The 231,779-nt window shown below is 41.1% G+C and overlaps 2 protein-coding genes across 6 annotated transcripts; one reads left to right on the top strand and one right to left on the bottom strand.

The window, feature by feature from the left end:
• The first annotated feature begins 57,535 nt into the window (after positions 1-57,535).
• SLC9A7 (solute carrier family 9 member A7) lies at positions 57,536-202,939 on the top strand. 4 transcript variants are annotated; one of them, XM_082378106.1, is made up of 18 exons: positions 57,536-58,253; positions 126,601-126,800; positions 128,536-128,613; positions 134,209-134,285; positions 137,181-137,293; positions 152,227-152,332; positions 152,665-152,806; positions 154,592-154,697; positions 155,974-156,062; positions 156,155-156,268; positions 158,520-158,631; positions 161,476-161,629; positions 169,455-169,514; positions 176,133-176,196; positions 185,724-185,806; positions 193,206-193,311; positions 197,298-197,429; positions 197,843-202,939. In XM_082378106.1, the coding sequence occupies exons 1-18, from the start codon at positions 57,926-57,928 to the stop codon at positions 197,846-197,848; spliced, it is 2,070 nt and encodes a 689-aa protein (XP_082234232.1). In that variant the 5' UTR covers positions 57,536-57,925; the 3' UTR covers positions 197,849-202,939. The 4 variants fall into 4 exon arrangements, with proteins under 4 accessions (XP_082234232.1, XP_082234231.1, XP_082234233.1 ...); XM_082378104.1 differs by having other exon boundaries at positions 57,537-58,253; positions 197,298-202,939; XM_082378105.1 differs by lacking the exon at positions 169,455-169,514 and having other exon boundaries at positions 197,298-202,939.
• Positions 202,940-203,067: 128 nt separating this feature from the next.
• On the bottom strand, positions 203,068-229,834 carry CHST7 (carbohydrate sulfotransferase 7). Of its 2 annotated transcripts, XR_014239762.1 has the most exons (3): positions 228,212-229,834; positions 224,851-226,654; positions 222,087-224,529 (listed from the first exon to the last, which is right to left on the bottom strand). XR_014239762.1 is itself a non-coding variant. In XM_082378202.1 (2 exons), the coding sequence occupies exon 1, from the start codon at positions 229,704-229,706 to the stop codon at positions 228,243-228,245; it is 1,464 nt and encodes a 487-aa protein (XP_082234328.1). In that variant the 5' UTR covers positions 229,707-229,834; the 3' UTR covers positions 203,068-204,241; positions 228,212-228,242. The 2 variants fall into 2 exon arrangements, 1 of the variants encoding a protein (XP_082234328.1); XM_082378202.1 differs by lacking the exons at positions 222,087-224,529; positions 224,851-226,654 and adding an exon at positions 203,068-204,241.
• Positions 229,835-231,779: the final 1,945 nt, after the last annotated feature.

Here is a 231,779-nt window from a genome sequence, read left to right as displayed (position 1 = left end):
CAGAGTACATAATAAGTGCTCAGAATCACTAAGTCATTGACCAGGCAGGGATTAACATTTTTTTGTGGTATTGAATTTGATCAATAATTGTTCTTATTGTATTAGGATTTGACAGTCTTCTTTTTTATTTTCTTTTTGTTTTTTTTAATTGAAGTATAGTTGGTTTACAATATTGTGTTAGTTTCAGGTGTACAGCAAAGGGATTCAGTGATATATACATACCATATATATATGTGTGTGTATATATATATATATGTGTATATATATATACTTTTTCAGATTCCTTTCCTTTATAGATTATTACAAGATATTGAGTATAGTTCCCTGTGATATACAATAGGTCCTTGTTGGTTATCTATTTTATACTTAGTAGTGTATATATGTTAATCCCAAACTCCTAATTTATCCCTCCCCACACTCTCCTTTCCCTTTGGTAACCATAAGTTTGTTTTCTCTGTGAGTCTATTTCTGTTTTGTAAATAAGTTCATTTGTATCATTTGTTTAGATTCCACATATAAGCGATATCATATGATATTTGTCTTTTTCTGTCTGCCTTACTTCACTTAGTATGATAATCTCTGGGTCCATCCATGTTGCTGCAAATGGCATTATCCCATTCCTTTTGATGGCTGAGTAGTATTCCATTGTAGATATGTACCATATCTTCTTTATCCATTCATCTGTCAGTGGACACTTAGGTTGCTTCCATTGACAGTATTTCTTGAGATGTTTCACACCGATTTCAGCTACTAGCACATGTCTTCCCCTGGTAGCATCAACAGACTCCTGTGTCAAGAGCAAGTCCACCTGGTGATGCATGGGCTGATCCACCTGGCCCCTCCACCTGAAAGTATCAAATCCATGACGGCACTTTCATGATAACACTTACTAAAGGCCTTCTTTTCTCACCTTTCAGGGCAACATCCACAGCTTGACTCCCCACTCACAATCCTGGTGTAGCTCCAGAGTCCCAGCAGAGAGCTAAAGCTTCAGACAACACAAGTTTTATGTAATTTTAATTTATTTCTTTAGCTCAACCTAGCTAGAAGAGAAGTCTCCACACAGGGATGTTTGACTGACCCCTTGCTTGGAACTGAGTCCAATTTCTCACCTTTACTTCCTACCAGAGCAGTGCGGACAAAAAATGTTGTCTGCCATTCTAGTAAACAACAAATGTTGCCTGCAAACAGCCACTGTAGCTGCCCTTCTTCCTCTGTCCCGACAGTGTACCCTGAGGGGACTTCATGATGGAGAAAAACAGGATACTGGCCCTAGATAGTTAAGATGCATATCAAAGGAATGATTTCAAGGAGCCCAGACTCTTGCATCTTCTCATACATAGAAAAGCATTAAAATCATTAATTTGAGAAAATCATTAAACGAGTTTCATTATTCAAAAAGTTTAGAAAATGTAGTGTGCTCTCTGCCTCTTTTGGAAAATCACAATAAACATTAGCATATTATAAACTTTGAAAATACCTGCATTAAAGAAGCCTGGAACCAATGTACCTGAGTTTAAACCCCAACTTCAAGGTTTATTAGCTATGTGACATTAGACAAGTTTTTCAGTTTCTGTGATTGTTTCCTTATCTGAAAAATGGAAATAGTGATGGTACTTCCCTCTGAAGGTTTTTGTGAATATTAAATAAATAAACATGTAAAGAACTTAAAAAAATCATTAATTTGAGATGTCTGTTTTTTTTGTGATTAGCAGTAATCTTTTGATGTTTGACTACATTTTTTTTTCAGCAAAAACTCCTATATATCCTGACTCATCCCTTACCTCTTTGGAGCGGTTCCTCAGAGCTATCTGAGAGGCTGTTTCCCAGGCTATAGTCCTCAGTAAGATCCCCGAATAATACATAACTCGCAACTTTTAGGTTGTACATTTTTCTTCAGTCGACAGTACAATGCAGCAGAATGCAGTGACCAATGGAAGAATTGAAGCCCCCCTAAAGCCTTATCAGCTCCTCCCATTTTTGAATGATGAGCAACATTTTCTCAATTTTATGTAAATTGTTAGACAAATTCAGCTCTAAGATGGATCTCTAGAAGACCTTCCTTCACTACAGATTGCCACTCTAACCCCTTCTTATCAAAGCAAATTCTGAAGCCACCACTAACTGAAATCTGGCTCCTTCCTTTCGTATCCCTTAAACTTCAATCTAATTCCTTCTCCCTAACCACAGGAAAGCCACTGTATTTCCCAAGGCTGAATCCCCAGCACATTACTTGGACTCTACCATCAACTGTGACACCCACCTCTCACCTCAACCCTTACACCACCCTTAAAAATACATATCCAGTGCCACTGACCACACCTGTCATGACAGGATGTTGTAGCAGGATGGATGCCTATCAAGTACATGGGCTGGAGACAATAAGTCCAATGCGAAGTGGGAAGGTAAGGTAGGAAGCCAGGGGGAAATAAACGTTTTATAATGTATAAAGATATAGTCAGTAACACAATTTTAATCGCTTACCCCCAAAACCTGGGGCTTGGACCATTATGTGTTTTCAGTTTTGCCCATTCACAAATTAGTTTCATCCATAAATAGAAGATCTACTCTCCATTCTTGGCTTGTCTTATTTCCAAATGATCCAAGACTCTGTAAAGTAATTCTTGTAATTCTATAAGTTTCATTTTTATGCCTGTGTTAACAATAAACAATCTTGTTTTATTTGGAAATGTTTTCAAAAGATTTTTGAAACATTTTATGAGTTTCAAAGAAAACTTGATACTTGATATTTTATAGATTTACCCATAATTCAACTTATTTGATTATAATATAACTGCTTCCAGGGAGATAAGGGGAGCTGATATACATTTTGTGAATTTTCTGTGTCCTTTTGCAAAATGAAGTGACCAAATACAGAGAGATTTTTTTTCTCTATATTTGGACAAGGCCGATAAAAGGGTGTGTAGATTCGCTAGAGGGTCTTTCTTTTAAAAGCAGGTAGGGTGAAAATGCTGAAGAGAAAAAATTTAAGTAGTTGGAAGTTTTATCCCATGATGGACGATGAGGTGGGAAGGGCTAACCTTGAATAGGAAACAGGTTCATAGAAGCATTGATGACTATAGCCAGCAGGTGGCAGCAGGGGGCCACATCAGGAGAATTCACTGACCTGGAAAAGTCCTAGCTGAGCCTTTGGCCTTAGGAACCAGCAGCTGTGGGGAGCTGGAAGAGGGTATGATGTGTTTCTCAGCAGAAAAGGAACGAGTGACAGAGTCTTCCAGAAGCCCAGGGTTAGAGTCTGGTGTCTAAAATGAAAGGCCCACACAGCATCGTGATTATAGTCAACAATACTGTATTATAAACTCCAAAGTTGCTAAGACACTAGATTTTTAGAAATTTTTAAAAAATTTTAATTTTTAAAATTGAGGTATAGTTGATTTACAATATTAGTTTCAAATGTACAACATAGTGATCAAAATTTTTATAGATTATACTCCATTTAAAGTTATTATAAAATATTGGCTGTATTCCCTGTGCTGTACAATGTATCCTTGTAGCTTACTTATTCTATACATACTAGCTTGTGTCTCTTAATTCCCTACCCCTATTTTACCCCTCCCCCTTCCCTCTCCCCACTGGCAACCACCAGTTTGTTCTCTATAACTGTGAGTCTGTTTCTGTTTTGTTATATACATTCGTTTGTTTTTTATTTCATCATATAAATGATAACATACAGTATTTGTCTTTGTCTGACTTATTTCACTAAGCATAATACCCTCCAGGTCCATCCACGTTGTTGCAAATGGCAAAATTTCATTCTTTTTTATGGCTGAGTAGTATTCCATTGCATACACACACACACACACACACACACACACACACACACACACACACACACACCCCACATCTTCTTTATCCATTCATCTGTTGATGGACACTTGGGTTGCTTCCATATCTTGGCTATTGCAAATAGTGTTGCTATGAACATTGGGGTGCATGTATCTTTTTTTTAGGGGTGCATGTATCTTAATTTTTATTGAAGTATAGCTGATTTACAATGTTGTGTTAGTTTCTGGTGTACAGCAAAGTGATTCAGTTGTTTATATATGTATATATATATTCTTTTTCATATTCTTTTCCATTATGGTTTATCACAGGATATTGAGTATAGTTCCCTGTGCTATACTGTAGGACATTGTTTTTTATCTATTTTATACATGTATCTTTTTAAGTTAGTGTTTTTGTTTTCTTTGGAAAAATATCCAGAAGTGCAACTGCTAGATCATATTGTATCTTTTTGAATTAGTGTTTTCATTTTCTTTGGATATATACGCAGGAGTGGAATTACTGGATCATATGGTAGTTCTATTTTTAGTTTTTTAAGGAACCTCCATACTGTTTTCTATAGTGGCTGCACCAATTTACATTCCCACCATTCCTAGTATACCAGAGTTTCCTTTTAAGAGACTAAATCTTAATTGTTCCCACCACAAAAAAGAAATAATTACGTGACATGATAGAGGTGTTCACTAATGCTACAGTGGTAATCATATTGTAATATATAAATGTATCAAATCAACACGGTGTCACCTGAAATTTACACAATGTTATATGTCAATTATATCAATAAAAATTTTTTAAATAAATAAATCAAATGAAAGGCCCAGAACCCTGGTTGATTGATAGGGAGCAGGTATGTATGCAAGGCTAAGAAAGGAAGGGAGGCACAGGAGGGAGGGCATAGGAGAAAGAGCAGGCAGTGGGTCAGAAAGGGTGGGGGTTATTCCTTTTTGCACAAGCACTGATTTTTAAAAGCTGTAAGAATAAGTGGAAGCAACCTAAATGTCCACCAACGAATGAACTGATAAACAAAATGCATATATACAGATGCATATATGCATCTCCACTATATACAGACAGTGGAGTATTATTTAGCCTTCAAAAAAGGAAATTCCAATACATGTTATAACACAGATGAATCTTGAGGACATTATGCTAAGTGAGATAGGTCAGTCACAAAAAGACAAATACTGTATGATTTCACTTATCTGACGTATCTAGAGGAATCAGATTCATAGAGACAGAAGGTAGAATGGTGGCCACCAGGGGCTGAGGGGAGGGGAAATGGGGAGATGTTGTTTAATGGGTATAGGACTTTGGTTTTGTGAGATGAAAAAGTCCTAGAGGTTGGTTGCACAACACGACTGAACTGTACACTTAAAAATATTAAGATGGTAAATAAGGTTCCATCTCTTCTGGAACTCCCTTAAGGAGTGATAGGCCATTCCAGGCTGGGTGGTAGGACAGGATATGACATCAATTTAGTATAAAAAATAATACCTCACATTTAAATGGCACTTTGCAATTTACACAGTTCTAGTATGGAAATCCCTTACCTTGTCACCTCTTCCTAACAACTAGTATGGTGTGGGTTGGGTCTCTGTGTTAAAAGTAAGTGGGTGGGCAGGACTTCCCTGGTGGTCCAGTGGTTGACTCCGCACTTCCAATGCAGGGATGCAGGGGACGCGGGTTCGATCCCTGGCCGGGGAACTAAGATCCCACGTGCCGTGTGGCATGGCCAAAAAAAGAGAAAAAAAGTAATATCATCTTCTTAAAAGAAAACAAAGGAAGTGCTTGGGCTACACAACTAGAGAAGCAGGGAGTGAATGGCTTAACAAGGAGGCGTAGGACAAATGCTAGAATTGGTGGATGGAAACAGGTGGAAGAAATGGAAGAGAAAGAGGCAAAGCAACCAGCTCGTGATCTACTTGATTGCTGTTTTTCCTCAGATGTGATGGGTGGTAACCCCGGTGTCACTGAAAAACAATGCGCAACCGAAAAGTTGCGAGTTATGTGTTATTCGGGGGACTTACAGAGGACCTCAGCCTGGGACACAGGCTCTCAGGTCACTCTGAGGAGCTGCTCCAAAGAGGTAATGGAGGAGCCAGGAGATTTTGCAACAAAAGCCAGGTAGTCGGAACATCAAAAGATTACTGTTAATTAAAGAAAAAACAAACGTCTCAAGTTAGGGAATTTAGCGCTTTTCTATGTATGGGAAGATGCAAGAGTCTGGGCTCATTGAAATCATTCCTGATAATGGCAGGCGACATTTTTTCATCCACACTAGTCTTCTGCATGCTTCTGTTTTCTACTCTTTCTGCCCCCCCCCTTTTTTTATTCATAAGCTCTGCTCCAAGAAGCAGTATTGCTTCTTAATTAAAGGTGCTTGTGTTCAAAGTTTGGCCCTGGCCCTTCCTGATTACATGATCTCTGGCAGGTTACTTATCTCTCTTGGCTTTAGTTTTCTCTCTGATAATGACAGTTCCTGCCACCTCTAAGCCTTCAATGCATATTTTGTCTTTTCATTTTTTTCAGCCTTGTGACCTCAGGAGCAAATACTGCCCACTGGCTGAGTGAGAGGGAATATCTCTTCGAGGCTTTTCTTCCTTCAGCTCATCTTGCCACAGTGTTCTTGAGAATATTTCCAATGTCAGCAAGCAGGAAAAGAAATTATTTGCAATACACAGGTTTGATGTTTAGTAAAACTTGATGACTTCAAGGGTTTAAAAGAATACAGTTGACCTGAGTGTGAAATTGGCTGTTCCACAAAGCTTTTCAGAGATTAGTTGAAAAACTTGAGGGATGTTTCTGGCAAATGATTTCAACAATTTCCCTAAAGTATCTGATTACAGTAGTTGGGGTGACATTCTGGGTAATGAGGTAGATATTTTCATTCGTCCAGCCCATAGACTGTCAACCATATTGAACACCAGGAAAACTTGGCTCTTAAATTTCAAGAGGCCTTGCTTGTTACATTGGCTGCATTCTGACCCGTTGGAGGTGGCGGTTTTCAATTCCTTCTATTCAATGAGTCCTTACATTCTAATTAAAACCTCAAGTGGAATTCTTCACTTCTGCTTGTTAGCAAGATAAATCATGTGAGCTGCTATGAAGATAAAAGAACTTCTTTCATTTGGATTTTTCAGACACTGATATGCACTGCTCATTTGAGGGTGTCTGGAAACATTAACTAAAAGAGATTATCTTATACAGAGAGAAAAATCTTAGCTTTAAAACTATTTAACTAAGATTGCTTGATATATTTTATGACTAACACAACTGGACCAACCTGTATTTTATGTTTAGTCGATGTAAAAATAAACACGAGCCGAATGGCAACCAGATTAAATTGTAAAACATTCATTTAGGATCAGGAACTAAGCCTGTGTGGTGGAAGACTGATGTCCCCCTTCTCTGAGTCATCTTCACTCTTGGACTTTTTAGGATGACCTGGATTCAGTTGTCATATACTTGCCTCTTGAAGCAAAAAGCACATAGTGAACTCCTAAAAATGATGCTTTTAATCCAGAAATTCTCCTTTCTAGTTCTCCAAAAGGGAGAGTTTCTCTAGGTCATTTCCAGGCTCTGCAGAGCCAAAAGATGCATGAGAGCCTATTCTGTAAGACTGCAGGGACAGACCCGAGAATTTATCACAAGAAGCTTTGTATCCCATGTTGTATCCAATTGCTCGATAACAAATTACCCCCAAACTTAATGGCTTACAATAATCATTTTATTCTGCCCACTAATTTTGTGGGTCAGGAATTCTGACGGAGCACAGTGGGAGCCATTTATCTCTGCTCCACCATGTCTGCGGCCTCAGCTGGGAAGACTGGGCTGGGGTAACTCAAAGTCTGGGAGCTGGAGTCATAGGAAGGCATCTCCATTCTCGTGTCTGCCTATTGATGCTGGCTGTTGGCTGGGACCTAGGCTGGAGATGTTGACAGAACTCTACCCTGTGTTCTTTCCATGTGGGCTGGGCTGCCACACAGCATGGTGGCCTCAGGGTAGTCGGACCTTTTACATGGTGAGTCAGGGCTTTAAGGTTAGTGTCCCAGGGAACAAGGTAGAAGCTGCATTGCCTTTTCTGACCTGGCTTCACAAACATACAGCATCACATTTGTCTCATTCTATTGATTACAAGTCAATCACAAGCCCACCCCAGTTCAAAGAAAGGAGACAGAGGCCATACGTCTTGATGGAAGGAGAATCAAAGAATTTGTGGACGTGTGTGATGGTTAATTTTATGTGTCAACTTGACTGGATCATGGGGTGCCCAGATATTTGCCTAAACATTATTTCTGAGTGTATCTATGAGGATGCTTCCATATGAAGTTAGCATTTGAATGGGTGAACTCAGCAAAGTGGTTTGCCCTCCCCACAGTGGATGAGCACCATCCAATCTGTTGAGGGCCTGAATAGAACGAAAGGATGGAGGAAGGAAGAATTCGGTCCTTCCTGACTGACTGTTTGAGCTGGGTATTAACCTTCTCCACCGTTGGTGCTCCTGGTTCTCAGGCTTTTGGAGTTGGACTGAATTACACCTCCAGCTTTCCTGGGTCTCCAGTTTGCAGAGAGTAGATCGTGGGACTTCTCAGCCTTCAGAATTGTGTGAGCCAATTCCTTATAATAAATCTCTTCATACACACACACACACACACACACACACACACACATAGCGCATAGGCCCTTCCAGGGCCTGAGAGTGGGCTGTTGTCTCACACTCAGAAATGAATTGTCCGAGGAGACACACGTGCTGACAAAGCAAAAGACTTTATTGCGAGGGTGGGCCTGGGCGGAGAGCAGGAGGGTAAGGGAACCCAGGAGGACTGCTCTGCCACCTGGCTCACAGTCTCAGGTTTTATGGTGATGACGTTAGCTTTCCGGTTGTCTCTGGCCAATCATCTTGCTCGTGCCCACATTTGGTCTGACTCAGGGTCCTGCCTGGTGGTGTGAGCACCTCTCAGCCAAGATGGATTCCAGCAAGAAGGATTCTGGGAGGGTGGTAGGACAATATTATGGGCTGGCATTTCCTCCCTCCTTTTGGCCCCTCCCAAATTCTCCGGTTGGTTTTCAGTTAGCACCATGTTTCTCATCAGGACCTCCTGTTGTGAGACAACTCATGCAAGTGGTTATCATCGAGCCAAGGTGGGTGGTTTTGGTCAACGTTCCCTAACATATATATCCTATTGGTTCTGTTTCTCTAGAGAACTCTGACTAATACAGCATGTTTTTAAATTGCCACAATGTGTTAAGCTTTATATATTTATCTCTGAAGGATTATATCATGATTTTTAAGCAATACATTAGACTGGACAAAAATGACGAAAAAAATGAACTGTAACCTCAGAGATGAATGAAAAGAACACGGTAGAATTGCCGTCAGATACTGAGCTCAGGGGCCCTGTGTTTAAGATTGACTTAGGCAAATTTCCAGGATCAGTGACTTACACCTCTAAAAGGAGGAAGAGGGAAGAGCTTGTCGGCCCAGTTGCTAAGTGTGTTGTGGGTAGACAGCTTTGCTCAGTGCTCGCATCCAATGACTGATGGATGCAGGAGTAGATGGCCTGGCCATTTTGGCCCAGCCCAGGACAACTCTGAGGGACCATTTTATCTCCATCATGGTCCATAGGGTTGGTTGAGGTTCTTGGGCCTATTTTGCAGCTTGACTTGTCTCTCTGCCCAGTTCTTCTCCATTCCCTTTTTTTTCCAGGTGTTGTTTGTGTCGACTGAAAAAATTCACAACCTAAAAGTTGAGAACTATGTTTTATTTGGCGGACAAAACTGAACACTATAGCCTGGGACGCAGCCTCTCAGATAGCTCTGAGGAACTGCCCCAAAGAGGTAAGGGAGGAGCCAGGGCATATAGGAGTTTCTGCAACAAAGAACAGGTAGTCAGAACTTCAAAAGATTACTGTTGATTAAAGAAAACCAGACATCTCAGGTTAAGGAATGTGGTGCTTTTCTATGTATGAGAAGATGCAAGAGTCTGGGCTCACTGAAATCGTTCCTTTGATATGTACCCTAGCCATCCAGGGCCAGTATCCTGTGCTTTCCCATCCTGAGTCCCCTTAGGGTGCACCCTCTGGGGTGGCTGTAGTGGCTGAGAGCTTGGCAGTGGGCAGCCCAACCCTTTTGTCTCCATCCTGAGTTCCCTTAGGGCGCACCATGGAGGTGGGCAGCTGTAGTGGCTTGATGGCTGCAACATCCTTTGTTTACTGACATGGCAGGCAACATTTTTCATTCACATTTGCAAGGACACTCTTTAATAAATATTCTGTATGCTAAACTCTGCCTCAGAGTCTGCTTCTTAGAGAACACAACATGCAACATTGTCCTCACTCCTGAACTTTACCTCCATGTTATCTCCTATCAACTTTGTCTGTGACTGGGCCCCAAACTGGGAATCTCATGCATTCCCTGCTTAGTCATGGTATCTCTCTCTTTTAAGCCAAGGTTGACCTAGCTTTAATCTCCACTCAGCTTTCACTTCATGGATTGAGCTTGGAGCCCCATCCCACCATCCAACTCCTAATGTGGCTCTTTGGTATATACTTTGGGTGCTCAGCTTGAAACACAGGACTCACCAACATTAAGTATTTACTGAAGGCAGGGTCAGTAGTTGAGGGTCAATTGGCATGGGAAGAAGACAACCATAGTGTTTTAGACCACTTTAGGAATCATGTATTCATAGCATTGAGGAAAGTCAACAATTTGGTTCAGATGGAAAGAGAGAACATGCAGTTGCTGACTGAACTAAAGAACACAAAAAGAAGTTAACATAGTCAGATACACAGCTAGAAATCAGTAGTATTTTCAATGACAGAGGGAGGTGTTTAGTTCCAGATCCCCAAAAGGACCTTACCGGTGGACACACAGCTGTACATAGTAAGTCTGAGAGAAGTAACCTCACATCCAAGCTTCTGGAAGCTCAGCAATATGGTGACAGAGTATAGTTCAGATCAGAATACTCAGACATGTACACAGCCTTTATTTCTTGCTCTCATCTCAGCTAGACCAACCCAGCCTGGGCCAACTGCTTTTCAGAGCTCAGAGCTGTGAGAATGTAATGAAAGTCAGTGACCCAGACATCTCTGGGGGTCTTAGACCAGCTCTAGAGCTAATCCTGGAGGAATTTGTTAGAAGGAGCAATGATAATGTAAAAACGATGTCTAAGAATGATGACAGAGGTCACAAATGGATTGAGACCAGGGTGGGTACCAAATATGAGAGTCTGACACCATGGTTTTAGTAGATTAATTGCATTAATGGCCCCAATTAATAACTCCTCCCAGTATCCATACCCTTTGACAAGTACCTTTGAGGCTACTCTCATTGCAGAGACTGAGTATATTTCTGTACCCCTTGATTCCAAGTTTAGCTATGTGACTTGCTTTGGCCAATGGCACGTTAGCAGATGTGAGGCATGCAGAGGCATTAAAAAGCACTTGCATGTATCTGCTTCTGCTCTTGTTCCTCTGAGAACATGCCCAGGCTGGCCTGCTGGAGGATGAAATACATATGAGGCAGAGTCAAGTCACCCCAGTACCAGCCGAGGCTATCTGAGATAAGCTGGCAGCTAATCTATCCCCAGAGAGTAGAGTGATCCCAGCGAAAAACAGAGGACCCCCTCCCCCTCCCCCACCACACACAACCTGGGTCCAGTCTACATTTGCTGAGCCACAGTTCTGAGCTAAGTACGTGCTTACTGTTTTTAAGCCACTGAGTTTTGGGGTAATTTGTTATGCAGCAATGTTGTGCCAATAGATACATTAGCAATCAAGACTAAACATGTTCTGAGGAAGTGTACCGAAGTGAAGACTAGGTAAGCAAAAGCAGGGATAAGCATCAGAGTACTATCCATGAGGTATACTAGGGGAAATGCTTCCCTCTGGTGGAGCAGATGGTTTGGCAGAGGCTGCCCTTTGCTCACATTCCATCTCCATCACTGTCCTCTCCTGCTTTGCAATAGAGCCATCCAGCATGCACATTCTGTACATGTTTTGTTTTTTTCTAAATAAATTTATTTATTTTTGGCTGCGTTGGTTCTTTGTTGCTGCATGGGGGCTTTCTCTAGTTGCCGCAAGCGAGGGCTACTCTTTATTGCTGTGTGCGGGCTTCTCATTGCGGTGGGGCACGGGCTCTAGGTGTGCGGGCTTCAGTAGTTGTGGCATGTGGGCTCAGTAGTTGTGGCTCATGGGCTCTAGAGAGCAAGCTCAGTAGTTGTGGCACACGGGCTTAGTTGCTCTGCGGCATGTGGGATCTTCCCGGACCAGGGCTCGAGCTCGTGTCCCCTGCATTGGAAGGCAGATTCTTAACCACTGCACCACCAGGGAAGTCCCTCTGTACATGTTTTGTCAGATTTATACTGAAGTATTTCATTTTTGGAGACACTGTGAACAGTACTTTCCCCCCAGCTTTATTGAGATACAATTGGCACATAATACCGTGTAACTTTAAGGTGTGCAATGTGTTGATTTGATACGTTTATAAATTGCAAAGTGATTACCACCATAGCATTAGCTACCACCTCTATCCCGTCACATAATTACCATTTCTTTTTTGTGGTGAGAACATTTAAGATCTACTCTCTTAGCAACTTTCAAGTATATGATACAGTTTTATTAGCTATGATCACCATGCTGTACATTAGAGCTCCAGAACTTGTGCATCTTATAACTGGAAGTTTGTAGCCTTTGACCAATATCTCCCCATTTCCCTCTCCCCCCACCCCTGGTAACAACCATTCTACTCTCTGTTTCTCTGAGTTTGACATTTTTAGATTCCAGATAATATTTGTCTTTCTCTGATTTATTTCACTTAACATAATGTCCTGAAGGTCCATCTGTATATCTGTATTGTTGCAAATGGCAGGACTTCCTTCTTTCTTATGGCTGAATAGTATTCCATTGTGTGTGTGTATATATATATATATATATATATATATATATATATATATATATATATATATATATATATATATACACCACGTCTTCTTTATCCATTCATCTGTTGATGGATACTTAGGTTGTTTCCATATCTTGACAACTGTGAATAATGCTGCAAATAAACATAGGTGTGCACATGTCTTTTCAAATTAGTGTTTTCATTTTCTTTAGATAGATAGCCAGAATGGAATTGCTGTATCATATGGTAGTTCTATTTTTAATTCTGAGGAACCTCCATACTGTTTTCCATAGTGACTGTACCAATTTACATTTCCACCAACAGTTTACTAGGATTCCCTTTTCTCCACACCCTCACCAAAACTTGGTATCACTTGTCTTTTTTGATGATAGCCATTCTAACTGGTGTGAGGTGATATCTCATTGTAGTTTTGATTTGCATTTCCCTGGTGATTAGTGATGTTAAGCATCTTTTCATGTATCTGTTGGCCATTTGTATATTTTATTTGGAAAACTGTCTGTTTAGTTCCTCTGTCCATTTTTTAATTGGGTTTTTAGGGGGCTTTTTTGCTGTTGAGTTGTATGTGTTCTTTATGTACTTTGGGTATTAACTCCTTATCAGATATATAATTTGCAAATATTCTGTCCCATTTCATAGGTTGCCTTTTCAGTTTTTTGATAGTTTCTTTTTCTGTGCAGAAGCTGTTTAGTGTGATGTAGTCCCATTTGTTAATTTTTGCTTTTGTTGCTTGAGCTTTTGCTGTCATATCCAGGAAATCACTGCTGAGACCAATGCTGAGGAGATTTCCCCCTATTTTTTCCTCTAGGAGTTTTATGGTTTTAGGTCTTAAATTTAATTCTTTAATCCATTTTGAGTTAATTTTTGTGAGTGGTATAAGATAGGGGTCCAATTTCATTCTTCTGCCTGTGGTTATCCAGTTTTCCCAGTACCATTTCTTGAAGAGACTATCCTTTCCTCATTGAGTATTTTTGGTCCTCTTGTCAAATATTAGTTGACTACATATTTGTAGGTTTATTGCTGGGCTCTTGATTCTGTTCCATTTGTCTATGTGTCTATTTTCATACCAGAACCATAATGTTTTGTTTACTATAGCTTTGTAGTATAGTTTGAAATCAAGACGTGTGATACCTCCAGCTTTGTTCTTCTTTCTCAGTGTTGCTTTGGCTATTTGGTTTGTGTGTGTGTGTCTCCATACAAATTTTAGGATTTTTTTCTATTTCTATGAAAAATGCCATTGGAATTTTGATAGGGGTTGCATTGAATCTATAGGTGACTTTCGGTAGTATGGACATTTTAACAATATTAATTCTTCTGATCCATGAACATGGATTTGTTCATGTCTTCTTCAATTTCTCTCATCAAAGTCGTGTAGTTTTTAATGTACGTATCTTTTACCTCCTTGGTTAGATTTATTCCTAAGTATTTTAGTGTTTTTGATGCTCCTGTGAATGGGATAGTTTTCTTTCTTTCCTTTTCAGATGTTTTGTTGTTAGTGTAAGAAACACAACTGTTTTCTGTATGTTGATTTTGTATCCTGCAATTTTACTGAATTTGTTGATTAGTTCTAGCAGGTTTTTTTGTGAAGTCTTTAGGATTTTCTATATAAAGATTATGTCATCTGCAAACAAGGACAATTTTACTTCTTCCTGTCCAATTTGTATGCCTTTTATTTCTTTTTCTTGCCTGATTGCTCTGACTAGGACTTCCAGTGTTATACTGAATAGGAGTGGTGAGAGTGGGCATCCTTGTCTTATTCCTGATCTAAGAGGAAAAGCTTTCAAGCTTTCCTCATTAAGTATGATGTTGTCTGTGGGTTTGTCATATGTGGCCTTCATTGTGATGAGGTGTGTTCCATCTATAGGCAATTCCTTGAGTGTTTTTTTTTTTAATCATGAGAGCATGTTGCACTTTGTCAAATGCTTTTTCTGCACCTATTGAGATGATCATATATATTTTTATCTTTCATTTTATTAATATAGTGTCATATTATTCATTTGTGTATGTTGAATAATCCTTGCATCTCAGGGATAAATCCCACTTAATTATGGTGAATGATGAATGGTACTGTTTTTAACTTCTACTGCAATTGTCTATTACTAATATAAAAAATAGAATTGATCTTTGTGTGTCAGCCTTGTATTCAGTGACCCTGCTAAATTCACTTATTAGTTTTAAGTCATTTTGTGGATTCTTTGGGATTTTCTACACAGACAACTATCATGTTGTCTATAAATAGGAAGTATCTTTTTCTCCTTCTTTCCAATCCATATCTTCCTCTATATTTGTCTTGCCTATTGCATTGACTAGGATTTTCTGTACTATCCCTATTTGTACATAACATGATGAAAAATTTGCCATAACCACATGAAATTTATCCTGGGAATGCAAGGCTGAGTCAATATTCAAAATCGATCAATGAATTACATCATATTAAAAGAAGACAAATCATATGATCACATCAATTTATGCAGAAAAGAATTTGACAAAATTCAACATATGTTCATGAAAAATACGAACAAACAAACTCTCAGCAAACTGGAAGTATAAGAACCTTCCATAATCTGATAAAGGGCATGCACACACACACACACACACACACACACACACACACACGAAACCCTATAGCTCACATCACACCTAATGGTAAAAGTCTTAATGCTTTTCCCTGAGATCAGGAACAAGGTAAGAATGCCCACTCTCCCCTGCATTGCTTAGAATCAATATATTTTAAGTGGAATGCAGAAACATTACTATTGCCACCATAAGATTACTTTCAGACTTGGTTTAGGAGAACAAAAAAAAAAGAAAAGAAAAGAAAAGAAAAGAAAAACATAACTGGGGATTTCCATACTTTATTTGAGTTTTAGAAGACTCCTTTCCCATTCTTCAAGCCTGAACTAGAGGAGTTCTTTTGGGGCTCTCTCTGTCAGCACTCATGTGTTCGGGCTGCCAGGGGATGCCAGAGGGAGGTAAAAAAGAGGTAAACTCACCATCAGTTCAGTGATACTTTGAGTTCTAGTCTTTTCCCTAATGTGCCTACTCTCATTTTCTTTTCAGAGTCCTGAAAGTAACTGCTCCAGGCTTTATAGCTGCATTCAGTGGGTGAGACAGGCAGAGTATGCTTATTGCATCTTACCTAGAACTGCAACCTGGCATTATTTAATGATATTGAAGCAACACAGGTATGTTAACATAGCAGTTCTACTCCTAGGTATACTTCCAACAGAAAGGCATGTGAATGTGTACTACAATTATATATACAAAAATGTTCATCGCAGCACTAATGCTCATGAACAGTAAAATGTGTAAAAATTATGGCACAGTCATAAAATGGAATACTATACAGCAATAAAAATGGACAAACTGGGCTTCCCTCGTGGCGCAGTGTTTGAGAATCCGCCTGCCAATGCAGGGGACACAGGTTCGATCCCTGGTCCGGGAGGATTCCCACATGCCACGGAGCAACTAAGCCTGTGCGCCACAACTACTGAGCCTGCTCTCTAGAGCCCATGAGCCACAACTGCTGAGGCCTGCATGCCTAGAGCCCGTGCTCTGCAACGAGAAGCCACCACAATGAGAAGCCCGCACACTGCAACAAAGAATAGCCCCCGCTCGCCGCAACTAGAGAGAGCCTGCGTGCAGCAATAAAGACCGAACACAGCCAAAAATAAATAAATTAATTTAAATAAATGGACAAACTATTTCTATACATAACAACATGGATGAATCTCACATATTGTTGAGCATTAAAAAAACAATTCACAGAATATTGTATACAATATGACTTCATTTATCCACATATATTTAAAAAACAAAAGCACACTATATTTTTAGGGTTGTATACTTAAGTCGTAAAACCATGAAGAAAAGCAAGAAATGATTAACATAAGGAATTCCCTGGAGGTGCAGTGGTTAGGACTCTGCATTTCCACTGCAGGGGGGCACGGGTTCGATTCCTGGTTGAGGAACTAAGATTCTGCATGCCGCAGTACAGCCAAAAAAAAAAAAAAAGAAATGATTAGCATAAAAGTCAGGGTAGTGGTTACCTCTGGTGGGGGATGGAAGGGGAGGAAGTAGGGATCAATGGCAGGGGTGGCTTTTAAAGGGTGACTATAATGTTCTGTTTCCTGACCTGCTTAGTAAATACAGACATTTACTTTTTAAAAAACTTTAATAGACTTTATTATGAGAGCAGTCTTAGATTCACAGCAAAATTGAGCAGAAATGCAGAGCATTTCCGTATACCCCCTAATCCTACACATGCACAGCCCCCTTCACTATCAACATCCCCCATTAGATTGTACATTTGTTACAATCAGTGAACCTACACTGATGTTTCATAATCACCCAAAGCCTGCAGATTATATTAGGGTTCATTCTTGGTCTTGTACATTCTATGGGTTTAGACAGATGTATAATGACATGCATCCACTATCATAGTATTATACAAAATAGTTTTGCTGCCCTAAAAATCCTCTGTACTCAACCTATTCCTCCCTCCCTCCCCTGTAATCCTTGGCAACCACTGATGTTTTTCTGTCTCCACAGTCTTGCCTTTTCCAGAATGTCATTGAATTGAAATCAAACCGTATGCAGCCTTTTCAGACTGGATTCTTTCCATTAGCAATAGACATTTAAGGTTCCTCCATGCAGGCTTGACAGCTCATTTCTTTTTATCACTGAATAATATCCTATTGTCTGGGTGTATCACAGTTCATTTATTCACTCATCACCTACTGAAAGACATCTTGGTTGCTTCCAAGTTTTAGCAATTATACATGAAACTTCTAAAAACATCTGTGTGCAAGTTTTTGTGTGGATACAGTTTACCTTTTATTTTTTTACTTTTTATTTTTTTAATTACCTTTTTTTTGTAGGTACTATTATTTATTTAAATTAGATTGAACTTTTTCTGAACAAAATATAGGAGTCAGAACAGTTATTAAAGAATTAACTTGGGTAGCTGAAAGAAGTCATCACAATTTTAAGTTTCATTTATGTGATTTTTTTTTAGCATCTTTATTGGAGGATAATTGCTTTACAATGGTGTGTTAGTTTCTGCTGTACAGCAAAGTGAATCAGCCATACATATACATATATCCACTCTCTTCTAGACTCCACTTCCATATAGGTCATTACAGAGCACTTCATAGGTCACAGTTTACTTTTTAACCATTTGGTAAAATGTGACTATAACTTACATATCTTTTGTGTATTTCACACCAAAACATATTTGAAAATGAGAGAATACATGTAAAGCACAGTGTCTGGCACATAATTAATGCCTAACAATGCTATGTGTTATGGTTAAATGACTTACATTCATCTCCCTCAAATAAAAGAATTTGAGTACTGTTTAAATCAAAGGGTCTGACCAAAGCCAAATGTAGCAGATGTGGGCTTTTTCACTTGTTTCTGTTAACAATATATTTCTGCTTGTTATGAAGATAGGACTCTGTTATGGCACAAAGGCCTTATTGTGCTACATCAAGTATTTCCTTAAATGCACTTCCCTTTGGATGTGTTCCTAGTCCCCTCTTTTCTCCTAAGGTGTTAACAATGCAAAGATTTTAATGTAATCAGCAAGCTTATTGAGCAAGCATTGGCTCAACCACTATTTTTAGATCACTGATAAGAATACTCTTTCCAAGCGTCCTAGATAGCCTCATCCACCAGAGGGCAGTCAGCAGAAGCAAGAAGAACTACAATCCTGCAGCCTGTGGAACAAAAACCACATTCACAGAAAGACAAGATGAAAATGCAGAAGGCTATGTACCAGATGAAGGAACAAGATAAAACCCCAGAAAAACAACTAAATGAAGTGGAGATAGGCAACCTTCCAGAAAAAGAGTTCAGAATAATGATAGTGAAGATGATCCAGGACCTTGGAAAAAGGATGGAGACAAAGATCGAGAAGATGCAAGAAATGTTTAACAAAGACCTAGAATAATTAAAGAACAAACACTTAGAAGAATCAAAGAACAAACAAACAGAGTTGAACAATACAATAATTGAAATGAAAACTACACTAGAAGGAATCAATAGCAGAATAACTGAGGCAGAAGAACGGATAAGTGACCTGGAAGACAGAATGGTGGAATTCACTGCTGCAGAACAGAATAAAGAAAAAAGAATGAAAAGAGATGAAGACAGCCTAAGAGACCTCTGGGACAACATTAAATGCAGCAAAATTCGCATGATAGGGGTCCCAGAAGGAGAAGAGAGAGAGAAAGGACCCGAGAAAATATTTGAAGAGATTATAGTCGAAAACTTCCCTAACATGGGAAAGGAAATAGCCACCCAAGTCCAGGAAGCGCAGAGAGTCCCAGGCAGGATAAATGCAAGAAGAAACATACTGAGGCACATAGCAATCAAACTGACAAAAATTAAAGACAAAGAAAAGTTATTGAAAGCAACAAGGGAAAAACAACAAATAACATACAAGGGAACCCTCATAAGGTTAACAGCTGATTTCTCAGCAGAAACTCTACAAGCCAGAAGGGAGTGGCATGATATATTTAAAGTGATGAAAGGGAAGAACCTACAATCAAGATTACTCTACCCGGCAAGGATCTCATTCAGATTCGATGGAGAAATCAAAAGCTTTACAGACAAGCAAAAGCTAAGAGAATTCAGCACCACCAAACCAGCTCTACAACAAATGCTAAAGGAACTTCTCTAAGTGGGAAACACAAGAGAACAAAAGGACCTGCAAAAACAAACCCATAACAATTAAGAAAATGGGAATAGGAACATACATATCGATAATTACTTTAAATGTAAATGGATTAAATGCTCCCACCAAAAGACACAGGCTGGCTGAATGGATACAAAAACAAGACCCATATATATGCTGTCTACAAGGGACCCACTTCAGACCTAGGGACACATACAGACTGAAAGTGAGGGGATGGACAAAGATATTCCATGCAAATGGAAATCAAAAGAAAGCTGGAGTAGCAATACTCATATCAGATAAAATAGACTTTAAAACAAAGAATGTTACAAGAGACAAGGAAGGACACTACATAATGATCAAGGGATCAATCCAAGAAGAAGATATAACAATTATAAATATATATGCACCCAACATGGGAGCACCTCAGTACATAAGGCAAATGCTAACAGCTATAAAAGAGGAAATCGACAGTAACACAGTAATAGTGGTGGATTTTAACCTCTCACTTACACCAATAGACATATCATCCAAACAGAAAATTAATAAGGAAACACAAGCTTTAAATGACACAATAGACCAGATAGATTTAATTGATATTTACAGGACATTCCATCCAAAAACAGCAGATTACACTTTCTTCTCAAGTGCGCATGGAACGTTCTCCAGGATAGATCACATCTTGGGTCACAAATCAAGCCTCAGTAAATTTAAGAAAAGTGAAATCATTTCAAACATTTTTCTGACCAAAACGCTATGAGACTAGATGGCAGTTACAGGGGAAAAAATGTAAAAAACACAAACATATGGAGACTAAACAATATGTTAGTAAATAACCAAGAGATCACTGAAGAAATCAAAGAGGAAATCAAAAAATACCTAAAGACAAATGACAATGAAAACATGATGATCCAAAACCTATGGGATACAGCAAAAGCAGTTCTAAGAGGGAAGTTTATAGCAATACAAGCCTACCTCAAGAAAAAAGAAAAATCTCAAATAAACAATCTAACCTTACACCTAATGTAACTATAGAAAGAAGAACAAACAAAACCCAAAGTTAGTAGAAGGAAAGATATCATAAAGATCAGAGCAGAAATAAATGAAATAGAAACAAAGAAAATAATAGCTAAGATCAATAAAACTAAAAGCTGGTTCTTTGAGAAGATAAACAAAATTGATAAACCATTAGCCAGACTCATCAAGGAAAAGAGGGAGAGGACTCAAATCAAGAAAATTAGAAATGAAAAAGGAGGAGTTACAACGGACACCGCAGAAATACAAAGCATCCTAAGAGACTACCACAAGCAACTCTATGCCAATAAAATGGACAACCTGGAAGAAGTGGACAAATTCTTAGAAAGGTATAACCTTCCAAGACTGAACCAGGAAGAAATAGAAAATATGAACAGACCAATCACAAGTAATGAAATGGAAATTGGGATTAAAAATCTTCCAACAGACAAAAGTCCAGGACCAGATGACTTCACAGGTGAATTCTATCAAACATTTAGAAAAGAGCTAACACCCATCCTTCTCAAAATCTTCCAAAAAATTGCAGAGGAAGGAACACTCCCAAACTCATTCTATGATGCCACCATCACCCTGATACCAAAACCAGACAAAGATACTACAACAAAAGAAAATTACAGACCAATATCACTGATGAATATAGGTGCAAAAAGCCTCAAGAAAATGCTAGCAAACAGAATCCGACAACACATTAAAAGCATCATACACCATGATCAAATGGGATTTATCCCAAGGATGCAAGGATTCTACAATATACGCAAATCAGTGTGATACACCATATTAACAAATTGAAGAAAAAAACCATATGATCATCTCAATAGATGCAGAAAAAGCATTTGACAAAATTCAACACGCACTTATGATAAAAATTCTCCAAAGTGGGCATAGAGGGAACCTACCTCAACATAATAAAGGCCATATATGACAAGCCCACAGCAAACATCATTGTCAATGGTGAAAAACTGAAAGCATTTCCTCTAAGATCAGGAGCAAGACAAGGATGTCCACTCTCACCACTATTATTCAACATAGTTTTGGAAGTGCTAGCCATGGCGATCTGAGAAGAAAAAGAAATAAAAGGAATACAAATTGGAAAAGAAGAAGTAAAACTGTCACTGTTTGCAGATGACATGATACTATACATAGAGAATCCTAAAGGTGCCACCAGAAAACCACTAGAGCTAATCAATGAATTTGGTAAAGTTGCAGGATACAAAATTAATGCACAGAAATCTCTTGCATTCCTATATGCTAATGATGAAAAATCTGAAAGAGAAATTAAGGAAACACTCCCATTTACCACTGCAACAAAAAGAATAAAATACCTAGGAATAAACCTACCTAGGGAGACAAAAGACCTGTATGCAGAAAACTATAAGACACTGATGAAAGAAATTAAAGATGATACAAACAGATGGAGAGGTATACCATGTTCTTGGATTGGAAGAATCAATATTATGAAAATGACTATACTACTCAAAGCAATCAACAGATTCAATGCAACCCCTATCAAGTTACCAATGGCATTTTTTATAGAGCTAGAACAAAAAATCTTAAAATTTGTATGGAAACACAAAAGACCCCGAATAGCCAAAGCAGTCTTGAGGGAAAAAAACAGAGCTGGAGGAATCAGACTCCCTGACTTCAGACTATACTACAAAGCTACAGTAATCAAGACACTATGGTACTGGCACAAAAACAGAAATATAGCTCAATGGAGCAGGATAGAAAGCCCAGAGATAAACCCACGCGCCTATGGTCAACTAATCTATGACAAAGGAGGCAAGGATATACAATGGAGAAAAGACAGTCTCTTCAATAAGTGGTGCTGGGAAAACTGGACAGCTACATGTAAAAGTATGAAATTAGAACACTCCCTAACAGCATACACAAAAATAAACTCATAATGGATTAGAGACCTAAATGTAAGATTGGACACTATAAAACCCTTAGAGGAAAACATAGGAAGAACACCCTTTGACATAAATCACAGCAAGATCTTTTTTGATCCACCTCCTAGAGTAATGGAAATAAAAACAAAAATAAACAAATGTGACCTAATGAAACGCAAAAGCTTTTGCAAAGCAAAGGAAACTACAAACAAGATGAAAAGACAACCCTCAGAATGGAGAAAATATTTGCAAACGAATCAACCGAGAAAGGCTTAATCTCCAAAATATATAAACAGCTCATGCAGTTCAATAATAAAGAAACAGACGACCCAATCCAAAAATGGGCAGAAGACCTAAATAGACATTTCTCCAAAGAAGACATACAGATAGCCAAGTAGCACATGAAAAGCTGCTCAACATCACTAATTATTAGAGAAATGCAAGTCAGAACTACCATGAGGTATCATGAGGATTGAGAATGTGAGAGTGAGGGATTTCCCTGGTGGTCCCGTGGCTGGGGCTCTACGCTCCTGTGTGGGGTGGGGAGTGGGGTCCAGGTTTGATCCCTGGGCTGGGAGCTGGATCCCGCATGCTGCAGCTAGAGGGTCCCGTGTGCCGCAACTGGGACCTGGTGCAGCCAAATAGATAAATAAAAATAAAATATTTTTTAAAAAAGAGAATGTGAGAGTGTATATGTGTTGGGGGTAGAGGGTGACAGCTCAGAAATGAAGGTCTGCTTAACTTGGGTTTGGCTGCAGTCGTTGCATGCAAGCATCTCCAACCCTGTCCTGGCACAACTCCACGATGCTCCAGTGCTTCCTGGAGTCCTTTGTATACTTTAGCCCCACCTCCATGCTGATGCCCACTCTCAAGGTCAAGGTGGAAGATATCTAATGAGGGTGGAGTTTTCACCATGGTCCTCCCATGTGCTCCAGTGATGCCTTGTTTACTCAAGTAAATGAGCTTTCTGGGGCAAGCGTTGTTCTGCATAAGGGAAATTTCCATATAACTCAATTTACCACTTTTAGTGCCAAATTTTTTTCTCTAAAATTGAACAGTCTTAATAGAACACTTTTTTTTTTGGCTGTGCCGCACAACTTGCGGAATCTTAGTTCCCCGACCAGGGATCGAACCAGTGCCCCTTGCAGTGGAAGTGTGGAATCCTAACCACTGGACTGCCAGAGAATTCCCAGTGGAACACTTCTTAAAATAGATTGTAGAATTATCTGCCTTCTTTCAAAGTGTATATTACATATAATTTGATCTTTCCTTTGTGTCCCATGGTGCCATGGCTACCAAGATGTGTAGGACTGTTTCCCTGATGGCTCACCTCAGTGTGCTTTTATAGTTCTACCAGCTGGGGTTTTAAAATAACATTTGCTTTTCCCCTCGTATAAAAATATTACATCTTTATTATAGAAAATTTCAAAAATAGAAAAAAGTAGAAAGAAAATTACTCATTTAGACTTAGAAACATTTAGATGTATTTCCTTCTGGTCTCTTTTTAAAATATTTCTTTGAGACATTTTTCTATGTATAGCTTATTTATTCTACTTAGTTGCAGTTTCTTACAGCTTCCACAGATGGTTCTGTGTTGGGAGGCAGAGATATTGAATAATATTGTCCAAACTGAGAAGGAACTTCGAGACTAAAAAGCGAAGCAGGCTGTTCCACAAAGTGCAATTATGAAGTTTATTGTGAGTAACTTACATACAGGCAGGACTGGGGGGACGACTACGATCCAGAGGCATTCGAAGCTACACTCCACACCGATGAAAGGGGTACAGGGGAATTTAAAGGGGCCAAAGCTAAAAATAAAATCTGACTACCAAGTGAGAAGCACCGCCTACATTGATGGGAACTGAGGGGTTTTCCTGCCTGAGGGTGCTCATGACCATTAAGCATCCACGTCAGCAAAAGGCACTCTTCCAGTTTTTATATCAGCTGAAGGCAAGGGTAAAAGCTGATAAGGAACTTATCTGGCTTGAGCTAAAGCTCAGTCATGTGCAAAGGGGAGGGGGTAGGAGTGCAGGCCCAAGATGGAGCTGACAAAATGGAGTCAGTGTGGTTCAGCCACACATTCTGTCTCCTCTCTCTCTTAGCCTGTTAGTCATCCCTTCTTACTGTCTCTAGGATCACACTGTCCACTCCTCCTCCCTTTCATAATCTGTGACTTCTAAACTGAGCAGGAGAAGGAGTTTACCATGACTATTAAAACTGTAGGCAAAAGTAACAATGGATAGGCTCTTCAGGAAAGCCTGCACTTCACATCACCATAGTCACATATGTGGGTTTTGAAACGGCTGCTCCAGCCAATCAGCAGATTTCTTGGTTTTCCTGCTCCATTCCACATGTGTGAGATTCCTAGAAAGTCTACTCTTCCCTTAAAGGTGTTGATACCATTCTGCAAGTACCTCTTGTCATTGACTGAGTAAATATTTGATTAAATTTTAAGTACCTTGAGGGTAGGGACTATCTTCTAACAATACCTTGTATTATGCTCCACACTGTGATAGGCACTCTAGAAATGCTTTTGCTGAATAACATTCAATTGAGATATTCCCAGTCTCAATCTAGACTCCGTTTTACTGATATCCTTTATCTTGATCAAAGTTTAGATTTTTACCAAGTTTTAATCTGAATAAGATTAAGAGTGTCTCAAGGAGTGATTGTGGGGGATGTGTGAGTATCCTTTTACCCAATCTCTGCCCACTTCCCATGGCTTCCACGTGGCAAATTATTCCTCTCCCACCCTGACTCAGTGTGAAGCATGTGTCCTGGACCTAAACCAATCAGCATCGCCTTCTCCCAGCCATAGTGATTGGTTCAGACATGGGGCATTTGACCCAGCTAGACCTAGTTAGAGTGAACTTCAGGACTTCTGGGAATGCTGGGATAAATAAAGATGCCTGCTTCCTTTTGCTGGCTGTGAAATTGGAAGGCTACCCCAGAAGTTCCTTGCTGCCACCTTCCAGCCATGAGGTTGCCTTTTCTGAATGAGCTAACGTACGGACATGAGCAGAGCTGTACTGAGAGATAGAAAACAGGGCCTGAGTACATCTTTGAGCCTCTGCATTCCTGTGTATGGCCATGCCTGAAGCCAAATTTACCACTGGTCAGACCACTGTTGCAGGTCGGGGTCTCCAAAAGCAGACACTGAGATGCAATTTGGGGAGCGAGAGGTTTATAAGGGGTCAACACCTGTGAAAGGAGGAGGAAGCAGGATGGGGCAGCGTTGAGGCAGGTCTGACAAAACCTCAGCCAATTCAGCAGGGATCTCCAGAGCAAGTATTTCCTGTCAGAGTTCAAGCCTCAAGGTGGGCTTTTGATCCTCTGCCTTGCTCTGTCATTGGATATGGGCTCAGAAGGGTGTGACCTTGAGGGAGGTGGCCCTTTGCACTTGAGGCAACCCTGGAAGGAACTGACAACTGGAGGCTATCACAGCTCTCTTAAGGGAGACCTGGGGGGGTGCATCTCCGTGTCTAGCACAGTTACGTAAGCATTATCATTACTGTTATTACTATGATGATGCTAAACTAGTTTGAGCTGAATTTTCTTCCACTTGCAGCCAAAAGTCTTCAAGTTAATACAGTGATGATTTTGATAGTTAAAGCCCCACTGTGATGTGATAGAGGCAATTCTCTCAGACCCAAATAGCACTTGGATTTAAGTATCTCCGTTTGAGATGTTGAGCAGACATCAGCACTGAAGCTTGACCTGGCATTAGGATTCAGGGACTAATAATGTTGCTCTTGCTTAAATGGTCCCCATGCATCCTTCTCTTATGCTTCTATGCCCACACCTGGCTTCAGAATGTTGGAAGTGGAGCCCTCTGTCAATATTCTTGATTATTTGGAACGGAGGCTATGTCCTCCACAAAAATAAGGGATGTTCTCCTACAGTGAAATAATCACTCATTCAAGGACCCAGAGAATCTCATACTGAGTGAAGTAAGTCAGACACAGAGAGACAAATACCATATGATATCGCTTATTTTTGGAATCTAAAAACTGGTACAAATGAACTTATTTGCAAAACAGAAATAGAGTCACAGATGTAGAAAACAAACGTATGGTTACCAAGTGGGGGGGGGGAGGGATAAATTGGGAGATTGGGATTGACATACACACACTACTATATATATATACTAATAGGAACCTACTGTATAGCACAGGGAACTCTACTCAATACTCTGTAATGGCCTGTATGGGAAAAGAATCTGAAAAAGAATAGATATATGTATATGTATAACTGATTCACTTTGCTGTACAGCAGAAACTGACACAACATTGTAAATCAACTATACTCCAATAAAAATTAATTAAAAAAATACACCAGGACCCAGACAATCTGATGGTTGGGCCCTGTGGTATATTCAAGATGGCCACAAATTTTTTGCCATTCCTCCCATCAAGTGCTGGACTCTGTCTTCCCACACCTTGAATCTTGACTGGTCTTGTGACTTGCTTTGACCAATGGCATATGGTGAAAGTGTTATTATGGGATTTCCGAGCCCAGGCCTTAAGAGAGAATGACAGCTTCTGCTTTCTTCCTCTTGGAGTCCAGCTGCCATGCCATAAAGTAGTCCAGGCTAGATTGCTGAATGATTAGAGGCCATGTGGGGAGAGGTCCTGGAGCCTGAGAGGTCATCTTAGAGGTTCCAGCCCCAGCCACCCTTAGAGATCCCAACTGAACACAACTGCATAAGAGATCCCAAGACCAGCCAAAGAACCACCCAGCTGAATTCCAGCCATCCCACAGACTTGTGAGAGATAATAAGCAATAATTATAATAATTATCTTTTTATTTTTAATTGTGGTTATAAACACAAACATGTAATTTACCATCTTAAAGTGTACAGTTCAGTAGTGTTAAGTGTATTCACATTGCTGTGCAACCAACCTCCAGAACTTTTTCGTTTTGAAAACTGACACTCTGTACCCATTGAACAACTCCCCTGTCCTCCTTCCTCCCAGCCCCTGTCAATCCCCATTCTGTTTTTTGTTTCTATGAATCTGACTACTTTAGGTACGTCAGGTGAGTGGAATCATACAGTATTTGCCTTTTTGTGACTAGCTTATTTCACTTAGCATAATATCCACGAGGTTTATCCATGTTGAATAAATAATTATTTTAAGCCACTAAGTTTTGGGATGGTTTGTTACACCACAATAGATAGTGGATACAGGATCATCTGACAAGTTTTGTTTTTCAAAAGGAATAAGCATTTTAATTTTTTTCATTAAAGGGTTGGACCTATAGGAGAACTAAGAAGATCAGCTTATCTGCTGATAGTTTGTAGCATATTCCTTTTTTAATAATTGGATTGCATGATAGCACCTTGATTAGGAATCTTTTTCTTTCAGTTTTATCGAGATATAATTGACATTTAATGTTGTGTATGTTTAAGGGATACAGCGTGATGATTTGATACATGCATATATGGTGAACTGGTTACCACAATATGGTTAGTTAACATCTCCATCATCTCACAGTTACCTTTTTTTTTCTACTCTCTTAGCAACATTCACATATATATAGTATTGTTAACTATAGTCACCACACTGTACGTTAGATCTTAGAACTTATTCATTTTCTAACTGGAAGTTTGTACTCTTTGACCAATATCTCCCCATTTTCCCCACCCACAGCCCCTGGTAACCATCATTCTACTCTCTGTTTCTATGAGTTCGGCTTTTTTAGATTCCACATGTAAGTGAGATCACACAGTATTTGTCTTTCTCTACCTGACTTGTTTAGCATAGCATAATGCCCTCAAGGTCCATCCATATTGTTGCAAATGGCAGGATTTCCTTCCTTTTCGTGGCTGAATAATATTCCATTGTGTAGATAGATAGATAACATCTTCTTTATCCATTTATCCATTCACAGACACTTAGATTTTTCCATATCTTGGCTATTGTGAATAATGCTGCATTGAACACTGGAGTGCAGATATCACGACAAGATCCTGATTTCATTTCCTTTGCATATACACACAGAAGTGGAATTGCTCGATCATATGGTAGTTCTATTTTTAATTTTTTTGAGGAACCTCCATACTGTTTTCCACAGTGGCTACACCAATTTACATTCCCACCAACAGTGCACAAAGTTCCCTTTTCTCTGCATCCTCACCAACACTTGTTATCTCTTATTTTTTTGGTAATAACCATTCTAACAGGTGTGAGGTGATATCTCACTGTAGTTTTTTTAAATTAATTAATTAATTAATTTTATTTGTTTATTATTTTTGGTTGCCTTGGGTCTTCATTGCTGTGCACAGGCTTTCTCTAGTTGCGGCGAGTGGGGGCTACTCTTCATTGCGGTGCACGGGCTTCTCATTGTGGTGGCTTCTCTTGTTGTGGAGCATGGGCTCTAGGCACATGGGCTTTATTTGTTGTGGTACGTGGGCTCAGTAGTTGTGGCTCGTGGGCTCTAGAGCGCAGGCTCAGTAGCTATGGTGCACGGGCTTAGTTGCTCCGCGGCATGTGGGATCTTCCCAGACCAGGGCTCGAACCCATGTCCCCTGCATTGGCAGGCGGATTCTTAACCACTGCACCACCAGGGAAGCCCCTCACTGTAGTTTTGATTTGCATTTCCTTGATGATTTGTGATGCTGAGCATCTTCATGTACCTGTTGGCCACTTGTATGTCTTCTTTGGAAAAATGTGTATTTAGGTCCTCTGCCTATCTTTTAATTGGATTGTTTGTTTCTTTTGTTATTGAGTTGTATGAGTTCTTTGTATAATTTGGATATTAATCCCTTATCAGATACATGACTTGTAAATATTTTCTTCTATTCCTTAAGTTGCCTTTTCACTTTGTTGATTGTTTCTTCTGCTGTGCAGAAGCTTTTTAGTTTGATGTAATCCCACTTATTTATTTTTGCTTTTGCTGCTTGTGCTTTTGGTGTCTTAGCGGATATAGCATATTTCAAAAACACTGCTTTAACTTATTCAAACATTTGGTTTGATAGTGTAGTCAGATTCTTGGAGCTTTGATTTTCACTGCTCGGCTCAAATAGGCTATCCATATAAAGAAACAGGAACTAATGTTAACATTCATTTCAGATGGCCGTACATTTATTTACTGATTCATAGACCTGGGAAGGAACTTGATGGAATATTTATTTAGCCCGTCTCTAAGCAGACTTATGCTAGACAGGCAGAAAACAGGCCTTTTAAAGGAACTAGCAGAATTATTTTAAAGAAACTATGGCACAGTGGTTAAGAGCACAGGCCTGGCTTTAAGTGTGGGCTCTACCATGAATTTTAATACTTTCGTAAAGTGGGCATAATGATAGCACCTATCTCACTATCTCAGTCTTGTAATGAAAACTAAATGACTTAATGCATACAAAGGACATAGTAAACACTCAGTAAATATTGGGTTGGCCAAAAAGTTCGTTCGGGTTTTTCCATACGATTACAGGAAAACTTGAACGAACTTTTTGGCCAACCCAATATATACTATATTAGTAAATCACTCCAGTGTTTAATCACATCTTCAATATCAAAAGCTTCCTTCTACTTTTCAATGTGTGTTTCTAAACTCATATTAAAGCAAATTCAAAAAGAAGAACTCTAGCCATAGAGATAATAGTCTGTTTTCATTCAACAAATAGGTATTGAGCACCTAGAATGTGCCAGGCTCTGTGTGGGGTGAATAAAACGATATTGTTGATCTCAGATCTTGCATTTTAGAGTAATGGGAGACACAAAACGCATAAATAAGCCAAACCAAGATGGCAATAGACTGTGAAATTTGCTGAGAAAGAATTAAACAGGGCACTGTAATAGAAAGTAACTGGCAAGAGTAGTGTGCATTTAGATAGGGTCGTCAGAAAAGGTCTCTTTGTGAGGATGACATGTAAACTGAAACTTGGTAGATGAGAAAAAAGCAGACACAAGGGACAGGCAAAGAAATGAGTGGTAAGGCATTTCAAGGAAAGGGAACAGCATGTGCAAAGTCCTAGATGCAAGCCCTGAAACAGGGAAAACATATCCTCTAGTATTTCTCTACAGCTTAACACAGTAAAAGTTCTCTCTTGCTGGAGGGACAGAAAACTGCTACCCAGAGGTATCCATCTTTTCCACTAACACTCTTATCTCATTCATGAGCAGGTAACACTGTTCCATGGTTACAGCAAACTATAAAGACTGTGCATGCAAGGGCAAGAGTTGAGAACTGTAACAGAGGTTAATCTGAATGCATTTAATGATATGATCTGGGAAAATTGACCATCAGCCCATCTCTTCGCACTCGTCTTCCAAATGATGTCACCAATCTCTTCACTGCTCAAGTCAGAGCCAGGGGACCCATTCAATCACCAAGTCTGGTCACTTCTCCCAAGTCAGTCTCTCATCCATCCTCACTGTCATTAATTTGGTTTGGTTCTTATCATTTATTTCCTTCTGAATTACAAAAAGTTACCTCCCAGCTGTTGTAGTGGATTGCAGAAATGGCCACAAATAATTGCAGCTCCTTCCATCAAGAGATGGAATCTCTTTCTCCAGTCCTTGGCTCTGGGCTGGCCCTGACACTTGCTTTGCAGTTGAAGCAATATTGTGTGAATTTCAAGTGAGAGGCTAATGGAAACTTGTGTGCTTCCACTCTTGCTCTGGGAACCCCTACCACTACTGCCATGTGGGCAAACCCAGAATAGCCTGCTGGAGGCTGAGAGACCATGTGGAACAGAGATGAGCCATCCCATCTCAGCTATCCTGGACCAGCCAGCCCCCAGTTGACCCAGCCACTCACAGCAAATGCATGAGCCCAACCAGGTTCAGCCAAGCTTGGCCCAGATCAGCAGAACTTCCCATCTGAGCCCAGCCCAAATTGCCTAAGCACAAAATAGTGAGATAAATAAATATGGGGTTTTTTTTTAAGCTATTAAGTTTGGGCTTAAGTTCCTGCCACAGCAACAAATAAAAAAAATTTTAAAAGCTAACTGATACAACTCATTTCCTGGCTTCTGGTTTTGGTCCCACCACAATCAGTGGTCTTTCAAAAATACGACCCAATCATGATGCTCCCCAACATTTTCCCATCACCTTCGTGTAAAACCCAAACTTCTCAGTTGTGCCTCATCATTCACCACTCAGTCACAGGCTATACCAACTTCCTGCAATTGCCCAAGCACACAATGCATCCTTTCACCTCCATGACTTTGTGAACACCTGTCATGGGCTGCAAATTGTGTTCCCTCTCCAAACTCATATGTTAAAGTCCTCAGGACCTCAGAATGTGACTTATTTGGAGACAGAGCCTTTAAAGAGGCAACTGATGTAAAATGAGGTCATATAAGTGGGCGTTGACCATGTGAGGATGCAGTGCGTAGGCAGCCACCTGAGAGCCAAGGAGAGAGGCCTCGGGAGAAGCCAGCTCTGCCGACACCTTGATCTTGGACTTCCAGCCTCCAGAACTGTGAGATAATAAATGTCTGTTGTTAAACCATCCAGTTTGTGGTATTCTATTATGGGAGCCCTAGCAAACTAATACAATGCTATTCCTTCTACTAGGAATTCCTTCAAACCTCAGTACACCCACACCTGCTACTTCTTCACCTGGCTAATTCTGACTTGTCTTTCACATCGAGCCCACCACCTTGGGGAAGCCTTCCCTAATTCCCTTGAAGCTGGTTAAGTGACCCTGGTCTGTGATTCTTCCCCTGTATGGTGCACTTATCCTGGTGTATTAAAAATTTTTTGTGTGTGGTAAGAACATTTAACATGAGATCTACATTCTTAACACAATTTTAAGTCTATGATACAGTAATTTTAACCATAGGCACTATGTTGTAAAACAGATCTCTATAACTTAATCAGCTTACATGATTGAAACTTTATACCCACTGAACAGCAACTCCCCATTTCTCCCTTCCCCCGGCCCCTGGCAACCACCATTCTACTCTCTGTTTCTATATGTTTGACTATTTTAGATACCGCATGTAAGTGGTATCGTGCAGTATTCGTCCTTCTGTTATTGGCTTTTTTTCACTTAGCATAATGTTCAGGTTCATCCATGTTGTCACATATGGCAGGCTTTAATTCCTTTCTAAGGCTGAATAATATTACATTGTATGTTTGTATTACATTCTCTTTATCCATTCATCTGTTGATGGACATTTAGGTTGTTTTCACATCTTGGCTAATGCTGCAATGAATGTGGGAATGCAGATATACCTCTGAGATCCTGATTTCAATTCTTCTCGATAAATACCCAGAAGTGGGATAGCTGGATCATATGGTAGTTCTATTTTTAATTTTTTGAGGAACCTCCATACCATTTTCCATAGTGGCTGCACCATTTTACATTCGCACCAACAGGGTACAAATGTTCCAGTTTCTCCACATCCTTGCCAATACTTATCTTTTTATTGCTGTTGTTAATAACCATCCTAACAGGTATAAAGTGATATCTCCTTATTATTTTGATTTGCATTTCCCCAATAATTAGTGATTTTGAGCATCTTTTCATATACCTGTTGGCTATTTTGTATGTCTTTTTTCAGAGAAATGTCTATTTAAGTCCTTTGCCCATTTTAAAATTGGATTATTTGTTATTTTGCTGTTGAGTTGGAGTTCTTTATACATTTTGGATATTAACTCCTTATCAGATAGATAGTTTGAAAATATTTTATCCCACTCCATAAGTTGCCTTTTCACTTTGTTGATGGTTTCTTTTGCTGTACAGAAGTCTTTTAGTTTGATGTGGTCTCTGCCCACTAGACTGTGAACACCTAAGGGCAAAGAGTGTGCCTTTCACGTCTTAGTCTCCAGTGCTAAACAGAGTGCCTGGCACACATCATATGTTTAATAAATGCTTGTTGGAATAAAATCCTGTCATTTCCTGCCTCCACATTTTCCCAACTCTGTGATTTATTTTCTCACGCTGCCGCCTCACTTGTAATGTTCTTCTCCACATCTTCCCAAGTCCAAATCATACCGTCCTATAAAATTCACCTTAAAAATCATCTTTTGGAGAAATTTTTCTCTGATTGCACCAGCTAGAAGTGATCTTATCTTTCATTTGAATGCCCATTGTACTTTATATGTAGCTCATTTAACGTATTTTTCATTGTTATGTTGCCCAATATCTGAACCCCCTACCTCTGCTGCTCATCCTATAAATTTTTTTTCATAAATTTATTTATTTATTTTTAGCTGTGTTGGGTCTTCGTTGCTTCGCACAGGCTTTCTCTAGTTACGGCGAGCGGGGGCTACTCTTCGTTGCGGTGCGCGGGCTTCTCATGGCGGTGGCTTCTCTTTGTTGGGGAGCATGGGCTCTAGGTGCAGGCTCAGTAGTTCTAGGCTCAGGGCTTCAGTAGTTGTGGCTCGCGGGCTCTAGAGCACAGGCTCAGTAGTTGGGGCGCACGGGCTTAGTTGCTCTGTGGCACGTGGGATCTTCCCGGACCAGAGCTCGAAAAGCTGGTGCTTGCTTTACCTGCCTTCCTTGCAGCTAGGGGGCTGGCACATGATCTAGGCTGAGCCAATGAAACACATCCACCTGGTACTTTGTATCGAAAGCGGGAGAGATGAAGAATTAGCAACAGTGAGGAATGTGTCCCATGGTGGTGGCAATGGCAACAGCGACGCCCAATCTCCAGGGCAGTGTGCCACTGAGATGCCAGGACCCCAGGGTCACAGTCTACACTCCAGCCTCCAGGAGTCACAGGAAGCAGCAGGGGTGCTTCTGTTGGAATGGTTTGGGGGCACAGTTTGGTCTGTTCTGGCTGCCTTGCTTACCTTGGTCTCTGCTCATTTTCTGAGTGTGATATTCCAGCCTTGCCATTAGCTCTATGAAAAGCCTACATCTGTGGCTGGAGCAGAAGAGCCTTGACTTGTAAAGAATGATAAGGTCCTTACTAGAGAATGGACTTGAGGATATGGGGAGGGGGAAGGGTAAGCTGGGACAAAGTGAGAGTGGCATGGACATATATACACTACCAAATATAAAATAGATAGCTAGTGGGAAGCAGCCACATAGCACAGGGAGATCAGCTCGGTGCTTTGTGACCACCTAGAGGGGTGGGATAGGGAGGGTGGGAGGGAGATGCAAGAGGGAGGGGATATGGGGACATACGTATATGTATAACTGATTCACTTTGTTATAAAGCAGAAACTAACACACCATTGTAAAGCAATTATACTCCAATAAAGATGTTAAAAAAAAAAAGCCTCACCCTGAAAAAAAAAAAAAAAAGAATGATAAGGTCTTTGACGGCAGGGCTCTGACTTGGTGAATTCACTAACTTGATTGCAGAGCTTTGTACACAGGAGGAATTCATTAAATATTTCCTAAGTCAATGAAAAAATAATTAGTGATTATTAGATATAGGGAAACCAATTGTTTATAGCTTTCTTTTCCAGTTGTTAGCTTCTGGCAGTTTTCATCAATGTCACTTTTCCTTGATATATGGACACTTACCTTCAACATACTCCATATTTAGAGAAAAGACTTTAATTCCTGAAGTTGATTCCATTAAGCTATAATGCCTGCTATAAATTATAGTGCTTATATATGATTGACCCCAGATATTTCACTATTTGGTGAAATGAAGGGTTGAGAGAAGTACTTTAATAACAGTTCTATGATCTGTATGGCTGAATATGGGGAAGGAGGAAACTTGGGCAGAAGACATAGTCGCATGCTTGCTCATGTATATCTTTTTGTATTATTGTTAATAGCCATCCTAACAGGTGAGGTGGACAAACACCCATGCATAAGCAAGTAGAAGGCTGCACATGAAGAAGTGATGATGAATGTGAACCTGTGTGCCTGCATTTGATTGTAAACCTGGCTTTGTCCCACCTGGAGAATAGACATTGACTTTAATGCACAGATGGTAGAAGAGGTAGTTTATCTCAGTCAATTTAATCAAAACTGAAAGAAGGAAAGATTCAAACAAATATAACTTGGATATGAGATTTTCTGTTTTGTTCTTGACTTTATTTATTTATTTTTACAATATTGTAATAAGAAAAAAACTTTTAGATGACACCCATAACAATGCAAAGCTACAGCAGTTAATTGTGTCAGCCTTCTGCCTATTATGTAGAAACCCCTCTGAGGCCGCTAGGCTATAAAAATCCTCTTCCATTACCTGGTTTCACCTGAAATCCAGTGGGTCTGAAAGCCCATTATATGCCGTTCAAGGATGGCTATTAGAAAACAGAATAGAGATCATCTCTATTTTGTTCTGGCTCATTCTTTTCTGTTTTTTACTTGCATCTCTTCAGCATTTCCCTGTTTCCATTTCTGCCTATTGCTTCAAATCATTGCAGAAACATTTTTTTCCTCCTGGCTTTGAGAGATCATGGAACATGATTGGTTTGGGAGGATAGCATGATTTTATTCTCACTGTTTTTGGCAAAAAGAGGGACCAAATAAAACCCTGTAGCTTCAGTTTTAGTCAGAAACAAACCTAGCCTTTGTAGGGAAGCGCACATGATTTCGCCTTTGGAAGATGATTTTAAAACCACTCTTTCCTTTTCTGAGCTCCCTTCAAAACACACTGTATCCGTTAGGGATGCTTTAGGTCAGCACTGTCAAGTAGAGCTTTCTTGATGATGAAAATGTTCTAAAATTCTGGCTGTTCAATACATTAGCCACTAGCTCCATGTAGCTATTGAGGATTTGAAATTTGTCGTGTGATTGAGGGACTGAACATTTAATTTTATTGACTTTTAATTAATTAAAATTTAAACAGTCAAATGTGGCTACAACATCATATAAATAGTAGCCAGCCCAGACTGATAAAACCATCTGGTAGGATTAGCAAGAAGCAATCCTCAGATTTCTGCCCTGGTATCCTTAATATGCAGGCCTCCATCCTCATGTCCCTTGACTTGTGGCTGCAAATGACTGCTGTACCTCTAACCATCATATCTGTATTCCATCAGGAAAAAGGAGGAAGAGGAAGAAGAGAAACTAGGAATCATCTGTACTTGTCACAGGGCTTAACTGTAATGGAGATTGGGAAATGGAGTTTTTAGTTTTTATAGCCTTGATAGCAGAGGTAGGCAAGGAGAAAAAAGAGTTTGAGTCAGCCAATCTATAATGCCTGTCTCAACACCAAAATTTATTAGGCCCTCATGGATTACTGAGAAACTACACATGTGCTTAAAGAAAAATAGCTGATTAGGTAGCTGCCTGGCAAGGGGGCAGGCAGACAGCTAGAATCACCCAGTGTAAAAGTGGTGATGCTCATTTTCAGTTGATGAAATCCAAGAGACTTAAGTGCAGAAAGGTTAAGTGATCTAAGATAATACAATAATACCTTAAAGAGTAGGGATTCTCAAGCTTGGTTGAGGAATGGAATTACCTGGGGAGGTTTTAAAAATCCCAATGCCCAGGCTGTACCCCTGACCAATTCATTCATTCTCAAGGGGGGGATGTTCGGAGTGTAGCTAAGCTTGAGGACTGTGCTGTCTGTTGTGGAATAATAAAGTACCCCAAGACTTTCTGCCTTAAAACAACAATCATTTCTTGGACTTCCCTGGCAGTCCAGTGGTTAAGACTCTGCACTTCCACTGCAGGGCACACAAGTTCAGGGAACTAAGATCCTGCATGCCACATGGTGCGGCCAAAAAAAAAAAACCAACCCAACAATCATTTCTTATGGTTTATTGTGGTGATTCTTCTCTTCCACGTGGTATTGACAGCAATCATTCTATGATGTGCAGCAAGCAGATGGGCTGGAGGGTCTAAGATAGATCTACTCATGTGCCTGATACCTTGACAGAAATGGTTCTTCAGAGGCTGGGCTCAGCTGGGACTGTTAACTAGAGCATCTACATGTGGCCTCTCTAGCACTGGGGCCTCAAGATAGGGACTTCTTACATGGCTGCTCAGGGGTCTAAGAGAGAATATTACCATGAATAAGGTAGACCATGACTTAGCCTCGGAAGTAACACAGCATCACTTGTGCCATACTCTATTGGTTAAAGCAGTCACTGGCTCACCCAGCATCAATGGGAGGGGCATAGATCCCTCCTATCTTAGTCCATTCAGGCTGTTATAACAAAATATCACAGATTGGATTTTCTTATAAACAAAAGAAAATTTTATTTCTCACAGTTCTGGAGACTGGGAAGTCCAAGATCAAGGCACCAGCATAGTCACATTCTGGTAAGGGCCAGCTTTCTGGTTCATAGCTGGCACCTTCTGTAGTATCCTCATGTGGTGGAAGGGGTGAGGGAGCTCTCTGGGGTCTCTTCTGTAAGGCACTAATTCCATTCATGAAGGCTCCACCCTCATGACTTAAGCATCTCTCAAAGCCCCCACCTCCTAAGCACCTCCCAAAGCCCCCACCTCCCACATCCTAATAGCATTTTGGGGCATTAGGATTTCAACATATGAGCTTTGGGGGGAGGACACAAACATTCAGACCATAGCAACTCCCCAACTCTCAATGGGAGGAAAGTCAAATAATTTGGGGCCATGTTTTAAAACCACCACAGAAGGTTACAGAGCAGTGGTTCTCAAACTTTAATATGCATTTGAATCCTCTGGGATTCCTGTTGAAATGCACATTCTGATTCAGGTCTGGGATAGAGCCCAAGATTCTATAGCGGGATCCAATGCTGCCGTTCCTCGGACCACACTTTGAGTAGCAAGGGTGTAAGAAAATTCAAACTTCAATCTGGTCAGCTGTGTCTTTCTGATCGCCCCCCACCAAGCACAGTCACTCGGAATCCAATCCTTGTTGCCTTGGTGAGTGTGTGTGTAATAAATGTTGTTAGGAAGGAAGCTCTTGCCCCCTTCAATGAAAGGATTAAAATATCAAATCAGGCTCAAGTGGTGAGCAAAGAAACAGCAGTTGAGTTTTCAGCAAGAATCTATGGTTTTCTTAAGCAGAATCTATCATTTAGCTGAATGCTTTTCCAGGCCATTCTGGGACCTGGATCACACAGTGAGACCTGGGTTCTCATTCTTGCTTTGCCACCAATTACCTGTGCAGGCATAGGTCAGTTGCATTTATCCCTCAGTTTTCTCATCTGTACAATTAGGTAAATACAGATCTTCCTTAAGGTCTCTTCTGACTCCAACTAGCTCCACAACCCAGTTTCAAAGAGTGGTTACACTTGTTTCACTGAAAATGTAAGTTTGTCTCAAAAATGTAACCAAAGAGACAATATAGCATATTCTGAGGGAATATGGCCTGATTTACCCTCTTGGTCTAGGTGTGTCCTTTGCCTTGGTTAGAAGCACCTGCCCTAGCCTTAGTCCTGGTCAGAACACTTCAAAGTCAGCCTTAATCCTCCCCCACCACAGCCTCTCACCAGGACAGTATAGCCATAGGTCTCACAGACACTAAATTAGGACACTGAATTTTGATAAGGACAACCACTTCTCCAATGGAAACATTTAACCTCTGTGACAGAATGGATCTAATGGGGAATTAGGTTTCTGCTGTGATAATGCTGTGTAACAAACAATCCTAAAGTTCAGTGTCTTACACAAGCATTTATTTCTCACTCATGGGCCTCAGGGTTAGTTTGGGCAGTTCTGCCTCAGGCTGCAGCTCAAGTTCAGATCTGATAACAGCAGCGACATGGGTCATGTTCTTTTCATGGTGATGGTAGAGGCACAAGATGCCAGGCTAAGCCAAGTAAACACATTTAGAGCCTCTGCTCATGCTGTATTTGCTATTGTCTCATTGGCCAAAGTAAGTCACATGACCAAGGATGAAGCCCATAGGGCAAGGAAATCTACTCTACCTACTTTACTGGGAGTCCCTGCAAAGTCACATAGCAAAGGGTGTGGTGATATAATGTTAATAAGGGGACAGAGTAAAGAGTGGGTACAATAATCCAATCTGCTACTGTGGGGCATAGCTTTTTTCTCCCCAATATTTTATTATGAAAAATTTCAAGCACAGAAAATTTGAAAGAATTTTACAGTGAACACCCATATACTCTCCATCTACATTCTATAATTAATATTTCATTATATTTGATTTATCACATTATCTATCTCTTCATCATCCATCAATCTTATTTTTGATGCATTGCATATATCAGTACATCTCCTCTTAAGTACTTAAGTATGCATAAAGTTAACTGGAGTTTAATATTGTTTGTGGTTAATTTTTTCCTTTGAGATAACAACTACATACATTAAAATGCATGCATCTTAAGTGGACCATTTCATGAGTTTTGAAAAAAGCATACACCTGTGTAACCCAAACTACATTCAAGATATAGAATATTGTTATCACCCCAGAAAGTTCCCTTGGGACATAGCTTTTCAGTAGTTTTCTTTTTCATCTCACAAATTTATCAATGGTAGATCCACATAATGCAGTCTAAAAATTGTTCCAACACTAAGTGAAACACATAGGAATGAGCAGAAACACAACAATGGGAAGCCCCATGCTGCCCTTCCTGGGGCCAGCTGGGGCTGTGGCCAGAATTACAAAGTGCTCATAGAAGGAGGGCATTTATTTATTTAAAAGTTATTTGTATTTTATTTTATTTTTTAAAAAATTTAAGTTTTTAATACAATTTTAAAGGTTACGTTCCAGTTCCAGTTATTACAAAATATTGGCTATATTCCCCGTGTTATACAATACATCCTTGAGCCTATCTTACACCCAATAGTTTGTACCTCCCACTCCCCCACCCTTATATTGCCCCCCCCCCACTGGTAACCACTAGTTTGTTCTCTGTGTCTGTGAGTCTGCTTCTTTTCTGTTATATTCACTAGTTTGCTTTATTTTTTAGATTCCACACATAAATGATATCATACAGTACTTGTCTTTCTCTGACTTATTTCCCTTAGCATATCAAAATTATTTTTGAGAGCCACCAGAGCTGCTGCCACTCCACAAGAAACCTCTGTGTGAATTACAAAAATGCTCACTTTCTGGGCAGGTGTAGCTCTTCTCACTTAGCTTGGGGAGCCCAGAGGACCTTTGTGCAAGTTAGGAAAACCCTCATTTTCCCAATTGGAAGCAGCCCCACCAGGGTGCAGGTTTGGTGAGCAGGGAGGGCTGGATTTTAGTCCTGGCTAATGTGCTATCCTCTTGGCACACACTCTAGGAAACAACCTGCAAAACCATACACGAAGCCCTAGGTGACTGCTATGCACCGGGCCCTGTGTGCTAGGTGCTGGGGAGACTGCAGTGAGGAAAGCAGACATGATTTCTGGCCTCAAAGAACTTACATTCAAGTAGGACCAACTTACATTCCAGAGTTGAGCGATCTATTCAGCAGCAACTATTCAGCAGTAGTTAGCAGTCTGGACACGTAGTTGATATGTGAACTGCCTGCAGTTGATAAAGACAGACTGAAAATCTTTGAAGTCCAGATACAAGAAAACAATCTCTGACACTGGTGGGATTGAAGTTCAACAGGACTAAGACAGAAATGCTCCCCTAATCACATCCTAAGGCTTTCTCTTCATGGAGAGAAATTTGAAATTAACATTGGAGCCATGGGGTATATTTTGTATTGTCTGCTATCAATACATTCAGACTTCAGTTCATTGTTAGTGAATCATTTCAAGCTGAGACATTCTTGACTAATTCTCACCACTTCCTTTATTTCTTGAGCACCAAGTTGAATGAATCATTTCCAGGGATAGTTCTCATTAATGCCTTCAGGAGCCCAGTAGGTTCTGTACAGACGTGAAGCACTCAGCTTGAGAAAATACAGTGAGGGGATTATGGGAAACTGGAGAGCACATGCCCCCTTACCATATTCAAGTATAATTCAAAAATAATAAAAAAATAATAACAGTATTAATAATAAAATAAACAAATGTGATGGCCAAACAAAATGTACTTACGGAATGGGTTTGGCCAACCTGTGACCTCTGAGGTATATTGATAGAAATGTACACTTAGTGTTCTTATCAGACAGACCAGGTAAGTGGCAGCAGTGCCTGTTATGGAACAGGGTATAGCCCTGTAGGCAGGTCCATTCTTACCTTGGAGTGGAGTATGTTACTCATGCTCTGGGCTGTATGATCTTATTTTTTCTTTAATAAATTTATTTACTTATTTATTTAATTTTTGGCTGCATTGGGTCTTCATTGCTGCGCATGGGCTTTCTCTAGTTGGGTTACTCTTCTTTGTGGTGCGTGGGCTTCTCATGGCAGTGGCTTCTCTTGTTGCGGAGCACGGGCTCTATGCGCCCAGGTTTCAGTAGTTGTGGTGCGTGGGCTCAGTAGTTGTGGCTCGTGGGCTCTAGAGCGCAGACTCAGTAGTTGTGGTGCACGGGCTTAGTTGCTCCACGGCATGTGGGATCTTCCTGGACCAGGGCTTGAACCCATGTCCCCTGCATTGGCAGGCGGATTCTTAACCACTGAGCCACCAGGGAAGCCCTGGGCTGTATGATCTTAAATGAATTAGAGAATGAAGGATTGTCTGAAGGAGGTTATGCTGCTGTATCATTTACAATTAAGTTTGCTTGTAAACAACAACCCCTTCCCCCTAACAAATAATAGGATAGAACTTTCTCTCCCATTTCTCTCAGGTAAAGGAAATCTGGAAGTAGGCTGTCCACGAATGGTATAATATCTTCAGTCTCTTCTCTTTTTCCCCTACCATACTCAGAGCACAGCTTCCATCTTCAAGGTCACTTCACGGTCCAAGTTGGCAGGTGATGCTTCAGCCATCAAGTCTGTTTTGCAGGCTGGAAGACAGAAAAAAAAAAAGGTAGGACAAATGGTCATACACTGTTAAGGATCCTACCTGGGAGACCCACCCAATGCTTCCATTCACATTTCACTGAACAGAACTTAGTCCCATAGCCATACCTTGCTGCAAGGGAAGCTGGGAAATTATAGCTTTCTGTTTTTGCTTTTTTGCTGGGCACATTGACTAGGTTTCCGTTACTAAGGAGCAAAGGATAGAAGAAGGGGATATTGGAGGCTGACTAGTTATCTCTGCCTCGGTTGCAAATCAGTGGCTCTTATTGAAACTACTACTGCTAAAATGAGTTTGTAGGAGCTGAAGAATAAATGTTATACAAAGATTATTTGCATAAAGCTGGTCTTCATTTTTTCAGTAGAAGGCAACAGAATCCCCTTTTTTATTGAGTGAAATTCACAAAACATAAAATTAACCATTTAAAGTGAACAATTCAGTGGCATTTAGCGCATTCACAGTGTTGTGCAAACATCATCTCTCTAGTTCCAAAACATTTTCATCACCTCAGTGGAACCTGAACCCATTAAGCAGTTGTTGTCATTCCCCCTTCTCCCCCACCCCTGGTAACCACCAACCTGCATTCAGTCTCTATGGATTTACCTATTCTGGATATTTCATATGAATGGAATCATACAGTATGTGACTTTTTGTGTCTGGCTTCCTTTACTTAGCATGTTTTCAAAGTTCATGCATCTTGTAGCATGTGTCAGTACTTTGTTTCTTTCTCATAGCTGAACACGAAAGGAGCATCCTTTTAGCAGGTACGGTACCTGCCACACTCCATGCCACATTCTAAACAAAGGCCTTTTAATTGGGTATAATATTCCTGAACAGTCTTGCTGAGGCAGACATTGGTACAAGTCCCGAGACCTTGGTGTAAGTATCCTCTTTGTAGCTAATGAATGGATCCTTGATTTTCTATGAAGCAGCAGCCTCACAACTGCACTAAGCCAATTGTGACAATCCCGCTCCTTGTTTTGTCAGCCTCTCTTGCAGCCAGAGGTGGTAACTTAAGCTCCGGGTGATGAGACCCAAGCTGAAGTATGCTGGGACTCAGAGAGATAGGTCTAGAAAATCTTTTGCCTTCTTGACAAAAGGAGAGAGGCTGCAGGGGCCCTTCCCCTATCTTCCTGCTCTGAACCTAGACCCTATGGTTGGAGCTGTTTTACCAAACTGAACTTGGGTCCACTTGCCTGCTGTACAGCACAGCCAATTTACTGACACCAGGTTGAGGTGAAGGAAAGTACAAGCATTTATTGCAGGGTACCAAGCAAGGAGAACAGGCAGCTCATGCTCAAAAGGCCTGAACTCCCTGATGGCTTTCAGGGAAGGGGTTTTAAAGGCAACATTTGGGGTGAGGGTTGCAGCTTGTGGACTTTCTTCTGATTGGTTGGTGGTGAGGTAACAGGGTGATGTTTCAGGAATGCCAATTATCAACCTTCTGGTTCCAATCAGTCTGGGGTCTACGTGCTTGTGCTCAGCACGTAGTCATAATCCTCCACCTGGGTAGGAGGTCTTAGTTCCTGCAGAGCAACTCAAAGATGTGTGTCAGATTGTTATGTATATTCCTTGAGGAGGAACTAGGACTTTGTTTTATTGCTGACTATTGTTTAAATTATCATTACTTTTCTTTTTAAACTGCTTTTTCTTTGTTTCTGCATTCCCTCATTTCCTTAATTAGTAACTGCTTAAGTCTGCTCTTTGGAACTTGGGGAAGACCTAGGAGACTAAAGCCTTTTTCCTACAAACAAGAAATAGGGGATACAGAGGGGCTTTTGTTCCCGGAAAGGCCCTGAAGGGTCCTGCTCAGTTTCAATCCCCCTTTTTCTTTGATACTCCTCAATCCTAAGGGGAACAGGGACGGGACAAGAAAGGGAATAAAGTTTTGGATAGAGAAGTTAATCATAAAATTGGCAGGGGAACTCAGTTTTAGGGGGGACTCGGTTTTAGCTGCAGTATTTGTCTCTCAATCATAAAGGCTGGGCTGTGTGAAGATGCGGTCCTTATATCCTTGAGGCACTGAACCTGTACTAGCAGCTTCCTACAGAGAGAATTCCTGTTATATGAGTAAGATAAACTCCTATTTGCTTTAGCCATTGGGAGACAGGTTTTCTGCTACTTATAGCAGAAGTATTTCTAATAAACCTGATGAGTTCCTTTTAACTGATGAGTTTTCCTGTACATGTCAGAGGCAAAAGTTTACAGCCACCATGGGAAGAAGGATGACGTCTGTGGAGGGGACTCCTAAGGTATACTGTGGCTAACCTCTGACTACAGTCTGAGGCAGCACTTTTCTAATATGGCTACCGAATCATAAACATGTAGTCTGTGTGGTTTCATGCAGGCATGCAGGTAATGGTACCTGGGTCTTCCCTGTGTCTTCTTGGCCATCTTGCATTACGAAAAGGATAATCTATTTATATTTGTGGTAGTCAACACATCCACAGGATCATCTGTTTATACTTGTGATAGTCAACACATCCACAGAAGTTCCCCAGGGGCTATTCGACCTTAGCTGCAGCCATCCCTGGGTGGAAGCCCAAATTTGGAGGATGCTAAAAGGAGCTTAAAAAATGCAATACCAACATTTTGCTTAATGTAGTGAGACAGGAGCAGGCAGATAGAAGGGACAAACTTGAACTGTTAATAAAAGCTTTGAGGAGTATCTTTAGCTCATAATAGGCTCTTTTTAAAAATTTTAAAACGTCTTGATAATAAGGTCATTCTCTCCAGCATTTGCTTAACTATCTTCAGATTACTTTAAGATAATTAAAACGAATCTGGAGGTTTCCCAAGGCTTTGCTTAAATGATTCACATTTAGAGGAATTTCAGTGTGTTTAATAAGAAACATAAAACTATGAGTGTCTAGAAATGACTTTGCCTTTTTTCAAGAGAATCTGAACTGAGACTGAATTTGAATTGAGAGGGATTTTCGGCCTTTGGAAATAGAAGAAAAAATGGAGCACTGTGATTTGGGGATGATAAAATAGCTGAAAAAAAACCCCCAAACCTTTTCTTTTATATTTAAAAGTAACTTTAATTTGGAATATGTTACAAGGGTATTATAGCATTAAATACATAAAATATATTTAAATCCTTTCAGTTTTCCAAGACTGCACTGAATTTTAACTATACATATTTACTGACACAGATCAAGTAAGTGGATTCCATAGAAATAGATCAATGAAAGTAAGAAGAGGGCAGAAAATATATTAGACAAAAACAAGTGATAACTAAAAAGATATGAATTCTAAATAAAGTAGATGATCAAAAAGCCACATGAGGTACCTTGGAAAAATATAGAACTCACAAAATGACTTCCAGTTTAATTGTATTATATGTATATAGCTAAACATTTTTTTAAAATATCCTCTGCTCTATTTATATATGTTTAATCATTTATTCAGCAAATGTTTTTGAACATCTACTATGTACCAGGCATTGTGCTCAATGCATTATTTAGCTAGAGATAAATATAAAAAGCAACAATAAAAAATACAACAACAACAACAAAAAGACTCAATTTCTGCCTCTAAAGAGCTTAATGTAAAGTGGGATATCAACAGATAATTAGATAATGTGATACAACACGGGAAGGGTCATATTACAATTAACCACAAGGTATTAGGGGAAAATATAGGAAACAGACCTAACCCAGATTAAGGAGGCTTCCTGGAATAGGTAGCATCTGAACTGGGCTTTCAACTACTGGCAGCAGGTGTCAGATCAAAATGATTATAAGGCAGACAGAGGAGCATATGCAGCAGCCCAGAGGCATTAAGCTTTCTTGATGCTCTTAGGGAAGAGTGAGAGAGTAGGGGCCACAGCTAGAGATGAATCTAGAGAGGTGGGCAGGGGACAAATCACAAATGTATTAGTCAGTATAGGCTAGATTTTACTGTGGTAATTTATTTTATTCTGTTTTATTTTTAAAATTTAGTATTTATTTTTTAATTTACTTTTGGCTGCGTCGGACTTAGTTGCGGCATGCAGGATCTTCCTTGAGGCACGCGGGATCTTTCATTGAGGCACGCGGGCTCTTCACTGTGGCACGTGGGCTTCTCTCTAGTTGTGGAGTGCGGGCTTTCTCTCTCTAGTTGTGGTGCGGAGGCTCCAGGGTGCATGGGCTCTGTAGTTGTGGCATGCGGGTTCCAGAGTGTGTGGGCTCTGTAGTTTGCAGCATGTAGGCTCTCTAGTTGAGGTGTGCGAGCTCAATAGTTGTGGCTCAGGCTTAGCTGTCCCATGGCATGTGGTATCTTAGTTCCCTGATCAGGGATCAAACCCACATCCCCTGCATTGTAAGGCAGATTCTTTACCACCGGACCACCAGGGAAGTCCCCTGTGGTAATGTTATTGAGTGCAAGTTTGTGTGTCTGATGCACAGCGAGGCCAAACAAACCAAAAGGTCGGAGTTTGGAGTAGTGAAAGATTTATTGCAGGGCCAAGCAAGGAGAATGGGTGACTCATGCTCAAAAACCCCCAAACTCCCTGATGGTTTTCAGGGAGCAGCTTTTATAGGCAAAATTTGGGGTGAGGGCTGCAGGGTGTGTGACTTTCTCCTGATTGGTTGGTGGTGAGGAAACAGGGTGGTGCTCCAGGAATCTCGTGCTCAGCCTGAAGTTACCATCCTCTACCAGATTGGGGTCCTTAGTTGAAAATATTCAAAGTGGTTTTTTCTTTTTAATTAAAGCCTCAGTAAATTAGTAACTCTCCAGCTTATCTGTGAAAACCTATCAGAGAGTTAATTTTGGACACTTGATTTCCAGTTCTAGAAAACAGGTCCCTCACCATGATGCTAAGATTTATACCCTTAGACTTCATAGTACCCTATGGATGTGCCTGGACTTAAGGGTTCAGCTTTCCTTTCCTGCCACATCCTGCCACATTTCAGGGTAACTGAACTTAGGACATATCTCTAGGGGACTTTTTTTTTTTCCAAATCATGGTTTTTATTTTACTTTTTATTTGTTTCCAGTTTCATTGAGATCTAATTGACATACATCACTGAGTTTCAAGTGTACAGCATAAAGGTTTGACTTATATTATGAAATGTTTAGGGGCCTTCTTGAAGCCTTAACGACCTCCTTAAACCAATATAAAATTGGAGAATGTCCAAGGGTAACAAAAGGGTTTGTTAACACATGATGTGGAGGAATTATTTAGATCAACACACAGTAAAATGTATTTTTTAATATACACTTGTATGAATTTAACATGTGTACAGATTCATATAACCACTACAACAATCAGGATACAGAGCAATTCTGTCACCCCAAAAACCTCCCTTGTGCTATCTGTTTATAATTACACTCTTCCTCTCCTACTAACTCCTGGCAACTACTGATCTGTTCTCCGTAACTATGGTTTTGTCTTTTCAAGAATGTCCTAAAAACTATGTGAAGGGTTGGAGGTGGTAGCTAACACTATGGTGATAATCATTTTGTAATTTATAAATGTATCAAATCAACACATTGTACACTTCAACTTACAATGTTATGTGTTGATTATATCTCAATAAAGCTGGGAAAAAAAGAGAATGTCATAAAAATGGATTCATATAGTATGCAACCTTTGAGACTGCCACTCATCATAATGCCTCTGAGATTCATTCAAGTTATTAGGTATATCAATTGTTTAGTCCTTTTTATTGTTGAGTAGTATTCCATTGTGTGCCGTACTAGAGTTTATTCACGCATTGAAGGACATATGGGTTGTTTCCAGTTTGGGGGGTATTACAAATAAAGTGGTGATTAACTATATATATATATAGGTTTTTTTAAGAACATAAGTTTCATTCCTCTTGGATATATACCTAGGAGTAGGATTGCTTGCTTTTATGGGTAAATATATATTAATTTTATAAGGAACTGCCAAACTATTTTCCAGAGTGGTTATACCAGTTTGCATTTCCACCTGCAGTGTACAAGAGTTCTAGGTACTTTGCTTTCTCACCTTTATTTGGTATTGTCAGCATTTTTTACTTAAGCCATTCTAATAGGTAGTAATCATGGCATTAATTTTCATTTCTCTAATGGCTACAGATGTTAAACATCTTTTCATGTCATTATTTGTCCTCCACATATCCTCTTTTGTTAAGTGTCAAAGTCTTTTGCCCATTTTTAAATTGAGTTCATTTTTTTGGGCATATGAATATCCAATTATTTCAAACCATTTGTTGAAAAGAATGTACTTTCTCCATTGAATTGCTTATGTACTTTTGTCAAAAATCAATTCACCATATTTGTGTGTAGACCTACGTCTGGACTCTATTCTATTCCATTGATCTACATATCTATTCTTTCGCCAATAATACCTTGCCTTGATTGCTTTATGCCTTATTACTTAATATAGTAGCTTTATAATAAGTCTTAAATTGGGTAGTATGGGGTCTCCAGTTTTATTCTTCTTTTAAAAATTTGTTTTGGCTATTCTAGGTACTTTGATGTTCCTATTAATTTTAGATTTTCCTTGTCTATATTTACAAAAATTTCTTCAGAGACGTTGGCTGGAATTGCATTAAATCTGTACATCAGTTTGGAGGGAATTAACATCTTTGCTAGGTTTCTGATAAATAAACATGGTATGTCTCTCCATTTATTGAGGCCTTCTTTCATTTCTTTCATCAGCGTTTTGTAGTTTTCAGCATATAGATCCTGAACATGTTTTGTTAAATTTATATCTAAGTATTTTCTTTTATTTTCTACTATTGTGAATGATATATTTTAAAAATTGTTACCTCAAATTGCACATGGCTAGTACATAGCAATAGTTCTAGGATTTTATGGATTCCTTGGGATCTTCTAAGTAGACGATGATGTCCATCTGTGAATAAGAGAAATTTTCTAATATCCTTTGAGAACTCCTTTTATCCCCCTTCCTTTTCATTTTGTTTCTTCTGGGTTTTTTGTTCCTCTGTTTCCTCAGTATTCGATTTAAATTTATATATTGTGATTTTTGCAATATCTGTATGCCTTTTGTTCTTTTGTTATTTTTTTCTGCCTTATTGCACTGACTAAGAGCTTCACTCCACTGTTGAATAGGAGTGGTGATAGTGGACCTTCCTGCCTCTTTCCTCATCTTAGGGGGAAATAATTCAGTCTTTAACCTTAAGAATGATGTTAGCTGTAGTGGTTTTTTGTTTGTTTTTTGTTTTTGTTTTTATACATGGTCTTTATCAAGTTGAGGCAGTTCCCTTTTATTCCTGTTTTGCTGAAAGTTGTTGTTATCATGAATGGACAAGTCAACAATTTTGTCAAATACTTTCTCTGCACCAATATGATCATGTGGTTTTTCTTTAGATAGTTAATATGGTAGATTTCATTGATTAATTGTCTCATGTTAAACCAGCCTTGCAATCCCAGGAAAAACACCACTTGGTTATGATGTATACTTCTTTTTTTTGTTAGATTCAATTTGCTAATACTTTGTTGGGGAGTTTTATGTCTAAGTTCATGAGAGATAGTGTTCTGCAGCTTTCTTTTCTTGAACTGTCTGTAGGTTTTGGTATCAGGGTAATGTTGGCCTCATAAAATGAGAAGTGTTCATTTCTCTCATATTTTCTCTGAGGGATTGTGTAGTATTGGTGTTATTTCTTCTTAAAAATTTTCAGTGAAATTTACCAGTGAAACCACCTGGGCCTGTAGAATTCTTCTTTGGAATGTTTTTTACTACGAGTTCAATTTATTCAACAAGTGTATGTGGTATGCTGAATTATGGCCTCCTATACCTATGTCCTAATTTCCAGAACCTGTGGATATATTACCCTACTGGCAAAAGAGACCCTGTAAACGTGATCAAGTTAAAGATCTAGAGATGGGGAGATTACCTGGATTGTCTGAATGGGCCCCAAATGTACTCACAAGAGTCCTTTAAAAAGGGAGGCAAGAAAGTCAAAGGAGGAAGTAGGAGATGTGGCAATGGAAGTAAGACGCTACACTGCTGATTTTGAAGATGGAGGAAAGGACCATGAGGCAGGTAATGCAGCTCCATTAGCTGGAAGAGGCAAGGAAATGGATTTTCCCCTTGAGCCTCCAAAAGGAACCAGCCTTGCTGAATTTAGCCCAGTGAATTTAGCCCAGTGAAACTGATTGCAGACTTTTGTTCCATGTGCACTTAAAGACAATGTGTATTCTGCTGTTGTTGGGTGGAGTGTTCCATAAATGTCAATTACATCCAGTTGGTTGATTGTGTTGTTCAGATCTTCTATATCCTTGCAGATTTTCTGTCTATTAGTTCTATCTATTTCAGAGAGAGGAGTATTGAAATCTCCAACTCTAATTGTGGACATGTTTACTTCTCCTTTCAGTTCTGTCGTCTTTTGCCTCGTGTGTTTTAAAGCTCTGGTATTTGATGCACACACATAGCTAGAACTGTGTGGTAGGCAGTCCCTAAGAAGGTGTGTCCAAATGAACTAACCTCTTGATGTTCATGCCTTTGTAATACCCTCCCATTGAGCAGGGGCAGGACCAGGGACTTGCTTCTAATGGGTAGAATATGGCAAAGGTTATGGGATGTCACCCTCTTGATTGTCATGTCATATGGCAAAGATGATGAAATGTCGCTCCCATAATTATTTCACATTATGTAAGACTCCATCTTAGCAAACTGGAGTGAGAGATTATCTTTGTTGGATTGATGAAGTAAGCAGCCATGTTGAGGAAACCCACATGGCAAGGAGCTTCAGCCAGCCTCTAGGAACTGCAGGTGACCTCTCATATCTGAGGGTGGCTTCCAAAGGACAGCCAAGAAAAATCTAGGGCCCTTAGTTACTTATACTGCTGCAGGGAAATGAATTCTGCCCCAAACCTGGATGAGTTTGGAAGGGGATTTTTCCCCAGTCAAGCTTATGATGAGACTGCATCCTTAGCTGATACCTAGATTGCAGGCACCTGAAGCAGAGAACCTAGTTAAGCTGTGCCCTGATTTCTGACCTACAAAAACTGTCAGATAACAGATGTGCATTGTTTTAAGTCACTCAGTTTGTGGGTAATTTGTTACACAGCCATAGAAAACTAGTGCAGACTGTAATGTCTTCTTGGTGGATAGATCAGTTATTGTTATGTAATGTCCCTCTTCGTTCCTAGTCATTTTCTTTGCTGGGAAGTCTAAGTCTGATATTAATAAAGTCACTCCAGCTTTCTGTTATTCATGTTTACATGGTATATATGTTTCCATCCTTTTACTTTAAACCTACCTATGTCAGGATATTTGAAGTGAACTTCTTCCTTTCTTTTTTGAATGACAAAGTCAGGTTTATTGCCCTGGGTCAAACCAGTGGAGAAAGGATGTGGGGAGGGGGAAGGTGGACACAGGAAGTGGCTGAAGGCATCCTCCTGGCCTTGGCCTGTGTGGCGTCCTCAGCACTCTGCGAAGCCAACTAGTGTACTTCGGACCTGCTGATCACTTGCTCACGGGCCAGGCCCCCACTAAAGTTCAAGGCGCAACCCAAGGCTCTGCAGAGCAAGCCCCCTTCTCCGTATGGAGTTACCTGCATAGGTCCGAGCACAGAGGAGGGGGCTGCGGTGATGGCCTCTACTGGGGCAGCATCCTTAGGAAGGTGTCTTGGTGGAGGAGAAGGCTGCTGCCTTCTTGGTGAGGGTCTTCAACAGTGCCAGGTTCTCGGGCAGCCTGGTGCTGGCTTTCATCACATCACGTTTGATGTTCTTCCGGATCCTGACCGCTAGTTTTATCTCAAGCTTTTGCTGCTGCACCATGCTTGCCTTCTTGGATGTGATAAACCAATGGCCCTTCCTCGGGCTCGATTCCACTCCAAGGCCGCCGCTGTCTTGCTCTTCGCTGGCTTCTGCACTTGAAGTGAATTTCTACGCACTTATTTTGGGGTCTTGTTTTTATCCATTATGACATTCTCTCTTAATTGATTTGTATAGACCATTTACCTTTAATGTAGTTATTGATATGTTTGGATTTACGTCTACCATTTTATTATTTGTTTTCTTTTGTTCTCTCTGGTTTTTGTTCCTCCATTTCCCCTTTCCCGCCTATTTTTGGGTTCCTTTGAACACGTTTTAGTATTCCATTTAATTCATATATTGTTATTAAAATTCTTATCTCTTTGTATATTCTAGGGAATACAACATACATACTTAAGTTTTTACAATCTACCTAGAATCAATATTTTACCAATTCAAGTGGAATATAGAAACCATACTAACATATAGGTCCCTTTATCCCCCTACCCCTTTATGTTATGGTTGTTTGTGTATTACATCTACATATATTGAAAATCCCATTAGATCATGTTATAATTTTTGTTTTCAAAAAGCCTATTTTAAAGAGAAGAACTTCTCTTAGCCATCCTTTTATAGCAGGTCTGCTGTCAATGGATTTTCTCAGTTTTCCTTCTTTGGAGAATGTTTTTATTTCACTGTTATTCCTGAAAGCTATTTTTGCTGGATATATTATTTGGGGTTGACAGTTCTTTCGGCACTTTAAAAATGTTGTGCACTTCCTTATGACCACCTTGGTTTCTGATGAGAAATCCATAGTCATTTGAATTGTCATTATTCTAAATGTAATTTGTTATTTTTCTGCTTTCAATGTATTTTCTTTGCCTTTCTTTTCAACAGTTTGAATATAATACGTGTGGACATTGATTCTTTTGAGTTTGCCCTGTTTGGACTTTGCTGGGGTTCTTGAATCTGCAGGTTTATTTCTTTTGCTAACTTTGGAATGTTTTTAGTTATTATATGCTCACATATTTTTTTTTTCTGTATCACACTCTTTCTCCTGTCCTGGGACTCCATACACGTGAATGTTAGACCTTTTGTTATTATCCTATAGGTCTTTGTGGCTATATTAATTTATTTCTCAATTTTTCCTCTCTGTTGTTCAAGTTGGATAATTTCTTTCTTTTTTTTTTAAAATTTATTTATTTATTTATTCATGGCTGTGTTGGGTCTTCGTTTCTGTGCGAGGGCTTTCTCCAGTTGCGGCGAGCGGGGGCCACTCTTCATCGCGGTGCGTGGGCCTCTCACTGTCGCGGCCTCTCCCATTGCGGAGCACAGGCTCCAGACACGCAGGCTCAGTAGTTGCGGCTCACGGGCTTAGTTGCTCCGTGGCATGTGGGATCTTCCCAGACCAGGGCTCGAACCCGTGTCCCCTGCATTGGCAGGCAGATTCTTAACCACTGCGCCACCAGGGAAGCCCAAGTTGGATAATTTCTATTGATCTGTCTTCAAATTTACTGACTCATCTTCATTCTGCTACTGAGCCCATTTAGTCACCTTTAAAATTTCAATTATTATATTTTTCAGTTATAACATTTCAGTTTGGTTCTTCCTTTATTGTTTACTCCTTTGCTGAGACTTTCTGTCTTTATATTCATTTCAAGACTGTTTGCTTTAAATTGTTGGAGCATTTTTACACTTGATCTTAGCCAAAAAGTGGAGAAGCGATTGTTGGAGCATTTTTATAATAGCTGCTTTAAAGTCTTTTTTAGATAATTCCAACAGCTATGTCATGTGTCATCTCAGCACTGGTGTCTATTGATTGCCTTTTCAATAGACAATCAACAGTTGAGATTCTTACGGTTCTTCATGTGCTAAATAATTTTGGGCTGTAGTCTGGACATTTTAAATATTATGTTATGGGGCTTTATATCTTGTTTTAATCCCATGGAGGAATATTCATATTTTTGTTTTAGCTTGTAGTCAACTTGGTTGGGTCCAGATCATAAGTTCTGACCTGCCTTTTGTGGATCATGGCTCCAAAGTCAATTCAGTTTTCAAAAGTTTTACAGTGCTATTTAGATCTGTCCCACATGTGTTTTAACCAGTGGCTAGTCTAGGATCTGGGTGGTGATCTGCTTCTTAGTTCAGTTACCACAGTCTTTGGTATGCTATGTAAGACCAGATCCACATGCAGGTTGGGGTGAATCTAGGAGCTCATAAAACAATGGGATAGAGTTGTTTTCCCAAGCATCTCCCTCTGCATAATCTCCCTGTTACTTTGCTACTCCTTGGAGTTCCCCTTTTCAATTCTTTGGCAAGAAATCTGAGTCTTTATTTACTCCTCTCTGCCGTGCACTTCCTGCAACTTCACCCATGTCTGGGGCCAAGTAGTAGGAGGGCAGAGAGAGAAAAATATATATAAATAGGGGGTTGCCCCACTGGCTTGGGACCATAGCTACTCCAATCAGAGGAAAGATCTCCCCTCCCTTGTCATTTTAGGCACTTGAGAGCACTGCTCCCTCCATTGTCATGGTTGACTCAGCGGTCATAGGGGGGTTGCCTATTGGCTAGGGTGTGAGAGATTGGAGAAAAGACAAAATGGTACTTCCCTATTGTCTCTGAACATTAGGAGATCTATTTCTTGCTCGTCCTGTTATGCTTTCTGTCCATGTCAATGCCCCCTACTGGGTTTTGGGCTGCCTTGAGTCCAGTCCAGTGGCTACCGGAGGGAAAAAAATTGTAAACTCGCTGCCATTTGTTTTACTTCAAATTCGGGTGTTTTTCCTCAAATCACCTGGTACAATGTATTTTTTAGAGTCCTCAAATAGCTGCTCCATGCATTCTGTTCAGGTTTTATAGCTGCATTCAGTGGGAGAGAATGGGTTGAGTGTGATTATTCTGTGTTAACTGGAATCAGAACCTTTGTATCATATACATTAGTTTTCATATATAAATATATATAGATCATGGAGTGTTTTCTTTGGTGTATATTTGTGAATAGCTGGGACTAATCTTTTCATACTCTACCTGAGGCAACCACTTTATACTATAAATACTCTTCTGGTTATCTATTGCTATGGGAGAAATCACCCTCAAACTTAGTAGCTTAAAATAACATAAATTATGTTATTATTATCTCATAGATTCAGGTATTGATTAGGCTCAGCTAGGTGGTTCTTCCTTGGGGGGGGCGGTCTCTCATATGTTTACAGTAAAATGGTATCTGGGAATGAAATATCTGAAGGCTCACTCATTCATGTGTGTGGCATTTGGTCTGGGAACATTCAAAAAGTTTGGCTTCTGTGGTGTCTGTCTCTACTGCTATGTGGTCTCTCCATGGTTTCTCCAGCGTGGAACCTTCAAGATAGATAGGTTTCTTTTTTTTCCAGCTTTACTGAGGTATGATTGACATATAACATTGTGTAAGTTTAAGGAATACAACATGTTGATTTGATACACATATATATTGCAATATGATTACCACCATAGCATTAGCTAATGCCTCCATCCTGTCACATAATTACCATTTCATTTTTTGTGGTGAGAACATTTAAGCTCTACTCTTTTAGCAACTTTCAAGTATATAGTACAGTATTATTATCTATAATCACCATGCTGTACATTAGATTCCCAGAACTTGTTCATCTTATAACTGGAAGTATGTACTCTTTGACCAACATCTCTCCATCTCTTCCACCCCCCAGACCCTGGTAACCACCCCTCTACTCTCTGTTTCTATCAATTTGGTTTTTTTAGATTCTACATATAAGTAAGATCATACAGTATTTGTTTTTCTCTGACTTATTTCAGTTAGCATAACACCCTCAGGGTCCATCCATGTTGTTGCAAATGGCAGGATTTCCTTCTTTCTCATGGCTGAGTAATATTCCATGGTGTATGCATATATCACATCTTCTTTATCCATTCATCTGTTGACAGACACCTAAGTTGTTTCCATATCTTGGCTATTGTGAGTAATGCTGCAATGAACATGGGAGCACAGATATCTCGATGAGATCCTGATTTCAATTTCTTTGGATATATACCCAGGAGTGGGATTGCTGGATCGTATGATAGTCCTATTTTTAGTTTTTTGAGGACCCTCAGTACTGTTTTTCATAGTAGCAGCACCAATTTACATTCCCACCAACAGTGCACAAGGGTTCCCTTTTCTCCACATCCTCACCAGCATTTATTATCTCTTGTCTTTTTGATAATAGCCATTCTGACAGGTGTGAGGTGATATCTCATTATGGTCTAGATTTCTTACATGGAAGCTCAGGGCTCCAAAGTGAGTGGAGAGCAAGAGCGTTAAGAGTGAGCCAGGCAGGAACCCGATTGCCTTTTCTGACGTAGCTTTACAAGTTACCACATTCTATTCTTTGAGGCAGTCGTAAGGGTCTACCGAGGTTCAAGGGGGTTGAACATAGATGCCACCTCTTAATGCGGGAGTGGCAAAGTTCTGGAAGAACATGTGGGATTGGAAACACGGTTTCTGGCGCTTTTGGAAAACACGATCTGCCATAAGTACTAAGAAATCTGTACTTTTAAAGTAGCTCTTGAGTTGTCCTCAGTGTTACCTATAGAGAGAAGCTTTTCCCTTGACTTTTGTGAATCCAAGAGGCTGTGATATTAAATATTATGCTCAGTGAACATGGCTTTCAGTGACTCTCCAGAAATTAGATTTTCAGCAAACATGGCTTTTAGTGAGTCTCCAGAACTTAGATCAAGTTTTCCCATTGGTTAACTTTCTCTGTGACTATCCACATTTTTAGTGTTTGCAGTTTCATTGGGAACCTGCATGGAACTTCAAGGTATATGGATTTTGTAGGGGCTGTGTGACAGTCTGGAGGAACAGGGAGAGATGCTAGCTAAAATCTAGATGAAGAGATTCCCCTGCTGCACAGAAGGTACTGGGCAGCCTGGGAAGCGTGCTCACCTAGAGGGGAACCAGGAAGTCTGCAGTGCTCCACATATCTTTCCTACCTAATACCATCTCTACCCTATTACTACTCCTTTTAGTTAAGCATTGCCCTCTTCAATGAATCCTCTTAAAAATGCAGACTCCTCTGGGAGACAAAATTTGGACAGTTGGTACGGATTTCAGAGTGGTTCAATAAACGCTCATGAGCACAGTGCTAGGCGCTGGGAATTCAGTGATTAATTAACTCAATCTCTCTTTTCTTCCTTGACCAGAGGAACAAGGTAGATTGAAAATTCTTCTTCCTGAGGATTTGTTCCAAGAGGCTTTATCATTTAGAGTCCACTTTACGATTTTTTTTCCAGACCTGGGCCCAGTCTTAAGAATCATCCAAAACTCCCTGGGCTACCAGCAGGTCAACATAAAAGGGCCACTAGGGTAACTGCCCCTCCCCAACCACCTGCTGCTCATCTACCTGGAATGGCAAGTGTCCAGTTCCTTCTGGTTCAACCCGCTTCCCCCTGAGAGTTAGTTACACAGTCCAGAATAAGAAGTCAGTCTACTTGCCAAGTGGTAAAGGTGCTATTTTAACGCTCTTCCCTCATTTCAACCCCTTATCGTTCCTCACTTTGGGTCAGGCTAGAGCCGAGGTTTGAATGAAGCCTGGCGGATTCTGGGAAGCCCGGAATGCTGGAAGGCACTCTGAGAGACGTGGGAAGAGAGGTGTAGGGGGTAACGTGGCTTCGAGGCTCCTCGGCTCCTCCAGAGTCCCCACTTTACTGGGCCCAGGGCGGCTACACACTGGCCGGAGATCAAATATTTCGAGTGGTCCCAGACACAGGACTCGAGACCGCACATCCAAGAGGATGCTCCTGCCAGGCACGGGCGACCTCTGGCGTCCCGTTTACGAAGCGCGGCGGCGAGTGCCCAGGAAGTGGCCCCGCGAGCCCAGACGGCCTGGCCAGGTACGCCGGGACCGGGCGAGGAGCTCAGAAGGCAAGCGGCCAGCGGCCCCGCCCGCAGGCTGCAGGGCGACAGGCGACCCCGCTGGGGAGGCGGCGCGGCGGGCGCGCGGCACGGCGGGCGCGCGGCACGGCCGGGGGCCGGACAGGTGCGCGGGCGGGGGGCGGTGCTTGGGGATCCTGCGCACTGCGCGCGCCCCTCCCCCAGCGCGGCTCCCGGCGCGGCCCCGGCCCCGGCGCGAGCGGGAGGAGGAGCTGCGGCTGCAGCGGCCGCTCGGGCAGGTCGGGGGCGCCACGGGAAGCCGCCGACGGCGCGGGCTGCCGGTCCCAGCGCGCAGGAGGCGCGCGGGCGGCGCTGGGGCCATGGAGCCTGCTGACGCGGCACGCCTCGGCCCGGAGCGGGTGGTTCGGGCGCTGCCACCGCGGCTGCTGCTGCTGCCGCTGCTCCCGCTGCTGCTGGGTCGGGGGCTGCGCGCGGCGGCCTCGGCCTCCTCCTCTGGGGCGGCGGCCGAGGACAGCAGCGCCATGGAGGAGCTCGCCACGGAGAAGGAGGCGGAGGAGAGCCACCGGCAGGACAGCGTGAGCCTGCTCACCTTCATCCTGCTGCTCACGCTCACCATCCTCACCATCTGGCTCTTCAAGCACCGCCGGGTGCGCTTCCTGCACGAGACCGGGCTGGCCATGATCTACGGTGAGCACCCCGCACCCGCGCCCACCGTCCCCGACTCCCCTCGGCCGCCCGGGCTGCTGCGCTCCCCCCCGCCCCCCCCCCCCGCCGCCTTGTGCTCCCCCTTCACTTGCCGACGTGTTTCGTTTCTTTTCCGTTTCCCGCTGCGACGGTCTTGGTTCCCAAGGTCAACTGTCTGCATTTTCGGGCTCCTTATTACCATGAAAAAGAATTCCACCCCATTTCGACGTTTCTTCAAGGGGAACCGGGAAAATGAAAGGCACCGGGGTGGCCTGGTTCCGTCCGGTCGGTTCTGTCTCAGCTTCGCCCCCTCTCGCGCCCCCGTCCCCCGCCCCAGTTCAGCTCCACAGGGTGTGTGCGGTGGCGGGAGGTGGGTGACCTCCCAGGGACCGCACCGCCCCAGGAAGCAGGCCACCGTGAGGGTGGGGCGAGGGCTGAGCGTTCCTCGGCTTGGGTAGCGGCTGATGGGGCTTGGTGGATGCCGCCGCGTCCATGGTCAACCTGGGTGGGCGCCCACTTCTGACATCTGTGTTCCCGGATCTCTTGTGAATAAAGTCGAAGCTTGAAGCACTGTGAAAGGTGAGCGTGGTCCAGGACTTAGACTGGTGCACCGCCATGGCGGGCCTAATCGGGGAGATGGGCGCGCCTCCCACCCTTATGTCCAGGTGGGAAGTTACACCCGGTTACTTGCCTTCTCTAAGCTAAGAGGAGCTTTCCTATTCCTTAGATTGTAAGAAGGACGCGACTTCGAAGGTACATTTAAGGGTGTATGAAGAGGAAAAGTAGTGGTTTTAATTCTGGAGTCAGCCTTCTTTTGTTGTGAAAGGTGGGCTAATGCCACCATCCTTTTCTGGATTTAATGGCACACGGTGTTTTACATGCACAGTGGTCAGCACAAATCTTACATTACAACATGGATGTCAGCCACAATCTGAATCATCCCTCTTCCCCCGCCATGCCCCCCCCCTTCCGCCCCCACCCCCGCCCACCATGACATGACTCCAAACTGGAACCAAGTATTCTCTTTTTGAATTTAACTCAGTGGAGTGAAGGCCCGCGTTGGCATCCTCATGTGAAATAGATGAGCCCACTTCACGACTGTTCCCAGTAGGGAACATTTGACTTCATCACTTATACTGGAGGGATCTCTCCACTCAATTTCCATTCAGGGTTCCCTGATAGAGAATGGAAAGCAGACACCTTAATCTTTAATGTGACAATTACCCTTGGCCCTGGGCCTTGCTTCTCATGGTTCTTGATTGTTGACAGCCCAGGCTCATGGCCACCCAAGGGTATGAAGAGCTGTCGGGGAGCCCTCTAGTTTTAAAGAGGGAGTGGCCTAAACAGGTCTTGAATTGAAACAGGACCAGATCTAAAACTGAGTTTGGTTATTGCAAATTATAGGTGTGAACACAAGTCTGGCCATTCTTTAGCTTTGTGGTTTGTGTCAGTCGGTGATGACTGATGCATGCCCAGGCTGCAGGTAAGCTCGAAGGTTTCCTGAGCAGGTAGCAGAGTGGGGAGTTGAAGCATGTTGTCATTTCAGGCGATTGACTCTGCCATAGCGCAAATGAACATTGCCTTTATATGTATATAGATAGCCATGAAAATATTTTTATTTTATAGCCCTTAGATCCAATTCATTAAAGTACAGTGTGAAATACTTTTAGAAGGTAGATTTGACAGGCTCATAAATACATGCTCAAGTGCATGGAAATGGGATTTAAAAATGGATTTTCTGAGGAGTACTCCATGTTCTTAGCAGCTCAGTCACCTTTATTTTAAGGCTTGAAAACAACAGTGGAATTTTCCTTTGTGGATATGTACTTTTTAAACTCATCTCAATCTTTTAGTCATTGGGATTGTGCTACCAGTGTACTGTTTCATGTTGTCTTGCGGAAATCTGGTTTAATTGATGGTGCTCAGAAAACGCCACATCCTCCCATAGCATTCTCTGTAATTTTGTTCTGTGTCTTTGGGTTTTTTAATCTTACTTTGAAATGCATTAAGAAATTTGTTTGTCAGAGTGAGATGTCCTAGGTTCTGCCAAATATTAATATTTTGATGTGGGTAGCCTATAATTGAGAGAAAATATTTCTCTTTTTCTCAGGGATATTTAGTCTTCTGTTTCAAGTGCCCCCCGCCCCCAAATCTGAATTCTAATGTCATTTGATAAGCTAACTAGCCAATATATACTTAGACTATTGGGATAGGGATTCTGATTAAAACTCGGTATGAAAATCTTCGAATACTTATGTGAATGCAGTACAGATTTCAGGACCCCTCTTTCTTAATAGTAAGAAATCAGATTTCATTTCTCGATATCAATAGAGGAAATGAGTAACTGTCCTGTTGCCTCTGAGTAATAAAGGACAAAAAGATCTAAGGAAACATTTGTTAAGTATCTGCTGTGTGCTGGGTGCCCAACTTAATTTATGGAGGTAACCAATTTAACTTTTAAATGTTGGTAAGTTTTCATGAGTGAAAAGAGTTCAGCTGTGAATTTCAACTCCTTACTTTGAAATTTAAAAAAATCTAATTCCTGCCACTTTAAAAATATTTAAGTGGTACTTTGAGAGGGAAGGCTTTAATATTTAAAATAAGTTGTGATATATACATATATATGACACAATGTATTAATATATAGTAATATATTAAAATGTGATAATATATGTATTTGCTGGTGTAGTTGTAAAATATCTCTGGAAGGCCATGCAATAGACTAGTACCATTGGTTTCCTTGTTGGGGAGCAACTAGGTGGGTGGGACGTAGGGGTGGGAGGGAGACATCACGTTAGACCCTTTTGTGCTTTCTTTTTAACTTTGGAAGTGCAATCACCTAATAGCATGTCCATGCCTCCATTCTGTGGCATTGTTGTGGCATTTTAAGATGCTCCTCAAATCATCCAGTTTGATGCCCGCTTCTCCCTATTCAAATCACATTGTTATCAATTTTCTGTGATCTTTCAGTTGTTGACTGTACCCATGAAACTTTTGGAACCCTCTGTTTGGAAGGGAGACAAAACAGGGAAAGGGGAAGATATTTTCCCTCCTCTTCCTCGCTCCTTTTATCCCACTATCCCCCCAAAAGAGTTGATGTTACTTTAGGAGCGGTGTGTACAGATAGATCCCAAAGGACCTAAGGACAATAAGAGACACGCTGTGAATGCTTAGCATTTAAATTGAAAGGAATTCCCCTACTCTCCAAGGGACAGTTAGAAGCACTCCTCCTCCTTGGCCACTGGTCCAGGCAGCTACAAGGGAAGGTGACCAAAGACTAGACTCTCCAGGGACGTTGAAGGCAGCCCCCCAGACCCTGCGATGGGAGCTGCAGGGCAGTGGGTAAGGTGCTTGCCTGGCACCAGTCTAACCTGTTTTGTCAGGGCAGGGAGCTCCCAGCTGTCTGGCTCGGTACGTGATTAAGTGCCATCCTGAACTTACCGAGCCCCGCATGTCTGTGCAGCAGAAACAGCGAGTGTTTGAGGCAGGGAAAGGTGTCATAAACAGACTGTGTCAGTTAATTGTGGTTCTCTCTCGTGTGTACAGTGGTTCCACTTCCCCCATAATGTTTTTGTGACAACTGATAAAAGGGGCCAGAATATCTAACTTTGCCATGCTAGCCCACCACCTGCTTCTGGCTTCCCCCTCCTCCACGCCCGCCAACTTTCCAAGTACATGTTGGTCACCCCTCCAGGTTCTGTGGACCGTGGGCTCATTGTTGTTTTGTTGAAGCTGGATTCCTAAGCACAGGCTGAGGGTGGGTTCAAAGCCAAAATCTGAAAGAGGAAATACGGCTTTTTGCAGTAGCATGAAATTAACATTTGAGCCTGTGAGCAAACATTTCAGAACCACCCTCTTCCTGGTTAATCCGGAGCCCTTATTTATTTATTTATTTTTAAGAGCCCTTCACTTTGGCCCTAGTTGGGGGAAGCTCTGTATAGTCTCTGTTTGGTACCAGATCCCCTGGGTTCAAATGTTGGCCCTGTTACTTATAAAGCTGTGTAACATTGGGCAAGCTCTCTGAGCCTTAGATTCCTCTTTTCAAAAATGGAGACAGTGCCACTCACCTCACAGAATTTTTGTATTATTGTGATATTGTAAAGGTCAAGTGCAGTGTCTGGTACTTACTTGGTAAATATTAGTTCTCATTTTCAATTTAGATTTGTGATTCTTTGGCCAGCATTGCTACTTGAGCAGAGACCTGCTGTAATTTTAAAATGCATTAGGATACAGTTAGTGGGAGTGATGAGAATCGTAATTTTTGGTGGGCTATTTGTTAATACTTAGAAAACAATTTACAGGGTAGCTATTCTACTCTTTGATCCAGCAGTCTCCATTCTTGGACTTTATTTTTCAGAAATACATGCACTAGTATGTTACGTTATATAGATGGCAATATTTGTTGCAGCAGAAACAAGTTGCAATACTCATTAAGAAGGAACTGGTTAAACTACAGCACATTCCCACTAAGGAATACTATGCAGCTGGGAAAAAGAGGTGTTTTGAGATGTCCTTTTAGGGCAGCTGCCCACACATAGTGTTGTGGGAAAAAACAAGGCACAGAGCAGTGTGTATAGTATCTCATTTATTTTTTGAAAGTCATATGATGTATATACATAAACATGATGCATATACATTTATATATGATATGTGTGCTCGGGAAGGATGCACAAACTTAGCAGTGGTTATCCTTTGACAGTGGGACCTGTTGTTGAGAGGGAGAGAGGGGAGATGTTACTTTTCCTTTTGTACTCTTCTGAATGGCCTGAAATTTCTATAACACTGACACATTACTTTTGCAATTGAAACGTTTAAAAATAAAGCAAACAAAGAATAGATACATGTATATGTATAACTGAATCACTTTGCTGTACACCCGAAACTAACACAACATTGTTAATCAACTATACTCCAGTATAAAATAAAAATTAAAAAAATAAAGCAAACACCTTTTTTTGTAGCAAAAATGCATTAGAAATAGATTATAAGTTGTGTGGTTCGGTAACATTAGTTATTTAAAAGTTAGAAATGGAAGTAAAATGTGTCTTAAAATTAGAAAAATGACATTTCCTGAAAGCATTTCTTAGAACCTTTTTGGAATGATGTAATTAGAAATCACCATTTCACAGCCCCCAAGGACAGTTGATTTAAACAAGGATTTTCAGTGAATTCCAGAGCCATAGGTGAGGGGTTGCTGGGGAACACGGTACTTGCGTGGTGCTGAGTATCACCCCACAGATTGCTTACCTATCACAAAGGAAAGAAGGTACCTTTACAGTGGAGAGGTCTGGCAGTCACCATCTTATACTCAAGTCATCAAATTTATCCTTGGTCCTTGTGGAACTATCTGGTATTATGTGCCTCCTGATGTGTTGCAAGAGGAAGCATACAGCTTTACCTATGTAGTATTCGTCCTCAAAATGTTTCATGTGAATCTAATCGAGGTTTAGGCACATATTCCAGTTTATAGGAAATATAGGGGATAGAGAAATAAGTTATAAAATACCGTGTGAAAACGGGCATATCCAAAATATGGGACAGTCTACAAGACAGTTGGTCTTGGTTTCTTCAAAAAGTCTATGTCAAGGGAAACAGAAAGGCAAGATAAGTGACTGAACTGTGTCCTCTCAAGATTCATATGTTGAAGTCCCAATCCCCAACGTGATGGTCTTTGAAAGTGGGGCCTTTGGGAGGAGATGAGGTTTAGATGGGGTCATGAGGGTGGAGTCTCCATGATGGGATCAGTGCCCTCTCTCTTCTACCATGTGAGGATACAGCAAGAAGGCAGCAACCCACAAGCCAGGAAGAGCATCCTAACCAGACACCGAATCTGCCAGCACCTTGATCTTGGACTTCCCAGCCTCCAGAACTGTGAGAAATAAATGCTGTTTAAACCACCCAGTCTATGGTATTTTGTTCTAGCAGCCTGAGCAGACTAAGACAGTGTTCTGAGTTAATGGAGACCAAAGAGACATAACCAAATGTAGCACAGGACAGTTGATTGGCTCCTGGTTTATGAAAATGAGCTATAAAAATGTGTTGGGCTGGGACTTCCCTGGCGGTCCAGTGGTTGAGACTTTGCCTTCCATTGCAGGGGGTGCGGGTTTGATCCCTGGTTGGGGAGCTAGGATCCCACATGCCTTGTGGCCAAAAAAAAAAACAAAAAAAAAAACCCAAAACATAAAACAGAAGCAATATTGTAACAAATTCAATAAAGACTTTAAAAAAAAGTGCACATTAAAAAAATCTTTAAAAAAAAAATGTGTTGGGGACAGTTGGGGATATTTGAATGTGGACTTGGTATTAGATGATATTAGGAAATTACTGTTATTTTCTTAGGTGTGATAACTGAGGTTATCTATATAGGAGAATGTACTTATTTGGAGATGTAGGCTGAAGTATTTAGGGGTGAAGTGTATGAGTCCTAATGTATGCAACTTTCAAAGAGTTCAGTCGAAAAAAATTCACCACATACATAGAGGAAAAAATATGGCAAAATACTAGCAATTGTTAAATCTAGGTGGTGGATGAAAAGGTGTGCTTTATATTCTTTCAACTTTTTTTATGTTTTGAAATTTTCATTACAATAGAAGATTGGGGGAGATGTTAACCTCCCTGTAACTTCTTAGCTGGTAACTTTGTTAACTGTCCTGTTTAAAATGTTGTACAGGTGAGGCTGTCTACAACCCATCTGTTACTCTCATTAAACTCTTTCTGACATTGTGTAACACTAACTTTAGGTTGCATGAGATGATGTTAGGCTGACATGACTTAAGAATCAGTAACTTCTTTTTCATTTCAGTTTTTTGGTTTGATTTTTAGGTTCACTTGTCTTTTGAAAAACTGCCTCTGTTCCACTTAGAAGAGAGTATATGTTAGGAGACTTTTCTCTTTTGGTTAAATCATGCTCCCTCTCTTAATCATTGTGGATATTTGTATTAGGGTAATGCTAGCTGTTATAATAGACCAACCCCAAATTTCTGTGGCCTAACCAGAGAAGAGTTCATTTTTTACCTATGTAATGGGCCAGTGCAAGGGTCTGGCAGGTGGCTCTCCATGTGGTGATTCAGGGACCAGGTGTCTTCCATCTTGTGGCTTCCCCATCCCTTGGGGCTTTGGAATCCTCTCCCTCCAGCCAACGAATGAGGCAAGAAAAAGAAGATCATATGGGGAAGCCTTACACACTAAGCCTGGAAGTGTTGCACATTGCTTTGCTGCTTCTGTTGGACAGAATTTGGTCATGAGGCCACATCTAACTGGAAGGGAGGCAGGGAAATATCGTCTAATTGGAGTAAGAGGGACAGGTTTGGAAAGCAGCTAGCCAATCTCTGATGAAGTATTTGATGAGTACTTTGTAATACATAATCCAGAAAAGAGAAGTAGTAGGATTTGCATGCATATTTCTTGTTGTTGTCAGCTGTTGATAAACTAAATTTTGTATTTTAAGTGATCCAGTTTGAAGAGGGCATTCATCTTGAGTTTATGAAGTTGTTTCAATAGACCTATCAGCATTACCTGGGAGCTTGTTAAAAATAGCATGTCTGGCCCCAGACTGACTGAGAATATCTCAGTGGGGCCCAAAAATCTGTGATTCAATACACTACCAAGGTATTTTTCTTTTAAATACTGAAGTTTGAAACTCACTGCTATAGAATATTTAAGTTTTCACCCTTTAAATACATTCACTATGTTGCTTGTAATTAAATAAATGCAGGAAAGAAATAGCAACTGTTTATTGAGCACCTGCTATAATAGTCAAGCACCATATTAAGTATTTTGCATACTTTAAGCCATTTAACCTTCACATCAAATGTGTGAAGACTGTATTATTGGCCCCATTCTGCGAGATGAAGAAATTGAAAGTTAGGCTTAGTACCTCATTTGTTTAGAGTCACATGTTTGAGATTGGTAAATGGGGATCTATTAAAGGATGAGATCAATAGGTTGAGGATGTGTTTAGTCAGGATAGAGCAGAACCTGAATCGTGCCCTGATTACCTGGTTCCAGGAGATCTTTGAGGGAAATCCATGCCCAGAGTATAAAACAAAGCAAAGTGATCCTTTATTATTAGCTGGGGCTTTGTCTCCAAACTCCAGTGTACAGCGGCAAGGGGTGAGGCTGGCCAGTTTGGAAGAATCAATTTTCCTATGCTAGATCTGTCTGGGGCCCTTGAATCCAAGTAAAGCCAAGATACCTGCTCATTTGTACCCCAAAGGCCACATTCCAGGTGTTACTCCATTGATATGTGTTATGGACTGAACATTTGTGGCCTCTCAAAAATCATATGTTGAAGTCCTAACTCCCGGGGTGATGATGGTATTGGGACATTTGGCCTTTGGGAAATAATTAGGTCATGAAGGTGGAGCCCTCATGAATGGGATTAGTGCCCTTAAAAAGAGGCCCCAGAGAACTCTCCACCATGTGAGGATACAACAAGAAGTCGTCAGTGTACAACCCAGAAGAGGACTCTCACCAGAACCCGAACATACTGGTACCCTGATCTTGGACTTCAGCCTCCAGAACTGGGAGAAATAAATTTCTCTGGTTTATAGGCTGCACAGCCTATGGTACTTTGTTATAGCAGCCCGAACTAAGACAGTATGACAGAAGGCTCCCAGTGTTATGGAGGAATGTAGTCAAGCGATGATCAGAGTGGCTGCACTAGCCCTTCTCAGGTGGGAGCAGTTGCTTAAAAGTTTTCTCATCTCTAGACATCACTATCACAGAGGTGGGGAAGCGGGTAGAACTGGGTCTGTCAAGCGCTCGGGTCTCTCTGCTCTTACTGTGCTAGTTGTCACAGGCATATCATAGTCTCCTGGAAAGATTTTCCAAAACACAATACGTGAGAAAGAAGCCTGGTGCAGGCAGGAATGTCTCTTTTGTTTGCTCTGTCTCTGCCCCTAGAACAGTGCCTAACCCATAGTAGGTGCTATGGGAATATTTGTTTAATGGATTCTACTTTGTCTAACAAAAAATGAGATGCTGTAATACTGCTTAGCATTAAAGGTCCTTCCTTCAAGTTGTTGTGCCCCGGATTCACACTGAGAGTGAAGCTTCTGAGAAGGAAACCTTTGTTTGTGAAAACATCTGCTTGAATCCCAGCGAACTGTTTAAGAAAGGAGAATGAAGGGATAGGTGAGTATGTGTTTGCAGAAAATTGTATATTTAGCTAATAAGCCACATGGTGGGTTTTTCTTTCTTTTTTTATTGTGGTGAAATATATATAACAAACATAAAATGTCATTTAAATTATTTTAACTGTATAATTCACTAGCATTAATAACATTTATAAAATTGTGTGACCATCACCACTATTTCCAAAATTTTTTCATCACCCCAGATAGAAACCTTGTACTCATTAAGTAATAATGCCCCATTCCTCCCTCACCCTAGCCCCTGATAACCTTTAATCTACTTTCTGTCTCTATGAATTTGCCTGTTCTAGAGATTTCATATAAGTGTATTCATACAATATTTGATCTGTTTCACTTAAAATAATATTTTCAAGGTTCATCCATGTTGTAGCAGGTACATGAACTTCATTCCTTTCTGTGGCTGAATAGTATCCCATTGTATATATATGCTACATTTTGTGTATCCATCCATCAGTTCAGGGACACTTGGGTTGTTTCCACCTTTTGGCTATTGGTGGTATAATACTGCTATGAACATTTGCGTACAAGTGTCTGTTTGAGTTTCTATTTTCAATTCTTTTGAGTATATACCTAGAAGTGGAATTCCTGGGTTGTAGGGTAAGTCTGTGTTTAAATTTTTGAGGAACCACTGAACTGTTTTCCAAAGTGGCTGCAGTATTTTACATTCCCACCACAACGCACAAGGGTTCCAATATCGCCACATCCTTTCCTACTTATTTTCTGTTTTTTTTTAATAGTCACCCTAGTAGTTGTGAAGTGGTAGTTTATTATGGGTTTGATTGATGCTTCCCTAAGGACTAATGATATTGAGCATCTTTTCATGTGCTCGTTGGCCATTTGTATGTCTTCTTTGGAGAAATGTTCATTCAAGCCTCTGTCTATTTTAAAAATTTGGTTATATTTTGTTGTTGAGTTGTAGTTCTCTACATATTCTGGATATTATTCTCTTATCAGATATATGATTTGCAAATATTTTCTCCTATCCATTGGGTTGCCTTTTCACTCTATGATAGTGTCCTTTGATGTGCAAAAGTTTTAATTTTGATGAAGTTCAGTTTATCTATTTTTTCTTTTGTTCCTTGTGCTTTTGGTATCGTATTCATTGTAAAATCCAATGCCATGAAGCTTTCCTCCTATATTTTCTTCCAAGAGTTTTATAGTTTATAGCTTTTATTTATTTATTTATTTATTTGGCCACACCACGCGGCTTACAAGATCTTAGTTCACCGACCAGGGATCAAACCCGGCCCTGGCAGTGAAAGCGCCGAGCCCTAACCACTGGACAGCCAGGGAATTCTCTGTTTTAGCTTTTAAATTTAGATCTTTGATCTGTTTTTAGTTAATTTTTGTATATGGTGCTGTTTTCTTAATTTCCTTTTTGGATTGTTCATTACTAATATATAGAAGTATGACTGATTTTTTGTTTTTGGTATTGATTTTATATCCTGCAGCTTTGTTGAATTTGTTTGTTATCTCTAACAGTGTGTGTATGTGTGTGTGTGTGTGTGTGTGTGTGTGTGTGTGTGTGTATTCTTTAGGGTTTTATGTGTGTAAGATCATGTCATCTGCCAGTGGAGATAGTTTTACTTCTTCCTTTCCAGTTTGGATGCCTTTTATTTCCCTTTCTCGCCTAATTGCTCTGGTCAGAACATCCAGTACTACGTTGAATAGAAGTGGTGAAAGCAGGCATCTTTGTCTTGTTCTTGATTTTAGGGGAAAAGGTTTCAGTCTTTCATCATTGAGTATGATGTTAGATGTGTTGTTTTTCACATATGACCTTTATCATATTGAAAATTCCTTTTTATTTCTAGATTATTGGGTGTTTTATAATGAAAAGGTGTTAGATTTGTCAAATGCTTTTTCTGCATGAATTGAGGTGATGATGTGGGTTTTTCCCTTCATTCTATTAATGTGGTATATTACATTGATTGACTTTAATATATTGAGCCACCTTTGCATTCCTGGGATAAATTACATTGGGTCATGGTGTATAATTCTTTTAATATGCTGCTGAATTCTGTTTGCTAGTATTTTGTTGAGGATTTTTGCATCTATGTCTGTAGTTTTCTGTTCTTGTCATGTGTTTGTCTGGCTTTGGTATCAGGGTAATGCTGGCCTCCTAGAGTCAGGAAATGTTCACTCTTTTTCAACTTTTGGGAAGTTTGAAAAGGATTAATGTTAGTTTTTCTTTAAATGTTTGGTAGAATTCAACAGTGAAGCCATGTGGTTCTGAGCTTTTCTTATTTGGGAGGTTTTTGATTATTGATTCAATCTCCTTGTTATAGATCTATTCAGATTTTCTATTTCTTTTTGAGTCAGTTTTGATAGTTTGTGTCTTTCTAGGAATGTGTTCATTTCCTCCTGAGGGGCTCAACAGTATATTTGAGCAGGCAGAAGAAAGAAGTAGCAGTTTAGGTTTATACTCAACAAATCTTTTCTTATCACTCTTCTCCATATCTACCTCTGTAACACATTTTAGGTAAAGACACACTGACCTCAAATTATCTTAGGGTATTAAAACAGTTGATTCACAGATTACTTTGTGTTGAGTGTAGAACTAACTAGGTGTAGCAGAGACTCCAGTTACCTCCCAATATCCATTCTCCCTTTCATCTTTCTAATGGAACCCTGATTTTTAGCTCAGCATATTTCTGTGCAATGAAAGCACTGCATTTCCTTACCTCTCTTGCAGTTAGGTATGGTCATATGACCAAGTTCTGGCTTAAAGACTAGAAGAAGTGTTGTGTGGGATTAGTGCAAAGTATCCTTAAAAGGAAGGGAGCATGCCCTTCTTCTGCCATGCCTTCTGTCATCTTGAATGTGGATGTTATGGCTAGATCTCCAGCAGCCATTTTGGATCAAGAGGTAACCTTGGGAATGGAAGGCATTTCTGGCAATACAGTTAGATGGAGCTGAGGTCTCTGATAGCATAGAGCTGCCATGCCAGGCTTGGACTACATACTTTTGGACTCCTTGTAAGTGAGAGAGAAATGGGTCTTTGTTGTTTGCTGCTGAACCTAATTGTAACATTTACACCAGGCTCTGAGTTCCACTTGGAACTCGGGTGTCACATATGAGGCTCTTTCAAGGGCCTAATGCAGATGTTCAAGACTACAATGGATATGGCACTTCTTGGGATTCTAGGAGAGGCTAAAGAGTAGGCAGTACAGATCCAAAAAAAGGGTTTGAGGAAAGGGTTAAGATTTAAAGTACCACTTATATTTTGGAACTGTTTTGGGCATTTGACTATCACCCACACATTTGGTGATTTGCTAGAAAGACTCATGGGATTTAGAGACATTTGTAGTCACAGCTATGGTTTGTTACAGTGAAAGGATACACAGCAGGATCAGCAAGGGAAAAAGACATAATGGGTGGAGTCTGGAAGAGTCTAGATGTGGGCTTCCAAAGGGGTGGGGTTTCACAGAACAAGCTGCTTCCTCCAGCAATTAAATACAGCAGTGCCTGCACAGTGTTTCTGCCTAGGGAAGCTTGCTCAAGACTCGGAGTTTTTTTTCTTTTAATTGGGGACTGATTAGGTACTGTTACTGAAATTTCTGATTCCCAGAAGAAAGCAGGTGTTCTCTATGAATTACATTTGCAGAAACTATCTAGCAAGACTGGTATGGCCATATTCAGCATTCCAGGCACATAAAACAACCTTATCAATTAGTAGCATAGGGGATATTTTATCCTGGCCAAGTTCCCAGGAGCTATTGCACGGATCAATCATACAAGCAGGGCCTCCTAGAAATAGCAACATCAGGCCTATTATGTTAACCTTTCCCTGTGTTATCAGTTGACTGTTAGCTTTTTGTGTTCCTGAGGGTTCTTTGGTTTCAAGACACTTTTTTTTTTTTTTTTGGCTGCACCTCGTGGCATGCAGGATCTTAGTTTCCCGAACAAGAATCAAACCCTTGCCCCTTGCACTGGAAGCACGGAGTCTTAATCACTGGACCGCCAGGGAAGTCCCACTTTTATTTTTAAAATCATTACTTTTTTAGATTTATTAATTTTATTTTAAAAATTATCATAAGTAATATTGACTTTTGGCATACAGTTTTATGAATTTTACAATATATATAGATATGTGTAACCATCACCACAATTGAGGTGAATATTAGTTCCTTCACCCTAAAAAACCCATGTTACCACCCTACTCTGCCAACCACTGATCTGTTCTCCATCACTGTTGTTTTGTCTTTTCAAATGTCAACATAAATGGAATCTTTCAGTATGTAACCTTTTGGGATTAGCTTTTTTACTCAGCATAAGACCTTTGAGATTTATCCATGTTGTTGCATGTGTCTATAATTAGTTCATTTTTATTGCTTCCATTTTATGGATATACCATAGTTTATTTGTTTGCAAGTTGAGGGACATTTAGGTTGTTTCCAGTTTTTTTGTGATTATGAATAGAGCTACTATAAATATTAGCATACAGGTTTTTGTGTGAATGTAAGTTTCCATTTTTCTATGGTAAATACCCAGGAGTGGGATTGATGGGTCATAGGGTAAGCATATGTTTAACTTTATAAGGAAACTGCCAAACTGTTTTCTAGAGTAGCTGTACATTCCAACTAGCAATGTGTAAGCGTTCCAGTTGCTCCACAGTCTCTTCAGCACTTAGTATTGTTAGTATTTTTAATTTTAGCCATTCTAATAAATGTGTAGTAGTATCTCATCGTGGTTTTAATTTGCATTTCCCTGATGCTGAACATCTTTTCATCTGCTTATTTGCCATTCACGTATTCTTTTTGGTCAAGTGACTGTTCAAGTCTTTTGCCCATTTTCTAATTGTATTGTTTTCTTTGAATTTTGAGAGTTTTTTATATATTCTGGAATCAAGTTTTTTGTTGGATATGTAATATGAAATACATATATATATACACACACACACACATATATATATATATATTTTTTTTTTTTGGCCACGCCACGCAGCTTGCAGGATCTTAGTTCCCCGACCAGGGATTGAACCCGGGCCCTTGGTAGTGAAAGTGCAGAGTTCTAACCACTGGACCGCCAGGGAATTCCCTCAATTGCCCATATCTGTATGGATGTTTTTCTGGACTTTCTCCTGTGTTCCACTGATATCTGTGTCTAGCTTTGTGCCAGTTCCATACTGTCTTGCTTGCTGCAGCTTTGTAGTGCATCTTAAAATTGGGTAGTGTGAGTCCTCCAATTTTATTCTTTTACAAAATTGTTTTAGTTCAAATCTTCTATATTCTTAATGATTTCCTATGTAGATCTATCAATTATTCACCACAATTTTAGGGCATTTTTATCACTCCCCCCTCAAAGAAACCCTGTATCCATAATCCTTTCAGGTTATTCTTTCTCCTCATATGCATATGTTGATCTCTTCTGAATACCTGAGGTAGAGACCCCTTGTGGATCTCCAGGATTCTTTCTCTGTTTAGGTCTCCTTTCTGGTGCTCAGTCCTAGGAACTTTAGCTGCTTTTGTATCCAGAATCCCAGCTTTGTCAGTTTCAGGAGTTGGCTAGACTTTGTCTCTGTTTTCCCTCCCTATTTTGTGGCTTGGAAACGCTCTTAAGGCAGTAAGCTGGAGCAATCAAGGGCTTACCTCATTTCCCCCCATCTCTCAGGGTTCACTCTTCTTCATTGCCTCATGTCCAGTGTCTTGAAAACCATTATTTCATGTATTTATGTTTGTTTTTGTTTCAGGCATGAAGATAATTCCAGTCCCTCTTTCTCTTTCTTGTCTGGAAGTGGAAGCCTTAATTCCATGAAGGAGTTTTGGTCTTTTTTTTTTTTGCCATTGTAACCCCCATACAGACTCTTTTTGTTTTATTTTTCTTGAACTGTGGACTTCATGTGTGTGTCTGTGTTTTTATGCAGTTATGCATTTTTATATACACATGGACACACATTTAAAACAAGCCTACCGTGGATGATCTTATTCTAGTCTAGGAATCTGTTGGCTACTGTACATTTTTGCTGTTGAGAGAACTGGGGAAGGAAACAATTGCATTCATTAACAGAGTAGGCTATGAATGGGCCAGAGTGATTCTCTTCAGTGACATGAATGAGAGAGTTGTCTCTTTTCAATGGCGGTGTTGTGCAGAGTGTTTATGATGGCACTGGAGAGAGACACAGACAAGATGGTGATACCGTAGTGTCGCCTGAAAGAAAAATGCACGACGTGAAAGTTGTGAGTTAAGTTTTATTCGGGGACCTTAGCCTGAGAGACAGCCTCTCAGATAGTTCTGAGGAACTGCTCCTAAGAGGTAATGGAGGAGCTAGAATATGTATGAACTGGTGGGCGACTGCAGTGGCTAATGGCTTGATCCTTGCAGAACTGGAATGGCAGGCAACATTTTTTTTTTCTTTACAGTAGTGATTTTTATTCATTGTGGGGAAATCTGGTAAAGAGTGAAGCTCTGATGTGGCAGATGAAGTCCCAATCCCAGTCCACTCAGGAAAAAAGAGGCAAGTAGTACAGTAGGAGACAACTGTGAACCAAGGCATTGGAAGAGCTGAGAAGCCAACCAGCGTGCATTGAAGCGACCTAGAGATAAGGAACAGCAGGAAGCCACTGTCACCCCTGGGGTGGGCATAGGGAGAAGGTGGTGCTACCAGAGCCCGGGAGTGAGGTCGCCTGAGATACCCTGACTTCTTTCCTCTCACCCTCTAGTCTCTTATCAGTGCCACCCATTGGATTAATTTAGCTAGAAGCCACTTGCAAGGGGGCCTGGAAAAGTAGTTTACAGGAGTCCCCCCTCTTTTCCCATCCCCTGCAACACATAGCAGAGCAGCAAAGGGCAGAAAGTGGATCTGAGGGCACATCAGCCCAGGACTGGTGTGAAGGTCCTTCCTCAAATCGAATGCCCATTCTGATTTGCAGTATGTCCAATACCTAGATATGGTCCAGAAGGGAGGAGGAAAGCTGCATGGTCAGGGTCAAAAGAGCCAGTATTCCTATCAGCAGTCTGGGGGAAAGGAAGCTAGGTGTTGAGGCACAAGCTACATTTGCTATGATAATATCTGCTTAAAGGATGAGATGAGGTAATTATGATAAACAGTTGTTCACATTTGAAATGTTAAGTTTATGCATTAACAAACCCCACATCAGCTATTTTTTAAGCTTATCTACTGATGCTGTTTGATTGAGTTATTATATATTATTTAGGGAGAGGAAGTGGTGGTAGATATGAGGAGAGACGGGAGGACCCTTTTTATTTTTATTTTATTTTTATTTTTTATTTGGCCGTGCCACGCGGCTTGCAGGATCTTAGTTCCCTGACCAGGGATTGAACCTGGGCCACGGCAGTGAAAGTGCCAAGTCCTAACCACTGAACTACCAGGGAATTCCCAATAAGTTCTTTTTTTAATGGAAATTATTGCAACCCAGGCAAGAATATCAGTTATTTCAAACTGATCAGAATCCTTGATTAGATATTAACACTATAAGAATATCCAGTCTGTTTGCTGGATTAACAAAATGTTCAGCAAATTGTTAGTACATTATACTTTGCTTGACACAGTCTTTTAATATTTTAAATATCTAGACTTTGTGGGAAAAGGCTGCATATAAGATATAACTACACTTGAAAAACTAATCAACAGCCTTCTGGTTTCAGCTCAGAGATGTGGACTGTAGAGTTCCCATCCTTACAACAAGAAAAAAGAGGGACAAATTGCAAATTAATGACTTTTCTTGAACCCAATGCAAAACTAAGGTTTCCGGGCTTACACCTAACCCCAAATCAGGAGAGATGCAGGTGCCACTGCAGGGAGAAATAGCACATGAGCATTTGCTTACCTGGGATAGACACTGCCAATGTCATATAAGCCAATAAGATTAAATTGTTAATGAATTACTAAAGGTTGGGGGCCATAGGTATAGAAGGTTCTGTCTTGCAGACTTTTCCTTCAGGATCCCCACCAGGTGCTCACAGGGAAGATCAGGGAGACTCCTGAGAAAGTGTCTCCCATGTGCTGGCTAGGATAGCAGAACAACAGCCACTGCCAAACTCTGCCCAGACATGTCTCCTCATCTCCCAAAGGAACAAAAGTCTTAATCTTCAGGAAGAAGGGGAACAAAAACTGGTGGAAACCCACTGCAGCTGGGAAAGGAGAACAGGAAAAACAGAGGAGCTCTACTCTTAGGGAAGGAAAGGAATACCGTAATTCTGGGCACAGAATTTTGCTTGGAAGAGGATCACATGCTTATGGAGGCCACAACCCCAAGACCCGGGGCCACAGTACCTATCTAATATTGATGATTGACCGGAACAGAAGAGACTGCCCCCATCTCCCACCTCCCCACTACCAAGCTAACAAGCATTAAGTAAACAGCAATAGAACTGATAAAATGGAATCATAAAAAATACTAAATAAGACCTAGAGAAAGCAGAAAGACAGGGAAAAAAATGAAGAACAAACGGAACAAATAAAAAACAGCTAACAAGATAGATTTTAACCCCACCATATCAGTAATCACTTTAAATGTGAAAATGTGAATGGTCTAAAAGAGATTGTCAGATTGGATTTAAAAAAAAAGACATAACATGTATGCATGTTACAAGAAACCCACTTTAATTAGTTAATTAATTAATTAATTTTGGCTGCACAGGGTCTTAGTTGCGGCACTCAGGATCTTTGTTGTGGCATGCGGGATCTTTTTTTAGTTGCAGCATGTGAACTCCTTAGTTGCTGCATGCATGCAGGATCTAGTTCCCCGACTAGGGATCAAACCCAGGCTTCCCCTGCATTGAGAGCTTGGAGTCTTACCCACTGGACCACTAGGGAAGTCCTGAAACCCACTTTAAATATAAAGACATAGATTCAAAGTAAAAGGAAGGATAAAGATACACCATGCAAATGCTAAACAAAAGAAAGCTGAAGTAGCTATGTTAATTTCAAATAAAGTAGACTTCGTAACAAGGAAGATTAAGGACTTGAATTTTATCTGAAAAATCATTTCACCTTTTTCATATAATGTAACGTAATTGCAGGAATGATATCCCATCACCTTTGCCATATTCTTTTGGTTAGAAGCAAGGTAGAAGTCCTACCCACCCAAAACATAGGTAGTCCTCACTTTGCATCAGTCTGATATGTATGAATTTCAGTTACCATGGTTTAGTTAAATAACATCAGTCCCCTAACAACACAGTTCAAATTTCTGGTACCATAGTATATTAACTGTGAGTAACTGCACAAAGTTCAGACTTTCCTGCTAGCTCTTTGTATTACATAAATAACAAATGGACATCAAGATGAGTGACCAGTCTTTCAAAGTCTGTCCATGCTCACTGCCCACCTGTTATTCAGTTTCACACACAGACAGCAAAGCATGCAGTTGGGTTGCCTCCTTGTCTCCCAGTGATAAATCCATGTGACATTTTACAAAAATGGGTAGCTGAAAGAGGGAATTGGCCAACAAAGATGAAAGTGCAGCAGAGAAATGAAAAATGACGACACTGGAAGAGAAATTTGTATCAAACATAAATGGAATAATAGAAGAACGGGCTGATAGCAGAAATGTCGACACTGCCACCATTCGAGAAACTCTAAATATACAGCCAGGTGAACTTAGTGAAGAACTTACTGATGTAAATGAGCAAAGTGGTTGTGATGAAAAGCATGATGATCCAGAAGAAGTGATGCCAGCAAAAAAACTTCATATTGAAGGGGCTGTTGGAGAGATTTCAAGACATGGAGAGTGCTAAGGTTATAATGTGAAAGCTGATCCTGACCTAGAAAGGAGTGTGACAGTTCACCAAGGCATAGAGAAGACGCTTGCTCTGTATCCCTCTGTGTTGTACAATAAGTTATACAGTGAGAGAAAGCAAGCAAGCACTGTTCAGACTACTTTTGATAAGTTTTCTACAAAGAAATAACCCCTTTTAAAAAATATTTATTTATTTATTTTGGCTACACCAGGTCTTAGTTGCGGCATGCGGACCCTTAGTTGCGGCATGCGGACTCTTAGTTGCGACATGCATGTGGGATCTAGTTTCCCGACCAGGGATCGAACCCGGGCCCCCTGCATTGGGAGCGTGGAGTCTTACCCACTGGACCACCAGGGAAGTCCCAAGAAAAAACCCTTTAATTCTTAATATTTTTGGTGTTTTAAATTACAGGGTACTAAATAAATATAAGTTTTACTATCTTTTCATTTCTCTTTACATTTATAGCCAAGAGTAAGAGTCTTTAATGTTTTGATGACATTTTTTAAAGATCATTGAGCAATTATATTTTCCCCATTGATTATTAAGATTGCTTTTCTTGCTTTCAGCTTGCATAGTCATTTTTGCAGTTCCCACTACCATGCAGGACTGTTTATACTATTTAGAGATTAAAAAGAATGAAGTAGTGATTCATGCTAAAACATGAATGAACCTCAACATTATGCTAAATGGAAGAAGTCATGCACAAAGGTTGCCTACTGTGTGATTCCATTTACATGAAATGTTTAGAAAAGGCAAATGTATAGAAACAGAAAATACTGGGCTGGCCAAAAAGTTCCTTCGGTTGTAAAGTAAAAATAAAAGACATTTTTCATTTTCACCAAGAACTTTATTGAACAATGTATTCACCATTTTGTTCCACTACCTTCTGCCGTTTTTCAGGCAACTTCATAATTCCATCTTCCCAAAACTTTTTATCTTTTTGAGCAAAGAACTGTTCCAGGTGCCTTTTACAGTCTTCCAGGGAAATGAAATTTTTCCCATTAAGAGAATTTTGTAAAGAATTTTGTAAATAATAAATGGAAATCTGAAGGTACAATGTCTGGTGAATACGGCAGATGAATCAGGACTTCCCAGCTAAGCTGTAACAGTTTTTGTCTGGTCATCAAAGAAACATGCGGTCTTGCGTTATCCTGATGGAAGATTATACGTTTTCTTTTGACTAATTCCGGATGCTTTTTGTCGAGTGCTGCTTTCAGTTGGTCTAAATGGGAGCAGTACTTGTAGAATTAATCATCTTGTTTTCCGGAAGGAACTCATAATAGAGGACTCCCTTCCAATCCCACCATATACACCTTACCTTCTTTGGATGAAGACCGGCGTTTGGTGTGGTTGGTGGTGGTTCATTTCGTTTGCCACATGATCTCTTCTGTTCCACATTATCGTACAGTATCCACTTTTCATTGCCCATCACAATTTGTTTTAAAAATGGAATGTTTTCATTACGTTTCCGTAGAGAATCACATGGAAATGGAGCTACAATCAAAGTTTCAATATTTTATTGGAATTAAATTAGCATCACACTGAAGTAGATTGCGATCAAGATGACTATTGTAATCCCTGGAACACCCACTATGGAAATAAAAAATAATTCAAAAATATAGTAAAAAAAAGGAATTGAAATTCCACATACGCACAAATTATATATATATATAGAGAGAGAGACAGACAGAGAAAGCATGTGCATGCACACAAGAAAGCAGTGAGAAAGTAAGAAAGAACCAAAATGGCATGAAACATAGAAAATAAATAGCAAATGTGGCAGTCATAAGTCCAACTATTAAATGTGACTAGACTAAACACTGCAATCAAAAGGCAGACATTGTCACACTAGGAAAAAAAACTGAGATTCAACTCTATGCTGTCTAAAAGACATACTTTAGATGAGGTTTATCAGCCTTGTACCACTGAAGTTTTGGACTGGATAATTCTTGGTTATGGGGGCTATCCTGTGCATTGTAGGGTATTTAGTAGCATCCCTGGTCTTTATCCATTACATGTCAGTAGTAGCCATGCAGTTGTGATAAACATAAATTTCTCCAGCTATTGCCAGATGTCACTTGGGGGACAAAATTGCTCCCTGCTGAGAGCTGTGCTTTAGATTCACACACACACGCACATGCATGCAGAGGTTGAAAGTAAAAGGATGGAAAAATACATGCCAGCTAACGCTAATCATAAAAGCACTGGAGTAGCTATGTTATCAGACAAGATAGACTTTAAGGTAAGAAATATTATTGTAGATAAAGAGGGACACTTCATAATGCCATCAGGAAGATATAAAAATTATGAATGTGTACATACCTAAAAACAGCTCCAAAACACATGAAGCAAAAATTGACAGACTTGAAAAGAGAGATGCAATTCAACAATAATGGGTAGGGACTTCTATACCTTTCTCTCAATAATTGAAAGAGCACCTGCATAAAAAGTTAGCAAGGTTACAGAAGATTTAAACAACACCATCAACCTACTTGACCTAACTGGCATTTATAAAACAGTTTACCCAGCAACAGTAAAATACACATCCTTTTTAAGAAGACATGGAACGTTCTACAGAATAGATCATATGCTTGGCCATAAAACAAGTCTTATTAAATTTTAAAAGATTGAAATCATAAAGAATGTTCTCTGACCAAAAAGTAATTGAAGTTGGACTCAACAACAACAAAAGAAATTTAGTAATTTAAATAGTCTATATAGTTTATAACAAGTGTATGTAGCTCTTAATAATTTTATTGTTATTATTTTTTGCCCTTCTTGAGTCTCTTTTGCAAATATCTAAAAATTTTTGAATAGGTAATACATTTACATGTCCAAATAGAAAAGAAATTTAAAGGAGACACATTGAAAATGTATGCCCCAGTGGGACCTTCAAGATGGCGGAGGAGTAAGACGTGGAGATCACCTTCCTCCCCACAAATACATGAAAAATAAATCTACATGTGGAACAACTCCTACAGAACAGCTGCTGAATGCTGGTGGAAGACCGCAGACTTCCCAAAAGGCAAGAAAATTCCCATGTACCTGGGTAGGGCAAAAGAAAAAAGAAAAACAGAGACAAAAGAATAGGGATGGGACCTGCACCTCTGGGAGGGAGCTGTGAAAGAGGAAAAGTTTCCACAGACTAGGAAGCCCCTTCACTGGTGGAGATGGGGGATGGGCAGGTGGAAGCTTCAGAGCCAAGAAGGAGAGTGCAGCAACAGGGGTGCAGAGGACAAAGTGGAGACATTCCTGCACAAAGGATTGGTGCTGACCAGCACTCACCAGCCTGAGAGGCTTGTCTGCTCACCCGCAGGGATGGGTGGGGGCTGGGAGCTGAGGCTCGGGCTTCGGAGGTCAGATCCCAGGGAGAGGACTGGGGTTGGCTGCGTGAACACAGCCTGAAGGGGGCTCGTGCGCCACAGCTAGCCGGGAGGGAGTCTGGGAAAAAGTCTGGACCTTCCTAAGAGGCAAGAGACCATTGTTTCAGGGTGCGTGAGGAGAGGGGATTCAGAGCACCACCTAAGTGAGCTCCAGAGATGGGCGCGAGCTGCGGCTATCAGCACGGACCCCAGAGACAGGCATGAGACGCTACGGCTGCTGCTGCAGCCACCAAGAAGCCTGTGTGCAAGCACAGGTCACTATCCACACCTCCCCTACTGGGAGCCTGTGCAGCCCGCCACTGCTGGGGTCCCGTGATCCAGGGACAACTTCCCTGGGAGAATACATGGCATGCCTCAGGCTGTTGCAACGTCACGCTGGTCTCTGCCACTGCAGGCTCGCCCCGCATTCCAATTATGACTACAATACCCCTCCCTCCCCCAGGCCTGAATGAGCAAGAGCCCCCTAATCAGCCACTGTTTTAACCCCCTCCTGTCTGGGCAGGGAACAGATACCTAACCTTATACCTAAAACAATTAGAGAAAGAAGAACAAAAATAACCCTGAGGTTAGGAGAAGGAAAGAAATCTTAAAGATCAGATCAGAAATAAATGAAAAAGAAATGAAGGAAACAATAGCAAATATCAATAAAACTAAAAGCTGGTTCTTGGAAAAGATAAACAAAATTGATAAACCATTAGCCAGACTCATCAAGAAAAAAAGGGAGAAGACTCAAATCAACAGAATTAGAAATGAAAAAGGAGAAGTAACCACTGACACTGCAGAAATACAAACGATCATGAGAGATTACTGCAAGCAACTATATGCCAATAAAATGGACAACCTGGAAGAAATGGACAAATTCTTAGAAAAGCACAACCTTCCGAGACAGAACTAGGAAGAAATAGAAAATATAAACAGACCAATCACAAGCACTGAAATTGAGACTGTGATTAAAAATCTTCCAACAAACAAAAGCCCAGGACCAGATGGCTTCTCGGGAAAATTCTATCAAACATTTAGAGAAGAGCTAACACCTATCCTTCTCAAACTCTTTCAAAATATAGCAGAGGGAGGAACACTCCCAAACTCATTCTACGAGGCCACCATCACCCTGATACCAAAACCAGACAAAGATGTCGCAAAGAAGGAAAACTACAGGCCAATATCACTGATGAACATAGCTGCAAAAATCCTCAACAAAATACTAGCAAACAGAATCCAACAGCACATTAAAAGGATCATACACCATGATCAAGTGGGTTTATCCCAGGAATGCAAGGATTCTTCAATATACGCAAATCAATCAATGTGATACACCGTATTAACAAATTGAAGGATAAAAACCATATGATAATCTCAGTAGATGCAGAAAAAGCTTTTGACAAAATTCAACACCCATTTATGATAAAAACTCTCCAGAAAATAGGCACAGAGGGAACCTACGTCAACATAATAAAGACCATATATGACAAACCCACAGCTAACATCGTTCTCAATGGTGAAAAACTGAAACCATTTTCTCTAAGATCAGGAACAAGACAAGGTTGCCCACTTTCCCTGCTATTACTCAACATACTTTTGGAAGTTTTAGCCACAGCAATCAGAGAAGAAAATAAATAAAAGGAATCCAAATCGGAAAAGAAGTAAAACTGTCACTGTTTGCAGATGACATGATACTATACATAGAGAATCCTAAAGATGCTACCAGAAAACTATTACAACTAATCAATGAATTTGGTAAAGTAGCAGGATACAAAATTAATGCAGAAAAATCTCTTGCATTTCTATACACTAATGATATAAAATCTGAAAGAGAAATTAAGGAAATACTCCCATTTACCACTGCAACAAAAAGAATAAAATACTTAGGAATAAACCTACCTAAGGAGACAAAAGACCTGTACGTGGAAAACTATAAGACACTGATGAAAGAAATTAAAGATGATACCAACAGATCGAGAGATATACCGTGTTCTTGGATTGGAAGAATCAACATTGTGAAAATGACTGTACTACCCAAAGCTATCTACAGATTCAGTGGCATTTTTCACAGAACTAGAACAAAAAAATTCACAATTTGTATGGAAACACAAAAGACCCCAAATAGCCAAAGCAATCTTGAGAAAGAAAAACGGAGCTGGAGGAATCAGGCTCCCTGACTTCAGACTATACTACAAAGCTGCAGTAATCAAGACAGTATGGTACTGGCACAAAACAGAAATATAGATCAATGGAACAGGATAGAGCGCCCAGAGATAAACCCACGCACATATGGTCACCTTATCTTTGCTAATGGAGGCAAGAATATACAAGGGAGAAATGGCAGCCTCTTCAGTAAGTGGTGCTGGGAGAACTGGACAGCTACATGTAAAAGAATGAAATTAGAACACTTCCTAATGCCATACACAAAAATAAACTCAAAATGGATTAAGGCCTAAATGTAAGGGCAGACACTATAAAACTCTTAGAGGAAAACATAGGCAGAACACTCTATGACATAAATCACAGCAAGATCCTTTTTGACCCACCTCCTAGAGAAATGGAAATAAAAACAAAAATAAACAAATGGGACCTAGTGAAACTTAAAAGCTTTTGCATAGCAAAGGAATCCATAAACAAGACGAAAAGACAACCCTCAGAATCGGAGAAGATATTTGCAAATGAAGCAACTGACAAAGGATTAATCTCCAAAATATACAAGCAGCTCAATAGCAAAAAACAAGCAATCCAATCCAAAAATGGGCAGAAGACCTAAATAGACATTTCTGCAAGGAAGATATACAGATTGCCAACAAACACATAAAAGGATGCTGAACATCACTAATCATTAGAGAAATGAAATCAAAACTACAATGAGGTATCACCTCACACTTGTCAGAATGGCCATCATCAAAAAATCTACAAACAGTAAATGCTGGAGAGGGCGTGGAGAAAAGGGAACCCTCTTGCACTGTTGGTGGGAATGTAAATTGATAACAGCCGCTATGGAGAACAGTGTGGAAGTTCCTTAAAAAACTAAAAATAGAACTACCATATGACCCAGCAATCCCACTACTGGGCATATACCCTGAGAAAACCATAATTCAAAAAGAGTCATGTACCCCAATGTTCATCGCAGCACTATTTACAATAGCCAGGACATGGAAGCAACCTAAGTGTCCATCGACAGATGAAAGGATAAAGATGTGGCACATATATACAATGGAATATTACTCAGCCATAAAAGGAAATGAAACTGAGTTATTTGTAGTGAGGTGCAAGGACCTAGAGTCTGTCATACAGAGTGAAGTAAGTCAGAAATAGAAAAACAAATACCATATGCTAGCACGTATATATGGAATCTAAAAAAAAAAAAAAGTTGGTTCTGATAAACCTAGGGGCAGGACAAGAATAAAGACGCAGACTTAGAGAATGGGCTTGAGGACACGGGGAGGGGGAAGGGTAAACTGGGACGAAGTGAGAGAGTGGCATGGACTTATATATACTACCAAATGTAAAATAAATAGCTAGTGGGAAGCAGCCACATAGCACAGGGAGATCAGCTTGGTGCTTAGTGACCACCTAGAGGGGTGGGATAAGGAAGCTGGGAGGGAGATGCAAGAAGGAGGAGATATGGGGATATATGTATATGTATAGCTGATTCACTTTGTTATACAGCAGAAACCAATACAACATTGTAAAGCAGTTACGCTCCAATAAAGATGTTAAAAAAAACAGAAAATGTATGCCGCATCCCACTGTATTCATTTCTCCTTGACATTGTAGTAACCACTTTTGTCTTTCCTGTATTTCTTCACATAAATATAAGCAAATAACAAATATATGTTCTAATTTCCACCCTTCCTCTGTAAAAGGTAGTATATACCATGTGTCCTGTAGTGCATCTTGTGTTTTTCATTTAAATTATCCTAGAGATGTTGCCATATTAAAACAAAGAAGTCTTCCCCATTCTTTGCTTTTATAGCTGCAAGGTATTCTATTGTGTGGATGTACCAGAATTTAGTCCTTTGGTGGTGGACGCTAGGATGGTTTCCAGTCTTACTGTAACCAAGCAATACTGCACTGGATAACCTTGAACATCTTGTACATGTGTGGTTGTATCTGTGGGATAGATTCCTAGGAGTAAGATTGCTGGCTCAAAAGGTAAATACATTTTCAATTTTGGGTGATATTGCCAGATTCTTTTCATTAGAAGTTGTACTATTTTTCACTCTTACCAGCAATGAAAGTGCCCATTTTCCCAGTCTTGCCAAAAGAATGTGTTGTCAAACTTTTGGATTTTTGTCAATTTGAGAGATAAGAATGGTATCTCAGTGTCATTTAATTTGCATTTCTCTTAAAAATAATGATGAATATCTTTTCAAAAGGTTAAGAGCCATTTATATTTTTTTCTTGTAAATTGCCTATTTATATTATTTACCTATTTTTTCCTATGGACTTGACTGTTTCTTGATTCTAGGACTTTTTTGTTTCACGTCTTTATTGGAGTATAATTGCTTTATAATGGTGTGTTAGTTTCTGCTTTATAACAAACTGAATCATCTATACATATACATATAACCCCATATCTCCTCCCTCTCGCGTCTCCCTCCCACCCTCCCTATCCTGCCCCTCTAGGTGGTCACAAAGCACGGAGCTGATCTCCCTGTGCTATGCGGCTGCTTCCCACTAGCTAGCTATTTTACATTTGGTACTGTATATATGTCCATGCCATTCTCTCACTTCGTCCCAGCTTACCCTTCTGACTCCCCATGTCCTCAAGTCCATTCTCTATGTCTGTGTCTTTATTCCTGTCCTGCCTCTAGGTTCTTCAGACCTTTTTTTTTTTAGATTCCACGTATATGTGTTAGCATACCGTATTTGTTTTTCTCTTTCTGACTTACTTCACTCTGTATGACAGACTCTAGGTCCATCCACCTCACTACAAATAACTCAATTTCATTTCTTTTTATGGCTGAGTAATATTCCATTGTATATATGTGCCACATCTTCTTTATCCATTCATCTGTCAATGGACACTTAGGTTGCTTCCATGTAGGACCTTTTTATATATTAGGGAGATGAGCCCCTTTATCTGTGATGGGTTGCAAATATTTTTTTCAGTTTATCTTTTTTTTAAACCTTGATTATGTGTTTTCCTCCTCTTAGAAGGTTGTTGTTTTTGCTATCAAGTAGTCAAAGTTTTCAGTTTTTACTCTTAAGATGTCTGGACTTCATCATTAGAAAGATGCTCCCCAAATATCTACTTAGTTGTCCCATCACCAGTTACTAAAAAGTTCATATCGACCCTGCTGATTTGAGATGCCTTCTCTATCATATCCTAAATTTCTTTTCTGGTCCATTGGTATGATTCTATTCATGGATTAATGCCAGCAATATTATTACTGTACCAGTATTAAATAGTTCCAATGGTTTTGGCCCTTAGAATATTTTAAAATCTGTTAGGGCTAATGTCCCTCATTACTCATTTTTCCCCTTGAGTTTTCCTGGTTCTTGTCTGTTTAGTTTTGCATATGACTCTAGAATTCTCTAGTTCCTACCCAAATGCCTATTGGTATTTTTATTGGGATAGCATTGAATTTATGAATCAGTGTGGGAAGAATAATTTTTACAGTGTTGATTCTTCCTATTCAAGGACCTCCCATGCCTTTCTATTTTTCAAGACTCTTGTGTTCTTCAGGAGTATTTTTGAGTTTTCCTCTTAAGTTTTGCACCTTTCTTGTTAACCTTAAACCTAGATATTTTATATTTTTGTTAATATTATAAATGAGGTCTTCTTGTCCATTATATCTTTAAACTGTATTGTTGTTCTGGAATATTTTTCGTTTAAATTTGCTTAGCCACATTATTTTTCATTTTCTTTACTCTCATTTTCACAGCCCAGGATATTTCCTGAAAATTGCCAAATGCTTTTTACTATCTTTCTGCCTTGAAATGAAGTATCTTGAAAATTAATGTAAAAAAATCAAAGTACTGAAAATGGCTTAGGGTTTCTAGTGTAGATGTTAGCATAAGTGCTTGAAGGCAGAGAAGGCAAAACCCAGGGTGTATTTTGATATTGGTTTGGTGGAGGCTGGCTTGTCATGAACCAAAAACTTGGCATCCTGAAAGTTAACAGATTGATCACTTGTATTAGAGATAGCGCTGAATAAGTATTTTGGCTAATTGTTGAATGGCAAGTGTTGAAAATTCGTATTTGGCCAAGACCAAACCAAAGTATCACCAACTTAGAATGAATCTCTGAGTTTACTGAATCTATATTTTATTCAGGGATGCATTATTATTGCAATTTTATTAAAAATGTCAGTTGTCATGTTTTCAAAGTTTGACATTACAGAGTGTAATTTCTCAGCACTCTCAGCTGCTAGATTGCATGGGGGAGTTCATTAGGTCGTATTTGTGTGATACCAAAGAGATAACTAGAAATTAAATGCAACTCTAGAAGTTTGTTTCGTGATGTTAATGGTACCAAACAATTCTACAAAGATTAGAATTATAACCTAATGTCTATTATTGTATCTTGTGTTGTTACTTAAACTTTTAGATATTTTTTTACTTAACCAGATATATTGTTTTTCCTTAAGTTATTTAGTGATTGTACTGTTCATTCAACCTTCACTGTTTACCTGTTTATTTCTTAATATATTCCTTTTTAAAAGTCAGGTTTATTGAGATATACTTTCATACCATAAGATTCATTCTTCTTATGTATACAGTTTGGTGAGTCTTCCCATACACATACACTTGTGTGACCACCACCAAAATCAAGATGTAGAACATCTGTCCCCCCAGAAAGTCCTTGTGCATCTTGGCAGAGCATGCCCTCATCCTACCCCAGCCCTCGGCAACTACTGGTCTGTTTTCTGTCCCTATAGTTTAGCCTTTTCTAAAACTTCAAGTGAATGAAGTCATATATTAGGTACCCTTTTGTGTCTAGCTTCTTTTACTTAGCAAAATACTTTGGCAATCCATCCATGTTGTTGTGTGTATCAGTAGTCTGTTTCTTTGTTATTACTGAGCAGTATTCCATTGCATGGATGCGTCATGGTTTACTTGCACATTTACCATTCGTTGAACATTTGGGTTGTTTTCAGTTCTGGGTATTATAAATAAAGCTGCTCTGAACATTTGCCTACACGTCTTTGTGTGGGCATGTGTTTTCCTTTCTGTTGGATAAACACCCAAGAGTGAGATTTCTGGGTTGTATGGTAAGTGTGTGTTTAACTTTAGAAAAACCTGGCAACCTTTTTCAAAGGGACTGAACATTTTGCATTCCCAGCAGCAGTGTGGAAGATTGCTCCACAGCCTTACCAATTTTTCTTATTTAGGAATTTTTAATTTTAGCCATTCTAGTGTGAAGTGGTATCTTATTGTTGTTTTAATTTGCATCTCCCTAATGATCAATGATGTGGAACTTCTTTTCTTGTGCTTATTTGCCATCTGTATACCTTGTTGTGCTCTGTTCATATTTTTTGGCCCATTTTTAATCTGCTTTTTTCTTTTGGTCTTCTTGAGTTGTGCTTTTATATTTTTTGGGTACAAATTCTTTATCAGATAAGGGGTTTGCAGTATTTTCTCCCTGTCTGTGGCTTGTTTTTTCATTTCCTTAGCAGTGTCTTTTGAAGAGTAGAAGTTTTAGATTTTGATAAAGTCCAGTTTGTCAGTTTTTCCCTTTAAGGTTTGTACTTTTTGTGTCCATCTTAATGCATTATTAATAAGTTAAATGTTTTGTATATAAAATCAACAGCTCTCCTAGTCATTTATCAACATTTATTTTTACAATAGTAAAGATGAATATATCACTCAAGAGACTGGTAGAATTTCTACATGTAAAACACATAAGGCAATCTGTACTACAAATTACAAATAGACTTTATAATAAATACAAAAGGCATGCCTTGTTTATATTACTCATGTTGATATGCTGGTCACATGTGATGACATTCTATATCTTGCTATCGCATGGTCGTTGATCACTAACAGTTAAGGAATACCCAAAATGCCATTGAGGGAGACGTTCAGTTACTTCTGAAGACTGAAGCTGATTTTTGCCTGAGTCAAACTTTGGGACATCCCTCATTTATATTGATTAGTTCTTCGTGTTTGTTTTGGTATTGTTTATTAATTACAGATTTCAATCTTTCCATAAAGAGACCCAAGTAAGCCCAACCATGATTTTCACAAAATTAAGTCGTATGTTGACTACCCAAGTATTTGTGGCTATTTATTGTACAGGGACACAGACCCTTCTCACAAGGACTGCTATGGGAGTGCTATGTGGAGGAGGTTATTAAGAAATTAGCTTTATGATCCCTCTGGAGCTGCTTCTTCCAGCAAGAGAAATAGAAAAATCGAGAGAGTGGTTTGGATTAGGCTTTCGGTCTTTAACATTTCATGTGTGTCCTCACTGTCATCCAGACACTGAGACTTTTAAAATGACGTAGCATTCCTTCACTGTAGCAGAATAATTGTGACCCAGCTTTATTTTATTTATTTATTTATTTATTTGAGTTTTATTTTATACAGCAGGTTCTTATTAGTTATCTATTTTATACATATTGGTATATAAATGTCAATCCCAATCTTCCAATTCATCCCACCACCACCACCCTGCCCTTGCTTTCCCTCCTTGGTGTCCATACATTTGTTCTCTACATCTGTGTCTCTATTTCTGCCTTGCAAACTGGTTCATCTGTACCATTTTTCTAGATTACACAAATATGTGTTAATATACGATATTTGTTTTTCTCTTTCTGACTTACTTCACTCTGTATGACAGTCTCTAGGTCCATCCACGTCTCTACAAATGACCCAATTTCGCTCCTTTTTATGGCTGAGTAATATTCCATTGTATATATGTACCACATCTTCTTTATCCATTCCTCTGCTGATGGACACTTAGGTTGCTTCCATGTCCTGGCTACTGTAAATAGAGCTGCAATGAACATTTTGGTACGTGACTCTTTTTGAATTATGGTTTTCTCTGGATATATGCCCAGTAGTGGGACTGCTGGGTCATATGGTAGTTCTATTTTTAGTTTTTTAAGGAACCTCCATACTGTTCTCCAGTTGATACAGATAGTGGCTGTATCAATTTACATTCCCACCAACAGTGCAAGAGGGTTCCCTTTTCTCCACACCCTCTCCCACATTTGTTGCTTGTAGGTTTCTTGATGATGCCCATTCTAGCCGGTATGAGGTGATACTTCATTGTAGTTTTGATTTGCATTTCTCTAATAATTAGTGATGTTGAGCAGCTTTTCATGTGCCTCTTGGCCATCTGTATGTCTTCTTTGGATGACCTAGCTTTATTAGTTGCTTAATAATGTTTTGCTGAGTTTTTCAGGTTTAAGAGACTATGCTGCGGTGCCAGGTACTGGGAAGAGGAAATAAAGAAAAGGTTCTGCACCCAAGGAGTTGACACTGAATGGAACACAACTGTCTATGGTGCACCGAAAGCCAGGTCAGGCTGTGTGGCTGAGGTTAGGGCATGTGGGGATCACTGTAGGGCATAACACAGGAAACATAGGATTCAGGAAACAGACTGTGGACCTCATTTGCCCTTTTGGAGTTTTGAGGCTCTGTTCTGTTAAAAGATGGGTTGGCATTTGTAAGCAAAGGTTTGGGTTGATTTAGACCTGCCTTAAGAATGATCTTGGTCTCCCATACTCTGTGTCTTTGGAAACAGTCGAGTTAAGATAATTGGGGGATATTGTGTCTGCCTCGGTTGTTGTATGGAGCTGCACCTGGCTTGGGGAGGTGTCAGTTGGAGTGTGGACCTTTGTCCTGCAGAGGATGGTATAAAAGACTGATGGGAAAAGGGGCTGTGGTGTCTCAACAAGACCCCCAAACGTCTTGGCTCCCACTGTGGCAGTCATTCACCACCGGTGTGGGTGAGGGGACAGAAGAACTGTGTACTGGGGTGGCTTCTGGGCTTCCCATGGAGATGAAGCTGTTGTCCCTGATGTATTTCCTGTCCGTATACTACTCTAAAGCGAAGTAAATGTTGTATTAACTGAAAACCTGTTTGGGTCTTGGGAGTCTGATTGCAAGCTTGAACCCATCACTGCGACTGCACTGCTGCCTGGGAATGAGAGGTTAGTGACACGAGCTGGGGAGATGCCTTTAGAGTGGTTGTGTTGGGGATGAGGAGGACCTGAATCAGGGTTATAGCAACGAGATGGTGAGAATAGTGAATATCTGTACCCATCATGGGCACTGAGACTCCCGTTAGCAGTTCTGTTAAGTGGTCTGGGGCAGAAGGGAGAACAGAACTCCAACTACAGCTCTGATGAGAGGTCTGAATGGGGTCAGGGGTTCTTCCTAGCTGTGTAAACATGTATATTTTATTTCATTATTTTATTTTATTTTACTTTTTAAAAATTTAATAAACAGTGCTCTCGATATGTGCCAAGTACGATTCCGGGCACTTTATAAATATGAACTCAATTCCTCATAACAACACAATACCATTTACCATTTACTGATGAGAAAATTGAGGCAAAAAGAAGTAAAGTAACTTGGCTGAGGCCATCCAGCTTAGTAAACGGTGAAGCTGAGATTTTTTTTAAAATATTTATTTATTTATTTATTTGGCTGCATCGGGTCTTAGTTGCGGCACAGAGGATCTTCTTTGCAGCATGCGGGATCTTTTGTTGTGGTGCACGGGCTTCTCTCTCTAGTTGTGGCTCATGGGCTCAGTAGTTAACAGCGCATAGACTTAGTTGCCCCAAGGCATGTGGGATTCCAGTTCCCTGACCAGGGATTGAACCCACGTCCCCTGCATTGGAAGGCAGATTCTTAACCACTGGACCACCAGGGAAGTCCCTTAAGCTGAGATTTGAACCCGGGCAGTCTGACTCCAGAATCCCTGCTTTGAACCATTCCAATTCCTCTAGCTTCTCTTCTGCATTCTTCATCATAGCAAAAGAATGGAATTAGTAGTTGTTGTTTTTAAGTTCATCGTTGATGACTGAGTCAGAACGGTCATGCAGGTTACAGCTGTATAGAGTTATGTCATTGGGCACTTTCTGGGGAGCACGGATTCCTTACATGGGTGAGGAGAGCACCTACCCCTTGGCTTGTACCCCTGTACAAGCCAAGGGAAGGCTTATGCTACAGTTGTAGGGCCTCACTTCACATCTGTTGCCACCCTCTGCTATTGAGGCAGCCCCTTTCCTCAAAGTTCCTCTTGGCATCTTTTGCAGGGCTCATGGCTGTGATGCTTCTGCAGTCTCCTGCTTCACCTCTTCATAGGAGAGTGAGTGAGTTTGCTTTGGGAGGAAACCCAGGCAAGGTCTGAGCAATGGGTGTGCAGTTGGGGCTGGCTCAGGGCATCAAACATTGCTCTGTTGAGGTTTTTTGCCTTTTCTTGTGAGAAATCTCATTGTTAATACATGGACTGCCCAACCCAGGCCCTTTAGTCACACCAAAGAAAGCAAATTGTTCCTTTTCCAAGATGAGCCTTATAATACCACATTATATTATTTTATTGGGTTGGCCAAAAAGTTCGTTTGGGTTTTTCTGTAAGATGCTACCAAAAACCTGAACGAACTTTTTGGCTAACCCAATGTAATATATTACTTCTCATATCAAGTCCTCCAGTTACGTGTGGTAGTGATTTATGTATTTTATTCATCTTTCTTTTGCTAGGTGGGTAGATTGAATGTGGCTTTTGTATCATGATTTTTATTCTTTGCTACAAAGCAGTGATTTGGTTTCTAGGTCGACATTGCAAGCAGCCTGATGTTTTATCACAGCACTTCAGCTTCCTCTCACTGCTGGCTGACCAGGGGTTGCTGAAATATATTGTCAACTGAAAAAAAACCCCACAGAACCTAAGAGTTGAGAGTTATGTTTTATTTCGAGACCTTACTGGGAGACAGCCTCTCACAGGCTCTCTGAAGAACTGATCCAAAGAGGTAAGGGAGGAGCCAGGATATATATATATATAGGAGTTTTTGCTAAAAAAACAAAAACCAAAAAAACCCAAACAAACCAACCAAAAAAGCCCAAACAAACCAACCAAAAAAACCATGTAGTCAAACATCAAAAGATTACTGCTGATCACAAAAAGCAGACATCTCAAGTTAATGGTTTTAGTGTGCTTTTCTATGTGTGGAAAGATGCCGGAGTCTATGCTTATTGATCATATCAAATTATTCCTTTGATATGTGTCTTAACTATTTAGGGCCAGTATCCTGTTTTTCCCCCATCCTGAATTCCCCTCAGGGTGGCCGGCAACATTTGGGTACCTGAACGGCAGGCAACATTCTTTGTTTACTGGAATGGCAGGCCACATTTTTTTGTCCACAGTATTGATCAAGTTATTGGTATTTTCATTGTCCTATTTTGTACCGAATGAAGCATGATACGTCCCACTCTGTGACTGAAGCTGTGAGTGACAGTTATTTCTGTGTGGTGGCCTGAAATGACAGAAGGTTACTGCTTACTGTGGAAGAATCTTCTGGAGGTACCCCCCCATACCTCTGCTTTGAGCCCGCAGCAGAACTTGTGAATGGCATCTAGTAAATTGCAGTCTCATTGTTACAATGACCCACAGACACAAAGGAATAACTTTGTATATAAAGTTTTGGAGCGCTCAGATCACTTATTTAATGCTATTTTTCATGGTTTTATTGGTATATGTGCCTGTGAAAAGACTTTGTGATCAGCATCTGTCTCTTTTTTGGTTACTTTCTTTAATACTCCAATTCTTTGTGTGAAATGCTTAAATTAAATGTCATAAGTGGGGTTGATAAAACTCTTTTCTTGCCTCACTGAACTTTAGTTTTTACAAATAATCTTAGAATAATTCAGGTAACTAAGATTTGGGGAGGAAACAGTTTCTACTTGTACATGAAAAACCTCTATTACTCTCTCTTATGTTCCATTTTCTGCAAACAACTCTTATTAGCTAGATTAACTAAAAAACCAGGGGCAATCTTTCATAGAGCACAGGATCATCAAAATAGATTTTTGGTTTATCAACCCTTAGACTAGAATAGAAAATCCATGTTTGTTCTAGTGTTTGTGCAACTAATAGTCCAAACCATGAAGTTATATGTTCATTGAGAATGTAGGAAGCAAAATGGAAAAAAAAATGCCCCTTGTTGGTGCATGTCACCAACTGCTTTCACTGACTGCACTTAGCACAATACATAATCATCTCTTCTCTTGATTTACTTTTTTATTGGCTACTCCTCCCTACCCGCACTAGACCACAAGGTCCGTAAAGGCAAGGCCCATGATGGCTCCAATACTGGCTGACTGAGAGTCTCCATAGTCTTTTCGCAATCCTGGCCCTTCACTTTGGAATCCAAGCTGTGTTGTGATACTTATAATAATTTAAAACTGTGAGGGCTTCCCTGGTGGCGCAGTGGTTGAGAGTCTGCCTGCCGATGCAGGGGACACGGGTTCGAGCCCTGGTCTGGGAGGATCCCACATGCCGCGGAGCAACTGGGCCCGTGTGCCACAATTACTGAGCCTGCGCGTCTGGAGCCTGTGCTCCGCAACGGGAGAGGCCAAGATAGTGAGAGGCCCGCGCACCGCGATGAAGAGCGGTCCCCGCACCGCGATGGGGAGTGGCCCCCCGCTTGCCGCGGCTGGAGAGGGCCCTCGCACGAACCGGGGACCGAACACAGCCAAGGATAAATAAATAAATAAAGTAGCTATAAAAAAAAAATTAAAAAAAAAAAAAACTGTGAAGCATCTGAAGATGACTTCACAGGAAACTGAATTTCAAAACTAACTTACTTATTTCTTGGAAGCTTAATGGATGAATTTAAAGAAAGAGGACCATTTGCTCTAGCTTTGTAAGCCAGAGAAACCAGAGGCTGAGGGATGTGCTCTTTTCCCTCAGTCTCCTATTCTCTCGCAGCTCTGATTTCTATCCAGGGTAACATGACCTAGGTGAACTATTTGCATCTTTGAAAATTCCACTCTTCTGCTAGCTGATTAGAGTGGTAAAATGGAAACATATCTTGTGTGTTCTCTATCATTCTGGAGAATTATTAATAAAGTCTCTTTCTGGCAGTTCTCATTGAGTAATTTAATTTTAGAAGTGAAAAGAACATTATCTGTTGGAGCACTTGAACCTAAGCAGGCTGTTATATTAAACTCATTTAAGAATAAAAATATTTACTAGAATTTTGTAAGATCAACTCAAAGTTAAATCAAATTATATCTTCAAATAGGATCAGTAAGATAATCAACACAGGAAATATATTTTAAAAGCACTATTAATATCATCGTATGTATTTGGACCAGAGCTAATCATCTTGTGGGAATGCGATTTGAAGTCCTTTCTTCAATCTGTTTGTTCCTAAGTTTGGGTTTTCGTGTATCAGGAGACTTCATCTTTAACATCCACTCATATGATGCTTTATCACTTTTTGGAGAGATTTTGCTCTGGGAATTCAGGATATAGTCTTGGCAGTCTGTATGTGTAGATGGTTTTGCTTTGATACATCATCTCAGAGATCCCCAGGGTTTATTTGGATGAGAGGCCCCCTTAGCTGAGATTCCCTTCTTCTCTATTTTTCTTGTCTTCCTTTTTTTCTCTCTCTCTTTGTTTTTTCCTTTTCTCCTCTCTGCCAATGCTGTGAGGAAGGTCTAGGAGGACATCATTGCCAGGGTGATAGCAAGGTGAGTGAGGGGCACTCTGAGGTGTTTTTTTTGTTTTTGTTTTTTATTTTATTTTATTTTTTAGCCACGCTGCGTGGCATGTGGGATCTTAGTTCCCCGACCAGGGATCAAACCTGCGTCCCCTGCATTGGAAGTGCAGAGTCTTAACCACTGGACAGCCAGGGAAGTCTGTCTCTGAGGTGTTGAATAGGACGAGTGTTTATGTGTGAGGGGCAGACGGTGGTAGAAAGTGAAACTGGAGAGGTGGCAGATGCCAGGTCTTTGTGGGCCTTGAACTTGGATTTCTTTTCCATGGGCGATGAAGTCACTGAAGAATTTTAAGCAGGGCTATGGCGTGACTAGCCTTATTTGTGATTCAGAGAAGTTAGTCTGGTGGTGGTTGGAGAATGGATGATTAGGGAACCAGGTTAGAAGCGGAGAGGAAAGTTAAGAAATTATTGTGGAAAGTCCAGGCAGGAGACTGAACCAAAGTAATGTTGGTAAGTTGAACTGCTAACTCGCTATGATTGAGCAGGAAGGGTGAGTACTTAAGAAGCAGGGTTGGCAGGACTGGGAAAGGATAGGATGTGGAGGTGATGCGGTGCCCCTCAGTGGTACCAAGCTTTTGTGCTTGAATCAAGTGCTTGAACCAGAGTTGCTTTCTGAGGAAATCTTGTTTGTGATTTTAGAAGCTTTCTTTAGCAGGCAAGAAGATACACTTGGAAACTGTAGCTTATAGAGCTTTTAAATAAACAGCTATTGAGGTCCTCAGTAATGATCTTAGTCATGTTGGTCATTCATCCTGCTTGTGTCAGAAGCCTGGCTGAAAATTTTAGAATTTGAGAATGTTCTTAAGGAAAATATTATATTACTTATTAATTGTTTAAAAAATAATTTCAGCCTAAAACACCAGGAAATGAAAGGTTGGACCATAGTATTTTGCCCTCCAGTGTTCCACCCCCAGAGCTGTCCTTATAGAATCAAACTGACATCATGTCTTTAGTTTTCTCTGAGGGCTACTTATATATGGGATACCTTTGCGTTTTGGAGAAAAATGTTATTAAGGCTATTGTTGACCTTAGTGGTCCTCTTCCCCTCAATTTCCACAAAGACCCTGAGACGGATTCTTCTTAGAGCACAGGACCAACAAAATAATTTTTTAAATTTAATCAACCCTTAGTATCTATGGCTGAGTTGCTTTACTGTGCACCTGAAACTATCACAACATTGTTAATCGGCTATACTCCAATATAAAATAAAAAATTAAAAAAAAAGAAACGAAAACTAGAACTACCATATGATCCAGCAGTTCCATTCCTGGGTATATATCTGAAGAAAACGAAAACACTAATTTAAAAAGATACATGCACCCCAACGTTCATGGCAGCATTATTTACAATAGCCAAGATATGGAAGCAACCTAGGTGTCCATCAACACTGACATTAGCAGCAACATGTGTGGACTTGGAGGGTATAATGCTTAGTGAAATAAGTCATACACAGAAAGACAAATACTGTATGATATCACTTATATGTGGAATCTAAAAAATAAAAAAAGTTAGTAACTATAACAACAACAATAAAAAAATTTATTAACCCTTAGGGTAGAAAACGAAACTCATGTTTATTCTTGTGTTTTCACTTTGCTCTTGTCAGCAAAAAGCACAGAATTTTAAGCTTATTTTCTATGGTTTTCCTCAGATAACTTTCTCTTTTTTTCGATTATGGATTTTTTTCTGTTCTTTTTCTTACTGTATTCATTAATCTTTTAACTAGATTTGTGTTTTTACTTTAAGTCATTTTAATCAGTTGGGTATATATTAAAGTGTGTTTCTAAGGAGAATGAAGATTTTGGATGACCCTACGTCAGTATTTATTAGGATATTTAAGAAGAGGACTGCTTAGACTTCCTTGAACAGTATTTTTTTCTCAGTGACTTTAACACTTTATTACACAAACATGATATAAATTAACAAGAGAAATATTAGGGCAATTTTTGTGGTACTAAGTGGGATTTCTAGTCACTTGACCCTTTGTATAATTAATGTCTATACTATATATGACCATTTTATATTACTTGGAGCACCTTTGGAGTATTTTCCAGGAATATAGACTGTAGCTGCAACTTTGCTTTTTATGACATAGCTCCTGTCTGCAATGCTCAAGAATGTGACACCCCCTTCCTAATTATTTCATTATTTTGGGGGAAAATGCAATTAGGTTATTCTAGTGACTGCTTTGGCATAACTCATGTGACCAATGTCCAGGATGGAGAACCAGGACTAGGTTTTTTTAAGTTATCATTTGTTTATTTTATAATTACATAAAGAGTTAAATATTACATCTACATTAAGTGTCTTTAAAGTTTATTCTCTTTTTTTGTTGCTTTAAGCTCTTTTTTTTCTTCCAGTTTTACTGAGAGAAAATTGATACACAACGCTATATAAGTTTAAGGAGTACAGCATAATGATTTGACTTATATACATCATGAAATGATTAGTGAACATTTGTCATCTCATACAGATACAAAATTGAAGAAATAGAAAAACTTTTTTTTCCTTGTAATGAGAACTCTTGGGATTTACTCTCTTAATAACGTTCATATATAACATACAGCAGTGTTAATTACATTTATCATGTTGTACATTATATCCCTGGTACTTATTTATCTTATACCTGGAAATTTGTACCTTTTGACTACTTTCATCCAGTTCCTCCTCCTCCCCCCCGACCCCGCCCTCCTCTGGTAACCACAAATCTGATCTCTTTCTCTATGAGTTTGTTTGTTTTTGAAGTGTAATTGACCTACACCACTATATTAGTTCTTGTTATACAGTGTAGCGATTTGATATTTTTGTACATTTTGAAATGATCACCAGGTTAAGTCTAGTTACCATCTGTCACCCTATGGAGATATTGTATAATTATTGATGGATAGAGAAGATGTGGTATATGTATGAGGGTGAGGGGAGAAGAGAAATACGTGAGGGAGATTAAGAGGTACAGATTTCCAGTTGCAAAATAAATGAGCCACACGGATGAAATGTACAGTGTAGGGAATACAGACCTAGGGTTTTTGTTTTGTTTTTGTCCTGGGCAGCCCATATCTTTTTGGTCAGACTTCTGGCTTTATCTGGAAGCCAACTGACTTCAGGGCGGGGTGGTCCCCCCTTTCCCAAACAGCAAGGAACTGGAATGAGAAACAGAAAAAAGAAAAGAAAAAAGAAAAAAAGAAAAAAATTAAGAAAAACTAAAGCATGATCAGAACAGCTTCAAATAGGGTTTGAAAGTCATTTGGGAATTATTTGCCTGTTGATATCAGAGTCATCCCTTCCTGTTTGGGTGTAAATCAGTTAGACCTCCAATTTCCTGCTGCTGAGTATTTTGAATGAGAAGAATTAGTGCCTTCACAATAGGCTTAGATCTCTTACAGTTCAATATTTCAAGTGTTTTTCAGGGTGAGTCAGTGGGGAGTTTGAGAGCAGGTTTGGGAAAGGTATTTACTTGCCCTCCTCTATGCTTCCTTAGCACTTGCCTGTACTGCCGAGCTCCTGCTCTGTGCTAGGCTTCTTGTCTTACTGAGTAGGATCCTGCCTTAGTCATCTCAGGGCTTTCAGCATCTAGTGGCTGAGTAATGCAGGCAACAGGGAGGGAGTCCTTTCTTGACTGATTTCCATTTGTTATGAGCTTAAGTACTCTAAAAATAAGCATATGTTACCAGAAGTTACTGGAAGGCAGAGCCCTTTAAGGCCCTGCAAATGTTCACGTAACCAGTTAGCCACTTGGAGATGTATCGTGCATCCAGTTCTATGCATATGAGCACTGGCTTAGGAGTCAGAAGTCTTGGGTCTGAGTCATTGCTTCACTCTTCAATACCCACCTGTACTTGAGCAGACCACTTAACGATTTGTAGATTCCAGCATCTTGATTTACAAAATAAGGCTAATACATGCACTGCCTACCTTGGGGGGCTTTTGCCAGGAATAATATTAAGTAATGTATATGTAAAGACTTCTCAAGACTGAAAACTAGACCATATGTGGCATTTATCATTCTTAACTAACCAGGGATGATGGTACCCTCACAGAAATTTGATTAGATCCACAACTTATATTAATGGACTCATATTTTAATTTTAGGCTCAATGAACCACAGTACAGTTATTAACAATATTGCGGCCATTTCCAGGAGCTAACTGCACTTGAGCCATTATAGAGAAGAAGCTGTTCAGTCAAGTCACACGGTGGCAAGGATCTCTCTGGAACCTCTTCTAGAAAACACTAATCTGATTCATGAGGGTTCTACCCTTACGAGTTAAGCACCTTCCAAAACCCTCATCTACTATATCACCTTTGGGGGTTAGGATTTCAACATATGAATTGTGGGAGCAAAGGAGAGGAACACACACATTCAGACCATAGAAATCAGTATTTTAAAATCTAATTTAGCCATCATTTTTTCTGCATTCTTTCTTCCATTGGCTGAATATACTGATCTTTCCTTTCCTCCTTGAAACCAGCTTTTTACCGTTCTGCCTGTTCCCTAATTAAGCAGTTAAATATTTTTGACATTTGTTCACTATGCATTTTAATGAGAATCTTGTTTTTAACTCTTTGAAGTTCATACTTTGACAAAAATGAGAACCTAGAAATAATATATACTGTGGTTAATCCCCAGCCATCCTCCAGATAGATTTAGTCCACGATGTAGCTGATAGAATATACAATTAAACTTTAGAAAATTAGACAGTTGTAATGACAGTAATTTAAAGATAATATTAAGGAATTTTATCTTAATTGACTTTTTTTTTTTTGCCTGTGTCAGGTTGTTGAGGCACGCGGGCTCTTCCTTGTGGCGTGCAGGCTTCTCTCTAGCTGTGGCGCGCAGGCTCCAGAACGGGCGGGCTCTCTCGTTGAGGTGCGTGAGCTCAGTAGTTGTGGCTCACGGTCCTAGTTGCCCCATGGCATGTGGGGTCTTAGTTCCCTGACCAAGGCCAAACCCACATCCCCTGCATTGGAAGGCAGATTCTTTACCACTGGACCACCAGGGAAGTCCCTTAATTGACTTTTTGATGACAAGTAGATTTGATTAGAGGATGAGAAGAAAGTAGATGGCAGGAGGCATTTATAGTTAATTATTCTGATAGGACAGTTTACAGGCGCTCAATACTTTTAGACATTTGATCCCACTGGTTCTTTATTGTCCACACTTAGAGCTTCTAGTGTTGTTTCCTTGATATGAGTGTATTCTGAGCGCAATTCTTACATTTTCCAGTCACAGACAGTGTCCTTGGGTACAAATATTACCTCAACATTATGAGGCAGGTACTGTTATTAACACATCTACTTTACAAATGAGGAAGCCAAGGTATGATAAGTAGTTTACCCAAAACCATCAATTGAGAAGTAATTGAGAAGCAGAGATTTGAACTCAGTCAGGTTGAGGCCAAAATTCACCTACTTAACCTTGCTTAAGCAGAGCTGCCTGTCAGTTCTGGCTTTGCAAATAGAGCTCACTTAACCTTGGCTGCCAGGAGGGAAAATTGAGGCCCAGGAGGGTTCAGGCAATATGGCCAAGGTTAACTAGCTAAATAGTAGTGATTGGACAGTCAAGTGTTTATTGAATGCCTACTGTATGTACTGTGCTGTTCCATGTGGGAGATGTAAAAGAAATCTTATCCGTAGAACTAATCCTTAATGAGTTTACAGTCTAGTTAGGGATATGGAATAATTTAAGAACTGGTCTGATCTGTGATACAAATAAATTTTTTTTGTTTTAGCTGTGTCGTGCAGCTTGCGGGATATTAGTTTCCTGACCAGGGATCGAACCCACACCCCCTGCAGTGGAAGCACGGAGTCCTACCCACTGGACCGCCAGGGAATTCCCAAATATTTATTATTTTAAAATGATAGGTAGAGTAATTGTTTAGAGAAATAAAATATCAACATGAACAAGAAACTTGAGTAGACTTTAGAAAGTTGAGGTTTAACCTGGGAATGTAATCCAGGTGAAAAGAAAGTTTGTGAAGGTATAAAGGTGGAGTAATTGCATCTAGCACAATGTCTGATATATGGTAGATGTTCAAAAAATATTAATTTGCTTGATGAATGAATCTCTTTCAACACATTTATCTTCCAGTTTGCCAGTTCTCTCTGCCACTGTGTCTAATCTGCTGTTGAACTTGAAAATGAAACAAAAATTCTAAGATGATGTTTTTCTCTTCTGGAGTTTCTCTTGGTTCTTTCTAAAATTGCAATCTTCCACCCCACACTACTCTCTTTAACCCTTTCTCTGCTTTATTTTTTGCTATAGCACTTACCATGTTCTTTACTTATGTAATTTACTAAGTTTGTTTCTTGTGTTTCTCCCTCTACTAGAAGTAACGTTCCATGAGAGCAGGACTTTCTCTTTGTTTTGTTCACTGATATGTGTCCCCAAAGACTAGAACAGTGCATAGGACATAGTAGAAGCTCAAAAAATATTTGCTGAATGAATGTGTGGTCTGTAAATGCGGAGGCAATGATGAAACCTGTCAGGTCAGATTGAGGGAAGAGATCCGTGTAGAGCATAGTAGGAAATAAGATTGGGGGGGGGGCCAGTCATTATGGCCAGATTATAGAGAGTAGCCTGTGTTGAGGGGAGGTTTAGGGGTTCAATAAAATAGGTAATATATTATTTATAAAGTTGAGCAAAATTTTTCCTACAATTCATTTGTCATCTGGGAGGCATCAGGAAATAGCAGAAAGAATTCTGGCTTTGGAATTGAAGTATATGAGTTTAAATCCTAGTTCTATAGTTTTTGTGACCAGACCAGCTTTGTGACCTTAGGCAAATTATTTACTCTTGAAGATCTAGTTTTCTTAACTGTAAAGTAGTGTTAATGATCCCTACTTCATAAAGTTATGGTGAAAATTAAGAGAGAATGTTGTTAAGTAAAATCCTTAGTACAAAGTGGGTATTCAGTAAGTATTTCTTATCCTGCACTAATTGATTTGAAACTGTTTTAACATACTAAAATGTACCTTTTCTGTTTGGGGCAAATTAGAGTAATAAGGAGAAGCAAACAACGTTGGGGTAGTGTATTGTAACTGGTTTAGAAAAAGTAACTACTTAATATGAGTAAAAATGAAAAGGAAGATACTATATTTGGGTGTTTTACAGTCATGAAAAAAACACACAGAAATAACCAGTATCCTTTCACTTCTCCAAAATGGTTTGAAACCTTGAGTAAATTACAGGAGAGAGAAAGTCCCCTAAAAAATTATACCAGCGTCACTAATAGTATGATCTCCAAAAGTACCAAACCACAGGGAAGCCACCAGGCTCTGGGGGAGAATTGGCCTTTCCTGAGTGGTCAGGTCCTCATGGATGTCCCCCTCCAGGCAGGAATCTCATGTTGAACCTGGGGCACTACCCTGACCCTCTGCGGAAAAAATTTTAATGTTAAGTCTTCTGTTAAGGGTCAACCAAGGAAACATTCTCCTGGAGAAACCTTGTGCATTTTTTTGTATAACTGGTTGTGAAAGACATTATCCTTTCATGCTATTTGAGCCTTGGATGAGGGCTCTTGTGACAGATTTGTTTTAGAATTAGGATTAAACAAACATCTGTTTTACTTAACTGGTTTATTTCCTTTTATCAGATGATGTGAATCAAACAGAACACAAGTTTCCTTTTTGTTTCAGTTGTCAAGAAACCCAGAAACCATGTAATGCTTGACTACAGCAACAGAAAGTCAAGGAAGACCATACGTTTAATTCCTCCTCTTATGTACAGTGTAGTTAATGTTATCGGTTTCTATTTTAATTGGCTTGCTGTAGGGTACCTTAAAGGCTTTAGAAGCAATCAGAGTGTACTTGAGTACATACTCAAGTACTATACTCCATATAGTTTAGCATTTAACTGACTTAACATTTCCCCTGATGTGATCCAAACACTGTAATTTAAGTGTTTAAAAGACCCAGGTGCTTAACAATAGGGGAAAAGTTTAATAAATGTGGTGTATTCATAAATCCTAATTTAGGATTCATAGTTTCTAAATTGTAAAGCAGATCTGTCACATGAGCCCTTATAAGGTGCACGACATACAACTGAACAGCAGTGAATGTGCATGAACTTATATGTTTCGAACATGGGTAACTCTCAAAAACATCAAAGAAACGTCATATTTGAGCGAAAAAAGGGAGATGCAGCAGAATCCATCCAGTAACTATGGTAGAGAATGCTACTTGTCCCCAAGTATCTGCTTTCTATTTCTTCCATATACATGGAATTTTAGAAGGAGAAATGGCTTCCCAGAAAGAAGACTTTCTTTTCTTACCTCTCTTACAGCCAGATGTGACCATGTGACCAGGTCCTGGCCAGCGGGGTGTGAGGGTGTGAGTGGAAGTAGTGTGTGCAATTTAGAGGCTGTCCCCATAAAGAGAAAGGGAGAGCCTTTCCTTGTCCTGGTCTCAGTTCTCTCTCCCTGAAATGTGGGCCTGATGGTGAGGGCAACACCCTGTGGATGGTAGAGCAGTAACACTGGGGAGCCACTATTTTATCCCAGAAATATTGATACTCTGACTCTTATGTGAGAGAAAAATAAACTCTTGTCTCAATTAAGCCGCTATTATTTGGGTCTTTGCTCCAGCAGCTGAACCTGTTTCCTAATTCTATATGATACTATTTATGTAAGTTAAAAGAAGCAGAAGAATATTATGTATTTATGGATATTTAGTAAACCTTGGACCGGACATAAACTAACATGAGCGATGGTTGTCTTGGAGGCAGAAAGGAGAGAATGGCACTTGGGCGGGGAATACAGCCTGCTTGCTCTGTGTACACTAAGCCGTAAGGGGTTCCCTCTCTTCTGTGTGAGCTGCTCAGTCAGCCATGTCCGAGTAGGACAGTTAATTCAGTAATGAAGGGTGAAGAGTCTGTATATTTGAGATTTTTGCGATTGCTTTATGCCAAGCTGTCTTCTGATGGCTTTTAACAGTGACTTTTACCCCTGTATAAAGTGACAGGGTTAGCAGAAAATATTGGTGTTATCTAATCACCCTTAAAACAGACATGGAGAACACAGCTGTCATTGTCATGAGAGGAGTGAGCTGCGAAATAGAACTGGGAGAATAGACGCTTTTGCAGTTTGATGTTAAGGCCTGTGGCACAGATGTTGCTAGGAGAAGGCTGGCAGGCTGCAAGAAGTCACACGGGTAGCGTGTACCTTGGTCCAGACTCTAGATAAGGACGTTGCCTGCTCAAAAGCTGCAATCATCAGCAGCCTGAGTGACTCTGTCTCTCAGGGCCAGGCTTATGTTGGTCAGGCTCAGAGAGCCTGTACCTAAACCAGAGTGCCAGTTTATTAATTTATGGTAAGGGAGTTCACTGTCCAGCATAGCAGAATGTACATTCAGGCAGAGCGGAGCGTTTTCTCTGCGTAGACCAGCAGCAGGGGACCCTCGGTTGTCGTCGGAAGGTTGTTTAGGACAGAATAAGAACAGAGGCATTATGCTATGTTTATATACAGACTAGAAAAGGCTAATGAACCCATCTCCTTGCTAGGGATAGACTTGTCGCCTACGCCCTGACCCCACTGCCAGTCCAGTGCAGGCACTGTATCCTTTCCATCAGCCACTGGTTGCATGGATGGTCTCACCATCTGACTTTTGGAGGTTTGCTTTTCTTCTTTTTTTCCCATGTCATTTTTCCATACTAGATACCACATGATGGACTGGATTTCCCTCCAGTGAATCTCAGATTAGGTCACCTTGTGGTTTGGGGATTCCCAGGCTCTTCAGGGCACATGAACAGCTAATCTGGTTTACTCCCACAATTTGCTAGTCATATCCGATGTATGGCAGTTGTGGGCTAACTCTCAGGAAAGCCTTCATTCTCTTACCTTTACATCTGTGGGGGCCCTCACTTCTGCTCCCCTATTCCAGGTACATTCATGATGCTTTCAGTAGTATTTTTGAATGAGGTTCTTCCCGTCACAGAGGAGGATCTTCTGTCTGCCCAGTTGTCCCTCCTTTCACTCTGTTTGCCTAAATGTGGAGGTGCCCAAGGGCCAGTCCTTGTTCTGATAACTTTCTTTCATTCTCTGATCTGTGGCTTCAGATGTCATTTTTGCATATCTGCCTTACAAGTCTTTGTATTCAGTCCACATGTTAACAGAGGTTATTTTGGAAGGTGGAGTACATAGGATTTTGCTTTCTGTTTTTTACGATTTTATATTGCTGTCTTTTAAAAACGTGTGTATGTATATGTATGTGTATTACTTTACACATACATATAGGAAAACCGATTTATATAATAATAATAAATCAGGAAAAAATGTAATTCCTACAATACAGTCCTGAAACTCACCACTTTAAAAAAATTTTTTTTTATTTTTGGCTACATTGGGTCTTCGTTGCTGTGCACGGGCTTTCTCTAGTTGTGGTGAGCGGGGGCTACTCTTCGTTGCGGTGCGTGGGCTTCTCATTGCGGTGGCTTCTCTTTGTTGCGGAGCACGGGCTCTAGGCACACGGGCTTCAGTAGTTGCAGCACACGGGCTCAGTAGTTGTGGCTCGTGGACTCTAGAGCGCAGGCTCAGTAGTTGTGGCGCATGGGCTTAGTTGCTCCGCGGCGTGTGGGATCTTCCCAGACCAGGGCTCGAACCCATGTCCCCTGCATTGGCAGGAGGATTCTTAACCACTGTGCCACCAGGGGAGTCCCACTCACCACTCTTTAAAATTAATTTTTCATAAGGTAATACATATCATAGTACAAAATTCAAAAGTTCCAAGAGAAGACAGCTGAAAAATAGGCCTCCCTTTGTTGCTGGACAGAAGTGTATCCCATTCTCTTCCTTGGAAGCAAATGCTCTCCTCATTTGGGCCATTACCCCCTGAATGTGCCATGCTCTGAAATCAGTGTATGTGATGACAGAGTTGGCACCTTCCATTTTTTTTTTAATTTTTGAATTTTATTTAATTTATTTTTTTATACAGCAGGTCCTTATTAGTCATCAATTTTATACACATCAGTGTATACATGTCAATCCCAATCTTCCAATTCATCCCACCACCACCACCCTGCCCTCGCTTTCCCCCCTTGGTGTCCATACGTTTGTTCTCTGCATCTGTGTCTCAATTTCTGCCCTGCAAACCGGTTCACCTGTACCATTTTTCTAGGCTCCACATATATGCGTTAATATACGATATTTGTTTTTCTCTTTCTGACTTACTTCACTCTGTATGACAGTCTCTAGGTCCATCCACGTCTCAACAAATGACCCAATTTCGTTCCTTTTTATGGCTGAGTAATATTCCATTGTATATATGTACCACTTCTTCTTTATCCATTCGTCTGTCGATGGGCATTTAGGTTGCTTCCATGACCTGGCTATTGTAAATAGTGCTGCAGTGAACATTGGGGTGCATGTGTCTTTTTGAATTATGGTTTTCTCTGGGTATATGCCCAGTAGTGGGATTGCTGGATCATACGGTAATTCTATTTTTAGTTTTTTAAGGAAACTCCATACTGTTCTCCATAGTGGCTGTATCAATTTACATTCCCATCAACAGTGCAAGAGGGTTCCCTTTTCTCCACACCCTCTCCAGCATTTGTTGTTTGTAGATTTTCTGATGATGCCCATTCTACCTGGTGTAAGGTGATACCTCACTGTAGTTTTGAGTTGCATTTCTCTAATAATTAGTGATGTTGAGCAGCTTTTCATATGCTTCTTGACCATCTGTATGTCTTCTTTGGAGAAATGTCTATTTAGGTCTTCTGCCCATTTTTGGATTGGGCTGTTTGTTTTTTTAATATTGAACTGCATGAGCTGTTTATATATTTTGGAGATTAATCCTTTGTCTGTTGATTCGTTTGCAAATATTTTCTCCCATTCTGAGGGTTGTCTTTTCGTCTTGTTTATGGTTTCCTTTGCTGTGCAAAAGCTTTGAAGTTTCATTAGGTCCCATTTGTTTATTTTTGTTTTTATTTCCATTACTCTAGGAGGTGGATCAAAAAAGATCTTGCTGTGATTTATGTCAAAGAATGTTCTTCCGATGTTTTCCTCTAAGAGTTTTATAGTGTCTGGTCTTACATTTAGGTCTGTAATTCATTTTGCGTTTATTTTTGTGTATGGTGTTAGGGAGTGTTCTAATTTCATTCTTTTACATGTAGCTGTCCAGTTTTCGCAGCACCACTTATTGAAGAGACTGTCTTTTCTCCATTGTATATCCTTGCCTCCTTTGTCATACATTAGTTGACCACAGGTGCATGGATTTATCTCTAGGCTTTCTATCTTGTTCCATTGATCTATGTTTCTGTTTTTGTGCCAGTACCATATTGTCTTGATTACTGTAGCTTTGTAGTATAGTCTGAAGTCAGGGAGTCTGATTCCTCCAGCTCTGTTTTTTTCCCTCAAGACTGCTTTGGCTATTCGGGGTCTTTTGTGTCTCCATACAAATTTTAAGATTTTTTGTTCTAGTTCCATAAAAAAATGCCATTGGTAATTTGATAGGGATTGCTTTGAATCTGTAGATTGCTTTGGGTAGTATAGTCATTTTCACAATATTGATTCTTCCAATCCAAGAACATGGTATACCTCTCCATCTGTTGGTATCATCTTTAATTTCTTTCATCAGTGTCTTATAGTTTTCTTCATACAGGTCTTTTGTCTCCCTAGGTAGGTTTATTCCTAGGTATTTTATTCTTATTGTTGCAGTGGTAAAGGGGAGTGTTTCTTTAATTTCTCTTTCAGATTTTTCATCATTAGTGTATAGGAATGCAAGAGATTTCTGTGCATTAATTTTGTATCCTGCAACTTTACCAAATTCATTGATTAGCTCTAGGAGTTTTCTGGTGGCATCTTTAGGATTCTCTATGTACAGTATCATGTCATCTGCAAACAGTGACGGTTTTACTTCTTCTTTTCCAATTTGTATTCCTTTTATTTCTTTTTCTTCTCTGATTGCCATGGCTAGGACTTCCAAAACTATGTTGAATAATAGTGGCGAGAGTGGGCATCCTTGTTTTGTCCCTGATCTTAGAGGAAATGTTTTCAGTTTTTCACCATTGAGAATGATGTTTGCTGTGGGTTTGTCATATATGGCCTTTATTATGTTGAGGTAGGTTCCCTCTATGCCCACTTTCTGGAGAGTTTTTATCATAAATGGGTGTTGAATTTTGTCAAAAGCTTTTTCTGTATCTATTGAGATGATCATATGGTTTTTATCCTTCAGTTTGTTAATATGGTGTATCAAATTGATTGATTTGCATATTTTGAAAAATCCTTACATCCCTGGGATAAATCCCACTTGATCATGGTGTATGATCGTTTTAATGTGTTGTTGGATTCTGTTTGCTAGTATTTTGTTGAGGCTTTTTGCATCTGTATTCATCAGTGATATTGGTCTGTAATTTTCTTTTTTTGTAGTATCTTTGTCTGGTTTTGGTATCAGGGTGATGGTGGCCTCATAGAATGAGTTTGGGAGTGTTCCTTCCTCCACAGTTTTTTGGAAGCGTTTGAGAAGGATGGGCACCTTTCATTTTTTAATACCAGCTTTCCCACTGAACATTCTCATTTCTATAAATGGTATCCACATCTTACCAGCCACCTAAGCTCAAAGCCTTGGTGTTTTCTTTTATTTCTCTTTTGTCCTTTTGCCTCAGTCATATCTTCTTAATCATCATATTCCATTGACTTATTCTTCACGGTGTATTTTGTAGCAGGCCTTTCCTTTCTGTTACACTAGGCTGCCATCTACACCCTGATAGACAGTGAGGAGACCTCCCTGCCCGCACAGCATTTGACTGCTTCATGATTTTTCTGAGAACCATGAGCGTCCACTGCTGGAATATAACTAGAAGGATGATAGATGCATTCTCTCTCCAGTGCTTTTTTTCTTTTCTGCAATTTGCCTTCAATTGGATTATGGACTCTCAGAGGGCAGGAGTCATCGTGTACTATTTCTGGTCTGTCCCCTTTAGTGCTTTTCAGTCTTATACATAGAGTGGGTTCTCAATATGTGTTTGTCAAATGATGAGATGAACACTGTTTTTTTTTTTGTTAGTTTCAGTAATTAAGATACGGGCATTTTGTTTTTAAAAACATGGACAAACATAACTGGTGGAGAATATAATGGCAAGGAGAAGAGCAGATAACCTGCTGTATTTAGGATGGTTTATCACCTCTTCTTTGCTCTGTAATATTGCATCACTGTCTTACCCCAGGACCACCCACAACACCACCTGTGCTCCTTCCCTCCTTTATTTCCTCCCTAGTACTTACAATGTACTATTTAACTTATTTACCTTGTTTTTAAAACATTCTTTCCCCCAGTAGACTGTAAGCCCTACGAGGGCAGGATTTTTGTCACTCTTGTTGAATGCTGTACTCCCAGTGCCTGGCATGTGGTAAGCTACTCAATGAATATTTGTTGAATGTATAATCCGGAGAGGTACCAATTGTGTGTGTTGTCATTAAATTGATTATTGTCACCAATCGTAGATTTCACTTCATTCTGTTCAGTGTTACTTAGTATCAATGCTTTGAGGCTAGGGAGACATTTTTCATCTCTCTGCAAAAAAAAAAAGCTATAGTTTGGGGCTGAGTGACTGAGAGGCACATGGAAAGAAGAAATAGACAACATAGTGGATGGTATTGGAAAAAGACATCTTGGGCTCTGCTCTCCAGTGGCTGGCATATTCTCCAAACACTCTCCACTTGAATTTTGCTAACCTATTTTGAGTGCTTTTTATAAAGGTGATTCATACATCTATTTGTTATTCTTACCAGAAAGTATATCCTTTTTCGTGGCTTAATTTCTCCTCCTTTTATGGTTAATATCTGGATTCCTTTGCTTAGGAGCTGTCACTCTGATATTAAGGAGGAGGACAGTTGATTGGGTTTGAGTTTGCACCTTAAATAGATCATTTAGTCACACAGAGCAAAATTCTGTTTTGTGGCCACATTTGGCCTATCTAGTCAGCCAGCGGCTGTGAATATATGAGCCTTGGGTCCCATCTCTCGTGGGGGCAGTCGGGGGGGCCATGGCATGACTATAGAACTGGGGGGTTGCTGGCTGAATGGTGACACTGGCTTTCTGGTAAGGGCTGCCTGGCCACCCCGCCTCAGGAGATCCCTCGTTGTGACTGTGGCTGTCAGAGGTGAACTGGCTGTGCCACTCACTAGTCAGATAATGAGCTCTAAAATGGGTTTCGTGTCCTTTGTGAGAACTGGATTCACTAAGATGGTATCAGGAAAACCTCAGGACCTGATAAACACAAAGAAATCAACAGAGTGTGCTTCGCTCAGAAGTGGAGACTTTTGTCCTATAGATGGCAAGGAGCCATCAGAAGGCTCAAAGCTTGGCAGAGATGTTTATTTTAGAATTGCCATCCTTGCAGTGGTTTTGAGGTGGACTGCTGAGGAGCATGAGATGGGTGCAGGGAGGCGAGGAGGTTGTCAAAAAAAAAGTTTATGTGAGAAGAATTGTTGCTACTTGTGCAGAACTAGATGACTGCCTTGTGAATGAATGAGGTGAGGATGACTTGAAGGTATCTAGTCTCACAGGGACAAGGAATGGGGGCGAGAAGCGATGTTTACAGGGAGGAGTGAGAATTACCTCTCGGACCTGTTGAGTTAGAGGTGTTAGGGAGATGTGGAGCAGAAATTTGGATAAGGTTCTGGAGCATGGGGGAGAAGACTGTCTTAGAACTATAGTTGCTAGAGTCATTGCTTTAAAGCTTCAAGTTGGGTGGATGACTTTTTTCAGTTTTTATTATGGAAAATTTCAAACACGTAAATGTCAAGACAGTAAACCACAATATAACAAAAAATTATGATAGTGTGATTTATAATAAGAAATATATATTTGGTTTCTGGCACCGAGCCTAAAAGCCTTGGAATTTCCTAAGTAATAAGAGCTAGAATGGCACCTTGATATTCATAACAAGCCCCTTTCAACCACACCTCAGTTTATGTTAATGAGGTGACTTTTGGAAAGCACCTTAGGGTGGGCGCTGGTTGCCAAGGAAACCAACTAGTGATTATAGGGGTGGGACTTTCATTCCCACCCCCCTGACTTCTGAGGAGGCGGAGTGGGGCTGGAGATTGAGTTCAGTCACCAATGGCCAATGATTTAGTCAATCATGCCTATATAATGAAGCTTCCATTAAAAACCCAAAAGGACAAGGTTGTAGAGCTTCTGGTTTGGTGAACATGTGGAGGTGCTGGGAGGGTGTTGTGCTCAGAGAGGGCATGGAAGCTCTGCAGCCCTTCCCACATACCTTGCCCTAAGCATCCCTTCCGTCTGGCTATTTCTGAGTTATATCCTTTTATGATAAGCCAGTAACTTAGTAAGTAAAATGTTCCTCTGAGTTCTGTGAGTCTCTCTAGCAAATTAATCCAACCCAGAGAGGGTGTTGTGGAGGCCACTGATCTATAGCCAGTTGGTCAGAAGCACAGGTGAATAACCTGGACTTGTGATTGGCACCTGAAGTGGGGTTGGGGGAGTATCGTGGGACTGAGCCCTTAACCTGTGGGATCTGATACTATCTCTAGGTAGATAGTGTCAGAATTGAGTTGAATTATAGGAAACCCAGCTGGTATTGGAGAGTTGCTTGGTGGTATGCAAAACACACACATACAGAGAAGTATAATAAACCAAACCCCATGTCCCCATTACCCAGCGTTGTTAATTACCAGCTCATAGTCAATCATGTTTCATCTGTATCCCCCACGGCTACCCCTCCCCACGTCACTGACACAAAATTCCAAATTTTGTTTGTAAATATTTTTGCATTCATCTCCAAAAGATAAGGAATCTTTAAACAACATAGCCACAATACATTATCACCCTTCAAAAATAACAGTAATTTCATAATATTGGCCAAATATCCGGTGAGTTCACATTTCCCCAATTGACTCTTTTTTTTTTGCAGTTTGATTTAAGATGCAAATAAGGTCCCTACAACTACATTTGGTTGGTTTGTCTCTGTAACTCCTAAGTCTGTCTTAATCTGTAGGTTTGGGTGGGTAACTTTTCAGAGCATTCTGGGTCCTATTTGTGTGAACCCGAATGATAACCAGCACTTGAACAAAAGAAAGAGGTAGAGGCCGATGGGATGATGTAGGGATCTTCTTAATTGGAGGCATGATTTTGATCTTTTTCCCCTGAGAGGCAGATGTTTTTAGGAAAGCCTGACGAAGTTCTTGTTCTTGTAGCCTCTCTCTCCAGCAGTTAATTCTCTGTATTGCTACTAAGGTATCTTCCAAAAGTCAGGCCCGATCATGCCCCTTCTTCACCCAGAAGTCTCTGTGGCCCTGTGGGCTAAAGTCTTGTCTTGTGAGCTTGGCTTAAGGAGATGGCTCACCGTCTTCCTCACTCCTTGATGCTCAGTCTCCACCTTCCCCCTTCTCCCCAGCCTTGCTGCTCTAGTCAGTGTTCACTTTCCCACCTCATGCTGAGGGCTTTCTCTGAAATATAGTTCACACCCCCCTCTTCTTTCATCAAAATAAGTCTGACTCATCTTGAAAGGCCCAACTGAGAAGTCACCTTTTCTGTGAAGTTTTCCTGAACTATTTTTTCACCTGAAAGAATTATTCATTCTGTTCCTCACTGTGCCGCCTTTTTATGCCTCTGAATTCATTTTTAATTATGTGGTCCCCAGGGTGGGCTGGTGTGTGTGTGTGTGGGGGGGGTGCTGGTGGGGGGCTGAGGGGGGGAGGTGCTGTGTCCCAGCCAGCTCAAAGTCTCCTCAGCACCCAGCCCAGAGCCCTCCCCTCTTGGAATGCAGAGTATATCTGTTTGGTACCAACTCTTAGAAGGATGAACAACAGATTTTCTGTCAGAGAAAATCGGATAGAAAATCAGATTTTCTTCTCTACTCTGTGTTTTTTTTTAAAATAATTTTATCAAGTAGGCTGTTAAATAATGTATAGTTTTCAGCTGGACTGAATTAAACCCAGTGAGTAATTACATTTTATTCTGCTCACATAAACACATAAAGGATTTTGCTGGGTATATGGTGTGAAGTGTTTCTTGTTGTGTCATTAGTGTTGACTTTGATACTTCCCAGACACCAATTTCATGACTCAAGAATTTGCAACAAAAATACAAAAATCTAATCTTTCCAGATACTGTTTCATTGCCTGCCAAAACCCAGACATAAATTGCAAGGGGAAAAAGGCATTATCTTCATAATTTAGGGAACTGATGCTTCCCTATGTGTATAATCTGTTAATATTATTTGTAGTCAAATTATAGTTTTTGATTTCCATTATCTCATTCTTTCATCAAACATTTATTGAGTGATGACCGTGTTCCTGACTTTGTGAGGGGGTCAGACGTTATCTAGCCATTACCCTTTGGAGGAGACATGTAGGCCTTTTATAATAATGTGTTGTTATCCATTCCATGGCGTAGATTGGAATAAGTGAGCAGCAGCCACAGGGTGCAGAGCTGAGGATTGTAGATACTGTTTTCAACTCTTAGTCCAGGTTCTGTTAACACACAGAAGGTCAGGTGTATTTGGTAAAGAACCAAATAGAATTTCAAGAAATTGAAAATCGTCATTGAAACTACAAACCCAATGGAGAGGGTAAAGAACTGAAGAGAGAACTGGTGAACCAGACAATGTATCTGAAGCATTATCCAGGAAGGGGCACAGAGAGGCAGAAGGAAAATGTACCCATATGCTGAAATACTACATAGCAGTGAGACCACATGAACCAGAACCACATGTCAATATGGATGACGCTTACAAGCATATTGAGGGGTGAAAAAAAGCAAGTTCCAGGATAACTCATACCATACATAATTCAAAGACATGCAAAATTAAACAATATATATATCTGTAATTTAAACTCTAAGGGCATAATAAACACCAGATTGAGGTTAGTGGTTTCCAGACAGTGGAGTGGGAGGAAGTGGGGGGATTGATTGGGAAGGGTACGAAGGGTTCTTAGCTGTCTTGGTAATGCACTGTTGATTAAGCTGAGTGAAAGCCATGTAGATGACTCGCAGACCATTCTTGTCCTAATAAATTCTTGTGAAATATAGTAAATATTTGAAATACTATATATAACTTATGTACAGATAAAAAATGGAATAAACACCTGTGTTTACGGTCCAGCTTATGAAACAGAAAACTACCTGTACCTTTGAACCCCCTTGTATATTCTTTCCCAATTGTATTATTCTTTATCCCTTATATATACTATACCTCTACTTTTAGGCATCTGATATAATTCATAATAAAAATTTTTTAAAGGATGCCCTATAGTCTTCTTATAGTTATCTTACTAGTATCTGTAATTAATCAATTTGAACTTAAACCTTTATTTCCCCCCCCCCCCCCGCCTTTTCTTTATTTATTTTTAGCTTCATTGGGTCTTTGTTGCTGTGCGCAGGCTTTCTCTAGTTGTGGTGGGCAGGGGCTACTCTTCGTTGCGGTGCGCGGGCTTCTCATTGCGGTGGCTTCTCTTGTTGCGGAACATGGGCTCTAGGTGCACGGGCTTCAGTAGTTGCAGCTCACGGGCTCAGTAGTTACAGCACGTGGGCCCTAGAGCATGCGGGCTTCAGTAGTTGTGGCTCGTGGACTCTAGAGCGCAGGCTCAGTAGTTGTGGCGCACGGACTTAGTTGCTCCGCGGCATGTGGGATCTTCCTGGACCAGGGATCGAACCCGTGTCCCCTGCATTGGCAGGCGGATTCTTAACCACTGCGCCACCAGGGAAGTCCTGTCCCCCTTTTCTGAATTGTTGTATTGGTCACCTAAGTAAAAAATTATGTATTGTGTGACTATGACTAAATTTCTAAACATTTTCAGGATCTTCCCAAGTGTGTGATGTTTTAAAAGCATTAATGAAAATTAAACGTGGGTCTGGCCCTATCAGGTTTGATCAGGGAAAACAGAGGTGTGGTAATTTCTTGGTTAGTGCCGTAGGATAATACTTTCTACAAAAGTGGGACTTCATGTCAGGAGGTCAACATGGTGTAAGTCTCCTTTGGAAGATTAAGAAAACTCATGATGGTGGTATGGGAAAAGCAAAACAAATAAGCAAAAGACATTTCTGGAGTAGGGTTTAGGGACCCTGTATTACAGCAGTGAGAGCTTAACTTCTCATCTGTAAAAGAAATGTTTCCTGGTTGGGAGGTGGGATGTGAGTTAGCTGTAGAGGTATTGCTGATGGTCCAGAGAAGCCACCTACAGTTTCTCAAAAAGATAGTATACTAGTCTGTATGGGCTACCATAACAAAATACCACAGACTATGTGGCTTAAACAGTAGAAATTTATTTTCTCACAGGCTGGAAGTCTGAGATCTGGGTGCCACCAGGGTTGGGTTCTGGTGAGGCCTTTCTTCCTGGCTTGTTGGATAAGCCACCTTTTCACTGTGTGCTCACTTGGCTTTTCCTCTGTGCGTGTGCACAGAGAGAGAGATCTCTCTTCCTCTTCTTATAAGGCCACTAATTCTATTGGATTAAGACCCCGCCCATATGACCTCCTCTAACCTTAATTACCTCCTAAAAGCCTGATCTCCAAATACAGTCACTTTGGGGGTTAGGGCTTCAGCATATATTTGAGAGTTTGAGTTTGAGTTTGAGAGGACACAGTCAGTCCATTGCAGATAGTTTATTTTGGTTGATAGTCTTTGAATTCAGGTGAATTCTTAAATAGTTTTTTTTTTAAATATACCATCAAAAATTGAGGTAAGTACACACAAGCTCTGTTTTGTTTGTTTATTTTACCATGTGTTCTCCAAACCCGCCCTTTTCAGTTGTGTATATCTATATATTTGCATGTATTTCAGTTTAAGACTCAACCATCCCTTAGTAATTGGAGTAACTAGAGCAGCAAATGTAGTTACTATCGTGTGTTCCAGTTTCATGGCTCTCTAAGATAACTGTGATTAGTGCATTTGTTTATTTGCAGTGTTGTTTAAATTCAGGGCTTCTAGGAAGTAGATTCTGTAATATGCCTCAAAATTATTGGAAGTTTTTTAACCTATGAGAGTACTTGAATTTTATTCATTAATTTGGGCCAAATTATAAAGGCTGATAAAGGTGGGCATCCTTGATTTTAATGGCAGGTAAGAGGCTGAAAATATGTAGTTGCTTCCTTAGGCGTCAGAACTAAGGCTCTTTTCTTATAACTCAAATGGGGTAATTCCTTGTTAACACATGGCTACTGGCTAATGTCTCCATAGTCTATTGTCATTTACTGAGTGGTTGTGGTAGTCAGATGCAGGGATGGGTGGTGAGTACTCATTGAGCGTTGCCTTCAGGAAAATTAGCCCTGGGGATGAGGGACAGGCACTTAAATGGCAGTCACAGTGCAGTGCAATCATTGTTCTGATAACGTAGTCACTATCGGAGACTGTTCCGGAAATGCATGATGAGATGGGTTGCCACATATGGTTGTGTACATTGTGCCCTGAACAATTCCAGGGAGCCTCTTTCATGTTGAAGTCTGTGAGGGCAGCCCTGATTGTGGAGAATCCAACCCAGTCCTGAGGTATCAGGAAGGGCTTCCCTGCCTGGAAGAAGTGATATCTACATTGTGACTTGAAGGACGAGTAGAAGTTAACCCAGTGAAGATGGTTAGGGAGCAGAGAGTGGGAAGAGAGTTCCAGGCAGAGGCTCAGAGGAAAGATTGATTAATTTATTTCAAAAGGTAGCTGATGTTTAGCTGAAAGTCTTGTCCTGGACCTTTAAAGAGTGGCAAACGGGTCAGGAAAATGTGTGATAATCTCCTGTAGTAACATTTGTAGTCCTTTGGCAGTTGACTTGGAACTTGATTAGTGTGTTTTAATTAAAATGTGTTGAGTGATGATTCAGCCACAAGTACACTGTCCTTGATTTTGGGAAATGTCAGAGTATGAGGCAGAATCAAATATTCAAATACCTGACTTAAGGTCCTTAGACGTTATCCAGGAATCTGCTAGCCTCTCATTATCTTCTCAAAATCTGTGAATTTTATTTTGAAAGCATTTTAAAGAAAATATGTTTAAGAATTTGAGTGGTCATCCATATTGCTTGGGATTTGAGGGGTTAAATTAGTGATACTCTCTCTGTTATCAAAATTTGGAACCAATTGGGAGAAAAAGGAGCCAGGTGGATAGAGCTTGGAGAGTGCGGTTTGGGTGTGTGGCAACAATGGCCTCCTGAGACTGTAGCCCTGGATTAGACAGAAATAATCTCTCCAGGCCCTGGAGGTGTTGAGCCAGCAGAGGCCCCTCCTAGAATGAGGCAAGTGTAATCAGTTTATACTTGGGTACCATACTGGACTCTAGTTAAAAGTTCAGTCATCCAGATGAATGGATAAAGAAGATGTGGCATGTATATACAATGGAATATTACTGAGCCATAAAAAGAAACGAACTTGAGTTATTTGTAGTGAGGTGGATGGATCTAGAGTCTGTCATACAGAGTGAAGTAAATCAGAAAGAGGAAAGACAAATACCGTATGCTAACACATATATATGGAATCTAAAAAAAAAATGGTACTGATGAACCTAGTGGCAGGCAGGAATAAAGAGGTAGACATAGAGAATGGACTTGAGGACACGGGGGCGGGGAGGGAGAAGCTGGGGCCAAGTGAGAATAGCATCGACATATATACACTACCAAATGTAAAATAGTTAGCTAGTGGGAAGCAGCAGTATAGCACAGGGAGATCAGCTCAGTGCTTTGCGATGACCTAGAGGGGTGGGATAGGGAGGGTGGGAGGGAGGCTCAAGAGGGAGAGGATGTGGGGATATATATATGCATATGGCTGATTCACTTTGTTGTACAACAGAAACTAAGACAGTATTGTGAAGCAATTATAATCTAATAAAGATCTATTAAAAAAAAGTTCAGTCATTGAGTGCAAGTCTGCCTCCTTGGTTCCTAGTTTTCAATGAAAGACTCTCCCACTCTTCCATTATATACTAGAATGGGCATCTCCATTTTGTAAAGACTGTCAGAAGGTATGTGGTATCTGGTCACCCATAGAGAAATGCTGTGCAGCACAGCAACGATGAGAAGATGTTCCTGGTGTCCCAAGAACTTCATGGGACAATATAATGATTTTTCCATATCTTGTTTTCCCAAGTAGATATCTAAGACCTAAAGTCATTTTCTTCCTCTTATTCTTAACTGTGACATTCCATATTTGGGGAAACTACTTAGAAATGATGGTGTTTTTTGACTCACATAAACTTGTTCCATGTTGGTTTTAATCAAATCTTTGGAATTTTAGCTGTTGAAGAAGAGAACATTGGATTGGAGGTTGAACTCTTGGCTGATGGGCCTGATTTTCACTATTTTAGTATCTCATATACTGATGGAAGCAAGACAGAACATTTGTCTTGAAGGGCTACAGACTCAGTTTATTTCTTTAAAGTCAACCTTTATCAGAATAGCATTGGGTGGCTGATTGGCGATTCACAGATTTTCTGTTGTATTGTCAGGAGTTATCAGATTCGAAGCAACTAGAACTCTCATACATTGCTTGGTGGTGGGTAGATTGTTGCAAAATGGTATAGTAACTCTGGGAAATGACTTGACCAATTCTTATAAATTTAAACATACACTTGCCCAATGACTGAGCAGTCCCACTCTGGGTACTTGCCCTAGAGAATTGAAAACATGTTCACATAAAACCCTGTTTTATGGATGTTCATAGCAGCCTTATTTGTGATAGCCAAAAGCTGAAAACAAACCTGTTGAGATGTCCCTCAACAGGTGAGTGGATAAACAAACGGTAGTGTATTCTCACAATGGAATACTACTCAACAGTAAAAAGGAATGAAGTGTTAATTTATATTTGGGTGAATCTCAAAGGTGTTTGGCTGAGCAAGGGAAGCCAGTCTCAAAAGGTCACATACTATATGACTCTTTTTAACCTTGAAAAGACAAAACTCTAGTAATAGGTAACAAATCAGTGGTTCCTGGCATTATAGATAGGGTGAAGGTGTAACTGTCAAAGGATATAGTACAAGGGAGTTTTCTTGGAAGTGATAGAACTGTTTGGTATCCTGATCGTGGTGGTGCTTAAATGAATCTATGCCGTAGTGTATACAGAAGTAGAAATATAATGTTGTGCCCATGGAACTTTTATATGATGTTATTAACCAACGTTACCTCAATAAAAAATAAAATCTAAAAATTCAAAGACTTTTTCCCAAAGGAAAAAGGAAAAAGTCCATTTTATTGTTAAGACAATTTAAAAAGTAAGAAAAAATTTAAGAAGACAGCATCAAGGAAGTTTAAAAAAAGAAAGAAAAGAAAAAACAAGCCACAGACTGGAAGAAAATATTTTCAAATCATATATTCAATAAGGAACTTGTATCAGAATACATCAAGATCTCTTACAATTCAATAAGACAGTCCAATTTAAACATGGCAAAAGATTTGAATTAATGGACATTTCACCAAAGAAGATATACAAATGATTCATAAGCACATAAAAGTATGCTTGACATCATTAGGCATTAGGGAAATGCAAATTAAAACTACAGTGAGATATCACTTAACACTCTCTAAAATAGATACAATCAAGAGACAATAACAAGTGTTGTAGAGCATGTAAACAAACTGTAACTCTCATACTTTGCTGGTGGGGATATAAATTGTATAAAATGGTATACAGTTTCCCAAATGGAAAACAGTTGGACAGTTCTTAAAGTAGTAAACATAGATTTACCATATGACACAGCAGTTCTGCTCCTAGGTTTCAACTCTAGAGAAATGAAAACATATGTCCATACAGACTTGTATGCAAATGTTCATTATTCATAATAGCAGAAAAGTGGAACCAATGCAAATGCTCATCAACTGGTGAATGGATAAACAAAATATGGTATATCCATACAATGGAATACTATTCAACAATAAAAAGTAATGAAGTACTAATACCTTTCTTCCACACTGGGTGAGCCTTGAAAACAGTATGCTAAGACAAAGAAGCCAGACACAAAAGAGTACATATTGTATGATTCCATTTATATGAAATGTCCAGAAAAGGCAAATCTATAGAGACAGAAAATAGATCAGTTGCCTGGGGCTGGGAGTGGGAAACAGAGAGTGACTGCAAAAGGAAATGTTCCAAATTAGATTGTGATAATTGCACAACTCTGCGAATATAATAATAAAATCATTGAATTGTACACTTAAAACGGGGAATTTTATGGTATGTAAATTGTACCTCAATAAAATTGTTTTTAAAAAGTATTTCATTACATATTCAAAACAAGTAACAAAAATATTTTAAATGAATTCTCCTTGAAACGAATATATCAATGAATAGCACAGCTGCATAATAAGTAATAGAACAAGTAGAAGAGGATATTGAAAAGGCTGTAACATACATTCTTAAAACCAGAGTCGCTTAAATGACCCCCAAACCTGAAAAATCATTGTCACTGCTGGCATCCATTGCATTCTCTTTATTCGCTCAATTAGAAATAGTTATCACTCTCTTCCAACACTGTGTAATGGGATGTGGAATGGGACGCTTTCTTTTCTCAGAATTTCAGATGAAACTTTAGAACTCAGAACAACTCCCGCAGTGCTGTAAAAATCCCCATAGCGGTGGCCAAACCGGACTGATGATCATCTGCTCCCAGTAGCTCATATAAGGGAAGGTGGAGTCTCGTTAGAGAATAGTACATCCATGCACCTGTTCCCAACTCCTTAACAAAGGCTTATTAATAGAGACATTTAAATATTGCAGCAGGTGGATAGCTGTCTAGAATTACAGCTGAGTGTCGATTTGTTCAACTGTCTTCCCAACAACCTGAGTCACAAAAACTGGCACCAGACTAGTGGGGGCTAGTTCCTTTAATGGCCTCATAGCATTTTTGAACCATGCTTTGTCCATAATTAAGTTCCTTCCTCATACCACCAATGGGCACATGCATAAATTGTATATAGGGTTCTTTTTTTGGTTATGTGTTTCTTTTTTTTTTTTAATTAATTTATTTATTTTTGGCTGTGTTGGGTCTTTGTTTCTGTGCGAGGGCTTCCTCTAGTTGTGGCAAGCGGGGGCCACTCTTCATCGCGGTGCACAGGCCTCTCACTATCGCGGCCTCTCTTGTTGCGGAGCACAGGCTCCAGACGCGCAGGCTCAGCAATTGTGGCTCACGGGCCTAGTTGCTCCGCGGCATGTGGGATCTTCCCAGACCAGGGCTCAAACCCGTGTCCCCTGCATTGGCAGGCAGATTCTCAACCGCTGCACCACCAGGGAAGCCCTATGTGTTTCTTTTAAACATTAGAAAAGTTGGCAGTTGTATACCATCAGCACAATATGCAAATACAGGAGTTCTTTCATACTCAAAAGTTGAAACAGTCTTGAGTTTTTTCTACTGAAAAAGTCTTGAATTTTTGCACCTTTGGAGTTCACCATGTTGCTTTAAGCCACATCAGATGTCAAAGGAATTTCATGTATATTTGCTTTCTGTAAAAGTTCAAAACTGAATTCTTTCCTAGCATTAGTCATATACCTGTGAAATCAGTGAGTCTCTTCATCAGCTGACATGTGATATTTTTCTGGCCCACACACAGTAGATGATTGCTCTTTGTAATCTGGAACACTATGATGTTGATCAAGTAAGTCCTTAATGCCTCTATTGCTCTCCATCATTTTTTTGGGAATACTGAAGTTTCTGAGCTTTGAAAAATACCTAATGTCAAATTCTAATTCCTTGTAGTTATGACCTCTTTATAGTTCCCTGTCAGAGGATGTCTTCCACATCTAGAAGATGAAAATGTGCCATTCATGTTTTTTCCAAGTCTTTGTTATATTCTCACTAAAATACCCCTCTGCCGTCCTAATGTCTTATTTTTTCTTGAAGTGGAAGATGCCACACGTGAACTTAATATAGCAATGACTGTCCTTTTGTGCCATGGGCTACAGTGGTAATAAATATGAATCTAAATGTCTGAGGAGCTACTCAAACTCTACCTTGAATTAGCAGCAAATCCTGTTGCTTGGTATATTTTTGGTCAAAACTATCAATCAGGACGTTTTAACCTGTATCTTTGCTGTGACGGGGCTTTGTTGCCATATTTTAACACAAGGGGGCAGCAACATCACCTTCACTGTCTCCATCACATCTTTAGCATGGGCACATTGGACCCGGGTAGGGAGGGAAAGATTTTATAAGTATGTATTATTATTTTTAATGTTCGTCATCTAATAATGGTTCTAGGTATGATGGTGATGATTACGGAGAGAGACTGCGAGGGTATTTCCTGTAGTTGAGGAATTTGTCTGCAAATAAAAGCCTCCTGTAAGGAAAAATCTCCTGTTTCCCTTCTGCTCTCAATACTCTCACTGGACATTTCTTTGACCACATGTGTGGGAGTTTTCTCACACCAAAGCAATTCTCCAGCTCTCTAGTGGATACCGACTGAGTATCCCACAATTTAACTCAACTCTGACACTATCTACTTGGAAATAGCATCAGATCCCACAGGCCTCATTAAGACCCCTGCCCCTCTCACTTCAGAGGTTAGTCACAAGTCCAGGTTATCACCTGAACTTCTGACCAACTGGCTATAAATCAGAGGTTCTCATATTCCCCTCCTTAGCTTTGATCATTTGCTAAAATAGCTCAAAGAACTCAGGAAGCCCATTTACTTACTATATTACTGGTTTATTATCAAAGGATATAACTCAGGAACCGCCAGATGGAAGAGATGTATAAGGTAAGGTATGTGGAAAGGGACATGGAGCTTCCATGCCCTCTTCAGGTGAGCTACCCTCTCTGGTGCTCCACGTGTGCACCAACCCAGAACCTCTCTGAACCTGTGTACTTTGGGGATTTTTATTGAGGCTTCATTACATAGGTATGATTAATTAAATCATTGGCCATTAGTGATCCACTTAACCTCTAGCTCCTCTTCCCTGCATGGAGGTCAGGGGGTGGGGTGGAATTAAAAGTTCCAACTCTCGGGACTTCCCTGGTCATCCAGTGGGTAAGACTCCGTGCTCCCAGTGCAGGGGGCTCAGGATCGATCCCTGGTTGGGGAACTAGATCCCGCATACATGCTGCAACTAAGAGTTCGCATGCCACAACTAAGAGTCTGCATGCCGCAACTAGGAAGTCCTCATGCCGCAACTAAAAAGATCCCGCATGCCACAATGAAGACCCTGCGCAGCCTAAATAAATAAATAAATAATTTAAAAAGTTCCAACTCTCTAATCACCCGGTTGGTTCCCCTGGCAACCAGCCCTCATTCTGAGGCTAATCCAGGAACCCCCAGCCACCAGTCATCTCATTAGCATACAAAAAGACACTTAGCACTTCAGAGATTCCGGGGGTTTTAGGAGCTCTGTACCAGGAAACTGGGACAAAGACCAAATATATATTTCTTATTATAAATCACAGTATCACAACTCCTCTATTGTTAGAATAGTTGTCATTGTGAAGACCCTGTGCTATTGTGGTTTATTTTTTTAGTTAGCTCTGCAAATAATGAGGCTAGTACAGAAAAGAAACAGTGAATTATGTAAAGCAGCTATTGATTTGGGAGAAAGGATAGCCTTTTGTAAATGACTTATTTTGGTTTCCTGATGAAGACACTGTTAACTGAAGAAAACCGTGTTTTATTCAGGGACCTTACTGAGTACTATACAGCCCAGGAAACAGCCTCTCAGATAGCTCGGAGGATCTGTTCCAAAGAGGTAAGGGAGGAGCCAGGATATATAGGAGTTTTTGCAGGAAAAAAAACCCAAATGTGTAGTCGAACATCAAAAGATTACCGCTAATCACAAAAACCAGCCCTGTCAAGTTAATGAATTTAGCACTTTTCTATGTCTGCCAAGATGCAAGAGTCTGGCTCATTGAAATTATTCCTTTGATATGCATTTTAACTATCTATGTGCATATCATGTTTTTCTCCATCTGAATTCTCCCCAGGGCACACCTTGGGTTGGGAGGTGTGGTTACATTGGCAGCTGATGGCCGGCAATATTCTTTGTTTACTGGAATGGCAGGCAACATTTTTTTTTCCACAGCGCCTCCTCTTGGTCGTAAATTAGACCAAGGTTTGGGAAGCATTTCTTGACCAATTTGTCCCAAGGTGCTAAGAAGGCTCATTCCTAGGTCAGATGAGGATTGTGTTGATAGGCCACTCAGTGTGCTAAATTTTGGATTAGGCCCTGTTAATAACCTAAAATTCTCTGGATCTTCTGTTTTACTAGTCTGTTATGATCCAGGGGATGTTTTCCCTTGTTGCTTCTTCCCACATTTAGAGTTGCACTATTACAGTTAATTCTATATAGAGTTAAATGTATGACCTACTATCTCAAGATGTTTAGCCATCATTAATTTTGTCAAGAGGCCTGGTTACACATTGGGTAAAAATTGGGTTACAGTTGGGTAAAAAGCATATATATATTTAACTGGGGTAAATGGAGTGGACTTGTTTGGGGACCTTTAATGTTGGGGACCATAGGGGGTCCCTTTGGCCCATCCAACCTTAGGTAGTGTTGTATCAAAACCTTTTGTTTTAATCCCATTAACATCTGTTTTATTTATCCCATTTCTTAATAACCATCTAAAGATTTTTATCCTTTTGGGACGAGTCCCTTTAAAATTTTCACCTTTTTGGAAAGAAATCTATAGACTTTCTCTCAGGTTCTTATCTTCCTGTTAATCAACCTAACAATTAATCTCCTGTTCGTTAGCATCTGTAAGACCCATTGAGGGTAGGTTGAGACCACAAATGAGGCTTCCCAAACTGGTTTTTTTGTTTTGTTTTGTTTTGTTTTAAACTGAGGGAGTTCTTAGGTTAGCTATTTTTTTTTACCATCTTCTAATTTGTTTTTTCATAGGTACCAATAAAATGGCTGTTTATGAGAGCACTCTAAAAATTCACCAATTTCGACGTTTCCCCAATTTAAAGGATCCATCGTCTGGCCCTTGATGAGATATATGTTAATAGTGACACAAATCAATAACACGCTAGAGGCGTCCCCACAAGAGAGTGCAAAGGATGCAGCCTTCACAAGATCTAGAAAGTTTACTCCCCAAAATAGTCTAAGAGAATAAAGGACCTTCATTGTACAGGTTGACACAACGAAGGTGAGGATGACAAAGGCCCCTTATGGGCACCTCGTATGACAAATTTCCCTGAGAGTTGGCACAGCCAAGCCAGAAAAAGAGACTGCTCAGGACCCCAGTCTATTTGATTGGCTGCCAAATGTAAACCATGTGTGTACCTTCCAGAGGGCAGAGACCAAGCTCTCAAATTGAGATTATCAAGAACCTCATTTTTAATTTGTAGTAAAATTTTACAACTTTATTTTTCACAAAAGTCAACAAAGTTCAAGTATGTTAGTACAGGTCTTTAACAACAACAACCACCACAACAATAATAAAGCAATACAGACACAGAGCACAGAGTTTGGCTTAAAAAACTATATTTTTCTGGATTTTATATATTATTTGTTCTTCAACAATGTCTTGTGAGTTCTCATATGTCTTGGTGATAAGAGACATTGTAGAACATTATACATAGGATATAATAAACATTTTCTTTCTTTTTCTCATATAACTTTCTCCATTAATGGCAAAATGAGATGGGGGAGCATTTTACCATTCTCTCTCTTAATATTGCTAGCAAAGAACTGAATATAGAGAGAAGCCTGAAGTTTTCCACCTAAGAGAGAATTGTGGAAAGTGTCTGGTGGTTATTTATGTTTTCTTTTTTTTCCACATTTCACTCACTTTTACTTGGGCGTGTGACTCATGTCCAGGACCAGGGGAGCAACATTTCTTCATAACTCATGGAATTAAATGCTTACACCCAATTTTGCTGGTTTTTTCCTCCTAAAGGGAAAACCCTGCTAAGAACAGAATGAGACGGAAAGACTTGCAGCTAATTATGCTAGCTGTGTCAATGGCATAGCCCCAAGAAGCCAGCTCTCCAGTCCCTGAATCATGACTGCGAAAATTGGCACTGTGCTGTTTAGCTCCCTAAGGGATGTAATTATTTTCTCCATGATACCCAATACTTGAAATGACCTCAGCAAAAGCATTTCTTTTCTTTTTTTCCCTTCCTCTAGTGTGTGGCAAAACAAATTGCATTTGTAACAACTAGAAATTCCCGAGGCCTTGTCCTCGCTGGCGGATGGCCTGAGGGATGCTGCTGGTGCAAATCAAAGAGCTCAGTGGTTCTGCTTTGCGCTGTGCTAGGCAGAAAAAAACTTTGCCTCTTATCACCCCATCTTCCTCCAGCAAAAACCTGAGAAATGAGACATGCTCAGTGGTTCAGAGTACTCGGAGTACTGTCATAATCCCGAAAGGTACTGTCCTACCTTGTCCTCTCGGTGGCTGAGGGACTCAAGCCAGAATAGATGGATTCTTAACCCTTTTGAAGGACTGTGTAGTTGTCCCTAAAATACACATCATCTACCTGGTCTCTAAGATTACTTCAGAGTTTCTTAGTCGTTGCCATTGTTCCCACGCTCTCTGTGTCCTTCCACAGGCCTGATGTTTTCTTCCACTGTGTTTCAGGGCTCATCGTCGGGGTGATCCTGAGGTACGGCACCACTGCCACCAGTGGTCACGACAAGTCACTCAGCTGCACTCAGGAAGACAGGGCCTTCAGCACCTTATTAGTGAATGTCAGTGGGAAGTTCTTCGAATACACCCTGAAAGGAGAAATCAGCCCTGGCAAGGTCAACAGTGTAGAGCAGAACGACATGCTGAGGAAGGTGAGCTCGGGCCACTCAGCCACTTTGGTCCTGACGTGGTTTTTGATTTTCCGATTCTGTCTCAACTTTGTGAACAGAAATCTTTTCACACTCCTGGAACATCAGTAACATTCCTGGCTGTCAGTTTGGCTAGGAAGCTTTTGGACTGTGATGAGGAGAAGGAACCAGATTTGAACTTGGGCCTTGTAACTTTGTCAGACTGATGTGGGCCACCAATGGTGCAGTGGGTTCGTACATCCCACTCAGCTCCTCTCTCCAACTCCCATCTCTTTTTGATTATGTCTCTTACTCTCGTTATGGTTTAGGGATGAGATTGTTTCTTTCTTAAATTAAGATCGGTTTCTTATTTTTCTTTTAGCTTGTTAATAATCAGTGTTCAGAAGTGTTATTCTTACTTATTCGTGGTTATTTTACCATATTCTACAAACATTTATTGAGTTTCCCACTCTCATTGGTGATTGATGCCAAAGGCTTAATGAATCTTCAGAGGAAAAATCTCTTGTTGTCTTAGAATTTGAGTCCACATGTTGTTTTTCATTTAATGTTGGGGGTAGCTAAAATACTCCACAGGAAAAGGGATTATATATCTCTTCACTTCACTTGGGTGATTTCCAGAATAAGCACAAGATCTGTATTTATCCACATACATTCTAGTACCTTATACACCCGGGCTTATCAGCAGGAGGGCTTCCATATAAAGTCTGGGGATCCAAGTTGTGGGAGACCCCTTTAATATGTGAAGGCTTGCAGTCAAAGAGTGTAGCCTGTGCTCCAAAAATTAAATTATTATTGTTCTCAGGATCTGCCATAATCCTTAAAGAAAATTATTCTCAACCTGGAGCGTTCAACATGCCCATCTCCTCTCTGTCCCTAAGGACGAGTCCTAGTGAACTCTTGGCTCTCAACCCTTCATAAGAATGCATGGGATTTCCATAAACATTTGTGAAATTAAATGCAACTGAGAAAGATACCCAGTGTAATACCACACTAATGACTGTTTACATTTAATAATTAGAATGGAGATTTCAAATAATTAATTGAAATAAGAGCCAGTTAATCTACCAACGTGAACAAACCTTTAAAAAGGTTAGGAGGCTTTGTAGAATGTTTAATTCTTTTCTGGATGTGATAGGGCTTTGCTGATAGTTTCAGAGTGATTTCCCTGATTGCCTACAGGTAGTTTTAGTCCCCTTAGAGTTGATGAACTTATGTTGATATTCAGGAAATCACTAGCACCACTGGAGACTTTGATCTAGTCCACATTACGTATCACAAATGGCTGGTCACTCAAAAGAGACTTAAATTCAGTAAGATTATGTCTATAAATCATTATGTGGTAGGATACAGGAAATTAATAAAGAATCATGACTGCATCTTTTATTGTAGTTGAACCTTTATAAAGGTTTGATAAAAATCAAGATGTTTTCATTTCTTGTTGAAGAACATTGACCAGAAGCTTTCTGTGAGTTCTCAAAATTGCACTGAATTGTTGTGTCTTAATACATATTCAACAACACACCAAGAGTAGAAGGCAGAAGTGCCGTGTGGAGAAGAACAGGCCAGTGCTCATGGGAGCTGTGGCTTCTCTACTGTGCTGAGTCTGTGATTTTTTCACATTGATGTCATTTGTTTTAAATATTCAAACTTTAGTCAGTGGCTTAAAATATTAAGCAAATATTATGGCACCAATTGGTATTCAACAAAAAATTGGCTTTTTTTCTTTTTAAACGTTTAGGTAACATTTGATCCAGAGGTCTTTTTCAACATTCTGCTGCCTCCAATTATTTTCCATGCTGGATATAGTTTAAAGAAGGTAAGGAATTTTTGCCAGTATTTCTTAAAGCATGGGAATCTCTGCTTTAATTTTCCTGCACAATATTCTAGTTTTTTTCCTTCTCTCAGATTGCTTATTACTGTGTTCTGTACCCACTCAAGAGACTACAGTTGACTCATCATCAGTGACTCATTTCTGTTTTAAAGTCTGGAACTCTCATCCATTGCTGGTGGGAATGTAAAATGGTATGGCCACTCTGGAAAACATGTTTGCAGTTTCTTATAAAACTAAAGTTGAAATTACCATATGACCCAGCGATTTTATTTCTGAGGATTTATCCCAGAGAAATGAAAACTTCTGTTTATACAAAAAACTGTACATGGTTGTTCATAACAACTTTATTTGTAATAGCCCCAAACTGGAAACAAACAAAATGTCCTACAATAGGTGAATGGTTAAACAAGCATCCATACCATGGATACTACTCAGCAATAAAATGGAACAAACTATTGATACACAAAACAGCCTGGATGGATCTCAAAGGCATTATGCTGAGTGAAAAAAATCCAGTCTCAAAAGGTCACATACTATATGGTTTCATTTATATAGCATTCTAAAAATGACAAAATTATAGGGATGGAGAACAAATTATTGGTTGCCAGGGGTTAGGGATGGTGGGGATGAGAAGGGGAGGGGGTGGCTGTGACTATAAAGTGGGTAGCATGAGGGAAATCTTCATGGCAGTGGAACAGTTCTGCATCTTGATTGCAGTGGTGGTTACAAGAATCTACACATGTGATAAAATGACATAGAACTATGCACACACATTGTACCAATGTCAGTTTCCTGGTTTTGATATTGCACTACAATTATGTGAGATATAACCAGTGGAGGAAAATGTGTGAAGGTACCATGGGACCTCTCTGCACTATTTTTGCAGCTTCTGTAAATCTATAATTACTCCAAAGTAAAAAGTTTAAAAAAAATCTATCATTATTGAGGGAGGGTCATTGTGTTCAGCAGCAAGGTTGGGCCTAAGCCCCTAGATATTTAAAATACCAAATACCTTTATAAATACTGTGAGTGGCTCCCTTCCTCCCCATTGTGGGACTATTCTGTGAAAATTTAGCCTCCAAAAAAGCCTACTTCAGATAACAGCCAAGGACCTTGTTTCAGCTGTCTTTCTGAAAGGGGACTAAAGGAAACCTTTTCAGTGAGCCTCGAGAAGAGAGATCTTGGCTGCCAATAAAACTCAGTAACATCCTTAGGAAGTAGAGAATGCCTTCAAAGTTGATAAACCTCTAGATAGATCAATCAAGGTAAAAAAAAGAGGAAAGAAACAAATTACCTATATCAGGAATGAGAGAGGGGACATCAGTATAGACCCTTCATACATTAAAAGGACAATAAGAGAATAATATGAACAACTTTGTACCAATAAATTTGACAACCCAGGTGAAATAGACAAATTTCTCGAAAGGCACAAATTACCAAAACTGACCCAAGAAGAGATGGAAAACTTCAACAGCCCTATATTAATGAAATAAACAGAGTTCATAGTTAAAAACCTTTATATAAGCCCAGATGGCTTCACTGGTGAATTCTATCTAGCATTTAAGGAAGAAATAATGAGTCCTACACAAAATCTTTCAGAACATAGAGGAGAGAACAGTCCCAACTCATTTTATGAGAGGGTACCTGCCCATCAGGCTGGTTCTTCTGTCAAAGCAACTCTTCAGTTTTCAGAAGGTTTTTAAACTCTTCACAACCCACACAAATATAGTTATTTATGGAGCATATGATATAAAGAACTTTGCATATATCCTTTATTTCGGTTTTTACATACATTATTTCTGATCATCACAGAAACTCTAAGAATGTGAGGGTGGTAGATAACCTCACACCCCTCTCCCCCAGGTTTCCAACTCATTTATAAACAGACACAAGGAGCTAACTGGCAACTGAATGATCAATTTATGACCCAAAGTCCCTGGTGACGCATCTTGGATGATATAGTTTAGCCCTTGGTAATGGGACTCCTTACTGCCGACCTCATGAATTGAAGACAGATGCCCTTTAGCCACCAAGTCGGTCACAGTCACAGATAGGGAGGCTGAAATGGAGAGATCCTAGAAATTGCTGGGCCTGCCAAAGGCTGCCTCTTTTGCTCATAGCATGGAGGCCATAGGAGCAAGAGCACTCCCCCACTTTTCGTAAGAGAGTCAAGGCTACAAGTCAGGGTCAAGCCAATCTCCCCCTTCAGAGATCACATGGCCCCTTCTTACTGCATCACCTTCAAGGGAGGAGGGATGGAACTTAAGTCCCCTCTCCACAATGGATACTTGAGGAGCAGGAGGCTGTGTTTCTGCACACCAGCCCAACGCACATCTGGACAGTCACAGACATGTAGAGAATGTCCTGCATTTTACTGATGATGAAGCCAAATTGAGAACGATTAAGTGACGTTTGAGGTTATGTAGGTGGTGCAGGACTGAGTCAAGGTTATGCCTGTCTGTCTGACTGGAGGACCTAGGGTTGTTCCTCTGTGTTGCATTCTTTCCAGATATAGGTTTTCTGTACCAAAAAAGTATCCTTTTTCTGACTTATTTATGAGGTTGCCAAAGTAATCTGAATCTATATGTCAGCTATTGACATGTAACAAATGGTAGATGATCTTACAGGCATAAATAATGTTATTCTTTATCTAAATAAAGAGTTTGGGAGCTGCTCTTAAGATCAAATGGGTGATGAATAATTTGGTATTTTAAATAAGTAATCTTAATGTATAATCAATGTCATAGTTGCTTTAAAATGAAACCAAACCATTGGTTGTGAAAGCCACTCTAATGGCTAAAAAAAAACCTTAGTGTTTGCAGAGCCTTCCCTTTGTCAGCTTCATTTTCTCAGAAGAAAAACAAATAACAGGCTTTGCCAGTTAACCAATTTAAGTTGTTTTTGAAATGCTAGTCTTAAAGGTTATTATTAGCTCTTAGTTTAGTCTCTTTCCTTTTTAATCAGGCACCTAAATAGTTGGTACTTATGTGGTTGCCATCTCTGATTAAATGTTCCCAATTAAATGTGTAATAAGTGTTTCACCATTTAACCTCTGGTATGTAAACAGATTCATACCCTTTGACCTATGTACATGTAGTTGTCATTCAGACATGGACCTTCTTTTTTCTAACTTGAAAAATGTACCATGGCCTTAGCTTTGATTTTGTGCTACCACTCAGTTTGCTTAGAGGGCATTGGCAGGGAAAGAATTCACCTATAGAAGCTTTCATGTTTTGTGAATTTCCCCCAATACACACACACATACACACACACACCATGTTCAAATTTGTCAGGGGAATGGGCGATGATAAGGTTTCCCAAGGAGTAGGAATGTAAGGCTTAGAATGGTACAACTAGGAATTGGGATGCCAGGTGGATTTTCATTGAATGCAAACCTTCTCATCCTGATCTGTTTTAGGTTTATATTCTCAAAGGCTTTACCAGGGCATGTCATCTCCTTTTGTTTCTTTTTGCCATTCTATAATGGAAAGGGAAAAGAAGGGAGAGACTGAACCAGTCATGGCCATGTGAACCACACGTGACTGTGAACTGTTAAGGCCAAATAAGAAGATGATGAAAGATACAGGATTCCACTAGACACCTCCCGTCCTTCTTCCCTAAAAGGATGTGGTGGGAATCAAGAAGGGCATCTTGTGCGGTGAGAGTGCAATGCCTTGGGGTCAGAAGACCTGCTTTCCAGTTCTGGTGCTGCGGTTTGGTAGACATGTGACTTCAGGCAGCTCACATCACACTTTTGAGCCTTAGTTGTCTCTCATATAAAATGGTCCAAAAAACACCTTCACGATGAGGTTGTTGTGAGAATTGGATGAGCTAATATGCGAAAGTACTTTGTAAACTCTGAAGTATATGATGAAATACTAGGTGTAATAATATACAAATAAGTGGCATGTTATACCTTTTCAAGGTGCAATAAAATTCCAGTTCATATCAACAGATACGAATGGGATGGGTAATTTGTGTGTGTGTGTGTGTGTGTGTGTGTGTGTGTGTGATTTTAGAATATATCATGAATGCATTTTTGGTGGTAGATTTACATTTCTAATTTTCTGCTTTGGCTAATATCATAAATACAAATTTACTTAATATATTCAAACCAACCATAGGAATGATTACCCAAAAGAAAGCCGAGTGGCAAGGGAAAGCACATCTAGGATTAAAATTTTGCTCCTGGATACTTCGCATGGGTTTCATTGGTCTCATGTCTTGTCCTTGATGCACTCCCTCCCTGGTTTAAGCACTTGGTGGAGCTTTTAAAGGCAAGTAGGTCACAGTTGTTGGTTTTTTTTTTTTGAAGTCTAATTTTTTTTTTCAAAACAGTGGCATATAAATGCATTAGCATTCAAAAAAGGCTGAGGACAATGACTGATTTAGGAGGCAAACCTAATGTGTCTATAATATGTACAGGCGGTACCTTCATTTGATGACTGTCAGTGTGGGAAGCCCTTGAAGGATTCTGTTCTGAGCAGGTGGTTTAGGGGCACTAGGGATTCTTTGATGCCTTCTTCACAGCCTCAGAGAGGGGCAGGCATTGGGGAAGGCTGAAGCCAAGGTCTTAGGTCCTCTGTCTGGAATGCAGGCCAGTGGTCGCCTGCAGCCCTTTGTCTGATCAGACTTCGTGATGGCTGCTTGATCCAGGCTGAGTGCTTCTTCTGTGCCCTCTCTTTCCCTGATGGTGCTTGGCTCACATGCTGGGGCACTCCTGCCTTTTAAAATTTCTAGATAAAGTGTTCCTGGTTCCTGTTTAATTAGGGTGTTTAGGGGATTTTGTTTGTCTGTTTTTGTTAAATAGTTATGATTGTCCAGCGTGAACAGCTTTATGCCTTGAGAAGTAAGGATCATGTCTCAGGGTCCCAAGAACAGGGATTTTCCCCATCAGAATATCCACAGGCCCAATGATTTATGAGAAGTAAATTCATGTGTGTGTGTGTGTGTGTGTGTGTGTGTGTGTGTACATACTTATAAATTTGCCCATCTTAGATGAACTACCTGTTTCTTGTTTCTCCACACCTATCTCTATTTTCCCTCTTTCCCAGGCTCCAAAGATTAATTCAGATGAATATCAGAAGACGCCTCTGATGCTGAGTTAACCAGAAAGCTCCTTAGCACTTTCATAGCTTATTAGTTTCAAACTTACATCTGCAATGTTCTTCTAAGGTACCACCAGAACTGGAAGTGACTAGTTGAATCACTAGGGTAAAATAGTTTGGGTTAAATCTGTGAAAATGATTGGTCTGCTTACACACACATACTCACACACACACACACACACACACACACACACACACACACACACACAAAATGTAATTTAATATAATCAGCCAGAGTAGTTTTTTCTGAAATTTACTAAGGCCTTGCTTGCTTGCTCACTGATTGGTAGGACAAAGGAGATCTTAAAACCATGATTTTCTAAGGCTAAATAGCATTATTCAGGAGTAACTTCAGTTGTTAATTAACGTAATGGAAGCAGTAAGTAAAGTTTCACTTTCTAGAGACTTGTAGTGTTTCTGATGTCCACTGTCAAAATTCACAATGTGATTCCTGCTTTTTTGTTTTATTCAGAGACACTTTTTCAGAAACCTTGGGTCTATTCTGGCCTATGCGTTCTTGGGGACTGCCGTTTCCTGCTTCATTATCGGGTAAGTGACTCTTTGTCATATAACCAAATTACCACACTTCCAAAGAGATGAGATCCACATGGGTCCACAGAATCCAATATTTTCCCCAGCTTTATTGAGATATAATTGACACATAACATTGTGTAAGTGTAGGGTATACAGTGTGTTGATTTGACACATTTATAAATTGCAAAATGATTACCACCATAGTATTAGCTACCACCTTCATCCGGTCACATGGTTACCATTTCTTTTTTTGTGGTGAGAACATGTTAGCAACATTCAAGTATGTGGTACAGTATCATTAGCTATAATCACTGTGTTGTACATTAGATCCCCAAACTTATTAATCTTGTTACTGGAAGTTTGTACCCTTTGAGCAGCACCTCCCCATTTCCCCCGCCCCCCCAGCACCTGTCAACGGCCAGAGTCCAGTATTTTGATGTTTATGATGATTGTAATTAAGATCTAGAGTTACGTAGTCCAGTGTGGTAGCTGTGAGCCACATGTGGCTATTTAAATTGAAATTAAGATTCATTAACATTGAAATAAAATAAAACCTAGTCCCCAGATCTTAGTTTCTAATAGCATTCTTCAATGAAAAGAACCAGGGCCCCTTGCAGAAATGGCTGATTCTAGGACTGGGGCAACAAATATGCAAAATGACAATGGAGCATCTTATAGTGTCAGAGAGTAAGGAAGTGCTCAAAACAAACAAAAAGGATATGGAGCATGTCAAAGGGACACAGAGCCAACCTGAAAACCCCCCCTCTCTAATGGCTAAATAACAACATAAGAAATAACATTGTTTTGGATCATCACCCACAGTATAAAACAAATATATTTGAGTCTATACTGATATAAATAAATGATTGGATGAATAAATAAATGGGGGAGAAGTGACATATCTGTGCAGAAGAATTCCAAATAATTTATGCAGATACAGTCCCCCTCAAGGAGATGAAGCTTGAGCCTTCCCCCCTTTGATTGTGGGCTGTGCATAGTGACTTCCTTCCAAAGAGTACAGCATGCAAAGGAAGAAGAAAGAGTAGCTTTACAGAGGAGAAACCTGGCAAACACTACCTCAGCCAGATGATCAAGATTAACACCAAAATTGGTAAATCATGTTGATACACTGTACCTTTGATATCTGTGATGAGAATGGCACTTACCACTGTGTCTTCTTCCCAAAATCACATTACCTCAGTCTAATCATGAGAAAAAAAAATCAGACAAGTCCCACATTCTGCAAAATACCTGACCAGTACTCCTCCCCAACTGCCAAGGTCATCAAAAACAAGCAAAGTCTGAGAAACTGTCACAGCCAAGAGGAGACAAAAGAGATATGATGACTAAATGTAATGTGGTATCCTGGATGGAATCCTGGAACAGAAAAGGGATATTAGGTAAAAAACTAAGGAAATCTGAATGAAATGTGAACTTTAGTTAATTTAAAGAAATTAGCTGGAAAGCTGGAGATAAAAGCAGGAGGATTTTATGCCACCAAAACAGGAGGGGCTTGGACTTTGTCCTTTAAGAGGGACAAGCCATTGAAGAGTGACAGGTTAGATAACTGGTATTGGTGACTATAGGGAAAACGCTACCACGGAGAAGTCTATTGCTCAGATCTAAGCTTATGATAGAAGGAAATGGAGAGGAAGGTCTAGTTTCAAGAAATATTTAAAGGGTAGGTGAAAGAAGCCTTTGATAAGCAACAAAGAGCAAATCAACTCTGTATCATAGAATTCCTGTGAATTGAAATATAGCTGTTTTAAGTGTCTGGAACAGTGTCAATGTCTGGCACACAGTAGGCAAACACTAAGTTATAGCTATTTAGTCTCAAAAGGATTCAATTCTGCAAATAGTTCTTGAATTTCTAGCTTCGTCAATCTACTGTTCTAGACACCTAAGGTACAAAGATGAGCAATGATATGGTCTTGACCTTTAAGAATCTTATTATTGGGGGTTGGCTGTAGGGTACAATGAGTCTATTCTGTGGCTATTTATTTTTGGCATTTTATTCTTTTCGATGCTGTTGTAAATGGGATTTTCTTAATTTCTCTTTATTCTGTGGTTGTTTTTATTCCCCTAATCCCTACAGCTGCTACCAACACACACACACACACACACACACACACACACACATCCTTAATAACATGTACTAGGCCTTTTAACACTCTTCACTCCTCCCAATTTGTCAGCTGTCCTGTAGGAAATGTGCTCTGGCCAAGTTGAAATATTAACTTGGTGCTCCTTCTTGGGCCATATCACATTCTGCACAGTATAAGGAGGGCTGCTGCTGGCCTGCCTAACCCATGCAAAGAGTGAGAAGCCAGATATGTCAATGGGTACGCTGATATTTTAATGGGATGTTCAAAGAGTTTTTCCTCTCTTCCCTTCTTTGAAATAATTATTGGCAGAGAAGGTTGACCAGTTGGATCTTTGTGGCCAACCCATTTTTTTTCTCTCCAGCTTCATCCAGTCTACTCATTTACATGACTTTAAATGCATTGTCTTAGAATCCTGGGAGTTTTGTAGCAATTCATTACCCATTTTGCAGGGTTCTTTCTCTTCCTTTCTTCCCTACTACCCATTTGCTTAAAATGCCCTAACTGTTGCTAATTGAGGATCATACTTTATAGTTGTAAATAAGCACAGTTTTTTAAAATGGAGTGTTCAGATATTTCAGCAAGATGACATTAACTGCAGACCATTACTTGGTGCCAAAGTCTTATTTGCACATGTTCCTGGTAAGTGTCCAACCACAGCAGCTGCCCGACGTTTTCACAAACCTCTCTGGAAGTGCAGTATTCTAGTACTCCTCTGCTTGCTCATTTGCCAGGTTACTCAATTAGGTGGGTTTTCTTTTCTTTTTTTTTTTTTCCTTCTGACATAGTTTACCTTCCCTTCTTACAGAAATCTCATGTATGGTGTGGTGAAGCTCATGAAGATTGTGGGGCAGCTCTCGGATAAATTTTACTACACGGATTGTCTCTTTTTTGGAGCAGTTATCTCTGCTACTGACCCAGGTATTTGCATATTTGGCCTTACCATTATGATGTTTTATTATTTAAATCTTAAAAAGTTCAGAGCAATCATTAACTTTCATTACAGTAAGGAGACTGTAGTGTTAACATGGAACAGTGGAGGAAGAGACCAGTAAGTGGTCTAACAGACTTAGATGGCTTTTCTAAGAAGGGCCTGCATTTCCCTTTTCTTCTTCTTCTTCTTATTGTAAAAAAAAACCAACAACATAAAATTTACCATCTTAATCATCTTCAGGTGTATAGTTCAGCAGTGTTGAGTATATTCACATTGTTGTGCAACCAATCTCCAGAATTTTTTCATCTTGCGAAACTGAAACTCTATACGCATTAAGCAACATCTCCCCACTCTCCCCCCACCCCACCCCCCAGTCCTGGACAACCACCATTCTACTTTCTGTCTCTATGAGTTTGACTACTTGTAGATACCTCATATAAGTGGAATCATCAGAAGTTGTCTTTTTGTGTCTGGCTTATTTCATTAGCATAATGTCCTCAAGATTCATCTATGTTGTAACATGTGTCAGAATTTCCTTCCTTTTAAACCTGAATAATATTCCATTGTATGAATGTACCGCATCTTGTTTATCCATCCATCTGCCAACAAGCACTTGGGTTGCTTCCACCTGTATTTCTCTTTTTGTCTTTCATTTTAGAATGTCTAATTTAGTCATAATTTTTACACTTAGACTGTCTTTTTTCTCAGTGTTGTGCTTTTGCATTCTTTTAGGAAACCTATCATTTGGTTTAAATAATACCTTTGCTTAGTAGAAATGCACACCAGTACCTGTAGTGAATGTAATTTAATTTGTAAAGTCCTTTTGTGCAATGTTCCTGCACACTGTGATGTGGTTCCTATTCATAAATCTCTTACCTTGTATTTTTCAAGTGTTAGTTGAACCAGTTCTTAAAAGTGGAATTATTATATACCCTTCCTCCCCTGCAGCTCAAAACAAACAAACAAACAAGCTCTCCTCTCCAAGTTGGAACCCATAATTGAATCGGTTCACATAAAGTAGTTATGGCTATTCTTTCCTCTAGTGTTAACCACTGAGAGTGCCATTGCAGGGAAAGAATTTATGGAGAAAGCTGATCTTGTTCTTACAGTACAGATGGAAAGGCCTTTTCATTGTCTATGATGTCCTCTAACATTCTGGGCAGTAATGATCTCTAAGATATGCAGATTCCCACCATGCCCCACCTCCACTTCACCATGCCTCTTGGGGGGGTCCTCTAGATCAGCGCTACCCAATAGACCTTTCTGTGGTGATAGAAATATTCTATAGTCTTCCCAATCCTTTATGGTAGCCAGTAGCTACGTGTGGCTGTTGAGCACTTGAAATGTGTGATAGTGCAACCGAAGAACTGAGTTTTGAATTTTATGCCCAGTAATTTAAGTTTAAATGGCTACATGTGGCTAATGGCTACCGCATTGGATAGCACAGCTCTAGACAGTTGTGTGGCTCTGAAAACTCTTGATGATTAAAAACCGTTGATCTCTCTCACCCCCCCCCCCATTTTTTTTTAAATTTTTTTTTTCTTTTTTTTTTTGGCCGCACCACGAGGCATGTGGGATCTTAGTTCCCTGACCAGGGATCGAACCCATGCCCCCTGCAGTGGAAGCGTGAAGTCCTAACCACTGGGCCACCAGGGAAGTCCCTCTCACCCCCCTGTTTTCTTACAAACACTCTAAGTAAATTGATACTGAAGACTTGGCTGGTTGAAGCACCCTTGTTTGTGAAAAGAATGTGGGATGTGGAGTTGCAGGTGGTGGTTTGAGTTCTAGCCCTGCCAGTCACTAACCGGGTGGCCTGGGCACACTTTATCTCCTGAGCATCAGTTTCCTCATTTATGAAGTAGGAATAATGGTACCTGTTTCCTATTGTGAAGGGCTATTGTGAAGATTAAATGAGATAATGCATGTAAAGTGTTGAGCATATCATCTGCTGATTATGTTGGTCTCTATCAACATCTTCTGACTCAGGCAGAGATTTCTCTGTTTTACGTGTGTGTGTGTGTGTGTGTGTATGTGTGTGTTTAATAACAGGTTACCACTTAACCTAAGCACTGTGAAAAGTAGCTTTATTATTCTAACACTACAATGTCTGTGACATCTCCAAATGTGTGTCTGTTGAGAAATGATTCTATATAAGTTTAAGAAAGGTGTTTAGTGTCTCTGAAAATATATTACTAACTATACTCATCTATAACTTTATTACTAACATCTTACTAGTACCACCAATAAGCAAAGGGAAGTTAGTGTAACATAAAGATTACTGATACTGTTTTCTGAGCCATTAGTGTCGCTTCATTTAATTGGATAGAAAGGCTTATTTTTCCAGATTATCTTTGTAATTGTTTACTTCACTTTAATGTGTCCATGCTGTGGTAGAAAATAATGGAAGGCATTACCATGACACACCATTTTTATTTGTCCTGTGAAGATTGGCACAGTAAGGGTTTTATAGAAATGAAAGTTCTAGAAAATTGAAACTTTAAACTTATTAAACATCAGGACATTAACTTTAACTGCTTTTTAATGGAAGTCTTTCTGAAATGTAGAATGTTTTTGTAAATTAAAAGTGTTTTACCAGCTTCCTAAAAATCTGTTGTTTGAGAACTTGGGCCATAAAAGAAATAAAAACTTTAAGTGCAGAGTTAGAGGGGAACCATAAGACCAAATTGACTTCTTGTGCCTGGTGCATCAAACAGAAATTCTGGTATTGGGATGAAAGAGTAAGAGTCCTTGTCCCTGATTTCACTGTACTTGGCTCTTGTGTTTGGTCTTCCTGTTGATGGGGGCAGCCTGTGCGTGGTGTGCCATAGGCTGCTCTGTGACCAGGAGCCCTCTCCGTTCCGTGGTTGTGTGTCATGGGTGCCACGTGCCATCTTTGTGGACTGTTACTTAAATGGATCCACAATTCAGGAAAGAAAATATAAGTTTCCAACCTGTAGTACTGCTACATTAGTAAGCAGCTACCAGAGAAAATGAGCGCCCTTCCTTCCTGTGAACCATTATGCAGTGATTCCTCTCACTGTAATCCTGTCACTTTTACACCCCTCGAGTCAATCAGACCCACTCACAGGTTTCAAAAGCTGCGATCTGTGCTGTCAGAGAGTAATTCTCTAGTTGCACCACCCAGGCTGGTCAGTCTTTTGCTTAGTCTTCGAGACTGAGGTCAAATCTGCCACCTGCCTGGTTATTCTTCCTTTACTGCTTCAGTCAGTAGCTCCCACAGCTCCTGAGTCAGGTCTATTTTCTACATAACATTACTTGCCGCTTTGTGCTGAGCGTTCGCAAGTGCTAAGTACTCCTTAGTACACAGGTGGAGTGTTCAGAGAAAGTTAGTTGAAGGAACAAAGTCAGGTTCTTGATTTTTCCTTCTTTCTCTTTCCACTATTGTTTCATTTTTCCCACCGCTTTTTAGATACCTGTACCAGTTGTCTTCAGTCAGTGAATTGTAATTTCTCAGTCCATGTCCAGTTGGAAACAGCTGTTGTGACCTTGTTCTCTCTGATTGCAAGGGTCCAGCTGTGGGGGGAGCCACTCACCCAGTCTGTCATCCCCTTCCTACCCCCACCCCCGCATCACCTTCTGGTTGTCCGCACCCGTAGTCCTCATCTTGGTTGGGCACAGGCTTGCCCAGGAGGGACATGGCCGACTTCCTGCCTTGCTTTTTAAGGTGATGGGCAGGGAGAATGAGAAATTGAAATTCAGAACAGCCAAATTCAGACCAGTACAAAGTGTTAATTATTATTTATGCAGAGCTAGTGTTTATTGTCATAAATAAATGAGTTAACTACACATTATTATTATTTTTTACTACTGGTACAGTCGTATTTTAGGAAAATAGTGTTTAAAAGTTAAAGGAGCTTTTGAAAATCATGTACTCAAGGCTTCGCTTTACTCTGTCTTTGGACTTTGCTGTGCACTATTGGACGGCTTCTGTTTGCCCCTCCACATTTCCACACCACCCTTCCCCACTCTCTTCTTGGCACTGGGAGGCTGACTGGTATGGAAGATTGCAAAGGTTCCTTTGCCTTCTACTTTCCCATTGGATTTGTCCACAGGGGGAGCACCAGTGGGAGACTGGGAGGAGGCTGGACATGCAGGGTCCCTGTGGGCTGGCTGTGTCCCTTGAACAAAGGTCACGGCTCCTGTTGGGTGACCCTCTCCACACAGCTCCTGGTTCTGGCAACCACTCCTTCCCTGGACCCTTTGAGCCTAGGGATGGTATAAAAGCTCCCTGTTTTCAGCCACAGGTACTGCCCTCCCCCTCTCCCGTGCTCTCTACACACTTCTATAAATAATGCCTTTATAAACATTCCTCAAATTACTCATCTGTTTCCTGCCAGAACCCTCGCTGATAAAGTCCTGGGACCCAGGTGTCCTGGGCTGCCAGCCCCGTGCTCTGTTCGTTGAGATTAGCCTCCGCCAGTCCTGAGTCCCTGAGTGACTGACTGACTGATGTGAATAGAGGCCTCTGGTGCAAACCCCCAGTGGACGTACTGTATGAGTAATAGATAAAATTTCTCTCGCGTTTGACCACTGAGATTTTGGGAAGTTTGTTACCGCAGCAGAAAGCAGCCCACCACACACGGCCTGTTTTCTCATCTCTAAATTGGGAGATATGATACTACTACCTTCCTAGGGTTTTTATGAGGACTAAATGAGATTGTAAAATGTTTAGCATAGTGCCTGCTTCCCGGTAAGACCTTAATAATTGTTATTATTATCATTGTTAATTTTTCTTCAGCATTGGGTTCAAAACAAGACAATTCTTGTGTCACATAATGATAAACAAAGAGTAGAGGTTTTGTATTAGTCAGGTTTCTTCAAAGAAACAGAATAAATAGGAGACATATGTGTGTGTGAGTGGGAGAGGGAAAGGGACATATTGATTGACTGCTTGATTGTAAGGAATTGGCTCATGTGATTATGGAGGCTAAGAAGTCTCAAGATCTGCAGTGCAAAGGCTTGAGAACCAGGAGAGCCAATGCTGTAGTTCCAGTCTGGGTCCAAAGACAGGCAGAGAAAGTGAATTCTCCCTTACTCTGCCTTTTTGTTCTAGTGAAACCTTCAACAGACCACATGAGTCCCACCCTCATTGAGGGGGGCCATCTGCTTTACTCAGTCTACTGATTCAAATGTGAATCTCATCCAGAACCTCACAGACACATCCAGAATAATGTTTAATCGAATATCTGGGCACCCCATGGTCCAGTCAAGTTGACGAGTAAAATTAACCGTCACAGGTTTTATGTAAGGAGCCACACATATCGTTCATGTAATAAATAATCGAGAAAACAGGAACTTTTTTTAGTCTAATCCCTAAAGATTTTTCCTATTGTGTAACTTGATAAACTGTTTTCAAGGGTGGAAGAAAGAGAGTGACCTTGTTTGCGTCTTGTTTTATACAGATGACATGTCTGTCCTTTAGGAAGTATGCCTGCTGGTGATGCCCCCTGTTGATGTCTGGTTAGCATCTGAAAGCTTAGAGTAGTGGTTTTATTGCCTAGATTTACGATTATCTGGAGCAGCCTCATGATATAGTTGACATTTTTCAAATCCAAATTATTTTTTGTTTACTCTCAGTAAATGAGTTAAACTTTTTGAAAAGAAAGGCGTGATGGGAAGTAGTTTCAGAATCTCCCTTAATCCCTAACAAAAATAGAGAAAGCAAGACAGCAAAAAAGAAAACACAGACTCAACTAGCAACAGAGTATCTCCATGAATCCCCAGTTATCAACTGGTGGGGTCAAACTACCGGTAGCAGTGAGACTTAGGGATAAGAACAGCAGCTGCGCTGGAGGAAGCAAAGGAAAGAGGGGGCTGCTGGTCATTTTGATTGTCAGGGAACCTAGAAATTTCCCACAAGTATTCACACTCAAAAGGAGGGATCCCCACTGGGAGTAAAGAATTTTATGGTCGTATTGGATAACAGCAGTTAATACTGGGAGGAGGCTTTTCAGGCTCTAATTTGTGGGTGAGGGCAAGGAGACTGGAGGAGGTGTGAGGCTGCTGGAGTGACCTGGGCCCTCAGACCTCTCAGGAAATCCCTTGTAGAAGATCTCTCTGCAAGGACAGAGCCACTCCCTAAAAATGACCTGCTAGGACCACAGACCTTGATTGATGGGGCATTAAAGGAGAAAGAAAGCTCAGATAGTAATGGTGGAGAAGGCCAGAGGAAGTAGATCTGAGTATTGGCTACACCTCCGGGTGGCTACGCCTCTGGGCCGTATTTTTAATACTTCAATGTAAAACCAGAAGAGGGAGCCCTAGAGCCATGAAACTGGAAAAGCTCTTCTGGGCCTTCTACCCTCTACCCACCTCACTTAATATGGGCAGCAGAAACGGATTGAGGTTGAACTTCATGTAAATATAAGAAAAAATGGGGATAACCCCTATGAATAATAAAGTTACAGATAATGAAGTCATACCAGAAGAAGAGGGTCCCAAAGCAGATGAAACTTTATTAACATTCCAACAGAAGCTAAAGGAAGTTAAGAAAATGATAGAAGTTATACAAGAACTGTATACATCAGGATTGGAAAATTCAGAAATGAGAGGACTACACAATAGAACGTTATGAAAAGAGAGCTGACAGAAAGGAATGGAGGGGGAACCTGTGGAGAAAAAGAGATGTAAAGTATTAAAACAATCAATTTGAAAATGGGTAAACCCCGAATGATAGTGTCAAGGAATATACATTGGTGGTCAAACTATAAGGAAATGCAAGGAAATGATTCCTATAAATCAGGTTACTGGTTACTTTTGAGTGAAGGAAGGGGCTTGAGATTGGGATGGTACATATTGTGGGGGGCTTCTGTGGGGGCTGGCAAAGTTCCATTTCTTGAACTGGATGATGGTTACAAGAGTGGTTGGCTTATAATAGTGCTAAATATTTGTTTGGTTTTGTTTTCTAATAGTATCAGTTAGTAATGCGTTTGGCTGCAAATAACAGAAAAATCTGGCTAATACTAGCTTAAACAGAGAGCTATTTATCTTGGCTAACGGCTCCGAGCTGGTGCCATGGCTGCCACTACAATCAGGCATCCAGACACTCAGTCTTTCTAGGGCATTACCCTTGGGTTTCAGACACACCTTAGTTGCCCCATGGAGGCAAGATGACTGCACTGCGTCCAGTCTCCACCCTCTTCCAGGCAGCAAAAGTGGCACTCGCCACAAGGGAAGCTGAAGAAGTGAGTTTAGTTTTTCAGGTCCTTATGGCAGAAACTAACAAAGCAGAAGGTAGTTGGGTGTGAGTGTTGAAAGAGAACCCCGCCTGCATGTATACATTTAGAGCAGTGGTTCTCAACCGGGGGTGATTCTGCGCCACACCCCTCCCCCCACCCCCCCGCCCAGCAGACATTTGGCAATGTCTGGAGACATTTTTGGTTGTCACAACTTGGCAGGGGAGAATGTGCAGTGCTACTGGTATCTTGTGGGTAGAGGTCAGGGATGCTGCTAAACTGTCTTACGATGCACAGGACAGCCCCCACGACAGAGTTATATGGCCCCGAATATCAGTAGAACTGAAGTTGAGAAACTCCAAAGCCCTTTCAGGTGGGTCCATAAAGTCAAAACTGATTTAATAATAATAGTAGTACATCATTTGTCTTTTTAACTTACGTTCTTTCACAAGTGTACCATTGACTGGAGTTTTCCAGGGACTGTATAATGTGTGATACTGACTCTCTGTTGATCGAATGCAGAAACAGATATGAGAACCATCTATCTTCCATTACTTCAGATGTTAAAGAGATCTGAAAATGTAAAACAGTGGCTCTCTTCTCACTATTTTTTTTTTGGAAAATATATTTTTCATTAAAAATATGTCAACATATAATGGTTTTACTAGTAATTTAAATGAATAAATATTGAATTTTTTGTTTTATTCAATACAGTAAATATTGATACCTATAGCCCACAAAACTAAAGCTCTTTGGAGCCTCAAAATTTTCTAAGGGTTTAAAGGAGTCCTGAGATCAAAAGTATGAGAGCTGCTGGTCTGGAAAATAGCTGATTTTTAAAAAAAATTTTTAATTTAATTTAATTTTTTTTATACAGCAGGTCCTTATTAGTCATCAATTTTATACACATCAGTGTATACATGTCAATCCCAATTGCCCAATTCATCACACCACCATCCCCACCCCCCTGCCGCTTTCCCCCCTTTGTGTCCATACATTTGTTCTCTACATCTGTGTCTCAATTTCTGTCCTGCAAACCAGTTCATCTGTACCATTTTCTAGGTTCCACATATATGCATTAATATACGATATTTGTTTTTCTCTTTCTGACTTACTTCACTCTGTATGACAGTCTCTAGATCCATCCACGTCTCTGCAAATGACCCAATTTCGTTCCTTTTTATGGCTGAGTAATATTCCATTGTACATATATACCACATCTTCTTTATCCATTTGTCTGTCGATGGGCATTTAGGTTGCTTCCATGACCTGGCTATTGTAAGTAGTGCTGCAATGAACATTGGGGTGCATGTGTCTTTTTGAATTATGGTTTTCTCTGGGTACATGCCCAATAGTGGGATTGCTGGATCATACGGTAATTCTATTTTTACGTTTTTAAGGAACCTCCATACTGTTCTCCATAGTGGCTGTATCAACTTACATTCCCACCAACAGTGCAAGAGGGTTCCCTTTTCTCCACACCCTCTCCAGCATTTGTTGTTTGTAGATTTTCTGATGATGCCCATTTTAACTGGGGTGAGGTGATACCTCATTGTAGTTTTGATTTGCATTTCTCTAATGATTAGTGATGTTGAGCAGCTTTTCATGTGCTTCTTGACCATCTGTATGTCTTCTTTGGAGAAATGTCTATTTAGGTCTTCTGTCCATTTTTGAATTGGGTTGTTTGTTGTTTTCATATTGAGCTGCATGAGCTGTTTATGTATTTTGGAGATTAATCCTTTGTCCGTTGATTCGTCTGCAAATATTTTCTCCCATTCTGAGGGTTGTCTTTTCAGCTTGTTTATGGTTTCCTTTGCTGTGCAAAAGCTTTTAAGATTCATTAGGTCCCATTTGTTTACTTTTATTTTTATTTCCATTTCTCTAGGAGGTGGGTCAAAAGAGATCTTGCTGTGATTTATGTCAAAGAGTGTTCTTCCTATGTTTTCCTCTAAGAGTTTTATAGTGTCTGGTCTTACATTTAGGTCTCTAATCCATTTTGAGTTTATTTTTGTGTATGGTCTTAGGGAGTGTTCTGATTTCATTCTTTTACGCGTAGCTGTCCAGTTTTCCCAGCACCACTTATTGAAGAGACTGTCTTTTCTCCATTGTATATCCTTGCCTCCTTTGTCATAGATTAGTTGACATTAGGTGCGTAGGTTTATCTCTGGGCTTTCTATCTTGTTCCATTGATCTATGTTTCTGTTTTTCTGTCAGTACCATAGTGTCTTGATTACTGTAGCTTTGTAGTATAGTCTGAAATCAGGGAGTCTGATTCCTCCAGCTCCCTTTTTTTCCCTCAAGACTGCTTTGGCTATTCGGGGTCTTCTGTGTTTCCATACAAATTTTAAGATTTTTTTGTTCTAGTTCCGTAAAAAAATGCCATTGGTAATTTGATAGGGATTGCATTTAATCTGTAGATTGCTTTGGGTAGTTTAGTCATTTTCACAATATTGATTCTTCCAATCCAAGAACATGGTATACCTTTCCATCTGTTGGTATCATCTTTAATTTCTTTCATCAGTGTCTTACAGTTTTCTGCATACAGGTCTTTTGTCTCCCTAGGTAGGTTTATTCCTAGGTATTTTATTCTTTTTGTTGCAGTGGTAGAGGGGAGTGTTTCTTTAATTTCTCTTTCAGATTTTTCATCATTAGTGTATGGGAATGCAAGAGATTTCTGTGCATTAATTTTGTATCCTGCAGCTTTACCAAATTGATTGATTAGCTCTAGTAGTTTTCTGGTGGCATCTTTAGGATTCTCTATGTACAGTATCATGTCATCTGCAAACAGTGACAGTTTTACTTCTTCTTTTCCAATTTGTATTCCTTTTATTTCTTTTTCTTCTCTGATTGCCGTGGCTAGGACTTCCAAAACTATGTTGAATAATAGTGGCGAGAGTGGGCATCCTTGTCTTGTCCCTGATCTTAGAGGTAATGTTTCAGTTTTTCACCATTGAGAATGATGTTTGCTGTGGGTTTGTCATATATGGCCTTTATTATGTTGAGGTAGGTTCCCTCTATACCCACTTTCTGGAGAGTTTTTATCATACATAAATGGGTGTTGAATTTTGTCAAAAGCTTTTTCTGCATCTATTGAGATGATCATATGGTTTTTATTCTTCAATTTGTTAATATGGTGTATCACATTGATTGATTTGCGTATATTGAAGAATCCTTGCATCCCTGGGATAAATCCCACTTGATCATGGTGTATGATCGTTTTAATGTGTTGTTGGATTCTGTTTGCTAGTATTTTGTTGAGACTTTTTGCATCTATATTCATCAGTGATATTGGTCTGTAGTTTTCTTTCTTTGTGACATCTTTGTCTGGTTTTGGTATCAGGGTGAAGGTGGCCTCATAGAATGAGTTTGGGAGTGTTCCTTCCTCTGCAATTTTTTGGAAGAGTTTGAGAAGGATGGGTGTTAACTCTTCTCTAAATGTTTGATAGAATTCACCTGTGAAACCATCCAGTCCTGGACTTTTGTTTTTTGGAACATTTTTAATCACAGTTTCAATTTCATTACTTGTGATTGGTCTCTTCATATTTTCTATTTCTTCCTGGTTCAGTCTTGGAAGGTTATACCTTTCTAAGAATTTGTCCATTTCTTCCAGGTTGTCCATTTTATTGGCATAGAGTTGCTTGTAGTAGTCTCTTAGGATGCTTTGTATTTCTGCCGTGTCTGTTGTAACTTCTCCTTTTTCATTTCTAATTTTATTGATTTGAGTCCTCTCCCTCTTTTTCTTGATGAGTCTGACTAATGGTTTATCAGTTTTGTTTATCTTCTCAAAGAACCAGCTTTTAGTTTTATTGATCTTTGCTATTGTTTTCTTTGTTTCTATTTCATTTATTTCTGCTCTGATCTTTATGATTTCTTTCCTTCTACTAACTTTGGGTTTTGTTTGTTCTTCTTTCTCTAGTTCCTTTAGGTGTAAGGTTAGATTGTTTATTTGAGATTTTTCTTGTTTCTTGAGATAGGCTTGTATAGCTATAAACTTCCCTCTTAGAACTGCTTTTGCTGTATCCCATAGGTTTTGGATTGTCGTGTTTTCATTGTCATTAGTCTCCAGGTATTTTTTGATTTCCTCTTTGATTTCTTCAGTGATCTCTTGGTTATTTAGTAACGTATTGTTTAGCCTCCATGTGTTTGTGTTTTTTACGTTTTTTTCCCTGTAATTCATTTCTAATCTCATAGTGTTGTGGTCAGAAAAGATGCTTGATATGATTTCAATTTTCTTAAATTTACTGTGGCTTGATTTGTGACTCAAGATGTGATTTATCCTGGAGAATGTTCCGTGCACACTTGAGAAGAAAGTGTAATCTGCAGTTTTTATCAATTAAATCTATCTGGTCTGTTATGTCATTTAAAGCTTCTGTTTCCTTATTTATTTTCATTTTGGATGATCTGTCCATTGGTGTAAGTGAGGTGTTAAAGTCCCCCACTATTATTGTGTTACTGTCGATTTCCTCTTTTATAGCTGTTAGCAGTTACCTTATGTATTGAGGTGCTCCTATGTTGGGTGCATATATATTTATAATTGTATATCTTCTTCTTGGATTGATCCTTTGATCATTATGTAGTGTCCTTCCTTGTCTCTTGTAACATTCTTTATTTTAAAGTCTATTTTATCTGATATGAGTATTGCTACTCCAGCTTTCTTTTGATTGCCATTTACATGGAATATCTTTTCCCATCCCCTCACTTTCAGTCTGTATGTGTCCCTAGGTCTGAAGTGGGTCCCTTGTAGACAGCATGTATAGGGGTCTTATTTTTGTATCCATTCAGCAAGCCTGTGTCTTTTGGTTGGAGCATTTAATCCATTCACGTTTAAGGTAATTATCGATATGTATGTTCCTATTACCATTTTCTTAATTGTTTTGGGTTTGTTTTTGTAGGTCCTTTTGTTCTCTTGTGTTTCCCACTTAGAGAAGTTCCTTTAGCATTTGTTGTAGAGCTGGTTTGGTGGTGCTGAATTCTCTTAGCTTTTGCTTGTCTGTAAAGCTTTTGATTTCTCCATCGAAGCTGAATGAGGTCCTTGCCGGGTAGAGTAATCTTGGTTGTAGGTTCTTCCCTTTCATCACTTTAAGTATATCATGCCACTCCCTTCTGGCTTGTAGAGTTTCTGCTGAGAAATCAGCTGTTAACCTTATGGGCGTTCCCTTGTATGTTATTTGTCGTTTTTCCCTTGCTGCTTTCAGTGGTTTTTCTTTGTCTTTAATTTTTGTCAGTTTGATTACTGTGTGCCTCAGTATGTTTCTTCTTGGGTTTATCCTGCCTGGGACTCTCTGCGCTTCCTGGTCTTGGGTGGCTATTTCCTTTCCCATGTTAGGGAAGTTTTCGACTATAATCTCTTCAAATATTTTCTCGGGTCCTTTCTCTCTCTCTTCTCCTTCTGGGACCCCTATCATGCGAATTTTGCTGCATTTAATGTTGTCCCAGAGGTCTCTTAGGCTGTCTTCATCTCTTTTCATTCTTTTTTCTTTATTCTGTTCTGCAGCAGTGAATTCCACCATTCTGTCTTCCAGGTCACTTATCCGTTCTTCTGCCTCAGTTATTCTGCTATTGATTCCTTCTAGTGTATTTTTCATTTCAATTATTGTATTGTTCAAGTCTGTTTGTTTGTTCTTTGATTCTTCTAAGTGTTTGTTCTTTAATTATTCTAGGTCTTTGTTAAACATTTCTTGCATCTTCTCGATCTTTGCCTCCATTGTTTTTCCGAGGCCCTAGATCATCTTCACTACCATTATTCTGAATTCTTTTACTGGAAGATTGCCTATCTCCACTTCATTTAGTTGTTTTTCTGGGGTTTTATCTTGTTCCTTCATCTGGTACATAGCCCTCTGCCTTTTCATCTTGTCTGTCTTTCTGTAAATGTGGTTTTTGTTCCACAGGCTGCAGGATTGTAGTTCTTCTTGCTTATGCTGTCTGCCCTCTGGTGGATAAGGCTATCTAAGAGGCTTGTGCAAGTTTCCTGATGGGAGGGACTGGTGGTGGGTAGAGCTGGCTGTTGCTCTGGTGCGCAGAGCTCAGTAAAACTTTAATCTGCTTGTCTGCTGATGGGTGGGGCTGGGTTCCCTCCCTGTTGGTTGTTTTGCCTGAGGCGAGCCAACACTGGAGCCTATCTGGGCTCTTTGGTGGGGCTAATGGCAGACTCTGGGAGGGCTCACACTAAGGAGTACTTCCCAAAACTTCTGCTGCCAGTGTCCTTGTCCTCACAGTGAGCCACAGACACCCCCCGCCTCTGCAGGAGACCTCCAACACTAGCAGGTGGGTCTGGTTCAGTCTCCCCTGGGGTCACTGCTCCTTCCCCTGGGTCCCGATGCACACACTACTTTGTGTGTGCCCTCCAAGAGTGCAGTCTCTGTTTCCCCCAATCCTGCCAAAGTCCTGCAATCAAATCCCGCTAGCATTCAAAGTCTGATTCTCTATGAATTCCTCCTCCCGTTGCCAGACCCCCAGGTTGGGAAGCCTGATGTGGGGCTTAGAACCTTCACTCTAGTGGGTGGACTTCTGTGGTATAAGTGTTCTCCAGTTTGTGAGTCACCCACCCAGCAGTTATGGGATTTGATTTTATTGTGATTGCACCCCTCCTACCATCTCATTGTGGCTTCTCCTTTGTCTTTGGATGTGGGGTATCTTTTTTGGTGAGTTCCAGTGTCTTTCTGTGGATGATTGTCCAGCAGCCAGTTGTGATTCCGGTGTTCTCGCAAGAGGGAGTGAGAGCACGTCCTTCTACTTCGCCATCTTGGTTCCTAATCAAAAATAGCTGATTTTTAAATGTTTATGAAATGTGAAAACTGTGAGAAGTGTAATTATGTATACTCTTTTATAAGTGAAGACTTCCATTATTTCATAATCCTTTATTAAACCTTCACTGTGCCCCGACCCTATGCTGGAGCACAGTGATCAATAAAATAGGGTTTCTTTGCAGCAACATGGATGGACCTAGAGACTACCATACTAAGTGAAGTGAGTCAGAAAGAGAAAGACAAATACCATATGATATCACTTATATGTGGAATCTAAAATATGACGCGAACGAACGTATCTATGAAACAGAAAGAGACTCACAGACATAGAGAACAGACTTGTGGTTGCCAAAGGAGAGGAGGGTGGGCGAGGGATGGAGTGGGAGTTTTGGATTAGCAGATGCAGACTGTTATATGTATCAATAGAATGGATAAACAACAGGGTCCTACTGTATAGCACAGGGAACTATATTCAATATCCTGTGATAAACCATAATGGAAAAGAATACGAAAAAGAATGTGTATGTGTGTGTGTGTGTATTCAGATATATATATATATATATATATCTGAATCACTTTGCTGTAATCTGAAACTAACATAACTTTGTAAATCAACTATACTTCAATAAGATAAAAAATAAAATAGGGTTTCTGCCTTCAAAGAGATTTCAACCCACCAGTAGAGCCAAGTCACATTAATTGTGATTATTTTTTAAGTTCTGTAATAGAAGTGTTTTCAAAGTGTGACGGGATTACAGTGGAGAGCACAGTGTCATTAGAATCAAGCATCATATCATTAAGATTAGGAAGATTGCCATTTTCATTTCTGCCATAGACAGACGACCCATCTTTGACTCCCTTACTGTCTCCCAAACCACCCTGTCCCACCAAAGATAAGAATTGCTTCTATGAATTTGTTATCAATGGCTTAAAGTCAGAAACCGCAACTAATGTGTATGCTTTTGGCCCATGTTTTAGTGACTGTACTGGCGATATTTAATGAATTGCATGCAGATGTGGACCTTTATGCACTTCTGTTTGGAGAAAGTGTCCTAAATGATGCTGTTGCCATTGTACTGTCCTCGTAAGTAACAATATTTCTGCCTGGGAAGAGAGACTCTGGCTTCCTGAATGCTCTGGGCTAAAATCAGAGGCCCATCTTAAAAGTGTTAAATTTTGAATTGGGTGCTTTTCTAAATGAGGTTTATCAACTTAGTTGATAAAGTTATGTCGCTTTGTCCAGTCGGCAGCGATTGGAATGCCGATACCATCATAACGTGGTGACTGAAGATTAAATTAAACGAATGCACCATGGGGAGTCCTCTGCAGAGTGTAGATACCTATGTTTGTCGATATTTGTAAGTACCATGGTGTAAAACCAGCTTAGTGTTTTTTAACTCTCTCTTTAAACTCCAGGTCTATTGTTGCCTACCAGCCAGCGGGGCTGAACACTCACGCCTTTGATGCTGCTGCCTTTTTTAAGTCAGTTGGCATTTTTCTAGGTATATTTAGTGGCTCTTTTACCATGGGAGCTGTGACTGGTGTTGTGACTGCTCTAATATCCTTTTTGTAGTTTCTGCCCCTGCCTAAGTATGACTATGTGGCATTGCACTTGGGAAAAGAAAGTTCTCAGTTCTTCCTTTCAGAAATGAATCTTAAATTAATTGTTCCACGGGGGGCTGGGGGCTCCTGAAATGTCACCCTTTGGTGAAACATGACAGTCGATGGCCTAGCTAAGAGTTTGAGAAAATGTGTGAGAGTGTAGCTCTTGGCTTAGCTCTGTCCTCACCTTTGTGTTTTCTGTCCTTCCTATAAACCTGTTGGAGATAGGAGCTTGGGGGAAGCGTCAGTTTTTTTGGGGGGATGGGGTGGGGCGGAAAGAGTGGAAGAGCCAGGAGGAGGCTGGGAATCAGGGACCACCTCTCAGGAGGCTGGGAGGAAGCAGGCTGTGAAGTACTTTAGCCCCAGCCTGACTGCTGTTGTCCACTGTTCCAGGCCATATGGGGCTAACGTGGCCGTAACTAGCCAGGGACTATCTGGGGGAATTACAACAAGGTGGCCTTCCTTAAGCCAAGGACTGCACAATATTGACTTAAAAACCAACCAACCAACCAACCAACATAAAAGCAAAGTGCAGAATGAGCAGGCGAGACTTCCACAGGTGTGCTCAGTCCTTCATCATATCTTCTTTCAGTGGCATTTAGATCACTAGTGTCCAATACAGCTGTAATGGGAGCCCCATCATTTCAGCCTGGAGTTGATACACAAATTATTAACAAAACTTATACAAATTATTAATGAGATTTTATTCATTCAACTTTTGTACTAAATCTTGGAAATATGGTGTGTATTTTGCTCTTACAGCACATCTTAATTCAGACTAGCCACATTTTAAGTGTCAAGTAGCCACATGTGGCTAGCGGCTACCGTATTGGACTGTACAGATTTAGACTGCTTTCTTCATCAGGGCCCTTTGATGTGCTGGGGATTTATACTGCTCATTGAAACCACTCACGAGATGGTTCTAAGCTGGCCTGCCATGGAATGGCACTGTTAGGAGGGGAATTGCCGATCCCAAAAGGTGACACCAGCACTTTGTAGTTGCCCCTGGCATTGTGCCTTCCTCCCTCCCTCGCTCCCTCATGCATGCATTAGGCACCTGCTGTGGACTCAGGCCTCAGTGGCCCACAGAGGTCAGAGTTGCCGCACCTCATCTTCCCAGGCCTGCCTGAGGCACTCCCAGCACTGCCAGAGCTAACCTGCCAGTCACACCTCAGGCCTTGACTGTGCCTCTCAGAAATGTGGCCATTGCAAGGAGCACAGAAAGCCCATTTCCAGTTTCTGTAGAAAGCTTAATTTTAAAAAACAGCTTTATTGAGATGAAATTCACATACCATACAATTCACCCATTTGAAGTGTACGATTCGTTGGTTTTTGTTATGTTACATTATTATTTTTTTAAAATTTTGGTAAAATATACATAAACATAAAATTTGCCATTTTAACCATTTTAAGTGTACAATTCAGCGGCCTTAGGTGCATCCACAATGTTGTGTAACCATCCCCGCTATTTCCCGAACCTTCTTCGTCATCCCCAACAGAAAGTGTGTGCCCGTTAAACAATATGATCCCTATATCCTGCCCTCTACCAGCCCTTGGAAACCTCTATTCTACTGGGAAGCTTCATTTTCTTTACTTTAAAAACCAAGCAGCAGCTCTGGGGCCCCAAAGGAAGAGCTGAAGGGAAAGGGTAGCCCTTAGGGAGGGGTCCTGCGCTAAGAGAGTGTGGTTCTCGGTGACCCTGATGCTTGTTGCTGGAGACAGTTCCTTGACAGGGGCTGACGTGACCAAGTTTACCAAGCTGCACTGCTTCCCCCTGCTGGAGACGGCCCTCTTCTTCCTGATGTCGTGGAGCACCTTCCTCTTGGCAGAAGCCTGTGGGTTTACCGGTGGGTTTCCTCTGCCCTTGGCCACCCTTCCCCTCACTGTGGCGGAGGCTGTGGGAGCTTGAGGGGAGCGAAGAATTCTTAAGTAGCTGCTGCCCAGAGTTGATAAACCACTCACGGAGTGTCCATATGGAGGACTGCTGAGCAAGGCTGGTGTTCTGCCTTATGAATAATTTAGTTTCCCAGAGCTACATATTTTTTAAAGGATAAGCTTTATTGTTTCAAACTTAGTTACATCTTTGAGTACTCATTCTAACTATAAGTAGATACTTAGCTGCAAAAGTTACTGAATATATTAACACCTTTTTTGTATCCTCCCCTGGATTGCTTCGTTATTTTACAAACAGTATCACTTCGTTATTTTACAAACCCATATCAGCAATAACAAGCAAAATACAGATCCTTTTAAAGGTAATTTTGCTTCTACTCAGATGAGTGTGAGCACGATTTTTCCTTGTTTTGTTTCTGGTCTGTTTAATCATTGCTTTTCAATACTATGTTTTTATGGTGCCCGTTTCATAGATTATTAGTGTGAGTGATCATGTGGTTTTAGTTCCTCACATTCCCTCATTAAAAAAAATAAATCATTGGATTTTTCTATTAGAAAACTCAAGTACAGTTACTATACATAATCCAGGTACTTCGGAAGTCCTTTTTATCGTCTTTTCAAAATATCGCAGCATATCTTTATATGCCTCACTTCCTTTAAAACTTGACAATCATCTGTAAATATATAGGCAAAGTCCCAGGTGTGTTAATTGTCTTACACAACAAAATAGTCACCGTTAACCAGAAATCTAGATTATCAGGGCCAGGATAATTGGACTAGTACCTTGGATCCATTTTGTCTGAAGCCTTGGACCATGCAAAAATATAAAGCATTGGTTTGAAATTAAATTCATTCATTCAGTGAACAGAGAGGAATATGACAAAAGTGTGTGATGGGCGCACACTTCACCGTCTCTTTGAGGGAGTGAATGCTAAATGCCACATAGAGATGGCCAATTCAGTAGGAGTTTAGAAGAGGGGAGAGAATGCTCTTAAAACTGGAACAAGGGGGAAATCAGGGGTCTTGGCTTTGAAGGAGGGCAGGGTTGGGAGAAGCAAAGGTTGATATGAGAAGTGTGGGCAGAGGGAGCTTTCAATAATAGGAAATTTTCAAAAACTTTCAGGAAATTGGATATGCTGGGCTTGCCTACCTTAACTTTTTGTTTCAGGGAGGATTTTTTTCTGCTGCTTTTTTTCCCTCCATTGATTTTTTTTTTAACTCTTTTGCCAGGCGTTGTAGCTGTCCTTTTCTGTGGAATCACACAAGCTCATTACACCTACAACAATCTGTCGGTGGAATCAAGAAGTCGAACGAAGCAGGTGAGGGAGAGGCCTGTGTCCCCACAAGTGACTTGCGAATACAAGGGAGGGGACCCACAGGGTTTACGGCTTCCTTTTCCCTTTTCGTGCAGCTCTTTGAGGTGTTACACTTCCTGGCAGAGAACTTCATCTTCTCCTACATGGGCCTGGCGCTGTTTACCTTCCAGAAGCACGTTTTCAGCCCCGTTTTCATCATTGGAGCTTTTGTATCCTTTTTTTGGTTCCCCCATTTTCTACACGGAAAGACGACCACTGCTGCGGAAGCTGTAACAACAATAATTTCTGGTTTGGTGGGGAGGTGACGAAGCCAGCACAGGTTCATGGTGTTTTTATGATGAGAAAAAGAAGGCTTAAGTGGTAGATATGAAGCTAAGTGTATTTGATTTCAAGGACCAGTGTTGATTCTAGGGTTGCCCTTTCTGCATTTTCTGTGTAAGGTGGCCTTTCTGTTACACTGGTGATTGGCAGGCGGTAGTTTGTTTCTTAAAGCGCCCTTCCTAGCAGAGCTAACAATCGGCAACCCGTATCAGTCCCCCAAATTGTTTTTTTCTCATTGCCACGTGAATTCCAATCCAGGAGGTTCCCCGTTTGGAAGACCTGAAGGTTCTGTGTCTCTTGCTCTCAGCTGCACGTGGCTGCAAGCAGCCCTTCCTCTCGCCGCCCAGGGCAGCCTGCAGGCAGTGTGCACGCTTTCACCCAAGCTTCCGTATGGTGACTCTTTTCTTTAACCCCCCAAAAAAAAAAGAAATGGAGAGGAAGGGAAGATAAAATGGAGAAATACTGGGTTCTTTGATTTAGTCCCATCGTGAGAGCAGTTTTTGGAAGAGAGACACAGTTTTGGGGGTTGGCTCCTCTCAAGTGAGGAGAGATACGAATGCCCAGCAGTGCGTGGACAGCTGAGGGCTTTGCTCAGTTGGCCTCAGATCCTATTGTTTTCGTTAAAGTGAACTCTTCTGGGCCTTGGAACTATAGCAGTTCAGCTCAGCCTGGTGTTCCAAATTCTGAGCAGGAGTCCACTGTTGCTGGTTATTCCCTTTTGCCTTTTCTGAGGTCTCATGGGTATCCTTAGATCTTGGGATGCTGGCCCCCCAAAAAGGAGTATTTTTCTCTTCTGGGCTTCTCATTTATTGTGCAGGTATAAATGCTACTCACCAAGCAGCTAGAGAGCGGCAGTGGCCTAATGCCACGCCAGAATCCTGCCAGTGAGAGTATTATCTGCTTCAACTGGGGCTCATTTCTTAGATTTACACACTCAACAGACCAAGAGCTAAAGATCCAGCGGATCAGTGTTTTTATTCTTAAGAAAGACCTGGCATGTCATTTTGATTTGTATTCTTAGCACGGCATCCTGTGAGAGATAGTGATAGTGCTGCCTTGTTCACAGCGCAGGGGCCTTGTTCAAGGGGGAGCCGGGGCCTCTGTGAATCCTGAAGGCCGCTTCCACTTGCGGACTTATGCGTGGCTCCTGGGATAGAATGTTATAAGCACGACCTCTTTCCTTCTGTTAAAAAGAAGACAAAACAGTAGCAAAAAGGGAAAAAAAAGAGAGCGATAAAAGAAGAAAAGTAGTTAGTATTTTATCCTAGAGAAGGCAGAAGATAGTCCCGCCCTCGCTTCTGTCCGAAACAGCTGCAGCTCCGGCAGCTGGTCGAAACGGAAGCTCCCTGTTCCTCTGGCTCCCACAGTGGTTTCCTCCTATGACCAGGGCAGTGGGCATCTCTCTGCTGGGCTCTGTTCTAAACTCAGCAAGTGACGAATGACTGGTTTCCCTGAATTCTTTGGTTTGCACAGTAAGAGTTCCTCTTCCACACTCCTCCTTTTCCATCTCTTACCTCCCCAAAGATATGTTAGCCACTTAGGCAGAGAAATCTCCCCAGGCTGATCCTTGTGAGGAATATGAATATGTCATCATGGTAGGAATACTGTAAGTTTCCCCACCTCTTATTTGTAGGATCTTCCTGGTCATACAAACCCCTGATGTTTACTTCCAACCAAAGCTTACGAGCTCACTCAGCAAGCTTTCTCTTTATAGTTTGACTCAGGGGTTAGTAATTTTTTCTTCTTGTGATTTTTTTTCTTCCAATAGAGTCTAGCACGCTCTTTGCTTCTCTTAACTCCCCACCCCAGCCACGGCACCTTAGCTTATTTCTGGACTCATTTTTAGGTAGGTCGGAGACTTGGTCCGTATCAGTTTAATCAAATCAAGAAGTACAACAGTGTGTTTAACAGGCCAAAAATTGTCTCTGTGAGCCAGGAGGTTGGGAAAATTGGCCAGTGGAATCCCACTTGCTGCTGAGCCTTGTTTGGCGGGAAATGAGACAGCCTGCCTTCTCTGTGCAACTCTCCTGATCACAGCAAGGTGTCATGGCATTCCTAAAATTCTCTGCTCAGTCACAGGTTGTGTGAAAGTGCCATCCTGGAAACCTGTTGGGCCCTTAACCTCCACCTGGCGGCCAGGTTGCCATCTTCCTGGGCAGAGCTGCACACATCTACCCGCTCTCCTTCTTCCTCAACTTGGGCAGAAGGCACAAGATTGGCTGGAATTTTCAACACATGATGATGTTTTCAGGTAAAAAAAAAATGTAAATAAAATGAGTTTTATTAACTTTCTATGGAGTAAAAGAAATAAAATATACTCACATTAGCCAGATGAACCCCAAACTGGAAGGTAACAGCTGTGATAGTCCTGCTTGACTTACACTGTCTCCCAAATGCTTCCTCTTCACTATAAAGCTGAGAAGAGTGGAGAAGCCACTGAGGGGACAAAGGACAATAAAGAAGTATGTGGAGATAAAGAAAGGAGAGAGCAATTGGCATGAGATAGATGGTGCAGTGAGAGTGGAAAGCATCCGACTTTATAGACGAGACCCAAGTAAGAGCATCTCTGTAGAGCAGAGGGAGGAGATAGGCAAAAGGCCACCGTGACCCTTAAAGGTGCCTCTGTCCGGGAAGGGGGAGGGGCTGTACAAGAGGCAAAGTGAGTAGCAGCCCTTTACTGCCACGCAGTACTTCTTGGAGGCCTCAGAGAGTCATACTGAAATCACACCAGCAGGCACTGCTCAGCAAAGCAGTTGCTTTGTCTAGTCCTTGCTTGCATCTGCACTTAAGTACACAGCCCGCCCTAATGATTTCCTTTCACTCTGACACACGTTTGTTGAGCATCCTCGTTATATAAGTCACGCTTCAAGGTTGTGGAGGATACAGAAACCCACCTCCTTCCAGGAGCTCACAGTCCACAAAGAGCTAAGTTTCTCCCAAGAGAGGCTGGTGAGTTGCACAAAAGAAAAGCAGGGCCCAGGGCCATCTTCGCCAAGGAGTAGCCTTCGAACTGGGCTTCGATGCAGTGGCATTTCAGGAGGTGGCAGGTTGGAAGGGCAGGAAAGCATTGCTTGTGTGTGGCTTTTTCAGGGAAGGGTAGCAGTCTGGTTTAAATGTGAGACACATGGGATAATGCAGAACGAGGATGAGGTTGGAAAGGGAAATTGCATGTAAACTGGCGCAAGCCTTCAGGTTGCATCTGACTCACCTGTTGGGCCGGTTAAAAGCAGATTGCTGGGCCCCACCACCAGAGTGTGATTCTGAGGGTACGGGGTGAGCCCCGAGAATTTGCATCTCTAACATCTTCTCGGCTGCTGCTGCTGCAGCTGGTTTGAGGACCACACTTCGAGAATCATTGCTGGAGTCTAGACCACAGAGAAGCTCCAATGCCATGCCAAAGAGCTGGGCTTTTATCCAAGAGCAGCTGGGAAACATTAGAGGTTTCTGAGGAGGGCAATGACAGACCAGATCGTCCATACATATTAGAAAAATGCCAGTGGAAAAGAGAAAGATGAATTGGAGATAGCTCAGTCACCTAGATAAACCTTTAAGTGTGTTCATTATCTTCTGTGCTAAAAGACTGAGAAGTACACAGAGCTGTTTAAAGATATCTCCTATCAAAATTGTTTTCTGCGGGGAGAAATCTGGCTTTCAAAAGGAACTCATTCTTCAAGGCTGTGAAAGAAATACCTGAGGTTTCACCTTCATATTGCTTACAGTGTTTACCTAATGAAAAATGGAGCACACGTTGTCTCTCTCTGGCCCTCAAGTTTTCTTCTTTGAGACAACATCCATTTAAGGGTTTAAATATTAAGTGGTGTCGTAGCTGGCTGTAGGGTGGTCTAGATGTGTGTCAGTATTTGACTAGGACAGATTAATAGAGAACATCAACTTTGCTCTATTTTTTAATGTACATTTTACTGAATCACTCTTCTTTAGTGAATTGTTGTGAAGTTCTCAGGTTAATGAAATTGTGAAATTATTGGAAAAGGTGGGAAAATATGTGAATAAATATACTATTAATTTTTCATTCTCATAATATACACACAGTCTTACCCATGGTGAATAGGAATTTATACTAGATAGCTATTAAAGACCATGGATTAAGTCTTTACTGTAGAACAAATTAGGAGCATGGCATGGGGAAGGAACAAAAGAGCTTAGAAAGAGAAGCTCTAGAACATAAAAATGTGGCTGTAGATCAGGAGTCAGCAAATTTGGTTGCTGCCTGTTTTCATCTACCCCACGGGCTAAGAATGGCTTTTACAGATGAATATTTGCAACCTATTTGATGATAGGGGACACTAACTTTGAAACCCAATTAACTGAAATCTCCCACCCCTAGAAGAATTCCATTCTTTTCACTAGTAGACCTGGATTACAATAAATTGAACTCATTATTATTATTATTACTTACTATTATAGTTTTATAACATGGTACTTATATATTATACTTATAGTACTTGTTATACTATTGGTTTTTGTCAATAAAATTTTGTGGAAATTTGTTTTCTCTCTTTTATGTAAGTACCTACATAACATCCTTGGTCTTTCCTCTTGGCCCACAAAGCCTAAAATAGTATCTGACACTTTACAGAAAACGTCACCAACTCCTGATATAGATCAGGTTATACTGTTACTTCTCTGCCTGGCTTTGCTAAGGAAGTGCTGGGCTGTTTTGTGCATTTCACATACTCATACCTAGCCTGCTTCTTAAGTTTATAATGACTGTATAGTGCTTGGGTAGTGCTTGGTTCACAGACTTAGAGAGCTTGTATGATTATTTCTTACTTATATTTCTTTTTGGTTCATGTTATTAGCAGGAGAATTATTTCAGTAATAAAAGAGTGTTATTATTCTAAAATGTGCTATACAAAGCGGTACATTGTTTTTCTCATTGCATTTGGGCATTTTGCAAAAGAAAACTTCAAATTGGAGGAAATCCTATTCCTTTAAAGTTCTTTTCTGTATAAAGCAACTCGACTCCTGAAGCATAAGCAGATACAATTTATTAGCCCCAAGTGGCAGCAGTGGATTTGGGGACACACTGTTATTTATCCTTATGACAGGAGAGCTTCCTCTTTGGTCCCTGCAGGCCTCAGGGGAGCGATGGCATTTGCACTGGCCATCCGAGACACGGCATCCTACGCTCGCCAGATGATGTTCACGACCACCCTCCTCATTGTCTTCTTCACCGTCTGGATCATTGGTGGAGGCACGACGCCCATGTTGTCATGGCTTAATATAAGGTCGGTTTGAAACCAAGGCCAGTTTTGTGTCACTATTCCCATGCAGGGTGTGCTACATACAGCTTAGTGCATGGAAGGCTTTTATAGTTTCTTGTTTTGTTTGGAGAAGGATTAAAAATTAAAAAACAATAAATAAAAATTCAGAGTATTAAATTTTCCACGAGAAAAAAAAAAAATCATTAAACTGTTTTTGGGTACAAAAACACAAGGAATTAGAAACGCCTGGACCTTGCTAGTGCCGCGACATTAGGGCAAGAATTCAAAAAGTCTTAAAGCTGCAGGAGAGAGAATAGACATAGCTGCTGGCAATGTCTGGCATTTCACATTCCTCTGAAATCAAACCTAAGGCCTTGAAAAATAAGCTCATCAGCTGGAAATAAAGGGAGGCCATTAGAGTTTTGTTTTAGGAGGAAACTGTATGCTGCGTCTCTTCTTGCTTTAGTGCACAGAAGAGGTGACATTTCCTGCATAACCCTCATTTTTTGCAGCCTCATGGACATCCCCGGCCTGTGGTTTTGTAGCTGTGTCAGGATGGAGGGTCATTGACCCAAGTTTGATTTTCTTTTAAGAGCATTTGAATTGCAAACTGTGCTTGTGAGCTCCAGCAACTTACAGTAAAGAGGACATTGGAACAGGGGTCAGGAGACCCACAGCCTAACTCTGGCCCTGGTTTAAGACAAGCTCCTCATGTCTTTCGGCCTCCGTATTCCTTCACGTTAAATAAAAGCGTGCTGTCACCTTTTCTCCAGGTCCCTGCAGCTCTAAGTGTGCCCTCTGCGTCATCGAAAGTGCTCTTGCCACTTGCCTCAGTTTCAGATCTGCAAAGGGTGAACATGCTGGGAATGAGAAGACTTGGGTGGCGCATAGGTGTGAAGAATTCTCTGAAAAGCCACAAGATGGCAATGTTTTTTTTCCTTTCTCTGCTGGCTGTTAGTTTGCTCAGTGCTGACAACTGCGGAGTACACCTAGCTTGGAGGAGGGAGAAACTGACAAGGATCTTGCAGTCATCCTTGGGGTCAGGGAGGAAACTGGGATTTGAGAGAATAGTCTCCCTCTTCTGGAACTTTTATATTGATGGGAGGCAGGGATTCCTGGGCGTGGCCACTGCCGGCTGCACCATTTCTGGGTTAGTGGGTCTCAGCCTCAGATCTGAGTGGGTCTGCACAACCTGGGTGGGCTTATCAGTAAGAGTCTTACAGTAGCTAACATTTGTGCTGCAGGTGTCGGTTGAGATGCCAACACGTACATTAAGATAATCCTCATAGCATTCCTATAAGGGAGCTACTACTATTATTTTCATTTTAGAGCTGAGGAAACTGAGGCATAGAGCAGTAACTTGCCCAAGGTCACAAAGCTTTAAGTGGGCAAGCTGGGATTTGAACCCAGGCACACTCTTAGCTACTGTGCTATACTGCCCCAAAGGCTTGCTGTGTTAGGGACCGTTTTCATGTTGTAAAATTCAGGATGATTAAAATTTCAGTTTTCTGGCGTGAATCTCAAGAGTCATATTAAGGAAAATAATTCATCTGTGGAAGTAGAAATCTGAAGAAGAAAATGTACAGAGTTTTGGCTTTAAACTTGAGACATAAGATGGTATCATCTTTGTTCTGTGTAGCAGAATAAGAGCAAGAAAGGAGGTTTACCCTGCACAGAGTTGAGAATCTTTGCATTTGGTGACCTCTCTGAGATTACTTCCTGCTCCTATTTATCTGGTTACCCAGTAGGTGCCCTGGATGCTCAGAGCCTGGTTAAATCGTGTTTGTTTTTCAGGCTGTTTCATAAGTTCTTTTCTGACCGCCTCCCCCCAACACATACAGGACCAAATAACTTTCCACTGAGAGTAGACAGTTGACTTGTGACATTTTGCACTTCTCATAACCCTTTTCAAAAAATGGGCCGTTGAAGTAGTCCTACCCAGAGCCGGAAGCGTGGGCTACTTTCCCTGATGCGTGCAAGCTGTATATGTACACATATAATAATTGGATTGTTGTGAAAATATTAATGGGATATATAGATAGCACTTAGAACATAACAGCTAGCACATGGTGAGAGGTCAGGAAATGACTGTGTATGAGGGATCCAGTTTCTCCCATATCCTTGCCGGCATTTGGTGTTGACACTTTTTTATTTCAGTTGTTCTAATAGGCATGTGGGGATACCGCATTGTCTTAATTTGCATTTCTCATGGCTGATGATGTTGAATATCTCTTCATGTGCTTATTTGCCATTCAAATAAGCAATGGTGAAATATCTGTTCAAGGTTTTTGTCCATTTTCTAATTGGATTATTTGTTTTTTTAATTGAGTTTTGTCAATTCTTTATTTGTTCTAGATACTAGTCTGTTATCAGATATGTGGTTTGCAAATGTTTTCTCCTAGTGTGTAGCTTGTCTTTTAACCCTTTTAACAGTCTGTCATAGAGCAGAACTTTTAATTTTAATGAAATGCAACTTATTTATTTATTTATTTATTTTTAACATCATGGTTTTGGTGTTATGTCTAAGGACTCTTCATCAAGCCCTAGGTCCCAAAGATTTTCTTCTATGTTATCTTCTAAAAGTTTTTTAGTTTTATGCTTTACATTTAAATCTGTGATCCATCTTAAGTTAAGTTTTATATTAGACATGAGGTTTAGGTTGAGGTTTTATTTTATTTTATTTGACTATGGCTATCCAGTTGTTCCAGCACAATTTGTAAGAGAGACGGTCCTTACTCCATTGAATTACTTTTTCTCCTTTGCCAGAAATCGGTTGGCTGTAAGCATTCGGGTCTGTTTCTATTCTGCTGTGTTGATTTATGTGTCTGTACCTCCACCAGTACCACACTTTTGATAACTATGGTTATATAATAAGCTTGAGCATCAGGCAGAGTGGGTCCTCCCACTTTATTCTTTTTCAAAATTGTCATAGCTCTTCTAATTCCTTTCTATATACATTTTAGAATAAGCTTGTCTACATTTTAAAAAAAAACTTGTGCTGGGATTTTCATAGGAATTGTGTTAAACCTGTATATCAATTTGGGGAGAATCGACATCTTTACCTTATTCAGTCTTCCAATCCATGAACACGGCACGTTTCTCCATTTATTTACGTCTTCTTTGATTTCTTTTAGCAGTATTTTATAGTTTTCAGCATAGAATGCCTGTGTGTGTTAGAGTTACGTCTTGAGTATTTCTTCTTCGTTTTGAGCTATTTTAAATGTTATTCTATCTTCATTTTCAGGTTCTGTGTGTTCATTGCCAGGATATAGAAATACGGCTGGTTTTTGTAGGTTGACCTTGTATCCTGACACCTTGCCAATTTCACTTATTAGTTCTAGGAGAGTTTGTTTTGTTTGTTTTTATAAATTCTTTCGGACTTTCTATGTAGACCATCAGATCATTTGCAAATAGAGACAGTTTCATTTTTTCCTTTCCAACCAGTGTGCTATTTCCTTCTCTTAACTTATTGCTCTGGCTAGGACCATCAGTACTGTGTTAAATAAGAGTGATGTGAGCAGACATCCTTGCTTTGTTCCCGATCTTAAGGGGAAAGCATTCAGTCTTTCGCCAGTAAGTGTGATGTTAGCTGTAGGGTTTTTGTAGATGTTCATCATCAAGTTGAGGAAGTTCCCATCTATTGCTAGTTTTCTGAGAGTTTTATCATGAACAGATGTTGAATTTTATCAAATGCTTTTGTGTATCAATTGATATGATCATATGATTTTTCTTGTTTAGCCTGTTAATATGATAGGTTACATTGAGTAATTTCAAATATCGAACCACCCTTGCTTGTTAAACCCCACTTGGTTGTGGTGTATACATAAATGTTTTACATATTGCTGAATTCTGTTAACTAATATGTTGTTAAGGATTTGGGATACTGGTCTGTAGTGTTCTTTTTTCATACTGCCTGTGATTTGGTATCAGGGTAATCTGGCCTCTCAAAATGAGTTGGGACATGTTTCCTACTCTTCTGTTTTCTGGAAGAGGTTGTTTAGAATTGGTGTTAGTTCTTCCTGAAGGTTTTATGGAATCCTCCAGTGAAACCGACTGGTCCTGGAGTCTTCTTTTCCAGGAGTTTTATTATATAAATTATGAAGCCAGTTTCTTTAACAGCTATATCTCATATTGGTGAGTTGTGGCAGTTTGTGAAATTGGTCATTTTCATCTAATTGTCATGTTTATGTTGGTCATAGCATAACCTTATTATTGTTTTTATGTCTGTGAGATCTGTAGTGATATCCCATGTTTCATTCATGACACAGTATTGGTAATTTGCATCTTCTCTCTTTTTTTTTTTCTTTCAGTCTTGCTAGAGGTTTGTCAATTTTAATGATCTTTTCAAAGAACTAGCTTTTTATTTCATTGATTTTCTGTATTGTTTCTCTGTTTTCAATTTCAATCTGCTTCTATCTTTATTAGTTCCTTCTTTCTGTCCAACTCTACCCAGATAGTGTAATGAAGCAAAGTGTGCCATTGGTGAAAAATACATATGGTGTCAAGTTCATTGCGTTTTTTTCAGATGTGTATAAATAGTGATATGTTAGAGGTAGAAACTGACATTTATGGACATTACATCAAAAGAAATTCCCTCAGAAATAAGGTAATGAGACTGGTTTTTGTGGCTTGTGCTTGTGGTGTAACTTAATGGCCACGAATCATTTATGTGGACCGGGTTCTTATTCTAAAATGATTCGGAAACCCCCTGAAGTTCAGTGTGGTGTTTTGACATCCGGTGACCTCAGTAAGATCAGTACCTAGTTGTTTCTTACTTCTCCAGGTTGCTGACAGAGGTCCTGATCAGCTGCTAAGTGGCTGCCCAGAAGTCAGAAGCCCAGAGTAGGACTTGGAGTTCCTCCATAAATAATTAGGAGTTAGCTATGACTTTTAACCATGGCTAATTTCTAGTCTGTGTATAATATAAAATGAATGTAACCACAAATCCAAAGCCAGGTCACTGCTTTCCAGAAATCCAACTTGTCTTTTTAAATTGGAATTTTGTGATTGCTATTTTGTTTTTTTATTTTTTTTTAACCATTTAAAAAATTGAAATATAGTTAATTTATTACAATGTTGTGTTAGTTTCAGGAGTACAACAAAGTGGTTCACCATCCATGTTGCTGCAAATGGCATTATTTCATTCTTTTTCGTGGCTGAATAATATTCCATCGTGTGTGTGTGTGTGTGTGTGTGTGTGTATGTATGTGTGTGTGTGTGTGTGTGTACACGTATATCACATCTTCTTTATCCATTCCTCTGTTGATGGACATTTAGGTTGCTTCCATGTCTTGGCTATTGTAAATAGTGCTGCAATGAACATTGGGGTGCATGATGTATCTTTTTTTGTTTTGTTTTTTGGCCACACCACATGGCTTGTGGGATCTCAGTTTCCCAACCAGGGATTGAATCCGGGTCACAGCAGTGAAAGCCCGGAATCCTAACCACGGGGGCCACCAGGAAACTCCCGCATGTATCTTTTCGAATTATAGTTTTCTCCAGATATATGCCCAGGAGTGGGATTGCTAGATCATACAGTAATTCTATTTTTAGTTTTTTAAGGAACCTCCATACTGTTCTCCATAGTGGCTGCACCAATTTACACTCCCACCAACAGTGGAGGAGGGTTCCCTTTTCTCCACACCCTCTCCAGCATTTATTATTTGTAGACTTTTTAATGATGGCCATTCTGACTGGTGTGAGGTAATACCTCATTGTAGTTTTGATTTGCATTTCTCTAATAATTAGTGATGTTGAGCATGTGATTGCTATTTTAAAACATAATGGCAAAATGCTCAAATTGCTTTCTGGTAATATACAAACTTCAAATGGCTTTTTGGTAATATACAAACTACATACTATTTTTCTTAGTCTCTTGAGCAAGTTGTTGTTATTCACAAAGGTTGTAATTTTGGCAACTTGAAAAAACCATCAGATGCGCAGATTCATCAGATAGCCTCATCTATGTCCTGAGCACATTTCGGTGGCATGGTGGCTGTCCTCTTGGGAGGCCCAGCTTCAAGTGACACACCAATGAAGTGGTGGTGATTGTGGGGGGTTAATGGCATACACCCAGGCAGCCAAATGAACAGGATAACCTTCATACCCCAGAGTGCAGCAATACAGTCACTCAAGGACAAGTAAGGTCACTCTGCTAGGTATAATCCTGTCACACTGAGAGTTTAAGATAAAGCTCTTTATAAGATAAATTAAGGAATAAAGGCAGGGAGAAGCCCTGAGATCTTTATGTAATAGCATTTGTTACTGGATATTTTAAAAGAATTTAAAGATGCCACCTTGTAGTCAAAGGCAATATCCTGTAAGGTGTAGAGCTAGGGCTCCAGGATCTAACAGCTTCAGTTGCAATCTTGGTTCCATCATTTTCTACCTTTGTGACCTTGGGCAACTTATTTAACCTCTCTTGCTCTCAGTTTCCTGTCTGGGTAAATGGGGATGACAACAGTGTGAAGATAAAATGTGATACGAGATAAACATGGTAAAGAATTCTGCCATTAAATGTACCATCTAGCACATGGAAAGCATTTAGTGTATTTTAGCTATAACATTATCATTGCTAATCATAACTTTAATACTGCTGCTATTACTATTATTATTACTAGTGAATCTTACATTAATGGAATCCAGCTTGCTTTTCTGGAATTTGTTATAACTTTTCAATACTATAGTCTGGTTTAAGTCACATTCTGAACATATACCTAATTAAAAGTACCACCTTAAGAAGCATCGTGTTCTCACTTGCTTATTTCAGGGCATATTAGTAGCATGAGTATTTGGGCATTGTCTAGCACAGTGTTTCTCAACCTTTTTTTTCCATCATTGCCCCTCTAAATAAGAGCCTTTAAAAATGTTCTTTTTATCTACCTCTTCCACTGAAATTTTAATACCACAGAGCTATATATCTGTTTATGTACTATGGTGCTTTAGAGGGCTACAAACCACTGTAATATCTAAAAAAATTTTTTCTCCCATAAGAACCGATTTTCATGCCCCTGTGGTCTATATCACCCCCCACTGAGAATGCAGGACTTAGAGTAGAGGTTCTCAGCTATGGGCAGTTTTGCCCTCTCGGGACATTTGGCAATGTCTGGAGACATTTTTGGTTGCTCCAGCTGGAGGGGGGTGCTACTGGTGGTATATTGCAGGTAGAGGCCAGGGCCCAAAATGTCAGTCAGTAGTGCTGAGGTTGTGAAACCCTGCTCTTAGTATGATGGTGTAATTCAAATGTAGTCTGAATAACCCAGCAATTATTAAGGGAGGTGGAAATAGACCGTGTCAACTCTTGAAGCCATAAGGTAAAGAGAATAGCAGAAGTTGGGTTCCTGACCTTCGGGTTCAACCCATGGACAGTGTGATTACTTGTCTAGAAAAAAAGGCCATTTTATCTTCTGTTGTTGCTGTTTTCGGTGATACAGTGTTCTTTCTGTCAAATATGTGTAAAACTGCGTGTAAACACTTCAAATATATGTTTAATAACAACTTTCGGTTTTCTAGTTTTTGTGTGGATGTGTCTTGCTTTATGAAACAGATGAATTCCTGAAACATTGTATGAAGTCATTTTCTATGAGTTGCATTTATTACTCTGATTTCATTACGTTATATTTTGAGAGGCTTGTCTTCATTCCTAATCAATCCTCATTTGACCTGGCTGCTAACATTGTTGCTTTTGATGTAACTTTAGCAGCCTCTCTGGGTTTTAGAGAACAGGGGGACAGTTTAAGAGGGGGTGCGGATTTTATTCTTTGATGGACGTGGTCCAGGTCATGTGCCCGGAGCTCCTGGTTCCCCTGCTGTCCCCGTCACACTCACGTTCCCTTCTTCTGCTGCCCAGAGTTGGCGTCGAGGAGCCCTCCGAAGAGGACCAGAACGAACACCGCTGGCAGTACTTCAGGTGACACAGGGCATCCTCAGAAACAAATTAACTGGGCCTGGCTTTTCTCCTCTTTCTAACCTGAGATGTTTCTCTTCATGCTGTTTGTCTCTTTCTTCCTTCCCCGTGTGCGCCAACCGTCTGCCCCTTTTCGAAAAGGGGCAGGAGGTCCGGTTAATCATTATTCTACCCTCCTCTGGGCTGATTGATGTGTTGGTGTTCCTGAGAGTCTGTCCCCCCTCGCCCCATTTTGGACAGTGTGTGGCACCAAAGCTGGAGTTGGCGAGTCTCTCCGTGTACAGCTGAGCTCAGTGTTAAAAGCAGCCCATTTTCAGGGCCACAGACGCTTTCCCCACCAAATTCTGCTTGTGATCTAGTAAACAAGGCTTTTAACTCATAAAGAGAACTCGAATTTTGTATTTCAGCCATGACTGGGGTATGGTTTATACCATTTTAATTAAGCACCAGTGCTGTTTTACTTTTTAAGTATGAATTTGTGTACTTGTACCTTATCATGGTGAATCAGAAGATACAAAAAGCAGATTTTTCTTTAAATCAGAAGATAATGAAAGACTCTTCTAATGCAATTTGTTTCTCAGTGTCCATCCAAGTTTATGATTTGATTATGCCTAAGGGTGGTGATTTTGGGCTATCAGAGTAAAGACTTTAGTGTTTCTTCTTTCCTTTCCGTATCTTTAACTGGCATGCTTTCTTCCTGATCTGATTCTGGGTGCTGGTAGATAAATCAAACACAAAACAGGCTTGAACTCTGTTCTTCTCGTTGTGAAAGTGTTTTACTCTCTGAGGACAGTGGTAAAAGCAGCAGTACCTGTCATGGGGCATGAATCTTGGGCTATTGCCAGGCCCCAATGTAAACTGTAATGACATGCATACAATTAATTGAAGCATTTAAGTTCCCTGGATTCACACTTTTTTCTACTGTTTAAAATACACACACACACACACACACACACACACACACACACACACACACAAATTCATTTTCAGAGACCTGACTGTAACTACCAGTTAAGTAGCAGGGGAAATCCTTTCCTTTGAAATATCCAACCTTCAAGAAGGAAGGTCCCTCAGGCAAAGTGCAAGTTATTACACTTGGGACATGAGAGAATTCAGATTCTGAACTGTTTGTTGTTCAAGGTTTTATATGAACGTGTGTGTCTCATATTCCCCAAATTATTTAGGACCTCAGCCATTCCAGTTAAAAAATAAAAACCTGTTGATTAAATCTAGCTTCTAAAATTTCTGAGATTTCATGGCATTTTATATGGTGGTTGATCAGAATGTACATACTATATCAAAAGGGAAGTGATTCATTTTTTGTATTCATTCCAGAATGAGCACATCAGTGTGATAGCTTTATTTTCTCATTTGGTATGGGATTACCACATTTGTCTTATTCTTAATGAAAGTAAGGATAATTCAGTTCATTCTGGAAGAAAAGACTGTTGTATGTGCTTAGATGAGCTCAACCCTGATGTATCAGGGGAGTGCTAAAATATGATGTAATAAAACAGCACAGAAGTTTTAGATTTATATAGTGGCCTAGATCAAAAGCGTTATAACAGGTCAGGAGGGAAATATATATTGTGGACAGTTTCCTGAAACCAGGAATTTCAGAAAGTTAACGAACCCTAAGTCTTCGGAAGCACTGTACTTAAAATACTGTACCTGGTCTTTCTTGCTGCCCAGCACACCACCACACGCCCTGCCCCAAGGGTGAGGCCCTTCGTAGGGGTCCATTATCATCCTTGGGGATTGGTCCAAGAGGCCCTCAACCCTGCCAGAAAAGTAATCATTCAATTGTCCTGAAGTAAACAGCCTTGAATGGGGAAAGAAATCGCAGAACACCGTCTGTGTCGCAAGTTCCCTGGTCTGTTTTCTTTTGGCATTTAAAACCCGGTAGCAAGCTGGGAAGCAGGTTTACTTTCTCCTGTTCAGCACTTATGTCAGTAGCAGGGACCTCCGAGACCCTCCAAGGGGCCCTCCCAAGTTACTCCACCTGTGGGAGGGCCCCAGAGGTCTTTGGAGGCTCTGAGTGGGCCAGGAGTTGGGCTGCATCTCAGGCAGGTAGTTGGTAGCAAGTGGCTGCAGCAAGGATCAGAACTGCCATGGCAGAGGGAGGGAAAAGCAAAGAACGGGGGCTCTGGGTAGGCCTGTGCTCAGAACTGCAGGTTTCCAGGGGATGTGCACAACCGGATCTGAGGATGGCTGTCTTGGTTGGAATTTAGTTAACCATATGTTTCAGTTAACTAGCGTTTTTCTCCTTGCCCTTCACTTTTAGGAGGAAAACCTCAACAGAATATTCTAAGATTTATCTGGGATTAAAAAACCCGTGTAATTACTAGACTCTGTATCTACCTATTTACCTATTATAGCACCCTATGTCCATGAATCTTTACAATTTGTGATTTTTCAGACCCTGGAGTAATATGAGGCTCCCCAATCATCATTATTAGTAAATTAGATTAAATTATAGAGACAGGAAATTGTACTCACGTATTTGTGAAACATTTTCACCAAAGATATAATTAAATATTGTTTTTAAGTTGTGAAAAATTTTAAATCTGTAAAAAAAGCTGAAAGAATAGAGCAATGAATATCCAAGTTCTAACCTGGATGCGCCAATTGTTAACATTTTGTCATACATTTTTGGGTCATTTTCTCTCTCTCTCTCTCAACCATTTCTGAGTACCTCAGAGTACGTTATAGACATCATGACTTTCTACCCCTAAATACTTCAGCATGTATCCCCTAGGAATCTAGTCTTCTACATAATCACAGTATATTTATCACACCTGAGAAAGTAACATGAATTTTATACACACACACAGGATCCAGGATCCAATCAAAGTTTCCTTTGGTTGTCATTTTTTTTTTTTTTTTTAAATTCAGGCCCATGGTGGCTCCATGCCCCTCCTCCTGCTCCTTGCCACTGTGTGCTCTGACTGACCTGGTTGTCACCTCTTTAGTCTCTTTTAATCTAGAACAATCCTCCCCTCCTCCTTTTTGTCTCTTATGACATTGAGGGTTTTTTTTTTTTTAAGGAGTCAGGATTTTCAGGATAATTGTCTTGCATAATGCCCTACAAAGTAGATTTTTTAAATTTGTTTTCCTCTTGAGTAGAGATAGATAATCATTTTTGGGGGGGGCAAAAATAATGTAAAAGTGATGTTATGCTTTCTTGTTGCATCATATCAGGTGGTGCATGTTGTCAGGCTCTCCTTTTATTAGTGATGTTAAATTTGATCACTTTAGACGCCAGGTCTCTCCATAAAAGCACTGTTTTCCCTTTGTAACTAAAAAGTTACCTGTAGAGTGATCCTTTAACATCATATGAATAGTCAGATTCCCAACAACCTTTTACCCACTGGTAAAATTGTCTCAAAACAATTATTACACTGTGAGGGGGCAAGTGGTGATTTTCTAATCCTGTCATTCCTTTCATGTTTATGACAATTCTCAAAACAATTATTACACTGTGAGGGGCAAGTGGTGATTTTCTAATCCTGTCATTCCTTTCATGTTTATGACAATTATCTGTATAGAAGAGCTTTCAGCGGGTTTTCAATCTTATTTTCTATACCGAGGAAGTGAGAAATCTCTCCGTTGTCTAAGTAATCAGTTCAAGCAAATTTTTACTTAATATCTGTGGGACTACAGAGTTGCGTCTCTGCAGGATCCCAGCAGGAATCTTGGGTATTATCACTGAGAAGGCAGAAGGGAGCAGATAGTTGTCATTTTTGGCAGAGAAAAAAGTGATGCTAGAGAGACATGGCTGGAATTAGTACTTTCTAGAATCTGCACTGTGCAATTTGGTAGCCACTAGACACATGTGGCTGTTTAAATTTAAATTAATTAAAATGAAATAAAACTTAAAATGCAGTTCCTCAGTCATTTTAACTACATTTCAAGTGCACAGTGGCCACACTGGACAGCGCAGATCTAGAATACTGACATCACTGCGGAAAGTTCTGTTGGATGATGTGCATCTAGAATCACTCTCAAGTTCCCCCAAGCAAAATGTCGAACCAGTTTGGGATGAGGTTAGGGTGGCCCTGATTTTGTGAGTTTATCAGGTTGTTCCAATGTTTCATACTCCGTTGTTTGAATTCTGGCCTGGCCATGTGGGCCCAGGATAATAGATGAATTCCTCTTATGTTTCCAGGACTTGAATGAAAATAGTCAAAACCTAGTCTTTATAAACAGTTCTTGTTAAACAGAATTTATTTTAATTCTTGTTAAACAATTTTTTTTTTCTCCTAGCAGAGGTTAGTTGAAAGAATAGAGGGGGCTAGACTTCATTTGGAAGCTTTTATTATGTTTGGCTTTATTTTCTTCATTGTAGGAAAAGGCACACTTAAGCCTTTTCTCTTACCCTTAGGGTTCCTATTTCACCTAGGCTGATAAAATCCATTTGTTTTATCTTCACTGCGTGGAAGCCACTTACAAAGGCAATACACCTGTTTCAAAATTCACAGTAGAGAAAGAAGAGACTGTCCGTGGCAGGTATGAACTGCTGTGCTCTTCGCCATCCTGCCCGCCGTGCCCTTCAGATCACATCGTCTCGTTGCTTCTGCCCCACAGTAGCCTCTCTGTGGTTAGGCAGAAGGCTGTCGTGTCACCAGGCATTCCGGTAGGCTGTCTGGGAGACAGACTGGTAACCAGTGCTCTGCCCCTCTCTCTGAGGCTTTACTGGGGAGCTCATCTATGCAAATTAGTCTGCCACGAGTGGCTCCATGCGGCTGTAGAATCCACAGAACAAGACCTAACGTTGGATTCCTAGCTGTTGGTCTTACAGATCTGACACCATATAGAGGACATTTCTCTATGGAACGTACATTAGAGACTCTCAAAACAGGTGAGAGTTAAAGACCAACAGCTAGGAATTCAGTGTGACCTCTCCTCTACCACTTCAGTACGTTAGACACTTTGGGAGCACTGAGGCTCTCGTGTGACCTCTGTGGGTAGTCCTGGGGCCCCAGAATATTTCATTTCCAAAAAAAATCTATGTGAGGTTTGTTGCTCAGAAGTCCCTGGATAATGTCCAGCTGTGAGGTCAAGCCTCCAGGCCTCAGAAACCCCTGCCAGAAATTGACCTCTAGACACAGCAAAGTCAATCTAATTCACTACAAAGATTCCATCAAACCTCAGGCCTGTGGGGAGGAAATCTGGTGCCAGGTACACTATAGATTTTAACAAAGTGCTCAGAACAGGGCCTGGCTTGGTAGGCATTCAGTTAATATTTGCTGAATGCATGAATTCATCTTGTGGTTTTTAAACTTTGCCTTCAGCAAAATATGGGGTGACTGTTCCCTTTCCTTCTGTATCTCCTCACCCCCATCCAGGGGGCATGCACCTTGGCTTAGTGCTCGGCAAGCCCGGAGTAAAACAGAGTAGAGGCTGCCAGTATGTCTGTGTTGTCTTCTATTCCTCCTCTCCGTTAGTCTCTTTTTCTCAGGATATATCCTGGGCATCACAGGTGGAGAAGCGGGAGGGAGAGGAGGAAAAATAAGGCACACGTGGGGCTTTGCACATCCACTGTCTGCTCATCGGAGTCAACGCCCTGGTGCCAGACAGCAAATAACACACGTGGTCAAGGCCATTCAGCACCTCTCTTCAAGCTCAAATCAGACCTGCTGAAAGCTGTGTTTTCTATTTGGCTTTTATGATACCAGCCACTCTTTGCAGTATCGGAGGGAACAAGGAAAGTAGAGAATTTTCCTGGCATCTTTGTCTCCTCCTCCACTGCCCCATGTTATCCATGTCATCAGTGCCACAGTTCTCTGCCTTAGAATGAGGAAGGTTCAAGGATAAAGAATTAACAGATACATAGGGCAACAGTTGGTATGTCGCTAAGCCAAGTCAGCTTACCCTAGTGCTTTCATGGAATTCGTTATAAGTGGATTGTGCCACCTTGCTTTTTCTTTGTGTCTTCAGTTGCTGATCTCAAACGTGTGAGTTCTCAGGTCATCTGTGCTGCAGGAGGATGCGGGGCCACCAGGATAGAAAGTTAATGATATGCATGCTGAAATATTTAGGGGAAGTGTACAGATGTCTTCGACTTTATTTGAATTCATCCAAAAAATAAGGTGGATGATAGAGAGAGGGCTAGGTATGTAATAAAGAAAATACAGCAAAACGTTAATGGTAGAATCTAGGTGAGGGTTATACAGGTGTTCACTATAAATTCTTTCAAAACTTACCTGGATATATGAAAAATTCCATAACAAAAGGTTAGGAAATAAAAGCAGGTCAGAGGGGAGTAAGGAAGCAGCAGAGAGGAAGAGGCCTGGGGCGGCAGGACCCACCTTTTGCTACCTGGGACCATCTGGTGCAGGAAGGCAGGCGGACAGTTTGCCCGCTGTTGCCGTTCCCCAGAGGTCTTGCTTAAGGTGTCAGCACACAGGTTGATTGCCCGGCCTACCCCTGGGATCTGATGTGGTGTATGACCTCTTTCGCACGACTTTTGCATGACAGCCTTCCCCTTCTTTTAGCTAACCACTCCTTCCACCTCGGCAAGATGGTCAGCCTCTTGGCTACTTTCAGCCAGCCTGGCCACTATGGTCCAAGCTAATAATCTCTGTTTTTCTCCTTGTCTTTCTCTCTGATGACTTACAGAGTTGGTGTTGATCCAGATCAAGACCCACCACCCAACAATGACAGCTTCCAAGTCTTACAAGGGGTAAGTCACAAGAGATGCTTCTTCCCAGGGAGGTGTTATTAAAAATAGCTAAAATTTATTGAACGCTTACTACACGCCAAGCAGTTTATGTGGATTCCCTCATTGTGGTCTTGACAACAACCTTATGAAGTAGGAACTGTTATCCCCAGTTTACAGATTAGAAGCTGAAGTTTGAGAGTTGAAGTGAGTCATCTAAGGTCAGAGAATTAGAAAATGATGGAGGCAGGATTTGACTCCAAAGTCCCTGTTCTTAAACAACATATTAAGGGGCCCAAAAGTGTGTTTAAGCTGACCCTCTACCTTCCAAGAATGGATATATGGATACATTGGTGATTGGCTCACGGTAACTGGTTCTGGGAAGGAGAGGGATGTGATCAACTCTCCAGCCCAGGGAATCTGAGCAAGAGAGGAGGGACGCCGGGTGACGGCGCGGCAGTAGCAGAGCAGCAGCCCTCAGCCCCATAGGCGAGGAAGGTCACAGCAAGGCTAACGGTTAAGGTTTGGGCAGGATCGTGGTGGCAGTGACAGCCTGGAGTGGAAGCTGTAGAAGCAGGTGAGGGCAAGAGCGCTATGGCCGCATCTCGTGTGACAGCAGGGAAGAGTTCCTGCTGCCACAGAGAATCCTGATGGAGACCGGGGTGGGGCGGGGGTGGGGGTGGTGGGGGAAGAGGCGCGTGCTGGTCCTTGGTTTTGCCATCTGCTCTGGTCACTCTTGCAGCGTAATGCACTGCCCCAAACATAGGAAGGAAAGGGAACAACAATTTCGTATCCACATGCATTCTCTAGGTTTGGAAAGGGCATAGTCGGGACAGCTTGCCTTTGCTCCATGAAGAAACCTGGGGGTAACTCAACAGCTGGGAGCTGGAATCATCCAGAGGCTCATTCGCTCATATGTCTGGCGCCTGGGCTGGGAGGACTCAGACTAGGACCGGTGACTAGAATGCCTGTGATGGCTTCTCCGTGGCCTCAGGATTCTTACGTGATGGCTCAGGCTTCCAAAAGCCCGTGTCCCAGCAAGCAGGGTGGAGACTATGTGGCCCTTTCTGGCCTAACCTTGGGAGTCACACAGCATCACTTCCGTGACTTTCTCTTGGTTACAACAAGTTGCTAGGGCCAGCCCAGATTCAGCGGGAGGAGATAGAGACCATCACCTCTGGATGGGAGGAGCATAAGCGAAGCGGCAGCCATGTTCTAAAGCTGCTGTATCAGCCCTGTTGTGGGGCTGGTGGGCTCATTCTGCCTCCAGGTTTTGCTCCTTCCCCAGGCCAGCATTTCCTGGGCAGGCGAGGTGGGGGAAGGGAAAGTCACGATAGGAGCAGAGATTTGTTTCCAAAATGTTATTATTTGGCCTTGGGAGTGAAGAACTATTTTGTCCAGCATAGAATACCCAGTGCTGAGCACAGTGCCTGGTCCATGGGGGGCCTGATCGGTATTTGATGGGAAGATGGGGGAGCGAGAGCAGCACAGGACATGGGAAGCTTCACTGACCGCGTGCATGTGTTGTCCACAAAGCCATGTCGAGTGTTTCTTTTTCTTTCAGTCAGCTTTGCATCACACTCATCATTGCACTTAATCCCAAATCCAGTCTGCATGTCTTAGATTCCCTAGGATCTTCTTTTTTTTTTTTTTTAAACATCTTTATTGGAGTATAACTGCTTTACAATGGTGTGTCAGTTTCTCCTTTATAACAAAGTGAATCAGTTATACATATACATATGTCCCCATGTCTCTTCCCTCTTGCATCTCCCTCCCTCCCACCCCTCTAGGTGGTCACAAAGCACCGAGCTGATCTCCCTGTGCTATGCAGCTGCTTCCCACTAGCTATCTATTTTATGTTTGGTAGTGTATATAGGTCCATGCCACTCTCTCACCCTGTCACATCTTACCCTACCCCCTCCCCATATCCTCAAGTCCATTCTCTAGTAGGTCTGTGTCTTTATTCCCGTCTTGCCACTAGGTTCTTCATGGCCTTTTTTTTTCCCCTTAGATTCCATATATATGTGTTAGCATACTGTATTTGTTTTTCTCTTTCTGACTTAACTTCACTCTGTATGACAGACTCTAACTCCATCCACCTCACTACAAATACCTCCATTTCATTTCTTTTTATGGCTGAGTAATATTCCATTGTATATATGTGCCACATCTTCTTTATCCATTCATCCGATGATGGACACTTAGGTTGCTTCCATGTCCTGGCTATTGTAAATAGAGCTGCAATGAACATTTTGGTACATGACTCTTTTTGAATTATGGTTTTCTCAGGGTATATGCCCAGTAGTGGGATTGCTGGGTCGTATGGTAGTTCTATTTTTAGTTTTTTAAGGAACCTCCATACTGTTCTCCATAGTGGCTGTATCAATTTACATTCCCACCAACAGTGCAAGAGGGTTCCCTTTTCTCCACACCCTCTCCAGCATTTATTGTTTCTAGATTTTTTGATGATGGCCATTCTGACCGGTGTGGGATGATATCTCATTGTAGTTTTGATTTGCATTTCTCTAGTGATTAATGATGTTTCATGTGTCTGTTGGCAATCTGTATATCTTCTTTGGAGAAATGTCTATTTAGGTCTTCTGTCCCTAGGATCTTCTAAATGACTCCAGCTACCAAATCAGATTTAACACATCTCGCAAAATGTGGTGCTGTGTGGGGCCCAGGGGTGCCACCACAGCTTTCTGTGAGGGTGGTCACAGCCTGATGAGCCATTCTTGGGTTGATGCCCCTTAAGGGACACAAAGCCATGACCTCTGAAAGTTCTGGGCATTTTGGGAAGAGCTTTCAGTGAGCTTCACTTGGAGATTTGGTGCCCACTTTAATGGTGCTCCAGAAGACCTTTGCGACTATATTAGAATTGGCCATTGTGCCAGTTGGGAACGTGGTTTCAATGAGAAGCTCTTTTTGAAAAGTTGCTATTTGACTCGAGCTTTGATTAAGGACTTTAGAAAACAGGGGTTCAGGATCTGTGCACCTGGCAGCCAATTTAGAGTCTGACAGTTTGGGTTCCCCCATACTGGGATCTGAGGAAAGCTGGGTGAAATTCATGATGGACATCCTCATTTCACCGAAGGGAAAATAATGGCTCTGGTAGGATACACATCCTCCATAGACCTGTGGCTAGACAAGTTAATTTTGTAAGAAAAACAGATCACTGCCAGGTGGATATCGAGGGTTTGGGGCAATTTCGTCTTGACAGTTCCAAGTTGCTCAACACCGCCCCCCCCCGGCCATTTTGCTGTGATAGCTAAGGTAGCGCCCCCAGCCTCAGGCAGGGTGAACATTGGAAACCGCCCTTTGGGCCAATTTTGACCAGGCGGGTGGCAGCCACTTCCGTTGCACTCCCAGTGGCGCCCCTTTGGCCGGCCCTGGTCAGGAGCTGTGTCACACCTTCCCTTTAACCTCCCTCCTTCCAAACCTTATACGCAGTCTTGCAGAGGGCCCTCAAAGGCAGTTCTGTTGGCATTTTGAAAGTCTTTCAAGATTGCTGTCAGACTGGAGAAAAAAAAGGCGAACTTCAAGTTCAGTTCTTCAGGACACCTTCTGAAAAATGACTCATGCCCTCATGCAGAAAGGGCCTCATTTCTCCAAGTCCTCCTGGCCTGACTTCTTGATCCAGTAAGCCATTAACAACAGGGCTGGGAGCACTCAGTGGTCATGAGAAACCAGTAAAACAGAGAACTAAATGGGCTTCTCAGTTTTGGGTGAAACCCTGGGTTCCTTGCAGCTTCCCCTGAAATGGATCCAGGTCACATGCTCAATGTTGTCATGAAACTGAAATCAGAGGTGGGGGAAGTCCAGATGTTTGTTCCCCATCTTGCTAAAAACAAACAAAGTGATATTTGATGGGAAAGCACAATTTATAAGGAGCACGATTTTCCTCACCACTCCTAGAAGCCCAAGGTTATAAGCAGAGTCATGGCTACAGAGCCACAGAATATTAGCTCATGTGGGCGAAGGAAGGGAGCTGTTGGCCAGAACTTTTGGCTCTATGTGAGGGAAGCATAAGAATATTGTGGATAGACTTCAGCTTCATGTCCCTGGCAAGTTTGACTCATTAGAACAAAACAAAACAAAAAACTCAGCTGCTTTGTTTCTGCGGAGGTCTTGGTGACTTTGCAACCAAAACAAAAACAAGCCCAGCTGGAGGCAAGCTGCCTGGGCCTGGGGGTGGCCTCCCAACCCATTCAAGGGGGGATTTTTCATGCCAGATGCAGCTGAGATTTATGTTGGCCGGACACACAGACACATCATTCACTTCCTTCCCCAAGTTTACAGAAGCGTGCTCATTGATGAGGCCGCTTTGGAGTAGCTAGGAACATGAATCTGAATGTATCCCACCTCTGCCATCTCAGCAGGACAAGGTCACAAGCAGGATATTAGTGGAATGTGGGGGAAGGGAAACCACTGTGCTTGTGGTGTGTGTGTGTGTGTGTGTGTGTCTGTGTGTGTGTACCTGAAAACTGCAGAAACTCAGCTGTTTATAGTTGCATTCACATATACCTTTCTGGGCAAGTTGGATTTGTTTGTTCCTTGGTCCTCCCCCAGTTTCCTTGCAGGCTAAAATCTGACATCCAGTCCTTTAAATCTTTAACTTCAAACAGTTGCTGAAGTGCCTTTCCTCAGATTACTACTCTCTGACTGCCTTCCCCACCACACTTTTTTGTTTTTCTGATTGCCTCCCTTAGCCCCTGATTTCCCTTTCTGCTATTCTGGTTTTTTTTTTTGTCTTAGAAGTTCAAAATTAACATTAATTTATTCATTCATTTGACAAGTATTTATGGAGCATCTGTTATATTTCAGACATTCTTGCAGGCTCTGGGAATACATTTGCAAACACAACAGATGAATCTCTGTCCTTAAGGGCTTGGTGACAATGTGATGAAGGATAAGGGTGGAGAGTAGCAGAGGCGAGACGGTGGAGGGCCTTGTCTGCTTCTCCAAGAGGGACCGTGAACCTCCCTCTGCTGTTCCAAGTGTCCCCATGGACAGCAGCCTGGGCATCACCAGAGAGCTCGTTAGAAATGCAGACTCTCAGGCCCCACCTGAACCCACAGAATCAGAACGTTCACTTTAACAGGGTGCCCAGGAGGGTTGTGTGCACTTTACAATTTGAGAAGCCCTGGTGGAGGCAGTGTGGAGCTCTTAATTCCCTGTTTTTTTTTTTTTGTTTTTGTTTTTGTTTTTTAAATTTTTATTTATTTTATTTTATTTATTTATTTATGGCTGTGTTGGGTCTTCGTTGCTGTGCATGGGCTTTCTCTAGTTGCGGCAAGCGGGGGCCACTCCTCATCGCGGTGCGCAGGCCTCTCACTATCGCGGCCTCTCTTCTTGCGGAGCACAGGCTCCAGACGCGCAGGCTCAGCATTTGTGGCTCACGGGCCTAGTTGCTCCGCGGCATGTGGGATCTTCCCAGACCAGGGCTCGAACCCGTGTGCCCTGCATTGGCAGGCAGATTCTCAACCACTGCGCCACCAGGGAAGCCCAATTCCCTGTTTTTAAACCCTGTGTTACCCCCTTCTGAGAAATCTTGGCCCCATCATCCCAGGGACATGAGAAAGACCCAAATCGGGTTGCATCAATTATGTACTCTTTTGCTCTGCATAGTTTCATATCGTTGCTGTAACAAATTGCCACAAACTCAGTGGCTTAAAACAACACAGTCTTAACAGTTCTGTAGGTCAGAAGTCTGGTGGGCTCTATTGGTTTCTCTCTTTTAGGTCTCTTAAGGCCAAAATCAAGGTGTCAGTGGGGTTGGGCTCTGGGAGAGAAGCCACTTCCAGGCTCCTTCAGGTTGTTGGTAGAATTCCCTTCCATGTGCTTGTAGGACTGAGGTCCTGTTTCCTTGCTGGCCATTGGCCGGGAGTCAAGCTCAGGTGCTAGAAGCACCCGCGTTTCCTGGCTCTTGGCCCCCTCCACTTCCAACTATGAAAACTTCATGCTCGGAATCTCTCCTGTCTCTTCTCCCACTGCATCTCTCTGACTCTCTTGCCCCCCTTGTCCACTTCTCAGGGGCCCATGTGATTATACTGGGCCTACCTGGAAAACCTTAAGTCCACCCACAAAGCCCCTTTTGCCATGTAACGTTAAAATCTCCCCAAATCTCCCCCTCCCCCATCCCCCAGCCCCTGGTAACCACCATTCTGCTCTCTGTCCTTATGAGTTACACAAGGGATTTTAAAACTGCCCCTGCTCCCCAGTATTCTGCTCTATCTCTGAAAAAAAAATAAGCTGTTCTCATTATTGTAATGACCTTAACATAAAAAATCCATCTCTTAACAATAAGAACGGAATGAAATATAACTCTACCCAGAAATCATTATTCATTAGTTCTAGAAAAATTATTTCAAAATAGGACCTTTTGCCACTCCCCAGGTCTTTAACCTGCTTTCTTTTTCTTCACCCCATATGTATCTGTCTGTCTGTCTCCCCCCTCTGGAAATATGCTCCTCAAGTGGCAGGTGCTGGGTCTCATTCCTCTTTGTGTTTCCAGCACCCAGCATGGTACCTGGCACACAGTAGGTGCTTAATGAATGCAGGAGAAATAGCCATTCATTGTTTGATGCTCAAAAATTGGTGATAAGCAGAGCTAGTGGTATTTATTTTCCTGAAGGGGCTTCTCTACTAACAATTTCAGGAAAATGTTTTAAAATCCCTTGTGTAACTCATAAGGACAGAGAGCAGAATGGTGGTTACCAGGGGCTGGGGGATGGGGGAGGGGAAGATTTGGGGAGATGTTTAAGGGTACAAACTTGCAACTAGTAGATAAACAAGTTCTGGAGAGCTAACGTACAGCATAGTGAATGTAGTCAACAATACTATATTATAAACTATCAAGTTGCTAAGAGACTAGATCTTAATTGTGCTCACCACAAAATAGAAATGGTAATTATGTGACAGGATAGAGGCATTAGCTAACCTACGGTGGTAATCAAACTGCAATATATAAACATATCAAACCAACACTGGTGTACACCTTAAACATATGCAATGTTATATGTCAATTATGTCTCAATTTAAACTTGCCCAGAGTCACACAGCAGGGCAAAGTCACAGTCAGGAGTAGAGCTAGGACTTGGACCCAGGTAGTCTGTTGAGAAAGCCTGTGATGGTTACACCTACGCCTCTTGGAGCACTCCATTGCCTTTGAAACATTTCTCAGAGATGCCAACCTTGTGCACAGCCTTGAAAGATGAATACGGATCAGCCAGGTAGGTGTTGTGGGTGGGAGAAGGTGAGAGTATGCAAGGGTGTTCTGATTTCTAGAAGCAGCCTGAACTAAAGACATGGGGGTGTGAACCGTCCTGGTGGGGATGGAGGTTTTGAGGAGGACGTGGTGGGAGAGCCAAGTCCCCGCTTTTTCTCTGGGCAGCCCAGGCAGGCGGCCCACCTATCGTAGGATCACCTGCACCCACACCGACCCCTGCTTGGAGCCCGCAGGAAGGGCTGGCCGGCTTGTGAATGGTAGCCGCCCAAATCACGCTAGGAAGCAGTTGTTGGTTGTCTTCCGGGTCAGCTTAAAAAAATCAGTCCTGTTCCACAGACCCTCCCCGAGTTCCCCAAAGCCTCTATATGTGGATTTATCCAAGTTCTTCCTGTACGTAATCATGCTTCTGGCCCCATCTCTTAGAATAAGAAGTTATTTAACACCCCCGTTACAGAGTTGCACTTTTTATTTGCCCTGAATTTGTAACCTTTCAGGGTTGGCTCTTAGTATCTTACATTTCCAAGGTCACTTTATCTTATTTGTGAACTGCAGGCATATCTCTTTGTAGCCTGAGAAGACCTTTTCTTAATTTGCCTTCAAAAAAAAGCCTTTCCCTTGCTTTACTCATTTTCATTGTCCCTCTTGGGGCTTATATAGGTCAGTCTCCTGTAGCTTCCTTAAGGTGAGATGGCAAGAACTTAAGTGTTGCAGATGATGAGAATGCACTGTGATTTGATAATGCAGAGGTTAGGATGACAGAATAGGGGTTTGCCATTTTTATTGTTATTTTAGTGGAAGAGCAGACAAAAGTGACTTTGGGGAACTTGTCTTATGCCCAATGGTTTATAGCGTCCTTCCAGAAGATGTTTATCATCTTGCTAGTTTTTTCTTTAGTAAGATTCTGCATCTAATTTTTTTCGTGAAACGGTCATCTCTCAAAAGAGTCATCTACCACTTCTCCACTCAGTCATGTGGCATTTCGAAATCTCCCTAGAGTTGTCATTGGGCTGGCAATTAATTACCCGAAGGAATGATTGTTATCTGCAAATAGAGACATTTCTGTGCCCCCTTTTCCCTACGTGATTTATTAAAATGGGAAATAAAGTTGGTCTCTGGGGTCTCTCCTTTTTATTTCCTCATCCACAGAAGGGCCCATTTAATTAAGCCATTTGCATATATGTCACTAAACATTCCTCAAATACCGTGGGGGACTCTGTTTTTAAAAGTCATCTTTGCCATTGGAAATATTAGGAATTTAAATAGTGCTTGCTAACTTCCCTCCCTATGCTTGTCTGTATCTTACCTTCTCAGAGACTTCTGACTCCTTCTTGGCATCTCTACTACAGGTAGAATTTACACCCACTGAGATCTGGAACTACATACTTGTAATCGTTGACTCAACTTCTATTTGGTTCCTCTTGATTGCCCCTTACTTGTAGAGCTGCCTCTCCCTAGAACATTCAAGAGGAGGCTGATAAAAATGGCTGCGCTTCACAAGCAGCCTGTACTTTCAGAGCTTGTCCTCCAGCAACGTAGAACCCCAGCAGGGCCCTCAGACTGCTGCCATCAGTCCACTTTTTAATATTAATTGTGCTGCTTATCCTACTTGCACAGAACAGATTTCCTAAACCACAAATGAATGATTGTGCCAGTTACTTTGAAAATGAAATGATGGGGATGTTTGAGTTGGAAAGGCATGAGAGGAGTAGTAAAGGAACGTACTACTTGAGGGCAGAGAAAATAACAGACATGCTGATTCTGGCTCCCTTTCCCCTGCCCACCACCCCCCGCCCCCGCCTTCCTAAAGCTGGGAGGGCAAGTTCCTAACTGCCTGGAACACAATGCAGGTGCCTGGGTAAGGACCACAAAGAGCCCTTGGCTGGTTTGTCAGGAAACTCAACCAAGCGTGATTTCCCCAGGCCAGCTGTGGGGGACCTGGAAAGTTGGTTTTACAGACGCTTTCTTTAATCTTCTCTATAAATCAATTTTGGCCTGTTAGGATCTAGACTACTTCAGGGTAATTAACCTGCTAAAAGGCACTCTGAGGAAAATTACAGTAAAAATGCCAAAAGAAATTTTATACTACATTGAGTTGGTCTACCCTCAGACATAACCAAGCCTGTTTCTTTGGGGATTGATTTGTCTGCTTTTTGGATTTATTTGATTTCTTTTAAAATATTACCTCCCAATAAATCTTTGAAATTTTGGTGATACAGGATGTTTGAGCTCAAAATCTCTAAAGGTTATGGTTAAAAGGGAAGCTTTTCCCCCTATTTCAATCCCTTTTCTGCAACTAAGTATCTTTCTTCTTGTTTGTTCCTAGGATGGTCCAGATACTGCCAGAGGAAACCGGACAAAGCAGGAGAGTGCATGGCTATTCAGGCTGTGGTACAGCTTTGACCACAAGTATCCTTTTAAGAGGATTCCCTGTGTTTGTGAAACATCAATGATGAAATCCTCTTGTTGAGTTGTCAGTGAATGACTTCTGATGAGCAAGGAAAGATGTGTGCTTGCTGCTACAGGTGTAGTCAGTCCTCTCTTGGGACACATGCAATGATCATTCAACCACAGGCAGTCATAATGAGCATCTCTCTGGCCAAGAGGAATGTTTTCACATCATTAGGGTAGCCAGTCCACAGCCTGGTAGACTCACGTGGCTCTTCAGAGCTTTGTGTCCAAGGGAAATATGCCTGTGTAGGTGAATTAGTTAAAATTCCACTTGAACCATGCTGTGGTCAGGAAGGGAAGAGGAGGTTGGCCAGTTAATCCATGTGGAGAGGATGATTCCTATTGGCTGAACCGAGTCTGGCCAAGTCTGATCCTGGCCTTAACTGGACCACATGCAAGGCAGACTCTGTTCTAGTAGATTCACTTGGCCCCAGGTGAAAAATTAAAAACCAAAAAGTTACGCTTTCATGGTTTCTTTAGTTGACATAGCGGTCAAATTGGTAGGTAGCTTATATATGGTCTTTGGAGACTTTGAAAGTGTTTAAAATTTTTTTATTGACATAAAGAATACGTATAGGAAAGTACATAAATCATAAGTGCTCAGCAAGTTATTGCAAAATAAGTACGCTCAATACCAAACAGGTCACGAAACACAAAATTACCAGTTCCCCACATGCCATAACCCAATTACTGCCCCTTTCTCCTCCCCAAACGTAACCACTCTCCTGACTTCTAGCAACACTTAATAATATTACCTGTTTCTGAACTTTGTATAAATGTGATTATAGAGTGTATATATTTTAGTATCTGGTTTGTTTGGCTTGACATTATTTGTGTGATTCATCCATGTTGTAGCTCTAGTTCATCTATTTTCATTGCTGCATAGTATTTCATTGTATGAATATATCATAATTTATTTATCATCCTGTTGATGAACACGTAGATTGTTTCTAATTTGGAGCTACGATGAAAAATACCGCTATGAACATTCTTATACATGTCTTTTGGTGCATGTTTACATACATTTTTGTTGGGAATACACCCAGGAGTGAAATTGCTGAGTCATAGGACATGCAACGGTTCAACTTTAGAAGATGGTGTCAAACAGTTTTATAAAATGGTGGCACCACTTTTCATACTTACCTCTAGCGTATGAGAGTTCCATTTGCTCCACATCCTCACTGACGGTTGGTATTGCCAGTCTTGTTAATTTTAGCCTTTCTAGTGGATTTATAGTGGTATTTCATTGTGGTTTTTTAAAATGGAAGTATAGTTGATTTACATATTATATTAGTTTCAGGTGTACAACACAGTGATTCAATATTTTTATAGATTATACTCCTTTGTGGTTTTAATTTGCATTTACCTAGTGACTAATTAGGTTGAGCACCTTACCATATATTTACTGGCCCTTTGGTGTGTTCCTTTGTGAAGTGCCTGTTCAAGTCTCTTGCCCATTTTTCTCTTGAGTCATTGGCCTTTTTATTACCGATTTTAAGAGTTCCTATGTATTCTAGATATGAGTATTTTGCTAGTTATATGTGATAAAAAATATCTTCTCTACTTGTGACTTGCCTTTTCACTTTTAGATAGAATCTTTTGATGAACAAAAGGTCCAATCCAATTTCTTGAGCTTATCTGTTCTGGCTATTATTGTTTGTGTTCTGTTTTAGAAATCTTTGTCTACTCCAAAGTCATAAAGCCAATTTCCTATGATATCTTCTAGGAGCTTTATTGTTTACCTTCTGTACATCTGTGTTTGTTTGTTTTTTTAAAATAAGTGACAGACATGAGCAATGAAAAAGTATAGAGATAATTTGAGATGCTCTAGATGAGGTTATCATCTTTCATCTTTCAGAGATGATTTACCTTACATCTGGTCAGTGGCAAGGTTAGGGGAATTAGCAATTCCAGATCACTTTAATCCAATCGGGAATAAAGGTGATATGAATCTGGGCTTCAGCTCCTGTGAGGGTTAGTCTGTTTTCTGTGTGCCCTTTCTTCTAGGGTTCCAACCTAGAGCCTAGAATATTTATGTAGACTTCCTCAGAAGACCCTGGACTCCAGTTTTTGTCAGATTCACTCTGTTTTTGTGAGTCTGCCAGATGCTCTGCTTAGCTTCTCAGGTGCTTTTAGGGAAAACATGGCTCACCGTGTGCAGGGCTCACCTCTTGGATTTCCTTTTCCAGACTCTGGCCCTCTTCACTGCCATGGTAGCTTTCTGATGCCATTAAGCAGAAAATGTTGTGTTTTATTTTCCCAGCTTTTCTAGTTAGCCTCAGTGGAAAAAATGGTTCAAATTACCTTGTTTGCTATTAACTAAAATAGAACCCCCAGGGATTTTTTTAAGTCATATGAATTTTGTCTACATTGTAATTCAGAATGCATGTTACTCACTGGGCTTGGAAAGGATGTAGAGAAGATTGGAGAGAGTTCACAGGAGAGTGACAAAATGCTAAAGTGATAGATCATTTGGACAGTAAATGAATAAGGAAACATTGGGCTTGAACTACATTTTAGACTAAATGACATTTAGGCATATACAGAACATTCCATCCAACAACAGAATATACATTCTTCTCAAGTGCACATGGAACATTCTGCAAGATAGATCATATGTTGGGTCACAAAACAAATCTTAGCAAATTTATGAAAATTGAAATCATACCAAGTATCTTTTCTGACCACAATAGTATGAAACTAGAAATCAGTAACAGGAGAAAAACTGGAAAGTTCACAAATATGTGGACATTAAACAACACACTCCTAAACAATCAATGGGTCAATGGAGAAATCAGAAGAGAAATTTAAAAATTATCTTGAGACTAATGAAAATGGAAACACAACACACGAAAACTTATGGGATGCAACAAAAGCAGTTTTGAGAGGGAAGTTCATAGTGATAAGTGATACATTAAGTGATACATTAAGAAAAAAGAAAGATCTCAAACAACCTAACTTTACTCCTCAAGGAACTAGAAAAAGAAAAGAACAAACAAAGCCCAAAATTAGTAGAAGGAAGGAAATAACAAAGGCCAGAGAAGAAATAAATAAAATAGAGACTCAGAAAACAATAGAAAAGATCAACGAAACTAAGAGTTGGTTTTTTGAAAAGATGAACAAAATTGGTAAGCGTTTAGTTAGACTAAGAAAAAGAGAAGACTCAAATAAATAACATCAGAAATGAAAGAGGAGACATTACAACTAATACCACAGAAATATATAGGCTCATAAGAGACTACTGTGAACAATTATTCACCAAAAATCGTATAACCTAAAAGAAATGGATAAATTCCTAGAAACATGCAACTTACCAAGACTGGATCATGAAGAAATAGAAAATCTGAACAGACCAATACAAGTAAAGACATTGAATCAGTAATTAAAAACCTCACAGCAAAGAAAAGCCCAGGACTATATGGCTTCACTGGTGAATTCTACCAACCATTTAAAGAAGAATTAATCCGGGAATTCCCTGGAGGTCCAGTAGTTAGGACTCCAGGCTCTCACTGCCGAGGGCCCAGGTTCAATCCCTGGTGGGGGAACTAAGATCCCACAAGCCGCGCGGTGCAGCCAAAAAAAAAAGAAAGAAAGAAAGAATTAACCCTTCTCAAACTCTTCCAAAAAATTGAAGATGGGGGAATACTCCCAAATTCATTTTTTGAGGCCAGCATGGCCCTGATGTTAAAGCCCACCAAGGACACTACAAGAAAAGAAAATTACAGGCCAGTATCCCTGGTGAACATAGATGTAAAAATCTTCAACAAAATACTAAAAAACTGAATTCTATAGCACATTAAAAGGATCAGACATCATAATCAAGTGGGATTTATCCCTGGGGGATGCCACATAATCAATGTGAACACCAGATTAACAAAATAAAAATCATGTGATCATCTCAATAGATGCAGAAAAAGCATTTGACAAAATCCAGCATTCTTTTATGATAAAACTCTCAACAAATTAGGTATAGATGGAATGTACCTCAACATAATAAAGGCCACATATGACAAACCCACAGCTAACATGATACTCAGTGGTGAAAAGCTGAAAGCTTTTCCTGTCAGATCTGGAGCAAGGCAAGGGTGTGCACTCTTGCCATGTCTATTCAACACAGTACTGGAAATCCTAACCAGAGCAATTAGGCAAGAAAAATAAATAAAAGGCATACAAATCAGAAAGGTAGAAGTAAAATTGTCTCTGCAGATGACATGATCTCACATATAGAAAACCCTGAAGATTCTACCAAGAAATTGTTTGAAGCTTTTAAACTAAATCACTGAAGTTACAGGAGATAATATCAGCATACAAAAATCAGTTGCATTTCTATATACTAACAATGAACTATCCAAAAAAGAAATTAAGAAAACAATTCCATTACAGTAGCATCAAAAACAATAAAATACTTAGGAATAAATTTAACCAAGGAGTGAAGATCTATATGCTGAAAATTAAAGAACATTGACAAAAGAAATTGAAGAAGACACAAGTAAACGGAAAGATACCTGTGTTCATGGATTGGAAGAATTAATATTGTTAAAATGTCCACACTGCCCAAAGCGACCTACAGGTTCAGTACAATCTCTATCAAAACTCTGATGGTATTTTTCACAGAAAAAGAAAAACCATCCTAAAATTTGTATGGAACCACGAAAGAACCTAAATAGCTAAAGCCATCTTGAGGAACAAGAACAAAGCTGGAGGCATCACACTTCCTGATTTCAAATTATATTACAAAGGTACAGTAATCAAAAAAGTATGGCATTGGCATAAAAACACACACAGATCAAAGGAACAGAATACAAAGTCCAGAAATAAACCCTTGCATATAGAGTCAAGACCAACATGCCAAGGAAACACAATGGGGAAAGGGCAGTCTCTTTAATAAATGGTGTTGGGAAAACTGGACAGCCACATGCAAAAGAATGAAACTGGACCTCATCTTATACCACTCATAAAAATCAACTCAAAATGGATTAAAAACTTAAATGTAAGACCTGAAACCATAAAACTCCTAGATGAAAACAAAGGGGAAAAGCTCCTTGATATTGGTCTTGGCACTGATTTGTTCTTGTTGTTGTTGTGTTTGACACCAAAAGCGCAGGCAACAAGAGCAAAAATAAACACGTGTAAAATTTTTTACATCAAACTAAAAAATTTCTGCAAAGCAAAGGAAACCATCAACAAAATGAAAGTCCTAGGATGAAAAAAATTTTTCTGAGCTTAGAATTCTATACCCAAACTGTTAATCAAAAATGAGCAAAAAAAAGGAGGGTGGCTTTCAGACATGCAAGAATTCAGAAAGTTTAGCACCATGCAGACTATAAGAAGGGGGGAAAATAACATAAGGATTAAACAAAACAAAATCCAACTAAGGGGACAGTGATTTGTTATAACCCAGAAGAAGTGAACAAGATCAAAAAGAAATTAAAAGAAGATCTTTTTTTTTTGCAGGATACTCAAATGTTGTCTTCTAACAAAGTTTAAATGACATTGTATTACATTTCCTTTAATAGTATTCCAACCACTCTGCTTGGTTACAGTGAATAATATTCATAAATTACATTATTACAAGTGCTGCTTATTGGTCTTTAACATTAGGCTCAATCCATAGACAAAGCAGATATTTGCTTATTAGTTACAGAATGCAATTGTTATATATCTACAGTACAAAATTAATTATAAATAAAAATTAGAAAGGAAAAAAATTGAAAAGAGGCAGGAATGTAAATGAATTAAATTTACCATCCTTCATAAGAGGGAGCTAAAAGCTGACTACAGTTCATAAATCAGGAAATAGGCGAAAAAAACTGTATTCTATAAAGTTGTAATGGTAAATTACCAGAAAGACTGGGTGGGAGGGAGGCTTGATATTTCATTTTTGCCCTTCCAACAATCTGAATATTTAAAATCTATCTGTAAATATTTTTTCTCTTTTAAAGAAGTTGTTAGAGGGCCTTCTGTATTTGGGAAGAGCAAGCTTGTCTTTGAACTGCCCAAGACAGGGTACTGAAAGGTAGCCTCTGGGTTCCCCGGAACTCTTTTGTATTAGTCATTCTGCAAATGCAGCTGCTGTCAGCTTCTGAGCTGAAGACACAAGAAAACTGATAGACCTGTAGGGGCTGTTTCTAGGAATGAGGACAGCAGTCAGAGGGGGCTTGTTCTGCTTATAGAGTCCCAGCAGAGCCCACACATCCTCCTTTGATGAGTAATTCCCAGTCAGAATTTTACCCAGGGGTCACCCTTCCATCTCCTCCTGTAGAGAAGCCTTTTCTCTCTCGTGCTGCTCTGAATGAAGACAGGAAGTGATGGTGCTCGGAGCAGTCATCCGCTTGGGTACAGACAGCTGTGACTCCTTCTCACCTGCCTTTAAAGTCTCTTGGCCATTCCTGCATTTGAGGTGACCCTGTAGGTCTCCACCTTTTCCACATTGCTTCGGCTCTGGGTATCAGAAACGGTCCCAGCTCCATCGTAATGTGACACAGGGCTGCACATTTGGCAGCACAAATATCTGTAGATTGGCAAACCCTGAGCTGGTCTCCACAGAACAGTTGACCTTCATGTTAGAACGGGGGGCTCAGTTGAGGGCAAGTTTGCTTCTCAGGGGACACTGGGCCATGTCAGGAGACATATTTGTTGTCACACCTGAGGGAAGGATTGGGGGTGCTCTAGTGGGTAGAGGCCAGAGATGCTGCTAGACATCCTACAATGCAGGACAGCCCCCTATGACAAAGGGTGATCTGGCCCACAATGCCACTAGTGTCGAGGTGGAGGAACTGTGTTGGAGAGTCTGGGAGGGAGGCAGCGGCTAGAGGGAAGAATAGTCCTGTATGGGAAGGTGGGAGGTTGAGGTCTGAGTGACCTTCGTGAAACCGTTTTGCCTTTTGCTGAGTCCTCTCAGGTCCTGTCCGCCTCGAACATTTCCACCATGTGACCTCTGGGGAGAGGGGACCCAGGGGCTGTAACATCTCCACTCCAGCTACATGATTTCCTGTTTCCAAAACATGAGCTGGTTGTGTGTCAAAAGCTGGAAGGCTGATCAAAACCAAAATTCTCATTCAGCATAACAAAGAAGGCAGAAGGGTGTTCTAATTAATCAGGTATTCTTTCTAACTGAAAATGAGGAACCGCCAACCTGAAAGTTAACAGTTAACATTTAAGGCTGATGGGGCATAGTTTAATCTTGGATTCAGACTGTTGCAGACTACAGGTACTTCTGTATTGTACTGGTAAAATGGGGGAAAAGAGGCTTTTTGGGGGTAGAATGCCAGATGATTTACTCTTTGGGATTTCTAAACACATTTTGTTGGGTGTGTGTTTTCTTTGCAGGCACTTTTCCTTAATTCTCTTTTTAAAGTTACTTGAAGCCCATCCTCACACACAGTGGCCCCCCATTAACCACCACTCTCCCAGCCTGGTGTGGCTTGCTCGCTCGATGTCTCACCAGTCCCCAGGTGTATGACGTAAGTACAGCATGGCCAGGTTGCCATGGTAACACTGCAGTTCTGCTATGGCCTTTGCTTTGAATTCCACCAAACGTGACAGAGAACAGCATCAATGTCTCCTTCTCTTAAAGACAGTTGAGGCTTCCAGCCTCCCCAGCCCCTCCCCATATACAAATGGAATTCCCATGCCACCTCTGATAAACTGTTTTTAAATTACAAAAAATGGGTCAGATGCCAAGAACACCATTTCCTTAGAACTGCTCCCGGTTTTGTAAAGTGATTTTTAATGCTTATGGTGAGTTTTTAGTGGAATATGAGCCTAGGTAATAATGCTAATTACCTTTCCTTTTATGTTGGAAGGATACAGACCAATAGATTAAAAAGTTAGTTTTATAATTTCCCATCCCATTTTATTTAATAAATCTGTCTTTTTTTGAATGCTGAATAGTTTGCTCAGTTTGGACCTCTGTGTAAAGTGACAGTGTGGGCCATTTGGATGTGTTTTATCATCAGAAACAAAGGGTAGTGACTCGGCATCCTCACTTCTCCCACTAAAGAAGCTCCAACTGATTACACTGTTTGAGTTTGTTTCACTGGGCTTACGTGTTTCTTTGCCTTCTAGCTCTAGTCTCTTTTAACCAATTTCTAAAGCCTTCCTTCTTACTTAGGTTTTACAAGGGTCACTTTTCATGTCTCTGTAATAGTAAAGTAACTAACCCACTATGAAAACTTTATAAAAACCTTACCTAATCGGAAGCTTACCAGCTATTCCTCACACATCAGTTAGGGGTGTCTGGCCTACTTTGAACTCAGCATAAACTCAATATACTTCCAGGGACTTAAATTGAAAGTGCTCCCCTCATTCAACAAAATTTGTTCAAATTCCTAATTGTAGTAAAAGAATGAAGCTAGAACACTCCCTAACACCATGCACAAAAATAAACTCAAAATGGATTAAAGACCTAAATGTAAGGCCAGACACTATCCAACTCTTAGAGGAAAACATAGGAAGAACACTCTTTGACATAAATCACAGCAAGATCTTTTTTGATCCACCTCCTAGAGTAATGGAAATCAAAACAAAAATAAACAAATGGGACCTAGTGAAACTTAAGAACCACCCTCCATTCTGCCGCTACTGCCTTGGGCTGGGGTCCTGACTGGGGTCCCAGCCTCCTCCAGACACAGAGAGGCCTGCTGCTGAGAGAGTGAGAGCAGAGAGTCTTTGGAAGTTTAACTGAGGAAGCCAGAGGTGAGAGAATGGAGGGGGCTCCATGTGGAGTCTAGTGCCGCGTGAGGGCATCAGATGAGCCATTCTCTGGGCTGTTTGACACACTTTTTTTTTTAAACATCTTTATTGGAGTATAACTGCTGTTTAAGCAAGAGATTTCCTTTTCAGTAATTTTTATACATAAGCCATTTGGCTTTACTAAAATGGAATGACTTTCAAAATGCTTTGTTAGGGATTTGGTGATGGCTGCTCATTTCTTTTTGTTTGGATGATTTCCTTAGAAAGAACGCTTTCTGGTTGTTCGTTATTCGTCATTTCCACTAACTCTAAACAAAATTTAGGTTTGAAAACCGCCTAGAAAACAGTGTTCTTCCACTTAATGAAAATGATCTGTGGATATTTAAATGCACACATTCCCACGACAGTCTTGCTTGCAGGTGTTTGCAGGGTTATTTCACTCCATTTCCATAGCAGCCCTCACTGGACAGCTAGTTATGTAATTACACAAACCTTCAGCTGAACAAAACTTTTGTCAATCCTGTCATCTGGAATTCGAGGGTGTGGGATAGTTTTGTTGTCAGCATAGAACATTCCTTAATCTTCCATCTGGAAATCCCTCTCCACTGGGTTTTACTACGTCCTTGTTTCTGAGTGACCTTTCCTGGGGTACTGTTTGTCTGGGCTTGTGAGTTTCATCATGGAACGGGACAATATCCAGTCTTGTTTTCTCCTGTCAGTGAATTTTGGCCCTGCTTCCCACTGCGAGGGGTCAGAGTGGGGCTTGGCTCCATTTGCAGAATTCCCCGCACATGCAGTTGTTCTGTATTCCTCTCTGTCCCCGTGTGGCTCCAAACCTCGAAACAGCAAAATACGTGCCAGGAGAGCCTTCTCCTGAACATTGGGAGCTAAGGAGCCCTGGGAGAGAGATTTTGACAGAGATGAACAAAAACATTACTTAGCACATGTATGCACGGGAGAAATGGAACGTGCTAAAACAGGGAACATGATGTCATCTGTTGTTAAGAAAACCATCATGGAGCAGATGGAGTTTCAGGACTTTCAGAACTACTACTGGGGAGGAGGAAATTGGGGAGTTTGGAGTGAGCTTTAGAATTATGCTCTGCCCGAGTCGAGGATGTTTACTGAACTGTACATTTGCTCCCTGCCTCATTCCGGTGAGGGTTGGAGGCAGCAATCAAGAGGACTTGCGTGCTTGCCTGTTAAAAAAGCCGGAGCCCTGGTTAAGTGGAGTCACACTGTGGAGAGTGGAGAAGCCGATGTCACTGAGAAACAATGCAGAAAACAAGCATGTGCTTGTCACCCTTACGTGCCCAGAGATGGGCCAGGATAGGAGAGGCAAGGTAGGCAGAACCCACGGGTCCTGCCTGGGTCGGTGCATTTAACAGGCGTTCATCTAGCACCTCCTAAGAGGTCAGCAGCACAAGGAAGGGTGCCAGGAAGAGGAGGAGATCACTGCTGTTCTGTGGTTTCTCACGTAGCTGGGGGATCCCCGGCCCGGACCCGGGAAAATCTACCCCAGCCTCGGGCAGCGAGACCGAGTGGGGGCCACGTGGCTGTCAGGGAGGCAGGCTCAGCATCCCACACCAAGGAGACCCTGTCGTGTAGAGGCCGAAGGACCGCAAATGCACTTTGAAGGTAGATGGGAAATAGGAGAGAAAGAACCGTTTACGCGGAGCGGCTTGGAAGCATATGTTTGCCATTCAAGGAAGAAGTTCCCCGTGTTTGACGGCCGTGCAGCGGGGGCGCGGGGAGTGTACCGCCCCTTGCTTTGCTTGTTAAACCATCGGAGGATGAAAGGTTGTGCCTGACCTCACGCTGCTTCGTGACACTCTCCCGATATTCTCGTAGTTTCAAGTGGCTGCCACGTAGCCTGCTTTGCTCAGCCTTGTCTGTTCTGCTACCACCACTGCCTAGCATGAGATGCCCCACCAGTCCTCTTCCCGACGGGGTGATTTTTCACATCTTTTATGTGGGTAGAACCAGTCTAGGGACAGCATAAATCCTAACTCTGCTTCCAAGCAGCTGGACAGCCACGGGCAAATTCCATGGGTTCTCTCAGGTTTTCTTCTCTGTGACCTGAGTGTTTGTGCCCTTCATAGGGAAGGGGTGAGGATCAAATGAGAGCTTCTGTGACGTTCCTGGCAGGCGTATAATAGATGCTTGAGAAAACGTCCCCTCCCTCTCTGTCCCTCGCTTCATCCACCTGAGGGCTTCCTTCCCATCAGGGTGTTTCTGTGGGGACAGGAAGGAAACCCTAATTATGGCTTATCCTCTTCCCTGAATTGCTGACTAGGACAAAGAGTAGTTCAGCTGTAAACCAGGTGGGTTTAGGGTGGTCTGTACAGAGCAGGAGGCCACCTCCACCCCCAGAAGACCTTCCCAAAGAAGAGAGGACCTGAAACCTATTTGTAGGTTTGCCCAGGGACCTTACTCCTTCCTACCTTTGTGGGTTGGGAAGCCGAAAATTGGAGCTGATCTCCCTTCCTTCCCTTTTGTCACTTTTTGTCCCCAAGCTGTCAGGCATTTAAAATCAGAACTGCTTTCTGGTGTTTGAAGTGCTGGTTCAGCACCAGCCTTACATTGACTAGCACTCTACAGTTTACATCCAGTTATCATGCTAGAGGCTCAAGGCAGGCAAGTTTTATGATCCCTCTTTTCAGATGAGGAGCTGAGGTTGGGGTGGGCTTCAGCCCGGGAAAACAGTGGTCTTCCATTTGTCGTTGATGTTCGTGGTGTTTGTTGCACTTTTCAGAACCAAGAGCCGCTGAGAGAGGAAGACTCTGATTTCATCCTGACCGAGGGCGACCTCACCTTGACCTACGGGGACAGCACAGTGACTGCGAACGGCTCCTCAGGCTCCCACACGGCCCCCACGAGCGTCGAGGTCAGTCGGAGAACGAAGGGCAGCTCCGAGGAGGTGCTGGAACGAGACCTGGGAATGGGAGACCAGAAGGTTTCCAGCCGGGGCACCCGCCTGGTGTTTCCCCTGGAGGATAACGCGTGACTCCCCGCCCCGAGCCCTGAGTGACGGGGTAGGCCCACTGGCGGGGTGAGGATGGCTGCGAGCTTGAGGTGGGGCCTTGACTGAATGGAACTAACACTTCTATTTTATTGGGGTCTGAAGATATCTTCACATTTAAATTTTAACCCAAGACGCAGCTGGTGGGGCTGAAGTGTCTCTAAATCAAGACAGATGCAGACCTATTCCCACTTTTTTCACATAGTAGTGCGCTGTTCAGAGTTAAACAAACAAACTAATAGCATGCTTTAATGCTCTCTTCATTCATTCACCTGCAGATCTGAACAAGGTGTGGCAGGTTGACGAACTCCTGGGGGTTCTTTCCAGGAGAGGCTTCATATCCAGACACAGCGATGCAGGTCTAGCTGGTTGTAGGAATAGCAAGGGGGGAACAGGCTAGAAAAAGACCGTGAAGGAAGGCAATTGAGATTGGACCTCCAAGGATTGTGAGAGGCTGGTGTTAAACGGGACAGAAAACATGAAAAAGCAATTTGAGTGGAGGCTCCCGCAGCTAGGCTGCGTGACTGCACCCTCCCATCAGGAATTCCTGCCCTTTTTGGCTACCTGTGTTTCCTCTAGACTGAAGATTGGAAAATCTGTCCATGAACATTTCAACATGGGGGAACGAATTCCAATTCCTTCTCTGGAAATCTCCATAAAGAAGAAGTTACTGAAATGTTTGAAACCAAAGGCAAAATAGTGTTATACTGTTGTTTTTAATTAATCTGAGGACAGGAGAAACTGTTTAGAAACTGATGGTGATATCACTGCAAAAATCAGTCAGTTCTTGAAGGCTCCCATATGAGCTGACTGCCTGGAAAACGATTAATAGGACTGGATTCTATTGTGGGTTTAGAAATAAGACCACAGTTTGTGGGGTGCAATTTTGTCTAGGGAAGAGAAGGCAGTAAGAAGCCTAAGAGGGAACAGGCTAGTATTCAGAGGGAAGAAATCTCACTGCAAACAAAACTAACTGCAAAGAAAGTACAAGATAGTATTCTAATGACTGAGTAGAATTCCAAACTTTGAGCTAATAAATACATGAGATTTCAGTGGCCACATGGGGAATCAGAGGCAAGTCAATGAAAAGTTCAGCATTATTCAACTTGATGGAAGGTTCTGTCTACTATAGACAGATTAGGAATCCAGATGTCTTGACATTGAATGCCATGTAGAGAAGGGCCATTTTCTTGGTATCTGGGGAGGCTTGCACCAGCTTCATGTGTAAGCGTGGTTTCAAATTTAGGTTTTTAGTTTGGTTTCTTTGTGGATGAGCCGCTCCACCTGCCCGCACCTGCAGTAGGTGAAATACTGAGAGAACTCTTGGAAACCAAGTTTGAGATTCTCCCCGTGTCTCTATGCTTCAGTGCTAGTATATTTGAAAACCCAGTTTCTAAAAAATGCTTTCATAAAATGTGGCCATTTTTCTTATTATGGCAGACAAAATAGCGGCCCAGTTCAGTCTAGGACACCCATAATGAAGTCAGTCATTGAATCTTCTTGACTCGCATTTTTAATGGTTAATCTTTAAATAAGACATTACTTGATACTTTGTTTTTGAATTGATAATTTGTGCAAACCAGGAAAATTTTATTATTAGGTTGAGCCATATGAAATTGCTGACATTCAACCATTTAAAAAAAAATAGATATGGCAATTTCATATGGTTCAATATAATATAATTGAATCATTTTTATTCCCCTCTTTCCTTCGTATCTACACTAAAGTCCATTTTGATTTTATGGTCATCCATGGGCTTTGTCCTCTTCACTGCAAACATTTTATTCTAACCTACTTAAATATAAGTAAATGGAGATTTGCTAAGACCAAAAGTGAGCTAGGTTTGTAGTTATGTGGTTGGATTTTTTATTCAGTGGATCAGAGTAAGTCACTGACCCGTGGTCCTAATTTTTGTTTGCAAGATGTGGAGATGAATCCTGACCTTACCAGGGGTCATGGGAAGTGAGTCCGCTCATCAACATGCTTCCACCTCTCAGAAGCATCATGCCTGTGCTGAGTGGCAAAAAAGCAGGGTGCCACGAAGGCCTGAAACCACCTCACTCAAGGCTGAGTATCTGTTGCCAGTCTGGCAGAAATCAGATCGAAACTGCTAAGTAATGGTGCATCCAGCTAAAGAAAGTTCCCCTGAGAGAGTAATCCCAAGTCATCTTATAAACATGTTTGTTCTGGGTTGCGGGGATGACAGTTCAGTAGTCGAATGCTCTAGAGCACAGGTTCTCAACCCTGGCTGCACATTAGGATTACCTGGCCAGTTTTTTAAAATATTGATGCCAGGGCCCTACCCTCAGAGATTCAGATACAGTAGGTTTGGGGTGGGCCCTGGCTGCCATGCTTTGTTCTGGAGCCTCAAGGATTCTAATGCACAGCTAGGGTTGAGAGCCTCTAGTCTAGAACTGGCAGTGGACCCTATCTGGAACCTTAAAGAATGGCCTAGCAAAGAACATTTTATTTTAGTTGTTAGTCATGTGGAACAAACAGTTGTTGATCAGTTGATCAGACCGGGCAGCTGTGAGTTTCATGCTAATCTTTGCAGAAGTCAAGAATGTACCTCTTAAAGTACAACCTAAAATGTCACTTTTGAAAACCTTAGAGCGTGAGAAGGAGAGATGGGCGACTTGAGTGTATGTTTGGCGGGGGGGATTAAAAACCTGTCATCTTTGCCCCCATCTGTGGGAAAAAAGGGGTTTTGTCTTAACTGAGCTGCAGACTAATCAAATGTGAAGCTTTCTGAGATGGTATCTTTGCAGTTTAACCTGAGATTATATTAACAGTCCCCATTGCAGTCAAGTGAACTTTCTTTCTCTTCACACTTTGCTTGTCCCCATGCCTGCATCCACGCTGGACTCCTCAGGATAAGGATGGGCCCATTTATTGCCTGAGCAGAGGCCCCATATTAAGTGGAAAGTTGTGATCACTTTGCTGTCACGTGGCGGTGGTGTCGGTAGCAGGTAATTAAGGAGATGCAAACTTTTGTATAGCACCGACACAGGAAAGACAAAAGCGCCTGCAATTCCTTTTCATACTCTTTTTGGGGACTACAAGGAGAACTGAAGTAAAGAAGGAAATTTGGAATTTAAAGAAATTTTGTATTTCTTCCTAGGAAACAGGTATAGGAAGGGCATATGTGATTAAATGGCCTCTGACCATCAGGAGTCAGAGTGACCAGATGAAGCATTGATGCCCTGCAGCCCAAAATCACACTGCGACATCAAATGTTTCATCAAGCAAACAGCAAGGAGCTCTTCAGGCCGTGTTCTCTAGACCTGAAAATGTCCTTCATGGTTCTAAATCTCTTTAGAAAACCTGAAAAAATGTTATCTCAGCTATCCGCGAACATTTCAGTCTCGGGCAAAGAAGTAATGGTTCTTTCCAAAACAGAAGTCTGTTTCACGCACACCCCCCCACCCCCCATCATAGCTCTCCCTTTCTATGTCCAGAGTGGAAGTTAACGTTATCATGTCAGCTATTTAATGTGAACAAAATGATTGCTAAATGTAGAAACACCGCTGATGCGCTCAGGAGAGGTTGCTGGCAGGGCAAACAAGCAACTCATCAAAGGGGAAAATCATCCGCTTGGAAACCTACCTTGGTACCCATTGCGAGTTCTAAGAGGTAGATCAGAAAGCTGATTTTCCCATCTGCTGTAAAATGCAATCTGGACTGAGAGCATCTGGAAAGTCAGCTTTCTGATTCAGTAAGTATATGACTCCTTATTCCACTTCAGAAATGGGACACTTGACAGGTTTGGTGCCTGCTTTTTGATGTTGCTTCTGTAGGTGAATTAGTGTAGGAGCTAGTCTGTCAAATACAGTAGACTGGTATCATTGAATTCTGATCCCTTCTGTTGTTTTTTTTAAGTGAGAATCTGGCTCACCAGTGTCAATTGCTGCGTTCTGATACAGTAAATTGAGGGCATCTAGTGGCCAAGAGTTAGAGTTTAGAAACGACCCACCTGAATGCTGCTTTCACCATGTGGATACCTCAAAAGACCTTCCCTCTTTCTAAAACCTAATAAGAACAATCTACAGAGAAATATTCTGGAAACCAATGCTAGTGTCTAACGAGGAAAAGCAAGTAGGCTCTTTGACAATCCTTTCAAAACGAGACCTAGAAAGAAACCATTTTTTTTCCAGTTCCAAGTTTCATAAGCAGAGTTTCTATAAATTAACAAACCCATCTTGTCAACCAGTGCTAGCAGAAATTGTAAAGAGCAAAACCAAAGTTTTTGATGTCAGTTTTATTTTTGTAAGCAGGGTATAGTCTAACCATGGCCCACATGGCGCACACAGGCAGCCAGTTTTCTGCCACATGAGCCTGGGAAAAGATGAGAAGGAAGGGCTGCCTGTTCTGCTGCCCTTTGTAAAGGTGTGTAGCAGACATGAGAGTGCTCGGGAGAGGGAGGGAGAGGTTACCTTCTCATCCTGATGGCCACCTTTCCAAATGGGTTCATAGAACTGCCACATGTCATGGTCAGCTCAACTCCTGGCCAGTGGAAAATTATCTGGGCCTGTATGTGTTGGGGGAACTCAGGTGGAAAAGGACTTGGAAACAGCATGAAGAACTACATCTGCTGTCTAAAGCACTTCAAAAAAGTTAAGATCCCAGTGTAACTGGGTGAGTATCTAGCTGCATGGACATTTGGGGGTTGACTTTAGTTGTGATTATTCCAGCTGTGGGCTTTGGAGAAGCAGTGGGATGATTTTCAGTCGTGTGGGTGTTAAGTCTATGGATTTGGAATTTGTCACTGAAATCGCTCATTCCGAAGTATGACTTCATGGTAGGGTCACCTCCTAGGTTTTTTATTTTTTACATAAAATACATCTGGTACTTCTTACTTAGGAAGTTTTACTATGTCCATTAAAATGATTAAATGTGAAGGCCACCAAGATTCATTTAATAGCTGAAAAGCAGTTTTTTAAATAGAATAGGATGAATTTAATATGGGCTGATGTGACCTTCTGGGGAATTTTTTTTATAGAGAGCTTACATACTGTAATTGGGGAAATTTTTGTCTTTTACTTCCATTCAACAGTAGCAAACTGGTGGCTTTATAAAATTAACATAGGATGTTATATAAACATGTTATATAAAATAATATTAAAGTATGTCTAACTGTGAAAAAGTGAAGACTTGGAGTTATCAGCAACCTTTATGTGCAATAAGAAAAACTGGAGTTAGGCCCCCAAAGTGCTCCCTTTCCCTAGCATTTTACTTAACGTTTGCCTTTGTGTATATGTTTAGATTGATACTATAAAGCTAGCTACATGTTTTCCTGCCCTTTACTGATATTTAACACATTTTTCTCAAAGCTTTTTTTTTTTTTAACAAAACTCAAAATAAAAAGATTAACTGGGTGAGCTCATCTTGTTTTGTATTTTTAAAACTATTGTCCGTTAGTAGAAGAATGCAGTATGATCCTGTTCTTAGTCTGTTTCTTTCCCTCACAGAGAGGTTCTGTTCTGGGGGGAAGCTGTTCCTCTCCAACTTCATTTAGAACAGAGATTGACAAATTACGGCAGCCCCTGGACCAAATCCAGCCTACTGCTTGTTTTTGTAAATAAAGTTTTATTGGCACACACTCCACTCACTCATTTGCATACTGTCTGTGACTGCTTTCACGCAGAGCTGAGGAGTTGTAACAGCAGTGAACAACTAGCTGCTCATAAAGCCTGAGCTATTTACTATCAGGGTCTTTACAGAAAAGTTTTTTGCTGACCCCTAATTTAGATGCTTGAAAATTTTTAGTTTTAAAATTAGATCTAAAAATCACAGCAACAGATTTTTTTTTAGATGTTAAAAATGTGCCTTAGGATTAAAAGAAACACTTTAAACCTGGTCTCTGCCTGTGACTTCTCCCGGCCTGCAATCATCTTTAACAGGCTTTGAGTGTTGGCTAGTTGCTAAGATTCTTGAGCTCGCTATAGTTTCCTTCATAGTCTTTGTTTTCTTTTGTATGTAGACTAGCTTTTCCCTAAACCATGCAATTGAACTACATCATAACAAAGCAAAAACAAATCTTGTCATTAACAGTGACTCCAGAGTCATTTAATAATATAATTTACAAAAACATCAGGTAGAACAATTTAAAAGCAAAAATTTCTTTCAGTTCATTAGGGTTCTCCCACCCCAGGGAGAGAAATTACTTTTTAAAAATCCATTCAAGGGTCGGGGTGAGGGGAGCTATTTGAAATTAGAGCTGGATGAGTCAGATTTTAAAAAATACCACCCAGACCTTTTATTTAATATTAAGTAATTTAATCAAGATACACAGGACTGCACTTGACCCTTATTCACATTGATGTTTTGTCCAGACACCTGCTGATGGGAAATGGTACCAAATCACGTCTCTTCTTTGTTCTGAGAACGCCTTGTTGACATGGCTCCAGCAGAGGCAGGGTCAGGCTGAGAACTAAAGCTCTTCCTATTTTATTGCCATAATTATCCACATTGCACTGTCACTTCCTTACTGGAAACTTCATTTCAACCAATGTGTCAGTCATTATTTAACAGCTCATGATATTCCTGCTCCGCAGAATAGCACAGCAGCTGGTACAAAGTCAAGCCCCAGTCTCTGACAGTGTGATAGACTGCCTCCACAGCGTGGCTTCCCCAATGCTGGGACAATGTGCTGAGTGCCCTGGTTCGTGGTGACTGACCTGGAAGGGAAGGAACAAAGGATGTTTGAACTTCAGAACACAGAAATCCACGGAAAGCCTGTTGAACCTTGACGATATAAGGCCTCTTAAATATGAAACCTATAATCTTCCGTACCTAAGCTGCATTATCCAATGCTGTAAACCCATACAGAATCAGTATCTATCATTTCTGCTCGTGACCCAAGAGGTGTTTGGTGAGGATAAAGACGGGGAAAAGATGGGGGCACCTCTCTTAGTGTGACTGTGCTTTCTGCAGCTGCTGCTGTGGGGCGCCTGTTGAGAACTTTCTGAGACCTGCTGGGTAGAGTGGGGTAAGGGCTGGGACTGAAGCTGTACCTTTAGGCACCGACCATGTAACCATCCACCTTTCACTTGTGTACTGGTTCATACGTGCGAAATAAATCATGCCAACAACGATCAGCTGTTCTGTAAAACTGAGGCTGTATATAAGCAACGAGTCCAGCTTCCTACCTCTGTGGGATCTGGGCTTTTTCCATCTTCCATTAAAACACATTGCTGCATCACTTTATGGGAGCGGCAAAGGGTGAACTGACGATGTTCATGCTAGTTCTGCCACCAGTTTCTGGCTTTCTTGTGATCCTTCCTCTGATCCTGGATATGTGCCAAATTTGACATCATTTTCTAATGTAGTGAAACTTGATAGAACTACTGATGCAGCAGAGTTTGGGTAAGGAGCACTTTCAAGATGATTAAAAATGTGCAATAAAGATTCACATTAAGCATTAGGCAAGAACTGATTTCATAAGTGCCTTGAGGCCTGTCTCATGACCTTTAGCATTCTGTTAGTACTGGTTATTTACATAAAGAAAGAGCTAGCATGTCAAATTTCAGTTGAATTTAGTTTAATAAAAACCAATTTCCAGACAGGCTGACTGTGGTTCCAGGTAAGGTAGAATAGATGCATTTCTCCTTATTCCTCCCAAAAAGTGTAACTAAAATTTCCAAATATAATATATTTATAAAATGAAGATAAGACTCTGAAGGATAGGGAGAACAAGCTGGACTGACTAGGGACCTTGGGGGTTGAGGAACAACACAGGCGTGAGTTGCCTGGGTTTTCTTTTTGCCTCCTCAATATCCTAGGATGGATGCTGAAGAATCCAGCAGGCCAGAAATACCAATGGCCATAGACCATAAAAGTCCCATGAAAAGCCTGTTATCTCTAGCCAAAGGGCAGGGAAAGGGTCAGCCTAGAAAGAACCCAAGCACCTCAAAAAAAAAATCCCCCCTCCTGTCAGCAGAGGCCTAGTGGGAAGCCAGGGCTTCTGGACTACCACCCCCACCTGGCAATAACCAGGTGACGTACCCCTTCTTCTACCAGCACAGTGTCAGTGGAGGCCTGCTAAAATAAATAAAATTCAGAGATTCATAATATATGTTCAAATGTATGCCAAATGTTCAGGATACAATAAAAAAAATCACTTGTCAAACCAAGAACCAGGGAGATTTTGACTTGAATGAGAGAAGACACCTGACAGATGCCAACACTGAAACAACACAGATACTGAAATTATCCAAGAAGGATTTTAAGCTACCATCATAAAAATACTTCAATTAGCAGTTACACACTTGAAGCGAAAAAAAAAATTCCTGGCAAAGAAATATAATACAAAAACGAAAGAGGAACCAAATGGAAAATTTAGAACTGTAAAATACAATAACCAAAATTTTAAAAGCTCGCTGGATGGGCCAAATTGCAGAATACAGATGACAGAGTAAAGAATTAGTGAGTTTGAAAATATAACTATAGAAATTACCCAATCTGAACAAAAGAGAGAAAGTAGAGTGAAAAAAGATGAACAAGGGCATCAGGGACCTGTGGTACTACAGTAAATGATCTAGTGTTCATTTGTTTAAAAATCAGAGTTCCAGAAAGAGGGAAAAGTGATTGAGGCTGAAAAAGTACTTGAATAAATACAGCTAAAAATGTCCCACATTTGGCAAAAGACCTACAGATTCAAGAGGTTGGGTGAACCCCAACAAAACCCCAAAGAAATCTACACCAAGATACAGCATAATCAAATTTCGGGAAAGTAAGGACAAAGAAAAAATCTTGAAAGCAACTAGAGAGAAATGATGCATTACTTATGGAAACAATGATTTGAATGTCAGTGGATTTCATATCTGAAACCATGGAGGCCAGAAGGAAGTGGCATGACATTTTTCAAGAGCTGAAAGAAAACTGTCAACTCAGACTTCTATATTCCATGATAATATCCTTCAGGAATGAATGTGAAATAAAGATATTCTCAGATGAAGGAAACTAAGAGAATTTATTGCCAATAGAACTGCTGTAAAAGAACTGCTAAAGGAAGTTCTTCCAGCAGAAAGGAAAGGATAAAAGAAGGAAACTTGAAACATCATGAATGAAGAAAGAACAGAAAGGATAAAATACAAGTAAATTTAATAGACTATTCTCTTGAGTTTAAAAAATTATGTTTGACAGTTGAGGCAAAAATTATAACATTGTATGATGTAGTTCTCAATATACAGAGAGAAAATATTATAAGAGAATTATAAAGGGCACAGGATAATGGAACCTAAATGGACATAAAGTTTCTACACTTCACTTGAGGTGGTAGTAAAACGTTGAGACCAGTAGGTTGTGATTAGTTACATATGTGTAACCTAAAGAAGCCACTTTTTTGTGCAGCAAAAAAACCATAAACAAAACGAAAAGACAACCAACAGAATGGGAGAAAATATTTGCTAATGATGCAACCAACAAGGGATTAATTTCCAAAATATACAAACAGCTCATACAGCTCAATATCAAAAAAAACACAACCCAATCAAAAAAGGGGCTGAAGATCTAAATAGACATTTCTCCAAAGAAGACATACAGTGGCCAACAGGCACATGAAAAAATGTTCAACATTGCTAATTATTAGAGAAATGCAAATCAAAACTACAATGAGGTATCACCTCACTCTGGTCAGAATGGCCATCATCAAAAAGTCTACAAATAATAAATGCTGGAGAGGGTGTGGAGGAAAAGGAACCCTCCTACCCTGTTGGTAGGAATGTAAATTGGTACAGCCACTACGTGGAACAGTAGGGAGGTTCCTTTAAAAACTAAAAATAGAACTACCATAAGACACAGCAATTCCACTACTGGGCATATACCCAGAGAAAACCATAATTCAAAAAGACACATGCACCCCAATGTTCATTGTAGCACTATTTACAATAGCCAGGACATGGAAGCAACCTAAATGTCCATCGACAGAGGAATGCATAAAGAAGATGTGGTACATATATACAATGGAATATTACTCAGCCATAAAAAGGAATGAAATTGGGCCATTTCTAGAGACATGGATGGACCTAGAGACAGTCATACAGAGTGAAGTAAGTCAGAAAGAGAAAGACAAATATTGTATATTAACACATATGTGCAATCTAGAAAAATGGTATAGAAGATCTTATATGCAAAGCAGAAATAGAGACACAGATGTAGAGAACAAACGCATGGACAGCAAGGGTGGAAAGGGGGGATAGGATGAATTGGGAGATTGGGATTGACATATATACACTACTGATACTATGTATAAAATAGGTAACTAATTAGAACCTACTGTATAGTTCAGGAAACTCTACGCAATGCTCTGTGGTGACCTAAATGGGAAGGAAATCCAAAAAAAGAGGGGATATATGTATACGTATAGCTGATTTACTTTGAGGTACAGTAGAAACTAACACAACATTGTAAAGCAACTATACTCCAATAAAAATTAATTTAAAAAATAGTGTTACATTAAATGAATTAGCTGTTAAAAAAAACAAGTCTACAAATAATAAATGCTGGAGAGGGTGTGGAGAAAAAGAACCCTCCTACCCTGTTGGTGGGAATGTAAATTGGTACAGCCACTATGGAGAACAGTATGGAGGTTCCTTAGAAAACTAAAAATAGAGTTACCATATGATCCTGCAATCCCACTCCTGAGCATATATCTGGAGAAAATTATAATTCAAAAAGATTCATGCACCCCAATGTTTACTGAAGCACTATTTACAATAGCCAAGACATAGAAGCAACCTAAATGTCCATCAACAGATGAATGGATAAAGAAGATGTGGTATATATATATATACATACATATATATATATATATATATATATATACACATACATACATGCAATATTGCTCAGCCATAAAAAAGAATGAACTTATGCCATTTGCAGAAACATGGATGGACATAGAGATTATCATACTAAGTGAAGTAAACCAGACAGAGAAAGACAATTATCATATGATATCACTTATATGTGGAATCTAAAAAAAAAAAAATACAAATGAACTTTTTTACAAAACAGAAATAGACCCACAGACATAGAAAACAAACTTACGGTTACCAAAGGGGAAAGGGGTTGGGGAGGACTAAATTAGGAGGTTGGGATTAACATACATATATATATATGTATCTGAATCACTGTGCTGTACACCTGAAACTAACACAACATTGTAAATCAACTATATTTCAATAAGAAAAGAAGCCAGTAAAACAAGCATACAAAGATATATACTTAAAAACACTGCAAATAAATAAAAATAAAATTCTAATAAACATTCAAGTAATGCATAGGAAGGCACAAAAAGGGAAATAGGAACAAAAAATAGAGGGAGAAACTGAAATCAAGTTTTTAAAATGGCAAGCTTAAGCCCTATAATATCAATAATTAAATATAAATGGTCAAAAAACACAAATACAGTACACAAAAAAGACCAGCAGAATGGTTTTGAAAACATGACCCATCTATATGCTCATATAAAACATATAAAATTCATTTCAGATATGATATAGGTAGGTTGAAAGTAAAAGGATGAAAAAGATAACCATACAAATATTAATCAAAAGAAAGCAAGAGTGGTTATATTAATATCAGATAAAATAGACTTTGGAGCAAAGAAAATTACCAGGGACAATGAAGGACAGTACATAATAGTAAAATGTTCAACCCACCAAGAAGACAATAGCAATCCTAAATGTGTATGTGTATAGCAAACAACAGAACTTAAAATTCCTTTAAGCAAAAACTAAAAGAATAGAAAGGAGAAATAGACATGTCCCCATTTAGTTAGAAACTTCAATACCTCTTTCTCAAAAGTTGATAGAATTACTAGACAGAAAATCAACGATAGAGAACTAAACAACACCATCAACCAAACGTTTGAACTGACATTTATACACCATTCCACCTAATAACAGTAGAAACACATTCTTTTTAAGCATGCGTGGAACATTCCCAACATAAACCATATCCTGGTTCATAAAACAAACCTGAACAAATTTAAAGGAATTGAAATAATAATACAGAATGCATTCTCTAACCCTGATAGAATCAAACTAGAAATCTATAACAAAAAGATAGGAGGAAATTCTCCAGCCTCTTGGAAATTAAAGAACATACTTCTAAATAATCCATGGGAAGTTAGACAACAACAATATATTAAATGAAAATGAAAATGCAACACACCAAAATTTGTGACACACAGCCAAAGGAGTACTGAGAGGGAAATTTATAGTATTAGATGCTTACATTAGAAAAGAGGAATGGTCTCAAATCAGTAATCTAAGCACCTACCTCAAGAAACTGACAAAATTTAGCAAATTGACAAAATTTAACACCCATTCATGATAAAAATTCTCAGCAAACTAGGGATAGAGGACAACTTCCTCAATTTAAAAAATCTACATAAACCAGATGAATGGATAAAGATGTGGCACATATATACAATGGAATATTACTCAGCCATAAAAAGAAATGAAATTTGAGTTATTTGTAGTGAGGTGGATGGACCTAGAGTCTGTACAGAGTGAAGTAAGTCAGAAAGAGAAAAACAAAATACTGTATGCTAACACGTACATATGGAATCTAAAAAGAAAAAAAAATGGTTCTGAAGAACCCAGGGGCAGGACAGGAATAAAGACACAGACGTAGAGAATGGACTTGAGGACACGGGGAGGGGGAAGGGTAAGCTGGGACGAAGTGAGAGAGTGGCATGGACTTATATATACTACCAAATGTAAAATAGATAGCTAGTGGGAAGCAGTCGCAAAGCACAGGGAGATCAGCTGGGTGCTTTGTGACCACTTAGAGGGGTGGGATAGGGAGGGTGGGAGGGAGACGCAAGAGGAAGGAGATATGGGGATATATGTATATGTATATGTATATGTATATGTATATGTATAGCTGATTCACTTTGTTATATAGCAGAAACTAACACACCATTGTAAAGCAATTATACTCCAATAAAGATGTTAAAAAAAAATCTACGTAAACCAACATCTAACCTCATTATTTATGGTGAAAGACTGAATACTTCCCCCTTAAGATCAGGAAGAACACAAAGGTGTCTGCATTTACCATTCTTATTCAACACAGTGCTAGAAGTTCTAGCCAACGAAATAAGGCAAGAAAAAGAAAAGCCATATTGATTGGAAAGAAAGAAAGAAAACAGTCCTTATTTGTGATTATATGATTATGTACATAGAAAATCCCAAGGAATACAAAACAAACTCCTAGAACTAATCAGTGAATTCAGCAGATTTGCAGGCTACAAGATCAATATTAAAAAATCAACTTTATATATACTAGAAATGAACATCTTGAAACCAAATTTAAAAACTCATGCTATTTATAATTGCTCAAATTAAATACTTAGGTATAAATCTAACAAAACAATAAAGGACCTGTATGCCAAAAACTACAAAACACCAATAAAAGAAATCAAACAGTCTAAATCAATAGAGAGATATAACTATGTTCATGGATTGGAAGACTCAAGTAAAGATGTCATTTTTCCCCAAATTGATTTATAGTTTTAACAATATTCCTACCAAATTCTATCAATGCCTTTTATACATACAGAGAAGCTTATTCTAAAATTTATATGGAAAGGCAAAAAAACTAGAATAGCTAAAACCTTTCTGGAAAAGAATAAAGTAGGAATAGTCACTCTATTCAATATTAAGCTACATCTAACGACATTAATCACAACAGTGTGATACTGGTGAGGGACAGGCAGTTCTTAGACATGACATCAAATGCACAACCTACAAAAGAAAAAATGATAAATTGGATTTCATCAAAATTTTAAAACTTCTGCTCTGCAAAAGATCTTGTTAAGAGGATGAAAAGACAAGATACAGTCTGAGAGAAAATATCTGCAACCACATGTCTGACAAAGGGCTTTTATCTAGAATATACCAATCACTCTCAAAATTCAAGAGTAAAAAACAATCCAGTTAGTAAATGGGCAAAACACCTGAACCAACATTTCACCAAAGAGGAGATATGGATGGCAAATAAGCACACAAAAAGATGTTCAACATCACTAGCCACTAGGAAAATGCAAATGAAGACTACAATAACATACCACTTCATACCTATTAGAACAGCTAAGATACAACATAGCAACAATACCAAATGCTGGCAAGGCTGCACCGAAATTTCTCTCTCATACATTGCTGGTGGGAATGTAAAATGGTACAGCCACCCTGAAAAACAGTTTGGTAGTTTCTTATAAAACTAAACATACATATACCACACAAACCGGCAATTCCACTCCTGGGCATTCATCTCAGAGGAATGAAACTTTACATCCACACAAAAACCTATACCCAAATATTCATTGCAGCTTTATTTGTAATAGTCCAAAACTGGAAACAGTCCAAATGCCCTTCTAATGGGTTAATGGTTAAACAAATTGTGGTACATCCATACCATGGAAAACTACTCAGCAATGAAAAGGAATGAATTATTGATACATGCAACAACCTGGATGGATATCCAGAGAATTACGCTCAATGAAAACAGACAATCTCAAAAGGTTATATATTGTATGATTCCATTTGTATAACAATCTTGAAATAACACAGTTACAGAGATGGGGTACAGATTAGTGTTTGCCAGGGAAAGGGGCGGGATGAGGTAGTAGGGTATGTGACTATAAAGGGATAGCACAAGAGAGTTTCTTTTTGCTGATGGAACAGTTCTGTATCTTGATTGTGGTGATGTTTACATATATGTGATAAAATCACACAGATCTATGCACACACATACACACAAAATGAGTGCACGTAAAAACTGTTAAATACTGAATAAGGCCTGTAGATTGTACCAATGTCAATTTCATGGTGTTGATATTGATCTATGTGTAAGATGTGTAACACGTTACCTTTGGGAAAAGCTGGGTGAAGGGTACACTGGACCTCTCTGTACTATTTTTGCAACCTCCCATGAGTCTATAGTTATTTCAAAATAAAAAGTTTTCCTCTGTCACTCTTTCTTTGTACAATGCATTCAGCTCTCCATTTGGGTCATTTTAAAGACTTGAGAACAACTTGGCAGTAACTCAGGGTGGCTTTCTGTCAATAACTAACCAAGTGCTAAATGTTGCCTGATCATATCCCATGTCCTGACAGATGTTTATGGAGATACTATCAGCCCAACCTCTGGACCCATAAGCACCCTTTAAGTCCTTTTATTAAAAACCTTCTTTAAAAAAAATTTTAAAATCGACCTGAAAAGCTGCTTTTCATAAGTCCACATTTTTTTTTTTATCAAATCACCCAGCAGTACAAGGTGGGAGGAGAGGAGAAACAGGTGCCCTCAAAGATCTATTACTGCCTCTGGGGTATTTGAAGAACAATTCTGAAGTCCTGCTAAGCCAGGCTGGGCCCAGGCAGCAACCCCACAAGGCCATTTCTTCACATCAGAAATGGATTCCCGTTCTTCTGGTTTGGTCTCAGTTCCTGAATGTCACCGCACCAGGGCAGGGATGCTCAAATACCTTCCAGTTCTGACTTCACCTCCAAGTAGACCCTACAAAAACTGTCAGTTAATTTCCTCCCATTTTTAATTACTTTTGGTTGTGTTTAAAACATTAACATGTCCATGAATTCTTAGTGTGATGATCCCCCAAATTCTCAAGCTCCTTAGATATAGGATTAAGAATTTAATTAACTCCAGACCCCACTCTTCTTAATACTATGGGGCCTGATTCGTTTGGAGCAATGAAGTATTCAAGTTTGCGTGCATAGTTTAAAATTGAATGCTCAAGTTATCAGCCAGCTACAGTTACCAAGTAGCCAGCTTTGCCCTTTTTACAACTGCTAGATGTTTAACAATGTAGAAGTAAATTTTAAGCTACTAAACTTCTTGGTTAAAATGATTTCCGCTTGTCCAGCGTCTGGGGAGAATGTTTACTACTGCCTGAACCACCTGAAATGGTGTAGACCCTTCTGGTCATTCCGAAGTCAAAACTATTTAAAGACCTATCCTGTATGATAATAGAGAATAGATAATTTTAAAAACTGTCTTGGTGCAATTAATTTCCAGAATTACAGAGATTTCTGTATATTGTTTTGTGAAGCCTGTATAAAAGTTTTTTTTTAATATGTGGCATTGAAGTGTGAAGTCATTCCTTAATGGCTTAATTAATACTCAAATTAATTCACAAATTCACTTGCACTTTTAAAAAATGGATTGTTTACTTAAAGATTCAAAGTCATACTCCCATGAGTTGGGTGTATTTTATCTCCTTTGCTACAGTTCCCCTGAGTACTTAAATGACCAGCCGGGCCCTAACTGCAGCTGGTTGACCTACTAATAGCCTCTCTGCCATCAAAGGGAAACGTCATTCCAGGCTGTGATTGCCTGCAGTTGGCTTGGCTGAGGCTCCCCGGGCGGAATAACCCAGGAAGACACACTCTTAGCATTTTAATCAAACTTTTTTCAACGTCTGAAGCTGGGATGGGGGAGGAGGAAGAATCAACTTCCTGCCGGCTTTCAAGGTTGAGAACAGAAGATTCGGCCAAATGAACTTGCCTCTTTCAGTGGCCTTCCTGGCCCATTTCAAGTCAGATACCGATCCCTGGGCGTCCCCGGTGGCTCTGCGAACCGGCATGGGCACCTCCCTCCCCTCCTTGAATTGCACTTGTAGATTTCTACTAGCCCCTCTTTCCTTCCAGTTTTCTTGGTTTCACCTGTCCCTGCCCACACACTTGTGCCAGGTGAGGCGCCCCAGGTTCCCCACCAGAAGCCACTTCACAGATGCTAAAAGTTGGTGCAGGGACCTGGCACTCTGGCTGCGGGAGCTGAGGTTTCCGGGTATTCAGCGGGTCCTGTTATCTCGGGGGAATTACTTTCCAGCCTATTGTAACAGCCTTCCTCCCGGACCCGCTGCAGAACAAATGGGCCGAGGACAGGCATTAGCCTCCTTTTCAAGGGCGATGTGTTTTGGTGGGAGGGGGGTCATCTCCCAATATCCTACTCTGGAACTGCCCCCTGTGAGTGATGTTATCATCTAAGTTTATGTTAACCTTGGTTAAGCTTTCTTCACCTTCCTGTTTTCACCTCAAATTAGTGAAATGCAGTGCCAAGGAAAACGGAAATAACTGACAAAGTTTGTGACAATGGAGCCATTAAGTTGTCTTTTTTTTTTTTTAAGGGAGCTGCCTAGGGATAATGTTAAAATAATACTTGAAATACCAGAAATGTCAAAGTGCAAGCGTTCCCTCCCTGTGACTCTAAAGCAAAATGGAACAGGAAACATGGAGTTTGCTAATACAACCACACCCCCCAAATAGCCTAGAAATGTACTTGAAGCAGCATACATGTTATAAATCGTTTCCAGACTTTCAATCTGAAAAATTAAGTAGCAGTGGCAGGGGGCACCAGTATCTTTGCATTAGTCAATACTAGTTTCAGTCCTATTTAATACATGAAACAACTCTCCCTTTAGGTGAAAACAGAGACTGAGTTTAAAAGAAAAATAAGGGACTTCCCTGGCCGTCCAGTGGTTAAGACTTCGCCTTCCAATGCAGGGGGTGTGGGTTCGATCCCTGGTCCGGGAGCTAAGATCCCACATGCCTTGCCACTCAAAAACGAAAACATAAAACAGAAGCAATACTGTCACAAATTCAATAAAGACTTTAAAAATGGTCCACATTCAAAGTAATCTTTTAAAAAAAACCCACTAACAAACAAAACTCTTGCCTGGGGAGTAAAGGGAGAAACTCGGGGAAAAGCCACTTGCCTGACCCTGGGCAGCCCATGTCTAGAGTTGAACTGCATCCCCATCCCTCCCTGCCCCCAGTGGGAGAAGAGGACTCACTTCTCTGCTCCGGAATTCAGAATAAAACCTCATTCCGTGGGACTCATTAGTCAAGACCCAGAGTCAGCCAGTGTAAAAACGGAATGGCCATTACATTTCCCCAATAGAAGAGAATAAAATAATAACACGTTTCCAATTTTATCATACCCAGCCCCAGCTAAAAATTTCCTAAATTTTTGAGCTCACTTCAGAACCAAAGGAATGCGCTCCAAACCAGTGTTAATAAAACTTGGAAAGACGTGAGTTTGGCTAGTTGACTTTTGTTTTTTCCTTTCATTGAGCTGCTCCAAGATACAATTTTAATTGGTGTACCTACTTGCTTTTGTGAGAAAAGTCGTTCCCAACTCAAATAAAGGAACGGAATCAGTATTTTGTAATATATATTTGACCGCCCACTTGCAGATGTTTGCCATCTACCAAGTAGGGTTGGCAGGAGTTAGTGAGGGCACAGGGTTGGGAAGCTTGGACCTACCCTTCAGGCAGCCCTTTGGCCTCTACAGGGGGCCAAATGGAGTGGGGGGCACTAGGGCCACTCCCGATCAGCTTCAGGATTCACAGGTTAGGATGGCTAGTCAGGGTACAGAGTTTGTGTGTCACCCCAAGTCTAGCCCATCACTTCTGGTTCTCTCTCCCTGCGGAGCGAGGCACTGTGTCTGTGCCACCCTTTCCTAGCGCTGTGCACAGTCTGGCAGGGATGAAATGGCCCCAAGGCCAAGAGCAGGTTCACGTTCTCACAGGACACTGGCGAGCCGTACACCAGTCTTCTCCTGGGCCTGTAGGATTGCCAGAGATTGCCATACTTAGGGGCAGGACATGGATTTTTCCTGAGCTCAGAATGATTTCTCCTTCCTTTTGACTGCTGAGAAATAAAAATGAATCTAAAAGGCATTCGATAATGCTGGGAGTTTTGTTGGTCTTCGGTAGGGCTGTGTGTTTATTTTTAGCCAACCCTCTCCTTTTTGTAAAATAGTCCCCTTGGCAATTCCCAGCTGGGGGGATGGGGTGGGGGAGGGGAGTGCACAGAAAGACAACAAAGTTTAACTTTGTTGTTGTTTGCAGAACCTGAAAAATGTATTGTTTTCCCTTCTCACATCCCTGTTGGCGATATCCTTTATTACAGGAAGAGACAGCATCTATTTTATTGCTTCTAAAATCTGTATATTTAACATACGCCAGCTCTAGTCTGTTTGAAAGGAAGTTCTATTTTTAAAACATTATCTTGGTTTTAGTATTTTTGGCTTACTGTTCCCATAAGCTCTCCGAGGCAGTAATGAGTCCTTTTTGGTAATGTCTGGTCTCAGTCATGGGGAAAGTGACCCTCAAAGCCCTGGGACATTTTTTCCTTGATGTTCACTTGATCTGTATGTATGTCAGGACTGCTTCAGCCAGCCTCCAGTTGCGCTGTTCATAACTTTCCCCAGTTCATCATCTTTACAAAGGAACTCAGAGTCTCGAGTCCCCACCCGCTCCCCATAGCTTACAAACGCTTCTGTAATGTTCTACTTCAGCCTTTCAGTTAGGCTGGTTTCTGTTTCCAGCCTGCTGGTTACTGTGACCAAACCATCTTAATCACACAAGATTAATCTGTCCAAGCTGGCCCTCTAAGCGTTTGGATTTCAGGCCAGATTTGAGGCTTCTTGCTGGCAGGGCCCAGAGACTGCCCTGGATTCTCACAACTCTCCCTGTGCCTTCGGGGCTCCTTCTAACACCTCTGCCTGAAGGTAACACTTAAAAGAAAGGGCTTCCATTCCACGAGTGAAAAACACGAGTCTACCTCAGTGGCTATTTTTAGAATGTGACTCTACAGCCAAGCCCCCTGCTGCATCCATTTCAGGGGAGGAGAAATTTGTTCACTGCGGTCATCATTGAAGTCAAACGTGGTGGTCGTCTTCCACCACCCCTTAACCCCCCAGATTTCAAAACATTCACTGCCAGCTGCCGTTCCAATGTCTTCTCAGCATCCAGCGGACTGACGGCCTCTGGCTTGGTGCCTGTGGGCTGGAGCAGGGCTGAAGGCTTCCCATTCCCATGAAGACATCACTGAGCTCAGCAACTTTGCTCCGACTGAAACTGCTTCCTGTTCAACTCCCCAATAGTTCTCCACTTCCCTGTGTTCTTGAACTTGGGCCAGAGCTGTTTCTTAGTCCCTACTGTTCTTATTTTATACTGCACCTGAGCAGAAATGGTTCTTTCAATAGAGCAAGTTCCTCGGGTTCCATTACGAAGTGAGAGGATGAGGGGCCAGGAGACCTCACAGAGACAGAGGTTCATTTATTCGTCACCTTGTTCGACTGGACACACAAAAGCAAGGCCCGTTTAGCTTTTTTCAGTTTCAGTCTTTTCTGTGCTGCTTAGACAGAGAGCAGGCTGAGAAAAGGCATACTGAGGAATTTTAAGCCAGCTGCTTATAAATGTTTTTTAAAAGCATCACTCCCAATTATTTATATTACATTTGTATTCATGGGAAACAAATCCCTGCCCAGACTACAAAAGCCTCTTTGAAAATCCTCTGAATCCTGCCTCAACAACTGCAAATGGGCACTTCTGCCCTCCACCCCCGCCCCCCCCCCAATAAAGAAGGCTCTCAGGAGTAGAGAGAAACTGTATAGAGTTCAACCTCATTTAAAATCAGCCTCAGTTCCCCACTGATAGTGTCCCGAAATAGCTGAAGTTCAAGTCACTAGGTACAATCCCCTGCAGCAGTAGCAGGAGAAGTTCAGCTTAATAAGAAGCTTGCTACAACCTGATGTCCTGTGTAAGTGTGGTTTTATAAAGGGATGACCACTTTGATTTCAAGATGTGTCCAGTCCTTCAAAAGAACCACAGAAGGGACACTTTGCAAACCCAGGTGCGTCGAAGAAGGACTAAGGAATGAATTTCATCTCGGCATCTGGTTATCACAACCTGAGTTGGGAGGCATTTATTCACCGCCTGAGATGAACTGTAGGGTCAGAGAGGGCCAGGGCGCTGGGAGAAAGGGTTTTCCACCTATCACACTAGCCATGTTGAAAAAAAAAATAGATAAAATGCTTGTTGTTGAAAGTCTAGGAAGCAGACACTCCAAGAAACAGCTGGTGGGGGCAGATGTTGGTGCAACGTTGAACAACTTAACCTCTCAAAATGTAAAAAAGCCTGTATACATTTTGCTCTATACCGTCACCCTACTACAGAAATTTTTCTTACAGATGTACTTACATGTATGCAAAAGATGCTATTAAAAATGCAGCAATGAAGTGTTGGGACTAGGAACTGGTTAAATATGTTACAATACATTCCTACAATGAAATACTAGACAGTCACTGAAAAGAAGACGATATAGGAACTTTTCGTCTTTTTAGGTTTCATTAGTTTTATCTCTGTAACCTTTAAATCATACCTCACAAATTAGATTTCGTCACAACTGGATTTAGAGAAAGCAGAGGACTCGAGTAAACTATTTTCTGAAACACTGACACAAAAAAGGGAAGGGAAGAATTACTTAGAAAAGATTCTTCACAAAAGACCATCAGAAAAATCCCTAAACAAAAGCTAAATACTTAATTATTAAGTTTAATGCTAATCGGTAAAGGATTTTAAATCAATTCGCTGGCATTAAGTTTCTTGTTTAAGTCCACAAATCTTTCTCTAAACATTACTGACCCTTTGCCAAAGGATAAATGGATGAACTGAGCAGTACCTTATGACATAGCTAGCTGTGGGAACATTCCATAAAAAATGGAAAATAATTTTGTAAGAACACAATGGCAACAGTCAGCAGCCAATATTCTCAGAGTTTCCAATTACCAAAAGCATATACAATTTTAGTCTAGAAAAGTAAGTCAATTTTATAAAATTAAGCTTTTTAGATTGAAAAGCATGCCGCTTTAGGGAAATCCCCGGTGGTCCAGTGGTTAAGACTCTGCGCTTCCACTGCAGGGGGCCCAGGTTCGATCCTCGGTGGGGGAATTAAGATCCCGCAAGCCGTGCAGCCAAAAAAAAAAAAAAAAGCATCCCACTTTAACTGGCACAAAGATACTGAAAAATAGTCCCTAAAATTCTCACTAAACAATTTATAGAACGAAAAATATGCCCTTATAGTTATTAAATGTAGTCAGTACTGGGACTCTTCAAAAACAGGTGATAGGGCTTCCCTGGTGGCGCAGTGGTTAAGAATCTGCCTGCCAATGCAGGGGACACGGGTGCGAGCCCTGGTCTGGGAAGATCCCACATGACGTGGAGCAACGAAGCCCGTGCACCACAACTACTGAGTCTGCGCTCTCGAGCCCACGAGCCACAACTACTGAAGCCCATGTGCCACAACTACTGAAGCCCGTGCGCCTAGAGCCCGTGCTCCGCAACAAGAGAAGCCATCGCAACAAGAAGCCTGCGCACCGCAACGAAGAGTAGACCCCCGCTCGCCGCAACTAGAGAAAGCCCACGCGCAGCGACAAAGACCCAACTTAGCCAAAAATAAATAAATTTATTTATTTATTTTAAAAAAAAACAGGTGATATACATGCCCTCAGCTGCTGGCCAGGGACTGGTAGATGGGTGGCTGAGAGCGGTGAACGTGCCCCACGGCCATGTTCTCTCCACAACACAACTTCAAGTACTTATCCAAGATAGTGATTACCTCATCATTTAGAATCTGGGACTTGCGAATTCGAATTCTCTCCACCATCTTCTTCAAAGGCACGGTTTTGATAACCTCATCTTTGCCATCATGTTTCTGGACTTTAAGTAGATGATAGCAGAAATCCAGTACAACAAAGTGCCCCTCCCTGTCACCCAAGAATTGTGGGAATGTGAATTGGTGCAGCCACTATGGAAGATGGGATGGAAGTGCCTCAAAAAGTTAAACACAGAACCATCATATGATCTAGCAATCCCACTGCTGGGTATTTATCCAAAGGAAATGAAAACACTAACTCAAAAAGATATCTGTACTCCCATGGTCACTGCAGCATTAGTTACAATAGCCAAGATATGGAAATGCCCTATGTGTTCATCAGTGGATGAATGGATAAAGCAAATGTGGTATATACGTGTACAAGGGACTATTATTCAGCCATAAAAAAAGAATGAAATATCACCACTTGTGACAACATGGATGGACCCTGAGGACATTATGCTAAGTGAAATAAGTCAGAAAGACAAATACTGTATGATGTCACTTATATGTGGAATCTAGCCCTCCGCCCCCCACCCCAAAACCCATGAACTCGCAGATGCAAAGAACAGACTGGTGGTTGCCAGAGGCACTGGGTGTGGGGTTGAAATGGGTGAAGGGGTCAAAAGGTATAAACTCCCAGTTATAAAATAAATACGTCAGGGAGATGTAATGTACAGCATGGCGGCTACAGTTAATAATGCCATGTGTGTGTGTGTGTGTGTGTGTGTGTGTGTGTGTGTGTGTGTGTGTGTGTGTATTATTTATTTATTTTTTTGGCCGTGCCGCATGGCTTGTGGGATCTCAGTTCCTCAACCAGGGATCAAACCCGGGCCCTCAGCAGTGAGAGCACGGAGTCCTAACCACTGGACTGCCAGGGAATTCCCATATATTTTAAAGTTATTAAGAAAGTGGATCTTAAAATTTCTCATCATAAGAAAAAAAACTACATAACTTTGTGTGGTGATGGATAGTCACTAGACTAACTGTGGAGATCTTCTGCAATATATACAAAGAGTGAACCATTACGTTGTATGCCTGAAACTAATATAATGTTATGTCAGATCTCGATTTTAAAATTTTAAGGAATTAAAAATAAAAAGATTTAAGTACAAAAAGCCGACATACTTCTGTTTGAATTTCCATGAAATATTTCTAGACATATATCACAAGAAACGTAGTGGTTACTTCTATGAAGTGAGCCTGGCAGGTATTTTATATCCTCCTAAACTGTTGAACTCTTTTTTCGCCATGTGCTTATATTATTCCTAAAAAATTTTTAACACTAGTTTCAAAATAGAGAGCACCTGATTTTAATCCTCTGGCTGTGTTATCCTTAGCAATTACCCAACTTCGCTGAGCTTGTTTCACCATCCATACGATGGGGATACTATGTACCTCATAAAGCTAAGATGAGGACTAACTCGGACAACATGCAGTAAGCTAGTAACACAGTACACAAAATAGGCACTCAATAAATGTCACACACACCCCCACTTAGTGCCAAGAAAATTTGTAAATCCTCTTAAATCAACCTCGTCTTCTTATTGGTAAGAACACTAAAGCCAAAATGGTTTAGGGACTTGCCAAGGTCAATCATGTAGTAACCAGGAAAGCCAGGCTCTGATGCCTGGGTTCCTGTACCCTAATATAAAAACTGATTTCATATGAGCCAAGGAATGACTCTGCTACTACTCTATGGCCACACCTCAGTTCGCAGGACCAGCCTCCTCCCCTGCTTCACTCGCCACATTTGATGAGCCTTGATTTTTCCTAAACACTAAATCCACCATCAACTGAGGGGGTCCTGCCTGGGAAGGCAGTCCCAAGGGGGAGCTCCAAGAATGTCTTGGTCAAAGGCAGCACTAACCTCACAAGGGGGCAATAAGAATTTGGATGTGGGTGTGTTTTTAAAAATTGCTCGCACCTTACTGCATCCCTGCCACTCAAATACCTGTCTATATGTACACACACACACACACACACACCATCCTAACTTCTAGCCCTCCGGCTTGAACACAATACCTACATTGATTTACAATTAGGAATTTTTTTTTTAACATCTTTATTCGAGTATAATTGCTTTACAATGGTGTGTTAGTTTCTGCTTTATAACAAAGTGAATCAACTATACATATACATACATCCCCATATCTCCTCCCTCTTGCGTCTCCCTCCCACCCTCCCTATCCCACCCCTCTAGGTGGTCACAAAGCACCGAGCTGATCTCCCTGTGCTATGCGGCTGCTTCCCACTAGCTATCTATTTACATTTGGTAGTGTATATATGTCCATGCTACTCTCTCACTTCGTCCCAGCTTACCCTTCCCCCTCCCCGTGTCCTCAAGTCCATTCTCTACAACTGTGTCTTTATTCCTGTCTTGCCCCTAGGTTCTTCAGAACCATTTTTTTAGATTCCATATATATGTGTTAGCATACGGTATTTGTTTTTCCCTTTCTGACTTACTTCACTCTGTATGAGTCTCTACGTCCATCCACCTCGCTACAAATAACACAATTTCGTTTCTTTATATGGCTGAGTAATATTCCATTGTATATATGTGCCACATCTTCTTTATCCATTCATCTGTTGATGGACACTTAGGTTGCTTCCATGTGCTGACTATTGTAAATACAGCTGCAATGAACATTGTGGTCCATGACTCTTTTTGAATTATGGTTTTCTCAGGGTATATGCCCAGTAGTGGGATTGCTGGGTCGTATGGTAGTTCTATTTTTAGTTTTTTAAGGAACCTCCATACTGTTCTCCATAGTGGCTGTATCAATTTACATTCCCACCAACAGTGCAAGAGGGTTCCCTTTTCTCCACACCCTCTCCAGCATTTATTGTTTGTAGATTTTTTGATGATGGCCATTCTGACTGGTGTGAGATGATACCTCATTGTAGTTTTGATTTGCGTTTCTCTAATGATTAGTGATGTTGAGCATCCTTTCATGTGTTTGTTGGCAATCTGTATATCTTCTTTGGAGAAATGTCTATTTAGGTCTTCTGCCCATTTTTGGATTGGGTTGTTTGTTTTTTTGATATTGAGCTGCATAAGCTGCTTGTAAATTTTGAAGATTAATCCTTTGTCAGTTGCTTCATTTGCAAATATTTTCTCCCATTCTGAGGGTTGTCTTTTCGTCTTGTTTATGGTTTCCTTTGCTGTGCAAAAGCTTTGAAGTTTCATTAGGTCCAATTTGTTTATTTTTGTTTTTATTTCCATTTCTCTAGGAGGTGGGTCAAAAAGGATCTTGCTGTGATTTATGTCATAGAGTGTTCTGCCTACATTTTCCTCTAAGAGTTTTATAGTGTCCGGCCTTACATTTAGGTCTTTAATCCATTTTGAGTTTATTTTTGTGCATGGTGTTAGGGAGTGTTCTAGTTTCATTCTTTTACTACAATTAGGAATTTGAACAAATTTTGTTGAATGAGAAATTCTAGGTAGGAACAATGTTTAACAAATGCCTGTTCTTTAGCAGTACCGACTGCTGTTTAAGCAAGAGATTTCCCTTTCAGTAATTTTTATACGTAAGCCATTTGGCTTTACTAAAACGGAATGACTTTCAAAATGCTTTGTTAGGGATTTGGTGATGGCTGCTCATTTCTTTTTGTTTGGATGATTTCCTTAGAAAGAACGCTTTCTGATTGTTGGGGTTTCGGTTACAGTGTGCTTACCTCCCTTCCTAATTTCATTCAAAGGGTCCATCTATCTCGTGAAGAACAAAGACCAAGATGTCTTAAATGCCTAATGAAACGAAATCTTGGGTCCTACCAAGGGCAGAGGTCAAACGGATACATGCTGAAAAGGATAGGACAGCACATGAGTCTGTTCGGAATGGTAGTGGATAGTGCACCATGATGGATTATAGATAAGGAGATACAGACAACAAAGCATTTGAAGGAATGTGAGAGCGTGATAAATGGAGCCGTGAATAATTTAAGACGTTTCCACATTAACACCCTACAGCTGCTTGGTATTTCACAGCTCCAAGTTCTTTTACATAAATGACTGTGGCAGACAGTTCGCTGCTCATCAACTTTAGTCCGCATCCTCATCTTGTTCCAGTGGCAAGGGCTCAGCCCAGGGGATGAAGCATGACTGGTCCAAGTAGGTGGCTCTCAACTTTGGCTGCACTATACAATCCCCTGGGGGATTATACAGTAATTATATAACTGGATCCCACCCCAGACCAATTAAATCAGAATCTCTGAGGATGGAGTTTTTTTAATATTGACATTAAAAAAAAAACACACAAAAGCTCCTCAGGTGAATGTAATGTTCAGCCAGGGCTGAGAACCCACTGGTCTAAGCTAATCATGACAACCCCCTTCCCTTTCACCAATTACTGGGCTACAGCAGAACACGTGACCCAGTTCTAGCCAGTGAGACATAAAAGGAAGTCGAGTGGGGTAGGGGGTTCTGGGGATGGTTTTATAACCAGATTGGAGGAAAGACAGATACATGAGGGAAAACGCTACCCCTTAGTAACCACCTTCCTTCCTTTTTTTTTTTTTTTTAAATATTTATTTATTTATTTATTTATTTTTCGGTGTGTTGGGTCTTCGTTACTGTGCGAGGGCTTTCTCTAGTTGCTGCAAGCGGGGACCACTCTTCATCGCGGTGCGCGGGCCTCTCACTGTCGCGGCCTCTCTTGTTGCGGAGCACAGGCTCCAGACGCGCAGGCTCAGTAGTTGTGGCTCACGGGCCCATTTGCTCCGTGGCATGTGGGATCTTCCCAGGCCAGGGCTCGAACCCGTGTCCCCTGCATTGGCAGGCAGATTCTCAACCACTGTGCCACCAGGGAAGCCCCCACCTTCCTTCCTTTCTGCATTTTCACAGCCCTGTGTGGTTGGGTGAGGAAGTGATGCTTCTTGCTGAGGCTACCATCTTGTGACAGTGGGAAGATAAGTTGGTGAACGAAAGCCAAGAAGATGGAAAAGACGGAAAGGGCCTGGGTCCTTGGTGACTTGGTTTGGTGCTGCGGTCCCCACCCAGCCCTGAAAAAAAAGCGCACTGACTCCCTCCCTGCCAAATCCTGGCTGTCAGGTCTGGAGCATCCAGAAGTCCCTCAGGTTAATTCACGTGCAGTCCCTCTTCACTGCTGAGCCAAGGGTGCCCCAAGGGTGCTCAGGTGCCCCAAGCGAAGGACAGCCATGAGGAGGACGGCTATAGAGTCAGGGGCTCTCCCGTGTAGGTGCTGTTGGCAGCGCTCAGGGATATTTTATTGGTTTGTTCAGTGTTAGTAATAAAGCTAAGTGTCGTTCTCACCCTAGACTAGCCACTAAGCCTGGCTGCGGTGCCAAAAGGGCGCCAGGGGATGGTAAAGGGGGGGGGCAGGTGAGGGTGTGTTATAATGGAGAGATTCTGAGCTCTGGGGTCTAATACCAGTGCTGCATGACACTCAGTTCAGCAGCCCAGCAGCCCAGCAGCCCAGGTGTGACTTTGGGCAAGGTACCTGACTTCTCTGAGTCTCTGATTTCTCATCTGTAAAACTGATAATATGTCATGATGAAAGAAATGTTCACATATGGAGGTACGGGGAAGTCATTCTGGCTTATACATGATTTAACCCGAATGTGATGCCAGCTAAAACAGCCTGTTTGTAGCCTATCAAACGTACATGGTACTTCTACTTTACTTATTAAAGAAAAGGGCGCATTGACCACAAGTAAAGAATGTCTGTGTTAAAAATAAAGATTAAATGCCTTCCTTCCTGGGATGCCAATGCTGGTACTCCTTCGATGATAAGACTCACTCTCCAGGTGCTGAGGACATACTGGCTCGCGGTGTACGTGCTGATCTGTTTTGTTTGTTTGTTTTTGGAAACCTTGAAGGAACGGATCCCTGAGTTGCTTAGTGTTCTTTGTTCTGACAAGATGTAAAACTGGTCTGAAAACCAAGCTTCTCTGGAGCAGCTGCTCACAGTCATCTGACTGTCTTCCTGTCTTCGGGGCTATAGTCTTCAGTTTGGCTCAGATAAAACTCTTTTCTATTCTTATTATAGATTGTTTATTGATTATTTTCATCGACAGTCACAGTAATGATATATCCACAATGCCTAACTCAATGCATGGCACCTGAGGATCCACCCCCTTCCCATTCCTAGAGTGGAGTGTGACAGACTTTTGAAAACTCATCAGTTGGTTGGTAACATTATCTTTCTCGGAACCAGGAATACAAGCATTTTGATAAATCCACTGGTTGGTGGTGACATGGTAAGTGCCCGATAATTCCAGCAGAAATGTGGGAGGAAGAGCTCAGTCACCAGAGTTTGAAAGAGCCTAAAGCTTGTTCCCAGATGTCCCTGCAGCCCTGCAAAGGAAGCCCCATCGGCTCTTCCAAACAGCAGCACCGATGTCTGGCCCCATAGTCACTGTCACGTGCACAGACTCTAACCTCCTATTGGATGAAGACTGTGTCCTCTAACCCTCCTCTCTATTCATTTTCTTACCTCACCCCAGTCAGTGCCAAATGTTAGTAAAAATGAAAAAAAAAAAAAGAGTCAAAGTTTCTGGGAGATTGTCAGTTCTTAAAACCATAAAATGCTGCAGCCATTTGTCCTCGAGAGGCGTTCCCTCAGACCGGTGAAGGAGGGTTGGAGACCCATTATGTTACATCTGTAAATACAGGATTAGCAGATGAAAGGATGTTTTTGTTAAAATGTGACAAGTCACCCTGTGCCTTTTACCTTCACTCTGGAAATCAGGAAAGAGCACAGACTTCCTCAGCAATTACAGAAACTGACTAAGAAAACCACTTGATCACTAGGAGAAAAATCAGCTTCCGAAATCACTCTGAAACCCTGGCTCTATTCACAACAACAAAATCCATCTTCATTAACGTCTTCAACTTTGTCCTCAGAGCTTCATCTCAGAGGAATACTGAATTACACTATAAACTAATGAATGGAAACTTAAGTCATTTCCGCCCACCCAGCACTGCTTTTCCTCCTCTGGACTGCACAGTGCAGAGAGCTGCACTCTTCCAGCTCACACAAAGTTTGGGAAATCGCATTCCCATGCCACTAACTAGACTCCTGAGGTCAACATCACGTAGAACAAACTTCCCTCATCCCAACGAACAGGCCATAGACTGACCCAGACACTGAACACATTTTGAGATCATTTAAGCCCCATTTTGGCATCTTAGGATATCTTAGGATATATGCTTTACAGAGAAAGAAAAAAAATGGGGGGGGGGCGGAAAGGGAATGTCTATTCACAAAGCTCCTTCAGCAGTCACAGCCAAAGCTGCTACTGCCAATCCAAGGTTCCATCTCTCAAGCGGATGGGGCAGAGTGAGGGAAGCCCAGCCCTGAGGTTCTGTCCGCCCTAGAGGAAGCAGACCAGGCAGCTTTTGTGACCTGATGTGAACGGAATATGGTCAAATATCCTGGGAGCGCCAGCCACTGGGGCCGGGGGTGGGAGGTGGAGGGAGCCACCCCTCGAGCCAGGGGAAATCAAAGTCCATTCCACGCCAGTATACCAGAGCCTGAGGCACACACATGTGCAAAAGCTGTTGCAAGAGAGGCCTATGACTGTATGTTTGGTAAATCCGAAAGAAAGCCTCGGAGTCTGCACGTCAGAGAGGCAGAGGCAAAGAAATATGAAACAGATTAGGGGTAGGTAGGATAAGAGTAAATAACTTTCCCCCAAATTTTGCTTTTGGTTTTCCCTGTGCCTGCAAACACTGTTGCAAAAGGTTTCCCCACAGGACCTAGTGGCATCAAGATAAAATCATAATCATGGACCTCATATGGTCCCCGAAATCCTGTACTTTTCATGTCAATTCCCAGTCTCAAGTTTCATTGTGACTTTCAAACTTTCTCTACTCTGCTCAGACCCGTGATATCCCTCTTCCCTCTCCTTCCCCCATTCCTCATTCTCCACAGACGATCCTACCTTTTACTTCATAGGGGAAACGTAGTGCGGAGACCTGCGTTCCGCCTTAGCCATAATTAACCTCTCGCTTCTCTGGGTCTTCCTCTGAGAAGGCAGGGGGCTATGCTAGAGATCCCAATGACTCTCCCAAATGCTCCCAGCTGGACTTCCCCTACCGCTCAGATCTATTTTCATCGGGTGAGATCTGAGACGGCATCCCTCCCCTCCCCCTGAAGGCTGATCCAAGCTCCCCAAGACCCTTTCCTGACCCTACCCTGCCGGGGGCCACCTTACCCGGATCCGTCCCGGGGGCGCGGGAGCGGGGCTACGTGGCGCCGTCGGCCTCCGTCTCCGGCGGGGTCTCCTCGTCCTCGGCCGGCTCGGCGTTGCCGTCTTCCCAGCTGCGAGGGTAAGCCAGCAGGCGCATGGCTGGGGCGCATGCGGTCTCCACCTGACGCACCTGCTCTCGGCTCAGGCGCTCGCGCCAGGCGTGCACGGCCTCGCGGGCATCGCGCGCCGACAGGTGGAAGGGCCGGTCCGCGCCGTAGGCCGCGCCGCGCGTCATGTTGAGCGCGAAGGCGTCGAGCGCGGCGAGCGCGCGCAACCCGGCGAAGCGCTGCAGGCGGCGCAGCTGGGCGCGCGGCTGCCGCACCAGGTCCTCGTAGCGCAGCCTCAGGTAGCGGCGCCGTAGCCAGGCTGGCGCGCCGCGCGCGAACAGCAGGTCGCGCAGCCAGGCTTCGCAGATCACCTCGAGCGCCCCGGTCAGGAAGAAGTCGGCGCGCGGGGCGGCTGGCAGTGCGCGGGACGGGCCCCCGGGTCGAGCGCCCATGCCGTGCGCCAGCAGCACGCGGTGGAAGCGGTCGCCCCTCTGGCGGGTGCGCAGCACTTGGATGCTCTCGCGCAGCAGCCCCTGCCGAGACTTGAGGCGCGAGTTGTGCACGGCCCGCGGGTCGCGGAAAAGCTGCACCACCTTCAGGTTGAGGCCGGGGTCGCGCAGCAGGGGCACCAGCACGCCCAGGTCGAGGAGGCGCACGTCCTTGATGACCACCACCGGATACTTGCGGCACTCGGCCTCCAGGGCGCGGAGAGCCACGGGTGGGCAGCTGCGCTCGCAGGCGGTGTCCTCGACGAGGCCGACCTCGGCGCGGGCCCGGGGCGCGCCGGGGCACAGCGGCGGCGAACAGATGACCTTGTTGGTCCGCCAGCGAAAGAGGGCGGCCGTGGTGAGATTGGCCGCGTCCGGGGCGCGCGCGGCGGAATCCCCCGGCGGCGCGTACAGCTGCAGCACCGAGAAGTCGCAGCGGAAGAGCGAGCGCAGCATGTCGCGCAGCGCGCCCTGCAAGCTCTCGGCGTCGCCCGGATACAGCGCCTGCCACAGATGCCACATGGGCTCGTACAAGTAGAAAACGTCCGGGTGCTGGTTAAAGAGCTCGCCCAGGAACGACGAGCCCGTGCGCCAGGTGGCGTGCACATAGATGTGCTGCTTTTCGCGAGACGCCGCCTCCCCGACGGCGCCGTTGAGGTTGCCCCGGGACCTGGGGGACCGGCCCGCGTCCTCCTCCGCGGCGGGCCGCGCCTCCGCGCCCTGCTCGCGCTCGCCCGCCGCCGCCGCCTCCAGGCTCCACACTCCCAGGCTGCGCTGCAGGCCCGGGCAGTGCCCAGCGCCCTTGTCCCCTTCGCGGCCGCCGTCCAGGACAGAGGGGACGAGCAGCAGCACCAGCGTGTACAGCACCAACAGCAGCGCGAACTTGCAGTACTCTCGGCGCCGCCGCCGCCGCCGGCCCTTCATCGTTCACGGAACCCCTCCAGAGCGGGTGGGGCGCCCTTCCTCTCCCTTTCCTCGGAAATCCCGTCCCGAGTGCGCTCCTCCGGCCTCTTGGGGCCCCTCTGCGCCGGGAGGAGCGGAGTCACCGGGGCTGTGCACCCACAAGGGAAACTCTGGAGGCGGTGGTGCTAGTGGCGAATCCCCTGCCCTCTCCAGGCTCCGCGCTAGAGAGCCGCCTATTGGCCGGCTAGGCAGCGACCCGCCCCGCCTTCCACCCCGCAGCCTCTCCCCGCCTCTCTACCCGCCGGGGTTCGTCCAGGGCTCTGCCAGATCTGGGAGGGGTTGCCGCGGGGTGGGGGACGCCGGCTGGGAAGCACGGAGCCAGACCCCACCTTTCCCCAACCCCTCCGTGATGAAGTCAAGTCTTCATGAATTGAGTGCAGGCAAGGGAGGGGCTCGTGTGTACAGAATGTACCCAGTGACAGGAGGTGGACCCCACCCGGAGAACTCCACTGTCTCTCCTGTTTTATGTCCCCTGCTTGGCCATCTCTGTCGTAAGCAGACTCGCCTCCACACTATCTAGAATGGGGCCCCTGGTCAGTATCTACATCCAGCGCCCCCGTCAGCCCCCGGGGTGGGTGTTACTGAGTTCTGGATGGGAGCACTTCTCCACTAGCATAAAGATGCAGATTGCATAGTGCATCGTGGTCCAGAGGAATTGGAAGCACAACTGCGTTCACGCAGAGCATTTAATTGTTAAGGTGTAGCCTTTGCGGAAATTTAAGTGTTGTCTTCCTAGGGTTTTGCCCGCTGAGGGCCATGCACGTTTTACAGACACACTGAATATCAGTTTACTCATTTGTAAAATGCGGATAAGTTTTAGTGCCTCCATACCTTCCAGCCTGAGATTTTGGGGTCCTTTGTTAGCACAGAATAACCTAGCCTATTATGACACACATGAGCAAAAGACATTTACAGAATCAGAGTGGTAGGATGGTGGAATTTCTCAGGAGCTCAGTGTTTACAAGGACCCATAAGGAGAATGGATACATGTGTATGTATGGCTGAGTCCCTTTGCTGTGCACCTGAAACTATCACACATTGTTAATCGGCTATACTCCAATATAAAATAAAAAGTTAAAAAAAAATAAAAGGACCCATAAGGAGGAACATGTACTCAAGGATGGATGAAAAAGTGACAGGAAGTCCAAGAGGCAGATTAAGCTTAGAGTGCCTGAAATCCAAAAGAGAACTAAAAGGAGGATAATGAACACCCCCTTGGGGAAGGTGTTGTGAGGTTAATGAGGATAGAAAGCAAATGTACTCATCTCCACCAGGGGAAGGTGTTCAAACTGGAAAAGTGAAAATATCTCCAAAGATCTTCTCCTCTAGTCTTTTTCATCACAGCAACGACTCCACCTCTGAAATCACTAGCTCTGGCATCCTGCTTTTTGTCCACAATTCCCTCTCCTTTCAGCCACTGGTTCAAATCCTCTATTTTCCAGCCTCATTGACCACTACCCCCACTTCCTTCTCAATTTTTCATATTCAGCTAAGAGACCCCAGACCATTATTTTTATTTTATTAATCAATTAATTTTTTTGGCTGCGTTGGGTTTTCTTTGCTGTGCACAGGCTTTTCTCTAATTGCAGTGAGCAGGGGCTACTCTTCGCTGTGGTGCACAGGCTTATTGTGGTGGCTTCTCTTGCTGCAGAGCATGGGCTCTAGGTGCGCGGGCTTCAGTAGTTGCAGCATGCAGCTCAGTACTTGCAGCAGGTGGGCCCTAGAGCATGTGGGCTTCAGTAGTTGCGGCACGTGGGTTCAGTAGTTGTGGCACATGGGCTATAGGGCGCACAGGCTTCAGTAGTTGTGGCTCCCAGGCTTTAGAGTGCAGGCTCAGTAGTTGTGGCACACGGACTTAGTTGCTCTGCGGCATGTGGGATATCCTGGACCAGGGATTGAACCCGTGTCCCCTGCACTGACAGGCGGATTCTTAACCACTGCGCCACCAGGGAAGCCCCCAGACCATTATTTTTTTCTTAACACCTTTACTAGAGTATAATTGCTTTACAATGGTGTGTTAGTTTTTGCTTTATA

This window comes from Balaenoptera borealis (assembly GCF_965194805.1).
Source record: "Balaenoptera borealis genome assembly, chromosome: X".
Taxonomy (NCBI): domain Eukaryota; kingdom Metazoa; phylum Chordata; class Mammalia; order Artiodactyla; family Balaenopteridae; genus Balaenoptera; species Balaenoptera borealis.
The sequence above is the reverse complement of the archived record's forward strand: the minus strand, read 5'-3'. Positions and strand labels throughout refer to the sequence as shown.

What these genes read in the sequence shown, in the direction of transcription:
- SLC9A7 (XM_082378104.1), top strand. Translation starts at nt 57,926, where the DNA reads ATGGAGCCTGCTGACGCGGCACGCCTCGGCCCGGAGCGGGTGGTTCGG. An exon ending in GTTTCCTGCTTCATTATCGG is followed by an intron (nt 134,286 to 137,180) that starts GTAAGTGACTCT and finishes CCCTTCTTACAG; the next exon opens with AAATCTCATGTATGGTGTGG. An exon ending in TGGTACAGCTTTGACCACAA is followed by an intron (nt 185,807 to 193,205) that starts GTATCCTTTTAA and finishes CTCTTTTTAAAG; the next exon opens with TTACTTGAAGCCCATCCTCA.
- CHST7 (XM_082378202.1), bottom strand. Translation starts at nt 229,706, where the DNA reads ATGAAGGGCCGGCGGCGGCGGCGGCGCCGAGAGTACTGCAAGTTCGCG.